At 46.2% G+C, this 279,336-nt stretch overlaps 2 protein-coding genes across 2 annotated transcripts; one reads left to right on the top strand and one right to left on the bottom strand.

The window, feature by feature from the left end:
* Positions 1-44,000: 44,000 nt before the first annotated feature.
* On the top strand, positions 44,001-140,586 carry Slc22a3 (solute carrier family 22 member 3). The gene is made up of 11 exons (XM_028866661.2): positions 44,001-44,800; positions 88,519-88,622; positions 95,093-95,247; positions 96,385-96,553; positions 97,364-97,481; positions 124,757-124,854; positions 124,974-125,188; positions 131,916-132,024; positions 132,725-132,837; positions 134,692-134,791; positions 138,950-140,586. Exons 1-11 carry the CDS (start codon positions 44,198-44,200, stop codon positions 139,008-139,010), a joined length of 1,845 nt encoding a protein of 614 aa, XP_028722494.1. The 5' UTR covers positions 44,001-44,197; the 3' UTR covers positions 139,011-140,586.
* Positions 140,587-141,134: 548 nt separating this feature from the next.
* Positions 141,135-181,419, bottom strand: Plg (plasminogen). Its single transcript, XM_037200298.1, has 19 exons — positions 181,296-181,419; positions 178,112-178,247; positions 175,460-175,566; positions 171,115-171,229; positions 169,221-169,360; positions 167,679-167,799; positions 166,269-166,387; positions 163,951-164,113; positions 163,267-163,412; positions 161,204-161,363; positions 158,902-159,083; positions 157,877-158,025; positions 156,543-156,636; positions 151,851-151,968; positions 150,307-150,384; positions 149,729-149,869; positions 147,060-147,166; positions 141,698-141,843; positions 141,135-141,556 (listed from the first exon to the last, which is right to left on the bottom strand). The coding sequence occupies exons 1-19, from the start codon at positions 181,342-181,344 to the stop codon at positions 141,395-141,397; spliced, it is 2,433 nt and encodes an 810-aa protein (XP_037056193.1). The 5' UTR covers positions 181,345-181,419; the 3' UTR covers positions 141,135-141,394.
* Between the last annotated feature and the right edge of the window lie 97,917 nt (positions 181,420-279,336).

The following is a 279,336-nucleotide window of genomic DNA, read 5'->3' on the forward strand; positions in this document are numbered from 1 at the left end:
GGAAGCAGGGTGGGAGGAGCTAGCAGCAGCTGGCTGCAGCACATGCTGTCTCAGGGAGCAGAGGATGGCAAATGCCCTCAGCAGCTCAGCTCCCCTCCTTCGCTTACACAGTTTGCTAATGATTTAGCTTAATGTTTAAAAGGATTTATTTATCTTTAATAAATGAGTCTGTGTCTGTGTGAGTGTATGTGTGTGTGTGTGTGTGTGTGTGTGTGTGTGTGTGTATACACACAACAGACATTTCTGTGAACAAAAGAGGCTCTAGGTTTTATGTTGGAACTGACCAGATGATTTGTTGTGGGTTTTGTTCACCAGGGAATAGATGTCAAATATTGGGCAGCTATCATCCCCTCAACGATCTCTCACTAGCTAGCATTCAGGCACCCCTATTCTGCGTCGGGAGAGGCTCCCCCATCAGCTGGGGTTTTGTGGTTCCTGTGAAGAATCCCTTGAAAGTTGGCAAAGTTCACTTCTTTAAATCCTGTCTTTTGTTCCCCTGAGAATTTTATGACCCAAGCCCCCACAGTGTTGAAAGCCGAAGGAATACAGCGTCTGAAAACACCCCTAATGCGATGTGGTCTTTAGACAATGGAATATTTTGACATTTCCCTAGTCGTTCAGTAATGGTTCTGAGTCTGTGGTAGAATTTCCATACACGGTCTTCTCATGTCTCTAGTTCATGGGTTCACAGAGGCCAGAAAGACAGAAATGGACACAGGCAGGCCCCCAGCCACCCAGAAATAGCCTGTCCTTTGCCAGAGCTGAGAACAGCACAACACTGGTGCATTTAGGAACCTGGAAATTTGGACCAGTGCTCCACTCCCCCCCACCCCCCACCCCCACCATTTATTTTTGGTCTTTGGCGTTGTAAGAGCTTTGATCTACAAATGTGGCCAGCATTTTAATAGTTTTTAAAAAAATTCTATTGCTCTTATAATTTGTGATGAGATCGAATTTTAATATAGACTATAGTAGTTACTGTTGTATGGGGGTATTTTTGATTAACTAGTCGGCATACGAAGTAACAGACTGGGTTCTCAATCACGTTTTTTTCCCTTTTGCTGATTCTTTTTCTCCAAAAGATTCCCTTTCTCTCATGTCACATGGGCTCCATCATGCTCTCTTGGTTCCCTGCCACTCCATTTAGATCTCTTCCCTCTAAGGATGACATTTCTATTTCTCTGTTCATGTCACTCACACACACACACACACACACACACACACACACACACACACACACACACATGCGCGCACATATGCGTGCACCCCAACCCCGTTTTAATCCAGAAAAATGTGACGTTTGTCTTTCTGAGTCTGGCTTATTTTGCCTAACAGTTAACTCCACTGCTGCCCATTTTCCGCGAATGCCCTAATTGAGGATATTCCAGTCTCTATATGCACCACACTCTCTTTATTTACCAGTTGCTGGAGCTCTGGGCTGGTTTCCCACCTTGGCTGCTGTGAATGCTGCAGCAGTAAGTGTGGCTGTGAGGGTCTGCTGAGTAAGAATCCTTCAGGTGTACACCTTGGCATGGCATACCTGGGCTATAGGGCATTTCTGTATTAGCTTCTTTCAGAACTTCTGCAACGGCATTCCGTAGTATTCCAGCGTGGATACTGGTGCCCAAGTTTACATTCTCTCCAGCACTATACAAATGTTCCTCTTTCTCCAACTCCTTGCCAGCACTTTTGTCTTTAAAGATTTATTTATTTGTATTTTATGGGTACCCATGTTTTGCCTGCATGTACATATGAGCACCACTTGTATGGGCATGCTGTGCAGGGAAGTCAGAAGAAAGTGCTGGACTCCCCTGAAATGGGAGTCCTGGATGGTTGTGGGCCACCACGTGGGTGCTGAGAACTGAACCCAGGTCCTCTGTAAGAACAAGTGCTCTCCACCCTGAGCCAGCTCTCCAGCCCATGCTTCCTTCCTTTGTAAGCCCTCTTGGTTATAGCCATTCTGACTGGGGTCAGACGAAATCTCAATGACATTTCCCCAATAGCAAAGGTTGTTGAACACTTTTCAGTTTTTTGTTGACCACTTTCATTTCTTCCATTGAGAACTGTCTAACTAATTCATGAGCTCACTTACTGATTGGATCTTTTGGGTTTAAAATTTCAAGTTCTCTACAGGTTCTGGAGATTAATCCCCAGTTGGATGTCTACCCAGCATGGACTTTCTCCTGTTCCACAGGCAGGCTGTCTCTTGGCTTTGATAATGTGTTCCTTTGCTGTGCAGAACTTTTTAAATTTCAGAGGATCCACGTACAAATTCTAGGGCTTATTTTCTGTGCTCTTGCTTCTCCAGAAATTCCAGAGTTTTGAGTATTGCATCAAGGTCTTTTATTTATTTATTTGTGGTTGACTTTTGTGCCTGGTAAGACATGTAGACCCAGTTTTGTTCTTTCACAACAAATTCTCAGCAGCATTTGTTGATGAGGTCCCCCTCCCCACCATGTATATATATATATATATTTACATCTTTGTCAAACTTTATACAGCTATAAGCTATGATTGCTCCTGTGTCCTCTAGTGCATCCCACTGGTCTTCGTATCTGTTCGGTGTCAGGGCCATGCTGTTTTTGCCATGGTGGCCCTGCAGTATAGCTTGGGATCCGGTGTTATGTTATCTCTGGTGTTGTTCTCACAGCTTAGAATTACTTTGGGGTCTTTTGTGCTTTCATGTGAATTTTCAGAACTCCTTTTCTATTTTTGTATAGAACATCACTGGAATTTTAAAGGGAATTGTGTTTTATCTGTAGACTATATTCAGCAACACAGTAATTGTCGCAACATTAATTTGGCCAATCCGTGAGAACAGGAGGTCTGTCTTCTGATGTCTTTAATTGCTTTGGTGTTTTAAAGTTTTCATTGTAGAAGTCTCTCACATCATTCCTCACCTTATTTAAGGATTGCGTCATCTGCTGAGTGGTACTTGATGTCTTCCTTTCGTCTGTGCATCTCTTTGCTTTATTTTTCCTATCCTATTGCTCTATCTAAGACTCAGCAGAATATTGAATAAGAGATGTGACAGAGGGCTCTTTGTCTTGTTCCTGACTTTAGAGGAAATGCTCTCAGTTTTCCATTTAGTACAAATTTATCTATTGGTTTGTTGTATACAGCCTTTATTGTATAAAGGTATGCTCATTATATTCCTAGTTTCTTCATGGATTTTTATTAGGAGTGGATGATAAACTTTGTCAAAAGTGCTTCCTGGGGTCTGGAGAGGTGTCTCAGCAGTTAAGAGCACTTGTTCTTACAGAGGACCTGGGTTTGATTCCCGGCACACACTTGACAGCTGAGAACAGTCCATAACTCCAGTTCCAGAGAATCCAGTGCCTTTTTATGATCTCTTCAGGCACCAGACACACACATGATGCATAGATATACATGTAAGCAAAATCTCATATACATAAAATAAGTAAATACAAAATTATTTTAAGTGCTTCTATATCAACTGCAATGACTACGGAATTTCTGCCTATAAGTTTATTTATATGTTTTATTACATTTACTGATTTGTGTATGTTGAACCATCCTGGTGTCCCTGGAATGACAGCAACTTGATCATTACCTTAATATACATTCTTGAATTTGTTTTGTAAGAATTTTATTGAGAACTTTTGAGTTCATGTTCATCTGGGAAACTGATCTATGGTTTGTTGTTCTATCCTTACCCAGCTTTGGTATCAGCTGGCTGTTAGAGGATGAATTTGGTAGAGCTGCTTCTGCTTCTGTTTCATACGACAATTGGAGGAGCACTGGCATTTGAAGAATTGAGTGGAAGTCAGCAGTGAACCCCTCTGGTCCTGTGCTTTCCTCATTGGGAAACTTTTTTTTGACAGATTCAATCTCGTTGACATGGCTCTGTTCAGGTTGTTACATCCTGTCCATTTAATTTAGGTATTTCTTAATGACTTGCAGGTCATTTAAATGTTTATTGTTTGGTCTCTAAGTATTTCTGTAGTTTCTATAGTTTTTCTTGCTAATTATTCCTACTTTTATTCCACTATAATCTGGTAAAATATAAGAATTGTTTGTTAAGATTTCCTGGACATGGAGAGACAGCTTAGCAGTTAAGAGCACTGGCTGCTCTTCCAGAGGATCTGGTTACGATTCCCTGTATCCACATGGCAGCTCATAGCCATCTGTAACTTCAGTCCCAGAGTAGCTGATGCTATCTTCTGGCTTCCTTGGGTACCAGGCATGCATGTGGTGCACAGATACATACACAGACAAAACATCCATGTATATAAAATAAATAAATAAATATAAAGAAGACTTCCTTTGTGAGCTAGAATGTTATCTATTTCAGAGAAGTTTGCATGGGCTGCTGAGAAGAATGCATTCTTATCTGTTGGGTGGAATATTCTACAGATCTATGATGTGGTTAAACCCTTAAGTTTCTTTGTTGATTTTTAGTTTGCATGACCTGTAAAGACAAGATTGGAATATTGAAATTGCCTACTACTGTGGGATGTCTTTCCATATGCTGGGGATATGTATGGCTCCCATTGGATAATAAATAAAGCTGCTTTGGCTTATGGCAAGGCAGCTTAGGGCAGGTGGGAAATCCAAGCAGAGAGACAGAGAGAAGAAGGGCAGAGTCAGGGAGACACCAACCTGCTGTCCAAGGAACAACATGTAATAGGACACAGGTGAAGCCACAGAACACATGGTGATACATAGATTAATAGTAATGGGTTGAGTTAAATTATATGAGCTGGCTAGCAAGAAAACATAGACCATACAGTTTGTAATTAGTATTAAGCCTCTGAGTGTTTTTTTTTATTATTATTTTATAAGTGGCTGTGGGACTGCAGGGCCAGGCAGGACCGGAGAAACTTCCGGCTACAGCCTACTATTATTTTATCAGGACCGTGTGACCTTTTATGTCCTTTTATGTTTGTTTTTTATAAAATTAGGAAGCACAACTTTTGGTGCTTATATATTTACAATTGTTGTGTTTTCTTGATGAAGCATTCCCTTTATGAATTTGCAGTGGCTTTGTTTATCACTACTGACTAATTTTGGCTTCAAGTCTACTTTGTTAGATATCAGAATAGCTATGCCAGTTAATGGTAATTTCATCAGCTTAACAAAATCTAGGATTACCCAGCAGTTGGGTGTCTGGAGGCGGATTTACTTAATTGCTTTAATTGAGGTGGGAAGACCTGTACTCTGTATGTGGTGCCATTCCCTGGGTGAGATTTTGGACCACTTCAGTGGAGAGTGAGCCAAGCAGGACGCCTACACTGGTTGTTCTCTCCTGCTGACTGCAGATGCTGTGTGACAAGTTGCCTCCAGCTCCTGCTGCCTTCAGTTCCCCACCTTGATGGACCGGACCTTGACCTTTGAGCTAAAACAACACTTCTTCCCATAAGTTGCTTTGTCAGGACATTGTATCACAAAGAAACTAAGACAGATGCCTGCTTTTTTGTGGCTTCTGTTTGCCTAGTTAGTGGACTCTAGACTTGGACTCCCAGTCTCTGGATGTCCTTGCTAGTCAGATATATTTCTTGAGGACAATAGAGAGCTGCATCTTCCTTTTTAATCTAGCTAGCCAGTCTGCATCTCTCCTGGTGAAATGAGTCCCTGCATGTTTAAGGAGATTACTATGAGACTTATTAATTCTTGTAATTTAGTTGGTTCTTTCTCTGGTTGGTTGGATCATACCACACAGCTCTCCCCCTGCTCACTAGAGTATGTTTTCCTTGTCCTGACTGCTCTTCTTCACTGGGCCATATAGAAGTTTCTAGTCAGCCATATAGAAATAACTTCTAGTTATTCTGGGCCATCTTACCCAGAAGTTGATATGTTCTTATTTCAAGGGATTGTTTTCTATATGTTATCTCTTAATCCATCAGGAACTCACAGAGATATAAGACATTAATATTATTCATTCCAAATTTAAAATAACTTTTCTTACAACACTTATTTAAGACATCCATCTCCAGTAACTTGTGACACCACTTTCACTGAAACATTTACTACTGCTGTGTCATAAGATCTGGTTCTGGGCCCTCTGCTTTGCTTTATTTATCTTTCTGTTTCACATAACCTCTGCCATGCAGCTCTAAATCATTTTAACAGTGTGTATGTTTATGTGTGTGCAGAAGCATGTGTGGGCGTGCACATGCGGGGTCCAGAGGACAGCCCTGGCTGTTATTCTCAGTAGCTATCCACTTTCTTTTTTGGAAACAGTTTTTTTCACTGGTCTGGATCTCACCATGTAGGCAAGGCTGGCCCACCACAGAGAAGGCTGGCCCACCGCAGACCAGGCTGGCTGGCAGTGAAGCCTAAGGAGCTGCCTGTCATCGCCATGATGCTTGGAACACAAGTGTGTTGCCACCAGGCCCAGATTTTCTAAGAGAAGAGACTCAGTCTTCACAATTGTGCAGTATTTTATCTCTGGACTATCTATTGTCCAGGTGCCAAATCATTTAAACTTTAAAATAGCTTTCAAATCAGACAGGAGAACTCTCTTGTAGAAAAGATCAATATTTTTCTTATCATTGTTTACTCTTGATCATGCAGTTTTCCAGATAAATATTACGTTAACTTTGTTGAGTTAAAAAAAAAACCCAGCCGTAGGGGCTTGAGAGGTGGCTCATTGTACTTCAGAGGACCTGGGTGGTCCACAACATCCTTTAACTCCAGCTCCAGGGAGAGGAGCCTCTGGTCTCTGCAGGCACCTGTAATCATGTGCACAAATCCACAGAGACAGATTTAAAAATAAAACATTTTTTTTTCAAAACCTAGCTTTAAACTTTTTGTGGGATTAGTAGAAAGTCACAATCATTTAGAGAAAATACATTTTTAGAGTACTTTAATATTCTCATTATTTCCACTCATGAGTGTCTTATTTCTCAATTTAGGCTGCTCAGTTATGTCATTCAATGAACATATGCACATATAAAGTTTATGTATGTGCATACATATTTATATATATTATGTGTGTGTTCTAGGCAATTTTTGTTATATTTTTGCTAGTCACCAGTTTTTTTTATTAAGTTTATTTAGTTTGTGCATGTGGGTGCACATGTGTCTGGGCATGTACATGCCATAGCATGCATGTGGAGGTCAGAGGACAACTTGCAGGAATTGTTTCTTTCCTTCCACTGTGAGGACCCTGGGAATTGAACTCAGTTTGTCAGGCTTTGGCAAGCACCTTTAACCACTGAGCCAGCCCACCAGACTGCAGGTGTTTTTTTCTATTGTAGCTGGGAACTTGAGGCATTGTTACTGATCTTTGCTGGTTGCTAGAACAAGGGGTAATGTCTAAGAATCTCCTGCTGGATCACCATTCATCATGATAGGTCCCTGTCATCTCTACTCAGTTTTGAATGTTTTCCTTAATGAACAGTCATGGGATAGTCCCAGTCTCTTAATTTATAATTCTACTCCAAGAGTCTCAGGATGTCCTATGAGATGCTACACTGTACAGAGGCAGAACATAGAACCTGAACTTCCAAAACACCTATATCTTGTGATTATATTTTTGCTTTAATGATGGTTAGGCAACTGAGTAGAACCTCGAATACACCACAGCTCTCATTTCAGAGAATGAAACAGCCGCTGCCATGCCCTCACTGTGGGAGAAAAGAGCATTAGTACCAGATCGTAACACTTGTCATCAAAATTTCAACATCATAGCAATATTACTCTTCTGTGATGTGCAATTCACCCTGTAAGTGATCTCCCCAGAGCCTCCTTTTGCCATATAAGGACATGACTTATTTCAAAGCAAGGCAGGAACTGAGGGTTGACCAGTTGGCCCACCTCTTGAGCTGTTTTTCTAAGCTGTTCTCTGAGCATACTGCCAGCACAGTGCTGGGCCATGCTGCAGCAATGGCCCTCACCTCAGGAGAGTCTATGAGGGCAACACAAACGTGCATGAGCTCCATTGTGAGCGCCCCCTACTCTCAAGTCACCTTTGTCTGAGAGGGCACCGGCAGGGAGCTGGAATGAGTGGCCTTGCACAGCAACGCCCCCGGCAAGAACTTGTGTTTTTAAGCAAACTATCTTTGAAGTATTCTGCAAACATATGGAAAGGTGGGGCTTCCATCTGATCTCCTGTGGGGAGTCAGCTTTACAGAGTATGTGCAGTGAGTCCAGAGGTCAGGGACCAATGACACAGACTCCTTTGCTGCAGCTTGAAAAGCTTTTCTGCTTCCCAGCTGTTTTCACTGGTGGGGTAACTTGAAAGCTCTCTAGGGGCAGTGCCCTGTGGTAGGAAAGCAGCTGAGTTCCCAGGTGCCCGTGCAACCAGCCCACTGCACCCCAAGACTGAGGACAGTCTGCTCTCTTCCATTACCTCCAGAATTCCCATCGGGGTGATGGGGGATACAGCTCCATCCTTATTTAAAAATTAATAATAATTAAATAAAAATGTGTAATAAGCTTGCTAATGAGCTCAAGATGGAGAATTAGGCATGAAAAGCCTGTGTTAGAAGTGGAACTTCACAAGCTCAACAGTGTGGTCCTGTGCACCCACAGACACAGCATGACCTTGCACACCCACAGACACAGAATGGCCCTGTGCACCCACAGACACAGCATGACCTTGCACACCCACAGACACAGAATGGCCCTGTGCACCCACAGACACAGCATGACCTTGCACACCCACAGACACAGAATGGCCCTGTGCACCCACAGACACAGCATGACCTTGCACACCCACAGACACAGAATGGCCCTGTGCACCCACAGACACAGCATGGCCCCATGTACCCACAGTTACAGCATGGCCCTGTGCACGCACAGACGCAGCATGGCCTTGTGCACACACAGACACAGCATGGCCCTGTGCACGCACAGACACAGCATGGCCTTGTGCACCCACAGACACAGCATGGCCTTGTGCACACACAGACACAGCATGGCCTTGTGCACACACAGACACAGCATGGCCCCATGTACCCACAGTTACAGTGTGACCCTGTACACCTCAAGACATATCATGGCCCCATGCACCCACAGATGCAGCATGGCCCTATGTACCCACAAATTCTGCATGACCCTGTGCACCCACAGATGCAACATGAGCTTTGATGCCTGCCAACAGTGTGGCCCTGCATACCTTCACACGTGGCCACACATAATCATAGATACCATGGCCCTCTAGACACCCCAAGTTTGGACTTTTAGTGATGTGGTTTATTTCAAATTATTAGGCCAGTCCAAACTTCAGCCTGTCTTCCTTTTTTTTTTTTCTGGGAAAGAAAACGACCTTTCCCTTCATTAGTGAGGCCTGAGGGGTTGGGAGAAGAAAGGGAGAAGGAGAGAAGAGACTACCAGAGGAAATGCAATGATACTGAAGGTGTTCATGGCTTTATTCCAGTCACAGGTGACAGGGGACAAACCCTCTTGTCCCTGCCCCCTCCATCCCCGCTGCCACTAAGGCCCTTATCTGACCCAGTGATTCAGCCTGGCCTGTAGTGGGGGCTGGGGTAACAGTATGGTACTCCATGAAGGAGTTACATACACCCAACTGGCTTGTGGGGATGGTGACTCCTATCCATCATTCTGAGTAGGGAATCAGCTGCCTGGGTAGATTCTCAAAGGGAAGCTTGTAACATCTCCTAGAAGTGTGCATTGTTAAGATGGGGGTCAGTGGGCGGTGTAGTTCTGGATGAATTGTTCTAAATCATCAAGAGGCTCCTCCCTTCCATGGGATGCTTCAGAGCGACAAGGACAGGATGCTTTGTGAAATGCTGTCATCTCCTGGACCCCCATCTCCTGGGAGAGCAGGGATGCTGCTTTACATGACTGCTAGTAGGGTCTTCAGGGCCTGGGATCCCCACAGGAAGTGCACCTACCTTCCCACCCCTCTGCGCTCTTCCTCTCACCCCATCCCACCTCCTAGATATCACCTCCTCATGACAAGGCACCCTTACTTCCTCATCTGCTATCCAGGCCATGGGAAGTCACGGGGATCCTTCACAAGGTTTGTTAGAGGACCGAGGCAAAGTCTCAGCAGTAAAGCACTGGTAAGTGTGAGAACCTGAGTTTGGATCTCTAGATCCCAGGCAAAAAGCTGGGCATGGCAGCACATGCTTGCGATCCTGGGGAAGTCAGGGGTGACAAGATGGGGGCAGAGACAGGGAGATCTCTGGAGTTCTCTGCCCTGATAGCCTCCTCTACATGATGAAGCTACAGGTCAGTGAGAGACCGTGTCTCAAACAAAGGTGGAAGACATGACCTCCACATGCATGTGTATACATACACATGGTATACATACATGTGCACACACATACACATACACATACACATACACATACACATACACAGACACAGACACACACACACACACACACACACACACACACAGGGGTGGGCTGGAGGATGACTTTATTAGAATCAGGACAGTATTTAAAGATAATCTTGCTTACAGGAGTGCCTGAATGCAACAATTGTCTAGAAAGATGAACCTGGGAACAGAGCCAGGAACGCTTCTCAGTGCCATGTCCTTTTCTGCATGAAGACTCTTCTCTCCTTTCCTTTTTTCTTCCTCAAAATCCCTCAGGGCTCATTGATGGGGGGAAAAGGGAAGGTTTCAGAAAAGCCAAACCAAACCAAACCAAACAAAAAATAGAGCAGTATAAACAAGCTGGAAAGCAGACAGCGGAGTAAGAGCAATGAAGAGAACGGTCCAGGAGGCACCAAACGCAACATGGCACCACGGGACGCAAGAGTTAGAGGCCCCCACTCCACTGCTGCAGCGTGGGGAGGGGATTCTGCCCATGTGGCTCACCCATGTGGAGCCTCGCGAGCCTGTCCCAGCAGGCAGGGTTCAGAGCACAGTGGGCAGCGTGAACTGTTCATGTTTGTCCAGAGAGGCCTATGCGAAACAGAATCTGGACTCAAGAAACTAGATGTCAAGAAAACAAATATCCCAATTAAATAATAGGGTTACAGGTCTAAACAGAAAATTCTCAAAAGAGGAAACTGAAATGGCTGAGAAACACTTAGAGAAATGTTCAACATCCCGATCCATCAGGGAAATGCAAATCAAAACTATTTTGAGATTCCATCTTCCACCTCTCAGAATGGCTAAGATCAATAACACAAGTGACAGCTCATGCTGGAAAGGATGTGGAGCAAGGGGAACACTCCTCCATTGCTGGTGGGAGTGCAAACTTGTACAGCCACTATGGAAATCAATATGGCGGTTCCCCAGAAAACTGGGAATTGATCTACCTCAAGACCCAGCTGTACCAATCTTGGGCATGCTCCATCCTACCACAAGGACACTTGCTCAATTATGTTCATAGCAGCTTTATTCATTATAGACAGAAACTGGAAACAACTTAGATGTCCCTCAACTGAAGGGTAGATAAAGAGAATGTGGTACATTTACATAATGGAGTATTATTCAGCTGATAAAAAAATGACATCGTGAAATTTTCGAGCAAATGGATGGAACTAGAAAAAATAACCCTGAGTGAGGTAACCCAGAACCAGAAAGACAAATATGATATGTACTCACTTATAAGTGGATATTATCCATAAAGTAAACGATAATCAAGCTACAGTCTATAGACTCAGAGGGGTTAGATAAAGAAGAGAGCTCTATGGGGGATGCATGGATCTCCCTGAGAAGGGGGAATAGAATAGATTTTGTAGGTGGACTGGGGGAGGGTGGGATGGAAGCAGGAAGGATCAAATGAAGAGGGAGATGGGATGGAGGGAAAGCGTGCAGGGAGAGATGGCTGGAAGTGGGAGGGGCATTTGGGGGTCAGCGTGGTAAACTAGTGCAGTGGAAACTTCCTGAAATTTATGGAGGTGATCCTAGTGAGGACTCCTAGTAATGGGAGACAGGGAATCTGGACGTCTAAACTGGCCATTTCTTGCAGCCAGGCGAGGCACCCAGTGGTAGGACTGGGTTTCATTCGGTTGAGTTGTTGGTTGAGGGGGTCCCATGGGGCTGGGACAGAGGGCTGCTCTCTGCAAACTGACAGCAGGGGCCCCATTGCTGAGGACAACATCCACAGCTCCGTGAACATGGACAGGTTGAGCTGGTGCCTGCAGGGACCCTTCACCCCTACAGTCTTCTAGTCTCTTTGGTGCAGGAAGGTAGTCTGCAGGCTATGGAAGGAGAAACCTGGACACCAACCCAGCCACAGAACCTTTGACCAACAACCTGTCCGGCCTGCAAGATGTGCTGGAGCAGTGGCGGCACATAACTTGGGGGAGTGGCCACATGATGTCTGATTTAACTTGAGGCTCCTTCCAAGGGAGGGAGCCCATGCCTGACACCGAGGAACCTGAACTGGATAGACCAGAGACCCAGGATAGACCCAAATACAACTTGTCCAAAAAAAAAAAAAAACCAAAACAAAAAACAAAACAACAACAACAAAAACAATGAAATGATTCCTAATGATATTCTGCTATTCTCATAGATCGGTGCCTTGTCCAGTCATCATCAGAGAGGCTTCCTCCAGCAGCAGATGGGAGTGGATGCAGAGACCCACCGCCAGACATGCAGAGAGAGAGAGTCTAAATTGGAAGTCTCCATTGGGTTCCTCCCCTTGGAGCTATGTGGACTCACAGAGCCTGAAGCAGCGAGCACAGGGCCTGCATGGGTCTGCACCAGGTCCTCTGTGTACATGTTGTCGCTGTTAGCTTGGTGTTTTTTGTGGGACTCCTAACTGTGGGAGCAGATGTGTCTTTGACTCTTTTGCCTGCTCTTGGGGATCTTTTCCTACCGTCCTGCTGCCTTGTCCAGCCTTGGTGTGAGGGCTTTTCCTCATCTTAATGTATTTTGTTGTGTTTGGTTGTCTCTTGGGGAGGGGGAGTGGACCCAGGGAGAGGGGAGGTGGGAGGGATGGAGGGAGGGAACCTGTGTTGGGATGTATTGTATGAGAGGAGACTATTTTCAATAAAAAAAAGAAAAAGAATAAAAAAAGAAATACAATCTGATGGTTCCTTTTGAAAAATGCCTGAAGTCAACTTAGGTCCAGCTACAAATGAACAGAAAATACTAGACCCCTGCTAATGCCTGCTAGTCCAGCTTCCTCCTGCTAATTCTGCTAAGATGCCTTCCCCACCCAAAAGAGAAGAATAGAGTGGAAAATCACTAACAGCCCAGCTTGTCTTCCAAGTCACATAGCTGATTATCTTTAAAATAAATGGTGTAAAATGTACAAGTAAGCCCATGTTTGCTTTCTGTTGAGAAAAGGAAAAACAAAAGCAATAGAAAGAAAGGTAAGACTCAGATGATGTGTAGAACACACACACATATTAATAATAATAATTTTAAATTAAAAATTGTTTTTTAAGACAACCAAGAGTCACCAAGAGTCTCTCCCTCTCCCTCTCTCTTTATGAAAGACTCCAACCAAGATGAAAATTCTAAACAACAGCAAGAAATAGGTCCAACCCTGGGTCAGCAGCTCTTTGCAAGTTTTGTCAGAAAGCAGGACGTGTGTGCACAGAGCCAGGGGAGAGACACTGTCCCGCTGCCACCTAACCTGGGTGTCACGAGGACCCCACCGGGGAACTGAGCACAGGGATTCCTCCACTCCTTGTCCCTGCTCCCTTCCCTGTCAACCCTGGACTGCCTGGGAGGCAGAGGAGACAGGGCCTTGAGGGAGGTCCAGCTACAGAGCTGGGCATCCCGTTCCAGGAGGGTCCTTCTGGCTGCTGCCCCCAGCCTGACTGCTGTGCTGTGTGTGCAGGGGAGGGGGTGACAGCCTGTGGCTGAGCTCCTGGTGGGGAAGCCATCCTCCCCCAGCTGTCCTGTGCAGCCACATCAGACTTCCCAAGGAAGAGCTGCTGGAAACGCCTGAACTCATGGACATAGGTAAGATCTGTCTAGACCGTATATCTAGATTAGCCTGAATTAATTACAGCGATGACAAGCTTTTCTTGTAATTGGATTTTTATCCCTTATGAGGCAATCTCCCAGAATAACCTCTGAAGTAATGAGGAGCTATTAAAGACCATAAAAGTCGGTACTGTTAAACCTGGCCAAGAACCTGGGGTTGGCATGGTCATGGGCCCCGGGGGAGAACTCATTGTTATTGGTTTAGCTAGGTGGCTACAGAATCACACTCACCTCTAAACACTTATATTTACAACCATAGATTGGTTTGGCTCTTAGCCTCTCCCAGAGAAGCTTTTTGTCGCAGTAGACAGTGGTTAATTCGGAAACTCACGGTGGGTCAAGGTGCAGAGAAGTGTGGGATGTGGAGCTTGGGGCCCTGAAAGGGACATCTCTAGCACCCGTGCCTCCATCTACACAAAACTGCTCAGGGGTAAGGAGGAAGAGGTTGGGGGCGCCGCTGTGAAAGGGGTCTTCGGGTCACCACACAGCAGTTGAAGCCATGAGCTCACAGCTGGGGTTACCTACACAAGATTAGGCCCGCCCACATTGCATCATGGGACGGGGAAGGCCTCCGGAGGCTCCACCCCTTTCTGAAGGACTGTTAATGGTTCGTGGTGGCTGGGAGAAGGGCTGTCACTGTCTTGAGTGCTGTAGGTATGGATGAGTTGCCCATGCTCCGGTAAATAACCTCCCGCCTGTGCTCACGAGGCAGCCCTATTGTACTCTTGGGAGTCACACACACACACACACACACACACACAAAGCAGATGAAAGGGGGAGGGTGACTTTTCGTTGCAGCTCTCTAATCTGGGAACTGGAAGGGACCAAGTTAGTCTGGCAGACAGACGGACTCTCGGCACCTGACCATTGCTCTATCATTGGCATTTTGAAAACAATATCTGGGATATTTTATCTGCTAGAAAGTGTCTTCAGATAAATACAATGCACTACTGGATGGCTTTGTGAGTTCTAAGATGCCACGGACTCTGTGAGAAAAAGCCCAGAGCTGGGTGTGATGGCCCACGCCTGTGATGGCCCACGCCCGTAATCCCAGCACTCAAGAGGCAAGATGGGGACATCATCTAAGTGTTCAAGGTTAGCCTGAATTACATAACGAGTTCCAGGCCAACCAGAGCTATCTAACAAGATCCTATCGCAATAAACAGCAACAAATGGACAGGAAGACCAAAGCGGGCTGGAGAGAGAGTTTGTTTAGGAAAAGGCTGGCTGTTGGAGCACAAGGACCCTCGTCCAAGCTCCAGAAGTCATGAAAAAAAAAAAAAAAAGATGGCGCACACTTGTTCCCCACAACTGAGAAGCAGAGAAGAGGGGGTCCCTGTGGACCTCTGGTGGTCAGCCATGCCTACTCAGTGAATTCCAGGTCAGTGAGAGATCCTGTCTCAAAAATGAAGTGAATGGTTTCTCAGGAACAATGGCTGTGATTGACCTCAGGTCTCCAGGCAGGTTCACCTGCACACACACACATGTACCCACATGAACACACACCTACCCCTCATACACACACCAAAATAAAATTGAAATGTGATTTTTTTTTTTTTAGAGATTTGTTGCATGGATTATTGAACCCTGACCTCATGGGATCAGAGACAAAGATGGCTTCTCAAGCAGGTCTCTTAGACTGAATTGTTTGAGAGTCACAATCTAGACCCCTGAATGATTTGGTTTTCTAGATGGTCTGGCCAGCACTGTGTTGGTATTGTGTTCCCCAAAATATTGTGCACCCTAATAAGCCTATCTGGGGCCAGAGACAGAACAGCCACTAGATACAAAGGCTAGAAAATGGTGGCACTCACACCATTCCAGAGGCAGAAAACCATGTGTTCAAGGATACAGCCAAGCATGGTGACTCAGGCCTTTAATCCCAGGGAGTGATGGCAAAAACAGAAAGGTATATAAGGCACGGAGACCAGAAACTAGAAGCATTTGGCTGGTTAAGCTTTTAGGCTTTGAGCAGCACAGTTCAGCTGAGAGCGATTCTGGATGAGGACTCAGAGGCCTCCAGTCTGAGGAAACAGGATCAGCTGAAAAGTTGGCCAGGTGAGGTTAGCTGTAGCTTGTTCTGGTTCTCTGATCTTCCAGTTCACCCTAATACCTGGCTCAGGTTTAATTTTATTAATAAGAACTTTTTAGATTCCTGATACACAGCACATGGTGAAAAACTCAGTATTCTACACGTGTGGGGGGGCATCAACATGAGGGCCATGATCCTACTTACATGCCACACGTGGAGTATCCACCCCACGTCCCTGATGCTTTCTATGTGTCCGCCTCTTGCTGGACCATGAGCTTTTCTATTCATATGTGTGCTCAGCCCCAACACTGTGCCTGCAATAAATTCTGTCTGTAGTATCTCCAACTTCCATGCTTAATACCTACCCTCAGCAAGATAACTACAGCATAATTAACTAGACGCATCATGAACACATTCACCCTACATGGTTATCATGTGGTACCCTTTATATAGTTTGACCAACGCTCTAGCCCACTCCTGCTGGAGTCCCAGATAACCAGAATTCTCTGGGTTTGACATCTGTAGATTCTTCATATAAGTGAGATTGTGCTGTGTCTTTATTTCTTTACCTACTTACTGTAATGTTCTCCTGGTTCATCCATGTTTTCCTACTTGTTAGGATCGCATCCTTTTTGAAGACTGGGTAATACTCCATTGGACCTGTGTGTATGCACCATATTTCATTTGTTCACTATTTGTGGATTGGTAGATTGGCTCCATGTCGGTGAGAGTAATGTTGCAATGCATGTGCTAACTCTCTGAGATGCCAATTTCATTTCCTTTGGATATACACCCAAAAGTGGTGTTGCTGGATTAAGCTGCCTCTGAAGATCTGGTGATGTGAGATACTCAGAGGTTGCCTCTTTATCTAGAGTGTGTGTCAAGAGGGAAGCATACTTCTCAGTTTGAAGTTGGATCAGGAACCATCTCCAAAGAGACCATGATCTCTCAGGGAGGCTGAGTCACTGCCTCCCCCTTGTGGTGGCTACTGAGTCCTGGCAAACCTGACAGGCAGCCTGAGGTCACCTGGGAAGGTGTTCTAAGAAGAGCAAGACTTGTAGAAGTCCTCTCTCTCTCTTCGACGGGACTCCTGGAGCTAGGCTGTGGATCTCTGCATCTGCTTCCATCAGTTACTGGTTGAAGGCTCTGTGATGACAGTTAGGGTGGTCACCAATCTGATTACTGGGGTAGGCTAGCTCAGGCACCCTCTCCGCTATTTTTAGTGGTCTAAGCTGTGGTCATACTTGTGGATTCCTGGGAACTTACCTAGCATGGGGTTTCTCTCTACCCCGATGATATCTTCCTCTATCATGGTATCTCTTTCATTGCTACTCTCACTCTGTCCCAGTTCTAGTTCAACCATCCTGTTCCCTTATGTTCTCACCCCCCATCCCCTCCTACCCTCCATTGCCCCCCCCCCCCCGTTTACTTATGGAAATCTCATCTATTTTCCCTTCCCAGGGTAATCCATGCATCCCTCTCAGAGTCCTCCTTGTTAGCTACCTTCTCTGGAGCTGTGGGCTGTAGTCTGGTTATCCTTTGCTTTACATCTAGTATCCACTTATGAGTGAGCACATACCAAGGGGCATCAAGATCATGATGGGGAAACCTACAGGGACAACCAAACCAAGCTAGTGGGAACTCATAAACTTTAGACCAATAGCTGTGGAGCCTCTGTGGGACTGGACTGGGCCCTCTGCATAATCAAGACAGTTGCGTAGCTTGATCTGCTTAAGGGGCCCTTGGTGCATGAGCAGCTTTTTGGAGCCCACTACCTATGGTGGGACACCTTGCACAGCCTTGATGCAGGGGAAGGGGCTTGAGGAACCTGCCTCAACTGAATGTACCAGGCTCTGCTGACTCCCCATGGGAGGCCTTACCTTGTCAGAGGAGGGAATGGAGGGTATTTTTTTTGGGGGGGGGAGGGAGAGGCTGGAGGGCGGAATCGGGGAAGAGAGGGGGATCTTCCTCATGTGGTTGGCATGTAAAATGAATAAAAAATTTCTTAATTAAAAAAGAGAAAAAAGAGAAGAAGAAGGAGGAGGAGGAGGAGGAGGAGGAGGAGAAGAAGAAGAAGAAGAAGAAGAAGAAGAAGAAGAAGAAGAAGAAGAAGAAGAAGAAGAAGAAGAAGAAGAAGGAGTCCCCAAGGAAGGGCTGGTTTCCAAAAAGTCAGGACACCAGCCTCCCTGGTACTGATTTCCCATGAAGTCACACTAAGGAGCAGAGTCCCTAGGGAGTAAGCCCTCCCTACGCTCTGAAGCTGATTGCTGCAGGGCACTGGGCTGTGGCGTGTCCTGTGGCAGCTGGGGATTCACCACTGCTATTCCTGCTTTCCAGTGACGAGTCAGGCTCAGAGCAAGTCCTAAGTGTCACCCAGGCCAGCTGCCTTCAAGTTAGCCCGCTTATCACTTCCACAGATTCAGGGCTCTGCCATTTATGCAACACAAGAGGTGGAGACTCCGCGGTCATCAGGGTGGACCTAGCGGAAGCACCCTGGATATTTGGGTGGAAGTGTCTTGACCAAGTCTTGACCAAGTACTTGCTCTGCACAGTGGCAGTGACTTCCGTAGTTTGAGGTGTGACAGAAAACAGCATTGGTTTCTCTTTGCTTCTCTGTTTTCATGCACAGGTCTGCTCTTGCTGGAGATCTTAGTAACGTCAGCATATTTTCCTCTGTTAAACAGAGAACCTCTCGCTTCATGGCTACTCGTTGGCATACCCTACTGCCCAGCAGCACTGCTCTGGTGTTCGAGAATCATTAGGGAAATGGGGGCGACGTGAACACCATTCAATACCGTCACAGGTGACGTGATGCTGGAGATGGCTACTGAATAACTAGCAGGCTGGAGGGACACACAACATGGAAACCCTTGCCGAAGGAAAGAGTCACATCCCAGGGGGGATTAGCAGGGCGACGTGAGATTCTACCACCATGCGGTTCGGAGCAGCATGCAGTTTAAAACTTATGAATTGTCTGGGAGGAGGGGACTGGACCTGCCTGGACTGAGTCTACCAGGTCGATCTCAGTCCTCGGGGGAGGCCTTGATCTGGAGGAGGTGGGAATATAGGGAGTGGGCTGGGGGGAAGGGGAGGGGGCAGGAAGGGGGAGAACAAGGGAATCTGTGGCTGTTATGTAGAAATGAATAGTATTGTAAAATAAAATAAATAAAAAAAAAAAAAACCAAGATTCTAAACAAAACTAAACCACAAGAAATCCCTGGCCAAAAAACAAACAAACAAAAAACAAAAAAAAAACTTATGAATTGTTTCTGGAGTTTTCCATTGAATATTCATGGACTACAGATGGCTGCAGGGACTTGAGATGGTGGAGAGTGAAACAGGCAAGGAGAGACGATTGTGTGCAGTGACTGGAAATGCATAGCCCCATCAGAGTGCATCCTGAGACCCGAGCCAGGCTGCTTCTCTTTCAGGACCTCTGGCATCTGTACCAAGGAGCCCCTGTGAACAGGACCCTCACTCCTTGGGTGGATACCCATGTGGCCACCCTGCTATTGTTCACGCCCACAGTCACCACTTAGTTCCCCACAAGGCAGACACCTTGGTGCCCTCTTCAGGTACAACTGAATGTACCAGGCTCTGCTGACTCCCCATGGGAGGCCTTACCTTGTCGGAGGAGGGAATGGAGGGTGGGTTGACGGGGGGTGGGGGGGGGGAGGGAGGCTGGAGGGCAGAATAAGGGAAGAAAGGGGGATCTGTGGTTGGCATGTAAAATAAATAACGCATTTCTTAATTAAAAAAAGAAAAAAGATTAAAAGGAGGAGGAGGAGAAGAAGAAGAGCAAGAAGAAGTCTTTCTCAGCCCGCTCAAACTCAGCATCTCCCACAGGAATTCTCCTGCCTGCTCAGCCCTTCAGTAGCTCTGGGACTGTTACTCAGAAAGGAAGATGGAGGAGAAGGAAGAAAGAAGGGGATGGAAATGGAGGGAGGGGAGGGGAGAGGGGAGAAGGGAGAGGAAGAGAAGGAAGGGAGGGGAAGGCAGGGAGGGGAAGGGGAGGGAAGGAAGAGCCATGTTATTTTATTATTTTCATTTATCAACAGCTCCGACACTTCTCTCCAAGTCATTTCACCTGGGCAACAGCGCCTTTCCCTGGTGTGGGTGTGTCCGATGGACGTCCTCAGGTTCCTTTGGAGGAGCATCACTTTTGTTTCCGGTGTCTTGCTACCACTAATATCCCTCTGTGCACCCTCATATGCCAGGGTATACTTTGATTTGTTTACAGGACCAATCCCCAGAGGTGGGTGGATGGAACACCAGATCTAAATTAAAGACACTAATAGCACCTGGGCAGCCATGCCATCTCTTGAGAAACAGGTGTTTCTTCTGGTGGGCAGACTGAGTCACTTAGAGGCATCTGATTACCACAGCAGTCATGGAGTTTTGGTAGCCTCTAATTGGGTTGGGGGGAGGGTGTAGGAGTTGTGTTCAGGTGTGTGAGTCCAACAAGTAGACTCTTGGTGGTCCCTTCTGTATCTAAGCAACCCTCCCATTCCCGAGGTCCCACTAGGGGGCGCATCACACTCCACTCTCAATCTTCAGAAGTCACAGCTAGGGCCCTGGGTTCAGCCACAGGGACTCACAGCCTGCAGACTGCAGACCAACAGACCGTCCATTCCTATGTTGCAGCGCGGTTCCGTGCTCTGGAACCTCAGAACAGGGCACCTTGACGCCGGAGCAGGGTGCAACCGGGGCTTCCCAGAAGGTGACTGTTCTGAAGGGCAGGCAGGTGCTAGCTTGGCAAAAGCAGGTGTGGGTGTGACCGGGAAAACAGGTGGGGAGGTGTGGCTTGTGCGGAAACGCCTCTTTCTCTCCCCCAGCTTCCAGGTACTGGGTGCAGTCTGCCTCTGCCCGGGTCTGACTCAGCTTCGTAGGTCCCCAACAGAAGCAAGTGCCCGCTTTGGGCCTGTGCTGGTTAGTTTTTGTCAACGGGACACAAGAAGAGAGAAGGAAACTCAACCTAGGCATTGTCCCCATTAGATTGGCCTGTGGGCGTGTCCATGGGGCGTTTTCTTGATTGCTAATTGATGGAGGAAAGCCCAGCCCACTGTGGACAAATGCACCCTAGTGGTATACGAAAGGTAGCTGAGCGAACCAGGGGCATCTAGCCAGTAAGGGTCCCTGCTTCAGTTCCTGCCTTCGGGTTCCTGCCCAGGCTTTCCTTGATGATGGGCTGTGACCTGTAAACCAGAGAAACCCTTACCCCGCCCCCGTGTTGTTTTTGTCCCGTGTTTTATCACATCAACAGAAACCAACCTAGATCAGGACCTCTCTCTCGAGAAAAACCCATTCCCGCCTCATCCGGGAAGTCTTTCCTGGCTGCGGATACTTACTGCTGACCCCTAGAACATACTTTGTCAGCTTTACAAGGCAGGCCCTTGGGCAGGCCGGTTGTCCTTTGCTAGAGGGTCTGCTTCCCCGTGCTCACAGAGTTCCTTCCTAGGCATGGATCTCGGATTTGAGCTTAGCTCCATGCTAGAGACTTGAGCAGTACCTTTATGCTGGCCTGGGCACCCCACAGGCCTCGGCCATTGAAAACCTCTGGCACCATTCTGAGGCTTAGCTAGGAATGTGGATGCACAAGAAACACCCTCTTCCTAGTTTTGTTATTGGGTAAGACTTCCAGTTTGCAGTTTTCCCATGGTGGGGGTGGGTAAAGAATTATCCTGCCCATAGAGAGAGGAAAGAAAGGAGATTTTCTCTGCTGCCCACCAGTGTTGGCAAGCCGGACAACCTCTGCAAGGACTTCCCTGGGAAAATTTGGCTCAGGGACCCTTGAGCTGCGTCTTACCTTAAGTGTTTTTGCTTATTTATTTTTATGTGTATGGGTGTTTTGCTTACATGTAAGTGTGTGTACCGCGTGTGTATGTACCTGGTGTTTGAAGAGACCCGAAGAGGGCATCAGGTGCCCTGGAACTGGAGTTACAGGTGGTGATGTGCTGCCAGGGCCTCTGGAATAGCAGCCAGGGCTCTTAACAATTGAGCCAGCTCCCAGCCCCTGCCTCTCACTTTAAACGGACCTTGTAGAGTCAGCACTGTCTTGACCCAGGAGGAGTAGGGAGTTCCCATGCTGCTAGTCCCTCTGGGTTCCAGAGCCTTCCTTGCGCTGAGTGATAGTGGCTGGACATCTCGACCACATTGGTAACACAAGTCTCTGGCAGCCACCACTTGCCCAGGACCAATGACACACTCTTGGCGACATTTCTGAGGTCTGACCTACTAAATTTGTCATTAAAGCTGATCATTCCTTTTGATTCCTATTTTGCAGTCTAAAAAAAAGTTCCATTTTTTTTTTTTAAATTTCAAGTTAAAACAACTGTTCATAGGAAGTTTTGATTAAGGCATAAGATGCCAGAGCTAAGGTGTTTCCTGGGGCCCTGAGCCTTGAGACCATTAGCTACCAAAGTATCCTCTGCCCCTGCTTATAACTTCAAGGTCCAGACTTAGAAAAGGACTCACTCTGAGGATCTGATCAATGCCAGGCTAACATTATTTCTAGGCAATTAATTGTTCCTGCTGGTAGCCAATCTTGAAAGTGTCCTTGACACCAGAGCCGAGTGTCAGCTGGCTAGATTCTGAAAGTTGCTGTATGAAATCAGCACAAGCTCTCCCAGGACACACACCAAGAGAGCCAAGTGGCCAGCCAGTGTCACCTACTCCGGCAGGAAGAGACTGGTGAGGTTCCTGTTCTTCCCAGAACTAGTCTTTTGACCTTGGCCTTGTTGGAGGTACTTGTGTAGCACAAGGCACAGACAGACACTGCTGTGAGCAGGAGAGACAAATATTGCCCACGGAGACCCTTTCTGGCACAATTTGGTCCCATTTCTCCCATGAATGGGGCAGGTCACACTTCCTACAATGCCAGTGTCTGGGTCAGGGTGGGACCACCCTGGGAAGGTGTGTGATCGAGGCAACTCTTCACCAGAAGAAAGGAGCTGAGTCTAGCCAGGAAGCAGGGGATTCTAGGAAGGATCAGGTCGTTGTCTGGTGCCCTGAGGGCACCAGGCTGGGATGGGAGTGTGTACTGAGGTCTGGGTGAGAAGAGAGATTGAGAGGCAGAAGTCACACTACAGATGTTTTCATTCACTGCTGACAGACAGGGCACAGGCTTGTTGGACCGGAGGGTGGTGAATGCAAATGAGATTTCTCCTAACTGGTCAGTTCCAGTTGAGTTGACTTCCTGGGCCAGGAAAGGACATTTCAAGAATGTCACTGGAGTTGCTGTGAGATAATTAAATATAAACACAAATCAAAGCAACAGTGGCCCAAACCCCAAACTCTGTTTTCCCTGACTGAAAAGATAAGACTTCACTGACGGTTGTGGGAGGGCCCTCAGAGCTTAGCGTAGAAAAGTGTATGTTATAGCAATTGGGTGGCACAGATCAGCCAACACTAACCCAGAGCAGCGCTGTGGTAGAAACAACCCATTGGACAGACAAAGAAACTGAACCTTAGAATCACAGAAGGGCAGATTTGAAGATACAAGGATACATCTTGCCAGTATTTGCAGGGAGGGACATGAAGCAGAATTCCTTACAAGTTTTCAATACTATAAATTCTAGAAACCCAACACTGAAAAAACCGTGGAATTGAAGTTATGGAATCAGAGGCTAAACCAGCCTCGTTTTCTTATCTATTACGTGAGCCAGTGAAGATCCTTCAGGGCTTTGTCATCTTGGTGCCTGACGTGTGACACATGGCATGTGCGGAGGGATCAAAAGCATGTGCTGCCCCACAGGCCAGATAAGTGGCTGAGATGTGCAGCTATGGGACTAAAGATGGCGAGTGGAGGCAGGGCTGGCTGAGAGCTTTCTGTGAAGGGAGAACAGGGCATGATGACTCTCAGCTGAGCCTGACCCAGATTTCAGGAAACTATGACCTTGACCTAGTGTCCTGCCTGCTCTTTACAAACTACTAGGGAGGTTGAACTGGGCATGGTGGGCGGGGAAGCCAGATGCCAGGCTGGACCTGTGCCGGTTTACAGAACCAGCAAGACAGCAGAGGGGCCCCATCAGGCTTTTACCACAGCAGAATGAAGGATTGTTTGGGAGGCTGGCATGAAGGCAGGCAGCAGTCAACACTGTCTGCTGCTCAGGGAAGCTGTGCCTTTAACACAGGACTGCGTGGAAGACAGCTGTCACTCCCCATGCCTGGCAAGATCCTTCGACCCAGAATTCACCCCAGGAGTTACCAGGCTAGGGGTTAAATGCTTATAATCAAAGGATAGTTTAGATGTTTCTGCAGAAGAATAAAACCGCCCCAAACAACCTCACCGGCTGCATCTGGTTTCCTCACGTATAGGAACATACAGTCTCAGCACTTGGGAGGTTGTGGCATAAAGAGTCTGAGCTTGGGGCCAGCCTGGGCTATTGTAGTAAGACCCTGTCTCAAAACAAGTGTTAGACAAAGGATAGTGAATAACTTTTAAAACAACAGGAAAAAAAATCCAAATAAAAGGTTAACTGGATGTAAGCTTCTATTGATGTAAATATACTTTATCACAATGGGGCTTTTTCTCTCCTTGTGGCCATTGGTTTTGGAGGTTGAGTACCGAGGCTCTGTATTTTGATCCAGTCTGAACAGAGAGCGTCTCTTTAACTCAGAAATCTAACACACACTCTTTAACTGGAGTACAAGCTGCAGTTGAATGTGAGCAAGAATAAGCTGTTTTCCATCCAGAAGACGACTGTGTGGTTACAACAGCCTGAGAGCCAATTGTCCCCACTGCTGAGACCAAGTCCCTTCGGCGTTAGCAGAGACCACGGGGACAACTGGTTTTCTGAGCTGCCAGCCTCTTCCTCCCAGAGCTTCTCCTCTCTGTCTGTCCTTCCACCTTCCTGGCTCTCAGAGCATTCCAGTGTAGCTCCCCATCACAATGGTGTGCCCGGGGAGAGATTTGCTTCCAGCTAAGTTGCTTCCAGTGTGACCAGCAGAGCCGCCTGCTCCTGGAGGAGAAGGGGGCGGGGCATGGGTTGTGTTGAAAACTTGCAGGGGATTATGCAAGGGAACGGTTGCTGTCAAATGCAGAATTTCACAATCAAGTAAGGGATACTTTGGAGACCAAGCCATACATACAATTTCGTATATTAAAAAAATACGAGTATTTTCATGTTCTTAAAAAAAAGACTTAATTTTATGTGTATGTGAGCTTAGTCAGGGGGAGTGTGCATGCATGAGTTCCAAAGAGGACCTCAGATTCTCTAGAGCTGGATTACAGGTGGTTGTGAGTCACCTGGTGTGGGTTCTGGGAATTGAACTCCAGTCCTTCAGAAGAGCAGCAAGCCCTCTCAATTGGTGAACCCTCTCTCCAGCCCCAAATACATATTCCTTGAGTATTGACTACTTAGCATAGATATACTAATAAACTCATAAACATATTAATAAGCAGTCTTTGGCTAACTCCAGAATGTCAATCCAGTCTTACTTCCCCATCCACAACAGACATCCGAGGAGCAGGGCTCTCGCTTTACAAGTGTCTTCCAGGGCCTGCACTATTGAAATACCAGCAGAGACTCAAGCTTCCTGCCCAAGTCCCTCAGCAAGACCCCGTCATGGCAGTTAGCAAGAAGAGTCCCCTTTGGCTACTTTTCAGCTGAGTGGAATTCCTGACAGCCAGAACCCAGTTTCTTTGGAGCTGGCAAAGGCTGGGTGCAGACTGAGATGGGGATTTCATTTTGGCTAGATCCCTCTGCCAGGTTAGGGTCAGAGCAAAATATACACTTCCCTTGAATGGTTCAGATCATTGGCAATGCTGGAATTAAAAAAAAAAAATCTGCAAAACACAAGCAACAACCAAACCTTTACGCTGTCTGGTGTAGCAGAAAATTATCCAAATGGATGGCCTGCAAAGCAAGCAACCACAAGTGAAGAAGAAAACTGCAGGCAGGTACTGCAGATGGTCCTTGGAGCTTCCTGATGGGCACATGGCCTGTGTGGATGCACTAATGGCCGTGTTAAGTTGCCATGGGTTACAGGAACTGGTGTTCTTAACTGAAGGTTGGGGTCACCCTATTCTTTGCGGTTCTCTCGTGGGTCTGGGCATCTCCAACTGCATAATCCGTTGTTAAGAGCCTCCTGGCTGGCAATGGGAGAAAACAAACGTTCTTGGGGTGTTTTGAGACACATTCCCGAGAGAAATGTGAAACGCCTGGAGTTGGAAGGGACTCCTGGAGAGAATTATTTTTGAAGCTTTCTTGGAGCCGAAGAGGGAGAAGTCGCGCCCACTTTCAGGCTTCACGGTTTTGTAAAATGGGGAAGGAGGCTCGGGGGAGTTGCCCTGCATACCAGGTCAGCCTGAAGGGCAAAGCTGTGTTGGCAGCTGTGCAGAGAACCCTGGTGGCCCTTTCCAGTCCTCCCGGGGAAAGGGATGCCCAGAGGGATCCCGGGTGGGTGGGTTTTATTTTCAGCCAGAGAGAGGAGGATGCTGAGGTGCTTGTTTTGTTTGTTTATTTTGTTTTGTTTGAGATAGGTTCTCATATAGCTAAGGCCAGCCTGGGACTTGTTACATACCTGTGAATGACCTTGAACTTACCATCTTCCTGCCACTGACTCTTGAGTGCTGGGATTATAGGCCTGCACCACCCCGCCTGTTTTATGTGGTGCTGGGGGTTGATCAAGGGCCTCCCACATGCTGAGCAAGCATTCTGTCAACTGAGCCCAGAGAATGTCATGTAGTGCCTCTGAGGGTGTTAGCCATGGATGATGATGCTGGTGAGTGGGGCGAGCCTTGCCTTGTCCTGTGGTTGGAGAACCTCTGAAGGAACCAAAGATTCTCTCTCCCTCTCCCTTCCTTTTCCTCCCCTCTCTCTCCTTCCCCCTTCTCTATCTCTTCCCCTCCTCCCTGCGTCTCTCTCCCTCCCTCCCTCCAATCTCTCTCTGTGTGTAATTCTTTTTTCTGAGGTGTATTGTCAAGTGTCTCAGGCTGGCCTTGAACCAGGCACAGAGCTGAGGATGACTGTGGACCTCTGCTCCTCCTGCTGATGAACCAGCCTGCCTCCATCTTAGGCTCGAAAGCCATCTTATAGTGAAGACAAACTAGGTTCATTCCTGTTTATGATTAAATCTCTGTTTCTCAAGGATCAGGCTATGCCTCGGTATGTTGAAAGCGTAGTGGAGAAAGACTTGCAGGGAGAAGAAGGGATGTGAAGGGTCGACTATCAGCAACACAGGGTATCGATCTCCTCATCTTCCATGATGATGGCAGAGGCAAGGTTTCTAGAATAAGAAATAGAGGTTTATTAACTATCATATATAAAACTCAAAAATTAATCAGTGGTCTGAAAATACCCACTAGGCATGGTGGATCATACCCATAGTCCCAGCACTTAGAACCCCAACAAGGCAAGATAATTGCCAAGAGTTTAAGTCTAGCCTAGGCTACATAGTAAGTTCCAGGCCAGCCTGGGCTACATAGTAAGTTCCAGGCCAGCCTGGGCTACATAGTAAGCTCTAGGCCAGCCTGGCCTATACAGAGTGAGACCGTTAGAAGATCAGAGAATTATGGGAAAGAACAAAGTCACAGCTTATCCTTTGGTCCCTTAAAGTCACTGCCTGGGCTACCAAACAGGGGAGGGAAGTGTGACCCAGTGCTCATGTCCAGCATCAACTGCCAGGGGACTGGACACAGAGATCCTGAGAGATTTCCTGTCCTAGGAAGGAACAGCAGTATGGAAAGGGCTGTAGGGGAGATAATTATTATTTTGTCTGTATTTTTCATATTTTTATTAAATACTTTAAAATAAAACAACTGAACACTGCAGAGTATTCTCAAAGAAGAGGCTGAGTGAGAGAGAGAAAGGAGGAAGCCTTAGTCTACCATAGACCAGGCCCATCCGGCCTCCTTCCTCATCCCAGACGTCAGGGGTCAGGGCCCAAAGGGAACAACCTGTAATAGACTGAAAAGTTCCTGGAAGGGTCTTGGGGCCACTGAGGCCCTGGTTGTCCTTAACTTCAGGATTTATGCTTTGTAGGGCTCCCTCTGGCCGCACCACGGAGCCTCTGTGCCAAGCTGGACGAGGATCTCCAGACTGTGAAGGGAAAGCAGGAGGGCGTTAGAGATGGCTCTAAATCGGGGTTCTCAATCTGTGGTCATGACACCTGACTTAGAGCTTGGATTTGGGCCATCTGAACCTCAGTGTTGCCTCCAACTGGTGCTTATTTGTCCTGGTGTTAACATCAGTCTTTCTAAAAGAGAAAAGGCAGGCTGACCTGTGGGGCGTTTACCCACCAACCCCACAGCTCCCCAGAATTTTCTTGAGTGCGAGCAGCAGGAAATAATAGATAGAAGGATTTATTGCAGAGATAAACAGATAGAAAATAAAGGATAGCCTCGAGAGGGCCTGGAACCTTTTTCAAGGGGCTCCGACTGTCTCTGCCCCAGGGTTTTTATAGAGACGCCAAGGGGTGGAGCAAAAAGACCTCCTCCCCCAGCACAGCCAAGTGCAGACCATCTCAGACACCTGCACTCAGGCCCGTGGTCCTGATCATCCTCTATGCAGACCTGCTGGGTAAAGCCACGAGGAACCCGAGAACGGGCTCCCACACTGACCAAGTGCAAACACCATTGCTTTAGAATTTGTTTTGCTTTCCTTTTTTAATTCAGAATATTTTTTCATACAATATATTCTGATCATAGTTTACTCTCCTACATCTCTTCTAAGATCCTCCCCACCCATCCAACTTCATACCTTCTTTCTCTATCTCTTTAGAAAACAAGCAAATAAAAACAAAGCAGAATAATAAAAAGACAAAAAGCAAATAAGTATGGGAAACACACTTGTAGACACATACACACTAAAAAAAAAACCCAAAAAACAAAACTTATAAAACTGCAGAGCCAGAAACAATAATATCCAAACAAAGAATAAGTTAGATTTAGAAACAAAGCAATAGGAGAGAAAGAGAGAGAGAGAGAGAGAGAGAGAGAGAGAGAGAGAGAGAGAGAGAGAAAAGAAAGAAAGGAAGGAAGGAAGAAAGAAAGAAAGAAAGAAAGAAAGAAAGAAAGAAAGAAAGAAAGAAAGAAAGAAAGAAAGAAAGAAAAAGAAACCTCAAAAAATACTCTTGAGCTCATCTTGTGTTTCCAGTCTACTACTGGGCATGGGGTCTGCCCTTAAGTGTAATTTGTATACCCAGTGAGATTCCATAGGAGAAAACTAAACTAATTTTTCCTTTGCAAGCAGTTGTTAATTTGGGATAGCTTTTTGGTTAGGGATGGGGGCTTGTGCCTATTTCCCCTCTCAGCCTTGGGACTCCATCTGGCTTAAACCCGTCCAGACCCTGTGCATGCTGCCACAGTCTGTGAGTTCATGTGTGCATCATTGTGTCTGGAAGGCACCATTTCCTTGGCGTCTTCCATTTCCACTGGTTCTTGCAATCTTTCTGCCTTCTCTTCCCCGGAGTTCCCTGAGTCCTGAGGTGAGGGGTTTAATGAAGACTTCCCATTAGGACCGAACGTTTCAAAGTCTCTCATTCTCTGCACATTTTCCAGTTGTGGGTCTGTATATTAGCTCCTATCTATTGCAGGAAGAAGCTTCTCTGAGGCTGGCTGAACAAGGCATTAATCAATGAGTACAGCAGAATGTTGTCAGGAGTCATTGTATTGCTATGTTCCTTTAGTAGAACAGTAGTATTTGGTTTCCTCCCAGGCCCATGGCATGTCTAGTCTCAATTTCTTGGCCCCTGAGCAGTGTCAAGCATTAGTCCCATCTCAAGGAGTGGGCCTTAAATCCAGTCAGATAGTGGTTGGTCACTCCTGTAGCGTTGGTGCCACCATTGCAGCAGCCTATCACTCGGGCAGGTCACCACTGTAGACCTCAGGGTGTATAGCTGAGGTGGTGTTGACCTTTCCCTCCGGTGGTATACAGAGTGCCTTTTAGTACCAGGAACACTAGTCAATAGGTGTGAAGTCTCTAGTCAGGCACCAGCTCAACTTCCCCCGTGGTCAATGAGATATGTGAGTTGTTGTCGTCAGCAATGGGGCCTCACCCTCAGTGTGTGGAGAGCAGCCAATATCCTTGGCAACGGCTTGAGTTGTTTGGGGTTTTCATGGGACCCCTTTGGCTAACAACTCAATTAGGTGTAACCCATTCCTGGCACTGGAGTTTTCACTTAAGTTGAGAGATGTCTCCCCATTATTTGGTACCTCCATTTAGGTTTTGTTTGTATATGTATAGTTTGTGAGAAGCTTCCACAGTGGTAGGTTTCCATATGACCCCTCCAATGGCTCTTAGTGTTAGCTATTCCTCACTGTCTTCCCTCCCTTACCCTTCTCTCCCCCACCCCTGTTTAATGCTTCTGTTCCGGTCTCCCCTCTGTCACGCAGACTTGTGTTTGGATTCCTGCCTTCCTGAACACATAGACCTGACAGAAGAAATGAGATGAAAACTGTGAGACCTGCCTAGGGCATTGCAGTGGTGTTCCTCCTGAAGAGGGGAGAACTGAAGAAGTAAAATACAATACGATATGATACGATACGATACAATAAATACAATACAATACAATACAATCAATACAATACAATACAATCAATATAATACAATCACTACAATACAATCAATACAATACAGTCAATACAATACAATCAATACAATGCAATACAATACAATTAATACAATATAATACAATCAATACAATACAATACAGTCAATACAATAAATTCAATACAGTACAATCAATACAATGCAATACAATCAATACAATACAATACAGTCAATACAATACAATAAATTCAATACAATATAATCAATACAATGCAATACAATCAATACAATGTAATACAATGCAATACAATACAGTCAATACAATCAATACAATACAGCACAATGCAGTCAATACAATACAATACAACACAATCAACACAATACAATACAAATCCGTGGAAATGCGGTAGATGAAAGGGGAGGGGTGTGGAGCAGGGCAGACTTCTAGTCTATGGGGTGTGGCTGTTGAGAGGCCCCAGGGCAGCTCTCTCCTTGTTTGCACATTGACTTTGAGCCCTCCCATACTTGGGGGGGGGGAGTTGCTCCTTCAACCACAACTGTGCCACTGTCCCTGATAACTGTCCAAGATTTCATAGCTGTGGAGGGTGTCCTGGATAGGACCCTGGGGAGAGTCACGTGAAGAGTGGACAGAGTGAGGCACCCACTGAGAAGTCTGCGGAATGGGCTTTGACAAGCAGGTGTCATGGATGCTGAGAAGAAAGTCCACAGTCAAGGAGAACAGGACACATGGGGGCTGTTGGCACGTTCTGAACTGAGTTCTTCTGGACCTAAACCTGTGTGAGTTCTTTCTTTCTTCTTGATGCTAGAGAACCCAACTGATAAATGGGTAAAGGAGGTCAACACTTTCCTAACAAAATAATACAAATGGTCATCAAATGCATGAAAAACTGTTCAATGCCTTTAGCCATTGAGGAAAATGATGGAAAGAGGCACACGGAAGACACGGAGGGACAGGATCCTTAGACACTGCAGCCACCGTGGAAACCAGTGTGGAGGTTCCTCAGAAACCAGACTATGGAGCTGACTGTGTGTCCCAGCTACACCACTCCTGGATATACACCCGAAGGAAGCCTTCCGCAGAGATACCGCACACCATGTTCAGCACTGCTCATGATAGCCAGCTGTGGGTCAGCCTAGGTATCTGTCAGCACGAATATGGATAAAGATAATGTGGCATGTGTACGTGACAGCATATTCCTCAACTGCTAAGAAAAGTGAAATCAGTCATTTGATGGAAAATGAACAGAACTGGAGATCATTGTGTTAATGATAATAATCCACAGTCAGAAAGATAAAGAAAGTATGCTTTTTGTTGTATGTACAATCTAAAAAAAACAAAAACAAAAACAAACCAACCATGAACGTAGAAGTGGGACTTTGAGGAAATAGGAAGGAAACCGGGAGGGGCGGTGAACAGGACAGAAATGTGGATAACAGGCTGTCTCATGTAGCCTTACATATACAAAAACAGAGCAAAACCTGTTTTGTACAATTAATGTGCACGACTAGGAACATTAGTAATTAAAAAACGAGCCGAGTCTTACTGACTGGATGCGCTCGGCCTACGAGAGCTCTTTCACAATCCTGTCGAGAGGGCAAGGGTGAGTCCCTGCCGAAACTGCTGGAAGGAGAGAAGATAGCCTTTGGCTGAGCAGGGCTGGGGAGGGCCTGGAGGACAAAGGTGGCTGGGGAGATGTGACTTCTTCTGTCTTCTCCGTCTCCTTCTCAGCTCTCTTTGCCTTCATTCCATTCTTTAAACTTCGGGTTTTGGTGTTGTGAGGAAGGTCTTGGCCACACAGCCCGGGAAGCCTGGAGCTCATCCTTCCAAATGCTGGGGTTACTGGTGTGTGCCCTTCCTTCTTTGAAGCCTCCTTAAATTCTAAGAAAAAGGAAAACCGAGGATACAGGCACATGATTTCTCACTCGTTGCCCACGTGGCTTTATTACACAACCACTGAATTGCCAGCCAGTGGCCCCCTGGGTACTTGGAGTCCTGCTGTTTAAAATCCACCCGCCTGCCTCGTCAGTCTCTCACTTCTTTGTCCTCCTGTGTCGTCCCCGTGGCCAAGTCTGACACCCGTGGGCCAGCCTGGGAGCCTGTTTCTCCAATGCTGTCCACTCCTTCCACCTCCAGTCAGTTCCTTCTCCCCTGCCCCTCCTGGTGCGGGACCTCACTCTCTCTCTCTCTCTCTGCCGGCCGCTGCCAGGGCTCCTGAGAGGCCACTTTGCCTCAAGTCTCCTTTGCTCTCCCTCAATCTCATCTTCAGGGGTTTTCATCCTGAGTTCTGGCTCTTTGAACGATTTGCACCCTGGCTAATTCACGTTTTTAAATCTGAACTTCTAGGGAGGGACCTTGTGTGTGTCTATCCGTGCACCCTGGACTGAAAACACGTCCCTTCTGCTTAAGAGCTGTGTTTAAAGACCCCTGGAAACACACAGCTCCACTTGGTTTCTGCCAGCGGGCTAGAGTCCGTTTCATGTCATTGTCCTTTTTCTCATCTGTTCCCTGAAGCGACAGAGGCCACTGCGTGAGTCAGAACCTGTTATTACATCAGGAACACCTTCCCACCATGGCTCCAGGAACTGGTATTGCTCCCCCTGAAAGGAAGAGTAATTTCAAAATCTACCCTAGAAGTGGTGTGGAAAAGCCCAGCTCCACGGCTCTTCTGACTCCAGCTCCCCAAGTATGTGGATTGAGTCACACTGTCAATACCCACGCCAAGCCGCTTGGGAAGCCGTTCCTAGGGCTGTGATTTGCAGGACATCTGTGGCACCTCACAGCTAAGTGAGGCTGAGGCTGATGGCCCCTGACATCTTCATGTCTTGTGGAAATGGTTTTGATGTCCTCAAGTGGCAACTTCCCAGCCGTGAAATATCCATGGAAAGATTTCCCCAATTAGTTTCTCTGCCACCATATCTGCAGAGAGAAACGCAGTCTCTCAAGCCAATGCCTGCCTTTCAGATCATGTTTGTGGAACACCTGTGAGGGCAAATCAGAAGCCACTCTGCCAAGTTTCCTTTGGGAACTGTCGCGTTGGCATCACCCCGCTCACGATAGGCTGGTTAGAGGCACAGTGGAAAACGTCCGTTGGGCAATAATTAGCAACTGCGTCAGACATGTGGGCCCATTTTGATAAGGTGAGATCATGGGTTTCTTGCTCTTGGATGAACAGGAAAGAGCATTTTCTGGAAGCCACGGAAGACCTAATTTATTTTTCCTGTTTTGGTATGGGGAAGGTATTAGTAAGCGGATGCATCAGAAAACAAAGAGGCCCAGGAAGTATGAGTCTTCTGAGGCGGTAGGTGATAAGCAAGTGAGTCATTGTGTTTCCTTCAGAAGGACCCGGAGAACAAGATGTGCGTTTGCAACATTCCTAGCGATCTGCCCCACGCTGTCCTGGGCACTTTGCAGTAAGAGCGATGCATATGTAGCGCAGCAGTCCCTGCCACACTAGGGAGAGGTTGACAACATCAACAGCGTGAATCACTAGGAGGAAAGCACAGCACTGCTCAGTGGGGTGTGACACCAAGTGTGCATCGGTGTGATACGGGCGTCTGTGCTTCAGAGGGAAGAGAAAAAAGCAGATTTTAGGGAAGAAGCGTGAGAAAACGACTTGGAAATGCAAAATTGCTTTTTGAAAATAGCTCATGTTAAGTGTTTTCGCTCCAGGGTTTCATTTCTTTCTCCCTAGAGCACTAACGGAGTGAATTCTGTTCTCTGAACCCAGTTTCATCCTCAGCCTCTAAGATGGTGGTTCTCAACCTGGGGGTAGAATGACCCTTTCACAGGAGTCTCCTAAGACCATTAGAAAACACAGATATTTACACTACGATTCATAACCATAGCCAGATTATAGTTATGAAATAATAACAACAATAATTTTATAATTGGGCATCACCACAGCGTGAAGAACTGCACTAGAGGGCCACAGCATTAGGAAGATTGCAAGCCTCTGCTCTAAGAGAAGTGATGTGTCTCAGACATGGGAAATGAGTGATAGAGGTGGAATTCCAGAGCAGAGCCTGGGAGCTGAATGAATAACCATCTTGCTGCAATAACTAATTCGGTTGCTATCAAAGGTACAGGAGCAGACTTGAATAGAGGGTGCAGTGCAGGGTGAACATTAGACATCAATAAAGAGGATTTCAGAATTGAATGGGGGATTGAGCTTCAGTAGGACAGTGGGAACTGGCCTGACCTTGGGTGGTAGCAGTAAGGAAATCTGATTGATTGATTGATGGAGAAAATGTATCTGGTCAGGGCCAGGTGGTCAGACCAGGTGATCAAGGGCAGGTGGTCAGAATCAGAGGCTGGGTTTATAAAGCCTTGGTGGGCAGGCAGTCTTTTTTTTTTTTTTTTTTTTTTTTGGTTTTTTGAGACAGGGTTTCTTTCTCTGTGTAGCTTTGCGCCTTTCCTGGGACTCACTTGGTAGTCCAGGCTGGGGCAGGCAGTCTTGACATACAGCAGAGGTGGGACTTGTCTGGAGTTTGGATTCGAATGTGTACTGGCTGGTCAAATAGATGACTACCATAGTCCCAGAAGGAGGTTATGCCTGGGCACAGAGGGTGTTGGGGAGAACAATACAGATGCTCAGCGATATCCCTGATTTGATCAGAGCTCAGGAATCTGTGGGAAAGAACTTGGCCTCAGACTGTACTCGGGATTCAGGTATATGTAGACTTAGGGTGAACTGGAAGTTGGGGTCACTGGAAGCCATCAGTCACACAGCAAAGGAGCAAGAGAAACACAAAACCTCTGCCCAGGCGCTACCTCCTTCGGAGACTTGGCGTGGGGAGATATGGTTGATCACTGTATTGGCAGAATCCGCTTCTTACCTAAAGACAAATTCCAATCAGAAGAAATTCACAGCCTGTGGCTCTTGTTGCCCTATTAGCTAAATGTCCTCCAGGCCAAGGCGGCTCTCATGACAGTAAGCAACAGACAAACCCCAGTAGAAAAGAGGTTTGGCCACAAGGATACTCTTGTAAACTGGTTTTCTGGAACACTGAAGCATTTCCTGCGGAAATAGTGGTCAGAAGGAATCAGAATTCAGGCTCTCCTGTAAAACTGTCTGAGCTCTGGAGTGACCCAGGAGCCATTGAGCAACACTAAGGCCTCTGAGGATGGGGCATCTCTGGGGGCTGGATTTGGTGGTCTCCTGGGGGTTTTGTCACGCACACCCTTCCGAGGAAGAGCTCAGTGGCCTGATCATTTTTTTCAGGGCTCCTTGTCCTAGCAGTGTATCGGTGCTTGTAAATACCTATTGTTTCTAAGTAGTTTAAGACTCAGATTCATTGTAAAAATAGCACGGTGAGTTCCCATGAGCTCTTGATGGTTTTATTGTCGGTCTGTGAGAAGAGATCTCAGAGATGGGGCTGGTTTAGCACTGAGCTGAGGGTGATCCTGGATTTCTGGTTCTCTGGATTACAGATGTGTGCCACTGCCCTGGGTTTCATCCAGTGCTGGGGACTGGATTGAGGGCTTCGAGCACACTATGCAGGCTCTCTATCAGCTGAGCTACCAGACCCCCAGTGATTCTTTTATGTAATTAAGGATTACGTCAGCAGAATTAGGAAATCGATGTTGGTGCAATCCTCTGCAGTAGAGAGCTCATTCTGACTTCGCAAGCCATCTTTACTTCATGCTAAACAAATATAGCACTTAGAAACTGTTAGATTGTGTTCATTTTCAAGTGATACAAATACTCAAAATCTTTACTTTTGCAACATAAAGCTTCCATTATTTTCTTTAAAAAATACTGTTTTTACTGACAATGTGCTTTTGGCTGAAGACTGAGTAAGTTTTCTTATATTGACACAAATTAATTTTAGCAACTACTTAAAAAAGTTTTCTATAGTGTATTACATTTTTAACCCAAAGAATGACCTGTAGATGAGAGATTCTAAGAACTAGCGTGAGCAGGGGAATTTACAGTTGTATGTAAATCTGGGTTCATGCCCTACTGCCGCTCTAAACAGAACAAAGCCATGTCAACTGGGTCTCTTACACTCTTTGGCCCTTCGCTGGCTGACTGACTGTAAAATAAGGAAATTAGATGGATGGCGCTTTGAAAATGTCTTTCAGTTTTGAAAATGAAAAGTCCTTGATAGTCCAATGCCCCAAATAGTATCTATTGAAAGCACAAAAATGGTTTTATTTAAAACTAAAACGAACAGAAACCAGGGGCTGGAGATATGGCTCAGCAGTTAAGATCTCTTAACTGTTCTAGCGGAGGACTGGAGTTGGGATCCTCGAATCTATATTGGGTGGCTCACAAATACCCGTAACTCAAACTCCAAGTCCGGTGCCCACTTCTGGCTCTCTCAGGCACTTCGTGCATGAGCATGGATAAAATAAAGTAAAACTTATTATTATTATTATTATTATTATTATTATTATTATTATTTTAAGACAGAACACAAGGGAAGGTTTATATTTACAAAAAAGTCATAGAAGAGGGAATGGAAGACCATTTCACAGGTATGGAGGTGACAAGGTGCTGAGGATGGGGAGGAGGGCACTGAGGTCTGAGTTCCCTGAGCCTACCTTAGAGAGTGACCTCTGGGCAATGACTCTACCCTTCCCAGGAGGGACCTGGCTACCATGGCTCTAAGGGTGAAAGGTTATGCGACCTAGAAAGCACACAGCAGCACGGGTGGGGAGGGCCTCATGCTGTGAATGCTAAGAGACAAGGTAATGCTGTGCTCTGATCTGGAATGTTCTCCAAAAGCCACGCATGAAAAGCTCAGTCCTCAGCCTGGCACTGTGGAAGTGTATTGGAAACCTTTAGGAAGAGAGTCTAGTAGGAGGTTGTAGGTCCCTGGAGGAGACTTGAGGCAAGATGTGCAACATACGGGGCCTTTCCCCCTCTTTATGGAGCATAGACGATGAGGTGACAACTTCTCTGGCTACATGTTCGTCCATGATGTGTTGCCATTCCACAGATCTGCAGCAGTTCATTTGATCAAACAACAATGAATGAAGAAAACATGTAAAACTGCGCCTCTTCCTCTCTTTAAGTTGATGGCTCAGGGACTGGGTCGCAGTTGCAGAAATCTGACTTTCACAAGCTTGGGAGTGAAATGAAGCAAAACTGTGAGGGTTTTGATGGAATCGGCTGGCTTCTATTGAAAGTGGGAATCTCCTGATTTCAGTGGATACCTGAGGAGGAGGAGAGCGTGCTACAGTGTCCTGAGCAGCTGCCTGGACCAAACTCAGAAATGTGGCTGGGTTTTCTCACAAAGGGAGGAAGGGAGATGGGCAGTTGTAGCGCACTCCGGATTGGCAGAGAGGCAGTGTTGATGACCCCGAGGGAAAAACGGAAACAAAAATGAGAGTTGGTTCTGAGCTGCACAGGAGGGACACAGGTTCAGGGTGCTCTGGGTGACTTGTTCCTCTGGGGAAGAGGTTACATGAACATTCTTTGTTAGTCACAGAAGAACAGAAAGTCAGAAATCAGTGCAGGCATTTACAGGATGCTTCAGTAGGACATTCTGCCGAGTAGATGGCCTCAGAGCAGGGAGGTGACTGCCATAGTTCTCGGGTGCTTTTGGTGGTTGATGGGAATGGCTGAGTAATACTGTCCAAGAGTTTACTCTAATAATTACGAAGGTGTTATGCTGGAGATAGAGATTGGCAGGCAAAGGCTGTTAGGGAAATAGAGACAGGCCCACGGTCACTTTGGCTCTCAAGTTGCAACATTCTGTCTCTTCACAATCATGATTCCAGTCAGTCAAGGCTTCTTCTGGATCTTCACCACAGAAGTGGCTTCCTCAGAGGACATCAGTTCACAGAAAAAAAGCTGAACAATGGGGTCCTCAAATATGTCTTTAGGAAAAGTAGCATGTCCCACATCACTCTCACTGTAGATTTGAGATCCATATTTGGATTGTGGATTCCAGTCTATCTGAAATTTGGACTGTCTCTCTGAGACATCATAATCCGAAACAAGACAGCGGTGTGCTACCATCTCATACATCATGGCTCCTATGAGGTGCGCATGCATGAGCATCTTCTCCCCTGGCTTTCCTCTCTTGCTAGTGCTCTCCGATGTGGCCTACACTTGCTGTCAGTCAGGACCATTGAATGTGGACTCTGCCAGCATTCTTTGTTCTGTATTAGTTAACCTGTCTCAATAAATTTGAGAAAGTTGTGTTAGAAATGACTCGAGTTACCGCACTGTCTACATTTTCTTTGTATTTAAAGGAAAAGACAATTTGAACCCATGGCATGTCAGAAACAGGAAATAGTCTCGTGTTAGTTACTTTCCTTGGTACTGTAGCCAAATAACCAGACAATAAGCAACCTGAGGGGGAAAGGGCTTATTTGGCTCACAGTTTGAGGGGACACAGGCCATTGTGGTGGGGAGGACATGCTGCCAGGTGAGGGAGAGCAACTGCTCACATTGTGTATGTAATCAGGATGCAGAGAGAAGGAAGAGCAGGAAGTGGATCTCAGCCATTTAAACCTCAGAGCCCGCCCCTGTGACTCACTTCCTTTAGTGAGGCTCCACCTCCTAAAGGTTTCACAGCCTTCCCAAATAATCCCACCAGCTGGGGACCAAGAGTTCAGGAAGCTTAGTGGCTCCTGGGCTGGGACCATGGACTTCGAATGGACACTCTGCAGCTCGGGGCGGAAGATGGAAGACTGGTCACTCCTGGAAGAAAGCCAGTTTCCTCCAAGTGTGACTCAAGTCCTCAAGATGATGTCACACTCTGACAGTGCTCTACCGAGCTCAGAGGAGAGACTCCATCTTCCACTCTGTGATTTTTATTATTTCATTGCAACACAAATTAGCACACAGGCTTTTAAACTATTATAGACTTGGTCTCTTTTGCCTGTGGCTGATAAAAGCCTAATTGAGAAGGATTTTTTTTCCCCTGCTAATATCATCATTTCCTATTTGAGGGCATTTACACCTTTGTAGGCTTTACACAGTGAAGTTAGGTCTTGGTTGTCTTCCTCAGCCTCTCTCTAATTGCTCCGTGTTTTTGCCGGAAGCAACTAGACGTCAGCTGTGCCTGTCTGCTTGACTGCTGACACGGAACACCACGGATGGGGACCCTGAAGGACAGACACTGATTTTCCCAGGGTTCTACAGATGGAAGTCCAAACGGTGGTGACAGCTTGGCTGGAGTGGCATTCTTCTCTCACTCTGTTCCTCTTAAGGAATACATATCCTTTAAAGAAGGACGATTATCTCACCATGAGGGCCCCGTTCTCATGACCTCACCTTACCTAATGATCTACCAAAGGTCATCTCCGTGGAGGCTAAGGCTTCAAGATAGGAACTTGGTGGGGCACACTCATGTCTAAAGCATCAACGTTGGCTAAAAGAAGGATTGTACCAAGAGGGAGCAGGCAGGGAAGGGATGCAGAACTGGAGAGGGTGTCTCTCCTGTACAGAAGCGCAGCCAAGCAGCAGGAGTCGCTACCCAGGGTGCATCCAGAGCTGGTCCCAGGAGGACTAACTGTAGAAAGCATTCATTTGAAAAGGATAAAGTATTGGCCACATTTCCCCGCAAAACCAACATTTTCTTCAAGGGGAGTATCTAAAATCAATTGACAAGTGAAAGATGATAATGCCTGTTGGTCAAGATCAATCAAGTTGGGGTTGGCAAAGGGGCAATTACAGCCACAGAGTAACAGCAGTGCCAAGGAGGAGTTCCTGCTGCATAAACAGGGGAAGGTAGAAAGAGCTATTCCATGGTGCCAAATATGGAAAGAGCAAGTCTCTGGGGCATTCTTATCCACTCCTTGAAAACAGGGAAGGAAGATATGAGTCCTTTTGATCTCTTCCCTGAACATGTGTTGGTACCAGTTCACCTGCCAAGTTCACGGCAATGCATTCCAAAAAATAGGTTGTATTTTAACATTTACCATACATTTCCAAGACAAATAAATTGTGGTTTGTGTGTGTGTGTGTGTGTGTGTGTGTGTGTGTATGTGTGTGTACACACTTGGGTATGTGTGTGTACGAGCATGTGCTTTACTCTGTCCAAACAGAATAAATGAGAGTTACTTACTTTGGTAACTCAGTATATGGTGAGTATATTATAGCACCTTATATTTATTTACCAGTCTACAACTCTCAAAATGACATCTGTAATTTTCAGATAAATAAACTGAAACAGTCGTGTTTCTAGAGCTGAAGAGATGGCTCAGAGGTTACGAGTGTAATATTCTCCCAGAGGTACTGTTTGATATACAATACCTGGACCAGAAGGCTCACAACTGCCTGGAGCTCCAGCTCCACTGATCCTATGCCCCCTTCTGGCCTCTGCAGGTACTTGCACTCATGTGCATATAGCCACATACAGACAAACATTCATAATTAAAAGTGATCACACACATAATTAAAAGTGATCTTTAAAACAGTTGTATTAGTATGATTTACAGAAATTGAAGGCAGAGGCAATGAATTTTTATTCAATTGGCATTTTATCTTTCAAATGAACACATATTACCTAGACATGTCGTGGAGTGTGGTATACTATGTTATCACCAAATCAGGGTAATTAGTTTCCCAATCTCCTTAAAAACCAGCCATTTCTTTGGGTTGTGAACCTTTGGACTTTTCTAATTGTTTTGAAATGCATCCTAATTGTGGTGTCCTGTGGTTACCTTATTGTATCAGATAACACTGGGACTAATTCCTCCTTCTGTTGAATTTTGGTAACTGAACTATAACCTCTGTCTCCACCCCTCCTCCCCTCCTCCCCTCCTGGACTTTAGCAACCACTAACCCCCCTCTTCTTGGAGCCCAGATAGTCTTTTAAGCTTCTACATGTGAGTGAGAGCATCTGGGTTTGACTTTCTGTGTCAATATATGTTCTGTGTCATGATATGTTCCAGTTCCATCCAGCTCTGCAAGTGACTGGATTTCATTTTTTTACTTTGGCTGAATAACATCCACTCATATATACATACACACATCATCTACAGATACATGTATTTTCTTCTTCACCCTTCATCCACTGACACACTTTTTCTTCATTCACCTATGCATGGATGTCATCGTTGGTTCCATACCTTGTTTATTAGCAATGGTAATACAATAGACATGGGAGTGAAAGTGTCTTCATTATATCGTTTTATTTCTGCTGTAGCTTTGTAATGGGAAGCCTGGGGGTTCTATTTCTGGTTGTCTTTGGAAGCTCCAACCAGAATTAGTTGGTCACAGTGTCTAGGTCAATAATATGCCCCAGAATGTCCCCTGGTGAAGGAACAAACATTCTTTTTTTTCCTGTGGAGAGTACGTGTTAAATACTAAGCACTTGTGGCCACGAGGAACACAGTCTGTCATCATTTCCTTTCTATGAATGGGAGTTTAAGGACTTGTGTGTGGCTGTACCACATTGGATGGTGCAAGGGTGGAGCAGTGTGCAATGGGTTTGTTGTTATTGTTGAGGCAGGGTCTTACTGTATACCCGTGGCCGGTCAAAACTCACTATACAGAAGAGGCTGGCCTTAAACGTGTGCTATCTTCCTGCCTCTGCCTCTCAAGTGCTGGGATTATAGGTGTGCTGCAGCACAACCAACTGCATTTGTGTTTTGAAGATAAAAAGATCAAAGGCTGGCCATGTAGCTCAGTGGTAGAGCTCTTACCCAACACAACTGAGGCCCCGGTCTCCATTCTAGCATTGTAATACATGTATATGTGTGTGTGTGTGTGTGTGTGTGTGTGTGTGTGTGCACATGTATACATGTGTGTGTGAGAGAAAGAGAGAGAGATTTGTTTTCTTTTTCTCAAACTCCCTTCAAAGCAGAAGGAGAAATAAAGTGCACATATGACTTTAAATAAAAGTCCCAGTCAAACATGTATGGAATTTATCAAAATGTGAAGAGTATGTAGAAGATAAGAGCCTCAGGAATGGCCCAGTTCATTCTGAAGAGAGACGAGATGGTGGGGGACAAGAGGCAGACTTGCTCTACTAGATACTAAGATTGTGATAGACAGTTGTGAACAGTGACAGCAGCTTGGGGACAGACAGACAGACACAGGACAGGGTGAAGGGCACAGGTCAGGTTCTTCCAGCATAACTAGGAGTCTCATAAAGACAAGGGTAGAGCTGTAATCCAGACAAGGTGAAGTGCATTCAGAGAGCTGCTTGATTATATGGAAGACATCAGTAAATTAGATTCTACCATGCTCTGCACAGAATTAACTCCAGAGATATTAAAATTCAATGTGAAAAACGCAATTTAATAAGGCTATATAAAGACCTTGGGTGAGGGTGTAGCCCAGTGCAGACTGGCACCGAGTGCTAGGCAGGATATATGTGTGTATGTGAATATGAGAAAGCATTTGAGATATTGGGAAAACACGATTTTGATGACAAGACACACCAAGCAGGAGCTATGAAAAACGTATACTTTGTTTCATCCACCCTGAGATTTCTTAGTGCCAGAGAAACAGATGTTAATCGGCACACCAAGATGATGGCGCGCATGTCATCCCGCAGGTTTATCAGTGAGCAAAGCACACAAATATGCAAGTAATGCCCCCATCCCGACCCAACAGGCCCAAGACCCAGAAACACAAGCAGGGGACAGAAAGAGAACGAGGTTAGGACTTGGGAAGAACACTGAGACTTAAGGGTTTCATTTGGAGAGCAAGGTGGACCACTTTTTCTCAAACTCCCTTCAAAGCAGAGGGAAAAAATAAATTACAGTTACAAATGGGACCAGAGAAATACACAAACACGGAAGTGACTGGGAGTAGGGGTGTGTGTGTGTGTGAGAGAGAGAGAGACAGAGACAGAGAGAGACAGAGAGAGCGCCTTTCTATGCTCTATGATTTTAGCAATTCTTGGACCCACCCATGGTTGATGCTTGCTCAGGAGCAAAGAGCTGCGGTAATGATTCCTGAGTGAAAACCCTTAGTACTTTTCTGGTAATTTCCTCTTGTCAATCCACTCAGGACCCTACAAAGTAGGTATGTTGTTAGACTCATTTAAAAGATGGGAAAACTAGAGCTGGTCAATGAAATTTCTCAGGGTCACAAGTTGTACGGGGAATGAGGTGGGCCGGAACATGGCAGCCTGGCTCCGGAGTAGTTCTCGCTGTGGGGAAGAGAGCTAAATCTGCATTCTTTGGATCGCTTGAGAAAGTTAGCTAATGGCTGGGTGATGGCATGAGGTGGGGACCAGGATAAGAGCTGGCTGGAGAAATTAGAATACGTAGGTAGAGCGTGCTAACACGGACGCTCCGTGGTTGCACTGGTGAATTTGCAGCCTGGCAGCGGATTACGCTAGCCCAGTGAGCCCGGCGATGGGGTAATGGTGTGTGGACCCCCCTGTGCATCCATCCTATAGGATCTACAGATCTTTGAGGGGCAGCAAAGACGCTATGATGGATTCAAACGGACTAAGCATCACTGTTTCCCAGAGATTCAGGATGCGAATATATGCAAAGGACTTTTCCTTAAGGCGGTCCTTTCTCCTCTTGAACTTTAGGATTAAGCAAATCTCTTAGCCCTGTGGGCTGTCCCTCTGTCCTGCTGGTATAGTTAGCCAATATCTGCTGTGTCGCCAACATCCCACCCAGGGCTCTAGGCACGTGATGAGGCAGGGGCAGGTGTGAAGCCCTGTTCCTGGAGCTGGCTGACTGTTACCTTGGGAGTTCAGAGGCTTCGGCTCCAGCAGCCTCAGAGCACTGAAAGCTATTCCTGGAGTCTGCAGAGTCCCAGGCTGGGTGATCCTGGAACTCAGGGAACTCCGACCCGGGATATCATTTTAGGGCAGGCTACAGGTCCAGGCCTTGGTGCACAGTGACACTTGCCACAAACCCACCCCAACCTGCTCTCCAGGTCTATGCCAGCCCGGGGCGCGAACGGGCGGGAGGCCTGGAGCCTGGAGCGGGAGGAGCGGCCCGGGGCGGGCTGCCAGGGCGAGAGAGAGAGCGAGGCGGGGGCGGCGGGTACAGAGCTGCGGGCGGCGGCGCCCGCGGGTCACTTGCTGGCGGAGCAGCGGGCGGCAGGACGCGGGGTGCCGGCGCGCACCATGCCCACCTTCGACCAGGCGCTGAGGAAGGCGGGCGAGTTCGGGCGCTTCCAGCGGCGCGTGTTCCTGCTGCTGTGCCTGACCGGTATCACCTTCGCCTTCCTCTTCGTTGGCGTGGTCTTCCTGGGCATCCAGCCGGACTACTATTGGTGTCGTGGGCCGCGTGCCACCGAGCTGGCCGAGCGCTGCGCCTGGAGCCCAGAGGAGGAGTGGAACCTCACGGCGCCCGAGCTCCGCACCCCGGCCGAACGCCGAGGCCAAGGCCACTGCCACCGCTACCTGCTGGAAGCCACCAATGCCAGCACCGATCTCAGCTGTGACCCACTCTCTGCCTTTCCCAACCGCTCCGCGCCCCTGGTGCCTTGCAGCGGCAACTGGCGCTATGTGGAGACCCATTCTACCATCGTCAGCCAGGTAAGCGTGGCTCTGGGCTTCATCTCACCGCCACACTGCAAGGGTGAGCAGGTTAGGTCTCTGGAGTCTTTGTGACTTAGGGACCCACACACCGGATGACCACCTTTGGGGACCCACCAGGTTCCAGCCCATGCTTGCAAGTGCCGCCTTGCAAATACCTGGGAAAATCTTTTGTTTATGTCCCTGTCCCAAAGAGTGGGCTAAGAGATGATCTGGCTTCAGGTAAAAAGGAAAACTTTCCTAGAAGCCAACTCGGAGAAGCTTCACACACACCTGCCTCCGCACTTGTCACTGAGATATGTTTGCACAGTGATTGGAGATTATGGGTCCCCTCTTGGCTGAGGATTCCGCCTTCAGGCGAGGTAGAACTATGCTGGCACATCTAGGTTGGCTTATCTCCAGCGGGGCGCAGGAGAAGGGGGAATCGACTTAGAAGACTTGAAGACGGCACAACTTTTTTTCCAGTGTCCAAATGATTATCTGAAACGCAGGGGACAAAGGTCGAGACTTTCCCGGGCAATAATTTTGGTAAAACTGCTTTGGGGACAAAGAGCAGCAATGTAAGAGAAGTTGGGAAAGCTGGGGTAGTGGACAAGAGTTTACGGTATTTTCTGCTAGTAAATTATAGGAAGGCAGCAGGAGGGCACCCATCTCCATGCGCTGTGGTGGCTGCTGGAGTCCGGGCAATCCCCAAACTTGTTCTCTCTCTCTCTCTCTCTCTCTCTCTCTCTCTCTCTCTCTCTCCTCTCCTCTCTCTCTCTCCTCTCTCTCCCTCCCCTCCCCTCGCTCCCCTCCCCTCCCTCCCCTCCCCTCCCCTCCCTCCCTCCCCTTCCTCCCTCCCTCCCTCCCTCCCTCCCCTCCCCTCTCTCTCGCTAACTTAAGTCTGATTCTGCACCCTCCAGCATGGTGCGCTGTAAGGCTATGGGTTTTCACGTTTTAAGGCCGGGTGGTGGTGGTGCACGCCTTTAATCCCAGCTCTCGGGAGGCAGAGGCAGGCGGATCTTTTTGAATTTGAGGCCAGCCTGGTCTACAGAGCAAGATCCAGGAAAGGCACAAAGATACACAGAGAAACCCTGTCTCGAAAAACCAAAAAAAAAAAAAAAAAAAAAAAAGAGTGCTTCAGAGGTACCGGGTCCAGGGTCCACAGGGATGAAACAAAAGTCCTATTGGATTTTGCCTAAGTCATAGCTCGACTTAATCTTTGTAAGATGATTGCGTATACTTAGGGAAGTGGAGGACAATTTTCATCTCTTAGTTCTTGTCCAAAACACTTGCTTAGACAAAAAGTGAGACACCAGCAGGCAGGACTGCCTTTTCTGTACTTTCTCTCTCCTTGGTGATCATGTCTAAGTTGGGATACGGCTCTACGAAGCTATTCTTTCCCGTAAGACCATCTGTGGGTATGGTAGCCTACTCAGGGAAGTTCCGGAGACCCTGCCTCAAAACACAAGATGTTATCCTCTGACTTCTTCATGCACACATACACACGAACACACTGAAATATTCGTGCACCCTCCCCCAGTGTGCATGCATGCTCATGTGCACACATACACATTCTATTAAAAAGGTGACCGTAAAAAGCCTTCCAAAACAAAATGCACAGCCCCTCTAGAAAGGTAGACATGAATGAATGTGATCCATGGGCAAGATGGATCATCAAGAAGAAGGTCATAAAAATCTGTGAGCAGATACTCTGACTGGTACTTCAGGAATGTGCTGGGGTTCTGGGGTTGATAGGATTTTGTCAAGTGATTGACAGTTCTTAAACACGGTGCAGAATGGTCCTGACACGGGCTCTAGGGGTCTGTGTGGCTACAGTCTGTCAAGTAACTTCTTCAGTCTGGCTTTCTCATCCTGTGCTGGCCATTATAGTCACTAGCAGTTGACATCTCAGTGTGCACAGAGCATCGATCAGACTTCTTCAGGGGCAAGCTACGATGTTATTCAGCATGCCTTCCTTAAAGCTGCAGATGAGGTTTAGAAACCTCCCAGAAAGATTTCCTTTTCAAATCCCAAATAACTTTAACTTCTTGTAGCTTGTCTTTCAAGTGTTGACTCTCATGAGGCAATTCCTTGCATCTATCCTGGAAGCCTCGCCACCAAAAGTAACTCAGAGTCTCTCAGAACCTCCCAGGCTTCCCTGTGCTTTCCTTCATTTTGAATGTGAGCAAATTCATTTTTGTTATTGTAGACACTCTCAAAGCAATGAACAAAACTGTGATTCTAGCTTCAGCTGACGTTATGAACTGAGTATATTTTCAGACCTGAAGTTTAAGATCTACAAAGAGGGTACACATTGGACGAAGTGGACGTAGACAGGCTGCATGTGATACTTATAGGGGGAGATATGATTTGTCTTAGCTTTGAAGAAGGGAGAGCTGAGGCTGGCCATGTTAGAGACCCTGCCAGGTCCCATATGGTTGTGGAGGTTGCCACGGGTCAATCTTAGTTCTCCGTTACTATGGTGGTCCTCTGGACATGCCCCCACTTTACCTGGGTACTCTTGAGGAGAGAAGGATGAGAGATTTAGATAGAAGGATAGAGGGGAGAGAAACAGATAGAAACATAGGATAGCCTCCAGAGGGCCTGGATCCTTATCCAGTGTCCCGGAACTTTATTCAAAAGGGCTTTTTATAACAATGCCAAGGGGTGAGGCAAAAGACCTCCCTCTTGCTAGTTACAACCAAGTGCAGACCCTTCCAAACACCTGGCACCCAGGCCCGTGGTCCAATCATCTTCTTGTGCAGCCCTGCTGGTAAATCGAGCTCAGATCTCACTAGGAAACCTCTGTGGGCTCCCACAGGGGCATTGGGAGGGAATACATCCAGTCAGGCTGGCTGCTGGGGAAGCTGTGACTTTATTTGGTGCAGTGGGTCCTTATCATCCTGATGGGAACAAGGTTGAGCAGTCACTTCGGAGGCTGGATGGCCGTAGTAGCTTCTTAACAACTGGAAGGAACTCCAAGGAGCTCAGTCAGGAGTGACTGTCAATTGGAGGACTGTTGGGAGCCATCTCCTTACTCAAGGGGATTTCCTACCTACGCTGAGCTCCTCCATATGGACTCTTCTGTGTGGCTCAACCTCGTCTGCTTGTTAGATAAGGGTCAGAATCAGCCCTGATGGAATGCAAACATTGAGTCAGAGCCCTTACTCACTGGGTGTTTCAAATCACTACCTAGGGAGGGAGCCTTTAAGACGGTGGGGGTTTTGAATGCTTGCTAGCATCAGGAGATCGTCTTTCCACTTCAGGGGGCCTTCACACAGGTAAACAGTTGCTCTTCCATGCTTTTCTTCTAAAACAAGAGGAAGGCGGGGGATATGAGTGATCTGCTGGAGAGTGCTGGTTGCTTTGTTCTCAGGCTTCCTCCTCATCCCCCAAGGGCCTTTCCTCAGATAATAGGCCAACTGGGTAGGGTGATCCCCCACAGTGCTGGCATCCTAAGGGTCTACTATACATATTACTGGGCTATTGTACGTGCTGGAGGAGGGAGTTGGCCGAGCCATAATTCTGGCCCAGGCAGGGTCTCTAATTTTCTATTGGCACTTTAGAAAGAAGTACTGGGGCTGGAGAGATGACTCCGTGATGAAGAGCACTGGCTGCTCTTCCAGAGCAAGTTCAATTCCCAGGACCGCTTACAATAATCTGTAACTCCAGTTCCAGGGGATCCAAATTCCTCTTCTCACCTCCGTGGGTACCAGGCATGCATGTGGTATACAGACTTACACACAGGTAAAATGTACATTTAAAATTTCTAGATAGACTGTACTGCCGTATTGTTTGAATGCGTCTTCCCTCTTTTTTGCTGAATTAACTTGATCATTGGAGAACCTGTTATGCTATTTATTTAAATACCCAATTTGGGCATCATTTGTTTTCCATTTCATTATTTTCTCTTCTTTACTATGTGTTGGGGGTGTTTTTCCCAGTTTAAGTTGGATGCTCAGCTCAAATTTTCAACCCCTTTTTTTAGTGTGAATATCTAAAGCAATGAATTTGCTTCTAGGAACTTGTTTGGCTGCGCTGCAACAAGGTTTTAAATGTGTAGTTTTTAAAGCAGCACTTAGATTTAGTCTGTGAGCAAATACAGATGTATGTTGTTGTCTGAGCTGCACCTATACATGGAACAATGGAAGGTCATAAAACGTGGTGTGCCTCATTGAACCCCAGCACCAATAAAAATCCATCTTTTCCTTGCTCAGCTCCTATCTGGGGCACGGAATCAAGGCTCTGTGTGGCAATAGCGTCACCTTGACAGGAGTTCACTTCAACGCTCATGACTGTGTGACTACTGGTCCCACAGGAGAGAAGTAAGAATGCTGGGAGCTTTAAGGAATGAAATTTTATCAGCAAGGAGCTTTTTCTTTCTTGCATTAAAAATAATGATGCAACTAAGCCAGGTGAGTTAGCAATACCTATAGTCCCAGGTACTTGGGTCTGATGAAGAGGAGTTACTTCTGCCCAAGAGTTTAGGCACAACAGCAAAACTCCATCTCAAAACATAACATAAATTACACCAAGACGTCCATACCCTTAAAGTGCCCCCACTGGAAGAATTACTCTTTTGAAAACCACGTGTATCAGTTGTCTCCTTCCAGTATGTGGGTCCTGGGATCAGGCTTAGCAGCAGGTACCTTTACACACCCATCTCACTGGCTTGAAGGAAAACCTCTTAGACTATTTCATTGAGCTGTTCAATGTCCTGGCATAAAAACACAAATGCAATTAATTATTATGAAACAATAAAGATGGCTGTGCATGCTGGGTGTGATAACACATGGCTGTAATCTCTGTATTTGGGGAGGCTGAGGCAGTTCAAGGGTCAGGAGTTCAAGGCTAGTCTGGTTACACAGCAAGACTCTAGAGAGAGAGAGAGAAATTTAAAAATAAGCATTGGCCAAGGGCCTACGAAGCACTTTGGTAAGTTACATCTATGTACAAAGGCTCCTAAATAGACACTAGTCTTTCAGTGACTCATGCACTGCCCTAGAATGCTGGCCCCGGTGGCCGCAGTCCTACAACGCAGGAGGTGGAAGAAGGGAGGTTATTAACTGGAGACCAGCCTAGATATACAGTGAGTCTCTGCCTCAAATCAAACAAACAAAAAACAAGAGAAAAAGAAGGGGAGAGAAGGGAACACAAGAGAGGGAAGGATGGGGAAGGGAAGGGGAGGGAAGGAAAGGGGAGGGGAGGGAAAGGAAGGATAGGGAAGGGGAAGGGAAGAGGAGGAGAGGGGAGGGGAGGGAAGTTCCCTGGAGACAGGTGCCTTTAGGTACAATAACTTCAGAGCTTCCAATGTTGCTCCAGCTAATAACCAAATGAAGGAGACCTGTCATCTGGAACCTGTGTGTGAACACAGGTACTTTTCTGTAGATTCTCTACATAGACAAGTTGATTGAAGGTTATAGGAGGAACTACAAATTCAATCATCTCTCAACATATAAACTCCCACCCATGAACATACATAGTGTACTTGGTCCAAAATAAGTCTGCATAAAAGGATGAAATAAAGGAAAGTTAAAACATTGAGGAAGGCCTTCTGTGCCTGGCTGGGGCAATGGGAGTCTCTTCCACATGGTCCCTGTGTTCCCACCTGCTCCTCTCCGCTGTGGGGAAGCTCTCCATCCTGTCATGTTCAGCTCCATGCCTTCCTTCTCGATTGTCACCCGTGACGTGGGCTCCTCTTCATCCTCTGTACAGTCGCCAACAGTCTCTAGCTCTCCTCTGCAGCCAGTGACCTGCTCCAGGTCCCTCAGGGGACTTCCTGCCTCCATTGCTTCCAGAGGAGTCCATCCTGGCTGCTGTTCCTGTCTCTGGAGCTGTGTCTCCCTGCACCATCACATCTACCCTGCTGAAATGTGTATGTTAACTGTGATTCCATTCTCAGTATTTTAAATCCTCGCTGTTCTTCCTTCTTTGACTCACAGTTTATTTTTAGAGGCTTATTATTAAACTAATTTAGGCTGACTCCTCTTTAAAATTTTTGCATTCTTTTTCATTGTGATATGGTCAGAGAATGTGGTTTTTATGATACTGAATTTTTAGGTTTTTTTTTTTTTATTAGCATTGCTTTGTAGATTTGTCAGAAGTCAAGTGTTGTGTTTCTTTTCATGCTTGGCAAGAATGCTTGGTCTTTATCCACAAGGAGCAGCATTTTATAGACATTCAACAGCTGAACCTAGCTAGTTCTACTGTTAAAACATCCTATGTCTGAGATAACTTTTTGTACGCTGGTGATCACTAATTACAAAAACACAGCATTTTTCAATTTCTAGATTTAGGATTTTTTTTTATATGAGATGTAATTATACTGAATGTGTGTGCATGTGAATTTAGAGTTTAAAAATTCTTTGTAGTGAAGTTTTTATTATTGTATAAAATCTGATCTGAGATCCAGGGTATGTTTTGTCTTAATATCTATATCATCTGCTATTCATATGGCAATTCCATCTTTCCTTTGATTAATATTTATCATTAACCTTTTGTTACCTTGAATTTCAAATTTCCCACATTCTAATATGGAGCTCATAAAATGTACATAAGATGATTTTGCTTTTATTGAATGTGCCTCAGTGTCCATGTGTTAGTTAGCTTCCCATTTCTGGGACAAAATATCAGAAACAATCAACTTAGAAAGAGGAAGCTGTGTCTTGGCCCACAGTTTCAGAGGATTCAGCCCTGGTCATTTGACCACATCACTTGGGCCAGTGATGAGACAGCTCCTGGGGTGAAAGTCTGTGCGTGGCAACTATAACTGACGTCCTCCGTGTGCTGGTCTGGAAGCAGTGTGGACCAGCATCCTAACGTTGCTTTCAAGGGTACTTCCTTGTCCCTAGGCTCCCCGCCCCATAAAGATTCCACTGTGTCCCAGTAGCACCCTGGGCTGGTGACAGGAGCACCCAAGTCTCAGGCTTGGTGCTCCTTAAGTAGTGTGGCACTTGATCTCTTTAAATGTGTTGTGGGAATTGGCGAATTTGGGCTTATTAGATCTTTAATCTTGGCCTTTCTGTGCATTTCCTTCTATGGAAGAAATATAGTTAGACTTGCTTTTCCTACTCCATTTTATTCCTTCTTTTATTTGTTGGAAGTTTAGCTCTTTTATTTCACCTCTTTTGGTGATTACTCCTGGAAATTTCACCCAGCTTATTTAACAAAGCCTAAATTTAATGCAGGGACTCCCTGCACCTTAAAAAGGATTATTTATGCATATGTATGTGTACCTGTGTGAGTTTATGTGCGCCACTGTGTACAGGTGGCCACAAAATAAGGTGTGAGATCCCCTAGAACTTAAGTTATAGGCAGTTGTGAGCTGCCATATGGATGCTGGAACAGAGCCTCTGTCCTCTGCAAGAGAAGCAAGTGCTCTTAACCACTGAGCAAACCCTCTAGCCCCCTAGACCTTCTCTTAGATAATCTAAGAAACTTAGGACACTTCAGTTTAGCCACTGCTCTCCGTCTTTTGATTAGTATTAACATTAGTATTAACCAATGTCCTCTGTCTGCCTTTTTATTATTAGTTTATATTTTTTATGTAGCTTGTGTGTGCCTTTGTTCATATCCATACTATATTCACCCATTATTCTATAGGATGTCTCATTTCCTCCCTTCCTGTTAAGTAAATCTTTCAAAAGCACCTTTAGTGCCATGGTTCTCAATATGTGGGTCATGACCCCTTGGGGTCAAATGACCTTTTCTGGGGGTCAAATATCAGATATCCTGCTTATCAGATATTTACATTACTATTCATAACAGTAGCAACATTACAGTTACAAAGTAGCAGCAAAAATAATTTTATGGTTGGGGGGGTCACCACACCATGAGGAACTGTATTAAAGGGTCACAGCCTTAGGAAGGTTGAGAACCACTGCTTTAGTGTATATTTGTAGATAATAAATGCGTTTTGGTTTTGTTTATATTTGTAACTCTTTATTTCATCATTAGTCTTGAAAGTTAACTTTCCAGGTGAGTGGTCCCTGCCTTGGTTGTCTTTTCCTCCGTCCTTCTGTGATGGAAGTTCTAGGGCAAAGGGCCAGCTCGATGGGTTCCATTATGTCAGGTCCGGCCACTCACGCTGAAGAAAGTAAACAAAAGCAGTCTCGGTAAAATAAACAACACAAAAAAAAAAACAAAAAACACACACGGATGACAGTGCCGTCATGGGACCTCTTGCTTTGTATGATAACCAAAAACTTCAAAAAAGAAAGGAAAAAATAAACATAATGGTAAAGTGACTGGAAAAGTTTCATTGACATGAAAAATGGGGAAGATAGAGAGTCCCTCAGCCCATTGTCAGTGTACCGGTGTGTTCTCTAAATGGGAAGACTCTGGTACTGGCGGGAAGGCTGCACAGCTGAGCAGCCTCCCCCAGACTGCCGATGCTCACATCTCAGGTGTGGTTCTGCAAGGGGCAGGGCTTGGAGAGGCCTTATTGTTTGACATACAAACTAGTTCCTAGGAGATGCTGCTCCTGCTTGGGGGTGATCTCATTATGGGGTGATCTGTGCTGGACCTACATCCCGAGGTAACGACACTGGAGACTTTGGGTCACCTTTTGGGGGTTCTGGAACAGTATACTTGTAAATGGTGACATTAAAATACCTTGGTCTTGTCTTCATATCTTCAGCCTGGAAGAGGCTGATATAGGTTTGAGCATCAGGTGTGTAAATGCCAGCACCCTGGGTGCTTCACCAGACTGTGTGCAGAGTTCAGCAGGCAAGTGGACCAAAGTAGAGGAGGTGGATACAGGAAATGGGGTCAAGGAGGACAGGCATCCATCCTGCTTCTACATACCTTGAGGGCTCAGAAGAAAGAGCCAATGTTCTTTAGTCATGACTGTTTCTTAGCCCTCACTCCATTTTCCAGAGTGTGGACATGACACGCAGCTTTGGTTTTGCTCTGGAGAAGTCCATCGTCAGTCAGTCTTGCTTTCTCTCAGGGAGAGTTGCCTCCAAAACACAACAGACATGTGTTAAGCACTCAGTCAACGTTTCTCGAGTGAATCGTTAGGTTTTTCTCTGCATTTGGACCTTTAATCTCTTCCACAGGACACCCAGCCATTCTCCCTCCAGGGCAGCCTCTCCGTCCTTTAGCCTTGCCTTCTGAGATTCTAATTAGACATGACTTGGACTTGGTTTTTCTTTCCTTCGGGACTTCCTCTTCTACTGTCCACTTCTGTATGTATAGGTCTAGTCCAGAGCACCAACTTTCCATTCAGCAGTGTCCAGTATTCTGTTTAACCCATCCATTGAACTTTTTATGTTAACCAGATGATGTTTGTGTTATTTTGGAATATGCCTGGACATTTGCTGGTGGCTTTCTCCTGCTTTCTTTCTATTCTTTTTTTTTTTTTTTTCATCTCTTTAATTCATTTCCCCACAACTGCTCTTATTTTGTGTGTGGTGACTACCTGATGTCCTTGGTGTTCTCGATTTGTTTGTGGCTTACTGTGTGTTTAATGATTGTTGGCTGTGTGTCCCCAGTCCTTGGTCATCTCTGTGGCAGCTTGGTTCCTTCCATGCAGGATTTCTTCTCACCTCTTTGGAAGCTTAGAGACAGCCGTTGCCTGGAACTCTGCCTCCCCTCTAGGCAGCCTGGCTGGATGAAGAGTGACTAAAGCCTTTGTCTGTTTTGATTGGAAATGTGAGCTTTCTGTTTATTTCCTGAAACACTTTAGCTTGAGTCCATCTTAGTAACCATTTCTTTCAGCCAATGACAAACGTGGTTTAGTAGCGTGTCTTTTTAATGGAGTAAAATCAGGACCCTAATGAATGGGGCCACCCCACTAAATGTCTGCTCTGTGGTCTAGGTAGGAAGAGACCAAACAGATGCACCATCCGGTGACATTTGTGGGCCCCAGAACAACCAAGAAAGTGTTCACCACAGGGGCTTCATTGTGGGGCTGTGAGAGAGTCCTTCCTGCTTCCTCTGACAGCTGGCGTTCTGGATTATCAACAACAGTACCACTGCAATTATTTACATTCAGTCCACGCCAGGCTCGGGGCCGGGCTGGAGATACAAAGAGGAGTGAGATCCTTTCTCCACCCAGCTCCAGGCCTGGCAGGGCAGAGTGTGCCAAGACAACAGCAAGATGGGGGCAGTGGAGAGGTGCACTTTTTCACGGGTTCCAGGTGAGCCGGGCCAGGACGGACGTTGACCTTGATCTCAGCCTGGGAGGACAAGGAGGAGTCCAGGATGAAATGCCAGTGAAGTGGTTGGTGTTTGGTTTTTCACACTCTCTCGTCCTCATCATCCTTTCCTCTGTGGTCCTTGAGGGACCCTGCACAGGGCTGGCCGTGCATTCCTAGGTCCCACCCATAGAGTTTGGAATCCAAAGATGGGGCTGGGTTTAGGGCTTTCTTTCTTTCTTTTGAGCATCCTAGGTTCGTGCAGGTGGTCCACGGACCTCCCAGGGAGACACACTCTGATTCTTAATGAGGAGTGTGATGAGAACCTCATGACTGGAAGATAAACCAGAAATGGATCTTCCAAACCCACCCTGCAGACTCTGAGGTAGGTGGCCTGTCCCTTTATCTCCTGGCAGAAGTCCTGGGTCTTATCTGATGCAATGCCTTAGTTTATTCCCCCAAATCTTCGCACTCCCCAGAGATGCACAACAGATAGGAAGATTCTTTGACTGATGGGGGCGAGACCTAGCTGAACCACACTGTGAGAATCTTGCCAGAGCTTGGAAAGGAGCTTTATACAAAGGCACAGCCATATGCATGTCAGACAGGTGCGGCGTCTTCACAATCTATGGCTGTTTTTATTTTTTCTTCTTGTTGGGTCAAATGCCTGGCCAGAGCAAAGAAGGGTGCACTCTGGTTCCCGGTTTGGTTCCACAGACCATTGTGGAGGGCATGGAGGCAGGAGCGGGAGGCAGCTGGTCACATTGATGTACAGTCAGGAAACGGAGTGAGGAACATTGGCTCAGCTCACTCTCTCCTTTTTACTCATCCCGGGTCCCTAGCTCATGCAAGGGTGCCACCTATATCCAGGGTGGGTCTGAATTCATTCAATCTAGAAAATTCCTTACCGACATGTCTCGTAGGTGGTCAGAGATGCTGTTGACACTATTCATCATCACAACTGGTTGAAGTGTTTTGTGTAAACATCGTAGTAGCAGAATGGAAAGGGTGCACATACCTTCCAGGATCAGATGGCTCTGGGCCTAAACCCAGCTCCTTTGTCTTTCAACTTAGCAGCGAGTCCAGCAACTGCCTGACTCTGTCTTCTTAGCTCTGGAATGTTTCTTAAAGACCCATGTGTTGGAATGTCTGGCACTGAGCTGTCAGCACTATCTGGGGAGACTATGGAACGTTGGTGGTGTGGGGTCTAGCTGGTGGAAGTAGGTCAGTGGGGGCAGGCCTTTGAAGACTAGATCTGCTGTCGGTCATATCTGCTGTTGGTTGTAGCCTGAATTCTCTGCCTGCTGTCTGGCACCATGGTGGGAGGGGCCACAGCTGCGTGTTTTAGCTGCCCCAAACTCTACCACATTCTCTCTGCCATGATGAACTAAATCTTAAAGGACCGTGAACCAAAGCAAGTGCTTCCTTCCTTGAGTTCCTTCTGTTGGTTACTTGATTACAAGGACATAAAAGTAACTAAGCAGAAACTCAAACTAGCTAACCCCTCCTTAGTGGTTGTCTCCTGTGAGCAGGGCAGTCACCATTGTGTCTAGACATTGTATCTGACCATCCAGCTGCTCAGAGCAGTGACTTCATGGGACTGTGTAAGGATTTTTGAACTAAGTGGAACCTGGAAAGGAACAGAGAACAGGCTGACAGTCAGGTATGACCCCGGAACTATAGTTTGTGGGCCTCTGGTCTAACGTAATAGATTACTAAGAATTTTCCTCTTTTTTTTTTTTTTTTTTTTTTTTTTTTTTTTTTTAAAAAAAGGGGGGAGGGGCACTAATGTCTTAGGCAGTAATTCACACTTGAGGCTGAGAATACCAGGACTTTCCCTCTGGGATGCACAGCTGGGTCACATTATCCAAGTGTCTTTGCGGCTTGTAGGACAAAGTGACCAAGCACTGGTCAGTGATACTGGGAAGACTTCAAATGGCACTGCAGGGCCCAGAGCCAAAACAACCCCCCCTTGCATCCCACCCCTGTTCTTTCCTTCTAGCACTTGTAGCAGTGAACCTTGAACCCATAGAGGTGGGGGGGGGGACGACGGACGACGGGACTCCTTAGATGGAAAAGAACCCGTTTCTGAAAGTACGTAGGAATGGCACCACTCCCTCCCATCAATTAACCTGAATGGGATGTGAGATTATGGATGAGAAGAGAACTTTAATTTTTTTTTTCTAGTATAGCAGGCCGGCTCAAACTCTATGCAGCCCAGGCTGACCTTGAAATTCTGATACCTTCGCCTCTCCCATCCCCTCTGTCTCAGTTCTGGGATTACAAGAGTTCATCACATCTAGTTCATATGATGCCGGGGATTGAACCCAGGACTCTCTGCATGCTAGACACGCACTCCACCGTCTGAACTACATCCCCAGCCCCAAGAGACCAACCTTCTGATGTACACCACTGCCTGTTCTAACTCTTTGGGTGAGCCGGTTCTGACTGCTGCATTTTGCTCCATTTCCTATAGATGGAGAGCTGTAAGGCTACAGGCACTAACACAACATCAGGAAGGTGGCTCCTGGCCTCCCTTGTCTGGCACACAGGGCCCTGGGTGATCCTGCCCACTCACTGGCTGCACAGCGGGGGTCTCCTCTCCTCTTCAGGTTGTGACCCTGGACCCGGTGAGGCACAGCTACCCTCACATGGGTCTTTGTATACGTCCATTCCATTTCTCAAACCTTTCTCCTTTCCTCCCGGGTCAGTCCAGTTTCCCCCTTAGCATGCCCTTGAGAAGTGGCCTTGCGTGGAAAGTGTGTCCTCCAACCCTCGCCTCCACCCTGGGCCTAGGGCTGGGTTCCTTTCTCTGCCTCACATTTCCCACTAAGTGTTGATGGTGTGAACAGCTGCCTTCTTCATCACGAAAGAGCAGGCATTCTGACCCCTCTGCTTAACATAGCACTTAGTAAATATTTGTGAGGAAATTCATGAGTGAAAGAATAAGGGGCCCTTGTTATAACTACAGCTAAGCTAACCCTGGAGTGGACTGCCACAAACTGTCAGAAGCTACTTTCTCCGGACACTGCAGCTTCTTAATGACACAAGACACGTCCTTGCGTCTCTCTCCTCCTTGGATCTGTGAGGCGTGACTACTCATCTGGTGGTCAAGACCACTTACGAACTCTGCAGGCAGAGAGCTCCGAGTCTCACTCGGCCGGTGTCTGCCTGCAGTGGGCTGTTGTCTGTGGGAGCTTCTTCTGAGGGAGGTGACCTGGCACACGAAGAGAACAGGGGAATGGAGCTGTCGGCTCCCTGAGGTCATCATTTTTATGTGCTGACGTCCATTGTGCAGAAGAGACTTTTCCCAGCTGTCCTGGCTCTCCTCAGCAGGTCTGTGTCGTCAGCAGAGCCCTCTGCGGGGGCAGCTGGGCACAGCAACAGGGCTGGGCAGAGGCGAGGGGCACGCGGGAGCTGGTGCTTGCGGTGCCAAGGTACAGCTGGACCCTCGGCCCGCTAACGAATCGGAGCCAAAAACATGCTACCCAACCTTCACAACCAAGGGAAACTTTCCAGTGTTCATTCTGCGCACCCTACCCCCTTATACAACAACCAAGAAAGGAGTTGATTTCTATTGCACTTAGGAAAGCGAGCTCCTCGGTGTTCTCAGCACAGTGCTTTTAGAGAAATAAATGGCTGGCGAGGGAGCAGAGGGCTCTTTTATCTGAACCAGGGATCTGAAACATGGCTTTTAGGAGACTGCAGTCTCTTGCTTTTCTTCTGTTTGTCATAAAACAAAAGCCCTCTGGGGCTGGTTCCTGTGCGATAATAGAGAGCGGCAGTGAGGATGGAGTGGAGGGCTTCTAAGAGAGTGGGTAAATGCAATTTTTAATAAAAACCCGTCAGCTCTGCAGTGGTTTTATTGGCGGGTGGTAAGGGCCCAGTGTAGCTTTCAAAATCAAGACTGATTTATCGTTTTTTTAGTCCTCAAAACTGAGTTCAGGGAGGAAAATCGAAAGGCAGACAGGAATATTGGACTATTGTCAAATAGCTTCCAAGAGCTCGGGTGCCAACTTTTGTCTAATGGGGAAGTGGACACTGTGTGGGAAGACCGCAGATCCCTACTGGCTGTGTGTGACTGGGGATGCTGACCTGTCTCTGTTCCCTGAGTTAACTGGTCATTTGTCAGCTGTCCTGATGTGCCTCTCATTTCTCTGACAGTTGAGTCAGTTTCCAGGTTCCTGAGGTATTTAATTCCCAGCCCTGAACTCAGGGATACCAACCAGATCTGTGTGCAAGTGGCAAGCTGTCTCAGGATGAAACTAACCTAAAACGTGGAGGTGTTGGGTTCCTGAAACCAAGATGGGGTCATCCCAGTGGGACCTTTCTTCCTGGTGGGTTTGCTGTGCCACCCATGATGTTGACAGGATGTCCGGTTCCTTTTTAAACATTAGGGCCCTTGTAGGTAGTCAAGGAGAGAACCTGGCACAGGCCATGCACACAGTGGAAAATGCTACACACTCAGGCCCAGACTTATGAAACATGGATGCTTGTTCTTCTACCAAACCCAGTCCTCAGGGATGAGGATATGGCATACACATATCACTTACAGAGCTCTGAGCTGGATCACCAGCACAGCATAGACTGAGCCGAGGAGTACATGTCTGTAATCCAAGCACATGGGCGGTAGACACAGGGGATCAGAAGTTCAAGGACATCCTTTTCAATATAGGGAGTTCAAGGCCAGCCTGCAATATGAGGTCCTGTCTCAGAACCCAGCAAGCACAGAATCTCCAAACAAGCAGACAGCCCAGTCCAATGAAGCAGGTGCCCTCCTGCGTAGGTCCGCTGTAGGGCAGAGGAGTCACACAGGGCTCCGGCTTTCTGTCCTTACAACAGTGGCCAATCACAAATGAATCAGAACTTCAGAAGTCCGTCTACACCCGCAGGCTTTCACCCCAAGTGTCTGATTGTGGCAGTTGACCTTAATTACCGATTTGAGTGGACCGAGAGATGCAGGAGATTTGTGAGACACATCTCTGAATGTATCTTACATGGATGTTTCCAGAGTCAGTTAGGTCGTGAGACCCTGTCCTGATGGTGGATCCGTCCTTCCATGGCTTCCTACGATGAGGGAAGGAGATGGATGCAGGTGTGCTCCTCAGGAGCTCTCTCATGGCCCGCCTCCCTCCTGCATCTCCTCTCTATACTTCTGTCTACCCTGAAGTAGTTTCTTTACCATACGCTCTCACTGCCAGGTTGGTCTGCCCAAGCCCACGGGCCTAAGTGACCATGGACTGAACACCCTACAACTGTAAGCCAAATACATAATTCCTCCTGTTAAATTATTCTGTTTGGTATCTAGTTCACAGCAAAGCAAAAACAACAACAACAACAACAACAAAACCCTAGTGCTATGTTTAAATATTTAATTTCACATTTCACTTACCTGGTGTAACAGTCAATATCTTACAGTAACTCTGGTAACCTCACATCTGCTTAGGGTTGACTGTAATTCTTTGGTAGGTTTTGTTGCTAACTTCTTATTTATGAGTAATGAAACCTATAAGCATGGGGTGCTGTGTTTTCTTATTGCTCAGAAATAGTGCAGGATGGAATTTGGGAGCATCAAATACTGTGACCGGCTGGATGTCCCCCTCTTCTGGGGATGCCGGCTGTTCCTGTGTAGGCAGATAACATGCAGGAGTCATTTTCCTCTTCCATGGACAGAACATCAGAGTTCTGGTGCAGATCTCTTGCTGGTTTCTGCTGCTTTGGCAGCTGTGTGTTGGGCTGACAGTCTCCCGTCTTTCCATGGCTTCCTCCTGTAGAAAGACCAGGTTTTGCACAGAGACCTCGCTGAGTTACGTGAGGTGTGTCTGTCCTCACTGCTGAAGTGGGTCCTGAGAGGGTGTTTTTATTTTTCCCAGTGATATGGAGGTGGACTGGGTGGAACGGTGGCTTACTATGAAGTGTGCAGTGGTATCTAGAAACAGACACTCAGATGGGATTTTGGAGGTCCCCTCCTAGATGGAAGGGGACAGAAGACAAGATGGAATGCCTGGGACATCACAAATGCTGATACAGATGCTGGGCTCAGTGTGGTTCTTGGGCTCTGAGTTTGCAATGAGAGATCTGGTTGTCACAGACTGAAGGGGCTGAGGGCACTGAGGTCCTTCTGAGGGCAGCCTGGACCACATTGTCTGGACCACAGTTTGCCAGTAGCATACGAGGCATTCTGAGGCGTGTGATACCCAAGTCCGGGACAGCTGCATCCTCTGCTCCAGTGTTGCCACGTCTCGGATGCCTTTCCCACTTGTTGCTCAGCCCAGTGTATGCACAGGATGGCTCTGATTTCATGGCGTTTCTGCCAACTGGAAGCGATGGGCGGCCAACAGCTCAAGATGAAAGGCAGTGTGTGCGTCTCCAGCCCCAGAGGGAGACACACTGTGAGCTGATGTCTTTGAGTCATAAACAGAAGGGACCAGGTGCCAGGGCTCCTGCCTGAAAACCGATTGTAGCACATGTATGGGAGAAGGAAAAGTGAAAAAAAAAATTGCACCTCCTTAATTCTGATTTTTTAAGTGATGCCTCCCAGATGCCATCAAAGACTGAGTTTCCTTTCATCGCTCAGGTGAGATTTCAAATTATAGACTAATAAGAAAGTCACATGGTTTATCCAAAGTATTAAACATCCATGATAGGAGAAAAGATCAAAAGTAATTCTAATTAATTTTGTGTCAACTTTTTAAAAGATTTTTTTTATTGTTCTTTAAATTATGTGTTTAAGTATGTGCACATGAGTGTAGGTGCCCACAGAGGCTCTGAGGAGGTGTAGGATTCCCTGGATTTGTAGTTATAGGGAGTTGTGAGCTCAGTATGCATGTTGAATATCTAACTCAGATCCTCTACAAGAACGATACACGTTCTTAACCACCGAACTACCTCCCTGTCCTTGGCCTCAACGTCTAAAACGTCAAATAAGGAAATAAATTTCAGCTCTGGAGTTGAGGAAATTTCATAAGGAACCTTTCCCGTTGAGGCACCTGTCTGTGTGTCTTAGTTAATAGTGACCTGGTTATCATGTGACCAGTTTATCAGAGACCTCTTTTGCCAATGTCCCTAGGGGAGTACTAGGATCCCCTGTTGAGTACTTGTGTTTGTAGGGCTTGTCTAGAAGAATTTAAATCTTTAAACCCAACCTAGTCCAACAGATTATTATATGCATATATACTATTATATTGTATAGATGATTATATATACTATATATACTATTATATATAATACCTATTGGACTAGGTTATATATGTATACATACATATATAACTGTTTGAACAGATTAACTATAGATCATTGTACAATAACTGTTAACAGGTACAAATTTTGCAAAGAAGTGATGGAATTTTACATGTGAGTTGATACAATCTTGCTCATCACTGAGGCAGCTAAGTTCTAAGAAAAGAATGTTCTTTTGTTGGAGGTTTTGTGAGCTCTAGTTTGTACAAATGGGAGTTGCATTGTGTGGAGTCCTTTGATTCGAGACTGGTATAAATAACTAGTGTAAAGTGCTTGTCCAGTTCGGTGGCCCAACCAAGTGCTGAGTATCTGGTGGTGACTGTCCCTGCCGGTGACAGGGTAAAGAAAGGGACTGGCAGAGGCAGCTTGAGTGTGGAGATGGGCACAGATAGCAACCCCAGGCTTGAGAGGACATTTGCTAACCCAAGTGCCAAGATCCTGGTGTAAGAAGCTGGCACCATCTACTCTTGAGCTGGACAGGCTGGAGCATAGGGATAAAGACTACAAAGAAAGAACTATGTGGGATTTCTTTCTGTACGATGTAAATATGTGTTGCTCTGATTGGTTGATAAATAAATCTGCATTGGCCTATGGCAGGGCAGGATGGAGCCAGGTGGGAAAATCCAAGAGAGATAATGAGAGGAGAAAGGAGAGTCGGGGGAGACACCAGCGGTCACCCAAGGATGCCAGAAGACTGGTAATGCCATGACCACGTGGCAACTTATAGATGAATAGAAATGGGTTAAGCTATAAGAGCTAACTAGCAAGAAGCTTGAGCCATAGCGGCCATCCAGTTCGTAAATAATATTAAGCCTCTGAATGATTATTTTATAAGCGGCTGCAGGACTGTGGGGCTGGGCGGGAAAGGAAAAACTTATCACTACATTACAGACCTAGGATTGGGGCTGGGGAGATGGCTAAGTTCATAAAGAGATCTTGCTGCCCAAGCATGAGGACCTGAGTTTGAATCCTCAGGACCCATAAAAAAAAAAGTAGGCATAGCTAGATGTGTCTGTATCCTCAGCACTGGGGGACCAAAGGAAAAGGGGTGTGGAAGCTCTCTGGCTGCCACACTTACTGCCCCTTCTTGCTCTCTATCATTTCATGTGGCCCCCAGGTCCTCAGTGCACCTGATCTGCTGAACCTGGACTTGCTCGGAGCCCCACATGGTGCTCTGACTGTAGAGTGAATAGAAGGGGAAAGCCGCAGACATCCCGAGTGGAAAGATGCTGGAGTCAAGAGTTTGGTAGGGCTTGAAGAGTGGGCTGTGGGCTGCAGGAGGTATGGGAATCCTGGAGGTGGATGTAGACAGAATGAGTGTTGGCTTTCTGCTCTACAGCCACCATGGCTGGGGATAAGGGGTGGCCTCCCTGTCCCGGCAGGTGATAGGCATTTTGAGGGCAAGCCTGTGCCCTTCACAGTTGTTCCGCATGCCATCCTCACCCTCCTCCCCACGGCCCCAGTACCTTGCAAATGTGACTCTCAATCTTCCCAGAAGAACCCAGTGCTTAGCCTTCCAGAGCTCACTGGGCTGAATTGGGAACCTGAGCCAGGACTTGGAGCTCTGTGCTGGCCCAGAGCCCTCTCACCCTCAGGACTCACTTTTTGCTCCTGTCCAGTTGGAAGAACCAGTTCACTGAGGGCTGGAAGAAGGAGATGCGGAAAACACAAACCTTGACCAGCTGCCCCCACGGTGGTGAGTCTTCAGACTCAGGGAGGAGGACCCAGCAGGATTTGTCATGTCAGTGACAAGCACCCTTATCCCAGAGCCTGTGGACGTCAGCCCACAGGGAGTGGGCTAGTCCCCGCCCATCCTGAGGGACTCCTGTGTCTGCGTGTGCCTTCTAAGTTGGGGTCAGTCTCAGGTCTGCCTTGGCACAGCTGAGCCCCAGCCTGAGTGAGGAACCAGGCAGGAGAAGGCCCGTGAGTAGAATTCACAGAAAGGGAAAAGCCATAGAGACAGAGGCCCTGAGCAAAGCCACCTGCCCTCAGAAACTGCCCATCATTTCTCTGTTTCCCAGGAAAGGCTTGCTCTACCCTGAAGGGGGGCCCAGTCAGCTGACCCATACAAAGTGGATGTTGCTTGACCATTTCTTCTTCCCCGTCTTCCCCTTTCCCATGCTTCTGCCGCCATGCCCAGAACAGCCCCAAGCCCACATGAAATTGTCCTGCTCGTCTGATCCAGGAATCCACCCCTCTCCCCAGTCTTCCCGCACTCCGCTCTCCTTCCTCTTTGAAGCAGCTTCCAGAGGTCAGGTGCTCACTGGGGCACCAGACACCGCCCTACACATGCCATTGGCTCTGTCTCTTCTCCAGGGTTAGAAAACCCTGAATAAAGAGCAGTGGCTCAATGTGTTCCAGATCCCGCGATAAGCAAGGGAGCTAATTCAGCTGAAGTGTTGGCCTGGTGCCCACTTTGGTGGCTCTGTGGCCTCAGTTGGCCTTGCCTTTTCCATGGAATGACAAGTATACATCATAGTATGTTGGGCAACTTGAAACGTTTGCACTTCCCCCCAAGGATGGGATAACGAGATGCCATAATACACCTTGTCTATACACAGTTGGTGCCTTTTTGTTGCTGGAATTCATGGGTTTGGTTTCGGGCAGGCTTTGAGATTCTCCTGGAAGCATTCTGTGTCATTCATTAGCTGAGCCTGCTTCATGGGCAGTAAGACTTGAGTTGAACATCATGTGTGGAGCTGGAGTGTTCAGAGGCCCACAAGGAGGGTTGCTGCCCAGCCGCTGAGTGAAAGATAGAGCCAAGGTACATGCTGAAGCTCTCTGCTCCAATTCAGAGTGTACTGCTTCTCTGGACAGTTGGGATGGTAGCTCAGTACCAAACACCAGCCTGACAGCATCTTCCTTGGGGCTGTGAGGACCCAAGAGGGTTAATGTCCCTGGTGGCTCAGAGGCCTGCATCATACCTCACCGCCCACACTGCCTGCTCCCAGGTCCTGAGACCCTTTCAGAATAAGGATACCATTTTAACAGGAAGCTCTCTCCGTTGGATATTTTTTCCATGAGTTCCCTTTTAATAACTCTGTAAAGCACAGGTACTCCAAGTATGAATGCATGCCTCCTTTCTAGTGGGTCAATGGGAAAAGTTTGTGTCATATTTCGGGGTGTTTGCAGTGGCACTGAGAATATCCTATCACAGCCAGGCATGGTGATGCATGAGTATGATTCTGGGAGTTGGAGAGCAAAGGCAAGTGGATCACCGGTTTGAGAACAAAGCCCTGGGTTTGATCCCTGGCACAAAAGCAAATACCGCCGCCGCCGCCGCCGCCGCCGCCGCCACCACCACCACCACCACCAAAATAAGCCTACAGCAATGGTTGGCATTGATCATGAATGCTGAGATTTAGGGTAGTGCTGAGCTGAATTTGCAGGTTTCATCAGATGCTAAACTTTAATCTTTTAAAGTAGCTTCATAGGGGCTGGGGAGATGGCTCAGGGGTCAAGAACACTGTCTGCTTTTCCAGAGGGCTTGGGTTTGAGTCCCAGAACCTACATGGTGGCTGACCACCATCTGTAACTCCAGTTCCAGGGGATCCGAGGCCCTCTCCTGGTCTCTGGGTACCAGGCACACAAGTGGTGCATAGGCGTATATGTACATGAGACATCCATAATAAACAAATAAACGAAGATAGCTTATTGTCCAGTAGAGACAAAATACTATAACAAACAACACTTAACCTTGGGGTTGAATTTCATGCTTAGAAATATCTTTTTAAAAACATTTTTGGATGTATTTTTATCTTGTGTATATGAACGTTTTGCATGCAGGTAGGTATGTGTACCATGTGAGTGCCTGGTGCCAGAGGAGGGCATTGGATCCCCTGGAACTGGAGTTATGGATGATTGTAAGTCATGACGTGGGTGTTGGGAACCAAATGGGTCCTTTGTGAGAGCAACAAGTACTCCAAGCCATTGAGTCACCTCTTTCTTAATTATTAGAAATAATAAAACTTCTTTCTTAATTATTAGAAAATATAAAAACTATAAACTTCATATTAGATGATAATAAATCTTAGGGAAAGAGATTGTATTGTTCAGCAAAAAAAGAAACTATCAGAAAATGAATGCATCTTTCTATATGGATTTTGAGGTTGAAGAGAACCCCACAGTGTAATTAATGGGCTGTTAATTAATTAACTAACCCAACAGGCCATGTCATAGAGCAACAGAAGTAGCAATCAAATCCAGCCTGTGTGGTTTGACAAGTCATAGTCTCAAGAGAAAACGCTTGGGAAAGTGTTGATAAGACTGAAGCCAGCCTCACTCAGCGGGGTAGACGCTGACCTCTGCCCTAGATTCTGTGTATAGACCTGTGGTGTGCATTTGAACAGTGGCAGTTTATTGCACTTGAAGATGATCCGGGAGGAACGGTAAGAACATTGGCAAACAAAGCTGAGAAAGGGTGATTCCTGGCCCTTCTGAGCTGTGCATTAGGAAGGAGTGACCTTTGGTTTTTCCGCATGGCGAGGTCACTTGGGAGAGCAGTAAAAATGTTTCTTACACTTTTTGAGTGTCTATAACTTTACTGTTTTTTTTCTCTTGTGTAGCCAGCCTTCAATCTTACTTAACAGAATGTTATGGAGACATTTCTCCTTAGGAAATTTTGCAGCCATTTTATCCATGACATCCACAGAATCTGTCAATGTCAAAACATATGCAGGCTATAAATAATTTTAAAATGTTAGGTAGCTATAATTTTGACTGCCTTTTCTATATTCTCAGATATTCTGTAACCTCTTTGCTTAAGAAATTAAACCACTCTAAATGCTCTGAGCCTCCAGCTTCAGTCAGTGTTTGAAAGTTGTCCCAAGTGACACTTTCCAAGCCAGTCACAAGGACCATCACTCCCGTGAGTTAATGCTAATATTAGGTATGTGGTCCATATGCCTCATTTATTCACTCATTTCCAAAAATGTAGCCTTTCTACCTTACCTGTGTGGTCATGGAGCTGAGATATGCATTCTGATTTATCATTACTTTAAAAAGGAGGAGGAGGAAGAGGAGGAGGTAGTGCTGGCTAGGCATGGTGGTTCACATTTGTATTCTCAGCTTTCGGGAAGCTGAGGCAGAAGGATTAGGAACTCCCAGTCAGCCTTGTTATGGGAGATTGTGTCTCATAACCCACAACAATAAAGAAAAAAGAACAACAAGAGACAAATGTAGCATTGTAATGTTTACATGGAGAATGAAGGTCTCCAATAGGTCAGCGGCTCTGACATGGGGGAGATGGGAAGTAAAGAGAAAAGAAAGCAGCCAGGGGTCAGAGAAAGAAAAACAGAACGGGAGGAAATGACCCTGAAGACTGACCCCAGCCCAAGGCCTCATCATCCATCCACAAAAGCCCCAGGGACTCTGGAGACTGACCCCAGCCCAAGGCCTCATCGTCCATCTGCAATGGCCCCAGTGACTCTGGAGATTGACCCCAGCCCAAGGCCTCATCGTCCATCTGCGATGGCCCCAGTGACTCTGGAGATTGACCCCAGCCCAAGGCCTCATCGTCCATCTATGATGGCCCCAGTGACTCTGGAGACTGACCCCAGCCCAAGGCCTCATCGTCCATCCTCGATGGCCCCAGTGACTCTGGAGACTGACCCCAGCCCAAGGCCTCATCGTCCATCCTTGATCACCCCAAGATTCTAAGGGGGAAAAGGATGGACTATTGGATAAACTGTGTTGAAGAAACCCTCAGTGATTCTTCTTCAGATAAGGAGGACAGAACATCTACCTAACACTGTATTCCAAGGTGGGCTCAGGGTCGGTAGACTTTAGAGCCGGGTGACAGAGTTACTGAAGGAAACAGAGCAGGCGTGACAAAGTCAAGGGAAGTTCTTAACTAATTAATTTGGTGTCTATGTGCGCACGTGTGTGTTTAGGGTGTGAGCATGTTTTGGAGGCTGACATAGTGTCTTCCGCTGAACCTGGAACTGCCCATCTCTTCAGGACTTGCTGGCCAATGGGCTGTAGGGAGCTCTTGTCTCTGCCTCCTCAGCACTGGGACTACAGAGGCTCATGACCTGACTTTTTATGTGGGTAGTGGGGATTGAACGCGGGTCCTCATGACTGTGTGGCAAGCACTGTACTGACTGAACCATCTCCTTAGCCCTAGGGTTTTTAAACAACAACAACAAAAAAATCTCGAAGTGTAGTTTATAATTCAAAAGTCAACTATTTACTCTTTGATAGATTACATTCTGTTTAAGGGCAGACACTGAAGTCATTGGCTGGTGATAGAATAGCATTAGGTAGAGACAGGTACTCTGCCCTAGTACCATTGTGTACCATGTACTGTACACACCCAGCACTTTAGGGATGCTAGTTGTGCTCCCCAGTGTTGTACACACCTCATGAGTGTCTATTCAGTCCCTTCCCTGTGAGGTTCAGGCTGAGACCCCCATTTTATAGGCAGAAGGGACGGTACAGGGAGATGATTCAAATCTCCTCCTGCAGCTTTGGGATTGCTGCAGGAGAACTGGAAAAATACCTACAAGGTCTGAGCTTGTGGACACTCATGGATGATTCTAGAATAAAATGGAACTTCTGTAAATCGACAAGACAGTCTTGTGAGTAGGCAAAGGACATGGGAGGAAAGGTCGCAACAGTGTATTTCCTTCCACAGGTCCCCTCTGGGCTCTGATAGACTGTAGTTGACAATGACGCATCAGGTATCCTAAACCTGTAATGACGTCAGTGTCCCCTGTCCTGAAGCTGGAAATGTCATGGTCCCTCCAAGGCATGCTCCCTGGCCTTCCCAGGAGCTGTGTGTCAGGGGCATCCCACTGCTTTAGGACAGCATAGACACCAGACAGGTGAGATTACCTTGCCCAAATCCTGGTCACGGCTGCAGATGTGGGGAGGCGTCCTTTTCCTCCTGAAAAGCTTGATAGCAGCTTGTAGTTAACTTAGCACTTTTAGTAGTTACATTTCCTAAATTTCGTTTGGGGTAACACAGGGTTTTTTTTAGTGTGTGTGTGTGTGTGTGTGTGTGTGTGTGTGTTTTGCTCTGTGTGTCTCTCTCTGTGTGTCTGTCTCTCTCTGTGTGTCTGCATCTGCATGTATGTGTGTATGTGTGTGTGTGTTTTGCCACTCATGATTTTTTTAGGCAATGCTTTGTCTAAAGAGCACAAAGTCAGTGCACAGTGTTCAAAACCTTTGCTGGACCAGATCCTCAAAGCCCTCCAAGGTAGGCAAATCCCACATCCCTGGGACAAGATGTGCTGGCTCAGCATGTCATCATCTCCCTTTTCCCTTGCTCTTCTCACCATCTCCTCAGTCCTGCAGCCCTAGAAAGCAGGGTCTGGGACAGAGGTGGCCTGTGGGCTCACTTATGAGGTCAGCAAGAAGCCAGCAGGGTTGAAGGGTGGGAGGTTGAGAAAAGGGAGTCCTCTGCCTGCCCTGGCAGCTGCCACTCAGGGCGGGGGACTGATGGAGCTCCACAGGACTCACTGGTGAGGAGCCAGCGCTCTCTGTGTGAGACTGGGATGGGCGGAGAGCAGGGATGGATAGAGAGGAAGAGCTGATCCACAGGCTGCGTTCTCCCAGGGATCAAACGTTCCTCTCCCAGGCGTTAGCTTCCCCATGCTGGCAGGTGGCCTGGGGCAACACACAGCAGCATCAGTGTGGAAGCCAGAGGTCCAAGGTGGGCAAAAGGCCAGGAGCTGCCAGGTGGTATTGGGGGGTTCCCACAAGGGTCAGGTTTGGAGACAGGTGAGGCAGCCCCGAATCCTTGCCTGCTCCCTCCAGGATTGAGAGTATGCATATCTGTCTCATGTCATAGTAGGACTGTATCCCCAAGCTCTGGGCTTCCTACCTCCCAACCCCTCTATGTCTTGGATTCGCTGTCACTGGCTTTTCTCCACATTAGGGGACAGCGTCACAAACTTCCCTCTACTCTATGCCCCAGCCTCCTCCTGAAGGGGATGCTCTGAATGGACCTTGCAGAAGTCTCCCTTAGGATGCTGTGCCCAACATCTGGACCCCACTTCCTTCTACTTTCTCCAGCTGGGAATCTCCTAAGGTGACAGGCCAGCTACCGTGACTTTCCCATGATGGAGGGGGTTTCCTAACAAGGAACTGTCAGTGTTAAAACTCGGGAAGTCCCTGGCAACGACTCGTTACCCCCACATACCCCACCAGTAGGAAAAAAAGATGAAAATGATATAAAATAATGAAACTGACACATGCAAACTGCACAGATGCTTTATGGAGAGGACAGAGCTGGAGAAGGTGTGAAGCAGCCCCTGGCCGCGCTGAACATGGATGAGCAGAATGCAGGGTGAGGCAGGGTAACAGTATTGCAGTTATGCTCAGCCTGGTGGGATTTGAGCCATGAGTTGAAGATGACTTCCCCAAGCATGCACAGGCACTCAGCCCTTCGCAGAGAGGCTCAGGAGAAGAGGCTCGGATCTTAGGCTCAGAGCCTGTCAATGATCTCTGCGGCCATTACTACATCTCATGAACAAGAAGGTTTTCAGCATGGGCAGGTGTTCAGGGAGTGCAGTCGTGTGCAAGGGGCAGGACCAGGCCTCTGACAGCCACAGGCCCACTTTGAAATTATTGCAAGGTAAATTAGAGGACGCCATTTCTGATTGCAGATTTAAAAAAAAAGAAAGGAAGGAAGAAGGAAGAAAGGAAGGAAGAAAGAGAGAGAGAGAGAGAGAGAGAGAGAGAGAGAGAGAGAGAGAGAGAGAGAAAGAAAGAAAGAAAGAAAGAAAGAAAGAAAGAAAGAAAGAAAGAAAGAAAGAAAGAAAGAAAGAAAGAGGAAGGAAGAAAAAGCCCAGGCACCCACGCTGTACTGAAATGCAATCCCTACTATGAGCTGGTGGTAAGAGGCTAGAAACAGAATCTGACTTTGGTGTTGGGAAGTGTGGTAGTCCAGATTAGGTAAGGTCACACACACATACATACCCCCTGCCTCTTGCCATATGGTACCCTGTGTCACCTGAGGTCTCTGTTGACAAGAAGGCCATTACCAGCTATGGATTCTTGAATCTACTAGAACTCTGTGAGTGGGGGTGGGGGTAGTGGGGGGCACATAGCTAACAGCAAGGGAAGGAAGTCATTATGATTTTTCCATTTTCCAAAGTGTAGACATGGAGTGGGACTTTTCTGTCCCTCCAGCCAGCTCCCAAATAACCACATGGAGACTTCTTATTAATTATGAAAGCTCGGCCGATAGCTTAGTCTTGTTCTTAACTAGCCAGTATAACTTAAATTAACCCATTTCTATGAATTTGCTTTCTGCCTTGTGGCTTTATTACCTCGTCTCCGTCGTGCCCATCCTGCCTGCTCCGAGTCTCGCTGGTGACTCTGCCTTTCTTCTTCCCAGAGCGCTCTCTGTCCAGAAGTTCCTGCTATACCCCCTGCCTAGCTATTGGCCCTTTAGCTTTTTATTAAGCTATATCACATCACAGTGACACATCTTCACACAGTGTAAGGAATATTCCACAACATAGACGTGTGGCTGGAAGCAGTTTGTGTGGCTTCCCTACAGCTTGAGAACTGGTTTTCCTCTGGGGTGGTCTCTCAGATCACCATTCTGTCCACCTAACCTGACAGCGAGACTCAGGATCGCCTGAGGGTTTTTCCAACTCCGTTGGGCTTCCCTAGAACTTTGTGACTCAGCAGGTCTGGGTGGGGGTTAGGAATCTGCAGATCTGGTAGCTGCCTTCTGGGTGACTATGATTGACACTTCAGATCTATTGACCTTTGCACCACTAGCCTAGAGGGAGGATTGCTTCAGACAACCAATTTTCTTTGTGATGGTGACCGGCTGGCTAACCTCACGCTTGAGGGGCTCTCCATGGTAGGGGTTCTCCTTCTGCACACCACGCACCTCAAATGGGGCACTGGTCTCTTCTCCCTAAGTGGAGTCTAAATGCAGTTGATGTCTCCTCTGTTCAACAGAGAGCCCTCTGCCTACCAGGCCAAGCTACTGCTCAGTATTCTGAACCCAGGGCTCCAATGAGTCACATGGTTCTTCACACCTCTCCTTATTCCTGGTCTTCCTAGAGAAAGAAGTAGGAGCTGTGCTCCAGAGGATACTGTGGGTCACCCTGGGGGGGCATTCACGACCTGTTTCACCCCTCACCGTGTGTTCTTCAACATGCCTCCTCCCTTCCCAAACATTCTACCAAACACACCTACACAGACAGGTACCGCTGGCCATGCTTCAGTTGACTAGTGCCTGGGAAGGCTTCCAGGGACTACCCAGAATCTAGAGAGAGCCTGCAAAAAAAAGATCCTACTTATTAAGATGTGGAAGGAATTTTTGGTAACTATTATGCATTTAATTATCTGTAACAGTGCAAAGATTTCTGATCACAGACTTGGAATGTAGATGTTCTCTGAGGCTTCTGTTTCAATGATTTTATTTTTATATCATGCTCTATCATTCCAGCAACCTCCATCTATGTATGACCAAACTCAGAGCCTGACATCATGTGTCCGTAAATTACCCTGAGATGCCTGTGCTTACTGTAACTCCTACACCAGTCCAAAATCTATTAGCATTTCTAAAACTCATATCAACAACACTGTGGCAGGATGCTAACATTCTCTCGATGATTATAAAATTTTATCTCATTTATTAGGCATCTGAAAAGTATCAGATTTTGCCACTCTGTAGGTTTATATTATCACAGTGCTACATGGTTTCTTGAGACATGAACAAAAGTCTATTCTCCCAGAGAGACCCCCAAAGACAGAACAAAGGAACAGCTCTACCCAAGGCTTGCTTGGAGAATCAGTTAGCTCAGTGGAGTTACCTACGGGAACATGCGTGGCTCAAGGGTAGTTGCATCACCGAGCCCAGCCCAGGATGGTCAACAACTAGTGAAAGCTATGTCCCTGGATCTTAAATGCTGCCTCCAAAGACCTGTCCTGACCCATGCCTCCTAGCAGGGCTCACCTTTCTCTCCTCCGTGCTTGAAACATAGCCTGTGATTCTCTTACAACATTTCAACACACCCAACTTTGTACTCCACTGTATCACATCCCTAATACTTAGCCAGAAGCCGAGTTCAGTCTAGACCCCTTCTGGGAGTACAGTAGTATGTCTTCCATCCTGGAGCCATTCATGAAGCTTTTGAATGAATGAGTGAGTGAATGAGCAAAACATCTTTCTGTCCAATGGGGCAGGTAGTCAGTGACAGCTGAATTTCAGGTCGGATGCACGCCACTGCACAGGGCATCCCGTGCTCTTATCCACCAAAACACTTGAATGTGCACGGTGAGAACTTGTAATTGCTGAAGGCTTCTGGCTGCCTGAGTCCTGCTGTCTCAGTGTGTGTTGGGAGAGCCAGCTCTGGCAGCACAGGGATGGTGTGAAGGACATGTGCAGTTCTTGGTATTTGTGTCCTCATATTTGGCAGTGCTGAGGATTGAACCCAGGGCTCCGAGAAGGCTAAGCAGGGTTTTTCCTTCCTGTTTGTTTCAATAACTCCAAAGCATCACAATGAAAGCAGTTCACGTGTGAAATGCTTTATGAAACAAGTATTTTCCATCGAGAACCTTATGTAAACTACTGGTCACAGGTCCCTTGTGACTGCAGGGCCTGTGACAAGCTATGGAAAGGCTGGGTGCTAAGTTAACTTTGCCCTAGGGCTTGGCAGAACCCACACGTGAGTTGGAAAAGACGAAGTCTCTCTTAACATGCTTACCTCTGAACAAGGACATCTTGGGGTATCCTACAGGAAGGGAAAGACACTGCTGAGTGACCTCAGGTGTTACAAACAATGCCTTTCTACATTAGGAACGATTCAGAGCTTACACTTCGGGTTGCTTACATTTAAGCTGGACGGTGCTTGCAAAGCTGTGACCTCTGAGTAGAGCTCACTCAACGATTCCATTGTCTCTGGCTAGCCTGGGCGTCCTTGAAGCTGTCTGTCTTCAAGCCTGGCTGGCACTGTCCTGAGATGAAGTGTTTCCCTGATTGCAGCCCTTTGTAAATGCTATGAAAACAATTCTCTGTCAATCCTGCGTTCTCTTGCTCTCAGACACAAACCACCACAAGAACAATAAACACAGTCAAACTGAACACAAAACACAAGAAGGAGGAGCCGTCCATGGGCTCTGCTAAGAACACTGCAGTGTGGCTCTAGGGGTTCTTGTTTGAAATAGGGGACCGTTTTTTAACCCTGTGCTCATTTGTGGAGTGATTCTAAATCCAAGGAAGAGGTTTTCGTATCATGTTGTGTTTCTTCTCCACCTCTTCACCGTGTGATTTGTCTCGACTAAGAGTCACCTCGGTGGCACAAGAACCCTTCGTTTGTGTCTAACACTCCCTCACGCTCACAGAAGAGGAAATCACTAGGCTGCAGGACTAAACAGCATTACTCTAATTTGATGTAAAGAAGATTCTAGAATGACGTGTTAAAGTAAAAACTAAGCTGGTGGACTTGGAATAGCACTTCTTAACATTCATGTCAAATGTGTTTGTTCTATGAAGTTTTTTTTTTTTTTTTTTTTTTTTTTTTAAAACATACCTGTTAAACTAGGAAAAGACCAAAGATTTTGACTCTGGAGACTAGTTTTCACATTCTGGAAAAGTCACATTTGTCTGGAGAAAGTGTCATCGCTTGGCTTCCCGTGTCCTATGGGTGTGTTCTTATTAGAAAATGTGACCTTTGGCAGACTTTAGAAGGTGCTAATCACCTCAGCTTCTGACAGAATTATGCAAATTGTTGGTGACTGTGCTTTCAAGCAGAGAAAAAGCAGCTGATAGTTTTGAAAGACAGAAATGGAAATCCAGGAGATGCATCGGGTTTCATTCTGCAGCTCGGCGTTCCGTCTCGGTGTGGTAGGTGGGGAGCTCATGATGGCACTTCCTAAGAGTCTGAATGTGGAGGCATCCCCAGTACTTACAACAAACTCCATATCACACCCTCTTCTGGAGGTAGCAGAGGGGACAGATAGAAAAGGTCAGAGCTTTAAAAGTAAACAAAGTCACTTGGCTGTAACAACTCACCAGCAAGTCATCACACATCTAGACCAAGGCAACCACTAGAGAAATGCTTAAATTAGACAAGCCCCTCAGTGGTCCCCCAGAGATGGGTAGCATCTTGTGAATCTTTCCCTGTTTGATCACAAAACGCTGACAGGTCCAGTTGCATGCGGGTCGTGTGCAGGTGACCACAGCCAGTAACCACAGCAGCAGTGAGTTCCTGAGTGTCATGGCTGTGTCCTGTCCAGAGAGACGACCTCTTCATCAGTGTCCCCTGAGTCTTTCACACATGCAAGGAGTGGTGTAGATGTCCTGTTTAGAGCCAAGGACTCCACAACCACTTCTCTGTACCTTGACCAATCATGAGTCTCTATGTTAACTACTGTCTACAGCAAAAAGTTTCTCTGGGAGCGTCTGAGAGCTGATGTGTTTAGAGGTGTGTGTGATACTGCGTTCACTTAGCTAAACCAATAACAACAGGTTCTTCTATAGGGCCATGACTGCCCCAGCCACAGGTTCTTAGCCAGGTCTATGGTATTGCCTTTTAGGTCTTTTACTACTTTTTTTTTTTTTTAAGATTTATCTATTTAATGTTATAAATGTTTTGCTTGCATGGGTGTCTGTGTACCATGTGCCTGCCTGGTACCCATTAAGGCCAGAAGAAGGTATTGGAGCCCCTGGGACTGGAGTTATAGACAATTGTGATGTGATATGTGGGTGCTAGGAATCGAACCCTGATTCTCTGCAAGAACAATTAGTGCTCTTTTTTAAAGTGCTATTTAATAATTTATTTATGTTTATTTTATGTGGTTGGTATTTTGCCTGCATTCATGTCTGTGTGAGGATGTGGTAACCCCTGGAACTGGAGCTACCACAGTTCTGAGTTGCCATGTGGATTCTGGGAATTGAACTGGGTCCTCTGGAAGATTGGCCAGTGCCCTTAACCACTAAGCCAGCTCTCCAGCCTCAGTTTTTTAAGTTTTTATAGCTCCTCATTCTTCAGGGGGTTATTCTGGGAGATTGCCTCATAAGGAATTAAAAAAAAATCAATTCTAAGAAAAGCTTGTCATCCCTATAATTAATTAAGGCTAATCTAGATATAGGATGTAGACAGATTTTATATCTTTAAAAAAAGAGGCTGTGGTTAAAATTTTTGTGGAGGAAAAAGTATGACCCTCTATGGAATGTGGTCAAGTATTTATTTTAGGAGGTTTTACAGGAGAGAAATGAACAAACTATCAAGTTATGCTATATAGTATTTTAATTTTGTTTTTAGAAGAATTTGGATTGCAAAGTATACAAAACAACCAAATAATTTTATTGAAATTGTAAGGTTTTTTTCACCTAATGCTTTTTTTGGCTTGCTATGACTTTACTATACTTCCAAATTCTTAGAGACTTGGAGTCATATTTTCAAAAGAAGGCTCTGGATGTTTCTGATTGCTATGTGTAAGAAGCCACATCATCCTTCTTCAAAATGAAGGGTTGGTTTCAGAATATGAGTTGTGTGTGATCATTTATGGCAATGATATACAAGTGAGATTCATAAATCATACTCAGATTTTACAAAAACAGTAATGGAATATGCACAGGCATGAACAGAAACCTCAAAGACTGAAAATGAGTGGAACTGTAAGAGCTGGCAACAAGTTCTGTTGCTTTCATCTAATTTTCATATACTTATATTACAAAAAATTAAATTACAGGCAATGCATTGCAAAAAAGTATTTATTTTTCCAGCTTTTTAATCTGTTGGTGTAGAATGAGAATGTAGTACCACCAAGGTTTTGAAATAAAAAAAACCACAGACATGTTTTTAGAAGTAAAAAGTTCATTTAGTCACAAATAAAATGATTGAATTGTGACTTTTATGGAAAATTCAGGATGTGTGGTCAAAACTGAGCATTTATCGTCAGAGCTAAATGGCATTGGTATCTGCAAAAGCTAGGCAGGGGTCTCCACCCTATGACCATGTTTTACCAAGACCTTGAGCAGTGATTTGAGAAGAGATGGAGAACTGGTGTTTGGACAGAGAGAAGCAACATCAGGGACGCAGAAAGGGGCGAGGGGTGTGAGCACACTGCATATGCCTGGTGACGTTGGGACAGTGAGCAGTGCTGGGCCATAGACTCGGGGATGTGTCGAGGCATTCTGGGAAGGGCCTTGAACTGAGTGTGAGAGCATGACTCTTCTGTAAGAGCGAGAGCCGACCTAGATCCTAGCAGAATGTTCCCAGTTTCTATCGTAACCTCCATAAACTCACTAGTTCACCAGGTAGACTTGTGAAGATCATTTCTTTGCTTTGGCAGCCATACTTTATCTGAGTGAACCGACATTTGTCCCTATACCACCAGAAAAAGTCACACTCCTCTTGAAGATCGAGGTAGGAGCTGTTATTTTAGATGGATTGTAGAGTATCTTATGAATACAGCTCCTGTGGGCCCCCTTTCTCAACATTGGAGTAGTGTTTTTTTAAAGCACACCAGGAGACCTCGATACCTTGATCTTGAACTTTGTGTGCTATGAGGTACAGTAGAACTAGACACCACAGAAGCCAGCTCCTCTCCACTACTCAAGGCGATATTGGCTTCCGGGACTGAGGATATTGGTTAAAAACGTGAGTGAACATTGTATATAATTTTAAATTAACACTGTGTTAAAGAGAAGTTAGATGGAATATACTGTCTCAAACCCTAAAACTTGAGTTATTCTACACTGTCTTGAGAGTTTATACATAAACCTTTGAGATACAGATTTAATTGGGCTTTTAAAAATGTTTTAATGTGAATTTGTCCATTTATTTTCCTAATTTACATATTTTACAACTATAAAGAAAAATAGATCCTTTATTAGCAAAAAATAGCCAGATTTATCCATCAATCTGGGGTGATGAAACCAAACCCTACTTAGTTAATGTGTTGGCTTTGGAAGCAAAGAGACTTCTGGAAAGATCTTACATCTAGAGTCATGTCGCCACTCTGGTGACAATAACATTTCGTTCAGCTGTGTTTCTGATAAGTCCAGTGAAATGAAGAAAAGTTAAAATTCTCAAAGTATGTACTCATAATGGCAGGAGCTATTCTGTTTTCTTTAAAACACAAAATGTTGCTTTTGAAATGATTCTGTAGTCTAAAAGTATATTTCATGGTGATTTTAAAGTATGGAACAGGGTAATATTATCATGTAGGTATTATTTACAAAAACCAAAGTATGTACATTTTTCCAAATTGACTTATCATAGAAAAAAGGAAATTTTTATTCAGATTGACACAGAGTGAATTCTCCTTACACATGGATGATATAGGACCAGAAAGCTGAAGGTTTGACCTAGAGGTGCTAGAACAGAACCATATACTGGTGGGCCAACAGGAAATTAGCTGATAGACAGCAGGAAATTAGCTGATAGACAGCAGGAAATTAGCTGATAGACAACAGGAAATTAGCTGGTAGACAACAGGAAATTAGCTGGTAGACAACAGGAAATTAGTTGATAGACCAATAAGAAGTTAGTTGACAGACCAAAAGGAAATTACCTGGTAGACAAACCGGAAGTTAACTGGTAGACCAACAGGAAATTAGTTGATAGACCAACAGAATAAATTAGCCAGTAGACCAACAGGAAGTTAACTGGCAGACCAACAGGAAATTAGGTAGATGAACAGGAAGTTAGGTGGTAGATAATAGGAAATTAGCTGGCAGACCAACAGGAAGATAGCAGGTATGATTCCTTGGAAGTATGAGAATCACAGAAATGATGGAACCCTAGATTGAAATATAAACTTCTGACAAACCTTTGACTGATCACCATTTTTATGCAATCATCCATGAGCACCTGCTCCCATGCATACACAGAGAATAAGACCTTAGAGCACACTGAATGTATTGATACAGGTGTTTTTATTTGAGGTTGTTGGGTGTGTTATGTGTGTGTGTGTGTGCGTGTGTGCATGTGCATGTGCATGTGCACGCACTTTGTTCCTTTGAGACAGATTCTCAATATGTACCCAAGGCTGTTTTAGAACTTACTATACAGCCCAAGCTGGCCTTGAACTCTCAATTCTGCTGCTTCAGCCTCCTGGGTGCTGGTAAGATAGGTGTGTACCGCCATGTCCAGCATTAATACAGTTTTGGGGGGTACATTTTACTCTCTGTGATAACTGCTTACCTTGGAGTCATCTCCAAAGGATTCAGTGGGTCTGGTCTTCTGAGTCACTAAGCCTTCCTTCCAGGCCCATTTCAATTTCTACTGGTGTTTACAGAAGGATGTTGATTATCTGGTGTTTGCCAGGACACTTAAGTTCTTAGCTCCAAATCACTGTCATTGTTTCTGGTTTCTGTGGCACCAGGAGATGTCTATGAGTTCAGGCGTTTCCAGCAGCTCTTCCTTGGGGAGTCTGATGTGGCTGCACAGGACAGCTGGGGGAGGATGGCTTCCCCACCAGGAGCTCAGCCACAGGCTGTCACCCCCTCCCCTGAACACACAGCACAGCAGTCAGGCTGGGGGCAGCAGCCAGAAGGACCCTCCTGGAACAGGATGCCCAGCTCTGTAGCTTGGCCTCCCTCAAGGCCCTGTCTCCTCTGCCTCCCAGGCAGTCCAGGGTTGACAGGGAAGGGAGCAGGGACAAGGAGTGGAGGAATCCCTGTGCTCAGTTCCCCGGTGGGGTCCTCGTGACACCCAGGTTAGGTGGCAGCGGGACAGTGTCTCTCCCCTGGCTCTGTGCACACATGTCCTGCTTTCTGACAAAACTTGCAAGAGCTGCTGACCCAGGGTGGGACCTATTTCCAGCTGTGGTTCAGAATTTTCATCATTTTGTTGATTGGGGCTTTTATCTGGAAATTGAGAGAAAGAACTCTATAAATTTATGATACTGTGACCCTTGGGTTTTGGGAGCTAATCTTTGTTTTTTTTTTTTTTTTTTTTTTTTTTTTGAGACAGGGTTTCTCTGTGTAGCTTTGCACTTTTCCTGGAACTTGCTCTGTAGATCAGGCTGGCCTCGAACTCATAGAGATCTGCCTGGCTCTGCCTCCTGAGTGCTGGGATTAAAGGCTTGTGCCACCACTGCCTGCCTTAATCTTTTTTTTTTTTTTTAATTAAAAGATTTTACTTTCTTCCTTTTATTGGTGGGGGGGGGCACTGCTATCAAGATGCCACACACAGAGGTGAGAGGACCACACTGTGGGTCTGATTCTTTCCTCCCTCCTTTACCTGGGTTCTGAGGATCCAGCTCAGGCCATCTGGCTGGCACAGCCTCTGTCCTCTGAGCCAGCGTGCAGGCCCTCTTTATTTTCTAGGATACTGTATCAGTTACTCTTCTCTTTGCTGACACAAATGCCTGACAGAAAAGCAACATGGGAGGAAGGACTTACTTTGGCTCCCAGTTTGAGAAGGGTGAGTCCATCCTGGCTGGGAAGGCCTGGTGGGGGGGTGGTGAGAGAGCTGGTTAATTTGCATCCTGGTCCCACAGCATCTACACTCTGGAAGCCGAAAGAGGTGAATGCTGGTGCTCAGTGAGGTGTCTCCTTGATTTCTCTTTATTCAGTTTGAGACCCCAGCCCATTCAGGGCACGCTTGCGCTCGTCAATAAATACCTTCACAGACCTGTCTGGCGGTGTGTCTCCCAGGTGACTCCACATCCAGCCGAGCTGACAGGGAAGGTTAACTGCTGTTGCCATCTTTCTAAACGTGTGTGGCGGTGTTTCTCAGCTCCTTAAACAGGTCCCTGTGGACAAGTGTGCAAGTTCACACTGCCCACTGTGCTCGCCTGCTGCCTGCCGGGATGTCTCCGTGTGGGCACCCGGGGGAGGGGGAGGAGCAAGTCTGCTCGTTCTCACATTTTCTGCTTCTGAGCCTTTCTCTTCATCTTCTTTACCCCACCAGGTATTTTCTCTTTTTTCTGAGACCTGCCCTTCCCCCTTCATCAGTGAGCCCTGAGGAGTCTTGAGGAAGGAAAAGGAAAGGAGAGAAGGATCCATGAGAAGGAAAGGGCATGCTGCTAAAGGACTGTGGCTCTGTTCTCAGTCTGTCCTTCCAGCCAATGATGGTTTTTTCAGGCACTCTTTTAAGTGGGGTTGTCGTTAAGCCTTGTCCTTATTCTAATAAAATTGTGTGTGTGTGTGTGTGTGTGTGTGTGTGTGTGTGTGTGTGTGTGTACATGCACGTGGAGGTCGTGTTTTCTACCTTTGTTAGAGACACGGTCTCTCATTGACCTGTAGCTTCATCATGTAGAGGAGGCTAGCTGGGCAGAGAGCTCCAGAGATCTTCCTGTCTCTGCCTCCATCTCTACACCCAGGACATCTTGGACTCACAGGCATGTGCCACCATGTCCAGCTTTTTGCCTGGGATCTGGAGATCCAAACTCAGGTCCTCACAATTATCGGTGCTTTACTGCTGAGACTCAGAGTATCTATAGGTCCATGGTATCTATGATTATGTGTGGCTAGGATGTGTGAAGGTGTGCAGGACCACACTGTTGGCAAGTATAAATAGTCATGTTGTTTCTATGGGTGCATGGGGCCATGCTGTGTCTGCAGGTGTGCAGGGCCATGCTGTGTCTGCAGGTGTGCAGGTGTGCAGGTGTGCATGGCCATGCTGTGTCTGCAGGTGTGCAGGTGTGCAGGGCCATGCTGTGTCTGCAGGTATGCAGGCTTATTCTGTGTCTGCAGATGTTCATGTCCATTGTGTCCCTGAAGGAAAGTTCAGTGTTCCCTGTCTGCAGCCTCTACAAAGGCTTCATTCCCAGCCTCTCTCCTGGCTCCTGTAGGTTTCCTCAGTGCTTGGCTCTTCGCAGCTGGCAGACCTAGATATTGTTATTATTGTTTATAAGGACAATTGTGCCTGGATTTGGGGCTGCCATGACCTAGTGTTACTTCATCATAATCAGTTGCATCTGCAGACTATTCCCAGAAAATGTCAGATTCTGAGAGTCCAGTTGACATGAAATTTGAGGGCAGACACTGTGAAAACAGTAAAATATGCTCCAGCCGATTGTCCCTCAGAATTACCTTCAGCAGTTGGTAGCTTTGACACATCTGTTACACACTGGGCTAGATTCTGATTTAGCTGGTCTATAGTGGAGCTCATGCATTTTTCCTGTTATTCCAGGTAATTCTAGGGCACACCCAGCATCCAAAGCTACTTTGTGAAACCATCAATTATGTCATTTACTATCAGCATCACGATGCAGTTAGCATCATTTACTGAATGATTCTCATGTCTCAGGCATTAGACTGAACTTTCTGTACATCTCATCTCCTCGGTGCATGGTAGGACACAAAGGGATAAGACTCACCAGAGGATGCAAAGCTGGAAGAGAGGGCAGAGCCAAGTCCTCCAGGTCATCTGACTCCAGAACCATCACTTCCCTATCCTGAATCCCTGCAGGAAGGGAGAGCCTTTTATCTTTGGAGCCTGATATTTAGAGGAACTACAAACACATCAACATAAGTAACTGAATGTCTCCACTGCCAAGAAATAAAATGAGAGATGGGCACTATGTCCTCTATGATGGGTGGGCACAGGTTAGCCTGCCAGGGCGCACATGCCGTCAAATAGGGCTAATACTTAGATGTCTCCCAGTGGCACCGTTCAGACAAAAAGCCATGCATTCGAGACGTCTCTCCAGACCCTTTCAGATCTATTTTGTTAAGAATGCATGGACCGTGCCTATGATGAACTCTGGAGAAGGGCTTTGGGTGCAGCAGGTGCTGTGAGCCTCTGTCTCTCGAGGTGACTTTTCACACTGAGTTTTGTCACCGGGTTCTGGGCAGTACCACAGACACTTCCAGACACAAGTGGGGAAGGTGCCCTGTGGGCTCAGCACTGATCTGCACAGCCAGGGTGTGCACAAACCCTCCCCGGTGCCCACCTTGCTGCCTGAACCTCCCCTGCCTCAAGTGCCCTCATTGCCGTTCATTTTAATCTAAATCCAGCTTGGTGTAAGCGGCGCCTTCTGTTCCCGCCAGTCATTTCTTCAGAATCTCTCCCATTTAAACACTCCGTTTAGATCTCAGTTGGTGTATTTTTGCTTCCCATCGACCGGCCTTGGCTTTCAAACTGTGTAACAAGCTGCTCTCAAAGACAGAAAGTGGATCTGAACCTCAGTGATGTTTCTCCCCAGCCTCGGATGCTTAATGCCAAGGTCGCCGACTTCCAGTTAGCTAGAAATACCTGTGACTCATTTTATACCTGCAGCTTGTCATAATGGTTCATATCTTATATAAGGAAAGCATTAACTTGCTATTATTAGATGATCCCCAAGTAGTGCCACCAGATCTTATTAAAAATATGTTTATTGCTGGGTACTGGTGGTGCATATCTTTAATCTCAGCACTCAGAAGGCAGAAGCAGGCAGATCCGTAAGTTCAAGGCTAGCCTGGTCTACAGAGTAAGTTGCAGGACAGCTAGGGCTACATAGAGAAACCCCGTCTTGAAAAAACAACAAAACAAAACACCCAAAACTTTGTCAGGCATTTGTGATCGTACACCCCAGCAAGATTTGCTGAAGGAGGTGGAGGCAGGAGGATCACGAGTTCGAAGCCAGCCTTGGTTACTTATTTTTTTTTAAATTGTTTATTATGACCATAAGAATTGAAGTTCCAACCCAAATTGTTTTCCTTGTTATTGCATTTTCATCATTGCAGGGCTCTGTCTCAGTGCCCTGCTGTTGATTTAAAGTGGCACTTGTCTGTGGAAGTTGATGAGGGATGGCTCTGGGCTGTGCCAGACCTAGGGGCACGGCACACCTGACGGTGAAGCTGAAACCACCCTTATGTTCGCAACACTGAAGGGTTTGATGGTTCCTGCGTTCGGAATCAGCACTGATTCAGAGTGGTTCCTTTTTAACTTGTTTTCACCCTCGTTGTTGTTACTAGAACAACATTCCTGGGACTTGGTGCTTATGAAGAAAAGAGGTTACGTAGCCCACAGACTTAGAGGCTGAAAGTCCCAGGTCAGGTGGCCCCATCTGTTTGGCTTCTGTTAAGGACCCCATGCTGGGCAGCATCACAAAGGTGTGTGTGTGTGTGTGTGTGTGTGTGTGTGTGTGTGTGTGTGGTGTGTGTGTGTGTGGTGTGTGTGTGTGGTGTGTGTGGTGTGTGTGTGTGTGTGTGTGTGTGTGTGTGTGTGTGTGTGTGTATGTGTGTGTATCAAATGGCAAGAGAGAAAGCCAGAGGAATCCAGGGGTCAGTTCATTCCCTTTTATAGCAACCCTAGCAACCCACTTACGAGAACTGGGGATCATGCCTCCCCAAGCTGTGCCCTATCACCCAACTATTTCCCGCAGACACTGCTCTTAAAGGTCCTGCCACCCTGGAGATCGGCCTCCAAATGAACCACGTCTGAAGGATAATGCGGCTCATCCCCGAACGGCTGAAGTGAAGGCAGTCGGCCTCTGTGGCTGGACTGCAGAGACCTCCCTTCTCCCTTCAAATGCAGCGCACCAATGGGCTGTTTCTCATGGCTTACGACTCAGGTCCTCTAACCATCGTGTCTCTGACATGAGACTTCGGTCCAGATGGCTAAGTTAGACCTCCATGCAGAGTCCAGCTGATGGTTAGAGGCCCATCCCCCATTGTCTGAGGATCCAGCAAGGCCTGCTGAATACCTGCATTGTTTTTAACCTTACGTCTCACCTTTGACCTTTGTATGCCAGAGAACTTTCGTTGCTTTAGTTTTTAGAAAATTTGGAGACTTGCAATCTTTACATACACTAAAAATTTGTGCGTTTTATCATTAAACTCAAAGCAACACAATGTCTATTTGGATTGTAACCGCTGGGAAGTTCTAAGAAAAAGGTCTTAGCTGGAGACCCTTCAGAAATACCTAGTTTCCCTAGAGTTGCCCATGCTTTCTGCAGAACGAGGCACTTGTAATCCGAATTTCAGCCTCCCATGAAAGGCTGCTTGAGTCTCTTATCAGATTGACTTTCTGCCCGTACCAAGGAGAGTTACTCTGTTTGTGTAAAGTGACTTTGAAGATTAATCAGTAACAAAATGGCCACACATAGATTTATGAGTATTAAGAATATGTAAATGTTTCTCTAAGGTGAATTGCTAAACGGTCTTATTAATTACAAAAAAAAAAAAAAAAAAAAAAAAAAAAAAAAAAAAAAAAAAAAAACCCAGAGGCAGATATTGGAGTGAATTCTGAAAGATCAGAGAAGCAGAACAAGCCACAGCCAACCTCACCTCGCCAACTCCTCAACCAATCGTGTTTCCACAAATCCTCAGACTGAAAGCCTCTGAGTTCTTACCCAACTTGATCTCAGCTGAACTGCTCAAAAAGCTAAAAGTTTAAAAGCCTCTAGTTCCTGTTTCCTCATGCCTTATATACCTTTCTGCTTCCTGCCATCACTTCCTGGGATTAAAGGTGTATGTCTTTCCTAAGCAAGACATGAGCTCTCAAATCCTGGGATTAAAGGCGTGTGCCACCACTGCCTGGCTCTGTTCCTAGTGTAGCCTTGAACTCACAGAGATCCAGATGAATCTCTGCCTTCCGAGTGATGAGATTAAAGGTGTGTGTGTGCCACCACTGTCTGGTCTCTATGTCTAGACTAGTGGCTGTTCTGTTCTCTGACCCCAGATAAGTTTTATTAGGGTACACAATATATTGGGAGACACAATATATCACCACGTGTTTCTGATGTGTACACTCTGAAAATAGAATTGGATGTGGCTCGCTTGCTCTCCACTGGCTCTCTTAAGAGAAAGACATACATTCTTGTGTCTCTGGTAAAGACTTCATAAATCTGGTGATCTAAGGTGGCCTACTGATCAGTGTCAGATTTAAGTCCCCCGAGGAGCTGTCAGAGGCACCAGGTACCTGGTTGGTGGAGAGACCTCAGCCTGTGTAGTCCACAGGTGCCACTCTCCGCGGACCTTTCTTCAAACACAGTAAGTGTACCCCAGGCTGGCTAGTGGAGCAGCGTGCAGCGAATGCAGAGGATTAGGAGGCCTGGGTGGCAACCCCAGGATGCTGAAGAGCGCTTCCTGACAGTGAGCTGTCACGCTGAGCCCCTGACCCCCTGAGTCTGAAGTGTTCCTGGTACTGGAAACCATCAGCACAAAAGAAATCAGCTTTGTAGAAATGAGGCTGGCCCGAGGTTACCCTTCAAATGTGCCTTATTAGAAAAGACTGTATCCTGATCACAGGCACCCATGAGTGATCAGGTCCTAAAGCGGGAGATGATTAGGAGAGAGAGAGAGAGAGAGAGAGACAGAGAGAGAGAGAGACAGAGAGACAGAGAGAGAGAGAGAGAGAGAGAGACAGAGAGAGACAGAGAGAGAAGAGAGAGAGAGAGAGAGAGAACAAATAGTGTGATAGGGGTCCTGAAGGGAAGCATCCTTCAGTCCCCAGAATTAGGCGAGTTCACCTATTGGGGACAGTGGGCTAGGTGCTTGGAAGGAGAGAGAGCTTCCGCCCCCAGTTTTGGGAGCAGCATGTTCTAATTCACAGAGCAGAGTGGGTTTGGCTGTTGAGATGGCTCAGTAGGTAGAGATGAGTGATCCCTGAACCCCTGGAAAGAGCAAATGAGAGAACTGACTGCGTGGGTTTGTCCTCTGACCTCTACCTGAGCGCTGTGGCATGGATGCGCCCCCGGCATGCATGCAGACACCCCCTAGACCCTGACAATGTTTAAAATATCCGAATGAAAGCAGTTCATAGAAAGGAAGGCTAAAATGAAATTGTCCCCAGAAGAACTGAAGAACTCTATTGGGACATCTATAGGTTTGTGACCATAGACAGCCATGATGAGTCCTCGTGGGAGAGCATTTGGAGAGTGTATTAGTCGGGGTTCTTTAGAGGAACAGAACTGATAGAATGACTGTAACACACACACACACACACACACACACACACACACACACACACACCAATGTATGGGATTTATTAGAAAGACTTACAGGCTGCGGTTCAACTATTCTGACAATGTCTGTCTGTCTCTCTCTCTCTCTCTCTTTTTTTTTTTTTTTTTTTTTTTTTTTTTTTTTTTTTTTTTTGGTTTTTCGAGACAGGGTTTCTCTGTGTAGCTTAGGAGCCTGTCCTGGAACTCACTTGGTAGCCCAGGCTGGCCTCGAACTCACAGAGATCCACCTGCCTCTGCCTCCCAAGTGCTGGGATTAAAGGCGTGCGCCACCACCGCCAGGCCAATGTCTGTCTCTTGATGGAAAGTCCAAGAATCCAGTCTGATGACAACTTTGACATCCCCATGCCAGTACCAGTGGGGTCAGATCCCTTTGCCCACATGTGGCTAGGCCAGGGCTCAAGCACTGGATGATGGACACCTCCAGCCACCAATCACCCTTGCCGAAGCCAGCTGGGAGTAGGAGTGTATCAAGACAGGAAGCAGAGCCCTTCTCTCTGATCATGCACCGCTTCCCTGAACCCCAGCAGCTCCACAGTGGCAAAGGAGCCTGAGAAATGCAGCAGCTACCTTTGGCCCCTGGCATGCAGAGTTCAGAAGAGCAGGCACTATCTGGCCCAGACATCTCTCCAAGTATTTTAGAAAGTGTTAATAGGCATCTAGTTTCAATTAACCCCATATAAATACGGGGTATAAAAAATCTTTTCTGACTGTTGTTTTTATGGAGGAGCAAAGAGGAGAACCATTTTTATATTATAAAAGTTACGTGGGTTTGAAGACAATTTGGGGCATTTAAACTCAAACAACATGAAAGAGGCTGTTGGAGGCTCATTAGGAGGATCGCCCCCCCCCCCAGGTGTGGTGTGTCTGTCCCTGTTCTCCCTAACCCCGTTATTTAAAGCTCAGCTGTCTGAAGTGAATCCTGCTGTGTGGGTTTTTATACTTGGTACACACTGCTTGGTGCTTTTCTAAAGCAAAACGTTAGATTTTCTGGTAGCAATCTGTTTGCTTTCTGAGTTTCTTTGCACATTTCTGTAGATGTGTTTGCCTCCACTGTGTCTAACTCCAGTGGGCAATTATTCTGATAATCGCACACGTGATTATAAAATTGGAATCATACCCTCGAGAACTTGAATTAATGACAAAATTCCTTTAACATTCAGGGTCATATTGCCACAGAAAGGTTTTAAAAATTGAATGTCAGTTTCTGTATAGTTCACTGTGAGTAGAATTACAACGCTCATTATGTGGGATGATGGCAGGGAGTCACTATAGCATTCACATACAATAGATTGAACTAACAACACTATTTTAAAATATCAGTATTTATAGTATACTAGGAATTCATTCCCTTGCAGTTATTTAAACTGACAAAGAAAGTATGCACGGATTAATGTATATACATGCATGTGATGCATCCTCAAATTTTATGTGAGGCGTATATAGGCAAAGCTCTTGTAAAGATGGTTGACTTATATTAGAGAGTGTTCTGAAGATGAACCTCCCCAGGTATCTTCATGTGTATTTCTCTTTCTCCAGTTTGACCTTGTCTGTGCCAATGCCTGGATGTTGGACCTCACCCAAGCCATCCTGAACCTTGGCTTCCTAGCTGGGGCATTCACCTTGGGCTATGCAGCAGACAGGTAGGTGTGGATAAGATAACCAAGTGCTTCACTGTAACATATGACCTATGTATGGGGAGGAGAATGCTTTCTAGTCACTATATTCAATTTTTTGTTCTATTACCCAGGACATCCACACTTGTTTGGTTTGACTAATTCTTTCCTTTTCAAACTTCCTCTCCTTGTTCCTTGGTAGAAAAGGTGCCCTTGTGGGTCTGAATGCATCCCAGGAAAAACACTGGCCCCAGTGATATCATGGCTCAGGTGACAGGTGAGGGGTGAATTTAGGGTGCTCAAAACAGTCTAGTGGTTGGGGTTTTGTTAATTTAGTTATGATATCAGCCACTCTAATTTTTTTAATTCTTGTATTTTATTCTACAAATTGTATTGAAACTCTGAAGAGAATTTTTTTCAAAATTATTCAGGGATTTTCATGTACATTTCAATTCTTTTCTTCTTCTTCTTCTTCTTTTTTTTTTTTTTTTTTTTTTTTTGGTTTTCGGGACAGGGTTTCTCTGTGTAGCTTTGCACCTTTCCTGGAACTCACTTGGTAGCCCAGGCTGGCCTCGAACTCACAGAGATCTGCCTGGCTCTGCCTCCCGAGTGCTGGGATTAAAGGCGTGCACCACCACCGCCCGGCCAATTCTTTTCTCAATGGCTACAGTTTGGAACTAGATTGCATTTTTCAAATTTTGATTTATGTTCATTTCACTTTCTGGTTTTGTCTTCTTTGTTTTAGAGAGGGTTTCACTATGTGTATTAGGTGAGACTCAAGCTCACAATCCTCTTGTCTCTGTCTCCTGAGTGCTGGAATTGCAGACATGCAACACCATGCCAGCTATTTTTACTGTAACTTTAATTTTTTAATTGTGTTTTGCTTATGTATTTTATCCTGCATGATCGATAAACATATCTCCTAAAATAACTTCACATAGGAGAGGACCCAAACTCTAATCAGGCCTGAGGGTCTTCCCTTACAGCTGACTTAGTTCAGACTTAAGAGAGGGAGCTGTAAGTAACCCTGTCTCCTATCAGCATAGGATGAGAGGTAGTTTCATTGGCATATACCTACAAGAAGACAGTGTGGTGGGGGCCGGAATCGAGCTTAAGAATCTAGATGGGGACTTCCAAGTGAAGAGCTTTGTGTCGCCCCTCAGGCCTGACAAATATGAGGCTGAGCAAACTATAAAGAAAGTCAGCAGCTCTGCCCAGCTGTGAGGTCACAGGGCAAGCAGCGGCTCCCCAAATTGGAAAGCTAGGCAGATACAAGTAACTGGCGCTTACTGGAACAGAGGCTGCTGGGTAATGAAAACCTGACTTGACTTGCTGGAGTGCTGGAGGAGGCTTAGTGTGTGAACACTAAGAGAGTGAAAAGCCCTAGGAGAAGATGGTTAAGGGTAGGTCAGCTGTAGAGGAAAAGGGAGGAGGGGAGGAAGGAGGAGGCCAAGGGGGAGGAGGGGAGGGAGAAAGCAAAATCCAGGGAGATGCGGTCATCAGATTCCCTGGAGCTGGAGTTACAGGTGGTTGTGAGCCCTCGAGTGGGTGCTGGGAACGGAGCCCGAGTCCTCTGGGAGGACAATGGGGACTCCTAACTGTTGAGTCATCTCTGCGGCCTCATGTTTGTGATTTTTCACCCCTGTGAGTCTACCAGGCTTTCATGGTAACTGTCAGAAGAAATCCCTCCATGCTTCTATTCATACATAATTAGGCCTGCTCCCAGAACACACACACACACACACACACACACACACACACACACACACACACACACACACAGAGAGAGAGAGAGAGAGAGAGAGAGAGAGAGAGAGAGAGAGAGAGAGAAGACAAATACTACAATGCCCCCCCCCTCCAAACCAAGCCTGGTTAATTAGAACCTAATCTGCAGGTTTATGAGTATCAGATCCGAGGGATGAGAAATACCCATCCTAAGTCAGTATTAGCCTTCCATGTGGGAGGAGCGAAGTAGAGAGACCTGGCCCATTCTACTCACCATCTAGTCCAATTCTAATCACCATATCCCAATTAAAGTGAAAAAGAAAAAAATGTCTGCAATGTCATTGTCCACAGGCTAAAGGAACAATTGAAGTTTAGTCACAGGGCATCCTAAAAAGCAAAGCAAAGCAAAACATAAAACGCCAGCAGACAAAACCACAGCTTGAACAGGGACAGCACACATCAGAACCAGACATGGGCATGGAAAGGATGTAGGGGCTGTCAGACCAGAAAAACGTAAAGCTGTGGTTAATGTGGTAAGTGATTAGTGGATAAAATACAGCAGGGGAAAATGGACAATGCAAACGACGATGGAAATTCTAAGAATCAAAGAGAAATGCCCAAGACCACACACTGTGAAATGGAGAATGCCATTAACGGATTTATTAGAAGACCAGACGTGGGGAGACAGCTCCGTGGGTACAGTGCTTGCTGAACAAGCACAAGGCCTCGGTTTGGATCCCCAGAACCCACATGAAAGCTGAGTGTGGTGGTGCACAGCTGTAACTCCAGTGCAGGAGGGTGGGACAGAGACAGAAGGGTTCCTGACGCTTGATGGCCAGCCAGCCCAGATGAATCGGCAGACTCTAACATCAGCGAGGGGTCCCTACCCCTGATGCAGGTCTCATGCAGTCAAGGCTAGCCTTTAGTCCAGGTTAGCCTTGACTTCTCTTTAGTCAAGGGTGACTTTGAACTTCTGATTGTCCTGTGTCTACCTACTAAGTTCCAGGTCACAGACACATACCACCATGTCCAATATAGGGATTCCTGCATTCCAAGCAAGAACTCTATTATCTGAGCTTACACCCAGTCCATGACCCAGTCTCAACAAAATGGTTTTCAGAGTGGATCAAAACAAGATCCAACAGTAAGTTGCCTACAAGTTATTCACTTTAAATATAAGGATATCCACAGTGAAGGGTGGATGAGTGGAGAAACATGTACCACACTAAGAACAACCCAAACCAAGTAGAACTCATTATATTAATACTGGGATAGCACTCTAAGAACAACCAAAACAAAGTAGAACTCATTATATTAATACTAGGATACCACTCTAAGAACAACCAAAACAAAGTAGAACTCGTTGTACTAATACTAGGAAGGATAAGCTTCTCCAGGGAAACACAGGGTTACTTACAATAATTTATTACTTATAACAAGCAGGACAATCTTTAACATATATGTGCCTAACAACAAAGTATCAAAATACAGGAGGCAAAGACTGAAGGAAGCACAGAGAGAAACAGATGAATCCCTCACTGTAGTTGGAGACTGGAATACTTCGTATCTGGAATGTGAAAATCCAACCAACACAATATTATAATCAAGATGTAACTGACTTCAACAATACCATCAGTCAACTGGACATACTGTACATCTACAGACCATGTCATCCAACAATAGCAAAATACAGGTTTTCTTAAATACGTGAGAGACATTAATAAAGTTATATTCTGGGCCATAAAATACATTTTAACAAAATTAAAGGAATAGAAAGTCATCTTTTGTCTCCAAGGAATTAAACAATAAATCTGTAACAAGAAACTGGAAACCCCCAAAATACTTGGAAATTAAGCATCCATACTTGTGCTAACAGAGAAGAAATCTCAAGAGAATTTTAAAATATTTAAACACAGCGAAGATAAAAACAATTCATCAGATTTTATGGGTGCATCAAAAATAATGCACAATATAGCATTGATATATTTACTAGAACATCAGACTGATCTAAAACCCACAATCTGAGTTTATACACTAGGTATCAACAACAACAACAAAGATGACCAGATTAAATCCAAAGTAAACAGAAGAAAGTTAATGACACAAATTAGAACCAAAAAATCAAAGAAATTGAAAACAGTAAGTCAGTAGAGAAAATTAATGGAGTCAAAGCTGGTTCTTTGGAAAGCCCCAAACCTAATAACCTTTTAGACAAGCCAACTAAGAGAAAAAGAGATAGGATTCAAATTAATGATCCCTTAAAATGGTTTCAAAACCCATAGACTATAAAAAACATAATAAAGGAACAATGTAAATGGCTCTATGGCCCCAGATTTGCCAAGACCAAGGGGGACTATTCCTTGAAAGACATATTCACTTAAACTCATATAAGAAGTGAATTATTAGCTGGGCAGTGGTGGCGCACGCCTTTAATCCCAGCACTTGGAAGGCAGAGCCAGGTGGATCTCTGTGAGTTCGAGGCCAGCCTGGACTACCAAGTGAGTCCCAGGAGAGGTGCAAAGCTACACAGAGAAACCCTGTCTCGGGAAAAAAAAAGTGAATTATTTTAATAGGCCCATGTCTATTAAATAAATTGAGTCAATAGTGAATAACTTTCCTAAACAGGAAGTACCAGGTTCAGATTTGGAGCAGGTAAATTCTACCACATAGACAATAAATTACTCACAGTTGTCTCCATTTCTTTCAGAAGATAAAGGAGAAGAAACACTCCTGAACTTACTCTGTGATGTCAGCATTATCTTATTGCCAAAACCAGATGAACATACTGCCTTTAGCTTTCATAAACACAGATGCAAAAAAACACAGGATAAGGGTTGGAGAGGTCACTTAGTGGTCAAGAGCACTGGCTCTTCCAGAGGACCTAAGTTCAATTCTCAGCACCCACATCGCAGCTCACAATCAGCTGTAATTCCAGTTCTAGGGGACCAGGTGCCCTCTTCTGGCTTCTGCAGGCACTGCACACACGGTGCAGAGATACACGCAGACAAAACACCCATACAGTTAGCAATTTTAAAACTAAATAAATTTAGGACAATATATTAGCAAGTGTGTGGAACCACAGAAACTGGTGTTCATTGTTGGCAGGTCACATTAATGGCACAGCAGAGGGGAAGCCAGCTTGTCAGTTTCTTGCAAAACTAAATGCATAGAACTAGAAATTATAGTATTGGTATTTACCCAACAAGGCTGAAAATGTACATCCACATGTAAACTCTCATGTGGACTGTACAGCAGATTTATGTGTAATTGCCAGCCTTTGGGGCAGCTTAGATGTTTTTCAGTAGGTGAATGGAATAGTACTCCACCCTGAAAAGAAACAAGTTAGGAACCCTAAAAAGATATAGAGGAAACAAACTTAAGCCCACATTGCTAAATGAGTTCAAGGAGTCAGTCTGAAAAGACTACCTACTGTACAATTCCTATAGAATCTTAGAACATTCCTACATATCTGTAGAACAGTCCAGAAAATTGCCAACTATGGAGACAGTGGGGAAGTCTGTAGTTACCTGGGATGAAGAATGACTGCTAAGAACAAATAACGAGTTCCGTCATTTTTGCATCCCTACTTGCAATGAGTTCAGGTCGCGAGACTCTTCCATACGATGCAGAAGGGTGGCTGTGTCCCACAGAATGTCCAACACAAGCGTGAACCTTGGGTGGGATGAAGCTCCGTGGCAAAGCCCCTGCTCTGCTTGGGCGAGGACCTGGGTTTGATCCCTAGCGCTGGAAAATGAACCCCGAAACCCTAGTGTGAGCTGTAGACTTGTGTAATGGTGTGTCACCTCCAGCTTATTAATTGTTACAGAGCATCACTCTGTACGGAGGAATCCGTCCGTGATAGAACAATCTGTGCATGTGTGAAAGGAAGGAGGGGTGCATGGGAACTCTGTCTTTTGTGCTTCAATTCTGCTTGAACCTACTATTGTTTTGAAAAATAGAGTTGACTTTTAACACATGTGGATAAATTAAGGCTGTTTCCATCTCTGCCCTTAATGCAAAGGTGCAGAAACAAGAATGTTGCGGAAATCTGTAAGGAAAATGAAAGCTCTCAAAGGGCATTGAGGATGAGCTCCTTGTCAGCCCCTCACCTGGCGAGACTCCGGGAATCCTTTCACGGCAGACTGGGAAACTGACCACAGCACCCTGCCCGTTTGTCTGAACTACTTAGCTATAGATCTATAAATCACAAAAACCCAATAACAACACACACTGATCAGGAACTTTATAGAATCCCATTTGCTCCTCTTTACCACTCACTAGGGGAAAGGGGTGGGTGGGAAGCAAACAGAACCTGAGTCTGGGAGCGCTGAGGAGTTTGCCCAAGGTCATGACTGCTAACTGGATGGAACAAGATTTAAATGGAGGCTTCTGTAATGTGCCACGGCCGCTTCATTGTGTCCCTGCCTCCCCGATACTCCACCCACAAAAATGACAGCAAATGTCAGGGCCAGGCCAACAGGGAAACTGCAAAGAGCAGCATGGTAGAGAGGGTCACGGCTGGGAAATCTCCAGTCTCAAGGGACGTGTTGTGGGCTGTTCATTGTGTAATGTTATTCCAGAGATGAGTTCCATTTGGTTCCATCTGGCTTCATAGGCATTATTATCAATATTGTTTACCGCGATGGTAAGTTACAGAGGACGCATATTTTTTTTTTCTTGCACATTTGACTTCTTTTTGCATCCTGTCTCATTCCATTTCTGTTATATTGAAGACCATGTTTAAGGTTCTCTCTCTTTTCTTTCTCATGAAGGTACGGCAGGATAGTCATTTACTTGATCTCCTGCTTCGGTGTTGGCGTCACAGGGGTCGTGGTGGCGTTTGCACCAAACTTCTCTGTGTTTGTCATCTTCCGCTTCCTGCAAGGTGTGTTTGGAAAGGGGGCGTGGATGACCTGCTTCGTGATTGGTAAGACTTGTTTGGCTGCAACCACTCGTGCACGAGAACCAGAGGGGAGGGGCCTAGCTCAGCACCCCCCACCATGAACCCCGCCCCCCTCTGAAACCCAGAGACCTCATTGCAGCGCTTCCTCAAGTAGGACAAGGACTTGGGGTGGGATTCCAGCTGCTATGGAGACCGGAATGCTGTTTTAAATTGGGAACCAGATACAGAATATGAAACACGGTCCCTTGCTTCGGTTACTTTGATCTAGGCTGCTCCCTTTGGCTCTGGTTCTAGTCCAAACCAGCCACCAACGTTAAGTGGTGGAGGATTTATGACCAAAGCAATAAGAAAGGTCATCTGATAGCATTGTCCCAGATGTTTGGCTTTCCAATCCCTCTCATGACTCCTGTGGGAGACCCTACAGGATGCTTTAGATACCTGAAGCTCTTTTGATGGTGGGGAAAGGAGGGCACAGGGAAGGGCTGAAGTCACTGGCTGGAACAGAGGGATAACTGAAGTGTGTGGCATTTTTAACATGACCCAAGTCTATGTGGATGTTCAAAACTGAATTTAGGGCAGCCACAAGGCAGCTGGCATGCCTCAGGATGATGAAAACAGAAAAACCAGTTAGTGGGAAGGTGCAGAGGAGGTCAGGATTCCAGCGACAAAATTTCCCAGGTGGATTTTACAGATCGGTTAAAGTCAGTCAACGGGATTCCTAATCTAAATGTCTTGGATGGTGGAAAGTACTGGCAGAGTCTGATATCCATGGCAGCTCTCCCAGAGAGACTATCATGTACACATCCTTAGAGTTTCAGTGGTAAGGTGAGCTGGCTTGCTGTTTATTTTGATAATGACCATGGCCTTCACAACAGCCATGTTGAGATGACCTAAAATCAGCACAGGTGTTCCTTGCATTCCTCAACCACACCCAGAGGGTGCTGGCTTGGCAGCCTGAGGATCAGGGCAGAGAAAAGTGGGAGAAATGCACATAAGGTACCTGGAGAGCCGTCGTCAGAAGTCCTGCACCCATGGAAGCCTCCATGTCCTTACGTTCTAGGGTATTCCGATGGTGCAGGCAGATTTTTGACAGGTGTCAAGTCTGTTTGTCTTGGTGTTGGCTGGGAACTCCCCTAATCTCTTGTGTCTGTTTTCCTCCAGTGACGGAAATAGTAGGTTCCAAACAAAGGAGGATTGTGGGAATAGTGGTTCAGATGTTCTTCACCTTCGGGATCATCCTCCTGCCCGGAATTGCCTACTTTATCCCCAGTTGGCAGGGCATCCAGCTCGCCATCTCGCTGCCCAGCTTCCTCTTCCTCCTTTATTACTGGTAATGTGACTTTGGTCATTATTGTATTGATCCCATTGCACAGGAACGTTGAGCCAAACCAACACAGAAATGAAGGCGGTAGATGAGATTTCTAAATCCCCAGAATGCCTTTGGTTTAGGGAATTACTAGAGAATTTTGACAATTTGCGGAGCTTATTGGCTGCTTGACTGACAGTTGTCACCACCAATAGCAAAATACCCCAATACAAAATTCCAGGTGAAGTAATTGCATTGTGATTTATTCCTTTGCAATGCTTTCATGGGAGTTATGAGATAACAAACTTGGTTATTTCGCCATGCAGATTAAATATGATAAAAAATCCATTAAGCAAATTAACATTCTTTGATGAATAGGAGGTTAAGAATGTCAGAGAAATAAATGATCAAGATGTTCCGAATGTATGCATTTGACTCTTGGGAGAGGGTGGAATATAATTTATTCCTCTCATTGTATTTTAATGTGTGGATAAATCAGGCTTCATGCATAAGGTAAAGACTTTGCCTTCTCCTAGATGTGAACTAAGCCCTAATCCTTTTCATATTTGTAATCAGAGACACAAAACTGTAGGATTCCCTGTGCTTGCAAAAGCTATGTGCTGTGGAGAAACTTTTTTTTGTAGCTAAGTTAGTATTTTTACCATTCATTGTAAATTTGCAAAGAAAATTCATTTCCAGAGCCTCTTTGCAATCCTGGGAACTGTGCTAACTTGTAAGCTAATTGCTGCAAGATCCTTTTGGCTAGAAAAACTCACGAGCTTTTGGGTTTTCGGATTTCAAACCTAATTCAAGGGTCCTTTCCCTCCTCGCCAGGGTGGTTCCTGAATCTCCGCGCTGGCTGATCACCCGGAAGGAAGGAGAAAAAGCTTTGCAGATCCTGAGGCATGTGGCTAAGTGCAATGGGAAATACCTCTCACCAAATTACTCGGAGGTAATGTTAGTCACCACCAGTGATAAATTGTTGAATTGAGCTTAGTAATTCTTTATGACTTCTGTGCTTCGCTCTCCTTCCTAAAACTATGCATGTATATTATCAAACATCTGACTATCCTTTTTAGTTGAGGTTAATTGATCTTTTCAGGTCACATTTTGATAGTCAGCCTGAAGTGTTTGAACTACTGTTCTTTACTGTAGATGTGTAGTGTCTCCTCAGCCACCTTGGTTATAAAAGTTAATGATTTTTTTTCTCAACATTTGAACCTTTCTAATGAGTTGGGTTCTGTTCTACCTGTTTCTCTCATTCCCCCCACCCCCGCCCGTGTTGGGGATTGAACCTGGAGTCTTGCATTTGCCAGGCAAGCTCTCTACCACTGAGCCATAGCTGTAGCCTGAAGATTTGTTTTTACGGTAGCCTTAAAAATGCTATTTATTCACACGAGATCTTGAGCAATAATGCAATATTTGAGTTTTAGACTTAGCATTTCCTTCCCTCTCTTTTCCCTCTCTTCCTTTCTTTCTCTGCCCCTTTACTTTCTTTCTCTCCTTTCCTTCTCTAGCAAACACTTTGGGATGACTCTGTCCCTGTCCTCACCCCTAACCTCCCTCTCTCCCCATTCTAGAACAAAAAGGAACACAGAAAATGAGCAGCTCATTATTTGTGCTTTGGAAGGTGTGATGAACAGCTTAGGATACAGCACATGTTTCAAACAACCTCTGAGTAATAAACATATAAAGAATCAATGGGCGTGCATAGGCCAAGTGAGCACAGAGTAAAGAAGGGTTGTCGCTACAGGAAGAGTAGAGAACAATTTTTAGAAGACACGAATCTTGGTTTAAACCTTGAAGAATATTAGCCCGCCGACACTTTTCATCATAGAATTCCACTTGTTTTGGTAGGGACATTCTGATTTTTTTAAAAGAATTCTGCTAAGGAAATCTGGGATTGGTTGGTTCATCATCCTCTCCAGAGTCTTCAGGAGCTTGGTAGACATCCCCACCCTCATCCCTGCCTCCTCCTCCTCCCTTCTTCCAGGATATGGCAAGCAGTAGCTGCTCTGCTTATGAAGGTGTCGATAGACCAGTTTTCGATGTTGCACACTAGTTAAGAACAAGGCTGCAGGTTTAGTCATCTGAAATGTTTAGCAAAGAGGCAGTGTGACCTAAAAATTGTGAACTGCTAAGATCTGTTTATTCTTGTTACCCTTTGAACATTTGAGATGGGAATTTCTTTTAGGGGAAGAAATAGTCCACCACTCTGTCAACCTCCTTTTATCTCACGGTAGGTCCTCACAGTGAGATTGAGGTTATGATTGTGTGTGTTTAGGGTTTTGTTTGTGTGTGTGTGTGTGTGTGTGTGTGTGTGTGTGTGTGTGTGCGCGCGCGCTAGTGTGTATGTGGGTGCACGTTCATGTGTGGATGTATGTGTGTGCATGTTGATGTGAGAGAACACACCTTAGATGTTTTTATGGCACCAGGCACCTTTCTTTTTGAGGCAGTCTCTTGTTGACTTGGAAGTTTCCAAAGAGGTTAGGCTGGCTGACCAGAAAACCCCCAGAGGTCTACTGGCCTCTGCCTCCCCAAAGCTACTATTAGAGGCCTGACATTTTTCTACCTGGGTCCTGGGGATAAAATTCAGGTCCAATTGCTTGCAAAGCAAGAACTTGACTGACTGAGCCATCTCTCCAGCCCTTAGTGTTAATGGCTGAGCAAATATGTCTGCCATCCACTTAGCAGCATGCTGAAGACTCTGCACACAGTCCCAGGGGTGCAAGATCTAGATCAAGGTTTGTGAGAACTTAGAAACAACAGCTGCCTGCTGGTGGCTAATGAAATAAAATGCTGCAGCCATCTAAGTGTGGACAGATGTGCTGTTCCACACACAGTGCTGCCTGGCTCAACACTGCCCTCAGAGACTCGCGGTGAAGGTCATGTTAGCAGGGGAGAGCCAGCGTTCTACATGATGGTGCTTGTTGAAGAGGCAGTGGCCTCTGAGTCATCGTGGTTCGTGTTTAAGGCCAAATGGGCAAGGGGTTGCCATCCACAGCCAGACTTGATTCCCTAAGGAATTTATTGTGGCATCCTAGCTCTCCTGTCAGCATTTTGATACCAAATCTACATTTACTCTTTCTGTGTGTTTTGGTCTAATGATAATTTTTTTACCTATTTTTTTTAATTTGTTTTAATAAAAAGAAAGGTGTATATGTATAGGTGTTTTGCCTACAGGTATGTCTGAGCACCACATGCATGTAATGCCCACAGCAGCCAGAAGGGGGCATCAGAGCCTCTGGGATTGGAGTTACACATGGTTGCTGGCTGCCTCAGGGGTGTAGGAGATTGGATCTGAGTCCTTTGGAAGAGCAGCCAGTGCTCTTAACTGCTAAGCCATCTCTCTAGCCCCTATGGGGGGAGATTAATATAGAAAATTTCAAGCATATTAAAATAGGTTAATGAATCTCTGTCCATGTATCACATAGACCCCTTAATTGCTGGCTTGTGACCAAACTTGAGGTTTCTCTGCTCTACCTTCTCCCTGCCCCCTGGATGGCTATCTCAGCTGCCATAGAGCTGCATCTTGGAACATCTCTCTCTGATATAGACATATAAACATATAACTCTAGGGTCACAGGTGCCGTCCTTGGGACACTGACGTGTGAATAGTGAGATCCTCATTTGTCTCAGACTCACTGCAGATCATCAGAACTGTAGTCCAGCTGCTGGGAATGAGAGTTATGGGGAGAGCAAATAAGAAGGGTGGTGGCATCCAAAATATAGCCTCAATGTTGTTATTCTAAGAATAAATGATTAAACACAGTTACCTACTGTGGCACTTAGCTTTGCCAACTGGACACCCAGGAGGCATGCCTCCAGACACACTTGTGAGGGATTGCCTAGATTGAGGTTAGCCTCTGAGAATGCCTGTGAGGAAATGTCTTGATTACATCAATTGATGTGGAAAGACTATCTTAATTGTGGTCAGGACTATGCCCTGGGTGGGGATCCCCAGCTGTAGTGAGTGGAAAGAATAAGTTGAGTTTTTGCATGCATTGACTCATCGATGTCTGCTCTTGACCGTGGATGTACTGCAATTGGTCCTTTTGAGCAAGCTTCAGCTGCTGTGACTTCCCTGCCAACCTGGAACTGAGAGTTAAATTAACCCTTCCCTCCCTCGGGCTGCCTTTGGCCCAGGGTATTTCATCACAGCAATGGGAAAAGAAGCTAAGATATCTAATATCGAACAGCAAGATGGTGTTTCCCCAGTCCCTGACTGTCTTATGATGGCTTGTAGCTCTGCGCTGCCCTAACAGCCTCGTGGTGTTTAGATATTGTGATGGTTGACATGTCTCTTCGAGTTCTCTATAAGTTTGTCTTTTCTTGCTTTTCCAAACAACTCTGAGAATGAAGACTCTTAAGCAGTCTTTATTTAAGTAAAGTTGTCTGACCTGTAGCCTGTGGGCTGCCTGTGGCCAAAGGAGAGCTATGAATGCCTCTAGTGGAAAAATTGAGAACTTAAAATATTATGAGCTTGTGTGTGATTTTTTTTTTTTGTTACTTGATTGCCCCATTCTCTGAAGACGATAACTTCCTGTCCCGATCTCAAGAGGTTGAACATAGCTTCTTGATTCCATTTCCAAGAACCCATTAACATGATCTTCTGTCTTTGTATTCCCTTTAAGTTTAGTAGTTAGAACTAGAGTTTAATTGAGTTCAGGCAAGATATTTTGGGCACGCCTACTTCTTAAGTGGCTCAGTACATTTTCATCGGAGATATCTGCTTGCCTGCTTGTCTCTCTGAGGATGCCTGATGGGACTGACAGTCATTTTCTGGGTGGATGAACTCACCAGAACTTGCAAATGACTTATTCTCATGCCATTGCTTATATAGCAACAATCCTTATTGCTACATTTATTCCTGGGATATTTGTATAGGTACTAAGTTTTCTTCCCAACTTTTGGTTGCCCTTGCGTGCAGTTGTCTAGGAGTGGGTGCTGCGTGCCTAGCTCTTCCCTTGCCAAGGAGTGCATTGGTGCCCAGTGTCTTCTCACGGTGTCCAGTGAGTCGCATTCTTTAGTCTCCTTGTAAATTTGGACTTTGGCAAATTACATATGTTTCCGACCTTCGTGGCTGTTTTCTGTCATGTCCTGTTGATGCTCACGTTGCCTCATCTTGGGCAGCGAAGGCTTACTGTGTTGGGCCTCCATCCCTCCTGCGCGTTCTGGGCATTTCTTTGCCTTTGAGTTTGGTGACATTTTCAGGCTCCCCTTCCAAGTTGCAGCCTCATATGTGGAACACCCCCCCCCCCATTCTTTTTGGTTTTAAGCATGTCTTCCAAGTGACGCTATCCCCCAGACCGTTCCCTTTACATGTGCATGTGTGTGATGTGCATACACGTGTATGGGTGTGTTTGCAGGTGTGCATATGTGTGTGGAAGCCAGAGCTTGATGTCAGATGTCTTCCTTGATTGTTTTCTGTTTTACCTACTGAGCTGGGGTCTCTCCGAAACAAATGCTTGCCACCTCAGCTAATCCAGTGAGCCGGCCTGCTCAGGGTGTCCCCTGTCTCTGCCTCCCAAGAGCTGGGGTTACAGGTAGGATGCCGTGCTTGCCCAGTTTTTATATCGTCTCTGGGGATCAGACTCCAGTCCTCAGGCTTGAGCCCCAAGTGCTCTACCCACTGAGCCATCTCCCCGGCCCCCAGACCTTCTTACATCACCTCAGAGAATTAGCATTTTCAGTGCAAAACCTCGTGCTAAACTTAATTAAGTCAGGACGAACCACACATTCCTATCTCAAATGTCCTTCAATTCCCACGAAACATAATAAGGTATGAAATACCTTTATGATAACCAAGAAATAATGGCCAGCAGCACAGGCTGCTGAACTCTGACACCAAGATCAAAGCAGGGTCCTATCACAGTTTTTGTGCTATGATAAGCACGGCAGATATCAATTACTCACATACCAGCTGCTTAAATAAGTATTTCGGGTGTCAGTGTTAGGACTGTGTTTACACAGTTACTTCAGACATCAGAGTCAGCGTTTACCGGCATCTCACTCTCACATACTCTCAAGGACATTCAGGCCCAAGGTGGGATTGGACAATGCTTTCTTATTCACACACACACACACACACACACACACACACACACACACACACACAAAACCCTTTTCAGTGAATCCCGACTTTTATAAGTTATCACTTTATGCTTGCTTTGTCCTTTGAGACCTCTCTCGTTCCTGCCTCATCCTTGAGGTGCCCACCATAGGGAGCAGAGAAGGTTAGGATGAGGAGGAAAAAGTCTGGCTGGACTCAGAACAGTTACCGGCTTTGGCAGCTCCATCCTCTTGGAACCTGCCTTGGCCGCCTGCCGAGTCCAGCCAGTCCCACTGTTAACCAGCAGGGATCCTAGGAACCTTGCTTATGGCTCTCCGAGCACACTCTAGATTACAGAAGATAGCCGAAATTCAGTACAAACTAGGGTCGCCCCCTAACCAAGGCTTTAGCAAGTTCAGGGAAGAAATGGGAAAAAACAGCTACTTTGGATCTGAGCCCAGTACTCAGCCAGAGGCAAAATTGTGTGGGCAGGTTCTTCAGGAAATCACCTCCGTTGTTATTTCTGTTTCTGGAAGTATTCTCTCATTTGTTGTTTAACGTTTCACATATTTGCTGTACCAAACAATGGGTTTCCAAATGACACTTCTGTTCAAGTGTATCGTGCAGTTTGTCTATATCCACATGTGCATAACTGCCTTCCCTTGTATCTCAAATGAATGGCACTCATCTCATGGCCCCAAGCTCCTGGCTGGCCCAGGCTTTGTTGAAGAAATAGCCTGCAGCATGAAAAACAGGTGCTCCAAACACTGGAGTAACTAGTGTCCACTGAGAACACAAGTCCTCAAAACAGAGCTGAAAGCCCAAATAGGAATGTGGTTTGAGCTCACGGGAAGGTCTGTAGACATTGGGGAGAATCAGTGGGTGGGCAGGATTTTCAATAGTGAGCAGTGTATCTGAAGGATTAGCTTTACAGCTAGACCAGCTGTTCTCCGACTTTCAACCTTTGTGTGCTGTAATTGTTAAGGGGGACTTAGAAATAGGAATCAAATCCTTAGTACATCTACCGTGGTTACAGTGTGGGCAGAGGTACAGCGTGGTGGGTCTCACAACGTCTTTAGAGGTACCCATTGTCCGGCAGGACCACTTGATGAAAGATCTGGCCACATATCTTGCTTTGCTCATGAGGTTCCAGCACATTCCAGTAACTGGATTTTTTTCCTTTGGTATCAGTTTGAATTTACTTCCCATCATGTAGAACATGCTATTTCTTGTCTGCCACCTGGCCAGAGACGACGCAATTCAACTTTCCACTCTTACATGATGAAAGACACTCGGTAGTTTTGTGTGAGAGAACTGAATGCCATGTATGCAGGTGGATGGTATGAATGGTCCCATTGAACACCAGCACTTCCTTGAGAATAGGGTCAGGTGCTGCATACTTGGGGTTACAGAAGAAACAGGCAAGTGCTTTGGATGAGAGCAGGCTTGGTCTATTGGTGAGTGATGGAGAGACGGGCTGATTACTTTTTTTTAATCTTATCGTGAAAAGGTGTTATGGGGGTAGTATTCTGCGTACACCCTCCCTGTAAAAACATACCTGCCAGCTGCGTCCATGGCCACTTGACACAGACTGGTACTCTGTTACGCTTCCCCACCCTGTGGCAGACACAGCTACCTGACTTGACTGGGCTCTGCTGGCTCAGGGCAAAGCTCTACCAGGCACTAGCTTCTGCCGCTCTCTTGCTGTCCCACCTACCCCAAGGACAGCACATCCTGAGCCAGTGCTGTCCTTGGATGAGAGTCTCGGGATGAACAGAGACACTTTGGGGCGAGCTGCCCTATAGATGGTGACCTGGAGTTTCCCCGTCTCCTTCGAGACCACAGCACACCCATGTGTCTCTAGGAACTGCGGAGATGAGGGGAGGGTGTGGTCTTCCCACAGCTGAAGTTCACTGACATCACTGGCCCCTCACAGCGGCACTGTGTCAGTTGCCAGAGAAAGAGTCAGCACACATCTGGCTCTTCAGAGAACTTTTGATTGAGGTAGGTGAGCTCACTACTTGGAAACGCTCACATCTTCTCCCTCATTCCCATATGACAAAAACACTCCTGGCTCCGTTGACTCTGGGTGAACAGATGCAAAGGCCATGACTCGCGGTAGGTGGGATATTCTCCTGCCCTCTGACATGGGCCTGGGCTGGCTGATGTGATGTAGCTAGTGGTAGCTTGCCAGATGCGGTGTGGCTGGGACTTGAAAACACTTGGGTGGCTGGGCCTTATCTCTGTACTTCATCCAAGGATAAGAGGAAAATGTTCCCAGGCTCAACTGATGGTCCCAGAGGATCCTGAGAGAATCTGGAGTACAGTTATTCCAATAAAGATTGCCCAAAACTAGCAAAGGGAACACTCCTCCACTGTTGGTGGGAATGTAAACTTGTACAACCACTGTGGAAATCAGTATGGCAGTTTCTCAGAAAATTAGGAATCGAACTACCTCAAGACCCAGCCATCCCATTCTTGGGCATATACCCAAGGAATGCTGATTTATACCATAAAGATACATGCTCAGCTATGTTCATAGCAGCACTATTTGTAATAGCCAGAACCTGGAAACAACCTAGATGCCCATCAACAGAAGAATGGATGAAAAAAAATTGTGGTACATATACACAATGGAGTACTACTCAGCAGAGAAAAACAATGAAAGCATGAAATTTGCAGGCAAATGGATGGAACTAGAAAAAAAATCATCCTGAGTGAGGTAACCCAGAAAGACAGTCATGGTATGTACTCACTCATAAGTGGATTCTAGATATAAAATAAAGAACAATCAGACCACAACCCATAGAACCATGGAGGCTATATATACAGCATGGAGGTCCCTAGGACGACTGTGGCTTACAATAAATTTCAGTTTTACTCAATTATTGAAAAAAATAGCCAAATGAATGGAAACACATGAACTATGAACCACAAAGGCTGAGGGGCCCCCAGCTGGATCAGGCCCTTTGAATAGGTGAGACAGTTGATTGGCTTGATCAGTTTGGGAGACAACTAGGCAGTGGGACCAAGTCCTGTGCTCATTGCATGAGTTGGCTGTTTGAAACCTGGAGCTTATGCAGAGACACTTGGCGCAGTCTGGGAGGAAGGGACTGGACCTGCCTGGACTGAGTCTACCAGGTTGATCACAGTCCTCGGGGGAGGATTTGCCCTCGAGGAGGTAGGAATGGCGGGTGGGCTGGGGGTAAGGGGAGGGGGTGGGAGGGGGAGAATAGGGGAACCCGTGGCTGATATGTAGAACTGAATGGTATTGTAAAATAAAAAATAAAATAAAATAAAAAAATAATAAAAAAAAGATTGCCCAAAACTAAACCAGAATTCTCCAAATCGACCCATGAATGTGAGCTAGGCAAAAGCTGATTGGTTTGTACTTCCTCAATCGATGGTTGTTACGCAGACTTCTTTACCAGGAGCTGACTGAGGGAACAGCTGTTACCACTGCACTGAGCTGGACTGGAGTCTGTAGGTAGTAACTGTGGCAGCAGTCTTGACTGAGGGATTTTAAAGGCCTTTTTCCTTCTGAAATCCTGACCTCTCCCCAAATGCGGACAATTCTTAGAGAATAGAGCTGGTTACATACAACTCTAGGTGACAAAGCCTCTGAGACCATAGGCCTGAAGGTCCACGCTCATGAGTGATGTTCTTATGCCATTCTGGCCCAACCATCCCCCAGGCTTGATTATAGTTTCCTTAGGAGCTCACTGTTGAGAGCTGATCTACAACTTATCAACACACACACTCTCCTAGACAAGCTCCTTGGAAGTTCCCACAGTAGTATGTTTAGGTGACATCAAGAATGGACATTTTTATGAGCTTCTTGGTCCCAAAGGGGTTTCTTTGGGCTTATAATTATTATCAAAGATCCTAACAGGAAAGGTTAAAACCTCACCATCTCAGTTACTAGACAGACTTCCAGCTCCTGAGCACTGGACTCACTCTTTTGAGTTAGTGAGCCGCTGCATAGATGGTAATGTTGCCATGGAAGGGACCTTCCCGTTTGAGACTGCCTGGGAAGTCCCTTTCTGCGGCATTGGGGATGTGTTTCCCAAAGGGCGATTTTGCCTTCGTAGCCTTTGCTCTTTACAAAGGAGAGGCGTGTAATGTTTCTGGCGCCTGTAGAGCCCATGGGGGCTATGTGATATTTTAGTCCAATTTCTGTGCTGTTTTGTTTTCGTTAAGGTTTGTTTTATTTTTAATTTTGTGCATGTGTGGAGAGGGGTGTGTGCAAATGGTGTCTGCAGAGGCCCGAGGTGTTGGATTCCTCCAGAGACGGAGCTGCAGGCGGTTGTGAGCTGCCTGACCTGGGTGCTGGGAATCAAATTCAAGGCCTCTGGAGAAGCGGTGTGTGCTCTAATTGCTGAGCCGTATCTCCAGGCACGGTGCTGTGTTTTAAATGGCTGTATTTAGTTGTTGGCTCCAGATTGAGATACAAAATACTCTCACACAAAAGGCCAAAGGGTTTCCAAGCCTGCCCTGTTTCAGTTCCAGGATAAACTTGAGACAGTGAGGATCTTAGAAAGAAACTCCTGGAAAGCCAGCCAGAGCTAACTCTGCACTCCTTCCCCTCACAGAGTGAACAGTGCTGGTCCCGTGAGGGACACTCTCATCCTTGCCATGCCCTCTGATGCTGACAGCTTTAGCATGCCATCATGCTCGCTTTAACTCAGACGTTCCTGAGTGCGTGAAAAATACGGAGACACTTGATAACGCACAACACAAAACAGGCCTTTTAGCCATGGCTTAGCTCAACAGACTTCAAGTTTTAGAGATGGTCTGAGTCCTGTGAATGCTTTACAGGATTTGGGAGTATTTACGTGGTTTCTTTAGTTCCAGCGTCTCTAACTTTCTGACACTAAGACCCTGTTGCATCAGGTAGGAAAGCTGACCAAAAGCATTATGGAATAGCCATGAAAACTCATCCACTGTGATGTCCAGAGCAAAACAGGATGCCTTTGCTCCTTTCCCAAGCTGGACAAGCAATAACTTTCTTTCACTCAAAGAAATCCTGCCCAATGACTTCCAGAATAATGGATTCCTTGAGGATAGTCTAGAGCGGCTTGTGGCTTTTGGAAATGCGAATGGCCTGGGTCCGGAGGAGCCAGCCAGGCGCTCGGGACGCCTCCCCAAGGAGGGCTGTTCTGCGCCAGCAGTAATGTAGCAGGGGCCTCTCTATAACTCACCCTCATTTTCCATTTGGAAGTAACTGGATCCCGTCTCTGTCCACTTTTAGTGATTCCTTCTTAGTACAAGTAAACGTTTGAAAAGCACTCAGGAGAGCTGTGGAAGAAAGCTCTCAGCATTACCATTCAAGGAGCTTCATGTGTGTGACTGTAGCGCCCACCCTGACCTCAGAGGATGCTTGCTGAAGTGCAGTTTTATTTTTATCTTTCTTTCTTTCTTTCTTTCTTTCTTTCTTTCTTTCTTTCTTTCTTTCTTTCTTTCTTTCTTTCTTTTTTTTTTTTTTTTTTTTTTTTTGGTTTTTTGAGACAGGGTTTCTCTGGGTAGCTTTGTGCCTTTCCTGGATCTCACTCTGTAGACCAGGCTGGCCTCGAACTCACAGAGATCCGCCTGGTTCTGTCTCCCAAGTGCTGGGGTTAAATGCAAAGTGCAGTTTTATTAACAGAGCCCAGAACAGGTAATATTTGGGGAGGGTACAGTGAGGTGACCATGTGTCCCCATTTGCCCAGGACTGGGCTATTCTTGGAGCTGGGTCCTGAGAAGGTCTTAGCCAGCTGTGGGGGAGTCATTCACATCCATTGTAGGTCCTTGTGTGTGTGTGTGTGTGTGTATGCATATGGAGGTCAGAGATCCATCTTGGGTATCATGTCTCAGATGCTGGACTGTCTTAGTTTTTTGTTTGGGGGAGGTTTTTGTTTGTTTGTTAATTTGTCTTTTGTTTGTCCTCGTTCCCCCCCCCCCCAACCCTCAACAGAATCTCTCACTGGCCCAGAGTTGGCTACTCAGACTTGTGGTCAGCAAGTCCTAGGGGTCCTCTTGTTTCCACTTGCCTGGCAATGGGTTACAAGTGGGTGCCACCATGCCTGGCTTTGTACACAGGTCCTGGGGGTGTAGCTCAGATCCTCATCCTTGTGTGGTAAGATCTTTACCTGCGCTTCCTCCCCACCCCACATCTGCCCTTTCTAGAGACACGACTATTGTTGAATCCTGTCTTTGTTACTATTGTCTTGCTGTGAGGAGACACCATGACCAAGGCACTCTTATGAAAAGGAGCTTGCTTGCAGTTTCAGCGGGTTAGTCCATTATCATCCAGGCAGGAAATGAACAGGCATGGCGCTGGAGCCAAGATCTTTCCATCCTGATCCACAGGCCGCAGGCAGAGAGTAGAGACTGGGCCAGATGTATGTTTTTTTTGAAACCTCAGGCCCTGTTCCAGTGTATGAACCTATGGGAGCCATTTTCATTGAAAGCACCACAAATCTTCCCTCTCCAGAGGAGTTCTGGCCGCAGACAGCAGTTTCCACTTGGAAGAACTAGGGAATGAAGTTTTTTTCCCCTCCCGCTTCCTCTGCTCTCAGAGTCTGGCAAAGCTCACCGGCAGATGTGTGGGTTGAGGTCCAAACTCCACGTGGTGACAGTACTCTTGGTGGTCATTCATCAGTTATGTAATCTGGGAGTTAGGGGCTGCCCCATGTTCCTCCTCAATAGCTGACCTTGCTTTTGTCCCTCAGGAGCAGGGGCCCCTTCTCCTCCCAACATCCCTGTGTATGCAGAGATGCTTCTGCCTGTTTCTGGCCCACTCCAGTCCCTTCTGGCACAACCAACCAACTAAAATACAAAACAAAATGAACGAAGGCCACAGGATTGCTTTATTCTGTTTGGTTTGGTTGCTCTATTTTTCTGGTAATTGCAAAAGTTCCTAATTCAACTCTTTTAGTTCTGGGTCTCTGCCTAATGGGATAGAGGGAGTACGCTTGCCTTTCCTTTTACTGGTTTTGAGCCCTCTAATTTTGTCTTTGAGTCTTCATAACTCATACTGTGATAGAGAAAGACAGTTGACTCTCTCAAGTGTCTTGTTCCTGTGCCATTTGGCCAGCCTTGTGTTTTCTGCAAAATCCATTTCTGCAGTCCAAATCCCTGGGCTTCCTGCTGTGAGGCCTTGAGCCATGGCGCCTCTCTGTGAATGCACTGCCCCGTGGAGGTGAGGGATGAACACAGTCTCCCGTCTCCACAACACGGCACTGCCTGGTCTCTGGTGGGCGTTCCACAGTGGTTCAGTTACCACGACAGCTCTGCTCCCTCACTCTCTGACCCACCACAATGGCTGCCTCTTCCATGAACTCATCCTCAGATGTGTGTCCGGGGGAGCACGTGAAATCTACTGTACTTCACAGAGTTCGAAAGAACATTGGTGCGTGAAGTTAGTCTCCACCATGTGGACCCAGCAGGAGGATGTAGTCAAATTTCTAAGTGGTCTTATTAAATAAAAAAAAAATACAGAGCCAAATATAGGGGTGAAAGCCTTAGAGAAAGATCAGGGAAATAGGGAAAGCCACCAGCTAACCTTACCTCCCCAGGAGGGATTAGACTATACGCTGCAGAAACAAGCCCACCAAAATCTAATCTCTCAGGGTTCACCAGGAGCATAGTGAGCAAGGTATCAGATGCTGGGTTTTCTGGGATAAAGTCCTCTCTTCTCTGAGAATTGAGTTCAAGAGTCCAGCAATAAGTGCCTGAATTGTGTGGAACTGCAGCATGTGGGCACTATTCATGGTCCTTCCTGCTCATGACAACAGGACCTGATTCAATACTTGGTTGAGAACCAGGCGCAAGTATATGGGCCACGTTATGTGTTCATTTGAATCCAGTGTTGGTGGAAGGAGGGAAATACAATTTAACACATGCATAGAAAAGGAGACTGAGGGCCTTCCTTTCCTTGTGATAAACTTGCCTCGTTCAAGGGTCTGAATAAAGAAAATCTTGAGAAGAGACCTCTAAATCCTTTGTCAGAAAAAAAAAAAAAGACTTTGGGACTCAAGAAACTGGCCAGAACCAAGGGCTTTTTTTTTTTCCTATTTAGAGAAATTATTCATGTAATAGCAAATCTTGGTCACCTTCCCCAGGACAGCCATGGAGAGTAGGCAAAGAGGATCCCCTGGGTGAGTGGTTGTTGCACTTTTGTTCACATGCCTGTCTCCTAGCAGCTGTAAACTCAGCACCAGGACTCTAGAAGGGTCATGTGGCCGGACCTGTGGACCAGCTCCCTAGATGGTGTGAACACACTACATGGGTTCACAAGCCATTTGCATCCATGCCTTGTCTGAATGATGAATTAGTATTTAACATGAATGTGTGTTTCTTCAGGGGGAGGTAAGTGCCATTGGAGTGAATAATTCCAGGGAACAGGGTGTGATTCGAGTACATGTATATTTACATGGCCGTGGTAACCAGAAATTAGAGCATAACTCCTGTCAACCTTTAAATGTTTGGACATTGAGTCCTCATACTCAGGATTGAATTTGCTGGCATGGAAGCACACACAGGGCACATGGGAGCACACACAGAGCACATGGGAGCACACACATGCATCCTCCTGAACCGCTGAACTTTGTCTCAAAGTTCAAGGGAGACCCTGTTCTTAAAAAAAGCTGAAGTCAGACTCCATGAACTTGATTAGCTTAGAGTCCTTGATGGGCTCTAAGAGCCCTTGATTAACTCCCACGTTCATCATATTCTGATCCTTTACTGGCCTTACGGATGATTTCTCCACGCTAATCAGGCAACTGAGTTCATAAGTGCTTCGTCGGCTCTCAAAGGAGAATCTCGATTTCCATTTCCTGCCTGTATTTCAAGGTCAACACGACTCAGATGGCTTATATTTTGAAGGAGGCTGGGGAAGGCTGATTGGATGGATATTAGCAGGATAATTTTTACCAGATGGAGTGAAGTAGAGATTAAGCTCTTACTCATATGTTTCCAAGAGCATATGGAACCCTCACGGCTTAAACATGTCTCTGGGACCTGACCTAGACAGCTCACTAAAAGCTGGTTTATGTATCCACTCTGCAGTTCAGAACAGGCTGCTACATTGTCCTTTGAAATACAGAACTGCCTCATGCAGGATCGCTTACAGTCTCCTGTCTTGGTACACTCCATGGTCTAAAGATAACTAATCTCTCAAGTTCAACAAGCCAATTACTAATTGTTGTAGTGAGAATCTTTTTCACATTGAAAGCTGAATCACAGAGCTTTCTTGTGATTAGCACGCACCTGAAAACTCCAGGTGGACAGAGCTTCCAGGAGGCTGTCTCAGAAACAAAGATGTACTGAAACAGGTACTGAATGATCAGTTCATTTGCATATTCAACAGAGAGTTACAAGACTATTAGATGCTACTTTTAAAATAACCAGCATAATATTTGCTCTCAAGACTGTCTCCCCACATACACCCAGCATCCTTGTATTTTCTCTAGTACTGTATTGTTGTGTTTATTCATTTATTATTTATTTTTATCCTCTTTGTGATCTGTTTTCTGTCTCATCAACACTTACGCTTTTTTCTGTTCTTTAAAGATTTGTTCATTTCTGTACTGTGTGTATGTGCATATCATGTGGACGTGTATGTATGTACATGGGAGGGATGCACCCACCTGTGCACATGGGGACCAGATGAAGGGCATCTGGTACAGTCCTCCATCACTGTCCTCTTTCTCCTTTGAGACAAGGTTTCTCCTCAAACCTGAGCTTGGGTTTTATCGGCTAGGCTGAAAGCCAGTGAGCCTCTGTGACAATCCTGTCCCAACTCCCTTTGGAATAATGTGTGGGCAAAGACCCAACTTGTTACATGGGTGCTGGGCCCTGGGCCCTAGGCTTCGTGATTGAGTAGCAAGCTCCCCTAACCACTGAGCCATCTCTCCTAAAACTGCTCCTTACTGCACTCTACTTTCTTTCTTCTTGTAGACATGTTTAAAGGAACTGAATGGAAGCACTCCCTTCACGTGTTGACAAAGTGGAGCCCTGGCATGCTTCCGTTTTGATTGTTTTGTGAATGGACAGAGAAGCACTTGAGGGGTCGGGGTGGTGGCTCAGTCAGTCACGGGCTTGTCATGCAGCCATGAGGACCTGAGTTCAGATCCCCAGCGCCAAGTAACATCCAGGTGTGGCACACACATCTGTAACCTCAACACTGGAGGCTTGGAGACAGGCTGATCCCTGGGATCTACTGGGCAGCCAGTCTCAGTGAAGTGCAGATTCAGTGAGAGGTTCTGTCTCAGAAAATAAGGTGGAGAACAATCTAGAAAGATACTTGCTATCAAACGCTGACCTCCACCTGCATTCATATGCGCATACACATGCACACACACGCACACACACACACACACACACACACACACACACACACACACACACACACACGGCATTCAAATTGAAATCTTGCCCAGTACAATTGTTAATTATGAAAACTAATCTACATATTTATTGGAATGCAATAAATCAAGTCACAGCTCATAAAGGCAGAAATGGGTACAGCGTGACGTCAACACACATCACGATGGTGCAGATCCTAGCCAAACGGTTGCTGCGCTCCGCTTTCAGCACAGTTCTAACCTGGAATCCCAGGTGTGGTGTGTACTACCTGCTCGTGGCTTGCACATTCAAGTGTCTCCTCTTCCCCTAGAAAAGGTTCTGCTCTGAGCAACAAGAACACACCAGCAAACAGTAAGTTACTGTATTCAGAATCGTCTGAATGCTGAGATCAAGAAAGAGGAGCAGCTGGCCAGTCCCAGACCCCATCAAAGGATTAGGACATTCACTGTGGGGCAAGTAAACTGATCTCCACACTCCTCGATCATTCCTGAATTTCTTGGGTAATTTCTCAGCACTCCCAAAGGAAACATTGGGAAAAAAGGGGGTGATTCTGAAGAGACCTGGGGGTTGGGGGGTTGTGAGGGTATTTGGTGACTGTTGCTTATTCTCAGGTACAGAGTAGAGATTAGATATCACCTGTCCGTGCTGGTACAGTTATGAGTCCAGGATGAGGCTGAAGAATGGCTCCTTCGATCTGTTCCATAACTGAGCCGATTTGAGGACCAGTTAACAAGCAGGCATAGGGTTGTATCTTTCCCATCTCTGAGTCTAACGTAATTTATAAATAGATCTTCTGGCTTCTAACTCTCAATGGCTTCAGCACACATTGTCTGTGCAGCTTCAGCTAGGGCACAGGCAGGCTGCAGCTAGGGTCACCAGGGAGCGGAGCCTGTCTTGGCTTGTTTCCCGTTGCAGTGGTACAAGGCCTGAATGAAAGCACCTTCCGGGGAAGGGCCTGGCTCACAAGTCCCGACTGCCGCCCACCATTGCACAGAAGCGGACGGCAGAGTCAGAGCGCTGGTCACGTGATACCCGCAGTTAAGAGCAGAGAACGATGAACTGAGGCATGGATGCCTGTGCTCCGGTCTCTTTTGTGACTGTCACTCTTTATAGTCCATGGCTGAGGAACCCACAGACTCCTTAATGAGCCAGGAGAGGCTAGGACATATCTGTAATGAACACTACCTAAGGTTCCAGAGAATTAAACCCAGACTTAATTCCTGCTTGTGCCCTGCAGGGTCACGGGGAAGAGTGGAGACTATCCTTTCTTGTAGCTCTGGAAGCCACCGTGTAGAGCGCTGAAGGAAAAGATCGGTTCTAGAGGGCCGGGCCACAGTCGTTTTATGTCACAACCCATTGGCAGATTTGCAGAACTGACCCCACCTTGTCACAAGGGGCGAGGCAGAGCAGGCTCATTGTGCCATGTAATGGGGTGGAGAAGAGGAAGGGATGCAAAGATATTTGGCAAGACACTGGGGATGATTAGCTAGCACTTACCAAAGAGAAAGAAAAGAGAAACAAAACAAAACAAACAAACAAACAAACGAAAAAAACAAAGGGAAACAAACCTACCGAGAGCATGGAAGGATTCCATTAGGAAACAATGACCTGAAGATAAACTCTTCTATTTCGTTTCAGCGGAGGAGATCTGTGCTTCTAACTGTTAAATGTAACTGTGACAGAGCGTAGACACAACTTCAAAGTTCCCACAGAAGCAAATACGAAGACCCCTTTCCTAGGTGGAGAATCCCCTGGTGTTCCCAGCTCACTGAGGATGGAGGGGAAGGCCGAGCCCTGAGGAATGGGGTTCCCTGGGACAAGAAATTCAAGGGACGCAGCGCAGATCCAGGGTGCGGGGATGGTACCCCAGCTGTAGGACAGAAGGAGATGACGGGGAACCAAGGGATGAGAATATGGTGGCAGCGGTGGTTGGGGAATGTAGGGTCTCCTGTCTGTAAGGGCGGCAGGAAGGAAGAGAAGAGGAGCGTCCTGCCCGCTCCTGTGAGTAGATCACTGCCCTCAGCATCCCCGGCCTCTGCTCCTAGAGAACACCATCCTGGACTGGCTCTTACCACCATTGCCCTGAGTGATGTGAGATCAGCACCCGTCACCCTGGCTGCCCTCATCCTGTAGTGCTGTATCCCAGCACAGGGGTGAGAGAACCCTGGTGCTGGAGTGGACACCCCAGCTGGTGAGGAGAGTTTGCTTGTTACTTAGCGAGTTGTCAAAGACCAAATTCTTAGGACATTGACTCCCGATGCATCTGGAGACCAGGAAGCAGGGACAATAGGCATCGCGATGGGGTGGGTTTGGGCTGTTGAATTTTAGATGTGGTACTTGGCTTGCTTGAACTGGTTCACGGTCCCTTTTTTCCTCTCCCCACACCAAATGACTCTCCCGTGCCTTGCGTCGTACCCAATTTGCCTATTCAGAACTGAAGTCTGTGTGTAGCCGCGCAGGCTACTGTGGTTAAAGACATTGGGCATTCTTGAGCTCTGACACTGGGAACTTTTCTGTTTCCATGGTGATTGTGGGCATGTCTGGGTGCTCCTGGCAAGTTCAGTAGCATGTCTAATTCAGTCCCCTGTCATCAAACCCCTGTGTTTCCCACACATCCTGTGTCTCTTGGGCACTGGAGTTTTAGAAGCGAGTGCGGTCTCCTGTTCCCTGGAAGACAGTTCTTACAGTAATGCGCCTAGTAAAGAATAAAAATAAAAACAGTCCCAGCTTTGTTTCTAAGAAATGAAAAAATGTGCCCACATGTGACTCATAGCCACAGCTCTGGGCCCTCGCTGGGGCTGCGGCTGCAGCTGCTCTTGGAGGCCTCAGATGGGAGGCACCACGGTGGTTCTGTAGCATCGTGCAGAATGCCAAGTCACACGGGTGGAGACAAGAAAGGAGTCCCTCAGGGCCGAAGAGCTCTCGGAGTAGATCTGAGAGCCACCCAGGACCTTTGGAGAGCCCCAGGATTAGGGTGTTGGTACCCATTGTCTAGTACCACAGCCCCTGGCCTCACAGGCATTAGGGGGGAGAATTCAATTGGTCCTTACTGAGATTTACGACGAGAGAAAACTACACAGGGAATTGCAGAGATGTGTTCCAAAACAGATCACAAATGCCTCATGAATGACCTCATATGGAAACGATAATGTTTGAATGGATTGGGGTCAATAAAACATATCATTTTGATTAATTTCACCTATTATTTTTAGCATCTGTTTCACCATCTCAAGGCAATGTCAACTCACCCATGAGGCTCATACTTTCTTTTTTATCGTGCAGCCCTGGTCCAGGGGACTATGGTTCATCTTTCATTCTGATAAGCGCTGGTCATCCCTAGACATCTTGACACAGATATTTCTTTCTTGTAGCTGATTAAAAAAAACTGTAGGTTTGATGAAAAAGATGAAAGTCATGTATTTGTATCATTTCCCCACCACCTCTCTTCCTTACTCCTTTCGAACCCCTACACACAAACACACACACACACACACACACACCACACACACGCACACACCACACACACACAAACACACACAGCATTTAGTGCTGTTCCTAAGTATGCGGACTTAGAGCTGACAGCTCGGGATTGGTTAACCTCCCGGGCTCACCGCTGGAGCAGCCTCCTTTTCCGTCCCTCTTAGCAGTGTGTAGCTCTTCTTCTGGTGGTGGGCTTTTGTGAGATTTCGGCATCCAGGTTGGTGTGTCAAATGTGGTTGTCATTTCTCAGGTCTCGGCTAGGCAGCCACACTGTTGAGGTTTCATGGGTGTGGCTTCCCTGGCACATACGGGGAAATCACTGTCTTCAGCAGGTGCTCTGATCTCTGCCTCGTTTTACAGTTTTAATAGATTTTTTTTTTTCTAAGTTTCTCAAAGTACTGCAGGTAGCTTGGCGACTCTGCTTCGTGGAGAGCAAGCAGTATGTACTTCAGGTAGCTTGGCATACTGCTTTCTTCCTGGAAAGCAGGCGTTTGGATTGCGTGTAGCTTAGTATACCATTCTCTTCACGGAGAGCAGGCGGTGTGGACTGTGGAGAGCTCGGCGCACTGCTGTCTTCATGGGGAGCATGCGGTGCTCTTCTGCCCAGGAGTTAGCTGAAGCTCTTTCATGTCAGATCCCAGAACCTCTGGTGCTTCTAGGACTGGCTTTTGTCTGAATAATGGGGTCACCCACTAGACAGTAGATGAAAGGCCCTGAGGATCCCCCAGCAGTCACTGGCCACCCTTCCGGCACCCCCAAGCCCTCTTCCTCTGGGTATTTGTCTGTAAGACTTGGGAGTTGTTTAGCTTTGAGGTAGTTCCTGACTGTTCAAATAAGTAAGCCTCAAATCTTCAAACAATCATTGATTCACACTGACTTGGAGAATAGAAGCTTCTAGAGGGTGGAGCCTGTAGTCAACTTATGATGACATCATCACTGAATATATCATGATGGTGAAGGGCTCATGGCCATCTCAGCTGATAAATCACCCACTGAGAACCACCAAATGGATTCTGCAAGGCTACAGATGCAGCCACCGGCCCTTTGCCCTCTCCTGCCTGGGGCAGATCCTCCATGTAAGAGGTGTTCTTCCCTCCTGAGCCTGGGGGACCAACACCTCTTCTAAACCCAAAGCTCTGGGAAGAACCAGGGCTTAGGAGTCAGCAGATGAACTGGACTATTCATTGACTCAGTTTCTTCTACTAGTTCCCTGAGGAACCTGAAATACAGATTGAGTGATATCTGAGGCCTAGGGCAGGGTGTATTAGCAAGCTGCTGGATATGGCAGGCTGCTGATTGACTCTGTGTACCAAGTCTCTTGAACACTCTAGCTTGTGTGTGCATTTTAAAATAATCACACCCACTTTATTTTAGCGTGGGATGTCAACAGTGACAAACTGATATGAAATGTAGGTGTTATGACCAACATATCACATAGAATGCAAGTTTTAAGAATGAATGGTGATAGTTAGCATTGGGAAGAACTTCATGTCACAGTACGTTTTGGAATATCTCTGTAACAGCAGTAGCTATGAGTAAGTGGTGAATGAATTATCCCCTACAGGTAAATGCCTCTTAAATGTCATTAAAAAAACTAACTCTAACACTAACAGCATCTGGCTTACATGTGCATGTATCTACATCTACATTGCATCTAACTGAATCTTGCACTACTGAAGAGGAAAGCAAGCTCATGGTACTTCAATAACATGTAAGTGAAAAAAAAATTATATTGTGAGCAAAATATCACATCACTAAACTAATCCATCTGGGGGTTGTTTTCTGACCTGAAACTTGTTCTCCATTTGGGGAGTTCTTGGCATAATTTTTTGTTGGGCTTCTAAGACATTTCCATTTGGAAGTTTGTCTTTTTGGCACAAAATGGCCTACTGGGCAAAGAACTGCCCTTGCCTTGATGGCTGACAGTACAAATGCAATGCTGTCCTTTCTGGACAAGCGGGACACAAGGAAAGCGACTACTGTACTCTGCCAAGACAGGGTAAGATGGTCTCTTAAAATTCCTGCTTCTAAAAATGGTCTGTCAGATACTCTAGGCCTGTAGCCAATTTGAATGCACCAACAATGCTGAGAAACATTAGGTGACTGTCCAGGCTGCCAGCTGTCTTGGTCTACTCTTGCAAGATTCCCGAAAGTTGCTTGCATCCATCTACCATTTCTCAGGTACCATTATGTTCCTTCTCAGGTCTTTGATGTGGTTGAAGACTAGATAGTCGTAATTTCCTCAGTTATGATAAAAGATAAGTTAGCTATAAAACCTTAAACTCACAAATATAAGATAGATAAGACATCTTCTTTAATATTGTAACTATAATTCTTGCTCGGTAATTGTTTTGTTATATGTAATTTTACCATGTTAAAGTTAAAACCTTCCTTTTTAAAAAAAGAAGAAAGGGGAAGTGCTGTGGATATCACTCTATATAAATAAAACACTGATGGCTAATGACCAGGCAGGAAGTATAGGCGGGACAAAGAGAGAGGAGAATTGGGGAAACAGGAAGGAGGGGAGAAACTGCAGCCACCGCCAGGACAAGCAGCATGTAGAGACTCTGGTAAGCCACCAGCCACATGGCAAGGTATAGATTTATAGAAATGGGTTAATTTAAGATAAAAGAGCAGTTAGCAAGAAGCCTGCCACGGCCATACAGTTTATAAGTGATATAAGCGTCTGAGTGATTATTTTATAAATGGATTGTGGGACTGCGGGGCTTGGGGAACCTGGAGAGAAGCCCTCCAGCAACAAATGGCGCCCAATGTGGGGAACATGGTTACTTGTAAAGCTTTTCTCTTTCTTGGCAACTTAAATTAAAAATTCATGCTGAAGAAATATATTAGAAAGTTACCGGGAAGAATTATAAAGGCAACTGAGTTGGTCAGAGGGTACTATTTTAACATAGCCTGCCTCCCTGCTGATGGTCTATGAGGCCTCGGCAGAATGGAAAGACAGTTGAAGGGATGGTTAGAGCAAGTAGTGCTTCAGCTTGGTGAGAGGCAAGGAGGGCAGCATCCGTCGTTGAAGCCTTGGCTGATACCCTCTGATGAGAGCATTGCTGGGAACCCAGCCTCTAACAGACAAATATTACACAAGCAGCCTCCTGTCCATCTGCTGCAAATCAGGGCTCGTCCCACTTGGAACCCATAAAAGTGTGACAAGGTAGAGCGGCAACCAACGCGGCGTAGACGAAGGGGTCACTGCAGATTCTGTGTCTATTGAGGTTCTAAAGAGAGAAAAGCTGTTCCAACAGGGAGAAGATGAGGGATACCCTCAACAGACTGGATAGAATTTGGGGAAATCGTGAAGGAACTTGGGGGTCGTGGGCATGTGCCACGTCGTAGGCACAGTAATTGTTATATGATTACAGATATATCAAAACTCATAGAGGGCTCCATTTTAAATTGCTGGGTTTTATTGTATAGAGACCACATCTTATTAAAATGCATTTTTTAAAAAAATGTGTAACAATCTGGAATAGCATTTCAGGTCTTTTGTTTCTGACCCAGACTAGGCAAAAGTCTGGTAACCGTTGGCATTAGAAGAGAAACATGGCCACAGAGTGAGAAGTTATGTAAAAGAACAGTAGCCCCAGACACCGCATGCCTGAGTTGGCAGGACTCGATTAGATATGTTCCATCCATGATACGGCTCTTAGTCTCTCGAGGTCTTTGGACATCCAGAAAGTGGGTCATCTTTCAGAATATCTGCGTCACTGCGGGGACGATGCTAATAAATCAAAGACCAGCTGGGTTCGCTCTGCACTGTAACTAAATACTTACCTGCCTGACAGTACTATTAATCCCTTCATTCACTGTGCAGGGGAAGGCTGTGTTCTGCTTCTGATTACTTTCCCTTGTTACCAGGAGTTCGGAGTTTATATTGATTATATGGCTACACGCTAAACTTGTGCTTTGGAAAAGCAGAGTTGAGACCCCGCTTTGTTCCAAATCTCATGAATTTTACACTGAAACAATTATGTTTACAGGGAATTGGAACTGGAGTGAATTAGAATATGGAAGCAGTTATTTTAACAATAAAATCAATTTGCCTAAAGTATTCAGCGGTCAAAGCAAGAGATTGTTCTGGATTGGAGTCTTTGGATAATTCTGCTTTTGGCATCAAGTGACAGAAAGCCAACTTAAATGCACTTGGACAGTAAGGACTCTCACTGGCTCATGTGTCTGGAATTCGAGACCCTGCAGGGTTCAGAGGTGTCCTAGCCAGGGTCTGGGTAACTCATTAAACCTGCTTGCCCCTCTCTCCACCCTGACCAGGCAGCTGCATTCTCAGACTGATTCCCTGTGGATGTAGGGTGTCTGCCAAGATCTAGTTGGGCCTGCTATTTTGTCATTAATTTTTTGAGGTGAGAGAGAGAGGAGATTCCTTTGGGTATCTCTGAATTAAGGGAAGAAAAAGATTTTTCCAGAATGTTTTGTTCGTTGGCCCAAACTGAGCCACGAACTCATTTTCTCATCGGCTCAGACTGGGATACATGTCCAGTCAGAGGATAGTATTACCATTTCTAATTTGTCCAAATAAAGACTCATGTTTCTCATGGGCTTAGGTTGAATAACATGCCCATTTCTCATTGGCTCAATTGGGATACATGTCCAGTCAGAGGATAGTATTACCGTGAGATAATCGGGCCTTCCCATAACCAGATGCAAAGATTGCTCCACTGAGAACATGGATTGATTGATTGTGTGTGTGTGTGTGTGTGTGTGTGTGTGTGTGTGTGCGCACGCGCGTGCGCGCGCGCGCGCATGCATATAGAAAGGGCCTGTTAAAAGACCATTGGGTACATTGATATTTAATTAAAATTCATCACTTAGAAATATTATATCTTGTTACAAAAGTAATTTATTTTTATTCTTGTAATGTATGTGAATAGGTATGCACATGTTTCTAAAGTCCCAAAGTCAAGCCTGGGTGTTGTTCCTCAGCAGCCATTTTTTTGAGACGGGGTTTTTCATTGCCCTGGAGCTCAAGCATAGGTCTCCCAACACTAAAGTCCCAAGCATACAGCACCACATCCAGATTTTCTATGTGGGTCCTGGGGAGTGGGGTTCATGTTCTCATGCTCACACGATGAAGACCTAGCTGTTTTTTTTTTGTTTGTTTGTTTGGTTTTTTTTTGGTTTTTCGAGACAGGGTTTCTTTGTGTAGCTTTGCGCCTTTTCCTGGAACTCACTTGGTAGCCCAGGCTGGCCTCGAACTCACAGAGATCCGCCTGCCTCTGCCTCCCGAGTGCTGGGATTAAAGGCGTGCGCCACCACCGCCTGGCGACCTAGCTGTTTTTTAAAAGAGGATATTTACAGTATAAAAAAAAAAAAGCAAAAAATCTCCATAGTCCCACTAACTCATAAGAACTATGAATGAGATGATCAAACTACCCTTTTAATCAGTGAAATCAAAGTAGTCTATATACTGCAGAATATAGCAGTTAAAATGCAGAGTTGGACTTCAGTATCCAGATTCGTGCACTGACTGTCTAGGTATCCTCCTGGGGTCAGATTCTCTCAACTGTTCCTTCTCTAATGGGAATTTCAGTTGGTCTGTGCAAGTTCCTCCAGCATTAACCCTACAACTCCCAGGTCAGCAAACGATGGCTCACAGGCCAGACCAGCTTGCTGTGTCTCTGTAAATAAAGGTTTATTAGAATCTAGGTGTACATGGTCCATGCTGTTTTCATACCACAGTGGCAAAGTCAGTCGTTTCAAGAGAGAATTCGAAGATTGCACATTCAAAAGCATCCACCATGTGGCCCTTTGCTCGGGACCACTTGCGGGCCCTAATGTCATTCAGCATCTGATGTTACCATTCTTTGCTCAGATGCTGACTGGATGTCTGTCCAAAGGAAATAGACATCTACAGAGTTAAGGACGTCAAGGGGGCGAGGCCCCATTGTCACCACTTAGCGACAATTACAGAGCGTGGATGGGGGCCCCGATATTTGGCTGGGTGTGTAATCTGCGGTGCATGGTTTTCCTTTAATTCTGACATGTTGGGTTGGGCCTGGGTGAAAAGGCGTTGCCCAGAGTCTTACCTAGTGGACAGGAGTCATAGCTGTGAGCAGAGCATAAGAAGGCTGAAGAGGAAATAGAAAGGGCCCGTGAAAATGTATTGCCTTGGAATATATCTTGGTCTCCTGTGTGTGTGCTGGGTGGCCAGTGTGTGGATGTGGAAGCAGTCATGTCAGTGGTTCCTGGGGGTGAAGAGAGAGGGGAAGCACACCACTGAGCAGAGCCAAAGCCTGACTCATGGAAAAAGCTAGTCATGACGGTCTCCAGGAACCACCCTAATAGTATGTGTTGTTTTCATTTTGAATTTCAAGACCCTTCTTTAAAAATTTAAATGATTTGACTCAAATCTAACTTATATAAATCATTTTAGTCCAGAATTAACCTTTTCATGTTTGAACTGGAAGATTCCGTTTTAGTTTTTGGTGTCCTTTAAAATGCGTGTGGAAATAGCCACCAACGGTAGAATGCTTGTGGGTAGAAGATTCCTCCATACCCCGCAGCAGTGTGGGAGGGTCAACAATAGAGGGGTTTCTAGACACAGATGTCAAATATTGACCCTATACCCTCCTGCTGTTTAATCCTCGTGGTCCTGAGCTTGCTCTTTTCATTGATCAATTTGAATTCATAAAAATACTTCAATAATAGTTAAGTAAAATAGTCTGTGTACTTAGTCTAGAATTTAACAGATATGTATCCCTCCATACACATTGGTCATTTTAATGTAGATAATGCTTCTGGTTGTCAGGATTTGGGCTGGGTGTTTCCGGGGTTCTTATTCTTCTGGCCTCTTACCCAGATAATTAAACACAGGGGCTCACATAGATTTGCAGAAGAAGCATGATAATATTACTTGGGGCAGAGAGCTGGCACAGGTTAAAGATCTGTCACTGTCAAGAATGACAGCAAACTGCATGAGAAAAGATGCTCCAGGCCCTGATTACTGTTTGGGACTCTTTTTATGGGGTTCAAAAAAGGGAGGAGTTGGTTACTAAGGGATGTAGCTTGGGTGGTTCCGTATTTTGATTGATAGATTATATGAACATCTTCCCATAATGTATCTGATTTTAATCATGTACATGCCAAATCATGCACAGGCATAAGATGGTAAATAGAACCTAAAAGGTTACTTGAAGACATAGCTTACTTAGCCTTCCTGAGCAATGAACCCCAAATCAGTTCAGGCCAGACCAAGCCCTCTGTTCTTCAAACCTGGCTATACTGGGAATATATTTAAACAGAAACTGTCTAGATTCCATCAGTGATAGTCATGGGGAGCCTTCTGCCAGATTGTTCAGAGATGGGAGCATATGCATCTAGTACAGGTGGGGGCCGAGGGTCCTGAGGTTACTCGGTACATTGTATATGCATAGTATGTGAGGTGGGGGAGCTAGGCTGCCGCGTGCAGTATTACAAGAGGCAAGCACACATGGACCAGAACCAAATGGGAGTCCCAACATACTGAACTGTCTCCTATGCTTGCCTGCCTCAGACAATGCGTAGAAACTCCGTGGGAGACGCTTGGTTTATGAACCATGGAAAAATATATTGCTGTCGTCTGTACCTCTTCTACTTGATGTCCTCACCTTACTCTGAAGCAGTAAAGATGAAAACATGAAGAGAAATGCCTCAGTGGTGCCTGTCCTGGAGTCATTTCTGTTGCTTGGATAAAATGCTCCGAAATACACCACTTAGATAGGAACCGTTTTATCTGGCCCACAATTCCAGCTTCCAGTCCATCAATCCAGGGAAGCCAGACCTCAAGCAGCTGGCCACATCATATCCACAGTCAATAGAAGATAGACTATATGCATCCTCACTTGGTCCTGGGCTTCCTCTCTGTCCTCTTCATAGCCCAGGGTCCAGCCCATGAAATGGCACCACCAACATTCAGAGTGAATCTTCCCACCTTGATTTACCATGAAAACAATCCTGCACAGGTGTGTCTACAGGCCAACATGATCTAGATGGTTAAACAGCATAATACTCTTACATTTAGAAGGGTTTCTAAGGAACAGGTGTTGTATTAGTCAGGATGCTGAAAGGAAAGATACATAGTAATGTAAAGGGAATTTGATCTGAAGCAGTTTAGCATCAGTTTATCTTCAGATGTTTTCCTGAGTTAACTGCATCTCTGTGGATCTGACCTATTGAAAATACTGGACAAACTCCCTATGGCCAGTTTGGAAGATGGGATTGTGACGGGCCCAGAAGTTCAGGAACATCATTTTAATTTTGTAACGTTAACAACAAGTTTATACTATGCAGGTGTATCTTGCTGTAAAATGCTGCTGACATCTGTCTTTCTCATCTAGATCACTGTTACAGATGAAGAAGTGAGTAACCCATCCTTTTTAGACCTTGTGAGAACGCCCCAAATGAGGAAATGCACGCTTATTCTTATGTATGCTTGGTAAGTTGACTTGGGCTGGGTTTCAAAGCTGGGATCAAGTACATAGTTCATCATTTCCTTTTGCTCACAGGTCCTTTCTCTCTTAATTTGCTTCCCTGGTGTCTTCTGATGTTTTGCAGGTTCACAAGTGCCGTGGTCTATCAAGGACTTGTCATGCGCCTGGGAATTGTCGGAGGCAACCTCTACATAGACTTCTTCATCTCGGGGCTTGTGGAGCTACCTGGAGCGCTCTTGATCCTTCTGACCATTGAGCGTCTTGGACGACGCCTTCCCTTTGCAGCAAGCAATATAGTGGCTGGTGTGGCATGCCTGGTCACTGCATTCTTACCAGAAGGTAGTCTTCCTTCACATTTAGTTGACAGTTCCCAAAGAACGTGACAAAAATGTAATGATTACATATGGCAGAGTGGGTAGGGGCCACTAGTCTTTGTGAGCTGTGCTATTTCTTCAAAAGCTTGGCACCAGGCAAGCTTAGGTGGTACCACTCTATTTTCTGCTTCATGAATGCAAAGACTGATACGTAGATACCTCTCTTTACTGAAATGTTAGGTTTGTTTATTGATGAAAAGGGGATGATGCTAGATCTAGGTCATAGTGATGTGATGTCGCCGATACTGTTTAACATATTTCCCAAGCATCTACCATGCTGCAGACACCAAGCTGTGCCCCAGGTAAGGGGCAGAAGGAAGATGTGGCTTTATATGGCTCATAGCCTATTAAGAGACATAGACATTTTAATAATGTCACAACAAGAATGTGGTCAATTAATACAATTGACAAAGGTGTGGGAAGAGGAGGGGAGGGAGAGGAGGGGGAGTGAGGGAGAAGTTCTGTGTAGGCCCAAGGGAGGAGTCATAACTCTTTACGAGCAGCCATTTCTTCCTGTTATTTTTTTCCCAAAACCATGAAAAGTTTTGTGAGTTCAGGAACTCAGGCTTCTCTGTTATTGCTGGAAACTGTCTTGAGGAAGACAGAGGCTGCTCAGCCCCCAGCCCAACTGTCCCCTTCGGACGTGGCGTGAGCTTGGTGCTACCTGCGAACTTCTGGAGCAGGGACTGTGAGCTGCTCGCACCTGAAGCAGTTTGGGACATGGCGGGAGGGAGAGAGGCCAGGGTGTCGCTTGCACCCGGGGAAGTCTGGCTGGGATGGAGAGGATGGTTCCTTATAGAGAAGTTGCAGAGGTCAATATTCCAGGGCTTGGGGGCTGGCAGATGGGGGTCAGGAGGAGGGGGAGGGGGAAAGGATCGCAAAAGACTCCAGATGCTCCTTCAACAGCCCAGGTGACCTCTGCCACAGAACACAGATGGAGCTACAAAGAGGAAGCCATTCTAACACCCCCCCACCCCCGAGCAAGGTGTGAATTGGAGCACAGGAGGCATTTCTGTGTCCTGGGTGTGCAATGGAGGCTTATGCAGGAAGCCAGGTTCTCCACAGTCCCTGTACCTGTAAAGGAAGCAGTCTGTCTCTGAGAATGCTGAGGGCCAGGAAAGAGGGCACTGCTAGAGTTAAAGAGATCAGAGCACACACACACACAGAGGAGACTTCATATTAGACACTGGTCCACGAATTCCCAGGAGAGCAGGTAGACCTTACTTGGATCACACTACAGAAATGCCAATCCTCAGAACAGAGAAGGTAAAGGATGCGCAATTCCATCCTGCTGCACTGGCTGATGAAAAGCAAAAACTCAGGTTTCTCTCCTTTTTCTCAAGTGCCTCCGGCTCCCAGGGCTGCAGCAATGAATCTCCACCAGCTGGGTGGCTGGACAGCAGACACTCCCACACACAAGGGTGACCTCTAAAAGCACAGGCAGGGCCGTTTTCCCCAGAGCCTCTGAGCTAGCAGCGTCTCTAGCCTCTCTCTGGTCACCCTCATCATTTCCTGGTGTCTCTCTCTTCATGTGACACTCGCCCTCTTGGTCCTATTCCCAAATATGATCACATTCCAAGCTTCCAAGTAAAGATGAATCCGAAGAAACACAAATAGCCCATTGCACAATCGGCCTATCTTAAGAGCTGCAGAAGCTGGGGCTGGAGGGATGGCTCAGTGGTTAAGAGTACTGGCTGCTTCTCCAGGGGTCACAGATTCGGTCCCCAGCACCCACTTCAGGTGGCTCCCAACCACCTGTAACTCCAGGTCCAAAGTATCTGATGTCTTCTTCCGACCTTGAGAGACAGACAGACGTATCTGATACCTTCTTCTGACCTCCACAGATTGACAGACAGACACACACACACAGACACACACACACACACACACACACACACACACACACACAAATAAAAATAAAAATAGATCTTTAAAAAAGAGTCACAGAAGCTGAATAATAGCCATCCATCCGTGCGTTGGTGCCTATTTGATATAGATTAATTGATGGCCACTAAACAGGAAAATGAATAGACAGGAACAAAAGAAACATGTTTGCTTTCCTCAGAGGTACACAATTTTGATTAAAGGGGGAAAACTTAAGAATGTTATAGAATTCTCTGCTTGGAAATTTTTTCTCTCCCTCCCTCCCTGTCTTCCTCCTTGCCTCCCTCTCTCTCTCCCTCCCTTCCTCTCCCCGTCCCTGTCTCTCACTCTGTATGTGTTCATGTGTGTGCAAGTGCTCATGTTGGTGTGGGTGTTTCCAGCCATGTGCAGACCTGAGGTCAGCCTGTGTGTCCTTGCTCAGCGCCATCTGCTCCGTCTCTTGGGACAGGGTCTCTAGCTGGCCTGCAGTTTACTAAGTAGGCAAGGCTGCTTGGCCAGTGAGCCCTGGGCTCCTTGTCTCCACTTGCCTAGCACTGGGATGTCAAGCAATCACCACCACTCTTGACCTTTTCATGTGGCTTCTGGGAATCAAACCGTGGTTCCTCATAAGTGCTTTTATAGTCAAGAGTCTGCAACGATTGATGGGCCAGAATAAGTTATGAATTCCGTGTATGAACAGAAGCCCCTCCCTTCAGTAAGCCCCCCTTCTAATTTAAAGGGCTTTTGGCCTTGACTCCTAGGACAGACTGTGAAATTAGGAATGCCTTTCTAAGCCTTTCTTCTTAGCGGGACTTGACATCATCTCAGCCCCTGGTCAACTCTGAAAATCACTTCTCTGAAACCTTTCTTTTTATGGTCTGAGAATGAACTTGAGAAAAAGAAATGATCTTCCCGGCTAACTGTTAAGATTCACTGTCTAGAAAGCAAACCTCTGAAGTCTGGAAAGTCACCACTTTCTGTAGACATAGCCAGCTGTCCTCTTCAATTCTACTCAGTGTGGCTGCAGACCTGGCAGTGGAGGCAAGTCCCCTTCCCAGAACAAGGCTATCTTTTACTTTATTTAAGTAAAAAGTGCATCTGTCTATCCAATTTACATATCTTTGTTAGGACTTTTCTCTAGACTTTATTTCTGGACTCAGCAGATGGTACATCCAGAGGAGAGTGAAAGTTATGTGTTTTTAAATTCTATATCTTTTCTTCCAAAGCTGAGCTTCAAGACTCTAGCTGCCTGAGCAAGGCCCTCATCCACAGAGAAAGATCATTTCTCTGTGTTCTCTCATGACTACGGAAAGTGGCTTTAGATGTTGTGGTCATTTTTCATCTATATGAGCATGTGTGGGAAGAAAGAGGTGAGAGAGACAGACAGATACACTCACACAGAGACAGACAGATACACTCACACAGAGAGACAGGCAGATAGACAGAGAGAGAGAGAGAGAGAGAGAGAGAGAGAGAGAGAGAGAGAGAGAGAGAGATTGGGCATTTTTTTGTAGCCCAGGCTGACTTCAAACTTGCTATGTAGCTGAGTAGCTGAGTATGACCTTAACTGTAGTCAGACTTTCTTTCTTTTGGGACCCCAGCCTCCAAATAATGGCGTGGAGACAGGAGGTGTGTGCCACCACCTCCTGACCCCATATTTTTTAGAAGAGTTATTATGATGATGATGATTATTATTATTATTAATTAAAGCGTGACCTTTAGCTAAGGCTTGTTCCCAACTAGCTCTTACAACTTAAATTAACCTGCTTCTATTGATCTCCAGTCTGCCATGTGGCTTTTTACCTCTCCTCCATTGTATGTCTGACTCCCTCCCTGTCTCTCTGGCGTCTCTCTCACACACCTAGATTCATCCCAAGTTCCTCTCTCTGCCCAGACGTCCCGCCTAACCTCTCCTGCCTGGCTATTAGCCTTCAGCTCTTTATTAAATCAATCGGGTGCCTTAGGCAGGCAGGGTAAAACAGCGACACATTTCTACACAGTTTGCTCAGGTGTCTCACAACATGTAACTTTTAATCCTCCTGCCTCTCCCTGCTGAGTGCTGGGACTCCAGATGCCACCATTGCTCAGTTTATATGTGTTGGGGATGGAACCCAGGACTTTGTGCATACTGGGCAGACACTCTGTTAGCTGAGCTACATCCTCCATCCCTAATTTTTTTTTTTTTTTAGTTTGTCTTTACCATAAAAAAAATGTCTATTATTAGAATGACCAATGGTTTTCATTTCTGTACATAATTATATATAATTTACATCTGTTAGTGAACTTTTTTCAAGTTAATGTAGTATAGTATCTTTGGACCTTTTTTTTCCCCTCCCAACAAAAGCTCTGTGCCAGCATACTGCTCAGGAATGAGTTGAAAGTCTTTAGTCCAAGTCTTGTAGGACAGACCACTTCTTCAAGGGTGTCAGACTTGTACCACTTCCTGTTCTATCAAATTGACTAGTTATTTGTGAATTAACCAAATGTTTTTTATGATGGTAGTGGTGGTGGTATGTGTATATGTAGAAAGAACATGGATATGTTTTAATTTGGTTTCTTAGTCTTAATTTTTTCCATTGAACAATTTAAGCCTTAGTTATAAACCTAAACAGACATTGAACTTATTGGTGGGACTCACAACAGCCGTCTTGCTATAGTAAAGAGATTCGGACTGATGCACCTACTTTGGACAGTGGTTTCTATAGAAGCATACAGACTCCTCTGTGGCCGCCCTTATCACCCCATTGGCTGTGACCTAGGGCATCTGGGTGAGCTTCCACTTTCCACCTCCTGCAGCAACTGCTCCCTGATGGACAAGGGTGGAATGCATTTTCTAGTCCCCTCCTGGCTCTCATGAGAAAGCAAAGCCTAAGTAAAACACATGTTTACAGCTGTTCTGTGTCCGAGCAGGTGGCGCCCAGTGCATGAGCTCAGCTCTGACCTACCTCACTCCCCGACTTAACTACTGCTGCAACAGCTGCAGGTGTCCCATCCCCAAATACATCAAGTGCACTGGAATGTCCTTGGCCAGCTTGCAACTAAATCTTAATTAACGGGGCTTCCCAGCAAAGATCTGGGATTTCGAAACCTCTATCTCTGCTTGCCTTTCTGACAGTTGTTTGTAGTTCGGGTTTTTTAATCTGTTGAATATTCTCTAGAGTGAGCACACATTGCTGAGCTTAATGCTTTTGTTCCTCATCCTTATTTGTGGCCACTCTTCTAAAAAAAAATATGGGGTCAGGAGGTGGTGGCACACATCTTTAATCCCAGCACTTGGGAGGCAGAGGCAGGTGGATCTCTGTGAGTTCGAGGCCAGCCTGGTCTACAGGGCAAGTTCCAGGATAGCCAGGGCTATGCAAAGAAACCCTGTCTGTCTGTCTGTCTGTCGTCTATCTATCTATCTATCTATCTATCTATCTATCTATCTATCTATCTATCTATCTATCTATGCCTTGTGTGGTGGTATATGCCTAGAATGCCCAGAATCTAGCACTCGGAGGATGACACAGGAGGATTAAGAGTTCAAGACCAGCTTGAGTTTGACTTTGTCTCAAAAAACAAAAAAACAAAAACAAAAAACAAAAAAACAAAAAAACGAGGGTTGCAATCTAACTCAGTGGTGAGCACTTAGCTGCCATGCATAAGGTCCTGGGTTCAAGCCTCAGCACAACAAGATAATAATGCCTAATTAGACCTTCAAGAAGATGCAATGTTTGTCTAAGAGAGAAGAGAATGATCTGGTGCTGTGTGAACCCCTGTGTCCAGAGATGCTGGTACCCCAGCTGCGCATTGACAAGCAGATACGGTCTTTATTCAGTCCCCTGCCCTCATACTGGTCCTCCTGGCTAGGACGACATACATCGTATAACTTGTAAGATGTTCAGAGGCCTGACTTTTTAGGATTAAAATGTTTGAGTTCCATCTGCCCTTAAAACAAAAGAAAGGAAATGTTTCCTGGAGAATATTTGCTATGTCCCATCATTACGGTAGAAGATGGTGGGGGGTGTTCTTCATCCAGTGAAAGTAGCTGGTCCTAAAGCAGTCCACGCTGTAAGGTTAGCCAGTTTGCGTGCGTGCATCTGGCTCTTTCTAGAGAAGTTCCTGGAGGAGGAGGCAGGGTTGGGGATGAAGGCAATGAAGGAAACCCGCCGTGGGGATAGCACGAGAACAAAATCCCTTTCCAAGGATCCCAGTTCGCAAAGCCTTCTTCCTTCTCCCCGGAAACCAGCTTAGCTGAGGAGAACAGCTTTCAGTTTTCTGGTTCTGTGCAGAGTGAAGATGGACACCTGACTAGCATGGTTTTTAAGGGGACACAGAGAGACTTCCTTTCATATCAAGGCCGGTGTGCTCGGGCTCTCAAGGACAGCACTGCCTGGGACATTATTTCAATGCCGTGACTGCTCAGCAGTTCTTAATTGTATTTCTACAGTCTCTCCCCACTCAGAAAAGCATCTTCCGCCGGCAGCCAGGGCGCATCCCAGCACTTGGGAGGCAGAGGCAGGTGGATCTCTGTGAGTTCAAGGCCAGCCTGGACTACAGAGTGAGATCCAGGAAAGGCACAAAGCTATACAGAGAAACCCTGTCTTTGAAAAACAAAACAAAACAAACAAACAAAAAAAGAAAGAAAAGCATCTTCCATACACTGAATGTTAGCTATCAAGTTGGTGTTAATGAAATTTGTCTAAAATATAAAAAGTTTTTTATCATTTATGCTTAAATTATCAAGGATTTAGGTTGGGAGGACCAATGAATACTTTTTTGTTGTTTTGTGTAATGTTGATGAGATTGTCAGACCCCTAACTCTCCCCTTTTAAACATTCTGTTCACAGGGATAACATGGCTGAGGACTCTAGTTGCTACCCTGGGAAGACTAGGCATAACCATGGCCTTTGAAATTGTTTATTTGGTAAATTCGGAGTTGTACCCAACAACATTACGGTAATTCTGGCATATATGTTGCCATTTCTTCTAAGTAACTATAGCCAAATGTTCCCAGGGTTGATGATATGTTAACCCGGGCTCAGTTCAGCCTTATAAGACAATGGACTTGGAGTTGTAGCTTCTGTTTGTTACCTGCTGCATTTGGTGACAGAAGTATGTCTTGTGAGAGTAGCTTGAGACGGAGCTGTGAATTGTGAAAAGGCACTAACCTGGGGACAGAAAGCCTCCTAGCATGCCTGCTTAGACTGTAGGTTAGGTTTGCATTCGCCAGCAGCACCCTGAATCGAGGCTAAGCCTTTTCTGACATCATTGCCTGTCTAGCTTTGTGAGCAGCTGGTTATGAAAGGAGCATTCATGGGCTTGCACAGATTGGCTTTCTTGCCTGATGCTATATTGCTATGGGTGTACCTTGCAGGGTACCAAAGTGACCTTTGAGTGTCAGGGACTGGCAGGCTATGGAGCTGCTGATGGAGAAACATCTTTTCACCAGCGCTGGAGACACTCCCTCCCTAGCCTGACTGCCGAACAGTACAGAATGGGAAAGGCTTGTGGAGAGCAGGAGATTGTAGTAGCTGTCAAAGCTGGAAATGATAGAAATAGTACTGACACAACTCCTGTAATTTAGTATGTCAGAATATTTTTATTATTCTGAATTTGTCTTAAAAACGTCCATCTGAAATCATGTTTTAATCTGCAGGAACTTTGGGGTTTCGCTCTGCTCAGGCTTGTGTGACTTTGGGGGGATCATAGCTCCGTTTCTACTCTTCCGACTAGCAGCTGTGTGGCTAGAACTACCTCTGATCATCTTTGGTAAGAATTCGTTTGTGTGGGAGTGAGTGTGTGTGTGGAGGGGTGGTGCACGTGTGTACGTAGGTGCAAAGGCACATGTGTGCACAGGCTTGCAGAGGCCAGAGGTCAACCTCTGGGGCTGTTTCTCAGGAGCAATCCATCTTGTTAGCAAGACAAGGTTTCTCATGAGGCTCACCAACTGGACCAGGCTAGCCAGCCGGTGAGTCCCAGGGATCCATTCACAACATTGGAATTACAAGTTCATGCTACCACTGTGTCGCCACACCACTATGCCACCATGCAATCATGCCACCATGCTACCATGCCACTATACCACCATGCCAACATGCCAACATGCCCCCATGCCACCATGCTACCATGCCACTATACCACCATGCTACCATACTACCATGCTATCATGCCCCCATGCCACCATGCCACCATGCTCAGCTTTTGACTTTTCTTCTGCAGCTAGAACACGGGTTCTCATGCTTGTGGGGCAGACATTTACTGACTCAGGTACATGCTAGTCTCAAGTCCTCTCACTTATTCATGCATGGCAGAACCTTCCATGGTCACTGGGTTGCTAATGATGACATCCATCCCATCTTTTTATGACTGTTCTGGCTTTAAAGAGCCAATCTGATTGCCATCCCATTCAAAGTGCTAAATGGCTTAAGTCACTTTACATGAACAGGTTGTGGTAAACAAGTGTTCATGCCAGCTTCCGTTGTTAGGTTCTGAGTTAAAAATCAGACACTGTGAAATTCTTCTATGATTTTGAGAAAATGAAAACATCAGTTTCCAGAGACCAAATTTTAGCTTCATTTTCTTATGTATAAAGATGGGCCTAGAAGCTAACTGTATCTCCTAAAGTATTCAATATATAAATTTGCTCTGATACTAAAAATGCTTTGTTAAAAAAAAATAGAGGACACAAAATTACTTCTACACGTACCCTGATCACCCATGTCCCTCATGCGTCCCGTGTGGGGATACTGCAGACTGGAGACCCACAGCCCATCTTGTTCTAGTACATTGTGCAATGAGGACAGGCTGGCGGCTTGACATGCGCACACAGGCGTGTTGACCCCATGGGAATGGGGAAAGCAGAAAGCCAACTCTTTATTTTCAGGAGCCAGTTGTTAAAGCCCACTACTACTCCACGAAAAGGAATAGTAGAGATGGCATTTCCACAAGTTTGTAAAGCCCTAAAGAGCAGCAAAGGGAAATGGTAACCAGGGATTGGTATGGGATTAGTAGCTCATGGAAGAAGAGAGTTAGTGTGTTTGAACACTCTGACAACAGACTGAAGATGTCTGGGAAGTGGATTAAAGACTGTGAAAAGGAATCCCCAAAGACAGGCGTAGTTGAGGCTTTACCCGGAAGGAGAGTGTCCTTAGACTATAATGTGACAGGAGACTCACAGGAAGACAGTAGGTAGAGGGGGCTCCTTCCACTGACTCTGTCTTCCCAGTGAACAGCAGAGGCCTGGAGTGTCTGGGACTTGCCAGATGCACTTCACGCATGGCCACACATCACATGCAGCCTCACACCCCACATGGTGGCACCCGTAAGACTGCATCACCTAGTGATGTCATGGCTGCCGTGGTTTGCCTGCACCCACTCCATGGTGGTTGCACAGTGAAATCACTACATGTCTCAGTGTATGTCCCTACCGTTACATGACACCTGACTGTCAGTGTATACCCAGAGCACAGGGACCATAAGCTGTGCAGAACTGAAGAAGGTGGTCAGGGTGAGCAGAGGAGTGTGGTTGTTGGAGGCACGTGAGGTCAGGGAGTGCGCCTCTGTAGAGGTGGGAAGGGTCAATCTGTGTGTTCCTGGTTTGTCATGTCTCTCCCCATCTGGCAGGCATCCTGGCATCTATCTGTGGTGGCCTCGTGATGCTTTTGCCTGAAACCAAGGGCATCGCCTTGCCGGAGACAGTGGACGACGTAGAAAAGCTTGGCAGGTACTACATGAGATTCAACACTCCCTAAATGAAAGCGTTCTGTTAAGCCATGGGGCATTGATTATCCACAAGGGAAATGACATTAAGTCTTCAATTTAATACCTTAAAACACTCAAAAGATTAAAACGGTTAATGCAAAAGAACTTAGAGCTATAAAAAGAATGTGGGCTATTTTTAAAACGTGACTGAGTAGCATTTCCTAGTAAGGTGTTAAAACTCAAGTGATTTAAACCAGGGGCTAATGATGAGGCAGCGACAAAGCCCAAATGCGCATTCAGTGAGGAACTGATGGAAAGATGGCAGTGCATCCGAACATGGACCACCCTCTGAGAGGAAGAGGAGTAGGTCTGTCTTATGGAATGACACAGACGTTCCTCAAGACCCATTACAAAGGGAAATGCAAGCAGTGGAGGTAGTATCATTTCAAAAGAAGCCAACAATGCTACATGGGAACAAATATGACAGATAAAAGAGAGCTGGATTATTGATAGATGAGGATAAAGTAAGATAAATGATGATACATAGAAATTAGATAAAAGATAAGATAATAGATAAATGATTACTTGATAAATACGTAAATTAGAAATAAAGATAAGGAAGACAGTAGATACACAGATGATAAATAAGTAGATAGACAGACTAGATAGATAGATAGATAGATAGACAGACAGACAGATAGACAACAGGAAAGAGATCACAAGTTTTGAAGGGAATATCTATATATCTATATTGTTTTCTGGTTATATGTTGATTAATTTCTAACCAATACATAAATTTGAAGAATTATATCAACAAAAATTTCCTATATACATTTTTTTTTACCATTTCCTCTGAAATATCTCACAATACAAAGATAGAAACGTGAATGTGTAATAATTTTTTAAAATGGTCAAACAGTAATCTTCCCCCAGTGGGAAAGTCCATGAGTGGGAAGGACATAGGAGGAGGGCCGGCCTCTTTCTGTCTACATAATTCTGTAATCGGTTTCAATTAGATGACGTGGTCTGGTGTTGTTTGCATACTTAACAAATAATTTAGTTCTATATTAAAGTAAAATACATTAAAGGTAAATAATCTTACTGAAGCAATTAAGGGTAGACATCTACATTTTAAAAGTACAAATACACACTCGGAGCAGAGCAGCGGATCTCTGTGAGTTGAGCCAGTGGCTACCAAGTGATTTACACAGAGAAACCCTGTCTCGAAAAAAAAAAGTTACCAAATAGATGCATTTTAAAAAGACTCAATTTTATTCCTCTCAAGGTGTTTTTTTTTTTCTTTGTTCATAGGCTGGGAAGAAGGTAGAAGTTCATGATTTTAAATATCAACAATATTTTTTAAATACCTATATGCCCCATGGTTTTCCATATGCTCTTTCCTTTAATACTCAAAACAATTTTGTAAAGTAGAATTTTTTTCATTCCCATTTGGGAAATCAGAAAGGCTTTCCTTCATGTAGCTAATGATGCTGATGCAGTTGGGTGCTCTAGGGTGACTGCATTGTGTGTGGTTTTATTTTATTCTGCATTCTATTGTGATATATTCAGAAGAGTAAAGAGCACTCTGATAAGACTGGAAAGTCCCTTCCTGAGACCCACACCCTTACCCTCTGCAGAAGTGGGCAACCATTGTGAGGGTCTCATGAATATTCTACCTGGCCTTGAAAACTTTGCAAGGTGACTGTTAACTTATACTGTTACCTCTTGTCCTGTTTTCTCCTCCTGTTTTGAAAACCTGGTTGATTAATCAATCACCCCAAAAAATTTTCCTTAGCAGTCTATTTTACGAGCAAAATAAAACCTTACTCAATTTCCACTGGTTGCCTATCGATGAGATGGGCCAATCAGAGGAGAGGGGCGGTTCCTGTCGTCCCCCTCCCCACCAAAGGAGCCAAGTGGATTCCTGTACTGGTTTGGAATATAAATGATGGGCAGCGCCGGGCGGTGGTGGCGCACGCCTTTATCCAGCATCGGGAGGCAGAGCAGGCGGATCTCTGTGAGTTCGAGCAGCCTGGCTCCAAGTGAGTTCAGAGCGCAAAGTACAGAAAGTTCTGCGGATGATGGGGGAGCTAGCTCTTCCTTCCCAGCTTCAGTAATTTCATTAAAACACAACTACGCTGATTGAAGACCCACACTAAAATTATTTCGACTTTAGGAAGTCCTCCTGAGCCTTCTGCCAGGAAGGCAGGACCTTGCTCTTCCCGAATGGAGAAATGTTATCTTTGTATTATTGTAGCCAGTCGCTTGGTTGGTGTCAGGGTACAGGCTCTGAGCCAGGAGTCAGGGTACAGGGGTGCTGCCCCCACCCCAAGTTACAGTCATGCTAGAGGACCAGAGGATAGGAGAATGTTCACAATGTTCACCACTATGAAGTGAAGCGAGGGGGCGCAACGAGGGAGGAAATTCGTCTGTCTTAAAATAACAAATCCAGGGGCCAAAGGGGTGGCTCAGTGGCTATGAACACTGACTGCTCTTGCAGAGGATTGGGGTTCAGTTGCCAGCACCCACATGGTGACTCAAACTACCTGTAACTGTAGTTCGAGCAGACCCAACTCCTTCTCGTGACCTCCTTGGGCACCAGGCACACACATGGTGCACGTACGTACATACAGGCAAAACACATACAGAATAGAGAAATCTAATTTAAAATATATGTGATAATATATTCTAGTATAAATATATACTGACACGTAATATAATATAAATAAATCTAACATAAAGTGTATTTTAAAATATTTTTAAGTTCCACCTAGTGATGGGTATTTCTCAGGGGCTTATGTGTGCCTCGCTTAGGTCAGGGTCACAGATGAACAGCGAGAAGGAACCTTGTGCTGGATGATGACGAAGCCTGGGAATGTCTCTCTGTGACTCCCAGACTGCCAGAATCAGCAGAAGGGATGTAGTCCCTTCACATTGCCTGCCTTACTGGTGAGCCAGCTCCAACAAGAGACCCTGCACAGTCTTCCCTGTGATGCAGCCTACCGACGTCAATAGCCTATGAGATAAAGAGAGCAAGCGCTCGTTCCTGACCCCAGACCACCCGGGGGCAGGCTTTCTAACCATAGAGCTCTGGAGAAGAGCAAGAGAAAATCATTCGAGTTCAGGACTCTCCCACCAACTCATTCACCCTAACATTAGGTTAAGACACTGGACAAGAGAGTGAGATTTTTAGGAGTTAGAAGGATCTAAAAGGTCTGTAGGAAAAATCAATTATTCAAAGTATTATAGAAATATACAGAGAAATAGACAAACAAAAAATTTAACTGGGCACAAATTCTCACTTTTTCATGATCACAAATTTCCATAATAGAAAATGGAGTAAATTAATCATGCCTAGTCTCTACTTTTTGGAAAGCCATATTGTGGGGCTGGAGGGAGGAACTCGGCAGTTAAGAGCATGTACTGTTCTTGCCGAGGACCTGGGTTTGTTCCCGGCACCCATATGGTGACTCACAACCCTCTGTAACTCAGTTCCATTGGATCCAGCACCCTCTTCTGCCCTCCTTAGAAATACACACATTTACATACGTGGAGACAAAACACTCGTACACACAAAACAAATCTAAATTCTTTTAAAAAGAAAAGTAGATTTTACAGTTCTACAAACTAAGATGGCCCATAATTATTTACTGTAAATTGAAACTACCTAACGCCAGGTTTTAAATCCTATCAGCATTCTTCCTTCGGAAACCAGACAGGCTCCATCTCCTGTCCACAGCTCGGTTCTAAGCCATGTCATTTTGTAGAAATTTTAAGGCACTCGTGTGGCCCTTATGTGGAAAGTGAACCTAGAGCCGTTTCTTATTTTTGCAGTGGGAAAGTTAGGGGACTGCATGTGTGTGCTTGATAAAGCAAGCCAGGCTGGTGAGGAATAACCAGGCTACCTTCTAATGTGCTCAACCTTCCTTCCCAACGCTGCGACCTCTTAATACAGTTCCTCACATTGTGGTGACCCCCGACCCTAAAATGATTTTCGTTGTTACTTCATAACTGTAATTTTGCTACCGTTATGAACTGTAAAATAAATGACCTGATATGTAGATGGTCTTCAGCAAACCCTGCGAAAGGGGTTCGTGACCCCTGAGGTTGAGAACCACTGTAATCTAAGTCACCGCATGACCTTTCACAAGGATTTCCCCTGTTCTTTTTGTCTTGTCAGCTCACAGTTGCCTCAGTGTGGCAGGAAAAAGAAAACCCAGGTTTCCAGTTCTAATGTCTGAGGCCCCTACATCGCCTGGAAGACCGGAGCTGTGTGGGTAACCCCCATACCCAGGAGAAGCTGAGCCTGGTGGGAATATGCCTGTGTGGCGTGTTTCGGCTCCTCCAGGCAGTGCCCTTCCAAGGAACCTTAAAAGCCGGAGTATTTTGTATGCTATAGGATGAGTGAGGTTTATCTTGCTACCCAAGCTTCTGGGAACACATAACCTTTGACCTGTTTAGCAAAGCACCTGTAAGTACACGGATTCTGCCTAGGTTTTCTTTGTTGGGAGCAATGTCTCTGACCAGTGGGTTAAGGAGAGATGAGAGAGCCTCAATGGGTCCTCAGGACAGCCCCATCCCGGAGGCAGGCTGACCAACCCAAGGACTGGCATGTGCACAGAAATGTGCTCCTCTGATCTGATCAAGACAGCAGCGAGCTGCGTTCTGAAGAGTCTGAGGACTGCTGTGTCTGCTTCCTTTGAGCTCCGGACACACACCTTCACAGAGCTGACCTGTCAGGTGCCACGTCTGTCCCTGTGTCCCGTGTGGTCCCCCACCCCATCCGTCCTCTGCAGCCTCTTGAGGTCCCAGGCCCCAGGCTAGGCACAGTTCCCTAAACAAGAACACATCACAGATCTACAACACCTTTTGAGAACCTGGCCATATTATCATAAGGTCATATTGGGCTCCCGAGACCCCCGATATTTTGTGCCCTCCCTCGGCGGACCCATGTAATCGCAGGTTCTTAACTAAGGAAGAGAAAACATGGATTATGATTTCTTGGGTCTTAGAATTTGAAAAGTAAAAGAATAATTACATCCCATTTGTGAATTCAGTTCTAATGGTGCTTGTGGCTGGGAGTCATAAGCACACACAGCCTGTTTTCATTCCATCTCAGCACTTCTGACTTGTCTTGACGGGGGTGGGGGATTTATTTTCATTTAAAAGGAAAGTCAATTGTACCCACACTTAAAAGAATCAGCAGCTACTTTATAAGTGACTTAAATGTCTTTTTCCTTTTAAATGAAGGCTTTTCAAGTGTGAGACTCAAATGCAAACACAGTGGTCCCTGTTGTGTGCTGTTCTCAATATATTTTCAGACTCGATGTGTCTCTTAGGCTGAATTTTTTTGTTTGTTTGTTTGTTTTTACTTCAAACTTGGTGTGGACAGGCAAAATTCACGCTAAAGGGAAGCCTTGCCAATATGGAAGAAGAGGAAATGTGTATGTGGAGAATATATGTGTCTCTGGTACCATAGAAGATGTGTGTGATGAGTGCAAAAAAAAAAAAAAAACCCAAACATTTTAACCCTTAAAGCACGTGAGAACCGTATGGGGGTTTTCAGGCCCTCGACACCTTTCGGGTGTTCGATGCCACACCCACGCCGCACGCACGGGCGTTTGTACTGTGCTTTCCAATGCGTTTCATTGCCGCACGCAGCACGGCTCATGCTCACTTTACGGCCGCCTTTGGATTGCATTTGGAGTTGACAGTTGTGTTTCGTAACAATAAACAATTTTTAAACTGTTTTTAAAAATATCCCTCCCTCCCTCCTCCCTCTGAACATGTGCCACAGTAAAACACTGTCCCACGGAACAGTGTGTGTTGCTTTCTGTCTCCAGACTGGGAAATAACGCTGCTTGGCTGTTGGTCTGTTGTTCCTTTATGGGCTCCTGGCACGGGCCACGCATCGGATGTGACCCGCAATAACGTTCAGGCTCTCAGCTGCTCTTGTATTAGATTTCCACCACAACTCAGCTATACAACTCAGCCTCACATCCCGGGATCTGGGCTGGAGCCCAGTTGTCGGTACCAGATTTCAATCCCCAGAATAGAACTCTTTCTCCTGACTGCTCTCGTACATGTGGCAGCTTTGAAAACAATATTCTCAGCGCCAGAAAGGGAGACATTGAAGATGTGTGTCAGGCTGTCGTTAGCTGACGAGGTCAATGTACAAGTGACTTACTGAGACCGTCAGTTCTCTTTCCGGTGCCATTACCGTCTGCTTAGTCCTGCGGGCGGCTGGCCCTTAGGAAAACAAACTAAGTCACTGCAGTCGGTTGTTTTCAAATTGTTAGGGTGAATGAAGAGTGTGAAAATATTGAAGACTCCCCTTACCCCCCAAAACCAACTCAAAGCAAAGTAAGTATAGAGTTTATTTTCAACAAATGCCATAGCAGTGTTGGTCTATTATCACAAAACCCAGAAGTCCACAGACAGGAAAAAATTTACCCAGAATAATACAAAAAAAGGGGGGCAGGCCGAGCGGTGACGGGGTGGAGGTTTGGTGTAGAGTCTCGGTTTGATTACTGTCAATTATTTCCAAGAAACCTAAGTCCTCTCCCCACATTTCAGCTCCTAGGACGTTTTAGTAAGTGGATGTTGTGCTCTGCCTCCCGCCCCATTAATTATTTTTCATCACTTCTTCTATCCAATTGACGAAGCGTGAGACACGAACGTAGACGCCGGGCTTATTGGGGCGAGCACAGCCAAGACCCCAAGAAGTGACTCCTTGTAAAATGTACTTGTCCTTCTCGAAGCAAACAAGAGGTCCTCCACTGTCGCCCTAGACGGAGGAGGAAAGAGTGCGTGTGAGGATTGAGCTACACCTTTCTACTATGGGATGTCGTCTTTGGGTTGGTTTCCTCTCCTGGCCCTGGGCCGTCAAGACGGGTCAACCCAAGTCTGTACCGGTCTCGTTTCTTACCTGGCAGCTGTCGGTGCCGCCAGACAAGTTCCCGGCACAAAGCTCGGTGGATCTGACCCTGCCGTTGAGATACTCGTACCGGTTGCACACCTTGTTTTCGATCACGGGCAGCTGGGCCTCCTTGAGAAGGCCAGCACCGAAAGTCCCTGTGAGGAACAGCAAAGGCATGGTTAGAAGTCTACTACGGGCTCCCCAGGAAACGTCCATAGGACAGAGTGGAGGTTCTAGAGCTCTCGTTTGTGCGGTCGGGTAGCTCGAGGATGCACCGCTAACGCGTCTTAGCCTTTTGGGTTGTAAACGTTATACAAGATGTTACGTTCCCAAGACCTGCCGTGGCATTGCCAACTTCTTCATGGTGTCGGGGCTTTGCCGTTCATCCACATTGTGCTTCCAGTTTAAAACAAAAAAAACCAAATACTACTATTGTTGTTCTTTTGCAGGCTCCCTGTGCTTTCTTCACCACCTCTATAATATTGCTCCAGTTCAAATCCTGCCTCCCTCCTCATTATAGCATAAGGATGGGGGTTAGGCCAGAGGACAACCTCAGGTGCCGTTCCTCAGGCACTGTCCACTTTCCTTTTGAGACAAGGTCTCTCTCTGACCTAGAACTCACCACGGAGGCTAGGCTGACTGGCCAGCAAGCCCTAGTGATTTTCCCTGTCTTCATCTCCTCAGCACTGGGGTTACAGTGTGGGCCACCATACCCAGATTCTTTGACACGGGTTCTGGGAATCAAATGCTGTTTTCCAGATGGACATACTGAGACTTCTCCATGCTTTCATAGATAATCCTATTTTCCAATTGGACAAGCCCCTTGCAAGTAAGCACTTTACCAATTGAGTTATCTCTTTAGCACCATAGGAATTTTGTGTGGGGGGGTGGGATGGGGGGATGTGTGTGTACAGTGTGTGTGGCATGGGGGGATGTGTATGTGTGTGCATGTGTGGTGTGTGTGTGTGGTGTGAGGGATGTGTGTGTACATGTGTGGTGTGTGTGTATGTGTGCATGCATGGGTGTGTGTGTGTGTGTGTGTGTGTGTGTGTGGTGTGGGGGGATATGTGTGCATGTGTAGTGTGTGTGTATGAGTGTGTGTGTGTGTGTGGTGTGGGGCAAGTGTGAGAGGATGTGTGTGTGTGTACACGTGGTGTGTGTGTGTGTGTGTGTGTGTGTGTGTGTGTGTGTGTAGGCCAAAGGTCAATCTCCAGTGTCATTCTTCAGAATGTTAGATACCTTATATTTTTTTGAGGTAGAGTCTCTCACTGGCCTGGAAATTGCTCAGTGGGCTATTCTGGATGGCTAGTGAGTCTAGGGATCCACATGTTTCAACCTCCCTAGAACTGGTATTACAAATACAAACCACCAGGTCTGTGTTCATGGTTCTGGGGATCCAAACCAGGTCTTCATGCCCGCACGGCAAACACTTGACCGCCTGAGCCATTTCCCCAGCCCCTAGGACATTTTAACGAGGCTCCCTTCTCTCTGATGGCTTAATGGAGAGCAGCCGCCTAATGACCACGGGGTTCCTTTTGCCATGAGGGAATGTTCTGGAAACACGACGATGGCCGCACAACATCGTGAATGAACTACGGGCATTTCAAACAGTCCATTTTATGTTGCGTATGTTTATGGCCTCCTCAAACCATAAAAAAATAACTATCTTTTACTAAGAATTAACTGTTCCAGGAACAAGCTGGTGGTATAGTACAAATTCATTTAATTCTTGCACTAGTTCCAGGAAGCGGGTACTTCTATGATTCTTGATATGCAGTGAGGGAAATGAGGCTTAGTGTGGTCGTAGTGTTTACCGGGAACTTGGGGCTATGAGGTCAGTGCCCATGTACTTCTTTACTGTGTTCTTTGCGCCCCTCCTGCTCACAAAGGCTCTACATCTCTATCCCTACAGTTTATTATCATCCATAGGATTTTCTTAAGTCTCAGATGTGATATACACATATTTATGGTCAGATTACTTTCTAGACTGCTATGACAGTACAAAAAAAAAAACACTAAAAAACATCAGCCCTTAACAACCTTATGAGTGTCCACATTGCACTATTATTAAAATACTGTAATTTTTAAAAAGTGAGCTAATGTGGTAGGTAATAAATCGTTCTGGTCATTCTCTAGTTTCTGTTTCCTTGGTAATTAACGGGAGGGGAGTCCGTCCCCTTACTTGTTTTATGAGTTTTATTTTTTTTCCTTTGTATGAAAGCTGCTGCTTTTGTGGGCCAGGCTGAGACTGCACCCTTGCAGATCCACCGGAAGTGCTGCTGTCCGGATGGACCCACCCAGCCGGGACTTCTCAGCGATTCTGCCCAGGACCCAGCTTCCCAATTTGCAAGAGTTTTGTAGCATACCTTTGTTTTGCTAGCATGGGGCAACCAAGAAATAATGGGCAGTCCCTTCCCCAGACACTGTGACTAGACTTGTCTTGGGTTCAGAAAATGTGTAATCTGTCTGGTGATTGAAGGAGCTAGAAGAGACGTAAGGGCGTGGGACCAGATGGGACACGGCTTGAACTAAGTGCAGGAATGGGGGCAGTGCCCCTCTCACAATAGCTGGCTGAATGTGACTCTGTTGAGGAGTCACTGCTCTTGTTCACTTTTTGAACCCTGAGAAATCCACTGAAGTTTATGTGGTCCATGAAGTTATGCTGCCATCAGGTGGCCAAAGTCAAGAAGGCATCTTGTAAGTGGCCTAGGGCAGAAGTTCTGTTGGGAGGGCCCACTAGGCTAAGTCTAGCAGAAGCAGGACCTCTGAAAATCAGAAGGACATCAGAGGGGCCAACCTGGGTAAGTCCTCAGCCTCCACACCAAGTCAGCACTGGATATAAAAACCCGATCAAGTCCAAGACCCGAAGTGAAGAGAGGGAGAATTCCGATCTGAGAAACTAAGAACACTGATTGACTTGATGTCATTATTGATATGGAGAGAAATTGGTGAGCGAGCTGGAGTCATGTGACTCATCTCAGTCCAGTTACTATCCTAAGAATCATTTTCTCAGTAGATGTGTCATAGAACCAGAAATGATGGAGAGCTTAGTATGGGATGGTGTCAGAAATCTATGGTGGGGTAGGAAGAAAGGTGAATGGGCTTGGGGAATCAGGCGTGGCTGAGTTCAACGCTCTGGGGAGGTAATGATGATAATAGTAATGGTGGAGGTGATAATGGTGACCAGGATGACTGTGATGGTGGTACTGATGGTGAGGTGGACATGTTGATGGTGATAGAGATGATTGTGATGGCAGAGATGTCAATGATGATGGTGATGTGACGGAGCCCCAGGTGGTGAAGGAGTGGCGTTGATAGCAATGAGGATACTGATGATGAAGTGGGAATGTTGATGGTGGTGTTGTCATGGTGATGATCTGTGGTGATGGCGGAGAGAGTGATGGCGGTGATGGTGAAATAGAAACATTGCCGATGATGGTGACAGTAGTAATTGTAACGGTGATACTGATGTCGAGGTGGGGTTGTTGACGATAGCTATGGCGGTGGTAATAGTGATGGTGATGAAGGTGATAACGATGCTGAGCCAAAGATACTGACGACAGTGGTGGTAATGATGACAATGGAGGTTATGGTACTAGTGGTGATGATGATAGTGATGATGGCATATTAACTATACCATAACATTAATACCCACAATGACCTTATAAAGTAGTACACATGGGGACACAGATGCTCACAGAAGTTAGCTAACTTCCCAGTGTCACAGGGACACCGAGCTAGAACTTACTACCAGATACTTGGGAGTTTGGGTCCATCTTCAACCAAGATACTTTCCTGTCGCCATGCTGCAACAGACCACACTGAAACCATAAACCAAAAGAAACATTCCTTCCTTTTGATCACTGAGCTACCCATCCCTTACCCTTCTCCATAGGCCTGTTGAGGGACCTACTCTTTCTTCCTTCTGGGTATGAATGGGCCATACTCCCAGCTCTAGAGCAGACCATGTAGCATAGATCTGAGCCAGGCAGGCATAACTGGTTCAGAAGTGGCTCATGACTGGAGTCTGAACTTTTCCAAGCTAGGCAGGCTATTGTTGCCACTGTGAGAAAAGTGGCATCCTTTATTCCCAATGACATAGCCACAATAACTCAGCATGTGCAGCCACAGGGAAGGCGTTCCCGTGTGACCAGAGTCTGAGGCTTGGTCCATCACAAGAGCCAACCAACTTCCTAGATCACTAAGAATTTCCTTCAGTTTGCCTAAATCAATTTGAGTTGGATTTTCTGTCACCTTGTGTGGAAGAGTCGCATTGGATACAACTGTGCTCCATCTTCAAGAGTGGCATCTATGACGCACGGAACACGAGCGACACTTTATTCACTTCCTCACTGGTTCCCCCACCACAGCCCTCCAGCATGTTCTCAGCCTAGGCGACCGTGAGTGGGATGTCCCTGATTATCCGCAACTGTGATCAGGAACCTGGGCTCCTCTCCAGGTCTCTGCAGCCAGGAACAGGCCTGTGTCTCTGCTGTGTGACCCCTTGTCTCTGAACATGGCAAGACACGAAGAGCAACCTAGCGCTCCCTTGGGGGGGCACATCAGTTACCCAGATTCCCCTTCTTCGACCTCAGCGCTGCAGAATCAGAAGTGTGGTAAGGGAGACTGGAAATCAGTGAAATAGGGAAGCCAAGTTTGGGATGATCTAGACTAGTAGTTCTGCTTGTGTGTGTGTTTGTTTTCAAGCCACAAAATCTTTCTTTGAAAGGGAGACTTCTCCAGAGGACAGAGCCAGCACACGCCTCAATACTCCTGAGAGGGAGACAGTGTTTGTAAGGTGTTCTTACTGTTCCCACAGTTGAGGCAGCTTGCTGTATCTAGTTATCACTAGGCATATGTAAGAGAGAAGGAGGAGTCCCCCACGGAAGTACAGATTCTGAGAGCCGAGCCTGCACGGAGGTTTCTTTCCAGCCCTGACCCCATCAGCTGTATTTAGACATCTAGGACTTTCTCTTCTCCCCAAACTGCCAGGCTGTCCCCTCCCTGACTACCTCTCACACACATTAAGTATGTGAGTATTGGGGGAGACAACTAGTTTAGCTACAATTTCTGTTGTTATTGTGTTACACCATATTTGAGAACTCAAAATAGTAAAGCCACATGAAAAGTGCAGGCTAGTGGGCGGGCTGTGCCAAAGCCCTCTCCCCCCAGGACGGGACATTTGTATTGCAGCTGTAGGTTAAAGGTCTGAAGGGCAGTCCCTCTCCTCCTCACATCTTGGTGACTGATTATGGAGATGTAGCAAGTGCCCAGACAAGACCACACACATTCCCATGCAGGACTTGGTACGACTCGCTCCAAATTGTTCCCTTTGTCATACAGTCTGTTGGTCAAAGCCAGTGTATCTCACCTTGAGTTTCTCCCCAGCCAGTGATGTAGCAAAGTGTCCGGTCAGCAACCACGTAATTTGCAGATGGCAGACAAGCTGGAATGACTTTATCGTTGATGATGGCGGGACTGAAAGGTAAGCATCGAATGTTACATCAACTTCTCTGCTGGAGGCCTCCACCCTTCACCTGCAGATCACCCACAGCCTAGTGTCACCTGCCTCAATGTCCCCCCACATTCTCTGAGCTGATATGTCTTCATTTCATCGACACAGAACAATAGAAAATCCTCCATCCTCACACTGCCCTACAGTGTATTATGAGCTAAATGATCAGTTGTGGGAGAGTATCTATGCTTATGCATATGTGTCCATGCAGGTTCCAGACACACACTTGTGCATTTGCAGATAGAGGCCAGAGGTTGATGTCGGGAGTCTTCCTCAACTGCTCATCATCTCGTTTTTTGAGACAGGGTCTTCCACTGAACCTGGTGGTCACTGCGCTAGTAAGAATGGCTGCAGTGAGCTCTAGGGATCCTCCTGCCTCTGCCTCCCCAGTGCTGGGTTGACAGGTGCACACCTTCATGCCAAGCTTTTGACATGATGCTGGAGATTTGAGTGTGGGCCCCATGCTTGTGTGGCCAGCACTTTACCGACTGGTCAGCCCTGCCCTATGTTTTATGACTTACTGGTTAAGATGGTGCCATCCTGTGGATGGCCCATCTAGATGCCACGCAGCTACACTAAAACCAAGAGGTATTTGGCCAGAACAAGTTGCTCCATCTCCTCATCAGTTAAAAATGATTAAAATGGTTATAGGAATCCAGGCAAATGGTATACAGCAAGCGAGAAAGGAAGCAAAATGGCTCTGTTTCCAAGGAACCTGCACCTACATAGAGTTTCATGGATTCATAAGCGTTCTAACTTTGGTCTCTTCAGACCTTAGTGAGTTCAAGAGGAAAAATGACTGGGAATGAGAAATGTCGTTTTCATAGAGAATCCACATTGTCTCCAGCTTTTCCCCCAGAATGACCAAAACAGACCCAACCATCTCTCAGGGATGTCTTTGTCAGTCACAGGCTCCTTTACAGGACACCAAAGACCTCTTAGGCCCTCAGGCTGTGAGGTGTGGGAAGAATACAGTAAAACCCAAACACGAATCAGGCTGTCAGAGAACAGGATCCTCCTTGTTGAATTACTTCTCGAGCCATTGAATCACCCTGAATATCTGAGAGGGCCACCAGGACAGGACGGGTCATTTGGTGGGGTGCAATGGAAGGTTCTGGGAAACGTGAGGGAGATGAGCTGCTTTATAGAGTCATGCCCCATCTTTCCTTCTCGTGCATCAAAATGCCCCAAGACGTCACCTCTCAGTTTACAGCCCAGAAACATTGCCCTCTGATTGAGACCAGACCTCCCCCTCAGGAGCTTGCACTGGCTGGACCAGCCCCTGTCTCTTCCAGAATCATCTCCCTGTCATCTGGAACCCATCGGGCACAGCTAATGTGCTCCGCGTGCCTGCTGCCTGTCCCAATTGAGTACTTCTCAAAATAGCTGTCTGTGAGCTGTGTCCACGGGGACCTGTTTCCAAACATTCCTAACTCTATGGCACAAGCCCGATCACCCAGTGTCAGGCTTAAAAAAAAAAAAAAAAAAAAAAAAGACGCATTTCAGTAGGGAAAATAGGCCCAAAGGAAAGAACAGTGGTAGAACTTGTGTTTGTGAATTGTGTCTTGTTCCATTCTGCTCTTTCCTGTGTGGGCCTGTTTGTTTGAATATATGTGTGTGCGCACACATGCATGGGGTGCCAGCTGAGACCAGAAGAGGGTGTTAGACTCAGGTGGTTAGATTCAGAAGAGGGTGAAGTTCCGGGTGGTTGCGATCTACTTAATGCTGGGAACCAAACTCTAGGCCTCTGAAAAGGCAGCAGGCCCTCCTAAGTGTTGAGCCATCTCTCCAGTCCATTTGTGGGGTTTTATTTTTGTTGTTGCTTTGGTTTTGGTTTCTGGTTTATTGGGACAAGGTCTCTTTACATAGCCCTGGCTGTCCTGGAACTCACTCTGTAGCCCAGGCTGGCCTCAACCCCATAGAGATCTGCCTGCCTCCGCCTCCCAAGTGCTGGGATCAAAGGCGTGCGCCACCATGCCAGGCATGTGATTGTAGTTTTTTAAAGTGCTTTAAAATACATGATCTCATTTGATTCTCTAAGCACATTATGTCAAGAGGACCTTTGTCAGCCTGGGGTAACTGATGTTGAATGCATATTAGCTGGTGAGCATTAGGTGAGGGAGAGGCCGAGGTGATAGAACACTTTGCATTTTAACTGAGTCCCAATTCCCCTTTCTTTCTTTTTCTTTTCTTTCTTTCTTTTTTTTTCCTGGATCTCACTCTGTAGACCAGGCTGGCCTCAAACTCACAAAGATCCGCCTGCCTCTGCCTCCTAAGTGCTGGGATTAAAGGCGTGTGCCACCACTGCCCAGCGACCAATTCCCCTTTAAGAATGGACCTGTAGGTGTGCAGAGTTAGGCTGGATCCTTGTTTTCTGATGAAGTTTACCCGGTTGTCCTAAACCCCCATGCTTTTTGCGTCCTAGACAGTACTTCTCTACCCCCATACATGGTTGTGGCTCATAAAACCCAGCCATGGACCACTGCCTTCACTCAGCTTGGCTGCACACCCCAGGGAACCCGTACCTGGCTAGCTTCAGCAGGGCGATGTCAGCTCGGTTGGGCTCCAAGAACAGTTTGTTTACTTGTAATTGCTGAACGTCTGACCCACGAATGTCTTCCTCATGCGCACCCAGGACAACCTTGTAGAATGACGGTCTCGAAGATCTAGAAAAGACGGTGACATCAGAAACAGAACATAGTCCACACCCTTCCCTGGTGCCTTCCTGTGCCACACACTTCGCAAGGCCTCCCAACACATACAGCCACCAGAACCTGTGACTCCTGGTTGGCAAGAAACAGAGTCCCAGGTTTGTTTGAACCTGTGATGTTCTTGACCTAGACAGGACCAGTGCCTGCCACTGAGCAGATCTGTTTCTCCAGGCCCAGGCTCTGCTCTGGGTCCTTTGCAGATTTTCTTTAGAACATTTCCCTCTTGCTGGGTTGTTCTGGTGACTGCTGTGGACTTCTGCACACATATTCCTGGGTCCCTTTATATTATTACCATGGACGGCAGGAAGGCAGGGTGAGAAGAAAGGAGGGAAGGAGGGAAGGAGGACCAGTCTTTAGGAGGAGACCTCATGCCAGTTACCCATGGAACGTACTTCTCCAAGCAGTGTGCAGCGGTCAGCACCCACTCCGGGGATATTAAAGTTCCTCCGCAGAAGTGCTGTCCAGTGAGTCTAGCGGGGAAAGCAAGAACTTCCATTTAGGACAAATGTTTCGTTTCATTCAGTGGCACAGGAAATCAGAAAGACAAGTTTATTCCCAGCAGACAGGGCTGCCAGCCCAGTACAGAATGGTGGGGATAGTGCACCATCTATCTACCCCACTCTTAAGATACCTGGGAAAGTATTGGGTACCACCTCTCCCCAAGGAGCAGAGGCAGAGGCTCCAGTGTGAAGTCCCGGGCCTGTGCCTTGACCTATTAGCCCTCGACCCCAACATAAACAACCAGTCAAAACTTGCCCTGGGGGCTGCCTTTATTGCTTATTAGCTGGAGTTTTACAAAAGTCTCCATGACTCATCCTTCGAGGACCCTCAGAGCAATAATTCAGGATAATGAGATCCCTAACTCTCAACCAGGGTGTAATGGCTAGAATTCGAATAACTTAGCATGTAGGATCAGGTCAGCAAAACAAACAAACAAACAAACAAAGCCTGTGGCTGGAGAGACGGCTCAGAGGTTAAGAATATTGGCTGTTCTTCCAGAGGAGCCGAGTTTGGCTCCCAGCACTTACAGCCCTCTGTCGATCCAGTTCCAAGGGATCTGCTGCCCTCTTCTGGTCTCCAAGGGAACCAGGCACACACATGGTTCACATTCTTACAAGCAGGTGAACACTCATATAAATATAATAATAAAAATAAATCTTTTTTTTTAAAAAAAAAAAAAGAACGTCAGTAACAGATAGAGTGCAGCCAACCGTGCCCACATCTGTCAGTGGCATTCTGTAAGTTCACAGAGGGACAACAGTTGAGCATGCACAGAGGTATCACAGAAGTGATCCAGGCAAGCCAGCATGCCTGTGATGAGCCTGCTGCACGTGGACACTTTAGACGCCATGCCCAGGAAAAGTGAATGAAGGATTACAGATGTTTTCCACCACGGACAGCCCTGCTCCCATGGGCTCAGATGTATCACCCTTAAACCAGGGCAGTCATAAGCTCGCTTGCTCATATATTTGTGAATGCATAAGCGGCCTCTGTGTTAAATTCAAGGGCGTCACAAAAAGGCACATAATCTTGTCAGACGCTGGCATCTCTGACAGGCAAGCTCCTTCGTGCGCCCCGACCTGCACAGTGCCACTTTTGTGAAGATATTCCTTGTATTTTACAGCAGCCAGGGAGCATATGAACCCCTAAAGCAGCTTCTATGTTCTCTGGGAATGTTATCATTCCACATCATTTATTGTATTTACAGAACTTAATGACAGCAGCCCAGAGTTGGTTTTTTTTTTTTTCTTAAATACCATTTTTGGTCATTTTCAAAGCAAGGAAACTAAGAAGACAGCTTTTTAAGCTTTCTGTAGCTGTGTTTACTCCTTAGGAGGCTGTAGAGGAAGGTGGCAAAGCTCAGCAGCGTTGGTTTAGCGTGGCAGCTTTGTGAGGCTCACATAAGCAGGTGGGGAAAAGTTCTGCAAATTCTTACCTTGTTCTAAGACTGATTTGCCAGGGCCAGGAGTGCCGATGGGCCACACAGCCACCCACCACCCTCCCAGGGCATTTCTTCGGCTCCACCTGAGGCTTCCCACACTCAAATGCTGATGCTGTGAAATGATGTGGGAGAAGAAGGTCACAGTGAGGCAAATGTACTGGTTCTGTCAAACAGTCCTGATAAATTCATGCCCCGTGGCCGGGTGCCAAGTTTGTGACATTCCCAGAATTATAAGCAACCTTTGGAACAGCTCCCCTGAAAAGTGGTGGCAGACAGCACAGAACCCTATCCTCTGAAGGAGCTATAAACTCTATTTCATTAAATTGGTGTAGCATAGAATTAAAATAAGAGCTTTTCTTGGTGGACTTTGCTCGACCAGCATAGTTATCTGTAATATACTTGATATATTGTATTTGGAACACCAAGCTTTGCTTGTCAACACCATCTATGTGGCATGCCCAGCCTGCCACCTGCAGCCCACAAGAATCTCAGGACAGCTCCAAATGTGGCCCAACACATCTGTAGATGACAGCATCCTGTTGCAATGTCAAAATTCCTGAACCATGGAAGATTTCCTGAAGGTCATAGCTCTTATCCCCATTGAAAGACAGGATGGCATTTTTTTTCCTTGTGAATCTGTGTGGGTCATGTGTCTGTCTGTGTATATCTGTGTCTATATGTGTAGACAGCAAGTACACTATCCTCAGCTCAATTTTACCTTCACTGTTGTAGAATATTATTTTAAGATGTGTTGTATTTGTTTATGCTGTAGAACATTTGTTTTAATGATGTAAAGATGTGTTGCATTCTTTTATGTTGCATTTGTTAACTCTGTGAAGCTGTGTTACTGTGCTTGTCTAAAACACCTGATGGTCTAATAGAGCACTGAACGGCCAACAGTGAGGCAGGAGAAAGGATAGGCGGGGCTGGTAGGCAGGGAGAATAAATAGAAGAAAAAAACTGGGAGAAGAAAGAGCAAGATCAAGGAGCGAGAAAAGAAGGGTCCAGTCACCCAGCCACAGAGCCAGCTATGGAATAAGAGTGAAAGTAAGATATACAGAAGTAAGAAAAGGAAAAAGTCCAGAGGAAAAAGGTAGATGGGCTAATTTAAGATGGCAAGAAACAAGCCAAGCTAAGACCAGGAATTTATAATTAAGAATAAGGCTCTGTGTGTGATTTATTGGAAGCTGGGTGGTGGGCTCCCCAAAAGAGCAAAAACAACCAATAAACTTCTTTCTGCTGGTTTAAGCACAGACCCAACCCTCCCTCTCCCACTCTACTCCACCCCGCACACTGCCCCAAACAGCATATGATAATCAACCACTAACACTCAATGCTTGTGCCCCCAACTGCTTTTCCTCTCTTAACTTCCTGTATGTGCCCCTTCTTATCACCCAGCCTGGCAGTTAACTAGAGAACAGGGTCTGCATCCCATCTTCAGTAACTCCCGCTAACAGGGATGGATGCAGGGGATATTCAAAAACACTTCTTGGTGGCCTGCAGCCCCAAAGTCTTCAGAAAGGTAACTGTAGGCATTGTTCATAGCATTCCCCAGAAGAAATTTCTCTGTCTTGGGAGTCCACACTCTGGGGTAGCTGGAACCCGAATTTTCCACTTTCTCTTTGCCATGGCCTGTTCTGAGAATCTATGTAGAGAAGGCTTTTCAAAAATAGCTGTGTTGTGATGGGAACACCCTCTCTGAAGCTCAGGGATGACCGCTGCATCTTGCACTTTACACACATGCACACACTAGTTAGTGTTCGTCAGCTTGACCCAAACTACAGCCACCTGGGAAGAGGGAATCTCGGCTGAGGGCTTGCCTCCATCGGATAAGCCTTTGGGCAAGTCGGGGGCGGGGGGCATTTCATTGATTAACGATTGATGCAGTAGGGCTCGGCCCACTGTGGGTGGTGCCATCCCCTGGGCAGGTGGCCCTGCGTGGTACAAGTAGGCTGATCCAGTTATCAGGAGCAAGCTGGTAAACAGTGTCCCCCCCACGGTCTCTGCTTCAGTTCCCATCTTCAGATTCCTGCCTTGAGCTCCTGCCTGGCTTCCCTCGGATATGGACTGTGGTGTGAAAGAGTAAGCCCAAGACACCCTTTTCTTCGAGTTTGCTTTGGGTCATGGTGTTTTATCACGGCAACAGAGAAACTAACTAGAACGGACATTGGTACAAGTCAGTGAGTAGGCGATCGCTGTGACAGACCTCATCATGCCATTTTGGGGAGGATTGTGGGAGAGTTTTGGAGATTTGGGCTGGCATTTAATGAGCTCTTCTGTGGGAGCTTAGAAGACGAGAACGTTGAGAAAAATGATGGCCTGACTTGTGACATTTCAGACGGGAGTTTGAGAGTCCCTCAAAAAACATTACTGGCCCTTTTTACGTGGTATTTAGAATTAGGAATCTGTGAAGTGAAACCTTTGCTTTGCTTTGCAAGTATAGTTGATGCCGGTCAGCTGGGGGCAAACAACCAGCTGTGATTAACAAGAGACCAGCATCACGGAGCTGGAACCTCCTGGAGACTCGCTCCTCAGGTTAGCACACAGGAGATAACAGGAGTCTGTTTGGGGTGGGGGTGGGGTGGAGCTGCACATGAAGCTGGCAGCGGAACTTGGCAAATTGTGTCTTAAGTATCTCCCATGAGGTACTGGTTTAGAAGGCATGAAGGAGTTGTAGAGAGCAGCTGAGGCTTGGCATCGTGGGATGTGGCTTTGGGTACCAAGGCCTGATCTTGACTCATGCTGAGAAAGCCCCTCTGGTACCCCAAGGCTATTCCAGAGGGGATCAGAGGTGAGAGGATCTGTGAAGCCAGGACACAGAGTCCGGGGTTGGAATGCCAGGCCAGGCACCACTTAGAGGCAGCCTGTGCAGGGAAGGTAAAGACAGTGGAGGAGGGCGGGCGAGGGATAGAAACTGAGAGCAGAGACTGAGAGACACCGAGATCCCAGGAACTTCCAGGTAAAGAGGCCACCAAGACAGTTTCTTCTGAATAAACACAAGCCCCCACTAGAGAAGAAGGTCACCATCCACTTCCCTAACTCTGGAGGCCTCGGTGCTATCTTACAGTAACACTGACAAGCAGAGCCCTGCCGATCACCTTCCCCTCCCCTTCCACCCCCTGTTCCACCCCAAAGCCACCTACAAGCTCCTAACTACTGGGCCCAAATACTGGGGACACACCCCGGGAGAGCTTTGCAAGCTAAGCCCTTCCCCCAGGCTAGCACACTGGGAGAAAGAGGAGTCCACAATGACAGGTTCTGACTGCAGAGTAGTTGGTGCGCACAGAGTGAAGCAGCTTCACCTGCAGACACATTCCAATCTCAAGAACTAGAGAGATGGCTCAAAGGTTAAGAACACTGACTGCTCTTCCAGAGGTCCTGAGTTCAATTGCCAGCAACCACATGGTGGTTCACAACCATCTGTGGTGAAGTCTGGTGCCCTCTTCTGGCATGGAGGGATACATGCAGGCAGAACACTGTATACATAATAAATAAATAAATCTTTAAGGGGCTGGAGAGATGGCTCAGTGGTTAAGAGCACTGACTGCTCTTCCAGACGACCCGAGTTCAATTCTCAGCACCCACATGGCAGTTAGTAACTGTCTGTAACTCCAAGGTCTGACACCCTCAAACAGACATACATATATAGGCAAAATAACAATGCACATAAAATAAAAATAAATAAATTAAAAAAAAAAGAACTAAGGTCAACGCCCCTTTCCCAGGTCCCAGCCTCTTCCTCCCCAAAGGAGTCTCAAATCCCCAAGGATGGGACCCAACGTGCCATCTCTAAGTTGGTGGTTAGTGACTAGAAAATCGGGACACAGGGAGGAGGGGTGGGATTAACAGGAAGATCTGCATCCTTTTCCGTGACATTTTAGGAAGATGTCTTGTAGGCTTTCAATATATATATGTGTGTGTGTTTTCTCCCTTCTCTGATGCTGAAGAGGAAAATATCTGTGGTGCTTTATATGAAAAATGTCCTTCAAGGGCTCATGGATGTGAATACTTGGTCCTCAGGTGATGGACTTGTTTGGATAGGTCAAGGAACTTTTGAGATGCGGAGTCTTGGAGAAGAAAGTACATCACTAGGGGCGGGCCTTGAGAGTTGGTTAACCTCAGCCCACCTCCAGTTCACTCTGCTTCCTTGGGTGCAGTTGATGTGGTCCCTAAGCCACATTCCTGCCATCATAATGCAGTCTCTGCCGTTGTAAATGTCTAGTTCCTTGGAACAGTAAGCCCTGAGTGCGTCCTTACGTTGCTTTTCATCATGGTATTTTATCATAGCAGCAGCAAATTCGCTAATGCACATCCTAGCCCAGTGTCTCTGAACTTGTTCTGTGTGCATCTCAAGTTGGAGGCAGAAGAGTTCATGGGAAGCCTCCTGGAGCCCATTAGTGAGTTCCCTTCTACACTTTGAGGATTTAGCATTAAGTCTAGTTGATGTGGGGCCAGGACAATAATAGGCCAGGTTTGAGATGCTCGTATGAAAGAGGGCTCAGGGTAAAAGGTGGCTTTTTCTTCCTCAGGGACACCTGGCTTGAAGCCCTGTCCAGGGTGGGTGGTTGTTCTGTATAGGACCTCATGAAGATGATGACCACTCTGTGTTGGAAAGTAGCTTCCTTACAAAAAAAGGGAAGAGGGGAGAGAAGAGAGAGGAAGGGAAGGGGAGGGGGAGAAACTTACCACACAATGGGACGTCACAATAATCGTAAAGTTTCCTGGGGTTCATTGTATAGCACCAAGGACCATTGACATCGCCGTCTGGGTTTCGGCAGTACTGAAAAGAGACAGGCATTGGAGGGGAGGCTCCCCTGGGGTGGAGGGGATCCAGATGCAGAGACCTAAACCTTCTTACAGGATGGAAGGGAGTGTCCCCTCTGCTTTCTTCCCTTCTTGCTTTTGGATAAAGTTGGTTTAGGGTGTTTCTGAAGCCCCAGTCTCAGACTGTCACTGATCATGTCTCTGCTCAAGCCAAGGTCCAGCTAGGCAGCCGCTCCCTGAGCCAGATGTGAGAGAGCCAGCCATCAGGGACAGTGGGACATTACTAGCTGTCTTGTCATTGGTTAGCTCCGATGATCCTGTGCCCCATGAAGTCTCGTTCTTGATTAAAAATGTCGGTACCCTCCATGGGTCAAGACAGAAGGGCCATGCTTTCTCTGATAGTGTGAAACAATGAATACAAATGTGGTCTCTGCTCCACGGTTTCTGACTCCTACGACCTATGCTGTATCCAGAGGAGCATCAGACACAGCTCCTAAAGCTTTTGTGACTTCCTTGATTGACAAGAGCATCTTTGGTTCTAAGGAAGTGGCCAAGAAAGCCTCTAGAGGGGCTCGGGATGTGGGGGTGGAGGGGGTTCTGCAGAACCAACTGTGAGCTAAGCATTGGGACTTCTAGCCGTACACTCTGACCCCTGACAGATGGAGACGGCCTGATGGTTGCTTTGGTCACCAAAGGTCAGTACTGTGAACAACCACGTCAATATAACAAAGCGTCCATTAAAAATAAAAGGCACGGCCGGGCGGTGGTGGCACACGCCTTTAGTCCCAGCACTCAGGAGGCAGAGCCAGGCGGATCTTTGTGAGTTTAAGGCCAGCCTGGACTCCAGAGCGAGATCCAGGAAAGGCACAAAGCTACACAGAGAAACCCTGTCTCAAAAAAACAAAAATAAATAAATAAATAAAATAAAATAAAAGGCATGTATTCAAAGAGATTCCCAGGAGTTCTGGGGTTCTGGAGAATGATGTGTCCAATGAGGTTAAGACTCTTCTCTGTCCACACCCCTCCCCATGCAGTGCCTCCCATAACTCTTCACAGCAGTTATCCAAGGAGCCATGAGATCTGGCTGTTCCCAGACAGTATCAGAACAGAGTCAAACTGTAGGACACCCAGATGTGGCCTCGGCTTTGTCCTCCTGGACCCCCCCCCCCTCCGACCTACTCCAATTTGGTGTAACCCCAAACTGTTCAAAGGTTGGTCAGGAAAATGCAGACCAGAACTTAACCAGGGTGGCTTACATTCTTTTCTAGACCTGCCCGGGGGTTCGTCTGTGGGGTGAAGATGCTGTGCCTGTGAGGCTCCTGGGCAGCCCATTCCTGGCAGGGAATGCCAGCGGCAGTCACGGCCATTTTGCCCCGATAGTCTTTACCATTCCTGTGCATGCAGTCTGTAGGAAGGGAAGAGGGAGGTTATGTACCCCTGGGCAGTCCGAGCATGACCCACGAGTGTGTTAGTGCTGGCTTCTCTAATACAGTGGTTCTCAACCTTCCTAAGACTTTAATACAATTCCTTGTGTTATGGTGACCCCCACCATAAAATTATTTCCATTGCTTCTTCGTAACTCATTTTACTACAGTTATGAATCATAATGTGAATGTCTGTTTTCTGATGATCTCAGGTGACCCCTGTGAAAGGGTCATTAGACCCTCAAAGGGGTCTGGACCCACAGGTTTGAGAACCGCTGCTCTAATATGTTGGATTGCTCTCCAGTGGCAAATGCAGTGTCTCGGCGAACACTGACCTGCTGGCAGTTAACAAGACTTGCTACTTAGTTTTAGAAATTGCCAGCGGTGGTGGCACACGCCTTTAATCCCAGCACTTGGGAGGCAGAGCCAGGCAGATCTCCGTGAGTTCAAGATCCAGGACAAGCACCAAAACTACACAGAAAAACCCTGTCTCCAAAAAAAAAAAAAAAGTTGCCAGAAATGTTTCCAGGCACAGGTTTGGAAACCATCTCAACATTGGTAGGATATTTTAGAAGGGGAATTCAGGTTAGAACACAGGAAAGCCCAACTTTACAACAGTATGAACAGTTAGAACACCTGGAGGGCTCACAGAGTGCGTTAGGAAACTGTCCACCCACCTTCTGCCAAAGATCACCTCCCCACCTGCCCCAAGATGGCGCTGAGGCTCATTCCACACAGCAGACCCTCAGCCCACACTGGTGTCCCACACGGTGTGGGAGCAGCCACATCAGTAACACTTCCTCCTCTGTGTCCAGTGTCCACATCTGCCCACAGACGTCAGGCCATTGGATCCTTACCTGGCTCAGCGGTGGCCTGCACGTTTGGAATTTGGGGAACCATGGGTGACTCTGCAGGACCCGCTCCGGTCTCAGAGCATCTCCTCAGGTTGCAGTATTCCCACCTGACTCTCGGGTCAGTGGTGTAGCACCAAGGGCCCTTGTCGGCATCTGGGTTCCTGCAGTAGTTCATTTCTAAGCCGCTGCAAATCCCAAGACAGTGTGGTCAGCAGTGGTGGAGGAATCTAGTTCCTTCTCAATTTTGTTACAACAACAGTGTTAGCAAGGTACCTTTGAAACATCCCATTGAAGATACTAACATGCATAATCACAAATGGTCCTCTTAACCAAAACAGAGATGAAGTAAATATAATGTATTTATATTGTATACATTTATAATATATTTTACATTGATACAATTGTATCAATGTAAATTATATCATAATGTACAACATATTTACATTGTATCAGTGTAAAAGCAGGCATCATAATATTCTCCTTTGACACTCTGCTAAATACTTTTCCCCAATGTAGATCTTGAAATGTAATTTTAGATTAAAAAAACAAACACAAATATATCGGTATCTTGCTTTGTTTGGGGTTTGGGTTGGGGACATTGTTTTTCTACACAGCATTTGTTATTCCCAGACCATTCTGGAAAAAGATGCCCCTTATGCACTGAGCCGCTTTGCTGCCTGCCCTGGAGAATCATTTGTCACTATGAGCCAGAGTTTGTTTCTGGACTGTCCCCATTTCCTCGGCCTGTGTCCTTTCCTGTCAACACCATGACACTACCGTGTCTTGATCACTACGCTTCTGTGGACTTGAGTGTCAACCCTCCGGAGCCGTTCATTTAAACATTATCATGATGATGCTGAAACGTTTGCCTGTAAATGCTGCCACTTCCTCCAAAAACAGACTGCTGGGATTTGTGGGCTGACTCCAAAGCCTGACTTGGTAAGGGACTGATGATCTATTTAATCTTTTGATCGATAAACAGTATCTCTCTCTCTCTATTGAGCTTTTAATTTCTCCTTAACAATGTTTAAGCTATTCAGTACGCAGTGTTTAGGTATGCTGTATTAAAGATTTCACTAAGTATTTTGTGGTTTTCTTATATAGACCTGCTGCTCTTTGAACATGCAAATCCCTCAGTCATTAGGACTGTGTGTCCATTAGTCACATGCCCTGCGAATAAAGGGGGCTGTGCGCCGGGCGGTGGTGGTGCACGCCTTTAATCAGCATCGGAGCAGAGGGTGGATTCTGTGGTTCGAGGCCAGCTGGCTACCAAGTGAGTTCAGGAAAAGGCGCAAAGCTACACAGAGAAACCTGTCTCGAAAAAAAAAAAAAAAAAAAAAAAAAAAAGGTGGCTGTGCTTTATTTCAAACCCTGAGGCCCTTCCTTTTCTTCTGTCCTTTGCTCTCTTCCTCCCTCCCTCCCCTCTGTCCCTTCTTCCTCCTGTCATGCCTTCCTTCTTCCTTTCCTCTTCCCTCACATCCTGTCCCTTCCTTTCTCCTCCATTCTTTATTTCCTTTCTTCCTCCATCTTCCCTCCCTTTCTTCCTCCATTCTTTCCTCCCTTTCTCCTTTCCTTCCTAACTTGCTTCTTTCCTTCATTCCTTCTGTCCCCACTTCCTTCATTCCTTCTTTTTCTCCCTCCTTCACGCCCTCCCTTCCTTTCTCCCTCTTTCCTCCCTCCCTCCCTCTGGACCTTCCTCCCTTCTCTGTCCCTCCCTCCCTTCTCTGCCCCTCTCTCCCTTCCTTCCTCATCTCCCTCCCTCTCCTCCTCCCTTCCTAACTACCTTCCTTCTTCCATTGTCTTACTGCAGTGGCTACCAACACTGGTACTCTCTGGCAAGGCATCCCCCTTCAGAGCACTGTGCTCTGGACCTGGTGAGGGGACTGAAAGACATAGAGATGAAGATGCAGCTAGAAAGGTTGGCCTGGAAGCCAAGCACAAAGGCAAACTCAAACTCCACTCCAGTTAGAGTGACACACCCCCGTGCTGAGAGACGGCAGTGTGAACTTTAGCACAGGTTGGGTGATGGTACTGTTTCTAAGCTTTATGGTGACTTGTTCTCACAAGGTTTCCACCAGTGGGACCTTGCTACTCCTTGCTTCCACAAAATTTCTCAAGAAAGGGAGCCAGACGATGGCTTCTCTTCTCTCGGGCTCTTTTTGTGAAAGCCGAGTTCCTGACATTGTCTGCCCCATGTGCCGGTCTCATAGAAATTTGGTCCAAAGGAGTTAGCTTAGAGCCTGGGTCACTTGAAGGAAACCTAAGTCAGCTATTGATCCTCTCATGGTTCAAACCAAAGACATACGCATCTGGGAAATTCTCTGGGGTCTTCTGATGCCGGTGCGGGGTCATGGATGCCCAGGACTGGCACTTTTTCCCTGTGATGGTGGTGGACGAGGTGCCGCGGTAGCTCTGCCCATTGCCTTGGTAGCATTCCTGGACCACAGGTGTTTGCTCTGGTAGAACTGAAATCGAAGCAAAAGAAATGGAGCCAAATAAGATGTGGAGCAGACAGACCCGGGCACTGATTTATGACACACGCAGTAAGGCACTGTGGGAATTCCCACTGCTGCTTTTCCATATTAACAGGTAGAGAAACATCAAGGACACTCATGCACACACAATGCACTCTCACACACACAAGATTTATAGTGTTGTAGAACATACTGTAAGAACAAAACCAAACCCTTGGAAGAGGAACAGAAGAGGTCAGAGTACTGTTAACTGGAAATGTCATTGTGTACAAGTTATTTTTATGAATTACTTCCAGGTGTTCATGAGAACAAGAGGACAGACAGGATGCACCACGATAAGGGCAGCAGGTGGGACCAGGTGAAGGACAGACCTGAAGTGCTTGCGTACTTCCCTAGACCCTCTTTGCTCATAGGACACTAAAGCCTGGAGCTTCTGGAGATGGGGTGGAAGGTGGCCCTGCACCAAGGCCACATAAAAAGCTGTTGCTTCTCAAAGATGACCACAGTCAGACACAGTCAGGTGGGGATTGTGAAATAGTCTTAGTTAGTTGTTAATGGATTTTTTCTGGTGAAGATGACCAATATGTGTGGTGATATTTTATTTGCGCTGAAATGTGATATTTTATTTTTATGTTAATAAAGTTTGCCTGGAGATCAAAGGACATAGATAGCCAGCCATAAACAGAAGTCAGGTAGTGGTAGCACAAGCTCTTAATCCGATCACATGGCAGAGTCTCTGTGTGTTCAAGGACACAGCCAAGCATGGTGACACACGCCTTTAATCCCAGTACCAACCATAAAGACCTGGAGGTCTGTATAGACAGGCAGTGATGAGGAAGTGATGTGGCTGGGCTTAGAGTCAATGGGAAGGCAGAACAGGAAGGCAATAAAAGTGCAGGTTAGACAGGAAGAGGTTCTCTTGGGAAGCGATGGTGAGGTGGTGAGCTAAGGTTGGTTGGTGGCTATTGCTCTGATCTCTACGGCTTGCATCCCTGGATTTGGCTCTGTATTTGTTATTTAATAAGACTGTTTAGAAATTCATCTACAAATATGTGTGGATAAAAGGAGAATTTCAGCAGAGGTAGAAACTTCTAAAACTAGTAACGAAATAAAAATTCAAGAGCAAAATCCACTGCATTGGAGGTGGTGAATTCCTTCAACAGCTTGATCAGCAGTTGAGACAGCTAAGGGAATAACAAGTAAACTAAAAAGGTGCAACACAAAAAAGAAAAAAGATGGATGGTGGAAATGAAATGGGACAGAACAATTACTTAACGGTGGACTTAAAGCCAACCACACACAATTAATATGAGTGCAAGCATCTCAGTCAGGAGAGTAAGTCACACCAACACTAGTGTGGCAAAGGCTTCACACCAGTAAGATAAAATCGGAATGAAGAATATTTTCAGAAGCAAGGGAAGATGTTATACCATAACAAAGGAGACAGTTCATCAAGAAGATAGACATTTTCAATGTGTATGTGCCTATCAGCAGAGCTTCCCAATATAGAAGGCTAACAGCAATGAACAAAATAAAGACTAATCTATCGTTAAAGTTGGACATGTAAGGAATACAATAGGAATACAGAACCCTAATAAGATTTGTTTACATTGACTTTTAGAAAAAAAAAAACAAAAAACATTCTGAGCACAACAACAGAAAGTCGAATTTTCCAGAGCTCGGGAAACACTCACCAAGGCTGTGTCCTGAGCCACTAGACAAACAACAGATTGAAAACACCATAATTGAAAGCATACAAGCGGCACTCTGACTCACAGCACGAGACCAAGCGGAGCAAAGGCCCCACACACTGGCAGGCCGTGAAGAGGCCCCTGGAGCACAAACGTGAACAGAGCAGTAGGACCCTCAGCGAGCGCTCGTGACCCACTCTTACCTGAGGAATCGGAAAGTTCTGGCGGTGATGCGGAGGAATCACAGGACGGGATGTCACAGTATTCCCACCTCACTTCGCTGTCGGTGGTGTAGCACCAGGGAGCAGTTTCTCCATCAGGGTTACGGCAGTAGTTTTCTTCCAAATTTCTGGAATACAAGTATGAGTTTTGCTCTTCAAAGAGTTGAATAAGCAAGGTGTGTACATGCTTGTTAGAAGGATGCTGCACATGTCTAAGACTCTAGAATTACATACTGAATGACTGTCGGGTACCAGAATGAAGCTTAAGTCAAGCTTAGGCCTCACATAGCGTGTCATGGACTCTGGCCCAGAAGAATGGATGGCTAGAATCTATTCCTTGTCTTCGTGGGAGGGGCTTTAGTTCTGTGATGGGCACTGTGTTGTGTGCTGGAGTACTGAGGTTTTCCATACTGCTCTTAGAGTCTCAAACTTACTAACTCTAGAGCAGAGTCCAAGAATTTGCATTTCTGGGAAGTTCCTGATGGTATTGGTGGGGCGCACTTTGAGAAAGACTTGGAACAGGAAAAACATTACTGAACGTCAACCTTCCTTACATGTGACCTGATCAGTCTTCATTTTTGAGTTCTTTATAGCACAACCAAGGTGGAGTGAATGGACTTCACAGCCCACAGGGACAGGGTAGGGAAGGAGTTGGGAGGGACGTACTTGCAGGGGAAATTTTCTGGTGTCCTGTTGTGCTTCTGAGGAGTCTGCTCACTCCAGCGCTGACAGGTTTTCCCGGACACAGTGACAGCCACAGTCCCTCGGTAGTTCTCACCTCTTCCCTTCAGACATTGGTAGGTTGGACCCGGAGGAGGAGGGGGTGTTGCTTGAAGAGGGGAAAGGATTGGTCATGAATGGTTTTCTATGAGGAGCTCACCAGCAGATGTTATGGGAGGGTGGATGCAAGATGCCCAGCTGTGCCCTCTGACTCCCCTGCTGGGATTTTACACTTGGGAACAGCTTAGTGTTTCCAGTTTGGTAGAATCTGTATCTATAAGGCCATTTCATCGGCAGCTTCTCTAAAAATGGACCCTTGAGCAGACGCTTCTGTCTCTGGTCTTTTGTGTTCATCAAGCATGGCAAGAGTCGGTGTTAAATCCTCTCCCCGCCCACATGAAGCCCTTACACATGCCAGCGATCTGAGCCCTTTGATGAAGAACACGTGATTCACTGGGTAAACACAACTGAGCAGCACCCACCTCCCATACAGGCGCACAACTGAGAACGAGCCCATGGGGAAAGGTAAATGTCTTTGATACGTGTGCATCTTAACAATAGAGCTTCAAAATAGAGAGAGCAAACAGAAATCCACCATGAAAGCTGGATACGTAACCACCCATCTCTCAATAGCCAAGAGAATAAACATGCTGAAGAGCAACACTAGCCGAGTATCTTTAAGGAAAAGTGTACAACCAGAAATTAAGATGTTGTTGAGGGGACAAAAGAAAGAGAAACTGGCATAAGGAGGTAGACTGTCTGAGGATCTCTGCTTCTCAGTGATGGCCCAGCCGAGGAGGGAGGCTGTCCCCGCATTCTTCTCTAGCATTTGCTCATGGTCTTTCTACAGTTTCAGACTCTCCATTCCCGTTATCCCAGAAGGAACAGTGTGAAGTAGCTTCCCACATGTGTTACTTTTATGAGCTCTAGTTCCCCTGAGCACCCCCAAGTTAGACGTCTGAAACATCTAGGTTCTCACAGACACCTGTGTTGACAAAGCAGCAGTTAGGAACAAACTCTGGCTGGTCCTGAAGTTCATGAAACAGCTGTGCTGGCGGGCTCCCTTCAGCTCGGGGAAGACTGGAGTGGCAGAGGCATCACCCTGCATTTGAGCGTGATTATGAAGAAGAGCACTGACCCGACTAACGCCATGTCCTTTTGTCTCTAGTTTTACCTCCTTAACTCTTTCTTCCTGGGTCACTTGGTTCTGTAGTCACCTTGGATTTGAGGAATGACTGGGCTGATGAATAAAGCTGTGTGTGTGTGTGTGTGTGTGTGTGTGTGTGTGTGTGTGTGTGTGTGTGATGTTCACAGGGGTGCAAGTGGAGGCCAGATGACTTCCCTAACTGTCATTTCCTAGACATTTTCACTTTTTTGGAGACAGGGCCTTTTACTTGGAAGTACCAAGTAGGCTAGACTGGTCAGCTGGTCAGCAAGACCCAGGGATTGGCTTGTCTATACCTGCCTCTGCCTACCTCCACCCCCAGGACTATGATTATAAACTACTACCACCATGCTCAGTAGTTGTTGTTGTTTTAATGTGGGTTCTAGAGACTGAACTCAGGCCATCAGACTTGTGGGGCAAGCACTTTACCTACTGAACGATATCATCAGCCTCTGGATCATGACAAGAGTGAAACTACCCCTAAGAAACTCTGAACCTCTCGGGAAAGATTGTCCCTGAGTGAGGGCAGCTGTACACGATGATGAGCGTGCATCCCAGAGAACCATCATCTCCTGGGAACCAGACCTCTCAAGTGATGATGAAGACAGCTTGTCCAGCAGAAGCTGAGCCGAGATGATACTCAACAGCCCACTGTGACCAAGACCACCTGCACCATCAGCTACGTGAACCCTTTCTCAGAGCTCCTGTCCACCCTTTACAGATGAACTGGGTGTCGCTGAACCTCTTTATCTGTACTTCTCAATGTGGCCACATGGATGACATCTTTTTCTGCCTGTGTGTCTTTCACCGTTTCTGCTTCTTTAGAGTGGGTGTTGAGTCCCGTCTGTTAGGACTGCTAGAGCTGGCGTTTTGTCTTAAAACGGATAATATTTACAAAAGGCAGAAGTCTCTGAGTGAGGAAATATCAACAAATGGGTACTCCTATCAGCTACCTAACTAGCTAATAAAACGGATGAAAGGGGACAACAGCATCCTGCAGATCTGTGGGCCACTCCTTAGGACCTGCACTCAGCACCAACACACTTCCAGAACAGGACAGTAGGGGGCGCCCAGTGTATTGGGTATGAACCGAACTTACTGCAGCGGGGGATGTCGCAGTATTCCCAGCGTTTGTTGGGGTCTGTGGTGAAGCACCAGGGGCGAGGCTCCCCGTCAGGGTTGCGACAGTAATTCATCTTCAGGTTCTTGCTTGGAAATCTGGGTGGACAAGCAGGATTATTTTTAATAGCAATAATAAACATTCATGCACGAGAATCTTTGAGAATGAGAAACCATTTAGCAACCTGCAATTAGAGGAAGGTGGTCCTCTGCTGGCAATCCAGGAAGAAAGATAGGCTCAGTCTTCCAAGGACTGTATTTCTAGAATTTTCCACCCTCAAGACTTACAGAAAAGGGTGAGAAACTGTATCTTTCTAACCATCCCAAATTTTAAAGTAAGCAAACTCTGGTTATCTAGCAACAAATAATAGCAATCTTCAAAGAATAAAGTGCTCACCATCTGAAGACAGTGGTGTAGTGCTGGTGGGAAGTTGATGCCTGGTCCTACTGGTCTACCAGGCTCCTGCCCCACTACAGGAAGCTTAGAGAATCCAAGGTGAGGGAGACCTCCTTGGCAGGGACCCAGGGGTTTAACTGGGAGATTGTCTCTGTTCCTGGTTCTTCTCTGAGACTGAGTGCTTAGGACAAAGAAAAAAGCTAGCAATGATCAATTCATTCCCCCTCTTCTGGTCTTCTGCAGGTGACTTGACTTAGTCATGCTTTGAAGACACTACCATGCTTGCCTTTGAAAGGCAATGGCAGGAACTGTATTTTAAGCTAATGGCATGAGAGATGCAAAAACTCAATGATGTCATTGCCCACAGGATAGCTGTGGCTTAGCCACATTACCTTGAGTCTTAGAGTCCTTATTAACAGTACTGGTGTCATCACAGAGGGAGGGGGAAGACCATGGCATCTGTGGGGAGATGTTTTCCTGTGCAAAATGTGAGCTTGAATCCTTGCAAGCGCTCGCTCTGAAAACCATCATTGCTGTCTGGAACAGGGACCCCCCCCCCTTGGCACTGTTCTTAAATTCATAGTCAGTTTTGAGAACTGACTCAGTGTAAATACACACAAAATATCAGGGATTTGTAAGACCCTTGATATTCATTCACCCATAGATCACATTCAGAAATTGACACTGTAACTGGTATAAAAAAAGGAAAGAAAGGGGAATACACAAGCTAAGTGTGTTTCTCAGTTTTAACAGAAACACAAATTGGCTGTGGATTCTGTTATAATCCAAATTCTATTCAGAGGCCTTGGATGCTGCATTTCTAACAAGCACCCATGTGATGAGAAGTAAGAACATACACTTCATATGCAGCCCACGGGGGAGGATGCCAGCTTTGGAACTCAAAGCCACCCAGCCTTCCATTCCTGAAGCCAGCAGAAACATCTGAAGAGCAGTGCATGTCTACAGAGCCTCAGCCTTGACTGCAGGACTTACTTGGCAGGAATATATCCATGGGCGTGTGGGCTCTGTGAGTCCCAGGCCTGGCAGTCAAGTCCAGACATGGTCTTGGAGATTTTTCCCTCATAATTTTCTCCACTGCAGTGCATACATTCCTCTGTACCGCGTGGGGAGGGAGGGGAGAGAGAAAGAAGCTGAGATGAAGCCCAGTGGAGCATGGACGGGATCCTTCTAGAGAGGTCTCCGATGCTCCCTGCCACCCATCCACACTTGACGTCTGCTAAGCACTCAGCAGTAAAGACTCGGAATGTCCTGATGCAGTCAGTGCCCTGCTCTCTTTCTGAGGTGGCATATTTGGGTCTGTGGCCCCTTAACTATGGTGACCATGGTCAAATTCAGAAACTGCCACACACATCCTTGAACTTGGAGGCACACATGGAGAAACCACACATTCTCAGAAGCCTGTATGTTCTCCATTTTGAGTTTTTTTGTTTGTTTGTTTGTTTTTGTGTTTTTTGTTTTTTGTTTTTTTTTTTTTTTTTTTTTTTTTTTTTTTTTTTTTTTGATTTAAATAGTGGACGTCGTCATTCCTAGAATGATCTTTTAAAATTCTATGAATTTATTCTTATCACTTGATGACTGATAAATATATAGGAGCCATCTTGGAATGTTTCTGCTGGACTTTCTGTTTGTCCCCAGTGACCTCACTGGAACATGCCACGCACCTCAGTCGCCCGAGTGTCTGTGTATTGCTGAGAAACGTGACGGATGGGGGTGGGCTGAGTGTATCATGTTTTTCTTTTTCTGCTCTCTAATTTATTTAAAAACTAAGACTTTGACTTGGATTTGTTAAAATCCCATGTTGAGGAGGAATAACACATAACTGGAATTTTTATGGGGTCATAAAAAACAGCTGTGAAATTGATATAAAAAAGCACGTGTTCATGGGATTTAAAGGCCGAATGGCCTGTGACCATCCATATCCAAATACAAGCGCTCCCCTGTCCATATAGGTAAAGGAATGAGAAATGCGGGTTGGCACCTGACACACGCCCACACTGCCTCATGGCCCCCACTTGGCTCTTCTTTCTTGCTCTAATAAACACGCCTAGAAATAGGGAATGAGGACATTTTTCCAGTCTGATGTCTTAATGCTGTTAGCATTCTCTGTGAAACTGATTAGCCCACTAGAATGCAGGCGGGCTGACCCAAAAACGGGTGTGTTGCCCAACTTCAAACCCGACAGCAGGATCGCCCACATCAAATCAATGCTCTCCTGCGCTGGAACTGCATTGATTTTTGTGGGCTTTAATTTCGCTATTTAATTCCAACCATGTTCAGAGTTTCACACTGCCTGTGGGTTTTAACCAAAGAAATGTGTACCCATGTTTTGGATCTGGCTCTACATGTGCACATGTTGAGATAACATTTTAATAAGGATGGCTACGGTCTGAACTGGGCTTCTTTACAAGAGGTGAGTCTGTTACTCCATTCTATGACGTAAAACATGAATCAGTCTTTAAATGACATCTCTGTATAGCACATGCCAGGTGACAAGCAGGTAGGAGCCACACCTACCTTCACATTCAGGGATGTCACAGTAGTCATATCTCTTGTCTGGGTCCGTCGTGTAGCACCAGGGTCCCTGCTCATCGCTGTCTGGGTTTCTGCAGTAGTTCTCCTCCAGTCCCTCCCTGGGGTGTGTCCTGGGAGAATAGCTACAGGGGTGGGAACAGATTGCGGTGACTGAGTCCCCAAGAACAGCATGTGTGAGCGAGGCAGGAGATGCTGTGCTTCCTATCTAGGGCTTCCGGTAAGTCGTCGAAACATGTTTTAGCTGTGGGTTGTCACATCTTGATTTCTCTCTGGATGGGACGCTCGGGTCAAACAGCTCATCTTACCATCATTGCCCTATGGCCAGCCAACCCTTAGAAGTCTAGTCAAAGCATGTGGACGGAGTAGGCAGTAGAACACCAAGGCCTCAAATGTCTGCGGAATCCTTAGCTCATTCCAAGCCCAGCCTTTCTCTGGTTGTCTTTCTCCCCATGCATCTATGGCAATGATTATTCTTTTGTTTGTGTGAACTCTGCCCCAGGCATTCCACTGAAACCTCCTTCTTCTACATTCTGTCACTTGCCCTTAGTGGAGAGAGAGAAAAAAAAAAAACACCCTACTAAAAAGGGGTCATTACCCCCATGTTACTGCTGGGAAAACTGAGTGTGGAGAAATAAGCAAAGCAGATGGCGTCTAGGCTTGACTAACCAGCACGGGGCTGGTGAAGACTGTGATGTCTATTGTCTGGTCACACAGACCACATTTTCTTTGATGCAGCCTGGGTGATGGGGTGGGGGGAAAGCAGAGCTTATCTTCTGTTCTAGAGAGTTGCTGCAAAGATAACCAGATCAAACATGTAAGAACTTGAGGTCTAAGGAAGCAAGCTTGATTTCTGGTTCCTCCGTGGACCTGTTTCGGGGAGCTCCTTCCTGATTTGAAGCTCGTCTGCCTCATAAAGAAGCCTGGACTGTGGTCATGGTCCCTGGAGTCATCACAGAGAACTTAATGACATCTAATGCTCCACTGGGGGGCAGGGGACACGAACAGAATGACCCTGAAATACCAAGCAAGCTGCAGACTTTCTGTTTGTTTTTCATGTTTTATGTCCTTGTTGGGTCATCGTGCTGAGGTGGGCATGTCATGCAAGCTCTAACTTGATGTCTGACTGAAATACCCCATCTCTAAACTTCACTTTCTGATACTCGGCCTCTGTGATAGCTGGTTTAATTGTCAACTTGATATGAACTAGATTAACCTGAGAAAAGAGTCTCCAGGAGAAAAATCTCTAGATAACTGTGTGTGTGTGTGTGTGTGTGTGTGTGTGTGTGTGTGTGTGTGTGTGACTGAGGGTATTGTCTTCTTACATTAGTTGATATGGGACAATCCAGCCCACAATGGGCAGTGTCATTCCCTAGGCAGGAGATCCTGGACGGTATAAGTAGACAGAGGAAGCTGAGCACCAAGCCTGCCTGCATTTATTTCCCTGTTCTTGACTGTGGATGTGATGTGACTAGCCGCTTCAAGCTTTTGCTACTGTGACTTCCCTATAATGGTGGACTATAATCTGTAATTGTCATCTAAAATAAAATCCCTTCCCCCATGAATTACTTTTTTGCCACAATATTTTTTATCACAACAACAGAATGAAAACTAGGACAGCCTCGAATTCAGTTGTATGCTTCTTTTAACATGCCTCCTCCTATGTCTTGGGACTTCTGGGATATAATAGAACAAGATGAATAGAAAGCAATCTCTTTCTGCTTTGGCACTGTGAAGAGTTCAGCTGTTCTGCACCAAATGGTTCTCTATCTGCTCACACTCAACATTCAGGCTTGACTTAGAAACAATGGAATCCTTATAAATACATCCATGAGCACCAGCATGAAAGAGCAGGGTATGAAGAGTGAAAAGGGCTTACTTGGGTACGTGGGGGGACGTGGAGCTCCACTTTTGACAGGTAACACCATTCTTCGTCTTGGACATGGTTCCTCTGTAGCTCTTCCCAATGCCAGTCTTACATTCCGACAGATACACTGAAAGAGACAGTGGTTCCAAGTTTAAACAAACAACCTGGGGATGTAGCTGTGCCCGGCACAGTCCCACCACAGGAGAGACCTCTACCCTAGCCTGTCTTCCTCCTCTGAAAGGTGGACCCAATGAAGGACTGCTGTAAATGCTGTTTGACATTGACCCTGTGATAGTTCTGACTGTTGCCTTGACACATCTAGAACCTTCTGGGAAGAGTGTTAATTGAGGAGTTGTCTAGATCAGGAGAGACCTCTACCCTAGCCTGTCTTCCTCCTCTGAAAGGTGGACCCTATGAAGAACTGCTGTAAATGCTGTTTGACATTGACCCTGTGATAGTTCTGTTGCCTTGACACACCTAGAACCTTGGGAAGAGTGTTAATTGAGGAATTGTCTAGATCAGATTAGTTTGTGGGTGTGTCTGTGAGAGGATTTCTTTTTTTTTTAATAATCTATTTAATTTTATGTGCATTGGTGTAAGTGTGTCAGATCCCCTGGAACTGGAGTTACAGACCATTGTGAGCTGCCATGTGAGTGCTGGGAATTGAATTAGAGTCCTCTGAAAGAGCAGCCAGTGTTCTTCTTAACCACTGAGCCATCTCTCCAGCCCCATGGGAGGGTCTCTTAATTGAGTTAAATGAGGTGGGAAGACCTACCCTGAATGTGAACAGAGTTTGTCCCTGAACTCTGTTAGAGTGAAGAACACTGGCTGAGCATAAGCAGTGAGTAAGCAAGGATAAACACATTCTATCTCTGCTCTTGATTATGGATGTGATATGACCAGCTGCTTGAGTTCTTGCCTTGACCTCCCCTCAGTGATGGACTGTGACCTAGAATTAATTGTGAGTTAAAAAAAACAAAAAACAAAAAACTCTTAGCTGCCCTACATTGCTCTGAGCAGAGGGTTTTACCGCGGCATCAGAATGAAACCAGAACAGATACGTTTATTCAAAAGTTCTTTCCTTGGGCTCTCTGTGCCTAATCTATGCCAGGACTGGACCACAGGAGAACACCAAACAGGCACAGACCACTCTCTCGGAGCATAAATCCTAGTGGAGTTGGGAGACTGACAAGAGAATTCGGAGAAACAGTTTGAAATGAGCTAACTTCGCAGGATCACGTGAAGGGGCATAATGATGAGCAGAGCATCAGAAAGAGAAGGGGGGTTCCAGGCAGGGAAGAGAGCAGGCTATTCGGAGGCGCAAGAGAGTCCAACCAGTCTGTGCATTTTGTTTTTGTATAGCTCTCAATATATAAAGAACCGAGCAGGACAATCAAAATGTTTATGAAAACACTCCTAACCAGCCTCCACTTACCAAATCCCCAGCTGTCCCATGGGTCCCATCCTATCTCTGAAACACAGTCAGATGCTTCTGTGGTTCACAGGTGACAGATCAGCTCCCTAAGGGCCCTTTCTAGTGTGTAGCTACTTCTGTCTCCACCAAACAGTCATAAGGGTCCCAGGCATCGTTTGTACGTCATGTCCAATTATCTCATTTGGTGATGCTTTGTTATAATCAAAGCTGAGGCATGAATGTGGAAAGAACACTATTCATATTTCATTTTTTTAAAACAAGTACCTTTTGGTTTGTCTGTTTGTGACAGAGTTTCACTATGTAATATTAGGGATAGCCTTGAACTCTCCATGTAGACCAGGCTGGCCTTGAACTCACAGAGATCAACCTGCCTTTGCCTCTTGAGTGCCGAGATCAAAGGCAAGTACCTCCACCACCAGCCAGTTGAATATCTTTTTATGTGTGTTTGTGTTGTATGTGTGTTGTATGTTAGAATGAGGTGGGGTTGCATGTGTATATGTGGGCGCACCTGGAAGCCAGAGGCTGACAACACGTGTCTGGATCCCCCTCTACCAGATTTTCTCAGTAACCCTGAAGCTCATTGATTTGGCTACACTAGCTGGTCAGTGTAACTGTCTCGGCCTCCCCGCTGGCACCAGAGTTACAGGCACACACCACTGCCAGCATTTTATGTGAGTTCTGGAGATCTGAACTCAGGCCCTTAGGCTTGGGCTACGGGCATTTTACAGACTGAACCATCTCCTCAGTCCCAAACTGAACACTTTTAAGGCTGTACAAGAGTTGAATCCTTTTAAAATTGCTGTCAGAGTTAATGAGGACAACGCACTCATAGAACTGACCTCGTGAGCTTAGGGGAAAGTCATAAAAACCTAAAGACGTTGCAGAATGAGTGTGTTGCCAGGACCGCAAAAATCAGGGGCACACTGGAGCCCACTGCAGAGAGCCCCTCATGGGGCCCCACATGCCAAGCAAAAGGTCTCCGCTCTACATCACAAGCCAGCTTGGATTTTCAGTGAAGCACACTATAGTGCTCCCCGTGTATTTGTGCCTTGATTCCCCACTAAGGCCTGGTTTCGGGTTCATCGACCCCCAGGAAGTATTTCTAGCAAACCAACAACTTCATAACACTGTAAACAAGAGGCGCACTGCAGCATCATTGGTATGCTTCCCAACAGGAGTGGTACCCCACACATCAAAGGTATAAACTTGAAGTATGCCGAGCAAGGGAGGCCCAGGGCCAGGAAAGACTGAAAAACAGCCCTTTATCACAGCAGGGTGAAGAGACCTCAAAACGGTTTATTCTATTTTTAAGAGAGCTAAAAGAGAAAATTTTGAAATTATTGTATGTTTGAGGAGATGTTACCACTCTGATTAGACCTCTCTCTCTCTCTCTCTCTCTCTCTCTCTCTCTCTCTCTCTCTCTCTCTCTCTCTCTCTCTCTGAATTATTATAATGTACCCTATAAATATGTAAAATTATACCCGGAATGGTTTTAAGCTAGGAAGGTCCATTTCTTAGCAGTCACGTGTACAGCTACATCCAAGGGACCAGTGACTGCAGAGGCCCTCGCTCGCCAGCCACACTGGCGGCTTGACTCTAGGCTTGGCAGTGGAAAGAATGCCAAAGCAGCTGGTATAACGTCACCTGACAGCGATGGACCCTAGCAAAATCCTGGCTGATGCATTAGCAACCAGTCCAGATTCACAGTAGAGAAACCAGGACCCCAGACTGACTGCCTTCCGACTCTTCCTCTCCCTTGTTTGTTTGTACCCGGCATGGTGGATCTAACCTTTTGACCCCCTGAAAACAAGCAAAACCAGCCTTCAAACTTCAGACTTCAGCCTTGCGATGCAACTCTCGTGTCCTCCTGGTTAACGATTTACAAGTGTCACATTTAAATGTTAGCAGTCCGTAGAAAGCATCCTGCTCCATCCCCTCTTCATAAAAACCTAGGCACTGGTAGGCAAGCCTATTTATCCTAGCCTTTCCTCACTGTGTAAGAGCTAAGTCTTCCCTTGATGAGGTTTAAATTCAGTTGACACTTTAATCTCAAGAATTAAAGACACACGGAGGCAAAGAAGGGGTACCAGGGACGCCTCTCATTAAATCTAGGAAGGTGGGCTAGTTGGGGAAATAATCCCAACCTAAAGGAAGAGTTTACCACTGTGGCTTTGTAATGCAAAACATTATCAAAAGTGCAGGAAATCAGATATTTCTCATACCCTTCAGCACTCCTGATACAAAATATCTGGAGTGCTAAATTGTTTCCATCAGTGGTCCTATTGCACTACCTAACCAGTGGCAGAGCATAGGAGAAGCTTTTTAAATGGCATAAAGTATATAGTTATATACATTTAATAACACTTCTGCCTTCCTAAAAAGACACTCCATTGGAGTCCAGGCTACTCCAGGCTCTAAACCATGAGATTTCTGGCTTGTTGCAAAGCAAACTGGAAAAGAAATCACAACTTTTATGCATCTTCAAAATGTAGACAAAGTGAGGGAAAGATAGCCCCTGAACAAAGGAAGTGGAAAGTCAAATAGAAGTAAGGAGTTTTGTGCATCCCTAAATGTTACTGAGGATTGAAAATATCAGTGTCTATTGTGCCAAGGGGTTAGTTCACATGTGGGAGCCCAAGGGGACAGTCGTCCTATAGAAGTAGAAGCCAAGATCATAAGGAGCATTTAGACTCTGTGTCTCCCCTTCCAAACAAAACCAAGCTTCTTATTTCTCAGGCCACAGACAGAAATGATTTTGTAAACAAAGTCCTTGGATGTGAAGAAACAGGTTCATATTGACATTATTGGTCAAATACTAAATCCTGTTCTATCTCAGAACTCAGGGTCTGTGTGATGCTCTCTGGGGTCATAAATTGGGGACAGAAGTGAAAATGGGGAGGGGAAGGAGGGACATGGACATACCTCTCTTTTCAAATAAGATGACATCTCTCATGCGGATGATGGGGGAAGCCTTGCTGTTTTCGGCCATGATCACACATTGCTGCTCTTTGCTGTGGTACTGGAATGACCTGCGGGAGAGATGGGTGCCTTAATTACACTAGCGAGTGCATTAATTACCAAGGAAGACACTAGTGAGTGCATCTCTTGCTGGACCCCAGAGCTCAGAATGGCCGCCCCTTGTCAGCTGCCCCTTGTGGCAGTATCTATGTGACACTGTCCTAAGGGTAAGGACATCAGCATGGCAGTCGCTCTCCTGTTCTTAAACTTCCACATTCTCCCTTGCCAACCTGTTTCAATCACTGCGGGCTCTCTTCACCTCTTTCTTCCTTATTTCCCTGTCTGTCCTCTCTTTCTTCTCTCTCTCTCCTTCCTTTCTCCTTTCTTTTTGAGACAGAGTATCTACTGAGCCCGATATTTCTGTGTCTAGCCCAGGCCAGCTTCAGACTTCCAATCCTCCTACCCCAAGAATATGCCACCATGTCTGACTGCTCCGCTTTCTTTCCCAAGTGACAGGGATTCGTTTTGTGGTGGGAAGAAGTGATTCTGTGTTGAGTCCTTTCCTGAGATGGTCTGCCTATTGGACTTCTGTAATTTTCCTGTTCAGTTTTTGCCTCTCTGTTCACCCCTCCTCCCCGACCCCTCCAGTGGTTTGATCCCAGCCAAGTTCAGAGTGATGTTTGGTCTTCACCGTAATAGTGCTGAGAGGTGATGAGGCCTTTAGGAGCTGATGGAGTGAAGAAGGACTCACAGATCCTGAAAGGATGGCTCGATCCTCCTGGTAGTGAGAACTCACCCCTGAGGGACCGAGATGTTTACTCCCCTCTTGATAAGCACAGTGTGGCTCCTGCCCTCTGCATTGCATCTGCCTGCTCTCCTGGTTTTCTGCCATGTTCCCACTGACCACCAGGCCCTTGATGGGTACAGCTGCCTGGCTTTAACTTCAGCCTCCAGAACCATGCATCTGACAAACTTCTTTCTTTCATCAATTGCCTAGTCTTGGAATTCTGGTACAGCCATAGAAAATAACTGAAACTTCCTACTTTCTTCCCCTATGTGATCCTGCCATACAGGCTCAGCTTGGCATTCAGCGCCAAAGGCAGCCACCTTTCAGCCTGATCCCCTGCCTGAAGAATTTGCTTGAATCAAGTTGGTCTTGTGATCCTCTCACAGGCCAGCACTGTGCCTCTCTCCCTGTCTAGAGTGTCTCTCCACCTTTCAGCAGCCTTGTCAAAATCCCTCTGCCCGAAGCCTGGCTCACCTCCCTCCTCTCCCTGACCCTGATGACACTCTCTCAACTCTCTCAGCTCCTTATAGTGTTTTCCTCTGAACCACTACAGAACATGCATTGATTTTACACTAAGCAATGCCTCAGGATAGCTGTCTTATTCTTTTAACATGGTTAGTGGTTCCTTTGATTATTGCATAAATACAAATATACCAGATTGTGTAGTTATGATTTTTTTTGCTCCTCTGGTCTGTTTCTGTATTCTTGTTCTGTCTCCCCTCCCTCCCTCCCTCCCTCCTCCCTCCATCCATCCATCCTTCCATCTATCTATCTCTCTCTCTCTCTCTTTCTGTAGGCCCGATGGCAGCATCAAGTATCCTCCTCCATCTCTCCATTGTAGTTTTTGTGCAGGGTCTCTCACCGAACCTGGAGCTCCCTCATTAGATAGATTGGGTGGCCAATGAGCTGCAGGGATCTACACTGCTAAGACGACAGCCACTTCCTGTTCCTTTTACATGTGTGCTGGGACTCAAACCCAGGTCCTTATGTTTGCAAGGCAAGCATTTTACTGAGATATCTCTGTAGCCTCTTCTGAGGGGTTTTCTTTTTAATGGAACACTAATAAACTTTAATCAGAGCCGGGCGGTGGTGGCACACGCCTTTAATCCCAGCACTCGGGAGGCAGAGGCAGGCAGATCTCTGTGAGTTCGAGGTTAGCCTGGTCTACAAAGCCAGTTCCAGGAAAGGCACAAAGAAACCCTGTCTTGGAAAAACACAAAACAAAATTTTAATCAGATCTTGTTACTGTGAGCCTTAAATGTCATAAGCAAACTCTAGGCCTATAAATTCCTCTTTCTTCATTTCTTAAAAAAAATAATTTATTTAACTTTACTTTATGTGCATTGGTGTGAAGGTGTCAGATTCCCTAGAACTGAAGTTACAGGCAGTTGTGAGCTGCCGTGTGGGTGCTGGGAATTGAACCCAGGTCTTCTGGAAGAGCAACCAGTGTTCTTAAAAACTGCTGAGCTATCTCTCCACCCCCACCCACCTTTCCTCGGTTTTGTTTTTAAATTTCTTTTCATTTTGATTTTTAGATTATTAGTAGTATGTGTATAGTGTGTGAGTACAGACATACGTGTCCCGCAGCATGTATGTGGAGGTCAGGGGACAACTTTGTGGCTCTCTTTCCACCTTTATGTGGGCTCTGGGGATGAAAGCCCAGTCCTTAGGATTATGGAGACCAAGACTTTGGCCCACTGAGCCGTCCCGCCAGCCCCGGTTTCCCTCCTGAATTCTGCTTTTGTTAGTAAATGGATGGATAGAGTTATTTTCCTCAGAAGAGTCTCGGGCAGCGAGAGTTCTGCTGGAGACAGACGCACTGCGGATACCTGCAGACGAATTCGGTCTCCTCTTCACATTTAGCTGTGCATTCTCCTATGCTCCCTGCCTCGACCTGCTTCCTGGTGAGGCTGAACAGTGAAGCGCCTTGTGTGCTTACATAGCCGTCCAGGGAGTCCCCTTGGCCTGAAAGGAAAAGATAAAAAGAAGACAACTGAGTAAGTCAGACGACAGCATTGTTTGTTATCATGGCTGTTTATGTGTGTACAAACACATGCATGCGCGTGTCTCGTGGCTTATTTATTGCTTAAATTAAATTAATTTAATGTAGTTATAATAATAATTTATTTTTATTCCAGTAGGTTGCAATGTATTGAAAGAACAGCTAGACTGACAGATTAGTAAATGACAGATTAGTAAATGAGGTCCATGTAGCCACCTCTCTAGCTGTATGAAGATGAAACTTGAAATAAAGAATAAACGATATGGCTCACCATTGTTTGCCCTGTGATAAGCCAGTAGGGTGCCATCAGTGGCAATTTGGTTTTCATTTGGTCTTCCCAGAGTGGCATGTGGAAGCTGCTGCCTGATTGCCAGTGATGTATGCTTCCCAATAAAATATGATTTTTTTCTTGATGAAAGTATCTGAGCCAGGTGGTGGTGGTAGTGGTGGCGCACGCCTTTAATCCCAGCACTCGGGAGGCAGAGGCAGGTGGATCTCTGTGAGTTAGAGCTACAGAGTGAGACTGGGCTACAGAGTGAGATCCAGGAAAGGTGCAAAGTTACACAGAGAAACCCTGTCTCGAAAAACCATAAAAAAAATAAATAAAAAAAAAAGTATCTGGCATTTCAGAGAAGTTATTTAAGTTATTTTTTTAAAAAGTAGAGCCTGGTACAAATACTTGACTTCTCTTTTTTCTTTGAGACAAAGTCTTTCTATGTAGCCCTAGCTGGCCTGGAACTCAAGGCAATTCTCCTGCTTCAGCCTCCCAAGTACTGGATTACGAGGGTGCGTTACTGTGTGTGGCCTGCCTCTGATTTTTGTGTGAAATGAAATCTGAGGCAGAGTTGGTTTCTTCCCCTCTTGTCACCATAGAGCGTGGTCACAGCTGTTGAGTGTCCCCTGGGCTAAGGTGCTGGTGTGAGCTCAGACAACTTTGTTCAAGCCTGGGCCCTGCAACCATCCTTTCAGTGCAAACACTCCTGGTTCCCATAGGGGTGAGAGTACAGAGAGGTTAATGAACATAGTCTTCATGGAATTAGGCAACATGGCAACCTTGACCTCTCCAGGGGACCAAAGCCAGATCCAGCAGGTTAAAGAGTGACCAGAATTCGAAGTGGGGAAACTTGAGAAGACAATTGATACATACAGACTCGTCTTTGGAAGGCTACCCTGAAGACAATTGATAAATACAGACTCATCTTTGGACATCTACCCTCTTCCTCCTTGGTGACTTCATCCCTCCTCAGTGCCCCAAACTGGAAGGTTGATTAAAGAACAGAAGGTTGGCTGACACATTTTAAATTGTCAAAGCACTTGAGCTCTAGGCACAAGGGATGATGGAGACATGGACATATTAGGCTTGTGTTTATTCTAATTCGCACTCTTCATTTTGAGAAGAGCTGTGCTTTGGAAATCTGTAGAGCTGTGTGTGATCTGGAAGACACATAGTCACTCTTGGTCATGCATCTAGACAGGGTTGGGCTAACCTGTGCAAAGAGTTTTGGGGAGTGTGCAGAGTAGGTTTCCATAATGATGAAGATGAGAGAGCTCTCTGGGTCATCAGCTTTGTGTCTTGCTTCACGTCTCATGGTGTACAGCAGCTGAGATCCACCCAAGGAGCTGATGTTCCAAAGACATGTCCCCAAGGAGGATTGAATTTTTTCTTTTATATTTAAAATTTCTCTCCAAGTCTTTATCTCTTCTATTTACCTCCAGGGATCATGTAGAAATAAGGTTCAATATAATGTATTGATATGGAAACTTTAAACAAACACTTTAGTAGGAAAACTATTTCTGTATTACAGCCTAAATATAGACGTGTATTTCCATCAAATTGAAGTGTCCTTTTCCATCACTATGGTGTGTTGGTGTGTGTGTGTGTGTGTGTGTGTGTGTGTGTAATGGTGTGTGTAAAAATAAATCTTAGTTGAGCTTGGTGGCTGACACCTTTAATCCCAGTACTTGGGAGGAAAAGGTAGGCCTCTGAGAGTTGAAGGCTAGCCTCATCTACATAGCAAGTTCCAGGCTAGCCAGGGCTACATAATATAACTTTAACTCAAAAAAAAAAAAAAAATCCCAGTAGTTTGTACACAGCTGTGGAAGAAGTGCCCGCCCCCATCTCCCACGATATTTTAGTGCAATAAGAAAATGAAAGTCAAGTCATTTCTGCAGAAAATGAGAGAGAATACTTTCACAAAGAGCTTATGAAAGAACCCCCTCAGTTGACTGAGATGTATGTTAACCCGCTGCAGAGAAGTTAGTTCTAGCCTCTGGGTGTGACCTCTGAGCTCCTAGCATTCCCAATCCTAGATTCTATGGGCTGAAGTGGGACAGCACACACACACACACACACACACACACACACACACACACACACAGAGAGAGAGAGAGAGAGAGAGAGAGAGAGAGAGAGAGAGAGAGAGAAGCGCATATGTGTCTAGCACACCCTAATCCCTAAATAGGCATTTGTTCAATTACTGAATACATTTGTCCTTTTAAAACTGACTCATAGACGCATAAGAGGCAGATGTGTACCTATGCAAAGCCTTCCTTAACCCAAACAGAAAATCCCAGTTCAGACAGAAGAGCTCAACAAAAACTCCTTTGATCAGTCACACTGGAAACTAGGCAAAGAGATTAACCATCTAACCCCACTACCACCACCAGGGATTGAACCCAGGACCTCACATATGCTGGTCAAGTACTCTACCACTCAGCCACATCCCCCTCTCATTGCCTTTAGAGTTGTCAGTCAGATCTCCCCACCATCACAGCTAAAATCTGCATCATTTAGATTTGAAAAGCCACCTGTGGCTTGCTCTGCCTGTTCATCCCTTCTCCGACAGTACTCACAAGGAAATTAAATTTGTATGTCAAACTCCCCAGTCTGAGATTTTGAGCTGAAAATCCATAAACCCAATAGCTCAGATAAATGAGCTGTGCATAAAGACATAGCGAATCTATTCCTAATATATGGCTAGATTTTTTTTTAAGTTGAAACAAAACCTTACCTGATTTCAGAAACAGGAGAAATAGAAGGACTACTTCCTTATGGCCCATGTTGGGACTGGCCAGCAGCGCCTGGAAAGCTGTGTCCCAGTCCCAGATGTCACCTTAAAGGGGATCAAAGGCATCCACCAGCAAGCTAGTCCAATGGGGTTAATGATTCTCTGAGGCCCCTGACACTGTACGCAGAGGGAGCAAACATTACCTCGAATCCTAGGGAGTTTACCAAGCGCTGGAGTGTGGAGTCCGCAGTAGATGCTGGAGGTGGTGAAAGTGCCCCCCTCCACTCCTCTTCACTGACTTCCTCCTCCTCCTCCTCTCCTCGGCTCCCCCAGCCACCATGTTTCCCATTTCCTCTCATTTCTTTCCCTCATCTTCAAAGCCCTTGTCTTGGGGTCCAAAATGGAAATTGTGAAAATGGCTTATGTTTGCCGAGGGCCTTCCATACACCAGTCTGCCAAATGGTCCATACTCAGCCTCCTTTGACCTTCCCGGCAACCAACTGGACACTGTTCCCGTTTTCAGACGAGAGACTGGGATAGTGTGTGATGTCTCAATGCATGTATTACCTAATATTCATGCGCTTGTTTGTCAGTTTCCATGTGGTGAGGAACGGTTGGTTTTGTTTGGGGGGATCCCTCACCTCTCTCCCAACCCTGCTGTTGACTTAATCAGTTGATTAAGTTATATCATTTTTACAAAGCTGCCATATTCCCATCCCTTTCAAATCTAAGCACTACAGGACCTCTCTCCCGATGGGTTTTATTCCTTGACTGGTCTGTAGATTGAGACTCAGCATGCCAGGCAAGAACTGTACCATGGAGAGGCACCACTCACCTACTGTGTAGTGTTGGGTCGGTTTGAGGGTTAGAGAGATGGCACCGAGATTAGGAGCATCTACTTCCTGCTGCTCCACAGGACCTGAGTTCAGTTCCCAGCACCCACATCAGACAGCTCAACCACCTGCATCTCCAGCTTCCAGGGGATCTAGTATCCTCTTCCGGCTTTTGAGAACACAAGCACACGCACACACACACACACACACACACACACACACACACACACACACACACACACACAAATATTTTGAAGTCATCTCTCGCTTCCAGTGTGGACCTTTTCTCCATCTGAACTCCCAGTACCGTGGGAACCTCATGGCATGAAGTGGAAGTGGTGAGGTTCAGTTGCCAGAGTATCTTTTTGTTCATTTGTTCTTGTTGCTTTGAAATCGCCTCCTACTGTAGCCCAGGCTAGCCTGAAGCTCACAGTGATCCCCTGTCTCTGATGCCTGAACGCTAGGACAACGAGTGTGTGTGTCACTCACTCCCTGGCAGTCATCTCAGCTGCAAACTGTAGAGTCTACTTTTTCCTGGCTTGAGGCTAGAATGCTCTAAACTCCTGTTTTGGTGTTTGAAAATATTTAGAAATAGGCTGACTTCTATTTCAGTGTGATATAAAGACAAAAGGCAGCTACCGTTCTTTCCTGCCCACAAAAGCCTTCCTATGGCAGTTAGTGCAGGACCAGGTGCCAGGATGCCTCGGACAGACCTTCTACAGAACCCCATGAGACTAAAGCTCGTGGAAAAAACAAGCAAACAAACAAAACCAAAAAAAAAAAAAAAAAAAGCAAGGAAAAAAGCATGGAGAGGGAGAGGTGGGCATCATGCTGGGGTGCTGTGCACCACTTCTCCTTGAGGGAGGAAGGAGGTTCATCAGACTCAGGAAGCTAACACGCTTAGGAGGCTCAGTCAGCTACAAGATCCACAAGCTCCCTCCTCCCGTTTTATACAAGGAGAGAACTGGCATGGGAGATTCTCCTCCTCGGTGGAGCTGCCTGCGACTGGGGTGGCGCTCTAGGTGGCTCCCTGTGACACAGCCTTTGGGTTACCCAGGTTCCGGTAAAGCAGCCTGTTTAAGTTCACTGCTTCTCCCAGCTAGATTCACTTGGAGCTGTGTTCTTTGGCCTGTCACGTGTGCCCTATGGGGGTGAGTAGACGATTGATCACGCCTCCCCGGGGTACAGCTTTCTCTCTCCTCATACCACCGACCTCATCTCCCCTTCCTTAAGCCTGTTGGCCCAGTTTAATAAATTAGAAGCAATTTGAAAAGTCAGTAACAAGCAGATTTTTTTTTCCTCCTTCCGAATGCTCTTTGGTGAAAATAAAAACAGGCTCCACTAATATATAATGGCTTTGGTGTGCCAGTGAGCGTCGCTTTCCACTTAAAGTCTTATTTTGGTCTTCCTCCTTGACCAGTTACCCTAAGAATGTTATCAGAAATGTATGCCCAAGAAACTTCTTGTCTGTTGTTTGGGGTTTTTATTTGAGTGACATTAAAGGTTTGACTGTGAAATGTCTCCCACTGGCTCATGAATTTGAACCCTAGCCTGCACTTGCTGATGCTGTTTTGGGAAATGGTAGACCCTTTTGGGATTGCTGTGGGGCAGGCCTTAAAGGTCATAGTCCCTCCCTACTCCCAGTCTCTCTGTTTCTAGTAGGCCATCCAGCTGTGAGCAAGCTGCCTGGTGCTTTTGCTGCCAGAGACAGGAGCCTGCCTCTCTAGCAAAGGACCGTTAAGTGGAAACAATCTTTCTTCCAAGCTGCTTCTGCTTCACATATTTTGTCCAGTGATGAGAAAAATAATTAATACAGGTAGCATTGGTATGTGCCTGTTTTTTGTGACTGTCCTCCAAGCCCAGCCACAGCCACCTTGGGGCATTCTGCTGTGTCCCCTTGCAAAAAGATTATCCTAGCTGGGCTTGTCCAATATTTATATTCCCTTATGGAAGATGAGAGAGGGTCTTGAGACCCTCACCTCAGTATCTGGTCGCTCTTAACTATGTACTGTATGAAACTCTGTCCTAACCTAACGTGGCCTTTGGGAGGAGCTCTCATAGGCTGGGAAGACAAGGGAAGTGTGGCTTCCATCTATGTGACTGTGGGAAAGCCACTATCCTGCTGGGTAAAGACTTTCTGGACTTTTGGAGGAGGAGTATCCATACCCCATAACCCCTCACCAATGCTCTGTAAGAAAGTCCAACAAACTCACTCATCCCCCAGAGGGAACTTCAGCGGAATTATGCCTCTGTTTGCTGTTGGGATGCTGGAAGGAGGAGGAGACATTGTTTATGTCTCCCCCTAGGAAGGAATTTTGATGAAAGTGCACCCCCAACATAATTCTAGAATGCATTGAATTCTACTATGTTATTTTGTAAATCGGGGCGTCTCCTACAGTCCCTGTGACTCTCTGTTGTTTTCTGCCTGTGTAACAGCCATGAGTGGCAGCACACAGCGCTGCTATGGTACCACAGGGCCCCATAGCCTGAGAGGGAGAGAGCAAGGTGCAGGAGGATGCCGCTCAGCTATCAGTGTGGGTGAACGCATACAGACTTCCACATAGTGAGTCCTACTTTAGCCTCATGAATGCAGGGTGAGCATAATGCAATAAATAGAATGCGCTAGATCGTGCACAGAAATCTCTCATTCAATTCTTGGGGAGACTTCTGCCCATGGTTTTAAGGAGAAGTCATTCAAAATAAGCCATTTCCCTCCTGGAAGAATACAGGAACTAAGGAGAGGGTGGAACGGCCTCACCATGCTGTGATCAGGGTGCGTACGTTCTGAGATGTCCGTGTCCTTATTTAGTTAACTCATGAAGTATTGCTCACTTGCGGCATACGAGAGTGTGTTGCATTGTTCTGAATTGTGTAAAAGGCGCGTCTTCAGCTGTCTCCACTTCCCACCCTGAAAGAGCTCTGCACTTAAGCTGTTTGTCATCTGCTGCTCTCCTCCGAGCTGGGAGAGAGGACATCTAAACAAGATGGAAGACAAACCGAATTGCCTTAGCTCTGGCCAGCGTGGGCTCAGGCAAGAATCATGCATGTTTTCTGAGAGGGGAAAGAATTCTCTGGTCTCTCCTCATACTGGGGTGGAATATTCCTTCCAAGGAATGTCTTAAACACAAGGAACAGGCAACCTAACCTCACAGGAACAGTGTGCTGGTTTTTGTTTTGTGGTTTTTTTTTTTTTTTTTTTTTTGTTTTTCGAGACAGGTTTCTCTGTGTAGCTTTGCGCCTTTCCTGAACTCACTTGGTAGACAGGCTGCCTCGAACTCACAGAGATCCGCCTGCTCTGCTCCAAGTGCTGGGATTAAAGGCGTGCGCCACCACCGCCCGGCTTGTGTTTTGTTTTTTGTCAACTTGACACACATCTACATATATCTGGGAAGAGGGAATCTTTTTTGGTTTGGGGTGGTTGTTTGGTTGTTTGGTTTTGTTTGCTTGTTTGTTTTTGTTTTTTGAAATAGAGTCTCCCTACATAGCTCTAGCTGGCCTGGAAACTACATAACCCAAGCTGGTCTCAGACTCACAAAGCTCTATCTGCCTCTGCCTCTGCCTCTGCCTCTGCCTCTGCCTCTGCCTCTGCCTCTGCCTCTGCCTCTGCCTCTGCCTCTGCCTCCTGAGTGCTGAGATTAAAGGTGTGTACCACCACACCTAGCTAGAAGAAAGAATCTTAACTGAAAAAAAAAATGCCTCCATAACATTGGCCTATATGCAAATCTGTGGGTCATTTTTCTTGATTAATGATTGATGTATGTAGGCCCAGCCCACTGGAAGGCGGAGCCAACCCTCGGCAGGTGGCCCTAAGGTATAAAAGAAAACAGGCTAAGCAAGCCATAGGGAGCACTCCTTGGCAGCACCCCTCCATGGCCTCTGCTTCGGTTCCTGCCTAGAGTTCCTGTCTAACTTCCTCTCAGTGATGGCCTGGAAGATTACGGTGAAATAAACCCTTTCCTCCCCAAATTACTTTTGATCATGGCATTTATCGAAGCAATGGAAATTCTAATTCACACAGATAGGGAGATAGGGTTTGCAGTCAGCCTTCTCTGAGGTGAAGCTGTGGCCAGGCCCTCAGGACTCCTGAGGTAACGTGGTGTCACTGGTCTGAGGTTTACAGCTGCCAGCAGTCTCCCTTCCTCCTGCTCCAGGCTCTGCCAAGTGGGAGCTGTCATCCTAAGACACTTCCCCCCCACAAGGTCTCTGAAGAGCCCCGGTAAGACATGTCCTTTCAAAGTGAAAACACCAGGGCTGGGAGATAGCTTGCTACCCATGTGCAAAGCCTGCGTGTGTTCGGATCACCAGAACCCACACCAAGGCAGACACAGTGGGATGTCAAGACAGAATCCTTGGAAGCTCATTGGGCGAGCTAGCCTGATGCATGCAACAGCAAACAGAGAAGTCTCAATGAAGGTGGAAGGAAAGACAATACCCAAGGTTGTGATTTCCACGTATGCACTCTGGCACACACATGGCTGCACTCTCACCAACACAGACAGAGAGTGTAAAGAAGGCAAATGATGCCCACCAATCTAGTCAGGACTCACACAACATCCCTTTTCAGCCTTCAGGATCTTGGCCAGTTTGGCCTGTTCTTGGTGCCCACTTTCACCAGGTTGCCGAAGGAACAGCAAATGCCCTAGGAACCTGTTCTAGTTCATCTGGAGGCAGCTGTGTATCAGCCTTTGCTCCCCAGCCCCCAAAACCATATAACAAGAGAGAATCTTATCAGCCCTCAGCTCCCGGAAAGAGATTACAGGCTGCCCAGTTAGCACAGTGGTTAAAATATAATCTATGAGGGGACACTTTCTGAGCCTGCCCAGAGGACTCCTCTGGTGTCCAGTGGGGTGGTGTTTCCTTAACTAGGTTATTCTGGAAGAAGTCCACATATCAACTCACCTTTGAAAGACCTTAGTCTTCTCTGGTCACCTCCCCAAATAGACTTGTCATGTGTCTGTGAATAACCCTGATGGGAAGGAGAATGCAGCCATGGAAGCCTCCGAAGCTGGGATGCGGCTAGGAAGCGGGCACTTGCAGCTCCCAGGACCAGAATTGCCATGGAGACAGCAGAGACAAGCCGTCTCTCTTTCATTGTTTTTCAGACTCATTAAGACAAAAAGAAATCTTACATCACAGTATTTGGGGGGACGCAGACAAGAAGAAACCCTGGAAGTCTTTTAAGAGAACTGAGTACATGTTAACCCTGGCGCCTAGTGCATGATGTTGTGGCTTCCTGGCTGTGATAACGATTATAGTATGAAATGTTAACTTCTGTGGGAGGTGGGATGATGGGTACCAGGGACCTCTTAGTGCTATATTTATAAAATCTAATGTGCTCACAATTAATTCAAAGAAAAATGCGTATGATTTGGAGATATGTGTGTATATTTTAGGAGCACCCAGGAGTGCTTCTATCAGAGGACATTCTGTAATTACAAGGGGTGGGGGTGGGGGGCATGTAAAGTTACGTAATTCCTCACTCAACTGATGGCTACGGGCTCAGGGGATAAGGAGAAGAGGTGGCCTCTGCCACCTGTCCATTCCCCTGGCTGGAAGCTGGATGACCGTTATTAAGGACTGGTCTGTGTGACCTCAGCAGCAGCTTCCACAACCACATCCAGAACTGTGTGCCTGGGAAGATCCTAGGCTGCTTCCACCTCGGGAGTCTTTCAGGCACCCATCCGTGTCCGCACCCAGCTGGGACACAGTGAAATACACTCCCACGCTGTGACCGGCTCCCAGGTTAGGACTCTTCCTCTCCTCCCAGCCCTGCCAGGCCCCAGGCTCCGCAGTCCACACCAGTGTCTGAGTGTGAGGGTGAGATGGGGGAGCGAGTACAGGGAGCCTGTGACAACGGCCATCATTGCGAGTACGTATCCCTTCGGTATGTGGTCCTTCAGTGGGCACAATAAGCATCGGGGTGCTGAGTCTTGGGTGCCAGGGGCTCCAGACGGGAGTCCAGCCCTTGGAGGGTTTCTCTAAGGCAAGACCCACATGGAGGGTGAGAATACACCAGGAGGCAGAGAAAGGAGGTGGCGTGTGCCCTGTTCTAGGCAATGGAGGGGTTTAGGTTGGTGTAAGGGGTGGTCCCACCACCAGGCTACCTGCACCATATCAAGGAGGTCAGACTTGAACAAAAATGCCGCAGTTACATCAAAGGCCTTGGAAATCCAAGGACAGCTACACCACCAGAGAGGAGGGTGTGGCGAATATTCCGAGTATTCAAAGAGTTTTCAATGCTGTGGCAGTTAACACCGTCACTCCACAGTACATAAGCACAGCTCACGGAGTCCGACTAAATGAGCATCAATTCCGTTTCCCTTGAAAACTTGCTGCACCGCTCCCAACATCACCCAACACAGAGACAGGGATGAAAAGAAACGGATTGTAAAGAATGGGAGCTAAAAAAAAATTTCCAGATTTTACATACTTACAAAAGTATATTATGATCAAATAACTCTGGAGGCTGGGACGGATCTGCTCAAGTCATCTATTGCTGTGGAGTGGATCGCCCCAAAGCTCACGGGTTTAGAACCAGAGTGGCACTCTTTTTTTGGTTTTGGTTTTTCGAAATAGGGTTTCTCTGTGTAGCTTTGTGCCTTTTCCTGGAACTCACTTTGGAGACCAGGCTGGCCTCGAACTCACACAGAGATCCGCCTGCCTCTGCCTCCCGAGTGCTGGGATTACAGATTTATTTATTTATTATATATACAGCATGTATGACTGCAGGCCAGAAGAGGCACCAGATCTCATAACAGATGGTTGTGAGTCACCATGTGGTTGCTGGGAATTGAACTCAGGATCTCTGGAAGAGCAGTCAGTGCCCTTAACCGCTGAGCCACCTCTCCAGCCCCCGAGTGGCTCTCTTATCATCTCCCAGTCACGGCAGCTGACTGGGCTCCATGGGGCAGTTCTGTTGTTGGAGGTCTCCTGAGGTTGCCGTCAGTCAGACGGTGGCAACACGACTTCCTTGCTCATCTGACCTACGCTGACCCGGCTGTCCCTGGGACCTCAGCAGGAACTGTCTACCTGGACAGATCCGGTTACACCCAGTAGGTCACAAAGACAAGGTAAGACAACGGCAAAAAGACGTAAAAGCGGGAGAGGGACCTGGTAAGGGACTCGTGGGTGTGGTAGAGGGTAAGAGGGACAAGTGTGACCAGAATGTACTATACATATATATGAAATGGTGAGGGGATGAGTCTTTCTAATGTCTCCCTTAAAATTCTTCCTCCCCCTCCTTGCTACACAGCTCAAATCCTTGGAATTCTTGGCCTGGATGCCTTGGAGCACATTTAAAGTCAAGCCTCATACTATGACTCCTCCTCCCAGCAGAGGGCGCCAGTGGAGTGAAAGCCCCTCAAAGCTACATACGGATTTCATTAGTGGCTAACTAATGAAAAGCATGGTATTATCTTGAAAATAGCTGTCACAGCCTGGTGTAGTAGAGCATGCCTTTAATCCCAGCACTCAGGAGGCAGAGGAAGGCAAATCTCTGTGAGTTCAAAGCCAGCATGATCTATATAATGAGTTGCAGGCTAGCTAGGGAGATACAGTGAGACCTTGTCTCAAAAATACATAAACCGTGTGTGTGTGTGTGTGTGTGTGTGTGTGTGTGTGTGTGTGTGTGTGTGTGTTATAACTACTAGGTTTGGGGTGCTTGTTGGCTGTCTGTCAGCACAAGCACACTGAAGACAGCCTTCTGCAAACCTGTGCTCCATGCTACACATAACCACGTTATGGTTATATCATGCTATATTCACCAGTGTTTTCTCCTTACTGGTACTGCCCTTTTGGAGATCTAGGCATGGAAGCTCACCCAAAGTCATGCTGGTGGAAACCAACAGAACTGCATTCTGACCCGAATACCCAGGTTCCGAGGGATTCCCTTTAGCCATGGCACTGCACTTTCCTCCTGGGACGCTGTGCTGTAGGTGATTTTAGTTTACTCACCACCCTGAAACTACAAGGGAGGTACTAACCTGATGATTCACAATTACAGACTGAGAGAGATTAGCCTCCAGAGAGTCTGTAACTTGTCCAAGGTGGCACAGCCAGCGAGACCAGCCGGAGCAGGGATTATTAGCACCAATGCCATGCCCTTCAGCCCCATGCCTTGCTGCCGCAGACCACTCAGCCACGTCGCTGCCACAGTCATCCGTGGCAGGACTCAGACAAGCACTTATTAGGTACCTACACTGTTAGCAGAACCCTTGCAAGTCCAGAGAGGCAAAGCCATGCAAAGAATGAAAGCAGAATTCAAGCCAGTGTCCATGGCTTGCTATGCTCATCACGAACCACCAGGGGGCACGTGCCCTACTCTAGACCACAGATGACAGGACTTGCCTGGGCGTGTGCCTTCCAATGTTCACTCTCAGCTTGCAGGGATTTTGTTAGGTTGGTTTGGTGGGTTTTCTTGCTTCCTGGTGTTAACCGGGATATCATCCAATGGGAGCTAAGTCCTAGGGGGAGCCATTCCATTGTATGTCCCCACATCTGTACAGGGCATGCAATATGCCTGTAAATGCCTGTCAAAATGAGCGCTCCTCTTTGGGTTTTTCTTTTCTTTTTCTTTTTTCATTATCTATTACTCGTGCCTTTAGGCGTGTCCATTTCATAGGCAAAATCAATCAGATCACCCGACATTTCTTAGTGGGCCTCCTTTTGCAAAATGGGAAAATCACGAGGGAAAAAGCTTAGGCCACACAATGTGCAAAGGTTGCCTCACCCAAGGGCTTGGCTTTGCAGAACATCATCCCGAAACCATGTCCTCTGCGGGATCCCAGGGCCTGGAGGCAATTCCTCTGACGCACTCGGAATTAAATCCAACCCACAGAGGTGCTGGCTGAGCTAGGAAGACCTATTGCTACATCAAAGAACTCTTTTTTTTTTTTTTCTTTTCTTTCATGTTATTTACAAACTTTATCCTCAGCAGCCGTGGTCTGGAAATGTTATGCTTTCTGGAACATGGTTGAGAGATTTTTAAACAAAAGCATATAACCACAATGGCCGGCAGAGGGCGGCAAACCACACATTTTTTTTCTGCAGCCGGGGCTACTGGAAACTCCAGGTTACAAGTCAGCTGCTCGGTGATCCCCAGTGATTTCAGGCAGCCGATGGGTTTAAGTCCTAAAACTGCAAAACTTGAGTGGCTTCGGGCTGGGAGAACAGTCCAAAGGCCGGGGACGGGAGCGGGTGCAAGCACGTGATCAGTTCTCCTCTTGTTTATGCTCCTGCTGGCGAGAGGGAAGCTGCTGGCCAAAGCCGCAGCTGTCTGCATTCCTGCAGAGTCGCGGAGACGCGTGCAGGTGGCCTTCCTCCCTCCACCCCTCCCTCCCACGCCTCTGCCCCGGGCAGCCAGCGTCCACACCCTGCAGGGCAAGTAGGAGCAGGGCAGTCGCCCAGTATATACCAGGAGGCTTGACTGTTCTCTTCCAGAGCCTGCCCTGTGTGTTGGGTGCTGGGTGAGTTCACCCCACCAGAGGCCCTGGACTGGACACCAACAGGTGGATTGCCTACTGTCTGCCAGAAAAGAGAGCCTCGCCTCCTAGGTGTTAATGAGGAGGCTTGACACTCCGAATTCTTGAAAAAGTGACTAGAAGGTTTGGAGAAGAGCTTCATGTTTGGGTCCTTTGGGATTAGGTCTAGTGCTGAGAATAAAGACTGGGTTAAGAAAAGGCAAAAATAAAAAAAACACCAGGAAGCCAGTATCATAGTTCTGTCTCACAGCCTACCCGATTTTAGGTAGTAAGTTTCCTCTTGCAGGCTCTGCTTCAGGCTGTGCATTGGTTCTTGGAAAGCTTCCCAAATCAATGTGTGGTAAGGGGTCTGAGGACAAAGGCAAGCAGCGGCTTACCTCAGGAAGGCTGCAGATGCTGTTCCAGCTAACTGTAAGTGTCACTCAACAGTCTGGCATCACCCAAGAGGGGAGTCTCAATTGAGGGGTTGCCTAGATCAGATTGGCCAGCGGCTGTGTCGGTGGGGGACTGCCTTGATTATTAATTGATATGGGAGGGTCCAGCCCACCATGGGTGGCACCATTTCCTAGGCAAATGGTCCTGTGAGCAAACCACCAAGCAACTTCCTCTCGAGTTCCTGTTGTATTTTCTTGGCTGTGGGATCCCTGGTGAGAGGTAAAACAGCAAGCAGACCTGTCTTCCAGGTCCTGCCCGAGTCCTTGTCCTGACTTCCTTCAGTGATGGACTGTAACCTGGAAGCATAAGCCACATAAACCCTTTCCTCCCCGAAGCCGCCTCTGAGCTGAGTGTTTTGTCACAGCGACAGGACAAAACCAAAGCAGAGCTCCTTAAACCCGGACATTGGCCAGCCCTGTCTGAATCTGGCTCTGCAGAAGCATGGGCAAGAGAGTGACCTTCACTGACCTTCAGAACAGTGGAGCATGCACTCAGGGGAAAGGCGTTCACTCAGAGGGAGCCTGACACAGCACTCTAACGTACTGTGGTAGAGGCGGTGCTCTTAGTATTTTGAGTCGTAGACTTTATGTGCTTCCTCTACGCTGTGGCCAACTAGCTGGTTACTTAAGAAGCAATGTGGGGGAGGATGTCCTGTGCTTGCCCCTTTGAACCGCTCATTTCTATCATTTCTAGTTAAACAACAGAGGAGAAACTTCACTGCTGACTAATTTCACATTTTCCCTCTGCAATTCTGAAGTTCAAGCTTCAGCAATTAAAATGAAAGCATGATAAGAATCAATACTTTTGCTGGCGTGCTTAATAACTGCAAACATCCTAATTTTAAATGATTTTGTTTTCAAATTGTGTGTATATGTGTGCGAGTGTGCATGTTAGTGCAGGTGCTTGTAGAGGCTTAGAAGAGAGTGTTGGGGCCCCTGGAGCTGGAGTTAATAGTGGCTGTGGGCTGCTGCTGTACATGGGTGCTGGGAACCAAACTTGGGTCCTCTGGAAGAGCAGCACATGCTTTTAACTGCTGAGCCATCTCTCCAGCCCCACGTAATAATTTTTAAAACTTTGATAATCTGACCCGTATGGCACATATGGGTATGCTTGTAAAATAATTTTTCCTTACATATGGGAGAGTATTATTTTGTAGCATATACTGTTGTGTATCATTAAGATATCTCTCTCTCTCTCTCTCTCTCTCTCTCTCTCTCTCTCTCTCTCTCTCTCTGTTTTTTGAGACAGGGATTCTCTGTGTAGCTTTTGGAGTCTATCCTGGATCTTGCTCTGTAGACCAGGCTGGCCTCGAACTCACAGAGATCCTCCTGCCTCTACCTCCTGAGTGCAGGGATTAAAGGTGTGCACCACGGCCACCCAGCTTCATTAAGACCTCTTAAAAAATAAATATCAATATGTATTTAACCATCTAACACGTTGCACTATATGTTAGAATCACTACTACAATGGAATAAGTCAGCATATGCATCATCTCACATAGTTGCCTGTTTTTCTCACCTATGGCAGGAGTAGCGTTGAAATCCCATCCGATCCCTTAATGAACAGCCATTTTAGTGCTGTACATTGGCTCCTCCCACGTGCCTAAGATGTCTGTTAATTTAAAAATGGCCTAGGAAAACCCGTGAAATAGCCAGCAAAGACAAAAACGGCAAAATCTGGTCAAGCAACGAGTTTCTCTTATCAGTAAACATTCTAGCCTACTGCTGAGAGAATTTTTGTCCTGAGGGAATAGGGAATCGGCAATATCTACCTTTCTCAGTAGCCTTCCCCCACTCTCCTAAGGTCCCAGTGACCAACCAAACTTTAATTCCTCAAAGTCGCCCCTAGGGAACCAGTGAGTTTAGCAGGCTTTCTCACGGAGCATGGGTGACTCCAAGTCTGTACCCAGCAAAAATGATGGTTTCCACATAGCTGTGCAGATGAAGCCCTGTCCCCTGCCTTCCCAGCTTGTATTAGACCCTCCCCGTCCCAAGGACCCTGAGGCCCCAATCGGTTAGTGTAGACTTGCATAAAACTGGCTGGGAAGGTTGGCTGGATACCCAGGTGAGGGTCCCGTGACTCTTCCCACCCCCTCCGCGAGGGAACATGGACTGCCAGAGAGCCCAGCACAGATGACCTTTCACAAACAGGAACAGCGAAACTCTGATGGTGGTGGTTTGGCTTGAAGGATAATCTATATCCGCTAAGCGCCGGCACACAGGGAAGGCCTGGTCTGATGTGACCTTTGGCCCGGATCACTGGTTTGCTGTTAGTTTTTCTTCCAGAGGTAGAGAAAGCATACAACATCTGGTGTAGCTGAGTAGAAGTTCATTGCCGCCACTGTGGTCCACTCAAAGGCAGTGACCAGCAGCAGCAGTCCTTCTGGGCAGGTCGAAATCCTCCTTCCTCTGCAATATCTGCTGTCAGGTCCTGAATCTGACCTCAGTCCATGAAAGTTCTCAAACCTGGGGTTTTCCTGTCGTGGCCTTCAGAATGGGAATTTGGGCATGTACCACTGCAGCAGGATTGGTTACTCATTTTTAATTTCTCTTTAACTCAGTTGTTGTTCAGAAGTTTTAGTTGTTAGGTCTCTGGGAGTTTTTCTGATTTCTTACTGCCATTGATTTCTAGCTCCATTCCTTGGTCATTAGAAAAGATGCTTGGAATGGTTGGATTTGTCAAGATTTCTTTTGTAAGCTACAGTGTTCATCTGTCCTTGGGAAAGTGCTATGGACATTTGAAAATCAGGGATGTCCTTTAGCATTGAGTGACATATTCATTCACACGTCTGTTAGGTTCATTTGTCCACAGGGTCATTGGTGGTTCTATTTTCTTAACTGATTTTCTGTCTAGGTGATGTAACTGTATGGAGAGTGGTGAGTTCAAATTTTCTCCTCTTCATCCCTCCATACCTGTCCAGTGTTCTGTATTCAGGGGCTTTACTATCTACTATCAGGTGCATATAAGTTACCATTTATTATATTTTTGACAAGTGACACTTTAATTATAAGATCATCTGTGTCTTTCAGTTTCTGCCTCTTAACTATATACATACGATGTAGTGGATAGCTGTTGTGTCTATGACCTCGAAGCACCGCCCCTAGAGCTGTAGCAAGTAGCTGCCCTAAGTACTTGCCCCTGAGGCAATGCTCAGGGCTACCCTTAAGACCTGAGATGCAGTAGGCCACTCTCCTAGCTCCCTCGTGGGACTTGGATGCTGGCAAAGTTTCAGGCAGAAGAACAGTGTGGGACTGTGCTTCATCTTTTCCAGGACCCTGTGACAATTCCTCTGTTCTGTCTTGTGAGTTTTCCTTTCTTAATAAATCCCTTTGCCCTTTAAGCAGACTCTGTGGATTTTTCGCTTTAATATATATACACACAAAAATGTATATAATTCATAGATACAAACATGTCAGCTCAGTAATACACACACACACATATTTTGACACTGTGTCTCATAAAAAATCTGAATTTTCTTTTATGTAACTACAGTATCTCAATGTGCTGTCTAAAAGTTAAAAAACAATTCAGGGCTGAGGCTGGAGAGATGGCTCAGCAATTCAGAGAACTTATTGCTCCTGCAGAGGACCTGAGTTCAGTTCCTGGCATCCACATGGCAGCTCACACAACTGTCCATTTCAGGGCACTCGGTGCCCTTCTGAAGCATCTGTGGGATCCTGGCACACACCTGACACACATACTTGAATGCAGGCCAAATACTCATGCACATAAATATTTTATTATAATAATAATAACAATAATAAAAAAAAGTGGGGCCAGAGACATGGCTGAATGGCTAAAAGGACTTACTCACCTTCCAGAGGACATGAGTTCCATTCCCAGCACCCACACTGGGTGGCTCACAGCTACCTGTAACTCGGGCCTGGATGATTAGACACCCTCTTCTGGCCTTTGCAAGTACCAGAACGCACACACATACATTTTTAAAAATAAAACAAATCTTTTTTTAAAAAGGGAAAAAAACCTTAATATCATGTAACGTCCTGGCTATATGTTAATATCCATAATTGATCTCAGAATGCCTTTTATAGTTATTGCTCCTGTTTTTTTAGCCAGGATCCAATCAGAGATTGACATTATATTTGATTATTGTGACTCTCAATTCTTCCATCATCTGGAATCATTCTATGCAGCGCATTTTTTCCTCATTGTTATTTGCATTTTATTTTCCCAGTCATCAGAGATTTTATTATCCGCTAGCTTTCTCCTCAGGAGTGTGCTACGAACTTTCACGTTCTGACCTGCTTTTTTAAAAAGGCTCTAGACCCCCCCAGTGTTCCTCTCCCAAGTCACCAGTGTGAGGACTAAATGGAACCAAGCCTAAAGAATATGCCACCCGTGAAGGACTTGCTCCTGGAGCGGCCACAGTTCCGCTCCTCCCTTTGTTTTCTGGGAGACACCAGCATGAGCATCTCTCTGCAGAGTGCCTCAGGGACAAGTCAGTGTGCGGTGTACCTGCTGACTTCTCAGACGCAAGAGAAAACAGCAGATGCCACCAACTGCGCAGCCGCCAGACTCCACGCCTTTCCACAAGATGTCTAACGCCCACACCATTCACTGAGCACAGTGTGGCTACCACGATTTCAGAGAAAGGCAGAAAGAAGCTGAGAGAGCAGACAGGGCACGTTTCATGGCCGCCTTCTCTGCCTGTGAACATCTGTCTCTCTACTCTAGCGGCTGCCCCACCTAGGATGGGGTTACACTGCCCTGGCCCACGGTCGGCTGGACATAGCATGAGCTGACAATGCATTCACTCACCTCATCTCAGCATCCTCACTCAGGAGCACAGTGGAGTACTGACCGTTTGCCCCCATGACCCATTGACGCTGTCCAGCATGTGAGACATGCAGGGGTGCCACATGTCATCAGCCCAGGAAATGATCATGATTCCAAAGGTCGTTTCCACTGAATGAGGATCCATTTCACACCATCATAAAGCTGCAAGACTGAAAGTGAAATGGTTATGGTCAGGGAGTGCCTGGTGCCTGCCCTCCTTCCCGCTGCTCACCCCCGCCTGCCCGGACTGTTCCCTAAGCAAGAGTTCTCAGCGGATCATTCAACAGCCAAGTCTTTATTTTGTCATTGTTAACAAGCGGAACCATCAGCACAGCCCAGGTGAATGATTTCCACTTGGCTAAACTTGGGGAAAGTCTGTCCTGTGATCTATCTACATGGGCTCCAACTTCAGTCCCTGGACCCAAGTAAGGATCGGAAAGAGTGAAGAAGCCTCGGGCTGGGGAGAGGGCTGGACAGTTGAGCGCTTGGTGTACGAGCAAGGAGACCAGAGCTCAGATGGAGGACCCGCGTAAACGACACGTGGGCATGGTGGGTCACCTCCAGCTCCGGCCTCAGAAGCCAGAGACAGGAGACCACGGAGGCAAGATGGCTAACCAGACTAGCCGTAACAGCAAGCTCTGGGTTTGAGTGAGAGACCTTCCTTGACCAAAGAATAAGGTAGAGAGCAATTGAGGAAGACTCCCATCGTCAACCTTGGGCCTCCACACATGTGTGTAACCAGAAGTTTCTCTGTTCCTCTTGGACCTGCAGCTGTTTATAAAATAATTACTCAGAGGCTTATATTAATTACAAACTGCATGGCCTGTGGCTTCAGCATCTTGCTATCTAGCTTGCTCTTTCATCTTAAATAAACCCATCCCTATTAATCTATGTGTTGCCATGTAGCCATGGCGTTACCGGTCTACTGGCATCTTGTTGCTCCTTTGGCCGTGGCTGCTGGCATCTCTTGACTACACCCTTCTTCTCTCTGTGTCTCTGCTTGGATTTCCTGCCTGGCTGTAAGCTTTCTTGCCATAGGCTAAAACAGCTTTATTTATTATCCAGTGGGAGCCACACATATTCACAGCGTAAAGACATCCCACAGCACATGTGCATTGCTTACATATGTGTGGCCCCACTAACATGTAACATAAACACACATAACATTCACACATAAACACAAATGCACATTGAAAAGTTAGTGTGTGTGTGTGTGTGTGTGTTTGTGTGTGTGTGTGTGTATGTATGTATAGAAACCTCCAAAGTAAACTGTCTGGAGGAAGTAACCTGAGGAGGCAGGGACTTCTCTCCTGTGATGTCTTCTTGGGACATACGAATTAAGGTAGTTCTTTTCATTGATGCAATTGCATGAGGAATGAGTTGGACATCTTGACTGACCATGTAAGCTTCCAGTGTTTTCAAAGAACATCAATTAACCTCGGGGACTACTTATCCTTTGAAAATTTTACATTAAAAGCCAGAAAAAAAAAGACTAAAAGCCATGTTAGTTAATTTTTCATTGCTCTAACAGAATATATGAGAAAAGCAACTTGAAGGATTTGTTCCGGCTCATGGCTTCGGAGGTTCGACTCCTTGGCCAGCTGGCTCCACTTATTTCAGCTTGAGGGGGAAAGAGAATGACAGTGGAGAGGCTAGAATGGAGCAGAGGTGTGCATCTGAGGGCAGTCAGGAAGGAGAGAGGGTGGGGGTGGGGCTCACTGCAGGACAGCCAGGAAGCAGAGAGAGAGATGATAAGGCTGGGGACAATCATACCTTTCAAAGGTATGTCCCTAGTGACCAACTTCTTCCAGTCAGACTTTATCTTCTGGTTTCCACAGCCTCCCGATAGTCTGTTCAATTGCAAATCTGTCAGTGGGTTGATCCGTTGACTTCTCACGTCTGAACATGACCTTGGGTAATCAAGCCTTAAATGCAGGAGCCTTCTGGGGGAGTGGGGACACTATAGCCAAAACCCAAAACAGAGATTAACATGAAAAGCAATACAATATTGATATGCTTTCACGTATTCAGACAACAAACACGGATGCATCATTTCATGGGGCGGGGGTCTGGGATGAACTTTAGACAGTGACAATCATGAATGGCCACTGTAAGTGGGGGGCACCGTATCACGCTTCCATGTGATAAAATCCACAGTGGGGAAATAGAGAATGTAGGATAGTCATAAGAAGTGTGGAACCATTGGTGAGAACAGGATTATTGGGAGACTTCTGGTGTTGTTTGTAGACTGAGATGTGAAGAAAGACTGAACTAGAGATGATGGATTGAGGGCATGAACAGCGTTAGCCAAGACCCAGAGCTCACAGTCATGTGAAAAGAAGGTAAACACAACAATAATGACTATAATAAAACCATTGTCAAAACTAATGAGGGTAAAAGGTAAGCCAAGATCCAATCATGCAGGTCTTTACAAAACACCAAGGAATGGCGTATTAGATCTGCATATGAGCAGGTAATACTGTGGACAAGAGGCTTGAAATGATACAAGTCCATAGTAGTGGTTACCTTTGGAAGGAGGTGACTTAGGGAGAATTGAGCTGGGGAGGCAGTAGGCAAGGAGTGGGGAGAGGTAGAGTACAGCCCCCAGGGTTCTGACTGTAAAAAGGTGCTGATGCCTAAGTACACAGGATGGGCGACAGGTGGCGGGCATGGAGAAACGGAATGCAGGGACATCCAAGAAGATGCAGTTGCCGATCCAGCCTGCGTGGAAGTGTTTTAGTTCAGGGTTTCTACTGTTGTGATAAAACAATAGGACCAAAAACAACTAGGGGAGGAAAAGGTTTATTTCACCTTACAGATTATAACTGTCCATCATCCAGGGAAGTCAGGGCAGGAACTAGAGGCAGGAGCTGATGCAGAGGCCATAGAGGAGTGCTGCTTGCTGGCTTGCTCCCCATGGCTTGCCCATCAGTGGTCTTATACAACTCAAGACCATTTGCTCAGGGTTGACACTGTCCATGGTAGGCTGAGCCTTCCCACATTAATCAAGAAAAGTTTTGATAGACTTGGCTATAGGCCAAGGCATTTTCTCAACTGAGACTCCCTCTTCCTAAAGGCTCCAGCTTGTGTCAGGTTGATATAAAATTAGCCAGCACAAGAAGGATGGGGAGACATTGGACACAGGTTTCTTGAAGCCACAAGAATTGGAAGTGTGTCCATGCTTACAAGAAAGTTTTTGTGAGTTATACCATGAAAGGAAGATATGGTTAGAGAAGAAGTTAGTGTAGTATGATGTTACAGGTCTAAACGTGAACAGGTTCCACAGTGAACAAAGATTTGGTCGTATAAACGTCATCACTCAGAAAACTCATTTTCTCTTTTGAGATAAAAAAAAATATGCCAAGTGGTTTCTTACCATGCTACACTACATCTAGCAACTGTGGGTAGATAACCCTATAAATACCTTGGCCTACGAACTTAAAATATCTTTAATAAAGCAAGTCACTGAAATAATAGCATTCATGACCAAATCCCTGTACTCATCATGGAAGCCAAAAATTACCCATGGCCTTGTGGAACTTTTCCCTAGCAAGTCTGATTATTCACATCCACTAGTCCTCCCTGTAGAAAGCCCACACAAGGAAAATGGAGACATCAGAGCCCTTCATCTCGAAAGGCAGAGGGAGGGAGAGAGGGAGGGAGGGAGGGAGGGAGGGAGGGAGGGAGAGAGAGGAAGAGGGAGGAGAGAGGGGGAGAGAAAGATTCAGCGTTGGTGAAGACAGACTGGGCTTCTAGGCCATGGTTGCTGATAGAAGGAAACCCATGCCAGATGCCCTGGAGGAGAAGACACCGAAAAAAGAGGGGAGCCCCGGAATTCTGGAGGGGCTTTACATTCCGCTACAACACAGGTTGGCTGAGGACAGGAGAATAATTGAAAGTCCCATAGAAAACTGGCCCCTCCCACTTGCCTTGGTCTCTCCGACAATGTAAGGGCTCCCTTGTGCTCCCCAAAAGGCAGCACTGTAGTTTCATCTGCGAAGAAGAGCAATCAAAAGTCAGCTGGTATTACCCCAGAAGAAGCTTCTCAGAGGACCTCAGTGGTACCTTGAGTGAGTGTAATGCAAGCCTACCAGGTAGTTCTGCCTGGGTGGCACCATACTCCAGTGGCCACCCAGCAAGTCACATGACCCACAGGAAGCAGGTGCTTAGGGCTGAAGTCTGTTAACCAGGATTTGGGGCGGTCATTCTCTTAGAAAAGCCGAGGAGAGCATCTTGCCTAAACTGAACCAACCATGTGGCAGTGAAGTTCATTACTTTATAAGCAATTCTTGAACTGAAACGAGCAAACTATGGAGACCTGCAAATGTTCCTCTGACAGGGAGGTGGAAGAGCCTAGCTGTTTACCTTTGCTTGGTTGGTTATTTTATGGGGATAGACAATGTTTACAGTTATCTGTCTTACTTTTGTTTGTTTGAGACAGGTTTTCTCTGTGTAGTTTTGATGCCTGTCCTGGATCTCACTCTGTAGACCAAGCTGAGATCCACCTGGCTCTGCCTCCCTAGTGCTGGGATTAAAGGCGTGCACCACCACCGCCCGGCTGGTTATCTGTTTTATTGCATGTAGCCATCTGCTCTGACCCAGACTTCCAAAAATTAAATCAAAGTCTTCATCTTCAGTTATCCCAGATCCATTTTTAAATTTCTCCAAGCTCCTTCTTCATCATCTAGTTCTTCCCGATGTAACTCTTCAGCAATGTAACTTTTTTTTTTTTTCATTAAGATGTAAAGAGTTTGGGAATGTGGATTCATTGGTAGAGTGCTTGCCTAGCATGCATGGAGCACTGGATTGTGTCCCTAGCACCACATAAACAAAGTGCAAAGTGGTGCAGTCTGTAATCCAAGCCCTCAGGAGGAAGAGACAGGAGAATCAGAAGTTCAGCCTTGGTTCCGTAGTAAACTGGATGTCAGCCAGAGCTCCATGATCTCTGGCTGGGCAAAGAAATGGTTGAAGCCCTGGGGACAGTCAGAGGAGGGCCCTGCTGGCTAGAAATGGAACTTGTCTCCTGGAAAAAGACTGAGCACTTTGCAGGGGAGACTTGGAGCTGACATGGTGACGGGCAGGGGACCACACCTTGGCCGGACTCTTGGGTTCTGCATAAATTGTCCCTCTTCCCACTGTGGCCACACTGAATACATCTCCTCTTTCTGTTGTTCACTATTTTAAAAAAAAATTAGAAGGTATAACAAACTATGTTTTTTTCTTTCCATAATTCTTAGAAAGTCACCTTTTAAAATTCCTTATGAGCGATTTCTTCCCTCCTCCTCTCTGACCACTCTTCTCATCCATTCTTTCGCACTGGCCGACGGGACTGCTCTCCCTTTGGCTCTTTATTCTTATGATTCATCTTCCCCTGACTGTTTTCACTGTGGCTTTCCAGCAGACACTCTGTGGAGATTGTCTTTGAACATGTATGTGCACAGTGCAGGCTCCTGTTTCTTTGTGGACTTTTTATTTAGTACCCCTATTTTGACATAGTTTCTTTTTGCTCCCCGCTACCTTTTTAAATTAAAGGGTGAGTTTTAAGAATGGATAGAAAGACACTCTAAAGTATAGTTAGCAGCAGGCTGCTTGGGCTTCTGTCTTTCAGAAGAAAATCTAGGGCAGCAAATTCTCTGGATGTCTAGAAAACACCACTGAGAACTATTTCATGTAGTTCTGATAAAAACCGATTTGAGGTGCCTGCCATAAACTGTTTCAGCTGGCCACTTTGCACATGGGGGAAAATGTAACTGTGAGTTTGTTTTGAATAGCAGAATCATCTGCAATCTTACAGATGCATTTGTACAACTATGAAAGCTATACATAATCTATCAGCTTTCTCACAAGTGCATTTCCCAAAGCAAAAGAACATTATTTGACTAGGCTATGTTCAAACTATGGTATCTTACATACACCTAGAAACAAGATTATGTACTGTACTCATTCATAGCCAAGCACTCATGTCTAGAAGGAAGGTGAAAAATATTTATCCACATTAGTAACACATGCATTGTAAATTTTTATTGTTTATTTTACGTGCATTGGCATTTTGCCTGCATGTGTGTCTGTGTGAGTGTGTCGGATCCCCCGGCACTGGAGTTACAGACAGTTGTGAGCTGCTATTTGGGTGCTGGGAATTGAACGTGAGTCCTCTGGAAGAGCAGCCAGTGCTCTTAACCGCTGAGCCATCTCTCTAGGCCTGTAAATTTTTATTTTTAATTCACATTTTAATGAAACACTCCCCCCCATCCTCTAGTTAGAAAAAATAGGGGGAGGGGGATTCAACGTCATATGTGGAAACTGGGAATTTCCCTTGTCTTACTGATTCTTCAGAATGTGACACTTTAAAATGTCATAATATCCCCAGTTTTCCCCTTAATGAATTCACCACTGATTGGCTAATGATTACAGTATACATAAATACGGTTTTTATGTGCTTGCTTACTAGGGTGGGAAATAATTGGCTAAATCCAGGCAATGCTGGTCACAGTTGGTCTTCCTCAGTCATCTGGACAGTCAGTCATCATGAAGTGAGATCTTAGCTCAGGAACAGGTCTGAGCTGGGGAGAATTGTCCACGCGTTCCCATCGACTCTTCCGTTTGTGAGACCTAGGAGGAGAACGGCTTAGTTACTTATCTGGTTGGTGTAACAAAATCCCCCACAAAAGCAGCGGCAGGAAGAGAGGGTTTACTGTGGCCCACAGTTCAGGAGTACGGACCCTTATGGTTGGAGAGGGCATGGCGGCGGCAGCTGGAGGTAGCTGGTCTCCTGGTATCCACATCTGGGGAACGCTTCTCATCAGCTCGCTTTCTCGTTTTTTTGTTCAGTCCCGGATTCAAAAGGAATGGGGCCACCCACCTCTAGAGTGGGTCTCCCGTCTCAGTCAATGTAATCTGGAAACTTCCTCACCGACCTGCCCAGAGCTTCGTCTCCACCGTGAGCCTAGATCCTGCCATCTTGACGATCCATTTAAACCATCACGGGAGTTTAGATTTATGTTGTCATTAAACGTATGGTGGCATATCCACAAACCTTCTGTGAATAATTTTTTTTTTTGTCTCTTAGCTACTTTTGTATTTTGTTTGAAAGAAAAATACTAACAAGTCATGTAATGGATTTATTTTCATAATGCAAAGTAACTAACCAACCCAATGGAGCTAAAAAGCACCGAAAGTACCTCTTCATACACTCGCCTCACACAGGGACGCTTTGTGTTTACCTGGGTTCGTTTCCCCGCGCTTTTCTTAAAGCGAAAAGACTGTGTCTCCCCAAATAAAACATTATCTAGGTAGAAACTAAACAAGGCATAACCCAAGGATCTCTAAATTAACGTCGCACATGGTGAGCATTCATGAAAAGAAACACATTCCACACAGCATTTTTAAAATCTTTTCTTTTTCTTTTGATTTTCTGAGATGAGAGGATCTCAGGCTGGCTTCTAACTCAGAAGTAACTGAGTACAACCTTGAACTTTTGCTCCTCTGCCTCCACCACTGAGTGCTAGGGTTACAGGCTTATGCCCCCATGCCTGGTGCACATGCACGCACCACACACACACACACACACACAGAGAGAGAGAGAGAGAGAGAGAGAGAGAGAGAGAGAGAGAGAGAGAGAGAGAGAGAATGATGACAAATTAAAATTCAAATAATTTGAATCTTCTTCTGAGCCAGTTAGTGTTTCCGGCAGTGTGGTGTATGTAGCAAGGGGCACCTACGGGGGTGTGTGTGCATAAGCCTCAGTGTTTGGGGTAGAAGGTTGTTCACCAACACCTATTTTTAGATATGTTCTGCACGGAGCTATACTGTTTCCTTTTTTAAAGGTAACAGCAATATTTCATCTTAAGATGTTTCTAAAACTGTGTTGGAGGCTTCTTGGGACGAATCCAGCTGTTTTGCGGAGGCTCTCTTCTTTCAAGGTTACAGAGATACAAAGAGTTGATTCAGTTTGTTACACAGAGGAGTTCTGAAGGGGGAACCGGAGCTATGTCTGCTTACTTAGCCAGTTCTTTGCCACCCCAGTGACAATTTATCACAATGTGACAAGATGTACTTTTCAAAGTCAAGGCTGAGAAGAAACATGGAATTAGTTCGGGGCAGAGAAGAAAGCCTCCTGTGGAAGTATCTAGTGTGTTGCAATACAGCATTTTGCCCCATACCCACACCTAGGTTATAAATAAACACAACTGAAGTATGCAAATATTCCTGACCGGCACCAGGTGAAGCTTAAAGTACGTGAGCTATTAAGGGACGTGGCACACATGATATTTTCTGTCATAGGATTTCTTTCTCCTTTCAAAAAAATATTTACAAATTAAAAGTCTTTGTGAACTCCATAGCAATCACACGGTTTGCAGATCCAGATTATAAAATTCCATGAGGTCAGATGGGAGTCAGTTGGCCTTTGCAAACTCTGTGGAATATTTGTAGGCAGTTGGCTATCTCTGATAATTGTTTTCAAAGCTTGCTTGCTTCTGCTTCCCCTCTGGGCGCTTTCTGGACTTTCTTTGCTTCCAGAGATCTCTTGCAACTAGTTATATTTGCAGAATGGGGTTTTCTTCTAAAGCTAGAAGCTGTGCTTAGGAGAGAGGAGCATGTGGCCATGGCATGTGGAGGTAAACGCATGTCCCTTGGGTGATCTTGCTGTAAATCCTTTGAATGATGACATAACCAGGCTGTGTCTCACTCACAGAACCAGCCCAGGTGCCATCCCCTCCCAGTTTGTTTACCTCAGACTATTCTAGAAACGAGTGAAGGGATGACTCAGAGCCAGGGCTGTGCTTAGCTCTTAAAATAATTTAGCAGTGTACGTGCTGATTTCATATTTCTTTGGTAATGAGGCAAGGAGAGCCACTGTATTTTGAAAATGCAGAACAACTTTAGGTGGTATCATTAGATATCAGTCACAATAAGCACTTTCAGGGAACTGAGTAATTCCCTCTCAGAAAGCCAAAAATCCCATGTTTGACTTGCCCATATCCTTGTCCAGTTGTTGGTATGAGAATTATTACATTTTATGTTATTGTCCATTTTCTTTTACAAAACAAATGTGAGCTGGTAGCCTTTTATACAAGGATTGGTAGGCTTGCAAGGATGAGGAAATCTTTGTCTTCTATAAGGCCAAAAATCGAGAGAGAGAAACTGAGTCATAGAAAAATTATCAAAATGACTGCAATATGAGAATATTCCTATACACCCAGGGTTTTCCTGAGAACATAGGGGGAGGGCATGGAACTCTGCCTGTTGGGAGTAGGAGCATTTGGGGAAAGATGCATGAAGTGAATGAAAGGGTTAAGAGCAGCATGCAGCCAAAGAAAGGGCAGGTGTAGTTGAGGGGCAAGCCCACATGGCAATACATGGTATGCCCGGATGAGCTACAGTAGTTGTGGATTGGGGGCATAAACAGGAAAGAATGGGGACTGGCAGGGAGAGGCTTGCAAAGGCAGACAGGGCTGAGGTTAGGGCTATGTCAGCATGGTGGTTTAAATAAGAATGACCCCCATATGTATCCTAAGTTTTCCTGTGTCCCACCCGGCCCGCAGTCAGGACAAATCTCTCACCCGCAGTCCTGTAGCCACTTATAAAATAATCACTCAGAAGCTTATATTATTTACAAACTGTATGGCACATGGCAGGCCTCTTGCTAGCTAGCTCATATCTTAAATTAACCCATTTCTATTCATCTATGTTTTGCCTCGTGTTCCGTGGCTTACTGGTCTGATGGCGTCTCTCTCCTCTCCCTTCTTCTCTTTCTGATTGCGTCTCTCTCCTTCCTCTCCCTTCTTCTCTTTGTATGTCTGCTTGGATTTCCTGCCTGCCTCTAAGCTGCCTTGCCATAGGCCAATGCAGCTTTATTTATCAACCAATCAGAGCAACACATACTTATAGCATACAGAAAGACATCCCACAGCACCCATAGACACGTGTTTTGTTGGTCACATTAGTGGAACTGTTTGGGAAGGATTAGGAGGTGTGGTCTTGTTGGTGGAGCATGCCACTGGGGGTGGGCTTTGGGATTCCAAAAGCCTGTGCCATTCCCCATTCCCTGTTCCCTCCCCTCTCTGCCTCATGCCTGTAGATCAAGATATGATAGCTTGTAGATCAGCTATTGCTCCAACACGGGAGGTTTGAGTGAGAATGCCCCATTAAGCTCGTGTATTTTCTTTCTTTTTTTCTTCCTTTCTTTTTTTTTTTTCTTTTTTTTTTTTTTTTTTTTTTTTTTTTTTTTTTTTGGTCAAGACAAGGTTTCTCTGTATAGCCCAGGTTGTCCTGGATCTTGCTCTGTAGACCAGTCTGAATGTGAACTCAGAGACCCACCTGCCTTTGCCTCCCAAGTGCTAGGACTAAAGGTCTGCTGCCATGCTCTTCACCAAGGTGACCATGGAATCTCCTTCTGTAAACTGTACGCCCAAATAAGTTCTTTCTTCTATGGTTTGCTGAACAACAACAACAAAAGAAATAAAAGGAGAACAAGATATAAGGGAGAATACAGGCAGAGGCAAAGACATCTGGGAGAGTCCAGAGTGGACTTGGCTGACAGACTGAGCCGAGCCATGTGAGGAGAGGGGAGAAAGGAGCGCCAGGGGACCAGGAGACCAAGAGGCCAAAAGGACCATGTAATCTAATGGTTGGGTTATATAGAAATCAGAGAAGCTGGGGGAGGGGGAAGAAAAGCCCAACCCGGTCCTTGGGCTGAAGAAGTTTGGGGGGGTGAGGTATGCCAGCCAGGTAGACCCTGTAACAGGTAGGGACTGAAGGATGCTAGGAGAACCTGGTGGTCAGTGTCAGGTTTGATGTATTAGTAGGCACCTCAGTTAGCCTTTTGTCCTGAGTTTGAGACCTAATAGTTGCCTTGGTCATAGTGTCTTAACACAGCAATAGAAAAGTAACCAAGAGAGTAAGCTTGGACATTCGCCTTGGCTGATGGAGAACCATCCATCATTTTGAACAGGGGACCCCATGGCTGGAGTAGCATTTCAAGACAAATGAAGAGAGTAAGAATCAAAAGATGGAGAGTGTAAGCTGCGTAGCAGCAGCCCTTGGTGACTGGTTAAGTATAAGAGGGAGAGGGGCGAGAGGGGCGAGGGAATGAGGAAGCAAAGTGATGCTAGCACCCTAGTGTGACAGACTGTTGAGATGGGAAGATGAGAACAAAGGGGTGTGGTCTATTCTGAGGGAAGGTGACAGGGAAGGCTTTCTCTGCACCTGCCACCAAATGCACACACTCCCATCGCACGACACACTGCCCAGAGCGTTAATGCATTCCTTAATTGTCTACCTTCGCTACCAGGTGGGCAGCCATGGAGTCAGGGGTGGCGTTTACCTTCTGTATGACAAGCTTCCAGATCAGCAGATGCCCTGGCTCTGTAGGTATCCACAGATACAAATGAAAGGCATGAGCTCAGTTTTCAGATCGTAAGAAAGAATCAGCATGTGTGTATGCGAGTGCATGCAAGTGTGTGTGTGTGTGTGTGTGTGTGTGTGTGTGTGTGTGTGAAAGCTGCAGTTACTTAATAGACTAGAGCTCTACATGACAATGAGTCTGAGTTGACCTCTGTCCTTGCCAGATTTATGATCTTGAGCAAGGGTTTTGTTACTCTTGCATTGTGAGCACAGTTAGGGCTTTGAACAGCTCTAATTGCTGAGGTCTTGCTCAGTTCTAATGTTTTATGAGAAGGGAATGTGTTTTACAGGACTAGTCAAAAACAGATAAACAGTAGTCTGTTGCTACCATTATTGACTATTTCATGAAACCAAAAAGCCCAGAACCTGCATAACCCTGCTGTGAAGCTGCTTTCTGACTGCTTGAATGTGGGTAGACTCATTAAATCAAAGAGAATCCATGGCATTTGCTATGCACATCCTGTGTACTCTTGCCCTTGTCCAGCAGTCTTAACGGTTCCACAGGGGAAAGGATCGGAAGTAGGCTCTGGCACTCATGGTACATTTGGTGTCTCCTGAGCCCACCCCCACCCAGCAGCTCAGTGTGCACCACCAATTCTCTCCTGCCACCAAGGCTTGTCTGTCCCCAAGAAGCCCTGCACTGACTCAGCTCTGAAATGTTTCCTCTTTTTGCAAAACATCATTATACCCCAGAGAAAAGAATGTGAGCTCAGACGTGCCTTTGTCTAAAAGGATGCTGAAGGCAAATTCTTTGCGCTGTCGGGACATTCTGCACACAGTAGTCCCTTTTCTCTTGGAGGCCTGAGCTTCTCTTTGACGTATTCTTCCCATGGTTCCATCTATTGTGACTTCCTAGGGATGTTTCACTCCTGACAACCGAACTAGGGGAGAGAGTATGTATTGTGTTGTCTCTAGGTTTGAAACAAGCTTGAGAAACTCTTGTTTACAGTATTGGGTTACGACTGTAGCTGCTGCTGTGGTTGTTGTAAGTCTGTTTACTAATGCACTTGTGCTCCAGACAATCAGTGCGGATCAGAGCAGGGAAGATGAGCAGGCATCTGAGAGATGCTGTGGTAAGGATAGGAGGACTGGTCATAAAGACTGCAGCTCACTATTGAGGCCAACATAAATCAAGTAAACATATGCCTGGCTCACGATCCTGGCTGTCCTGGTGACTTAAGACATCTAAGACAACACATAAGCAAGCAGACACACAGTGTTCATGTCCTGCATTCTATTAGAAGGCCTTTGTCCTCCTTGCTTGGGCTTATTCTGCAGTGCTGGCTCCATAGACCCACATTCAGGCACAGGACATTTCCTTCTGCACAACCTGCAGGGCTCACACTTCACGTTTACAGGTGCTTTAGATGGTTCGTGTCTTGCCCTCCTGTCATGGCCTCTCTGATGTCCCATAAGACAGGTCAAACACCTGCAAACATTCTCAGTCCTAGGCTCCAGGTAATCTGCTTTGGCCCCAAGTATCTTGGACTCCAGGTGAGCATTCGGAGCCTTTGTTATTCATGTGACAAATACCAGAGGGTTTAGAGTGTGCCTGGTTCTAGGCAATGCCTATGTCCTCGTGGCATGGATGCTATCAGAGCAGGAACACAGACAAGAAGCGACCACCACAAGTCAGGTCGGAGGAAGGTGAAGCAGGGTCTTGGACATGGCAGGGTTGTCTTTTGACACAGGGAGTTCAGGTGAAGCCTTGCTGACACTGTGATATGCAGCAAGAGACTGAAGTAAGTCTTGCAGACGTCTGGAGTGTTGCAATGGGCACAGCAAAGGCCCTGAAGCGGGACGAGGAGGCCACCGTGAATGAAGAAAGTAGGTGAGAGTGTAGGCAGGTGGTTCGAGAACACCGAGGCGCACATCTCTCCCGGCTTTCTGAGCTGCCAGGGGCCTTTGGTTTTACTGAAGGAGGAGGAGAAGGCTAGGGAGAGTTGGAGAAGAGAAATGGCCGTTGTTGGCTGACCTTCGTCAGGCTCATCAGGCTGAGGTGCGAACAGCCCAGAGGGAGAACTGGGGAGCTGGGCCAGTGGCCTCTGCAGAAGGTGTCACTGGAATGATCCTGGTAGCTGAACCCAGGTGAAGGCGGTGAGGTGAGGTAGCTGAGAAGCGCTTCCGCTGCAGCTGTGTTACTAGGTGAAGGTTCCTTCTTGGTTCCCGTCTTCCAAAGGGAAGCAGTGAATGGAGAGACACAGTCCAAGCAGAAGTTTACTCAGCAAAGCAAACTGGATAGGTAGGCCATCCCAAAGGGAGAGAGTGGAGTAGACCAGCTGGGCTAGCAGAGCACTCTGGGTTCTGAGAGCTTTCAAGATGGCTTATGGATATTTATGAGGCAGTAGCCTATTCATGAGATAAGATGACCCTTTTTTCCCCTTCCAAATCATAGCGGATCCAATATCCTTTTTAGAATATTTCTTCCCATAATTCTCTGGAAAAGCTTACCAAGAAAGGGCGGGGCACAAAATGAATTATTATAATGAGGCTGAGGTCTTTTGAGGATGCAGGCCCTTCAACAGCAAGGATGAGTTGTGCCTCAGAAAGCAGCCGGTGGCTTAGTTTCTGACGCAGCGGCAATTGCCTGACTGCAGCTCGTGAGGGGACATTGGGACAGCGAGGCGCCTCAACCAGCCCGGAGCAGGTGGCGCTTTCCTCAGTTCCCTCAGGCCAAACTCCTTGCCTGCTCAGCCTCAAAGACATCTTGTGGAAGATTGTGATCAAAGATGACTCTAGAGCTTGAGACACAGATGTTGGCAATCTCTAAGTTTGGGGCTGAAGGAACTGGGGATGGATGATGCTGGTACGAAGTCGAAAGAGGTTGCCGGATGGAGTGTGTTTTCATCGACTCTCAGGGTGTGCTGTGAATTCGGGAGCACAGTCAGCGACATTTACTAGGCATCACAGAGGTATCATCTCAAGCATGTAGGGAGGAGCTGGGGCCCAGGCTGGGAGGAGACAGGTGCTCAGAATACATCAGTGGGCAAAGACTGTTAAAGTATTCATGGAAGCCAATGAAAGTATCTCCAAAGATGGATGAAGAGGGAAGTAGCTGAGAATAGAGACCCACAGCACTCCAAAAAGTGTCAACCATGGCAAGGAGCCAGTGCAGGGGCCTATGGGATGGGGTGACTGAGATCATGGGGAAAGTCAAGGAGGATGTGGTGGTTTGGATGAGATGTACTACAGTCTCTCAGATATTTGACTATTTGGTCCCCAACTGATGATGCTGTTTGAGAGGTTTAGGAGGCGTGGCCTTGTTGGAGGAAGTGTGTCACTGGGGGCGGATGGGCTTTGAGGTCTCTTTTGCTCAAGCTTCCCTCAATGTGACAGTCAGTCAACTTCCTGTTGCCTGCAAGATGTAGGAGTCTCAGCTACTTCTCCAACACCACATATACCTGCATGCCGCCACACTCCTTTCCATGATGATAATGGACTGAGCCTCTGAAACTCTATGTGAGCCATCCCAATTAAATGTTTCCTTTATAAGAGTTGCCGTGGTCATGGTGTCTCTTCACAGCAAGAAAAACCCTAACTAAGACACTAGAAAAACTGCACCACCAAATGAGGATGATTGTGACTATCATCGGTGTTTTTGATGCAGAAAGAGGAAGAAAAAAGGACTTCCTAGAGCCCCACTCTACCTCCCCCAATAGTTTTTAAAACAGAAACACAAGCCTTCCTTAAACCAAATGACTTTGCTTCCTTGCCGCCCACCCACACACCCACACACACACACACACACACACAGGCAGATGGCTGCCAGGTGCCCTAGGAGTGTCCACTGGGCCAGACTTCTTGGGTTCACCTAAAAAAAAGTTAGAATTGTTGACTCTTGAGAATGTTTATGGAGCAATAATGCTGACTCCCATATTACCCCGTTTTCTATGCCTTGCTTTTGGGCAAATCTATCCAAATGCTACATAGGAGTACTTGTACTTTATGATCTGTGATAAGTACTATATTAAAAATTCTGGCCGGGCGGTGGTGGTGCACGCCTTTAATCCCAGTACTCGGGAGGCAGAGCCAGGAGGATCTCTGTGAGTTCGAGGCCAGCCTGGGCTACCAAGTGAGTTCCAGGAAAGGCACAAAGCTACACAGAGAAACCCTGTCTCGAAAAACCAAAAAAAAAAAAAAAAAAAAAAAAAAAAAAAATTCTGTATGAGAGGGCTCACGAGATGGGCCAGTGGGTAAAGATGCTTGCTGCCAAGCCACGATGACCTGAGTTCGATCCCTGGGACCCACGTGGTGGAATAAGAAAACTGACTCTGATAATCCATCTTCTGACCTCCATATGTACGCTGTGGCATGTGTAGATCTCCCCAAACAAAATGTGGAAAAAAATCTGTGTGGGAGCCGGTTGTTATGTGTATATCAAATCTCCTGTCTTCACCCAATCGTGTGGGTTTTTTTTACATGTTGCAGTTCTCAGGTGAGAACTGTGGGTCTCAGCCAGTGAAAACTGTTAAGTACGCTGTCAATTCGGCAACTGCGTAGCTGCTAGCTGGGTGTCCTGCTAGCCGAGCCACAGAACATGGTAGGAAGAAGGAGGAGGAGGAGGAGGAGGAGGAGGAGGAGGAGGAGAAGGAGGAGAAGAAAGACAGAAGCTCTGCCTGCAAGGTCCGAACACTGGAAGCTGATGAAGTGGAAAGTGAAAACCGTTTCAGGAGGTCAAGCCGAGGCTCGCATCCGCCTTTTAACCTGATATTTTTCAAGTCTGCGGGGCCCCACCCAGCTCTCCTGGCTCTCCATGATTGTGACTGAATACCAGTTCTGTTTTTCAAAGGCACCGGCGTGCCACAAAGCCTCCTGATGCCAGTCAGATGAGATGCGGGTTGACCGGCAGCACCTTCGATGCGCACCTCAGCTCCCTCGTCTTCAAAGCCCTACAGTTCTGCGCGCTGCCCTGGGGCGATTCTCAAACAGCATTTCCAAAGTGCTTTTTTTTTTTTTTTTCCATTCCTAGTAATGTGAGTAGGCCTAGCAATTAACTAATTTCCAGCCAAGTCTGAAATATCAAAGGTTAGTCCCCAGAGATGACAGCTAGCAAAAGAATGGGTCCTCTTATCTGAAAATTCAGCTGTGTTGATTCTGTAACCCAAGGCTGGAAAATGGCCAGCAGACTTAGTAACCTTTTCAGTCTTCTCTAAGATTCCTCTCATGGCTAGGATGCCACTTATGCCCAAGAATTCAGGCGTCTGCTGTGCCTAGGGGGAGGCCTGTTGCTGTGGGTAGAGTTCACTGCCATGGGCAGGGGCTTGGGATCTAACGAGTGCAAGGTTAAGTTTGTAACTGAAGTCTAGGTGTCTGTCTCACTTGGCATCTCTGTCAAGTTCAGGACCACTAAGGGCGTACCGAAAGCCCACAGAAAAGAGAGGATGTCCCAACAGGTCTCTAGTGAGGGCTTCATCCTGACTGTAGCTTGCTTTACAGCCTGTTTCTCTCTATCTTGCCTTCATTTTCTATAAAGGTGACCTTTGACTTTTCTGATCTTGCAAATGTAGTTTTGTACCAGAGTTTCAGGTAACTCGGGTTATCCTCAGACTCACTGGAGAGGACCTTGAACTTCTGACCCTCCTGTTTCCCCTCCCAACCTGGGACCATAGGTGTGAACCACCACCACCACCACCACCACCACCACCACCACCACCACCACCACCACCACCACCATCACCACGCTCAGTTGGTGTAGTCCTGGAGATCAAGCCGGGGGCTGCGTGCATGCTGAGAAAGCATTCTACCAACTGAACTCTGCACACTGTGGTTTAGCTTTTCTGTTTCTCACTCCCATTTTATTTTCTAGCCTTAATCCTTGGTACACTTCCTGGAGGTCTGCCCCACCTTCAAGGTTGAGGTCTGCAGAGCTGGGTACCTCAAGTCTAAAATAGTTACTTTCACCAATGAGGAACACTTCAGAAAATGTAGACACATACAAGCTGTGTATAGTGTGATTTAATCAGTTTAAATATGCATCAAGAAAAGCAGCATACATTGATTCAAGTACAAAAATTGGAATTTATTCAGAAATAAGTAAGTCAGCAAGCTTTTACATGCATATTCTCATTACATGACTATGGGACTAGAGTTTTGTAACGGCAATGGCTCCCATTCCATGGCAACACAATGATAAGCCTGGGTTTCAGATCCATGGGAGGCTGGAAACATAACATACAAACCTGTAAGTCTTGAAAGAATAGCTCATTGTGCTGGGCAGTGGTGGTGCACCCCTTTGGTCCCAGCACTCAGGAGGCAGAGCCAGGCGGATCTCTGTGAGTTCGAGGCCAGCCTGGTCTACAGAGCAAGATCCAGGACAGGTACCAAAACTACACAAGAAACCCTGTCTTGGGGGAAAAAAAAAGAATAGCTCATTTGCATCCTCTATGCTAAGGGAATATTTGTGTATTCATTTCTCTTTCAGCATTAATTCTGGTAAAGATTGTGTTCATGTCATCATAATTAAAATTTTATAAGTTGCGTGCCTTCCATAAAAGCCAGCTATCAAATGTTTGAAATAGCTGAAATACTGGTATAATCAAAACTCACTTTGGAAATTGCTAAGTGCCTGTGCCCTCTCTTGACATCGAGCACACAGTCATAAACTGCACTTGGGTGCAGATTCAAGATGTCACAGGAAGTAGGGCACGCTGGTGCACGCCTGTAATCCTAGCACTTGGGGGTGGACTCACAGAGAATCAGGAGTTCAAGGTTACCTTTTTCTCTGCTACAGAGTTCAAAGCCAACCTGGGCCATGAGAGACCCTGTGTCAAAAAAAAAAAAAAAAGTCATGGAGGGCAACAGCAACAACAGCAAGTTACTACAGGAAAATGATCAGTTCCACACTTCCGGGTCATGGCGTATTATAGAAAGAAATAACTACACACATGGCCTTCTTAAAAACATCAGAACACAGTATCAGATTGACTGTTTATTTGGAACACAAAACTCAGTGAGGTAGAAGATATTTTTTTTTTTTGATGAGTACAAAGCTCTTGTTTTGTAAAGTCCCAAATAATTTAGCTACTTTCCATCTCAAGGAGATGGTGCATACAACCTCACTCTTTCCAAAGAGCTCACATCAGAAGAGGTTCACTTTACAAACTGTGCAGGCAGATGGCCAAGGTTAATGCCAACGAGTTGCCTACCCTTTATAGGGGATGACGAGGACATTTCAACTCTTGTTCTTCTTCCTCAAACCTACAATCCTAGTCTAAACAGGAGAAAAACACCGGACAGACTTCAGGGACTGTTGTACTTTCTACAGAATCCTTGGCCACTGTTCCTTAAAACTGTTACCACAAAGCAAAACAAAACAGGGAAGCTTTGAGAAGCCAAGACAGACAAGAAGTTCCCAAGGAGACATGGTGACGAGATGTAGCATGAATCTGGGATGGGATCCCAGAACAGAAAAAAAAAGAATGTTAGGAATCTGAACAAGGTATGTGCTTCAGTTACTAATGAGGCATCCATGGTGGCTGACTGAACCGAGACATTTTCGGGAGAGGAGAGGCTGACTGAGGGGTAGGGGACTCTCTCCATCAGTTTTACAACGGTTCTGTGAATCCAAACGTATGCTACATTTGCGTGGGGAGTGGTTGCAGTGGACCATTCTCATGGTCCAGTAGGACTTCCTCCACTACCCTGCACGCCTGTCAGCAGCCAGCAGCCCCCCTTTGCTGCTGTGCTCTGACTCAGACCCAGTCACTGTCTCTAGACCATTTCAAAGACAAACGCTTATCGGGTAGCATCTTCTGAGTTACTCTGCACACCTAGAACTAGGTATAAGTTCACAAGAGTCAGATGAACGAGATCCCAGCCCCATGGTTGTGGTGGAAGACATTTGCCCTTGGCTACCCTGACCTTCTATGTTCTATGTCTCCATGTAGTTTCCTAATATAGGAATCAAAAATGCAGGACACCAGCCCAAAGGCTAGCTACACAGTTGTGCATACCTGTGTCAGAATTAGAATCGGTGGGTGATGCTGTGTTGAGGATGGAGGCAGTGTGTATGAGAGTGAAATGAGCCTGTGAGCTCCGGTGACTATTGATGGATAGCAGACTCCTCACAGGACAGTCTTGGGGGTGTTGCTCTATTTAGAAACCCTCAGTCTTGCTTTTACACAAAAACACAGTACTTGTTTTCAAAAGAATTTCATATATAAATGTTATATTTACAGAATTCCGTCCAACTTCTCCTATGCACCCCACTTTCTCTCAAATTCGTAGTCTCTTTTTCTTTGTTATTGTTACACACATCTGTAACAACCTGCCTAGTCTATTTAGTGTTGCTTGTGTTATATATTTTTAGGGCTGACTGTTGGGTATTGAATGCGATTGGGTGTGTTCAGGATAGTATGGTCATATACATAGGGTCCATTTGATAATCAGTTACGGGCTCATCTCTGGAGAAGACTAATTCTCCCGTTCTCATGCATCATTAATTGCCTATATAGCTCTTCATCTGGGGTTGGGTTTTGTGAGATTTCCTTATCCATGTGGACATGTTGGCTGTTGTTGTCCTTGTTCAGGTCTCACATTGTTGAGATTTCATGGGTGTAGCTTCCCTGACCAGCCAGTACTCTTTCTATGAAACGTAACATACATTCATAAGACTGCACAGATAGTAAGCATGTAGCTTGACAAGTTTTCACAAAAATAACAAGTCCTTCTTAGGACATCAAGAAACCAGACCCTGGAAACTCTCTTCATGCCCAGCATCAGTCAGTACCGCCTCAAAGTAAGGCCTGCTCTGGCTTCCTCTGAAGCCCTCTCCTAGCTGAGCTTTGCCTGCGTCATGAGGTTTAAACCATGGGATGAGGAGGCAGGTACCTTGATTGCTGAGGTCCTTTGGCTGAACATTGGCAGGAAGGAGCCTCCTTGTGCATGTTGTTCTGCGAGCTCCATTCTCCTTGAGATGCAGTCATGTGCAGATGATCATCCCTACCAAGATGATCATCCCTACTACAGGAATCATATGATCCCACTCTCATGCTCTTTGGCTTGGGGTTGGGTGTGGCTCTTCTGCATACTGATGCCATCAACACTCTTGTGCATATCTGGTACACACACACACACACACACACACACACACACACACTCCATTTAAACTAAGTCAGTCAGATTAGCTTTTGTGATTTTAACTAAGAACCCTGTCTGCAACCCAAGTCATTAGCACCTGGAACACCTCCAGCTTGCAGACTGAAACAGCTGAAGTCCAAAGATGCTGTGAACAATGGAGGTGCACTCCTAGGAAGGAGTGATGACCCTCGTCAGGGTGACAGCTCTCTTCCTGGACCTAGCCTCTGAGACAGATAATTATTTTTCAAGTTGCCTCTATGTGTGCAGTTTCCTTCTGAATTTTGCAAAGGTACTTGGCTGACAGTAATATGTTTCCACCTCAATTTGATAATGTTCATTTTTAATGGGATGAAAAAAATGATAAGCAGTTATGTCTCTTCCTATTGCTACTCAAGAAGTAGGATTTCCTCCTATTACAGTGAGCATCAGCAGGTGGACACTGGGCTTATTACATTTTTTTACCTGCTCTTTTGAATCTTTTTTCTTTATAAGAAAAAATTAATTATTATTTTTAATTTATGTTTGGTCATGTCATATACCCACTGTGCCTTATTCCAGGTTTTACAGAAACAATTTCTTTCAAGTATTTAGTGTACTTTGGCTATGTCCATCCCTCTACACACACTTACTTTTTCCCTCTTCTCTCTGGTCTCCCTCTCTCCTCCAGCTTCCTCCTTTTCTCTCATATCATATATAAAAATGATTTTTTTTTTGTTTTTGTTTTTTTGTTTTTCAAGACAGGGTTTCTCTGTGTAGTTTTGGTGCCTGTCCTGGATCTCGCTCTGTAGACCAGGCTGGCCTTGAACTCACAGAGATCCATCTGCCTCTGCCTCCCAAGTGCTGGGATTAAAGGCGTGCGCTAAAATGGTTTTATGTATCTAAAATCTAAGACTCATAAGTGAGTGAAAATGTGGTATTTGTCTTTCTGAGTATGGCTTCTTTCACTTGACATGATGATCTCTTGTACCTGCTCCACCAAAATGACAGGTTCATTTTTCTCCATGACTGAAGAAAAATGTCATGGTGCATTTATGCCACATTTTCTTTGTCCCTTCAGGTGTTGATGGGCATTGAGATAATCCCATAGTTTGGCTCCATCTTCTGGGCTCTTTAAAAGTTAAGTCAGAGTGTTCCTTCCTGTAGTGCTAAATACAGTGTTTAATAATGTGATCCATTAAATATTATGATGATATAAACTTCTGAGAGTGCTTTCGAAAGAAAGTGTAATGAGGTCAGCACTTCCATTTCCTTAAGCTCAGCGTGAAAGACACCAGCGACGGGAGTTACAGTGACAAGCTGGTTCGGTTGGTTGCTGAGTGAACTTGTATTTGTGCTAAAAGAATCATCTCTATGACAAGTCAGGATGAGTTGACTTTAAGAGCTTGGTCCTTCTCCAAGGAGCAGGTATGCACATTGTTATAATCCAGTGACTTGTGTTAATGATTTTATAACAGTCCCAAAGTCACCTCTTGGGCTGTATTCATGCTTGTGACTCTGGGCGAAGTCCAGCTATAGCCAGGGGTGTGCAGGGAACTAGATCTATGTTATCATTTCCCAGCAGGCAGATTAGAGGGATGTCAATATTTGTCCTTCTGAATTTTCATGGTTTATAGTGGAAAAGCACATAGAGTCAAGTGCTTGTGGGTTCAGATCTTGACTCCACCATTCCTTGGCTATGTGACTCTGGGTCATACAGCAATGTAGGAAATATCCCAAAACATTAGAGGCTATAAATAAAACAGCGGCAATGGCACTTGCAGGAATTTGGAATTGGAAGACTTAGATAAAAACTGTTCACATAAAATGCTAACGTGGGCTGGGTGGCGGTGACACACGCCTTTAATCTCAGCACTCAGGAGGCAGAACCAGGCAGATCTCTGTGAGTTCGAGGCCAGCCTGGTCTACAGAGCGAGATTCAGGACAGGCACCAAAACTACACAGAGAAACCCTGTCTCAAAAAACCAAAAAAAAAAAAAAAAAAATAAAAAAAAAAATAAATAAAAAAAAATAAAAAAAAAAAAAGCTAACATGGTAGTTGGTGCATATGTATCACATATATGTGAATTTTTTCCTTCTGAATTTATTTTATTTATCATGTCTTTATTCCAGATATGACATCTGGTTTCTAGATGTGTCTTTGTTGATTTTCATGCCATGGGGTTTTACTTCTGTCCCTGTGTAGTGCAAGGCAGGCCTTCAAGTATCCGCAATAGGAAGACTTCAAGAATAATTTCCCTCTCAGCCTCTGCTTTGGGTAGGAAGACATGTATGGTACATCACTCCCACTTCCCCCAGCCCTCAAGCCATCCACAGTTGTTCAGAGTTGTGCATCTGCCTCTAGGGACACAGATACAGAGTCTGACTGGGGCACAGGATGCTAAAAGTGCAGTTGGGCCCACTGAGTGAACTTTGTTGGGAATGGGGATTAGTACATGCTGGGGTGGCAGCTGAATAGATGTCACAAGTTAGAGTCAAGGGCATTTAATTCGACTGACTGTGGGGCAGAGGCTGGAGACCTGCTTTCCAGCTCAGGTTGCTTTTCCATCTGAACTGGGTCCTATGAGGAGCCCCACTTTTCCTGACTTGTAGGAGCATGCCTCCACTCTTTGCAACCAAAGAGCATGCCTAGAAAATCATCACTACTGAGCACACAGAGAACACATACTCCTCCAGGAAAACTGACTCTCCTGTCCAAATCTCTTAGAAATGCACACTTTCCAGATCATCGGCCTAAGGAGGATGATTAGGAACACACTTGCATGACAAATGAGATGTTATTCAAAGGTTAGGCTGCAGACTGTGATATTTATAGAGTTAGAGCTGATACTGGCGTGGCGCATAGAGAACTGGGGGACCAACAACACTCTTCCGAGTTCAGATGGATGGTCCTTTGTAAACCATTTCTCTATCTTCTTGCTTGTTTCTCCTGTGTACGTAGGAAGATAGCATTACCAGCCTGGCGTAAAAGATGTCGGATGAGTAAAAGTGCAATGATTATGTGGGCAACATTTAATTTGCTATCAAAGTCAGCCACGCTCAGATGTTGGGGAGTAAAACCAAGATTACAGCATTGGGCAAAACAAGACGAACTTTTGCTTGTGCATAGGAACGCAAGCATGTCAAATTTGATGGCACGCATTTGTAAGCCTCCGGCAGGCATTGAAGCAGTCACCTGCAGATTCTCTTCCACGAACTGTATAAGCCACTGGAACAATTTAGCCAGTGGAACTGAGGCTCAGTTTGTACCGAGACAGTGAGGCTGTCTTCTCTCCAGGCGTTTTGTGCAGCGAATGGGAATGCACACAGACACTGTAGAGACAGTTGCTCCCATTTGAGGATGAACCATCCCAGTGGCAGCGGGTGGCAGCCCATGTGGCTGCACACTCAGAGTTCTAATTGCTCTGCTCTGTTTCTCCTAGTTTATATTATGAGATACATTTATTTGAAATTATTTGTTTAGCACTTGCAACACACAATCTCATAATTTTCAAGTTACGCGAGTATTTTTTTCTTTTTCTTTTTCTTTTTCTTTTTCTCTTTCTTTCACTGCGAGCTCCCAGAGCTCAGAAGTTCTGTCTTTTTCTATCTGCCCCTCCTCAGCATTGAAGGCAGGGGCTAGCTCACAAAGAGAGCTTAGAGGATAGTGAGTGAATTCGTAACATTGTAACGTGTTAATCTCCAAAGGGAATTTCATCTTTTAAAACTGAATGAAATGCAGTGTGGAGAGTTGAGACTGGGTTTAGCAGCTGAGTCCACGGGCCAGCTCTGATGTTATTATCTATACCTTGATTAAGCAACTTGCCCTCTGACCTGAGCAGTGGGAGTGATATCTCTGCATTGCAGGTGTCCTCTGAGGCTGACCAGATGGAGAGGACGATCCTGGGATAAAGTGATAACCCAGAGTCTTCAGAAGTCTTAGGAGGCAGGAGTGGCTGCAAACCAGGGCTGTGGAATCTGACCTGGGCTCTAGTTTAAGTTCTGGTCTTTATGTGGGATACACAGAAATCACACAGCACTGTGCCTGGCACAAAGGGAGTGATGGACAGCTCACTATGGCCAACTGAAGGCAATTGTTGGAATTATCATTCAAAGGGAGCAAAGAAGTTCAAATCCACTTAGGAGGGAGAGCAAGCAATTTTTAAAGAAACTCAGGATAGAAAATTTCTGTAATTGAACACCAAATCCAGCTGTGGGTTTCGGGGTAACCAGGGCAATAGAAAGAACCACAATGTTTTACATAATTGTCAATTTCAGTCATAATTAGTCAACTTCAGCTGTGTTGTACAATATGGGAATCAGTAGTCACATGTGGCTAGTGCACATTTGAAATGGAGCAGACCAGAACCAAAATGTTCTTAAAAAAAAGAAGGAGGAGGAGGAGGAGGAGGAGGAGGAGGAGGAGGAGGAGGAGGAGGAGGAGGAGAGGAGGAGAAGGAGAAGGAGAAGGAGAAGGAGAAGGAGAAGGAGAAGGAGAAGGAGAAGGAGAAGGAGAAGGAGAAGGAGAAGGAGAAGGAGAAGGAGAAGGAGAAGGAGAAGGAGAAGGAGAAGGAGAAGGAGAAGGAGAAGGAGAAGAAGAAGAAGAAGAAGAAGAAGAAGAAGAAGAAGAAGAAGAAGAAGAAGAAGAAGAAGAAGAAGAAGAAGCAGCAGCAGCCAGGTGGTGGTGGCGCACACCTTTAATCCCAGCACTCGGGAGGCAGAGCCAGGTGGATCGCTGTGAGTTTGAGGCCAGCCTGGTCTACAAAGCGAGTTCCAGGACAGGCTCCAAAGCTACACAGAGGAAACCCTGTCTCCAAAAACAAAAACAAACAACAACAACAACATCCTGCTTTTAAAAGACAATATAAAAGTCAAAATGTCATTAATAACTTTGTATATTGATTACACATTGAACTTGTGTTATTTTTTAGTTACTTTGACTAACTAAAAGATAAAATTAATTTAAAAAAGTAATTTAACCTATTTTTACCTACTTATTATGGTTCCTAGGGGAAAAATTGTAATTCTAGAAAAATATTTTTTTAAATTATTATTTTATGCTGGGTGTAGTGGTACATACCTTTAATCCCAGAACTTTGGAGGCAGAGGTAGGCTGATCTCTGTGAGTTTAAGGACAGCCTCTACAGAGTGAGTTCCAGGACAGCCAACATTACAAAAGTGTTCTTTTACTATTTAAAAATTTAAATTTACTTATTTATTTATCTAGCGTGTATATGCATGTGGGTATGTATATACGTGGGTATGTATATATGAGTGTATGTGTGTGGGTGTGAGTATGTGTATGTATGTGAATGTGGACAGTGGTGTGCCGCTGCTTACTTTTGGAGTTCAGAGGACAACTGGAAGTCAGTTCTATCCTTCCACCTTGCTGAGGGAGGGAGGGTCTCTTAGTTCTCCTGTGCTGTATAATAAGAGCCAGCTGGTCCATGAGCTTCCAGCTGATCCTCTTGTCTCCAGCTCCCACCCTTCTGGAAGAGTGCTGGGATTACAGATGCGTGCAGCTTGTTCACATGGGCTCGGTGAGGGGACTCAGATCGCCAGGCCCTTGAGGCAGGCACTTGCCCCCATTGTGCCGGTTTACTGCTCTTAATAGTTTTTAATTGTCTGTGTGGGGGCCGGAGAGAGGGCTCAGCCTTAAGAGCAGGGGCTGCTCTTCCAGAGAACTTGGGTTCTGTTCTCAGCACCCATGTGGTGGCTCACAACCATCTGTAATTCCAGGGGCTCCAACACCTCTTTTAGCTTCCTTGAACACCAGGAACACACATGGTATGCTTAGATACATTCAGGCAAAACACTCATACACATAAAATAAATAGATCTGATTTTAATGTCCTTGTAGCTCACGTTTTTTAGCTTACATCAGGTGTTTATTAGATAACACTAAAAAAAGGCTTTTTTCCTCATTAAATGGATTTAGATTATTTATTTGTGTTTTTGTAGCAAATTATATATGACATAATCATAATTATACAATAATATAACAAATTATTTAGCTGGAATAAATAATAGAACCGCATTGAAGTATAATAAAATGTTAGTGTAAAGATCAGGTGGTATAGATAAATATACTATTCTATATGATATTTACAAAAGTGGCATTGGATGAACAAGATCTTCACCAAACTACCCCGGGGATTGTGATGAGCGTCTGGGTGAGAGAGACACAGTAAAAACAGCAGGTCCCATTGCTTGGACGTGTGCTGTAGCCATCATCATAACTGCCAACCCTGAATGCTGTCCGGTCTGCCAGGTATAATACTGATTTCCTTACACATATCCTGCCTTGGAGCATTGCTCCTACACCGAACCAGAAACTCCAACTACCAGATGCTAAGATCTACAAACATCTGTCTTCTCTTCCCCACCTCGTTGGTGGTACCCGCAACTTCTAGTGAGGGGCCAGCCAACAAGATGGGAGATCTAGGACGTGCTGATTTAGAATGTCTTCACTCTCTTGTTGCTCGGCTGTCCCATGCCTCTCTTCAGTCTCGACAGTGCCCAAGCATTTCAAAGTCTGGGCACACTGAAGATAACTTGCAGCTGCAGGCAGGCAGGACACAGCATGAGTGCTGCAGGGAGCCGCATGCAACCCTTGTCTCTCCTGGGTTTCCTGTGACATGCTGGGCCAAGGTAAACTGAGCTCGAGTAGCTAAAGATACAGCTTTTGCTGTGGCTAAAAATGGCCTTGAAATGCTCAAGAAATTTGTAGAAACACATTACATCTTGTCTTGGACCTGATTATATTTTTTTAAAAAGGTTTATAAAGAATAAACGTTTTGTATAAGCTATACATGTGCAAAACGGAGTAAGAAAAACTGATCCTCTTGCTCCCGGCCCTTTATTCCCATCTGAGATCAGGGAAAAAAAAACTGGAATTTAGGGAAAGGTTTAATACTTAGCCACAAGTTTAAAAGACAAATGGCCATGTGTCTTGTTCTAAATGCAAGTTACTAGAGGGGCCGGGCACATCCCAATTTGATTTTAGGGTTCAAGGGCAGAGAGCAGAAGTGGGGGTGATAACTGTTGAGGGGCAATGTAATGGTTTGAATCTGAGCTGTCACCCAGGCTCATGCTCCCTGGCTGATGGCACTATTTTAGTAGGATGTCGGGATCTTCAGGAGATGGGGTCTGACTACTGGAAGTAGGTTATTGGGAGGTGGCCTTAGATAATTAGGACCCTCCCCAGTTCTAGCCTGTCTCTCTCTATTTCCTGGTCCACTGCCCTGTAAGGAGTCTATACACCACACACTCCCTCTGACACAAACTCTTCCATATCCCCCTTGATAGGATAGATTATACTACCTGAAATCCTGAACCAAATTCATCTTGAGCTATTTCTGCTACAGTGGTGTAAAAGTAAACAAACAAACAAAAAAAAAGATGGAGGAAGTGAGCATGGATTTAAATACATGTGTGCTATTACACAGGATACCAGTGCACAATGGGATTCCGTCTCCACCAAGACTGGGCAGAATTAATGGTCCTAACAACTTGAAAGTAGCCTTCAATCCTAGGCTGAAGGCAATTCCTCTCAGCCCAAGGTGTCACACACTGGGCTGCAGCAGGGAGGCACCATCTCTGCAAGCCATTCGTTAGGCTATGCTTGTAGAAGCCTGGAATAGTCTGAGGTTGTTCCAGTTAAGGGAAACTGAGTCCCTAGGGATGCTGATTGAATAGCAGTGTGTTAAACATGGCTCTGTTCCTGGAAATAGTGGTCAGCACAGGGCATTTAGATAGCAGATTTCTAGAATTCAATACATTCCTTCCACATCTTACTCGACTCAAAACATGTACAAAGCCAAGCAAGGCTGCACACACTTGTAATCCTAGCACTCAGGAGACCGAGGCAGGAGGATTTCTATAAGTTTGAAGCAAGCTTGGGTTTTATATACTATAGCTTAGCAAGCTATAGTATGAAAGCCTGTCTCAAAATACTACACTAAACTACATGTAAGAGGCAAGGGAGGCAGAGTTGCTTGTCTTTCTGTAGGATTTGGTTTGGGAAATGGAGCTAGTGGGTCCAAGTCTTGCTCTTGGCTGCACAAACAGGCCCAGGACCACAAAGCAAATGGTTCCAGTAGAGCTAAGCCCTTCCCCAGGCACTGATGACACTTGCAGGAATAAGAGTTTTGAATGTTAAGCTTTTGGATAGCACTGGTTATCTTCTAATTCAACACGGCTGTCTTGGATTTTCAAAAGACCTCCCCAGTAGTTAATGGAGGCACAGAAATATGGTATGTTATTAGTAAACTCTGGAGACCTGGGGGATGTGGGACCCTCCACAATGACGGTTCTCTGATCTTGTTGGTGAGAATCTGAAGCTTGAAAGATAATTGCAGTTGATTCATTTAGACAAACCACAAACATCTCAGTAAAAATTACTGATGCTCAGAACCTAAACCCTGGGAGGAGTGAAGGTTCTCACCACACTGACGTGGTGGTTTCTCACAGTTGCCTATATGAAGACACTTGGGACAATTTACAGATCCATTTCCATCAGCCCTTAAAGGATGCCACTCACACCTACCTACGTGATTGTGTCTCATTTTGATACATAAATGTGGATGTGGTTTTTAGGTGCCTCAGACTGAGATGGGCATTGATTTTTAAAAGAATACTTACGTAGGATTATAGAAAGGATGTTGATAACATCAGAGCTGGCTGGCTTGTATAGAGCCTCCTTCTGGAAAGTGAAGAAGTAGCCTCTGCTTCTGTCTGAACTCCTGGAGGGCTAAACAGGTACTGTGTATAAGGTTCGAAGCAAATGCAAATCTCGTGGTCTAAGCCCTGGGCATTATCCGTGGACTGTTGAATCCTTTCCATGTGCTACTTGTACGAGAGAATGCAAAGGCATGAGACTGCCTTCCTACCCCCAATGGCCTCAGGAAAAAAAAAAAAAAACAATACAACCAAGCTGAAGGGATGAATATAATACTGACCGGACCATTAAGTCATTAGCGAAGGCTGTGCACAAGGAAGTGGATTCCTGGGATGTTGAAACTGGCGTTTAGAAAAAGGACAAGCTACCTGGAGAGGCTAAGACCTTTGTCATAGAGCAGGGGACTGGATCTAGATCGTCATGGGTGGAGAGCTTTGTGGAACAGAGAGTAGAAGACACGGACTGACTGAGGCCATCGCTGAACATGTAAGTATGTCTGCTTATCCAGCTAGATTGCATACTGCCTGGTGACCTTTCCCTCCATGACCAGCACACAGCCATGCATACAGCAAATGAACAACAAACATCTGACAAATGAGGTTGTGAAACGTTCAGAAATAAAGAGGGGAGGTGCACTCACTGCAATTGGTAATATTAGTGAAAACATATTTAAATCCACTGTTAGCATCACCTAAATATCCCCGTGCATATACTTAAGGTGAAGGAAGAGAATCCTAATGGCTCCTTATCCTATGCTCTTACCTTGACAACGGGTTTGTTTCTTGGATACTGGGAATCAACCCAGGACCTTACATACACTAAACGCCACTCTACCCTGGGCCACAACCCTGACCCAGACAGTGTTCTTTCTTACACCCAGCACGGTTTTTTAAACAACAACTTTGATCCTATTTAACAAGGCACTTCCAAAAAGGGAGAGGTCTGATTTGTAGGGTGCATTCTAGAGGGATTGGCTATTGGGGGTGAGGTCACTGATTTGGAGGCCTGATGGCAATAGGGGGCTGACTCGGTGCCCAGGGAGGGATTTATCTCTGTGAACATGTGCACTGGGAAAAAAGGATGGGCGGCAGGGCTCCCTTTTGGACTCAAACTAAGGAAGGAAACAGAGGAGGGGGGCACTGAATTAGAAACCAGGGACTGTCCTCACACAGATATGCCATTTCTATTTTCATAATCAACAGCAACTATTGCTTCATGTTAAGAGTCTTCGTTTCTTGTTTTCCAAGAGGAAAAGGGAGAAGAGCCAGAACCCAGGCTGAGGAATCTTCTTGGTCTCTCACACAGCTGCACTCCTGTGGCCCAGGCAGTTTGCCAGCTCATAAACACCTTGATGGCTTACTCTGATAGACTTGCAAGCCTCGCAGGCAATAGGGGACCTGGGGAAGTTTGGTCTGAAATCCTGATAATACCCCACACCCCTGGGGCTCACATGACCCTGAGCACCTAGAGAGGACGTGGGGATATTTTTGTCCGGATGAATGAATGGGGGTGAAATGGCTGAGGGAGAGAAAAAAAAAAATCGCCTCTAGCCTGAGATCTTATGGCCTTCAGATGTGCAAGGGGCCGGGACTCTCTGGGCATCAGCCTTGGTGGACGGCCTCATTCTGGGGAACCCTTGTAACTTTGGAATCACCCAAATCTGCCCTCTTGTTATGATAGTTTGCCTTTTACGGAACATCTACCACTAGGGCTCTAAACAGAGTATAACTTGAGGGTGGTTGGGGATCAAAGTGCGGACAGGCTATGAGGAGTCTTCGCTGTCCAGCCTTCACCCTGATCTCCACCCTCTCCTCCAGAGAATCTGAGTTTCCATCCTCTGAACTTTTGCTTTCTGTTCCTCCCTCCCTCTCTCAGTTCACTTCTACCCTCTCAGCTTAGTGACACCTTTTTGTCCTGCCCAAATGTCACCTGGAGCCAGCCCCCCACCCCCACCCCGAGTGGTCTTTCCTTCTCTATTTCTTTTGAACAGATGTGGTAGTCCACTGGTTGTCGTGATGTATTGTGCCCACCTTCCCGCACCAGGTACAGAATTAGACACTGTGAGCAAGGCTACAGAGAGAGGCTAAGAGTTAACATGACACTGGACTCTGCTTTGCACATGGATGTGGAGATTTCTACAAGCACATCATGGGTAGTATCTATGTAGCAGGCTTCTAGTTGATGTTTGTAAATAATTATTTGCTTTTGTATAGAAATGTATTGTGTATGTTTACCAAGTACGTCTGCACTAGATACACTTAGGAAATTATTATGTGTACACTAATAATTTCTAAATATAACAGAAGGAATTGATTTGTTACATAGAAGCCCCAGTTATACCCAGATTTACTGATTTCTGATGGGGTCTGATGATCTGTGTCTCCATGGAAACCTCCAAGGCTGGTGTCTAGAGCTAGACTCCCAACGTTATGAAATTCAAAGAAGGGTTTCATCTCTCCTGCCTCTTGCTCTCCTCAAACTGGGTCTCTTCCAGCGCCAGATTTTGTGAGAGTTCACATGATGGGTGATTTGGTGTGTGAGTGTGGCTGGGTCATGGTATCCAGATACATGGTCAAACACTGTTCAGGATGCTTCTGGAATGTTTTTGCATGAGATTGACATTAGCACTGGTAGGTTTTGAGTAAAGCAAATTGATGTCTTCCATTGTGTATGCGTGTGTGTTGGGGGGCTGGGGGTCATCTTGGTAGTTGAAGCCCAGACTAGAACAGGAGGCAGATCTCCGCCCCCACCCCTGAGGATCAGAGCAGTCTCTGGATAGTCTGCCTTCCACCTGCGGCTATAGCCCGGAGTCTTCCCTGGTCTCTAGCCTGCCAGCCCACTTTGAAGATTTTGAATTTGTCAACCACTCTGTCATTACTTAAACCAGTTGCATCAAGTAAATCTCTTTCTGGTCTTCTTACATGTGATTAGTTCTGTTTCTTTGGAGAGCTCTGACTTACTGTCTCCCTTAAGGACTGAATTCAGCTCCTCACGGCAAAATACCGGAGACTCTTGTGCAATGCGGTGCCCCAGGTGGACGTTCACTGGGACAGTCCGAAGAGCCCTCAACAATTCAGGTTCCTAGTCTGCAGCTTCCGAGGCTATGTCCTCTCAGGGTTTGTGTGGAGCCTGGAACTTGCACTTACAGGATACTGGGCTATTTTTTTTGTTTGTTTTTACTATGTGACCTAATTCATCTGAAACTGTTAAATTGCTCTAGTTTAGAGTACTGTGAGAAAGAAAAAAAATAAAAAGCTCTCAAAATAAATAAAAAAAACCAACCCTCTGGCCTGGAGTGAGCAGTTCAAGTGAAAAAATTCTATTTTGGAGTAACAGCATCATAGTGACCCACTGTCCTGAGTGCAATGTCACCCTAGAACCCTAAAACCCATGTCTTTCCTGGAAACCCAGAATGTGACCATATTTAGAAGTAAGGTTGTTGCAGATGCACTTAGCTTAGATGAGGTCATTCTGGAAGAGGGTAGGCCCTTAATCCAGTCTGACTGGTGTCCCTTGATGAAGAGGAAAAGAGACACAGAGACAGATCCAGAGGGACGGTGACCACGTCACAGCAGAGGCAGAGCTCGGAGTGATGATGTTGGAATGCCAAGGAGCTACTACCAGAACACCCAGGGGAGAGGTGTGGACTCAGGCTGTGCCTCAGAACCCTCGGGAAGGAACCCCTTCCTCATGTCTTGACTTTGTGCTCTGGCCTTTAGAACTGTGAGAGAAAGAATGTCCGTTGCCCTAAGCCACCCCTTTTGTGTTACTTTGTCCAGACTGTCCTAGCAAACTTGTCCCCCTGCTGTAAGCAGGTCGATGGTTGGATACCATAAACACAGCTGTTTTCAGGCATTGGACAATTGGCAGACAAATGATAGTCACTATCAAAACTAACTATGGAAACTCTGCCCTTACAGGGTCGGGTCCCCTATTGGGGGGAACTGCCCATAGGGGTTGGTACTAGCAATCTAGACATCAGAACGTCCAACCTCAACCTGCACAAGGTTGCTTACTTCAGGCACTAAGCACATGATTAAGGATGATGGCTCCTGGGCTGACCCTGCCTCTGAAGGTTTAGATCTTTAACAGTGATTCTCAACCCCAGCTGGACATTGGATCGCCTGAGGAATGCTGACAGCCTCTGGAGGCTTGCTGCATTTCAGACCAGCTAAATGCAGATGTAGGGGGGAGAGTGAGAGGCAAGCATCCATGTTTGTTCAAATCTTTGCCTGGGATCCTGAAGATTCTGAAGGAGGTATGGCTTGGTCCTTTGGTTACTTGATAAACCACTCATCAACCTCTTTTACTAATTCCTGTGCAAACTTAACGTGAATAGATTTTTTTGTAGTGAGGTGTGGACATCTTCTAAACTAACCCCCCACCCCCCACCCCCACCCCCGCACTGTTGTGTGAGTGCATTTGCACATACAACCTCCCAGACAAGAAGTCATTCTGTGTCATGTGACATGGCTGGCCTGATGTCCTCCCCATTTCTAGGGATGTTTTTCTTAGAGGGCCATTCACAGCTCCCTGCCACTCATGCTCCATATCCCGGGCAGCTGGTGCTATTCCTATCCTCTGTGTGAACCCCAAGACTTGTATAAGAAAAAGCCACAGACCAAGGAAGCAGCCGAGGATAGCAGTGTCTACTGTCTCCGTTCTGGAAGTGAGACTGGGAAGCAAGGGCACCCGAGGAGGCAGCTGCCTGTGAAGGTTCTGCGGGACCCTTGGTCTCTTCCTTAGCTTCTAGTGTCTGCCACTGACGCTTGTGCATGCGTCACTTCCGCCTGGGTCTCATGGTCACACATTGTCTTCCCCCTGTGCTGTGTCTTTCTGCACCCCCAGTCTCTTCTGAGAAGAACGCCACTTTCCGAATTCAGTCCTGAGGAGTACAGTAAAGGATGTAGAACTAAGAAGTATCACAAGTAGAAGCATGAGAACAAACCATATTGTGGCTCATTCAAAACAACAAAATAACCAAGACATCAACAATAAAAAATGGTGCCAATTAGGTTGCGAGAAGGGCCCACCCAACTCCAGTATGACCTTAGCTTAACTTAGTTACGTCTCCAGAGGCCAGGTTTCCAAATGAGGTCCCATTCACAGGTACTAGGGTGGTAGCTTTATTATGACTTGAATGTTTGTGTCCCCTCTGAAATCCATGTGACGTATTAAGAGGTAAAGTCTCTAAGTGGTAAACTCTGAGGCTGGAGCCTTCACAATGATGCTAGCGACCTAATGAAGGGGCCGAGAGAGCAGCTGAGGACGTAGCTCCGTTGGTAGAGTGCTCTGCCTAGTGTGTATGAAGCCTTAGACTCTATCCCTAGCACCCCAGAAAGCTGGCATGGTGGCAGATGCCTGTCATCCTCGCATTTGGGAAGTGGAGGCAGGAGGATTGTACGTTCAAGGACATCCTCCCTATGCTAGAGTCTATCTCAAAACCAAATGGGGGTGGCACTTAGGGACCTAGCCAGGCCCCTTTTCTTTCTTCCTTCTCTTCTGCCATGCACAGGGTCACTGTCCCTTTCCTACTGAGACATCATGTTGGAAACAAACACCAGACCCTTTACTGCCTCTGAACCAGCCAGAACCTTGCCACTAAATAACTGACATATTTCTCAAATACAGATGGTCTTCCACAATATGCACACTATCCACAAGCTCTATCGCAACAGTGTCCGGCAGGTTGAACTTGTACCATCTGGCACTAATAAATACACCATTTTATGGTAATTCGCAACACACCAATCACCTGAAATCTACTCTCTTTCTAGTAGCATACTCACAAGAACAGACCTCAGAGTTGAAACTTTCAAGCATCTCTCTTTCTTGTGAGCGACAGCGCACATCTTCAATAGTATCAAAACTTGAGTGACGCGTATCTTGAGAGCAGAGTGTAGAGGAGACACATCCTTCGGGCTAAAGTATATCCATAAATCTGTTGGTGGTTGCGTGGGTTATATATCATATTGCTTTTGTGCAGAGTGTGACATACTTAGACTGGAGAAGGAAACCACACACCACCGCACAGTGGCGGCATTTCAGCTTCATCCCCTGCTGGGCTGAAGGCACCCAGGACATTGGCTGATAAAAAACACTGGGAGTGAAGAGACAGCGATGTGTGTAGACTCGTGAAGAGCACACACTGAGTAGTTTCGCTCACTCCCGTTCACTTCACTTCACCTAGAATGAGTTGATATTGAGAGTGCCGACCTCTAATAGTATTACCCTTCACTGTCCGCCGACAGAACAGAGGAGACAGACATGTCATCGTCCAAGTGTTCCCACCCTAGCCAGAGGACCACGTTCATCAATAAGCCCTCTTCTGCATTGTCCCCAGCCTTGCCTGTCACCAGCAGATAAAAGTAGTGGGGAGATCCTTTTAGGTGGATTTTAGACTGTATGTGCAGAGTGGGTGCTTGTAGTGTGACTTGGCAGTTGATCCACACTATAAGCGAAGCATTCCGAAACCCTCTAACACGGGACCGCACGCTCTTCAAACCAGCCTACTGCCCACAACGCACCTTCTGCAGTGTACCTACATAGTAGCCACCTGGCTCTTTACGCTTATTTCGGGAAACAGTCTCTTAATTATTGCTTTTTAGAGTATACAAAATGGCCTATACTGGATACTGCCCAAGTAGGAAGAGAATCCTCTGGTACCCTATTATAGAGCTCTCCACTATAAGTGCGATAATGAGTCATCGCGTCGCTCAATCATCTTACGCGCTCTACCCCAAGGTTAGGCCCGGTGTCTATCAGTGAGCGAGTTCGTCAGCACCAGTGTAGGAGTTATGTTAGAAGGCACGAGTAAGCGCGCACGACCATCACTAAGTCCAGCCCCCGCCCAGGGCAGCCTAATATAAACGTGAGTTCGCACACCTCGGGTAAGCGCTTTCCACAGTCAAGGGCGAAGCTCACACAGAGCTAAGGATCTTCTGATACTGGCAACTCCTCGAGGATTTTGAGATAAGAAGAGGCCTCCAAAGTATGAATTCTTCCCTATAACAAGACAAGGCACTTAATTATCCGCGCTCTTCTTGACATAACATAATATCAACTTTGTTTAAAATGGAAAGTAACTCAATATTTCTCCAAATATCCCTCTAATTATCACGGTAAAGTGTAAGGAGAGGAGTTTTGAAAGCTCTAATGCAACCTGGTGGAATAGTTTGTAAATCCCACACTCAGCGAGGAGACAGGCAAGAGGTTTTACAAAAATTACAAACAGTCTATTCCTGTGGAAGTAACATGCAAAGATTGCGAGATCTTCTCCACCGAACGCATGAACAATAGTCCTAATCAAATGCCAAATCGCTATCAGTTAAGATCAAAAGCCTCGAGAGAGAGGAAACTGAGCATCAGTACGTTCTGTAATCGAATACATACAAGAAACACTCCGTAACTGATTATAGAGGCAAAACTTGAGCAGAATTCTCAAGTTTATCAGCTATTGCAAGTCTGAAGGTGAGGTTGGGTGGGTTCTGTTGGCGCATGATGGGGCTCGAAGAGTCCCTTCGCCTTTTAATCCAGCCAACTCGGGAGGCGAGAGGCACACGACGTCCGCGAACGGTATTTTGGCGACGCTGAGCATGAGAATTGCTCGTCACGAGAGGTGGAGCAGACGCCTCGGAGCTGAGGCTGAGTGTGTAGGCCTCTGCCAAAGAGAAGGATGGGGCGCACATACCGCAATGGATTTGAATAGACCGTCCTTCTGGTCTGCTGCACTCCCTGCAATACCACACACATAAACAAAAAAAAAGACGATCGTGTTTAAGAATACTTTTCTCGAGAGCGGAGTTCTTTGAATGGATTGAAAGATAGAGGAATACTCAGGAGCGAGCTCCTCAACACATTACGTCTGGCAAGGTCTAACTGACCATTTCGAAGCCCTGAGCATATAGATCTTAAGAGGGGGTAATATGACGCACACATGTCTGAAAAGAACAGAGCCAAAGACATCTCTTAGTGTTTGGTGGGGATCATAGCCGTATGGAAAGAAAACCTTAGGAAGTGTGGACAAACGAGTGGGTCCACTCATAGAGTGGTTCGGGTTTTTAAAGACAGACTTTATACAACACGATGACAATTGAGAATCATATTGGAAGAATGCTGAGAGAGGATGGAAACGCTAGATTCACACACGCCAACGAAGAAGTATAAGAGAACGTGTGGGGCTGAGACTCGTGCTCTCGAAGCTCTGAGCGACTGAGCACGACGCGACCTAGCCAGAAAGCCCAACGCCTTTTCAGAAGGACAAAAGGGACTCGAGCGCTTTGCACACTGGGCTGACTCCCCCCTCCGCCTGCTGTGTTCTCACTCTGGCCACTTTCCTGTCTCCTCTGAGAGTGTCTTTATTTATTCCTGAAAAGACAGACATATCTGGTGTGGCCAGACGGATACTTTATAAAACAAGCAGATGCTTGGCTATTGGTTTAGAGCTAATTGGACAATGTGTTAATTGGTGTGTGTATAAGTAGTGATCGTAGCACCTGCAAATACGCAGTTTTTATCGATGCAACTCAAATCATAACATCGCTACGGTCAGTAGAGGCAGAGAAAGAGGCTCAATAGCAACTCATGCGAAAGTCATTGTACAGCGAGCGTTCGTACTCTCCAGGCACCTCAAGGTATGTACCATTTTTTTTTTTTTTTCAAGAATACGCAACTGTTGTAATGCTCCAGGATTCCCTAAATTCGCACGTATCTGAAAAGCGCTGGACATCAGGCTACTTAATAAATCCATATTAGTAGCTCAGAGACCACTGAAGCTTGAAATAGCTTAATTCGTGACAGTGGAGAAATAAAAAAAATACAAACAAGATCTTGCGCTCTCAAAGGTACAAAGCATCTAACAATACAATAACAAACAAGAAAACCACTACCACACCCCCTGCCCCCCCCAAAAACAACACACGCAAATGAGCAAAATCTCGATAGAGGAGAGGTCTTCATCTAGTTTTTTGTCACATAGAGTCTCCAGACTGCTGAAAGGGTGAGAGTAATAGCTTCAGTATCCAGTCAACAGTTAAATAAGGAGAACCGTAACAGCTTAAACAGCAAGCTAATAGATGGCTCAATTGTTTAAACTATGGTAACCAAACATAGTGTTGGTGAGAAAGTGTTTAAGCTAGTCAGTTGAGACGATATAAATAGTAGTCTTTGAGTATAAGCAGCAACTAAATGAGGTGAAAAAGTATCAACTACTCACGATGTGAGATATGTAAAGGTTATCAAGTCATTAACTCTTTGACCCTCACCAACCCGGCCATGAGGCTAAATCACATCCTTCCACATCCTTCTACTCAGTCAATCGGCATCTCTGGTGCTGCGTCCTTCGGGGGCTTCCGTGCGAGATGCAGGTCTGGCAACAGAGGGGTCTTGCGGTCTGTGAGCAATGAATTGGGTGACTTTCCCTATATGGAGTGAGGGTGCTGGAAGTGAGACCATATAGAGGGCCTCTCGAGGACCAGGAGGCGTCGTGGAGTGTTGATACCAGAGCCTGGGGCAGGAGGGCGCAGTAAGAGGAGCTGTAAGGGAGGTCACTGGAGACGCATATGGGGAGGATGGCTAGTCGTGGCAGCAGGGAGTCTGCGTGGAGAGGGGGACGACACGGAACAGTAGATGGGGATGGCACGCAGCTCACAAATGTTTCTTCTACTATCGCATAACTGAGGATTGAGAGGAGAAATTAGTTTATTATGGTGTAGATAATATGCATTCAACCACACTAACAATGATGTTAAAAACAAGCGCACACTTGAACAGCTTTGCCCAGCGCATTTACGGATCCCCACTGATATTAGAGAAAACGAAGAGTTAGATATTGAGGCTGAATAATAACTATTGAAACATACAAACGCATTCGTAACATATTATAGGTGGTTACATTCCTATGAAGAAGCTTCTCTTGGCTAGTATTCTAGTTCGCGTATCAAGGTATAACACTGTGCGCGACTATTTAAGGTGCTAACTTAAAGAGATTAGCGTGAGGGTCCTGCGGATGAGGCGGCTTTTCGACTGTGGTAGCACCATTTTTTCTCGGAATGTCTGTGTCGAGTGAGTTGATGTGTGCATGTGTATAGTGTTGTTGCGTGTTGTGGTAAGAAAACACACACAGAGGCATCACAAATCTAGTTTCGAAAGATCCTTTCATACATCCAACACAGGCACTAGGACATGTCCAGTCCAGTTTGTTACTTTATTATGGAATGCAGATATATATTATCTTTTGCACATGAATGCACATAGGTATTCATAAGATGAGCTGAGGCTAAATGTTCATAACTGGAGAGGATCAGAAGAGGAAGTTACTGGCTAATATCATGCCACAGGTGCTCAGACTCCGATTGTGTAACTCTAATATTGGCAAAGAGTAAGTTTTACATAATCTTTTCTCACTTTTTATGCAGATTTGAATATTATATATTTGAAGTGACTCACAGTGTAGTAGCTCACTCGTATGTAAACTATAGCGTTGAAGTGGTAAGCACAGTCTGGTAAGTTGTTGCTTTGAGTAGGTGGAAAGTGCCGAGAACTCTCTAGATTGTGAATATATTTTAACTTGGAGAGCCAGAGTTCCAGGTATTAAGTAGTCGACGCCGCTCCAATATGGGTATGAGGGAAAAATACAAAAAGTTCAGGTATCTTCTCCAGAAGCAGTATGCACTCTAACTTCACTTTACAGGGCAGCCACTGTCATTAACTCTTCCACTTCCACGTATTCACACTGCATCGCTATATTTAACATTTGTGCTAAATATAATTAACTAAATAATAGTACACTAATAAATAATAAGTGCACAATCTAGAGTGACACCTCAATAAATGACACTGTGCAAAATATAAATATGAGTAGACTACTATAGAGAGAGTATCTCTATACCAATAGGAGAGTTGATTAGTGGTTTCCTTAGTCTTTGTGCAATAGTCTGCTATATAATTACTTTATTTTACAGAATATATGATTAAAGGCCAATGCAATACCAGTCAATGTGCTAGAAGTAACTTTAATCTATAAAGTGAAAAAAGCTCAGTGATAATAGGAGTTATTAATAATCATCCAACCCATGAATGCCAGTTATCTTTTCTGTGGGTCTTTCATAGATGGTATTTGCAGTTCAATACCATGAAAAAGAACAGCGCAGACATGAGATGCCTGAGTTAGACGAAGAAAAGACATATTAATGAAGGACATAGTGTTTTGTCTAACCCTCAAAGATTTTCTAGAAATCGTTCAGCGTGAAAAGAACGCAGATCTCGAAGAATGGGACCTCGAACATCATGGCGTTCATGTGTATTATAATGCGCTTTAGATAGACAAAGACTTCACATCAAAATTTCTGTTGAGAGATACACTCAGCAAATCAGTCCTCTATCCTGAAAGACGCAAAGATGAAACGTCTTCCTAGGCGGTAGCTTGGTTATTCATCTAGGGAAAAGAGAACTGGCATGTGGAATGAGAAGCGGGACGCAGTAAGAAGAGTAAAGCAGAGATAATACATTACTTGGAGTGTTGTCTATGTTCCAAGAGGCTTACCGCCGAAATTCTCAAAATTTAACCAATTCTCCAAAGAAGTAAGGGCATCGCCGCAGTCCCCGCGCAGGTGCTGTGAAAGTTAGCGGACATCCTGCCACGCGCTTGAGCAGACGAATCCCTTTGAGTCGCTGCAGGAAGGTAGGTCTCACGCTCTCTCGTAACGCGCGATTCTCAGAGTGAAATTAGAAAGGTGATGATCTGGCATGCTTACTCGAGGTGGCATAGTCCTTAAAACAACCTTCATAACATTATCTGCCTACTAGGTTCCTACCACGGGTCAGCACTGGACTCGGGCACTTGGTGCTCGGGTTCCAGAACCCATGCGAGGACCCTAGAATTGGTGCCCTGCTCTGTACAGGAGCACCCACACTCTAGAGGTAAAGAAGCACCTCTGGGAGACAGAAGGAGGGTGCCCCTGGGCTCTCTCACTGGAACCACTGGGGGCACAGGAGGTGACTCACACAGCAGGCCGAGAGGCAACAGACGCAAACAGCCTGAGTCTGCACGATCTCGTGCTACAAAAGTCGCCTCGAGCAGTACCACATCACCCTCCTTCCCTCGGTAACGCTGGCCAGAGAGAATTAGGTTGCAATATAAAGTAAATTTCAAGGTCTGGATGAACCAGCACAACAACTGCTTGTAAGGCAAGGCCATAGCAGTTCGAATTGAGAGATGGTAGTTGGCTGCGTTCTAGATAGTATATAAGTAGTCGCCAGACTATGAAAGTATAGAACTAGAAAACATAGCCTTGGCTCTCCATCAGGGCTGAGTGTTAATTGGTTTGACAAATGGTTATAATGTGAGTATATATATCAGAGTGTAGGGCCACATAGGCCAAAGAATGTCAAGCGCAAGTGTTCCACCTCTCAAATTTCCGAGTTCGCTCGAAATTTCCGCAAGGCAGTCAGAGGCAGAAGGAAAGGAAGGAGAAGAGACGCTTCAAAGAATAAGAAGCTTATACGTCCAAGTACATGGAGTCATTCCATAATGAGGACGCGGCTGCAAGGCTCGACTCCCGCCCGCAACGTGATGAGGGAGGAAAAGACAATAGGAGTGAACTAGCTAGAAATTACAAGTAGAAAGTGGGAAAAATTCTGCTGGTGAAGCTCGAGGAGATGCCTACATCTATGTGAGCACAACACAAGTGGAAAGCATAAATTGAGAATGCAATTTTTAAATAGATTGGATACAGATGAGTGGGTTTTTTATTAACGTTTGAGAGTACTAGTTTTTAAGTATCTAAATAAAAGAATCAGTTAGTTTCCCTATATAGGAGGCCAATACAGCGTGTCTATTTGGCTTACTTCATGTCTCTTTCCCATTAGATTAACGACTTACCGTAAGCTCACTCATCGTCCACGAAAGATGTCTTCAGTCTTAGCTGTTTTTGTCCTCTCCACGCGAGCCGGCATCCTCAATTTGCTTCGCGCAGAACGTTCCCCCTGAAGAGATCGCATATAAGATTCGTCGTGCACACTAACTCTTGTTGATTGGGCAAAGCAGGTGATGTGACAAATAGATGACGCAGGAAAGTCAGACCTACATCCAAAAGACGCCTCACATAACAACGGTCAGTTCACTCAGTATCTGGCCGAGGCCACTCTACACGATCCATAAATAAAGTCGTCTCAATCTAGTAACAACGACCACGCGGGAAATAGTGTCACAGGTCAACTGGTTCTGAATATGAGGGAAGAGACTTATCCTGGGCTAACAAACACGCTAACGGTCACGTGCGTCTGCTCTCGCTCTCATAACCTGTGGCTAGCTTCCACGTACTGGACAACAATCTGTGACGCCAGTTAAACTCTTCTCTCTCTCACACATTTGTAACGTTTGAAAGAACAACAACGACTGAACGCCTTTCAAAATGATAGGGAACGTGTGCATCCAACGTTTTGTTGGGAAAAGTCGCACGCTAATTCTGTTACGTTGAGGGCAACTTTTCCCCGGGTCATCAGAGGCGATAGCACCGGTGTCGCTTTGCCGGACACGGGCTGGAGCTGTGTTCACTACCTTTCCAAAGCTGAATCATGATTCTAGAGAGAGACTTTGTCTCACGCAGTCTCTCTGGCTTGTTTAACTATGTGAGTCAAGCTTGTGCGTTGAGTAGGTCGTTCTAGAGCGGACTGACATAAACTCCTTATTATTCTCTGATAAGGCAGATCCATGTCGCTTGCAATTCGACTGCTTCGTGGACTCACACAAGTTGGTGACATCGAAGCTATCCGACTAACCGCATTCCCCAGAACTTCAAAGCCCTACCTCTCGTCCAGTGCCTTCCCTGCGCCCTTGGCCTCGGGACTCCAGTGGCTACAGAAAACCCCGCGCGCCTGGCTCTCATCCGGTGACACTCTCTTAGCAAAGCACTCACATCGTGCGTGTGTGTGCATGTGTGTCGAGCGTGGCGGGGTGGCGTCGTGTCACACTCACGCTCGCCTCTCTTTCGCTTCCCAACTGCCTTGCCTGTTCGCTATGTCCTTCGCCCTCGCTGCCTACCGTGCAAAAGACTCTATGCATTCTCTAGGCCCCGCCTATGGCGGTAGTCAGCCACAACTATTGCGAGCTTGAGCTCCTCGCGTCCCCTGTTATGCTCTGTACCGCCTCCCATGGACCTCCGTGCGTTTCCCCTCAGTCCGCTCTCCTCTTCACTAACTCTACAGCACTTCTATGCTGTCCATTTTGCTGAGGAGCGTCATGCTTAAACACGCGTCAGCTCACACACAATCCGGCGAGCGACGTGGCTAGAGGCGGGGTAGAGCGGAGATGTCGAGCGGTCGGGGCAGTCCACTAGGCACCACAAACCACCGCTCCACCTCGCTGCACTCCCGCGGCTTCCACCGGGTTACATCAACTGCCGCACCAGCCGTGAAGCTATAGACCTCAGTATCGCGCTCACGGGACAAGCCGGAAATGGGGTACAGGAGGCTGGGACACAGTCTGCGAGGGCTCGGTGCAACCGGATGCAAGAGACGCCCTGTCGCGAAACCCGGTGCCGCGCACCTACTCCCCAAGTTCACAACGTGAAAAGACAGTGTAAGCAGACATTTCAAAATCACGTAAAGGGCTGAATTGCATCACAATGTATTCTATGACAGATACTAGCATATAACACGAGACTGTGTTACATGAGAGATGGTAAGTCTCGTGCCTCCAACGCGGCCTATTTCACTATTTTTAGACTTTGAGCCTTTACCTATTTGTAATAATGTTAATGGTGTGTCTGGGTATTGGGTTTTATGCAGAGTGAATGCAGTGCCCACAGAGGTCAGAAGAGGGCGTCAGATTCTCAAGGAGCTGGAGTGAACAGGCAGTTTGTGGGCCATCCAAGGTTGGTGCTAGGAAACTAAACCTCCGATCCATGTGCAGAGTAGTGTGGTGCGTGTTGTGCGTGCGTGCATAAGAGAAAAGAGAGAGAAGGGGGAGAGAGAGGTGGGATACACATAGTGAATTCTTCCTAGCTGCCATTATGCAGGGTTCCTGGGCATCAAATCGCGTTTCAGGCTTGTGTGCTTACAATGCCTTTCACCCCCTACTCCATCTTCCAAGCCCTGAAACATCTAAAATAATGCAAGAAAAACCTCTAGGGGTTCGGCAGAAACTAGCACAGAGCCCGAGTAACGCCCGAGCCGCAGCCGGTGCTGCAAAACACATATAAATTAAAGATCTTTGTGGTGATATATTTGTGTACTTGCAACCCCTCGCGGAAAGCGACCCGAGCCCGAGAAGGCGATGCCCCAGAGCCGGAGCCGAATGTGTGAGTAGGCACTAGGTTGTCATAAGAGCCTCGACATCAGAGGTTGAAGGGCGCCGGCATAGACCGTCGGTCGGAGGGAGGCGGACGTGGGAGTCCTCTGTGCGTGCCTGGTGGGCGCGAGCCATCCAGACCTCCGGCGGCGGCGAGGCGGACAGAGTCGCCGTGCGTGGAGCTGGCCGGCGACGAGCGGGAGGGGGCCAGCGGGCATGAGGTTCGCCAGCCCGGGACCTGCGGCGATTCTATGCTTTATGCTCGTGAGAGAGGCACGCACCACTGACCGGGCTCTAGCCCATCGAGAGAACAGAGAAGCGCACTGAAGCACGCTTAGTTGAACCCCAGCAGCCACCTCAACTCTAACCCCAGGCACAAGTAAGGAGTTCTTGCGGCAGGCACACTGCTAGACAAGGTCATATAAAGCCGGGGGCCCTTTGTGCACAAGACTTTCGCAGTCTGAGGCCACTATGACACGATCAGTCGCCCGTGTCCTGTGGCCAGAATATTTGGGTGCACCGAGTGCTAAGAGACCTAGTGCCAGCGCGCCTGGCGACTCTGCCGCTCGCAGCTCTGGCGGCTGGATCCTTCTTGTTATTCTGACTCAGAGTATCGCGAGGTGCGCTAATCCACTCCTCTTTCTCTGTGTTTCTCCTCTTTATCTTTATCAAGGAAAGAGGAGTTGGTTGTGATGGACCCTTCCGTCCTGTCCTTCGACCTCTATCATCGACATGCTTTAAACACGTGCGGCTCCAGCTACCCATGACCATGTTACTACATCACTGGCGAAGCTGCGCAGACACATTATTCACTATAGCTACTGACTGGTACAAGAGGATCTCACGTGATCGATCATAATGAGCAGATTTACTTGTTCACTCCCGTGCCAGCATATGCATATTGGTCGGAGGAGTGTGTTGGAGTTAGCATGGGTATGAATACTTTAACTGCTTATCCTATGTCAGGAAAAACACCTCCTCAGGGGTAGAGGAACTTATAAATTTAGGAGTAACCATGACATTAGTATCTGTATAAACGCAATTTGCTCCATTTTTCAATCAGAAAGGTCTCTGTATAATACAATTAGCGCTCTAATAAAAACAGTATTCAATTAGAATTTAATATTGAGGCACGAGGACACAACTCACCGTAGCTAGGAATAAGTCTCTTGTGTAGTTTGAATGCATTCCCAACTTGTTATGTTATGACAATTAATACTGCTCCTCAAGCGTATAAAATGCTTCTGCGCTGCCACGCCCCTGAGGAGCGCCGGTGTAGAACGGACACAGTACGCAGAGCGATCCTTTCAGCGGCGCTTATGCTTAGGAGTACCATCTCGAGGCCATAGTAGCTAACTGCTCAAAGGAACTGAACAAAAGGCACGGTCTCATCTCAACATCTTATATGAGCTTTCTGAGAAGAGACTGTTTCTTGAAATGGATCACTGCGTAGGTGAGAGAGAAATGTGAAGACTAGCACACTGTTTCGTCTCACCTAGCTTCAAGTGAGACCTCGCGAGAGTATCAAACAAGGCTAGCCATCTCACATACTGAGCCAGCTATGTCGCACACCGAACTAATACTTAGAGAGCGCGTCTGAAGTAAACAGTCACAAGAGCGTTATAATCTCTTTATTCTTCTCTCCACGCCTGTGACTATACTCTGTGAGCATACAAGCACGCTTGCGTGATTATGTAAAATGGGAGTATCCTCTATATAATTCCATAATGAGTACGAGTTTTCTAGCTGACAAGGTCCTATATAAGGGGCAGTACGCTGTCTTATGTCATAAAACATATCAAGATACCACAAGAGGAATGTCCTTCACATGAGAAATAAGCGATTCCAACTGCGACTCTTATTCAGTTAGTCAGGAATATAGATGTTCTCATGCATCATATTCGGAGAGCTGGACATATGCTTGTGTAAGAGCAAGATATTTTTGATCTCCTATATAATCAGCATGTAGCGGCTCACATTACGACGAGTTTCGTTTAGAGACTCAGCTCCAGGAGGGATTCCTCAGAGGTATTTCTCTCCTTTGGACTCGAGCCTAGTTTGGTGATCACTGTGAATTTCACTATATAGATACGCAACTCAATACAGCATACTCACTGTGAGCAACCGCGTAAAAACATAACTGAGCCTATGAGTGTGTCTCAGCGATCACAAATAAAGAATCACTATTTGATCCAGACGAAGATACTACTGCTTTACAGCAACTTAGATCACATTAAGATGATTCTAAGTTTCTGAGCTATATTATGACCACCAATAATCTGTACATCGTACGTACATTTACATATAGTTTCCTTTGTGATGGGCAGTGATTGAGAGAGGCGCGAAATCTGAAGCGTGCTGAAAACCTTAGACAGGCGAGAAAAAATTGACTCACCATTATGTGTTGCCAAAATGTACACTCAATACGATAGAGGTCATGGCCAACAACTACACTGAGAAGAAAATCTTCGCGCATCCGCTAGATAGTTTATCTGCTTTGCTCTTTTACATCTCAGTCGATGACGAAGGATAGGATGATTCCTCTCAGATCCTCTTACATACGAAGACCCGCGTCTGTTGTCCGTGTTACACTCTACATCCTCAGTCGTCATAGCATGTTAGGCATCTTCCTCCTGTGGCGGAGAGAGGTGATGGCCCGGGGGGATGGTCCGTGCAGTGGTCAGGCGGCTCTGAGTCGAGGGCGTCACTCGCACTCCGCGCTCGGGTCTGCCGCACGCAGGCTGCGCTGACGACCCGCCGCGGCCATGCGGGGCTCGGTGCACGGCTGAGAGACGCCGTCGCCGAACGCGGTGCCCCTCTCCGCCCTCGCCGTCACCCTGCAGCCGCCATGGAGGAGCCGCGGCCGCCGCCGCCGCCGCCGCCGCCGCCGCCGCCACCTGCGCAACCCGAGCCCGAGCCCGAGCGCTGCCCGGCGGCGAGGTGAGTGCATGGTTGCAGCGCCTGCTCGGAGGGAGCCGGCTGCGCGCGAAGGGGGCGTGGGGTCCTCTGCTGCGTGCCTGGTGGGCGCGGAGCATCCAGACCTCCGGCGGCGGCGGCAGCGGCGGCGGCGGCGGCGGGAGGGGCGCGGTTGCAGCCCGGGACCCTGCGCTTGGCTTCCGCGCGACCCTGCCCGGGCACCGAGGCCAAGCTCCCGAGCAAACCCCGGCTCTTGCACTCCTGCTCCCGGGGGCCCTTGCTGCAGACTTCCCCCGCTTGCCTCCAGCCGCCGCCGCCGCCGCCGCCGCCGCCGCAGCTCGGGCTGGGCTCTGTGATCTGACTGAAGGGAGGTGGTCCCTCTTTTTTTCCTTCTTCCAGGAAAGGAGAGGCGTCGTGCCCCTCCGCTCCTTCGCCCCTTCGCACTCCGCCTCCCAGCCTGCTGTCTCTAGGGAGAAGCTGCGCTTAAACTGCGGACAGGGTTCCTTGCTAAGATCTTTTTACCGTCCTTTGGCGAGTGGTGAGGGTTAGTGTGTGAAACTTTGCTACCGCAGGAACCTCCAGGGTGGAACTTTGGTGCCCAGAGTATCTGTTGCATTCTCTTTCATAGAAGCTCTGTTAACTACTTATAAACGTCTTTAATTTTTAATTGGGAGGCACACTCACCGTGCCCTGTTCTTGTGTTTGAATGCTCCCTCACTGCCGGTCCTTTGCATCCCAGGAAAAGCTTTGGCTGCCCCCTAGCCCCTATAGTGAACACAGTCCCACAGCTCCTCCCGGTTACGGTCCTGCCCTGTAATCCCAGGAAGAAGGCAGTTAAATAGCTTTGCTTTTTCCTGCTTGAAGAAATAGCAAATTTATAGCTTAGTGAGACCTGGACACAGGAGCCATTCACATCCTTACTTGTCACCATTGGGTTGACAGAGAGGAATTTTATTTTTTTTCCCGAAGCTGTGAAAGCCGCTGCTTTATGTTTTTTAATTCCAAGATAGTTCTGTGACATCTTAAGGGGCAGTCTCTTTAAAAACTTAAGACAAAGTGCTATGAGAATTCTTCCAACATTTTTTTAGAAGTTTTGTATCAGAAAGTTCGTAATTTTCCTAATATATTGAGTTGTTGAGCAGTTTGGACTCCTGGACACGTTATTTTTAGAAATAATAAACGTGAGCCCTTAATGCCTGAGTGTGTTGCCGCTTTACAACAGTCTTATGAGTTAATTCTGCTATCCATCTCCCTTACATAAGGGGAAACTGAGGCCAAAGGTAAATAGCATATATAAAGATTAACAGCTGGTAATAAACAAAGGTCTGGCTGCATAGTTTGTGCTTTAATTATCACGAGGAAGAGATGATTTCATATCCACAGACCCGACGTTGTAATTCTGTGTAACTGTACTCTGGGGGGTGGGGGATGGACGTGAATGTTGTTAGGTAGAGGTTGAGAAGGGCAGAGGGATTTAAAAAAAAAAAAAACTGCTGTGAAAACGCTACTTTTCTATTGATAAAGCAGACTTGCTTTCCGGCCAGGATTCTGTCTCTTTGTTATAATAAAAATAGGTCAGGATAATGGGTTCCATCCAACTTTAAGTGAACAGCAGTGTACAGAACAAGAAGATCTTTGAAATATCTTTCTTAGCAACGTTGCAGTTAATTTTACAATAGCAAATCTGTGAAGCAGATTCCCGGGTAAAGCTGTTGCTTTGCCTTTTTGCTGCAGTAATCGACACTACCTCCTCTTCCATAGGCAGGGGTGACCTCTGGCACGATTGGCCATCGAGCTGTGGTAAGCGGTGTTGCAGGGGAGCCCCAGTTTCTCTATGCAGTCCACATTCTTAACTATTTCCAAGAGGCTCACTGCGTACGTTCAGAATATGCCCAGCGCCACCTCCTAATGCAATGGAGACCACTACTGTGTTCTTTGGTGTTACCAGGTTAGCTGGCTTTCTGACAGGCCAGAATAAAGCTTCTGGCATTGTTCATCGGCTGTACGTGTATGTCATTGATCAGGAAGGCCGTATTAGCGCACAGGTCTTTTGTAGGAGTCAGGCCTGTACATGTTGGCCTCCGAAGCTGTATGGCAAGCACAGCACGGGCAGATGCCAGCGCCCAGGACGTCTGCTGTGGGTGCACTCTGCTCCTGCTCCTGCCTCGTGAGTTATGCAATGATGGGAGAACAGAAAACAGGTTGCCAGCTGACAGTGCCCTGTCATAGTTTTAGTAGTGCTGATTGTCCACTGTGGGAACTTCTGATCCCTCTTTTTGGTAAAGAATTCTTGAAGAGGATCCCACTTGTTCTTAGAGAGTAAACTTTGGAATAAATAAATATTCCTATTTGTTTTTCAAGCATCTGGGTCAGTTTTAAGAGGATCCTGAAACTGCTTAGGAGAACTATTAGAATTAATTTGAAGCAACTTACTTTTGTGATTTTTTTAAAAAAAATCTTTATATTTGTGCATTTACAAGACAGAATACATTTGCTATTAAGTCTGATACAGTGTTCCTGCTTATTGCAACCTTTGCTTTAAAATAGTTATGTTGAATATGGCCTCATTGTTCTTATTCACTAGCTTTCTAAGTGCATGTCAGTAAATCTCATTATACCCTTTTCTAGCCAGTGGCTTTCTTATTTTCAACGTGTAGTGTGGCTTTCTCCTAAGTTCATTTGTGAAAGTAGGATTCACTTCTTAAACAGTATTTGAGTATCCTCACTCCTCGGCAGTCTGGTCTAGCTGTCTGTCATCTCGAATCCCCACCTCGGGCTCGTTGGTTTCTGTCTTGATTCAGGATGTCACCTGTTACTAATCTTGTGAAGCTCCGGACTGTCTCTGCATCAGGTGTGTCTCTTACCTAAACCACTTTGGGTAGCAGTAGGTGCCTTTGCACGGGCCACTTTAGACAGCAAGGGGCAGCCAGCTGACAGCAGTGACCTAGGCCTCAAGCAGTGGCAGAAGCTGTATGCTGGCGTGGGTATGACTTGACTGTCCCTGGTTCCTCACTTCTCCTGGTCTCTTTGTTTCCCTCCTGTGTATCCTCTTGGTGCCTTGAAAATCCTGTTCTGAACTCTACTGGATGATGGGGATACACGGGTCTTTCCTACTTAATGGATAGATGGCCTTAACTTCCTGCCAGTCAGTTCCTCATTCCTCACAGGTTATCTGTCCATAGCATTCTCCTGTCTCCATCTTCCCATTAGATCAGGTGACATGGGTTCTGCTTAAGGACTGTGTAATGTTGTTTACAAGTCGGCAGGCTGCTGGAAATAGTTTCTCAAAGGGACAATGGAAGCAATGTTAGGCCACGAGATTGGCTGACAGTTGTAGGTCTTCCTAGGCTTGTGCCACATTGGCAATGAGCAAGTCCAGGTGCTGGGCCTCAGCTTGTTGGGCACAGTGTATCAAAGTAACTCTGGCCTCTAGAGAATCTATCTATCTATCTATCTACACACACACATACACACACATACATACACACACACATACACATATACACACACACATACACACACACATACACACACATACACACACACACATACACACATACACACACACACACACACATATACACATACACACATATATATGGTCCTTGACCCCATAATTAGCGCTAACAGGCTGGGGAGGTAGGCTTGCCCATCTTGGTCACAGCCATTGCTTCCTGTCTGAGAGACAAGGGTCTTTCTCTTAGGTGTTCCTCTTTCTTGACTTGACGTGGGTAACTTTCCCCACCCCTTGTCACAGATTTCCCTTGGTTGGGTTACATAGTTTGTTTTTAATCTTTAGTCTTACTCTAACTAGATTATGGCAGCCTTTGTTTCTTTTGATTTAATTTGGGCTATAGGAAGTCCTTATCCATAATTGTTAGGAAACCCTTGGTGGTAGAGTAGATATTTTTTCTCTCTTCATAATTCCCCTGTCTCTCACAAAGAGTCCTTGGAATAGTTTCTGACAAGGTGTGGTGAGGATGTCAGTGCTTGGTACGTTCCTAGCTGCTTTTGAGTATTCTGTTCATAAAGGACCATGATAGTATGTGGTTTTTCTGGATTTAAGTCCACTTTTTAAAAGTTAATTAGAATTCTGTCGCTGTTAAAAACCATGTTGTTAAAGAGCATGTAGTGACATGGGAAATGTCACAGAGGAAGTCTTTTTGGTGGGTCTTGACTACCTATTTTTAGAAAGATCCCCAAATACCTCTACTGTCTGATGTGCCCTCCTTTGAACTCAGTGTAGGGAGAGGATTGCCAACAGGATTTGGAAAGGACAGTTCTGAGCTGAGGAGCTGCTCAGTTCCCAGTTGTCTCCTCCTGCCTCCCACTGGAAGCACCCGTCTCCACTGCAGGAATAGACTCCGTACCCACCTGTGGCCTTCGGCTTATCTTCTAAGGCTGGTCACGTCAGAGCTGGGTCAGGAAATTCCCATTGGATGATTGAAGTGCATCCTATGAAGTCGAGCTGAGAGCTAACTCCCCAAAGCTGTGGCCAGCCTCAGAGAGGTTTGGTTTCAGGTGGTGATGTGAACCCCCCAGAGAAGGGGAGAGATTGGAAGAGTCCTTGGCAAGTTATTTCCCTGTATGCCCAGTTGGTCTTCCCTTCGCTCTTGATTTGACCTGTAAACTAGTAAGTCCTCCCTCCCCGCTCCCCTTCTCCCTCTCTTCTGTATGTGTGTGTACACGTACCTGTGTGTGCACGTGTGGCCGCTAGGGGTCGGTGTTGAGTATCATCTGTTGCTTTCCACTGTAGATTTTGGGACAGTTTCTCACAGAACCTGAAGTTCTCCATTTCAGCTAGGTTGGCTGGGTACTGAACTCCTTGTATCTTCCTGTCCCCCCACGACCCTAGCACTGGGGGTGCAGATATCCATTGTGCCTGGCCTTTATTTGGGTGCCAGGAATCTGAATTCAACTCCTCATGGTCACATAGCAGACACTTTACTCACTGAACCGTCTTCTCAGCTCCTTAATTGTCTATTCTTAAAGCTATAAATTTGATTCGGTGTCTTAAAATCCTAACACGTAGTCTGATCTCAATTTAAAAACCACACACAAGCCAGGCGGTGGTGGCGCACGCCTTTAATCCCAGCACTCGGGAGGCAGAGCCAGGCGGATCTCTGTGAGTTCGAGGCCAGCCTGGGCTACAAAGTGAGGTCCAGGAGTTCCAGGAGAGGCGCAAAGCTACACAGAGAAACCCTGTCTCGAAAAACCAAAAAGAAAAAAAAAAAAAAAAAACAAAACAAAACACAAAACCTCACACACACACAGAAAAAAAAAAACATCAGAAACATACTTTATTCTAAAGCTTTTCATAATGAGCAAGTTGTGTTTATTTTAAAATATAATTATAGGACTTAAGTCGTGTGTGTGTGTGTGTGTGTGTGTGTGTGTGTGTGTGTGTGTATGTGTGTATGTATAGGTGCATGTGCCCATACTTTCTCCTGCAGAGGCTAGAGGAGAATATCAGATGGTTCCCTATATTGCTTTCCATCTTACTTTTTTGTCTTTCTTTTTTTTTGAGACAGAGTGTCTTACAAAATCTGAAGCGAAGCCTTTCAATAGGCACCAGGATGTGCCTGTTTACTGCCCCCATCCCCAGATGCTAGGGTTACAGGCATGTGCAGCCATACCTGACTTACATGGGAGCTAGGGAATCTGCACTCAGGTTCTCTGGGTTTCACAGCAAACACTTTTAATCTCTGAGCTATCTCTCTAGTCCCCAAATTCTTAAAAAAAAAAAATGGTTATTTTTATTCATATCTGTGTGTCTAAGAGGTATGCCGCTTGTGTGCACTTTCCTGTGGGGACCAAGAGGCCGTGTTGGATCTTGCTGGTGCTGGAGTTACAGTTGGTTCTGAATCATCTGATATGTAGCCCCCAAATTCTTAACTACTGCATTTATTATTTTAAGTCTATTTTTGAATTGTTACTAAAAATCAAAATTTATGAGTTTTCATATATACCATATGAAGAGAATTATTGTTACTAAATTTTAAATGAACTTAAATTTGATTTTATTAATTTTTGGTGTGTGTGAATTACCCGAGTTGATTAAAGCAAGCTGGTTTTCTTTAACCATTTAGTTCATCTTCTATTAGAGGGTACTTGAGTGGAAACAGAAGGGCGCGCTGGTGTTCTGATGGTCTTTCATATTTGTAGAGGGCTTGTTGAAAGCCTTTAACTGCGTTCCCCACACGTGTGCCTTGTTAAAGAGCGTCTTCTGTTTTCAGAGGCGTGTTTGATTCGGCCTTATTTGAGAGGGACGGCCTTCAGGCTGCTGGCAGTGGGTGTGGTCGGGGAGTTCTCAGATCTCCGGACCTCGGCCTCCCCCAGCTAACACTGTTTGCTTTTCTTTGTGTGCACACGGACAGCCAAGCGAAGGCTGCCTTTTCAACCTGCAAGCGCATTCCCTCGTCCTGTTTTGCAGACCTCAGTGAATGTGTTAATCTCCTTGATCTTACAGAAGGCACACGTCGTCGTCGATAAAGCAGCAGCGAGTGCCATCAGGAATGTATTAGGCATTCTGTTAAAGTGTTTCATAAATGGATTTCATGTCAGCACTGTTTCAGAAGGACGAAGCCTTCTGTAGAGAAATGTGAACCCTGAGCTAGGAAGCTGCTAGGTTGCCGCTTTGGGGAGCTCTTTGCTTGTGAGCTGTTGGAAGATGATGTACTCTTGTTGTTGACAGGGTTGTTGACAGGGTTGCTAGAGGACAGCTAGCTTAGAGAACTTAGTAGAAATTGTTAACCTCTTTAGTCTTTTGGTGGGGGAAATTTTGGAAAAAAAAAACTTTAATACATTTATTTAAAATCTGAAGTCTTTTTTTTTTTTTTTTTTTTTTTTTTTTTAATGAAATTGTGTTCTCGTGTAGCTCAGGGTGGCTTCAAGCTTCTGAGGTAGCCTAGCATGAACTTAGAAGTTCTGATCTTTCTGCCTCTCTTTTGGGGTGCTGGGGCTACAGGTGTGTGCCACCATGTCTGTCTAGGGACTGAACCTAAGGCTCTGTGCATGCTAGGCAAGAACTCTACTAACAGAAGTCTAAATTCTTCTTCATGATACAGAAGAATGTATTTCACAATGACTGTGTTTCCCATGTTCTCTGATGACATTCATCTCTTCCATTGCTCTCTCATACTGTCTTCTTACTGATTTCTTCCTCTTTCCATGTGATTATCCCGATAAACATGTAGATAAATGTAACTTAACTTCATTTTTCTCATTAAAATTTTGAAATAATTTGTTCTACACATATTTAGTTTTTGCTTAAATGAAGAATTATACATTTACTAAGGCAAGTCTTAGGGATGGTAGGTCCTCTAATGTTTGTTTCATACAGCTTCCCAGCCATGAAGAGTTTAGAGTATGAGGAACTTGGAAAGACACATGCTGTGCTTCTCAGTGTAGAAAAGAGAAAAAAATAAAACATCTCCAGAGGCCGCAGTTACACCAGGTTAACTTAGGACCAGGTCCATGAAATTGCTTCTCACTCCCTTTATCACCCTGAGTCCAAGGTGTCCTTTAGCCACCTGACTCACATAGCTGGGCTTCAGCTCAACCCACAGGAGCAGTGCCTTGGCCATTATGGCCATTATGTGTTCTAGGTAGATGAGTTAGGCAGCCATTGTGTGTTCTAGGTAGATCAGTTAGACGGCCATTGTGTGTTCTAGGTAGATCAGCTAGGTGGCCATTATGTGTTCTAGGTACATCAGTTAGACAACCATTATGTGTTCTAGATAGATCAGTGCAGGCAGCCATTATGTGTTCTAGATAGATCAGTTAGGTGACTATTATGTGTTCTAGGTACATCAGTTAGGTGGCCATTAGTGTTCTAGGTAGATCAGATAGGCTTTTTAGGATCAATTAAAGGGAAGATTCTTTTCAGAAAAAAAGAGAGAGAGAGAGAGAGAGAGAGAGAGAGAGAGAGAGAGAGAGAAGAGAAGACAAGAAAACCCCTCTCAACTCATTTTACACCACTTTTTCCCCCATGACAATGTTGGGCCCAGGATATAGACATACTAGAGCTCAAAAGATTTTGCATGAGCGGTTGGTCTTTTCCAGGCTGTCTTTAGAACAAGCAGACAGTAGCTCAGGAACTACAGTAGGAATGTGACCTACAGTAATAAATTTTACAGAAGTTTGAATGTACTATATAGGAGAAATAATTTATGAAACATTTGATCTTGTAATAATAATCTGTAGTAATTATTCTGCTGTACTAAACATTGTTCATTGTGACCTGCTAAATTTATTTTAAAACTTACAAATGGATCATGACTTTGATTTTGAAATACATGGTTGTGCTAAAACCAAAAAGGATGCTGTTGTACTTTTTACTTTGTCCCTTGAGACTGTGAGTCAGGAGAACAAGTGACAGTATTTATCCACTAAAAGACTGTCATGGTTTGCATGTGAAATGTCTCCAACAGGCTTATATGTTTGAATACTTGGTCCTGATACAGGTGGTATTGGGGAGGTTGTGGGACCCCATAGGACTGTGGGGTCAAGGTTTACAAGTCCTAGGTGATTGAACTTCCATCTAGAGCTCTCTGCTTCATGGTCTGACAAGATGTAAACAAGCTGTGCCTCAAGCTTCCCCTTACCACAGATGTACTTCCCCACCATGATGGACCGTGTTCCCTGAAGCATGAGTCAAAACCATGAGTCTCCTCCCTTGTATTGCTTGTCAGGTGTTTGTCACAGTGGCAAGAAAAGCAATAGCAAAACTTGTATTCAGAAGTAATGCCATTGCTATGACCATGTGATCTCTAAGGCCTTTACTATGACCGTGTGATCTATAAGACCATTACTATAACCATGTGGTCTCTAAGGCCGTTACTATGACTGTGTGATCTGTAAGGCCATTACTATGACCGTGTGGTCTGTAAGGCCATTGCTATGACCATGTGGTCTGTAAGGCCATTGCTATGGCCATGTGATCTCTAAGGCCTTTACTATGACTGTGTGATCTATAAGACCATTACTATGACCATGTGGTCTGTAAGGTCATTGCTATGACCATGTGGTCTGTAAGGCTGTTAATATGACAATGGTCTGTGAGGCCGTTACTATGACCATGTGATCTCTAAGGCGGTTACTATGACTATGTGATTTATAAGGCGGTTACTATGACCATGTGATCTATAAGGTCATTACTATGACCATGTGGTCTGTAAGGTCATTACTATGACCATGTGATCTCTAAGGCCATTACTATGACCGTGTGGTCTGTAAAGCTGTTACTATGACCATAGTCTGTAAGGCCATTACTGTGACTTTGGGGTTTGTAGGCCATTACTGTGACTTTGGGGTTTGTAGGCCATTACTGTGACTGGGTGGTCTATAAGGCCATAGGTTCGTAGGTCTTTGGAACTGGTTTGTGGGAGGAGTTGTAGGCTAGAAAGCTCTATTACAAGCAGAGCTTCATAGGACATTCTGCTTAGAATTTGGAAGACCAGAATATCAGTGTACATGTGGACAGTAAGAGTAGACTCCTATTCCTGGAGGATAGGAATCTGTTGGGGGCTGGGCTGGTGGCCGTTCGTGTTACATTCTGGAAAGAATTTGGCTGTTTTCTGCACCGGAGGCTCTAGTGTGTTCAAGATGTCGGGGACCTGGGTCTCCTAGAAGCAAACTAGAGATATACTGAAGTCAGAGATGGTGGGTGAATTTATGTGGTGGAAATGAGTTGCGTGCAGCCTGGCCTCGAAGGTGCTGCGTGCGCTGTTGTTGCTCGCTGCTTTGGGTCAGGTTGATCATGCGTTGACAGAGTGGAGCAGGAAGGTCTGAAGAGTGTGCACATGGGAGTAAAAGAGTGTGAGTGAGTTGAAAGTTTGGACCAGACTGCTGGTGATAAAGCTGGGGTACTGTGACGCAGTTTCTGTAACGGAAAAGAAAGTGCGCTCCATACGGGGACCACAGGAAAGGGTCTCCAGGGCGCTGTGCTCCAACAGGATGATCATCTGTAGAAATGTTCCTGACTTCAGCTGTCAGGGACTAAGAGGCCGCTGCAGCTGTGGTGAAAACGAATGTCAGTGTGCAGGCAGACCTTGGTGCGGGCATCCATGTAGTACTGGTTGTGTGTGTGTGGATCAGCAGATGTAAGAGTTAGGAGGTCATGGAGGCTTGCACCACGGTCCCTGGCTGAGCTAGGCAGTGTGTAGCAGCCAGTGTGTAGCAGCCGTGGCTTCCCTCTGCGGAGCTCCTGAGTGGGCTGTCTGTGGAGCTGTGAAGGGGAGGTCTAAGCTGCACCGGCGACTCCAGTGTGTTAGAGATGTCAGGAACATGGGACTCCTGTGGGAGAAAGCTAAGGTGAGCGACCACATGTGCTGCAGTCACTGAGGAAGGCGGGGTGAGGCCACACAGCCCTTTTGAGTCCGGGCTATGTCACTGGGAGCCCCAGGTTATAAACATGGTGCTCCAGGCTTTCCGTGTGCCCTGCCCTGCGCCTGAGTGGTTTTGGCCAGCCTTTTGCCGCTGCCCGCCTGTTCCTCTCTTTTGAAACGGGGATTTTTACTGCGTGCTGTTTCATATTGGAAGTATGCATTTTGATTTTTTACAGGGGTCAGAGTTACAAAATTGCCTCAACTCTCAGAAGACACTGACTGGCAGTGTAGGATGGTGAGACTTTTGAAGTATGGACTAGATTCCCTTTGCATCATCGATGGATGGCCATGTGTCTGTAGGGTCTGTGGCAGACTGTTATGGCCTCAGTAGGAAATACCCTCTGCAGGCTCACAGCTGGTGTGTGGACAGTGGAGCTCCAGCTGGTGGCGCTGTTTGGGGAGGATGTGAAAACTTTGGGGCCCAGGGCAAACCCCACTGCAAGCCGCTGCCGCCATGATGGACTGTACTCCTTGAACTGGGAGCCAAAGCAAACTCCCCGGTAAGCTGCTTCCTGTCAGGTATATGGTCACCTTAACAGAAATGGGATCCAAAGGGATTTTGAGGAAAATAGGCAACATCTCATACTTCCTGTGTCATGCAGCGTTCTTCCGCAGGCCAGGCCTTGTGGAACAGGTGGTTCTCATGCTGTTTGTCCCTGAAGCAGGACGACCCTGAGATTGGTTTAAAATTTAGGATTCACTTCAAAGAGTAGCATTGGGTGGGAGTGTGGTTAATTCACTTTTCTCTAGAACACTGGTCTGTGTTTTAAGATTTTTTTTTCAAATAGTGTAATCCTTAAAGATGAAAATTGGAACTAATTTTTCATCGGTGTGTGTGTGTGTGTGTGTGTGTGTGTGTGTGTGAGAGAGAGAGAGAGAGAGAGAGAGAGAGAGAGAGAGAGAGAGAGAGAGAGAGAGAAGAGAAAGAGAGATACAGCAATGTTGCCTTCCTCCTTTCTCAAGCACTACCTATTTGAGGGTCACCCTTGACATCTCTTTGTTGCTGTAGACGAGGGTCCCTCTGTTTATGTCCTTGGAGCTGGGATTTTCTCTGACAGTGAGTTACCATCTGCACCACATACCCGCATTCTCACGTGTTAATTGTTGCTTGCTGTAAATAAACATAAAACTCCTGGAGGGCGGGACAGGAAGTCCTGTCGCCTCCTTATCTCATTTACTAGCTGGGTGCAGGCATGCTACTGATACCTTCTGGCCGAGGGACGCACTGTCCTTGTTGCTGAGAGTGTAGGATTTGGTACTCGATGGACTTGGAATCTGACCCTTTGATTACTCACTATGATTTGGGGAAGGTTATTTAACCCCTTTCTTTATTTCTTTTGAAAAGCAAAGGCAGTAATGACATGTACTTGATGGGTTGTTGCTAACTGTTCTGTGGTAAATGCTCAGCGTGAGTGCCATGATTCTGTTTCTGTTGTGTTTCCTCGTGGCTTAGGGTGAGGGAAGCGGGAAAGCCCACTGCAATTGCCTTTAAAAGCCTTCTATCAAGTGCCCCATGACACTAGAGATTCCCCCTCCCCTGCCTGCGGAAGCCGAGACAGTTGCTTTGGAGACCCAATTTTCCACGTCCCCCAGCTCTTACTTCTTGTGCACCGGCCCCCCCCCCCACACACACCTTGCCCTGCTTGGGATTTTGGAAGGGCTCGGCAGGTCCTAAGTCACCTTGCTAAGCTCTGCTGTGACTGCTGCTCAAGTGTCTGATTGCAGTCAGGGGAACAGCCAGCCTTTTCTTTGGCCGTTCTCAGTTGTTCATTTAACTGGACGTTTTTTGTGGAGCTTCGATTAATGTGCTTTTCAATTTTAAGTGTTATACACTATATTTAAAATAACTAATTAAAGTAGTAAATTCCTCATTAGTTAAAGTAACCAGTTAGAAAGGCAGCGCAGGTCCACTGTAGAAAAATAGGAAAAGCATGAAGACCCAGCAGCCACCGCTCCAGGCCACCTCACCGCTTATCTGTGGCGTTGTGAAAATGGTGAGTAATTATCGTGTTTGTCACTGACGTGGGGTGTTTCTGTAGGTCTGTTCGCTGCCTGGTCTGTACAGTTTGTAACTCATCACACTATTCCCTGTAGCATCGCAAGCAGGCATGTTCCTAGTTATGTGATATAACCTCGTGGATTACATTACAGCAGATTTATATTATCAATGGTTTGTAACTTTTATGACTTATACAAATATTAATGTACTGTAGCTCGAGTTTTCCTGCCTTTCCCACAGTCAGGACAAACCTCTGCCACCCGCCAGTCCCACAGCCGCTCAGACCCAACCAAGTAAACACAGACACTTATATTGCTTTCAAACTGTATGGCCGTGGCAGGCTTCTTGCTAACTGTTCCTTTACCTTAAATTAACCATTTCTTTTTATTTATGCCTCGCCACGTGGCTGGTGGCTTACCGGCACCTTCACATGCTTCTGGTCATGGCGGCAGCTGCAGCGTCTCTGGTCATAGCGGCGGCTGCAGCAAGTCCTTCTGCCCTCCTGTCCTTTTATTTCTCCTCTCTGCTAGTCCCGCCTATCTTTCCTGCCTAGCCACGGCCGATCAGGTTTTATTTATTGACCAATCAGAACAACTTGACATACAGACCATCCCCAGCACAGCCAAGTGCAGACCATCTCAAACACCTGCACTCAGGCCCATGGTCCTAATCATCCTCTATACGGACCTGCTGGGTAATGCCACAAAGAACCCAAGAAGGGCTCCCACAGGACATACAAATCATCCCACAGCAATGTACACTTTTTAGTATTCTGTATTTTAAGGATAAATTTCTAGTTCCTAAGGTAGAATTTCAAAGCTCTTGAAACATGTTGCTGCTTTTTTTTTTTTTTTTTTAAATAGAAATGCACCTTTACTTTTATTCATTCTGGTATGAAAGACTCTGCACCAGTTTAAGTACAGAATCAGTCCTCTAAGTTTTTAGGGGTAGATAGTGTATTAGTCTATTTTTATTACTGCAAATGACATACCTGGGGCAAACCAATTTTAAAAAGTTAACTTGGCCCAGACTTCTGCAAGCCAAAAGTTCACAACATCCTGGCACAAGCTCTAGGCACAGCCCAGGCTGGCTTCATCACTTCATGGCAGATAGCAGTGGCTGGGACCTGGAACGTGTGTGAGCAAGAGGTTCCATTGCCAAACAGGCAGCCAGAGTGACAGGCACGCGGAGAGAACTGCCTGAACCCCTTTTGAGGGCACACCTGCCGTCGACTCTGGGACTTCCCCCAGGCCTGCTGCTCCGAGGTCTCAGAATGTTATCTGTCGCCACGTTAGGGACAAGCTCCCACCACATGAACCCGGGGGGGCCCGAGCATATCCACGGCACAGTGTAAGGGGACTCGGGACCAGGCTTTATTCAGCGAGAGTTCAGACAATGCAGCCTTCTGTCCCTTTTTTGTTTTCAGTAATTCTTGCTCTACCTGATTTTAGTCAGTAGTCTTATGGACCCATCTGGGAGTTCCAGAAATCCCAACTAAGCCCGCTGGTATTTTCTCAGAGTTGTTCAAACATGCCTTCAGAAACCTATACCCAAAAGTACCTGGCAGGGTCCCTGGCTGGCCTGCCCTTGTGGAAGACAAGTACTCCCAGGTGCCAGCAGGAAGCAGCAGAGGAAAACAGAGTCAGTCTGTGGCTGCAGAGACTTAGAGCCGCTCACAGATTGCTGCTGAGAGCTGAAAGTGCCAGAGCCCAGTGAGGGTCACTCTCGGCTGCTACAGTGTTTGCTGGCTGCTACCACACGCCAACAAGATCAAAGTCGACCAGAGAGCTCTGGACACAACGATTATAAGGATGAACTCGGTGATGAAGGAAGGATGGTGCACACACACACACACACACACACACACACACACACACACATGGTGCACATACACACACATACACACATGGTGCACACACACGGTGCACGCATGCACGCACACACACACACACACACACACACAGTGCACACACACACACACATACATACACGGTGCCCGTACATACATGGTGCCCATACACACAGTGCACATACACACATGGTACACATACACACACGGTACACACACACACATGGTATACACACACACACACATGCACGGTACACACACGGTGCACACACACACGGTGCACATACACACATGGTGCACACACACACACATACACACATGGTACACATACACACATGGTACACACACACACACATATACACACACGGTGCCCATACACACACGGTGCCCATACACACACGGTACACACACATGGTGCACATACACACACGGTGCACATACACACATGGTGCACATACACACATGGTGCACACACACACACATACACACATGGCACACATACACACATGGTATACACATACACACACGGTGCCTATACACACACGGTGCACACACACGGTGCACACACACGGTGTACATACACACACATACACACATGGTGCACACACATACACAGTGCACACACACAAACGGTGCACACACACGGTACACATACATGGTACACACACGGTGCACACACATACACACACGGTGCACACACACACACATGCAAGCAAAACACAGACATAACATTTCAAGAGCTTTAGGTTGTCTAAAGATCTAGCAATACAGTTATTAGAATAGAGTTTGTCAGGACGGCAATTCACCTTGACTAAGTGTGAATTTATATTCTCTGTTAGCTTGTTTAGTTAGTAAAATTGCAGAAGTTCAGGAAGAGTGCATGGTAGAGCAAGAAACCTTTACATAATTTAATTGGGAAAGTCAAGAGCAAATATTTTCACTAGCCAATAATATAAATTCCCTTCCTTTCCCAGAGGGTTGCCTGAGATTATGAACTTGAATTCTGACTTCGTTTCTGGAAGACACTTCCTTAGTCCCCTCACGGTGAACTAAAGATTTATTTTCCTTAATTTTTGGCAGTTTTAGTAATGTAGGACACATCGTAATCTACTTTGGTGTAGCTGTTTCGAGGTGGGAAATGTAGTGAGAGGCAAAGACTCTGAGTTTCAGAGGTGGAAGTAAAAACTTACAGAGGCAGTTAAAACATTTTAGCCGTGATTAAGAATGAGCACAGGAGTACAAAGTCTTCTGCTCCATAGATCTGTGCCCGGTGGACATGAGTCTTAGTGATTTGAGCTCAGAATCCCAATGAGTAAGTAGACAGCGCGGAAAAATGAGCAAACCGTATCCCTTGTCATCTTTCTCTCAGCAGAGACATGATCCCTGTCACCCACTAATCTGTTTATGGAGATTTGCAGATGATCAGACATGAAACCCGCAGACTCTCACAGAGAACCGACATCCATCCATTCCTTATGTTAGGTCAGTGATGAGGGCCAGAACATAGGAGGAGGGGAGTTCACCCCTGGTCCCGACTGACTGCAGGCCCCACGCCGGGAGCCTGAAGATGGGGTCTTCATCCTGTCGGTCCTATCCACAGCCGGCAGAGTGAACTGCACGCCGAGGTGACTTCATTCACCTTGTGCAGGGAGGAAGTCCTCATTCATGAGCGTGTGTAGAAGGAAGGGGGACACAGCTTGATGAAACATGGGAATCACCGGGGAAGGAAGGATAAAGGTGAGTTTTCTCTCAGGATGTGGCCAGCCTTTGAGATTAGTCTTTGGAACACAAAGGCATTTCTCGCCTGTCATGTTCAGAGCTCAGATGCCGTTCAACATGCATCACAAAGGATATGACGTACATGACAGATATGTGTCCAATTCCCTGAGCTCTTTGTAATGCTGAGTATCTTCGTCTGGATCAAATAGTTGATTTTTATTTTATGTGTGTAGTTGTTTTGCCTGTATATATGCATGTGCGCTACATGTGTTCAGTGTCCAAATAGGCCAGAAGAGGGGGTTGGGTCCCCTGGAGCTGGAGTTACAGATGGTTGTGAGCCGCCATGCGGGTGCTGGGAATCAAACCTTGGTCCTTTGCAAGAGCAGTCATTGCTCTTAACCGCTTCCTGAAGGATCCCCTTATCTGAGTCTAAGATTGTAGACATACATCTCTATAGCGCTTGAAACTGTACAGAAAGTCTTGGCTTCCTTTACATGATCCCGATGAAGTCACAGAGTAGAAGGTGGGGCAGGCCAGAAGAAAGTGTGATACGGTGGTTGTTAGTTGTGTGCTGTTTGGTCCAGCCTTTATCTGCCGGGAGAACAGCATCCTCACCGCGCGTCCTCCTTCCTCTTTCAGGAAGCAGTTTGTGATGTGTTAGTTGACTGGTTGGTTAGTTTGAGGCAGAGCTCTTGCTGTGTTCCTAGGCTGGCCTGGAACTCACCATCTCCCTGCCTCACCCTCCCAGGGCTGGGATTATAGGTACAGTTTTTCTTCATACGTCTTGTTCCACTTTCTGGCTGTTTCTGGTTCTTTTGCCATTATAAACTTTGTTAAATGCATCTTTTCAACTCATTTTTTATGTATATTCCAGTTGTTTTAATAGAGTAAAATCCTGGAAATCGAACTGCTATCTCAGAGAGCATCTGTATATGATCTGTCTTAATTACAGGATTTTTCCGTTGAGTTGTATGTTGTAGGGGCCCACTTTTAAAGATCTGTAACACGAATCTTAAAAGGTCTTATAATAAAAACCCAGAGCCAGATATTGGGGTGAAAGTTGAAAGATCCGAGAGGCAGAGCAGCCAGCCACTAGTTCTTACATCTACCAAATCTTCTGCCAAAAGAGCGAGTTTCTGTTTCCTCACGCCTTATATACCTTTCTGTGTCCTGCCATGTTACTTCCTGGGGTTAAAGGTGTGTGTCAACTACTGCCTGGCTCTGTTTCTCTCATGTAGCCCAGTGTGGCCTTGAACTCACAGAGATCCAGATGGACCTCTGCCTTCTGAGTGACAGGATTAAGGGTGTGTGCCACCACTGCCTGACCTCTTTGTCTAATGTAATGGCTGGCTCTGTCCTCTGGTCCCCAAGTACACAATATATCACCACAAAGATCTTTAATTTATATGTTGGCAAGTGCTCGGAATACTTGTGCTAGTTTCTGCCAGAAACCCCTGAGGTTTTTCTTGCATTATTTTGAGATGTTTCAGGCTTGGGAGATGGGTCGGGGGTGAAGGCATGTAAGCACACAAGCCTGAAACGCTGAGTTTGATGCCCAGAACCTGCATAATGGCAGCAGGAGAGAATTCACTATGTGTATCCCCAACTCTCTCTCCCCCTTCTCTCTTTTCTCTTATGCACGCACGCACACACGCACACACTACTCTTGCACAGGATCGGAGTTTAGTTCCTAGCACCCACCTTGGATGGCCCACAACTGCCTGTCACTCCAGCTCCTGAGAATCTGACGCCCTCTTCTGACCTCTGTGGGCACTGCATTCACTCTGCATAAACCCATACCCAGACACATACACATTATTCAAAATAAAAATGAAATATAAACATAGTGAAATAAGTTGACACATCATTTGTAACACTGTTTTATGCTAGTATTTAAATACATTTCTTCCCGTTACGTTTTGAAATTCTTTACCTGTCTTTCTCACTGAACTTGGGGTAATGCCGGTCAGTCAGACATTCCCAGCATCCCTGTACCCCATTGCTGTCCCTACCACACGAGGTTCTCAGGGCATTTGTAAGTGAGCGAGTGACTTGTTTGTGGGTGCTGTGGCTGCCCACCAGGGATTCCTACAGTATCTCAGATTTTTATGACCTGTTTAAAATATTTACAAAAATGAAGTAGAAGGGAGAGTATGAAGGGGGAGGAAGAGGGGAAAGAAGGATAATGGGGAAAGAAGGACAGAATGACTCATGTTTCTCTCAGAGCTAGAAGCTAGATTTTATACACACACACACACACACATGTACACACACACACATATATGTACAACACATACACACATGCACACACACGCACATATTTGTATATGGCATAACAGGAGGGGTTCTGTTTGAGTTGGAGAATGGTATGGATGCACATTTAGGCAAAATACAAAGATAGGTATATGTAAATATCACAATGTAATTACAAGCAAAAGAGAAATTATAAAGATACTTTGGAAAGAGTAGGTAGCTGTGGTACTTGATGAGAAAGTATCCCATTTCAGCCTCTTACCCCAGCGTGCTTCAGCTGTGCGGGTTTCTCCCACTGCAAGGTGGCCACTGACAGGAAGACTCCGGTGCCCGTGCTGTGGCCCTTCGCCATGTGACATTCTGGGTGTGCTTTTTGTGAGAGTGACAGACTGAAGCCTGAGTGAGGGCTTGGCTGTAGCTAGAGTTTTCCTGCCTTGCCCACAGTCAGGACAAATCTTTGTCACCCGCCAGTTCCACAGCCGCTCAGACCCAATCAAGTAAACACAGAGACTTATATTGTTTACAAACTGTATGGCCGTGGCAGGCTTCTTGCTAACTGTTCTTATATCTTAAATTAACCCATTTCCACAAATCTATACCTTGCCATGTGGCTCGTGGCTTACCAGCATCTTTACATGCTGCTTGTCCTGGCGGCAGCTGGCAGTGACTCCTTCTGCCTTCCTGTTCTTTCTTTTCTCCTCTTTGTTAGTCCCGCCTATACTTCCTGCCTGGCCACTGGCCAATCAGTGTTTTATTTATTGACCAATCAGAGCAACACATTTGCCATACAGACCATCCCACAGCGCTTGGCCTTGGGTTTCTGTTGCCGTGATAAAACACCGTGGCCCAGGTTAACCGAGGAAGGGAAGGCTGGAGGAGAAGGTGGCGGCTGCTGGGCGTGGTGGGAGGCATGGTGGGAGGCGTGGTGGGGGCGTGGTGGGAGGCGTGGTAGGAGGCGCTCACCTGCTGTCCGAAGCCCTCGCGACAGTGCGTTGCTCATGTTTTGTGCTCCATCGCTTAGTCGTGTAGCAGCTGTACGCAGTTTCTCTTGGTGGAACAGTGAAGTTCTGCTCAGTTATCACGACACGACCTCTCGCGTGGCCCACCTTCCTGACTCTTGGAGCACACTGCCTTTTGCTTTCTCAACATGTCCGTGTTTTCTGAGAATGAAATATAAATGAATGAATAGAACTAGTGAAAGACTAAGGAACACTTCCCTCTTAGGCTCCTCATGCAAGACTTGTTTTTGCACAGTTGAGTTACACATCTTAGGTACTTGATTAGAGCCTTCTGCGTGTAACTGGAATGAGAGTTAATGCAGAGCCTGTCATAAGGTCCCTATTTCCTCTGGTCTTAGTATAATAGAATTGCCTTCCTTTAAAATACAGCTCTCCTGCTAGTGGCTTTTGAATTCATTTTTCAGCATCTGAATAGTAGGTGATTAAAATGGTTGGCTGGCAGATGCTCTTCCTGAGTCCCTGACTTGCCAAACTTACTGCTGTTTTGTTTTCTCAAAAGAACAGGCGAGGCACTCTTCTGTGTTGGGGTGCTGACAACTTGTACCTGTTCTCAGGTATGTATTGGAATTCTGTACCACTGAAAGCCCTCATCCGCAGGACCTCACTACTCTAAGCTGGATGGGAGGTTACTTAGCGAACAGGAGAGCTCTAGGGGTACAGATCTTGTCTGCATTATTGTGTTGTTTCACATGTTAATGTCTACTCTTCTAGTGTATCCGGATCAGTGTCTGGTGAACACACACAGCTGTACAACCATTATCATGAGTAGAAACCTGTGCCTCCCCTCTGTTCCCCCCCACTCTGGTCCCCCCCCATCCCCACCCCTCTGGTCCCCCCTCTGGTCCCCCCCTCTGGTCCCCACCCCTCTGGTCCCCCAATCTGGTCCCCACCCCTCTGGTCCCCCTCTCTCCCAGCCCCCAGCCAGCACCAGTCTGCCTCTGATAGCATGTGAAGTTTACTGGGTCTGGACACTTTATATCTATCCAATCATATGTGATCTGAACTAGCTCTTTTCACTGGCATAGTGTTCTCAAGTTTCATACATGGCATAAGTGTGTGCTGTTGTCCATCCCTTTGTGTGCTGAGAAGTGCTCCACCCTTTCAGCAGTGGGGTTTGGGGTGTTTCCAGGTCTTTGCAGCTGGGAGTAATGCTGCTGTGGCCATCTGTGTACTAGTTTTGTCTGGCTATGTCTTGATTTTCTAGTCTGTGTCCACCTAGGAGTAGCCTCGCTCACCACTTGTTCTGCATGTACATACGTGCATACGCATGTGTGTACATACGGTGTTTGGCCTTCTCGCCAGAGGTGTCGAGGTTCTGATTCTCCCCATCCTTGTCCACACGTACTGCCCGCCTCGTAGACCGTCCCCCCGGGCGTAGACGGCTTCGCGTTGGGCTTTGGCTAGCCTCTCTCTAATGGGGCCATCCTCTTTTCCTGCCTGTTGGTCCTTGTGTATCTTGTGTCACTGTGTGCCTTTTGGACAGGTCTCTTATCAGATCTATGGCTTGCAAATGCTTCCTGCCACTATGGGAGCTCTGTTCCCTTCTCAATTATAACTGCACTGAAGTTTTACATTTTTTTTTTTTTTGGTTTTTCGAGACAGGGTTTCTCTGCGTAGTTTTGCGCCTTTCCTGAGCTCACTTGGTAGCCCAGGCTGCCTCGACTCACAGCGATCGCCTGCTCTGCTCCGAGTGCTGGGATTAAAGGCGTGCGCCACCACCGCCCGGCGAAGTTTTACATTTTTGATGATTACAGTTTATCGGTTTCTTGGCCTTTGTTTCTTTCTTTGGCAAGGGATTTTGTAGTCATAAGATTGCATTGCTGCATCTGAGGTCCTGTAGAGACCATTTGCTGCTAAAATGTTTTAGCTCTGACTGTCCATCGGTCCAGTTCAAATCCATTTTCTTCGCTATGAGCTCCAGTTCATCCTTTGCCCTGCGGCTGGCTTTTGCTGCGCTGTCTCTTGAGGACTCTTCCCTCTGAATGATGTTGACACCGCACTGAAGCTAGTTGGCCATTAGCACAGGGGTTTATTTCCGGATCTTACTTGTGTCCATTGATAGATACATTTGGCTTTTCTGTCTAACCATGTCTTGTGGTCACTCAGAATGCTTTGCAGTAGGCTGTGAAAGTGGGGAGGGAATGCTTCCTTTTTGTTGCTTCCCACGATGGCATTGGTCTCCTTTCTCCACAGCGCTGCATGAACGTGTGCAGATGTCTGTCTCCCTCGTTCTGTCCATGTTAATAGAGTCCACTCGCAATGTGTATCAGTGTATGCATTGCCTCAGTAAAGGTCCTGTGTGCATCGGGTGAGAGAAAAAAGCGTTAGAGGTCTTGGCGATTAACCAGCTTGATATTAAGCCACAAAGAAATGGTTAGACTCAGTAAGAGTCTAAAATTATCCTAGTAAGAGGGATTTATTACTATAACAGAAAGTAAAATTTCAGATGGGTGTTGAATTACATAATGATTTTGTGACAAGCACGGGAACTGTTGAAGCGTTGTTTGTCTTTGGAAACCATCTGTATTTGAGAAATATGTCTGTTTTATGGTTGGATATTTTAAATGATGTCAGTTTCCCCAGTTAAATTCTAACTTTTAGATATTTTAAAATCTTCCTAAAGAACTAAATCTTCAAAGAATCTCTGTGCTCTCATGAATAATCTGAAACTGGGGTCAGGGCCGGATGAGGTTAATTGATAACAACAAATACGTTTAGTTTGACTAGCTGTGAATATTTTCACTTCCAAAACTGAGTGTTTTTTTTTCTTTTGTATCGATTTGTTTTTTTAATAAAATTTCCCATATGTTTTGTTCCCTAAAGGAATCCATATGTGGTCCCTGTTATGAATGAAGTCTTTAGATTTGTTAAGTATTGCTTTTCCTACATGTGTAGTGAAATTGCTTCACTTTAACACAGAAAAAAGAAAATCCAAAGAACAGCTTCGTTGTCTTAAAAATAGGGATGTACTGCTTTTTAGTGATATACAATAAACAAATCCCAGGATCTGAGTCTAGAGTGCCTGCTTATGATACTGAGTGTCAGCCAACGTGGTCCTGAATCCTGAGACAGGAAGCACACGTGGTGAGTCTTTTGTTGTGGAATATTAGTTTAACGTGTGTTACATTTGTTTATGCTGTGGAACCTTTGTTTAATGATGCAAAGATGTGTTACATTTTTTTATGCTGCATTTATTTGACCCTGTGAAGCTGTGTTACTGTGCTTGTCTAAAACACCTGATGGTCTAATAAAGAGCTGAACGGCCAATAGCGAGGCAGGAGAAAGGATAGATGGGGCTGGCAGGCAGAGAGATTAAATAGGAGGAGAAAAAGAGAGGCAGCAAGAGGTTCAAGGAACAGGAGAACAAGGAGAGGAGGACACTAGGGGCCAGCCACCCAGCCCCCCAGCCACCCAGCCACCACCCCCCCCCCCCCACACAGCCCCCCAGCCACCCAGCCACCCAGCCACCCACCACCCCCCCAGCCACCAGCCCCCAGCCACCAGCCCCCCAGCCACCCAGCACCCAGCCCCCCCCCCCCCAGCCACCCAGCCACCCAGCCACCCAGTCACCCAGCCACCCAAGGAGTAAGAGTGAAAGCAAGATATACAGAAGAAAAGAAAAAAGCCCAGAGCTAAAGTAGACGGGATAATTTAAGTTAAGGAAAGCTGGCTAGAAACAAGCCAAGCTAAGGCTGGGCATTCAAAAGTAATCAGCCCCTGTGTGTGATTTTATTTGAGAACTGGGTGGCAGGCCCCCAAAAGAGCAAAGAGTAAAAACCGACAAGTCTCTTTCCTCCCGGGTGCCTGTGTGAGGCCGAGGTGCAGGGAAGGCAACCCCAGGCCATGCAGGTGAGGAGTGGATTGAACTTGGGCCTGAGGGGCAAGTACCTGAGAGGGAGCAAGAGTGCAGAAAAGGGCCCCAGGCCTCTGTCAGGCCCTGGCTTCTGTGATGACAGACACCCTTCTTGTTTAGGGTAGAAACTGCTCAGGCTGGGCCAGGGCCCGCCACTGAGGCGCTGTGCATGGGAGGTTCCCAGAGGCACACAGGAGCCGTGGCCACCCCGGCCGCCCCAGGCCAGTGTGGTGAGGATGGAGAGGTCTGTTGTGCTCATCTTGGAGCACACAGCGGGCTTGGAACTCGAGCCTAGCTGTGGGCCAGAATGCCTGACTTGAAAGGAGGCATGAAGGGAGTTAGAGACAATTTAAAACAACCAGTCTTCACCCCAAATTCTAAAATACAGCAACAAAATCCAACAACATTAACTTTGTGACCTCAGCATCCACTAAAAAGTGAGCAGTCACAGTGAGTGTGGCAGCACATGGCTGTAACACCAGCTTTAAGGAGGCTGAGGCAGGAGGCTACCAAATAAGACCCAGTGTCCAAAACAAAACAGAAACATAAAACTAGTCATTCCAGTAAGCAGGAAGATATGACTCACAGCCAGGGGAAATCTGTACCCAGTAATGACAGTCCCAGAAATGTGAAAAATAGTGGCAGAAACCGGAAGTCTAAGATAATCATCTCCAAATATCTAAAGAAAAGCATGAACGTTGAAGAATTTAAGAAGTACAAAAGGTTCTTGTAGAGCTGCCAGAGATGAAAGGGTTGCCGTCTGCAGTGACAGCCAGAGACGGGTGGTCAGCACAGTGGCCGCCGAGTAATGACCGCTCTGTGGACTGGTGGTCATAGCCGTAGACACTGCGAATGTGCTGCAGAGACGGCGGCCAGAGGAAAGGCACGGGCACCCGGCTCAGGTGGCCTGGGCAACTGAGTTCTAGAAATGGACAGCGGGAGGAAACCGGGCCAGGGAAGGGTTTTAATACATGGCTTCCCACAACGTAGGACCCCCAGGGACCCCACAAGCACTAACCAGGTGCTCTGAAGTCACCGTAGTGGTGTGTTCTAAGTGTCTGTCAGTCCTGTGAATGAGGTTAGTGGCTTTCCTCCTCCAGTTAGCCACAGAGCTCTGACAGAACCAGTTCCCCTCGATCCTTCACCAGATCAGCTGTTCTTATGTTTCCTTAAAAAGCTTGGTCTTTGTTCTGTTTGGTCGTGGTCTTGGGAGGATTGTTGTAATTGTTCTTAACTTAGTGGTTACTTAGCCCAGTGCTGGCTTGGCCTACTTAGTTTGCCCTGTTTTTGGAGTGTGGGGAGGACTATCCCGTCCTAGACAGCGTCATAAAATATTGAAAATTATCGTACTGAGGGGATGTCGTAACTTGTTTGTGACTTTTCAGGGATGAAGATTGTGCATGTGTGTAAGTGTGTGTGTGTTGTGTGTGTGTGTGTGTGTGTGTGTTGTGGCCGCAGCTGTAGGGTGGGCATCCGGTTTGAGTCCATTTTGCATCGCGTCTGTGTCATCGTGGTGTCCCCTTGTATTTGTCAGGATGAGACACTTCGAGAAGAAAACCTAAATATTACCTGTGTCATGCTTCTTGGCCTTTTGGGGGCCGCAGACTGTTTGGTAGTGTGATGAGAACTGTGGACTGGAGTCAGAAACATGGCACAGGTCCTGGTGCAGTGTGCACTCGGTTTTAGGAGTTTCCAGACACCACGGATGTGCTAGGAAGTCGAGTGCTTTTCAGGCATGACCGTCATCTGGTACGTGTCGATTACATGCTGAAAAGCAGTTCAGGAATCGTCTGTGATTTTTATGTCTGGGATGCACAGGGCCTCAAGATCTGCATTGCTAGTACCTTCTGTGTTGGTCTCGGGCATTCCATCGCACTTAGGGGTTCTGTTCCTACACGTGGGGAGAACAAGTGAAATTAGCTTCTTGTGTTTGTATCTGGAAACCTTGAGCCTCTGTGTAAACTTTCCTCAGTCTACATAGTTTTTATTTCTAAAAAGTTGTTTCCATGAGTTAAACTTTACAGCTGTGTCTCCATTTCTTTTGTGCTGGGTGATTTTTGCTTCTTAGGGGCCAGCTTGCCGTCTCTAAGTGTTTCTCAGTTCCTTAGGGTGTCGCTCTCTCAAGTGGACCATGGTGTTTCCTGTGTAGTCCCAGTGGGTGAACTGGTGGAGCAGCATGGACAGAAGAGGCACTGGGGCTGGCTTTGAGTGCCGCCATTCATACGTGGTGATGCTCCGAACCATCGAGGTCCCACTGGAGTATAAGGGAGCCGCAAACCTCCTGTCGCATAATGACGTCATCGTTGACCTGTTGCTGTGGTGTTTGTGATGCACTTTTGTACTGCCAGCTGTTAGAGGGTGTAGTGATACAATTGTGCACAGTGTATTCTATGTGAAAATGTTAGCTTCTGGTTAGTGTATTTGCTGTGCTTTTACTGAGTGCATGCGTGTGTGTGTGTGTGTGCGTGTGCGTGTGTGTGTGTGTGTGTGTGTGTGTGTGTGTGTGAAAACAGTGTGCTGTTGCACCAAGGCTGCACTGTACAGCAGTCATAGCCCCCGCCTGTGTGAGGAGATTACTGAGCTCAGGCCATGTCTGTGCCGTGGCTGATTTGCATGCTCTATAACATTTGCACAGTGACAAAATCAACTAGTGATGGACCTGCTGGGGTGTACCCCCAGTATTGGAGAAATGCGTGACTAGAGACGGGAAACCTCATAAGGGTATTAGAAAATCAAGGTAGTATTAGACAACTGTGTATTTGTTTGCCTGTGTGCTGGAGCAAAGTGCTAGGCTGCTGAATCCTTTGGAGACAGGCTCGCAAGCTTCTCTTTCCTGTGCATGCCCTCATTTTATGTTGGGATGAAACATGGAGTGTCTGCCCCTGGGACTGCCTTGAGTGCCCTCTGCCCATCTTGCTGTAGGGTTTCCTGGCCCCTTTCAGCTCCTCACAGGAGGAGCTGCACTTTCTTTGGCCTCAGGTCCTTTGCACATGCTGTTCTTGGTCTCAGCACTCCCCAGACCCTTAGCTCCTTCTGGCCAGAGCTTTGAAGTCTCCATTGAAATATTCTTTGGCGAAGCGTTCATTTTCCGCCCAGTTCTCTGGGTCTTCTCTGGCAGCATTTTGTCCTGGCAGTCTGTTCCCTATGCTCTGCCTTGGTTGCATAAGCCCCAACTACATTCTAAACCCTTGGGTGTGTAGTTACATGCTGAGTGGGTGGATATTTGTTGTTGTTTTGGAGACAGGGTCTCACTATGTAACCTTGCCTGGCCTGGAACTCACTATATGGACCAGGCTGGCCTCAAACTAGCAGAGCTCACTTGCTTCTTCCCCCCAAACGGCTTAGATTAAAGGCGTGTGCATGCCTCTCTACTGGCTTTGTCCTGAGGTCCAAGAAAACAAGAAGAGCAGCTCTTCTGTTTGGAACTGTATTTTCCCAACTCAAGTTCTGTCCAGTCAGAGCAGTGCTGAACTCGGTGAGTCCAGGATTGCCCCAAAGAGCCGACCCGTAAGTGGACACTGTGCACATGCCGTGGCTGTGCGACAGTCAGCGTGGACTTTGAATGGCAGGCAGGTTAAACAGAGCCCAAGTAACAGAACAGAAACGGCTCACAGAGAATGAATAACCTCTGTCTTGTCTCACAAAAACCCCAACTTCACCGGAAGCAAGGTTAATGTTCGTTCGGATTTGGGAGAGCCTACTTTCCCGTTCCTCTCAGGGCTCGTTTTCTTCTTAGGTCTAAACCCACAAGCTGGCATGGCCTGAGCTGCCCCACTCACTGCACCGGTAAAGATGCTGTGCATTTGCATGGGCGGAATTCTGGGTGGGAAGGTCCGTTCTAGCTGAGGGTGAGAGGTTAGCCTTAGGCCAGGCAACATCTCAGTTTTCCTCTCACTCACAGGATAGTCAGTGTGGGTCTCCTCCGTCTGGATTTAGTCTGGTGCCCTATCCCTGTTGATGAGGGAGTCAGTGTGAGCAGACGCTGGTCAGCGGTTAGCTCTGTGAGCTTCGGGCACTCCGCCCTTCCCTCCCATCCCTGTGGTGTTCTCTAGCCAGTGGCCCTCAAACCACAGTCTGTGGTGGAAGTGACCTTGCATGCCTGCCCCGGGGAGAACAGAAGCACCTAGTGACTTAGTTAGTGCAGGCCGCCGTGGGAGAGAGGCCTTGGCATTTGGAGTAGTCCAGGACTCCAGTTCTGGCCGAGATACAAAGTTAAGCAGCCAGGCTATGTCAGCAGCCCAGCCTGGTGCCCTAGGAATTCTTCTAAAACTGTCGGGGTTCTTGGGGCTACTACCAGTAGGGGGAGCTTCAGCCAGGGGTTTGCATGCCCGTCTGGAAAAGGTGCTGGTGTGAGCACATCAGATAATCACCTTGAATTGGCTGTCTGAGCAGAGGGGCTTTGCGTACAGTGGCCCTGAAGGTTCTGGTAAAGATGAAACTCAGTTATGTGTGGCATTTGGCAGACTGCCGAGCAGAGGGCCAGTACTCACTGTTTAATGACGGCAATTACACTGGCCTAATAAAAATCATTCTTTTTGTGCAACCAATTACAGAACTGATTAAAAACATAGATACAGACTCTGTTTATTGGTTTTAACCATTGACTTAATTTTGGGTCTTCCTAAGAAGGTCTGCCTCTTCCACCAGGGTGAATGATGCCAGGTTTCTCAGTCTCTGCCCTGTTAGTACCACTGTGCAGTTTTTGCTGTGGCCCTCTTTACTGTTATTTATGCCTGAAGATAATTTTTGCTACAGGAATTGCATTTGTTTATAAAGGGAATTGAACTTTATTGTGATGCGAAGTCGAAAGCTGTAACAGTTAAGTAGCCCAGACACTTTGTAACAGCTCTCTAATGTCGTGGGCATCATGAAGGGCTGTGCACTGGTCTCTAAGACTGCCTCTGGAGGAGGAGTGAGAGCCCCGGGGGAATGGAAGAGTGGAGCTTGGCATTTAGATAGGCATTCACCACACCCCTGTGATAGCTGTCCGGACTCGGCAGAGCGCTGGCCCGTGGACCAGAAGCGCTGATCAATGCTGTTCTCCACATTAGACACAGCACGTCACAACCCACACTTCCTAGTTCTAATTTCCAGCGGGACACACTGAAATCTGTGTCTAACATGGAAGTTGGGATTCTGATGCCTAGCTCAGCTTGGGAGTCACTTCAGAACATCTCCTTACCTACTATTAGACGTATTCACACAACTATAATTATCAGTCAGTTTCACTTAAGTGAGTTGCTTAATTTTATAATGTTTCTTTTTTGAGACAGAGCCCCACTGTATAGTCTAGACTGGCCTCTGACTCTGCGGAGTTCCTGCTAGCCTTGAACTTGGGGTGTGACTGATAGACCCAGGGGCACTCCATTGGAGGAAGATGGTTTGACCTTTCCCAGAGGGTATCAGTTGGAAATGCTTTCGTGGTTAGGGCTGGTGCTTATGTCCACGTCCCCTCTCGGTGTGGGGTTTTGTCTGGTTTGAACTGGTGCCTGTTCAAAGGGTCTGGATGCTGCTGCAGACCCTTGGTTTCCTATGTGCACCAGTTCCATTGTGTCTGGAAGACAGTTTCCTTGGAGTCAGCCACTGCCTTGGCTCTTCCAGTCTTTCCGTCTTCTCTTCCTCACAGATCCCTGACTCCTGAGGGGAGGGGAGGGTGGGATGAAGCTGTCCCACTTAGGGCCAAGTGCTCCCAAGTCTCTCAGTCTGCACATTGTCCAGTTGTGGGTCCCGTGTTAATTTCCATCTACTACCAGAAGCTTCTCTGATGAGGGCCGACTGACTGAGGTGCTGATGTATGGGGACAGCAGGATCATTTTATTGCTGTGTCCCTTTACCATAATAACTGTAGTAGGGTTTCCCCTGTGACCCATGGTCATCTAGGTTCTGGTTCTTGACCACTCCAGCGGTGTCCGGTAGGCGTTCCATCTCACAGAGTGGGCTTTAAAGCTAACCAGAGTGGTCTCCTCCTCCCGTCACAGTGTGCCAAAGCCGTTGCACCCATACATCTTGCAAGCAGGTCGCTGCTGTAGGTTGTGGGGTTTGTAGCTGGGTAATATTGATGATTTGATGATTACTTTTCTCCTCTGGTAGTATGCAGAGTAACTTCCAGCACCATGAATGTTATTAATAGGGGTGAAGCTTCTTGTTGGGCAACAGCTCCATTTTTCCCTGTCCAATGACTAAGTAAGTGGTGTTTCCAGCAATAGGGCCTTACCATCAAGTTGTGGAGAGAAACCAATAACCTTGGCAATAGCCTGTGTTTTGGGTGGCAGCGGCAGGGGTATTGTCTGCGGGATCCCTGTGGCCAACCACTCCACAAACTGTAACTCACTGCTGGCACCGGAGCTTTTCCTTGTGGCACGCGTTCTTGAGTTGGGGCGTTGTCTCCTCCATTACGGTGATCCCATTTTAATTCCTTCCATATATGTTTCCGTTTCGGAGAATTTCTACAGTAATAGGTTTTAGTTGTGGTTTTGTTTTGTTTTTGGTGTTTCGAGACAGGCTGTCTCTGTGTAGCCCTGACTGTCCTGGAACTCACTCTGTAGACCAGGCTGGCCTTGAACTCAGAGATAGCTTTCTTCTGCCTCACTAGTGCTGGCACTAAAGGCGTGCACCTCCATCACCACCTGGCCGTACTCCAGTGGCTTTTCAAAGGCCTCTAGTGTTAGTTATCCCTCCCCATAGTCCCTCCTTTATCCCGCCCTTCCATCCCCTCCCCCAAAATGGTGTTTGCAAATGGACGAAAAACTCTTTAAGAAAGAAAGAAAAGAAAAAGAAAAAGAAATGACCACTCCCTCCGGTTTCCCCCAGTAGCAGGAATCTGTTTTGCTGCTAAGTCCTACAGACTAGGCAGATGGGAGGTGGAGGGGAGAACTTCGCACAGGTGAGCTACTGTGGTTGCTAGTGAATCAGAGGCCACTTAATTTTGAAGGACATGCTGCAGAGCTTTGAGTGACGATAAACCCCATGGGCTTTTGCAGAGCCCCAGATGTTTCTGGACCTACCCAGTTGTGCTTCACTCAGGTGTCACTGCAGGTTGCATTGTGTGTCACAGCAGAACTATTTAATCCCAAGGTCTTTGAGGCTGTGTCTTATTTTCTTTCTCCACGTTTTTCATTAAAAGACTACAAATCCCTGGACCGAGTTTCAGATGTACTTTTTGGTACTAGATTCTAGTGCCCAGTGCACGGCATTTAACAGGGTTTTATGTTAGAGAGAAATGTTGATTTACGTGGCTGTCAGACGTTAGTACCGGAAAGATACCTCACATTTGTAGGGTTTAGGCACAAATAAGGCAAACATTTCAGGAGGATTCCTGTGGGCCTCGTGTGGCTCTCCAACCCCAAACGCCTGGTATCCATGTAAACACTGTGCACCAGTCAGCTGCCACATTAGCTCATCTCACATGTGCCGCTGCAGAGGGAGGGTTGGGATGCTTGTGGTTACTTCACTGAAGTGATTGCAAGCTCTTTTGAACACAGCACTAGTATTTATTTTCCTAGCTTTTTGTGTACGTGTTTTTAAAGAGAACAGTAAGCTTGCTTTTGAGATCTCTCCTCTGTTAAATATCACTTCTAAGCAAAGGCTCCTAAAATGAATTGTTTCTCATTGGCTGCCTTAATTCAGTAACAACTTCCAGCAAATTGTTTATGATATGCATATTAAATTATGCCCACTAAAACAGTTTTCTTCATAGCTTTCTTTTCCTGAGAGTAGTTCTTGAAGTTTATTGACTCTAGAAAAATTTCAGCTCTCATTCCTTTGTGGATTTTCCTGTGCCCACTTCTCTAACTTTGGACTCGAAACACAGGTGTTAGACGTCTTGATGTGGTCCTGCTGGTTGCTAAGCCCCTGCTCCTCTTCCCTCCGATCTTCTCCAGCTCAGGTGGTTTCTGTTGTTGCATCTTCCGTCTGCTGTTATTTCCAGAGTATTTATGGCCCAGGGTTAGTGTCCATCTTTACATGCTCCCTGTCACTCACTCTGATCCCCCCTCCCCCCTTGGCTCTTCTCTTCATGGCATTTTCCATTTCATGAACTTTGATAGGATCGCAGAAATCATGGGTTTTGTTTTTGGGGTCTTAGACTTTTTTACTCCTTTAAATAGCATCAGACTCTGTTCTAACACGTAGTTAAGTTGCTGAGTTACTTGGATGAAGTGTAAACTAGTAACATTTCCGAACAGGGTGAATACATTTGAAGAAAGGGCAGCGGTGTGGCTTCACTGTCACAGTGTGTTCCTCCAGCCTTCCTGTTAGTTATGTGCTATGAGCAGTGGCTGGCTGCCTCGTCCTTTCCTAATGCCTCTTCTGTGCCGTGTACTGATGAGGAAGGGTGTTTCATCTTCTTAAGATGTGCTGTTTGTGACAGTGTTCACCTACACTTCAGCGTGGTTCTTGAATGTTTGCTATTAGAGTCATTAAGTGAATTAAGTTCTTTGATTTTTGCAGTTGTTTATTGTGACCATGTGAGGTACCAACTAAAATCAATGGATTCTGTTTTTTAATTGATGGCAGAATTGAAAATGAGATTATCAACTTCTATAGAGTTATCCTAAAAGTTTATTCTTTATTTGGCGAATGCAAGTGAATTTTTCCATGTTTAGAGAGCATACCACAAATAATTTGTTTCCTCAAGTCAAAGTATCTGCAAGAGTTCTTCACACGTGCTTGCTTAGATTCCTTCCATCTGTTTATAGCACAAGGCTCAAAGCCACGATGTATAGATCGAATGAGGACACTCTGTGTGTGTGTGTGTGTGTGTGTGTGTGTGTGTGTGTGTGTGAGAGAGAGAAATGACCTCTTCATGTCAAGACTGCCAGCAGGTCAGGGCGGGGGTGGGGCTGGATCAGCACAAGTGGGATTTGATAGCATAGTCCCTTTTCAAAATCCCTCTTTGACTTTCATGTCACGTACCTGTAATCTTTCGCCTGCACAGTGCTGCTGTGGAGAAAAGTGATCTGCTTTTTTCTACAGAGCCCTTCATTACATCATCGTGTTTTGATTAAAGTCACAATTTCCTGAACGATTTCAAAGTGAAGACCTCACACGTTATACATTGTCTCCTTCCAGCTTCAGAAAGGGATGCTCATTGCTTCACCTCTCTTGGGGCTGTGATCTGACTGTGCTCCAGACATTCAGTCTGTCAAACCCCAGAGGGCAAGCTCTGAAGAGATTTTGTTGATTATTTCACTACATTTTCCTCTTCACCCTGCTCTTCCTGCTATCTGGATTCGATACCTCATTCATTGATCAAAGTTTGTGCTGTGACTTTCTGGTGACTTTCATCCCAGTGTTTGGAATGAAGCATTGTGGAAAAGTACTGGTTGGGGGCACTGTGCTTGGTCACACTGGTGATGTGACAGTCATGAAATGCAGTGTCTCCTTAGTGCTCAAAGTGTGTCAGCAGGGAACTTAAGTAGGAACAACCCTGTAAGGCCCTATACCCTGCTGCGGGATTCACTTGTAGTGTATAAAAAGTGTGCCTGAACTCACCCTCCGCAGATGGTGGATGAGCCCAGAGAAGCCTGAGGCCTGTGGTCACCATTCAGTGACACTCACGTCATCCAACACATTGACTTTATTCCTCAGAGGGACAGAGTCTGAGGATCATCTTTGTTTTATAAAGGTACAAGAGAGGTTTTTAATCGCTCATCTAAGTTCCACACAGCTTTGTAGCAGCACAACCGGCATTTGGCTCTAAGTTCATCCATAGGTCCACAAATCCCACACTGGCAGCGATTCTAGAACCACTTAAAAATGTTTTCATTACTTCTTCAGGAGAATATTTTCGTCCTCTCCCTCACCTTCTACATCCACCTCCCATTTCATACACACCCAACTTGGTGTCCTCATTTCTGGAGCACCCACCAAGTCTCGTTCGTGCTACTTGTATATTTTTAGGTGTGGAACCATCTACTGGAGTATGTTAGATGTACCAGAGTCACACCCTTCGAGAAAACTGTTTCTTCCTCTCCCAGCAGATCTCCGTTGCCAGCAGTTTCTCAACTAGGGCTAGGGCTTGAAGCGCACCTCCCCTCTCCATGCCGGGGTTTTGTCTGGCGGAAGCCTGTACAGGTCTTTCTGCATGCTGTTCCGTGTTTAGGAAACAGTTTCCTTTAAAGCGCCCACCACCTTTGGCTCTTACTTTCTGCTCCCTCTTTCACCAAGACCCTTGAGCCTGGGGAGGGGGTGGAGGAAGGGTGTGATATCGATGTCTCATTTAGGGCCGAGCACTCTACGGCCTCGTAACACTTGCATCTTGGCCAGTTGTCCGTCTCAGTGTTAATCTACTGCACACAGGATCTTCTTCATGAGGGTTGACAGATGCACTCATAGACGTGTGTAATGAGACGTCATGTCCTGTGAGCAGGGCAGTTGTAGCAGATTCTCTCCTAAGGCTGTGACCTGTCTCAGTCACTGTGCCAGGTCTGGGTTCCAGCTTGTGGATCAGGCCTTCAATCCAGTCAGAACGTGGTTGGTTACGCCCGTGACACTTGTGGCACTGTTGTGCATCTTGCCAGACTGGTCATTATTGTCGGTCACAGAGTCCACAGCAGGATAAGACTGATGACTCTCTTCTCCAGTAGGGTATAGCCCCATTCAGTACTGTGAAAACCTAGCCAGTAGGGATGAAGCTTCTCAGTCAATAATAGCTTGATAGCTCATGTTCTATGACTCAAGGATTTGGTGATTTCAGCAATAGAGTCTTACTATCAAGTTTTGGAAGGTAACCAAGAGTACTGGCAGTAGTCTCTGATGTTTGGGGGTCTGTGGGACCTCACTGGCCAACAGCTCCAGTAGTGGTAGCCCATTCTTGACATTGGCCTTTCTGTCTGTTAGCCTGTAGTGTGCTGTCTAGTAGGGCATTGTTGCTCCATACAGGGCGACTGCATCTAAGTTCTTTTGAGGTTGTAACTGTTGATATTTTAGGAAGCTTCTGCAGTCGTGGTTTTCGTAGGACCGTTCAGAAGGGCTCTGGTGTTAGTTTTCCCTAGTGTCCCTTCTGCTTTTGCCTCCTGTCCTCACCCCATCTAACACTCCCTGTCCCATTATTCTCTCTCCTCCTTATGGCGCTGTGATCTGTCTTCCCTTCTGTGATTCCCTCCTTTCTCCGTGATTGCTAATTCCTGACCTCTGTGGGTATTGCAGATGAGATACATAGATCTAAATATTCAAAACTAACACCTGTTAATGGGCGAAAACAATTTTTTTTCTGGGTCTGGATTACCTCACTCAGTGGTGTTTTCGTAGTTGGGGTTGAACCCAGAACCTTGTGCATACTCGGTGGCCACCTCCGTTACCATTGAGCTGCTGTGACATCCCAGAACCGTTGCTATTAACCACTGAAGTGTGGGCAAGAAATGGGCTGTGTAGCTGTGACCTTTAACCACCCAAATCAGCTATTTTACAGTGAACACAAGAGTGGAAGTAAAAGTTTTCAAGTTAATACATAAGTGAAACTATTTGTTGTATTACTTTAGGAGACTTAAGTGATAGCCTAGTGACTAGGAGGGTGCCTTAGAAACTTACTGCTAAATTTGACTATAGTCCGGGGCACTATTGTGTTTGGGACTCTGTAGGCATTTTCATGAAAGACCTAGAGTGGTCTGGTAAAAGTACAGTGACTTCAGAAATCAATTTTTACTTGCTGATGGAATTTATTAATCTTTTAAAAAGTTTATACTAGCATATATTAATTACAATGTTGACATTTTCATACACATTACTGTATCTTGATCCCATGCACATCCCGTTCCCCAGCCCCTGGCCTCCTGATAGTTTCCTTTTTCCCCGGGCCCCTCCTTGGCTTTCATGTCTTTTGTGTGACCCAGGGAGTTTCATTCATAGGGTTACCTATGGGAGCGTGGGCATCCCACCGGTGGCTACAACCTATGGGAGTGTGGCATCCCACTGGTGGATACAACCTGTGTGAGCGTGGCATCCCACCGGTGACTACAACCTATGTGAGCGTGGGCATCCCACCGGTGGCTGCACCACTGAAGAAGATGTCTCTTTTAGCCCTATCAGCCGTTGTCACACGGAGCTTCAGGGAATGAAGGGCCCTCGTGGTCCTACCCC

The sequence above is a fragment of the Peromyscus leucopus genome, chromosome 8a, assembly GCF_004664715.2.
Source record: "Peromyscus leucopus breed LL Stock chromosome 8a, UCI_PerLeu_2.1, whole genome shotgun sequence".
Classification (NCBI taxonomy): Eukaryota; Metazoa; Chordata; class Mammalia; order Rodentia; family Cricetidae; genus Peromyscus; species Peromyscus leucopus.

Coding starts and splice junctions, on each gene's coding strand:
- Slc22a3 (XM_028866661.2), top strand. CDS start 44,198: ATGCCAGCCCGGGGCGCGAACGGGCGGGAGGCCTGGAGCCTGGAGCGG. Junction 44,801..88,518: donor ATTCTACCATCGTCAGCCAG/GTAAGCGTGGCT, acceptor CTCTTTCTCCAG/TTTGACCTTGTCTGTGCCAA. Junction 88,623..95,092: donor TTGGGCTATGCAGCAGACAG/GTAGGTGTGGAT, acceptor TTTCTCATGAAG/GTACGGCAGGATAGTCATTT.
- Plg (XM_037200298.1), bottom strand. CDS start 181,344: ATGGGCCATAAGGAAGTAGTCCTTCTATTTCTCCTGTTTCTGAAATCA. Junction 171,230..175,459: donor CATCTTATTTGAAAAGAGAG/GTATGTCCATGT, acceptor TGTCTCTTTCAG/TGTATCTGTCGGAATGTAAG. Junction 141,557..141,697: donor GCGGCACCGACAGCTGCCAG/GTAAGAAACGAG, acceptor TCCTCCGTCTAG/GGCGACAGTGGAGGACCTCT.